The 288358-nt window shown below is 42.8% G+C and overlaps 2 protein-coding genes across 7 annotated transcripts; one reads left to right on the top strand and one right to left on the bottom strand.

The window, feature by feature from the left end:
* The first annotated feature begins 5243 nt into the window (after nt 1-5243).
* Nucleotides 5244-234212, top strand: Cobl (cordon-bleu WH2 repeat protein). Of its 6 annotated transcripts, XM_013122711.3 has the most exons (16): nt 5244-5475; nt 76237-76440; nt 85942-86152; nt 88437-88665; nt 91150-91194; nt 94526-94623; nt 97876-97950; nt 122202-122375; nt 161135-161273; nt 164888-165058; nt 201414-201723; nt 212747-212844; nt 214028-215910; nt 217818-217937; nt 219000-219254; nt 232887-234212. In XM_013122711.3, the coding sequence occupies exons 1-16, from the start codon at nt 5435-5437 to the stop codon at nt 232902-232904; spliced, it is 4071 nt and encodes a 1356-aa protein (XP_012978165.1). In that variant the 5' UTR covers nt 5244-5434; the 3' UTR covers nt 232905-234212. The 6 variants fall into 6 exon arrangements, with proteins under 6 accessions (XP_012978165.1, XP_012978168.1, XP_012978166.1 ...); XM_013122714.3 differs by lacking the exon at nt 164888-165058; XM_013122712.3 differs by lacking the exon at nt 97876-97950.
* LOC101844694 (40S ribosomal protein S25) lies at nt 84351-84836 on the bottom strand. Its single transcript, XM_005082974.4, has one exon. It carries the CDS (start codon nt 84781-84783, stop codon nt 84406-84408), a length of 378 nt encoding a protein of 125 aa, XP_005083031.1. The 5' UTR covers nt 84784-84836; the 3' UTR covers nt 84351-84405.
* Nucleotides 234213-288358: the final 54146 nt, after the last annotated feature.

Here is a 288358-nt window from a genome sequence, read left to right on the forward strand (position 1 = left end):
TAAACTGTTTTTCCAATAAAAGTAAAGCAATATATACAGATATTTAAGCCATTATCAACTAATGGTATCATGTAAAATATTCCATTTAAATAATTTGATTCTGCTATGTTTTAGATATGATTTGCCCCCAAAGGTTTACGTGGTAGAAACTTTGTCTTAATGCAATGGTGTTGACATGCTGGGACCTTTGAGAGTTGATTAGCTCACAGAATACCACCTTAGAAAGGAACCACGGAGTTCTTTTAGAACCAGGTTTCTCCTACTTAGAGTACATTGTTATAAACGAGTAAGACTGGTGCCTCCCTTTATTCATTCCTCACCCCCATCTCTCTGCTCCTCTGTAATGCCATCCATCATGTGGTGACATAGCCAGCCTTATGGGATCAGGCAACATAATCCTGGAGTTTTAGCCTCCAAAGCTAGGAGGTAAACAAACCTCTGTTTTTTATACATTACCTAGTATCAAGTATTGTTATAGAACACACAAAACTGGCTAAAACATGCTGCTAGCTGGCCTTTGAGTTTGTGTGACAGAACGCGTGAGGTACTTTAAGGGTAGGGGGATTTCTTTTGTTTGTGGTCTCTGACGCGTCATCATTCCTTTGTGGTGGACGTGAAGTAACGGACAGAGCAACCACCGCTGCAGCAGCTATGGAGAGAGAGAATGCTGGCTCTTAGCTGGCCTTCTCCTTTTTCACACTTTATTTCATGCAGAGAATCAGTGAATTCAGTATTTCATTCAGAGAAACAGTGAACTCAAAGTAGGTCTTCCCCTCTCAGTTAACTTCTCATCTCTGGAGTTGTCCACACAGACACACCCGCCGATGTGTATTACTTATCCCCTAGGATTTACCAATCCAGTCAAATTGGCATTCAAAATGTATCACTGAAGACACCATCCTAAAGAGAAAGCAATTTAACCTTCGCGGCGAAGCAGAGTTGAGAACGCAGTAGCAAAGTGGATGGCAAGGCATGGATCATCAGGTCTTTCCCCAAGAGACCCTGGACCTAAGTTGAAAGACTCCTTGCTGCAGACTGCACCTGGATGCCATAAGCGGCACAGAAATACCAGGCAGTTTCTGCTGTGAAACTCACACTTTACCCAGCAAAGTGGCTTCCAGGGCTTCAAGCACCCAAGCAAGACGGCTGAGGAGAAGACTCTGGCCCCGGAGTTGCTTCTTTGTTTACCTTCACTCACGTGAAAAAGGCATCCCTTCTCTGGCAATGTTTACTGCCCTAACCTTCCGGCCACTGCCCAACTCTGGCCACCTGCCAGGGCCAAACGACCTGGGTGTGGCTTTGTTTATGTCCTAGCAGTGGTTCAAGGAGCTAGAACTCTGGTTGCACATTTTTCAAGGGAACTTTGTACCTAAAGAAAACAGATATCTAATCTGTGCAATCAGAATTAAAATGGATTGATTACTTGGAGTGCCAGGCGCCACCTTAAGCAACTGATATAGGATATCTTATTTAATCCTTACCCAGACATGTGAGATAAATATTACTCCTTATTCTTACCCCTGGGGGCTGAATTATTGATATGGTACCAACCTGTATGCCTGTAGTGGTATGTCAGCTTTGAACAATTATTTTAATGGCTTATTTTCTAAATCTTTGTCAGCCTGTCCAGACTGTCATAACAGAATACCATGGAACAGGTAGCTTTAGAGACAGAAATTAATTTCCTCATGGCTCTGAAGGCCGAAACAGACATGGCTGATACGTTGTGGGGCTTGTGTCCTAGCAAGGGCCTTCTCCTGGAGCTGCGCACACCCTCACCCTGTCCTCAGGTGGCCTTGCTGTGTATGCTCTGAGAGTGATGGCATTTCTCCCCTTCCTGTAGGACACCAACCACATGGGGTTAAAGATTCAACAGTGTGTTATTGCTGTATCTTATGTCCCTAGACCCATTCTCCAAACACTGTGGATTACAGACTTGGACTTTAGTTTATTGTTTTTAGAGGGCCATAAAAATGCAGTTCCATACAGTAAATAACCACCTTAGAATCACAACTTACATCAATCATGTAATCATTTTTAAAAGATTCCTAAAATTATGTCAGGTGGAAGCCCCACAAAACCTGGACCCATTTATCCTGTTCTCATATTGCACAGAAGGGAATGAATGTTTAGACAGAAAGAATTTGCTACTGCAACCCTACCAGTCAGTGCAAGATCAGTCCAGAAGCTACAGGGTGTGTGACCTTCAGTCCCTGGGCCAGCAAAGTGTGCATCCCTGAGAGCACATTAGGAACAAAAGCTCTCGGGTGCAGCACTCACTGGATCAGACTTGGAATCCTTTGCACATCCAAACCAAGGAGGCACTGACAGTCAGATTCACTTCTACCCATCTTTGTGTGCCCTGATGCGACCCTGGGCCATTCTGGGCACCTTGTATATGGCCTGGTATACACTAGCAGGGTCTCCGAGGTCCCAGGTGTCCTGACCAGAGGAAAGGAAAGACTTGAGAGGAGAGGTAGGAGGGAAAGGGGAGGACCAGGACAGAAGAAGACAAGAAAGTCCCTCAAGTGACCTGCACTGTGGGGCTAGCTCTTTCCCTGAATCAAGAGCTCAGTGAGCACCAATGACAGCCCCCCTGAGAGGCGCAGCAGGTGCCTAGCTGTGCTCTTTGACAGAAGGGACAGAGGTGCAGCCTTTGTGCAGCAGACACGTTGAGATCCGAAGAAGTGGAACGAGGTTGCCTCTCCATTCAGTGGCATCTTGATAGGAGCCTGACATCATCAGTCCATGTGGACGAGTCGTGTCGTGCACACTGGCAGGTATCACATCCTCACCCCTCAGCAATTACAAATGTTTAGCAGAATACCTTGGATCTTTGCATTTCTGTGAAGTATTTTGTTATGGTCAATATTTGAAAAAGTGCTGGTTTGTTGGAAGGCTTTTTAAAGTGCATGCAGGAAGGAAGCATCCTGGAATCGGTGTCCTAACAAGTCATTACATTATTTGTTCTATTTAAATCAAGGAGCACATGAAATCATCCAGTGACCACAAAGGTCAAGTCATCTTGGCAGTTAGTACTGTGCACAACGCCCCTCAGACCTTTGTTTTACAGCCTCTGTCTGGAAGAGCTAGCTATGCCTTCTGTTGTTTCTGTTTTCCCTCTAGTTCTGCCTATTACTGGCCTTCATATATATCTGTGGGATGGCATGCCTTTGGAAACAACTGTACATAGCTGGATCTGTTGGGGCCCTTTCCATAGGGGACGCTGGGTCCTGATTGTCAGGGTGGGCCTATTTACGCTCCAAGCAGAGGCATCGGGAGCTTAGACCCTCCTGCTGGTATTAAGCCCCAATATGCCTTTTGCTTCATTGTGATACGTCTTACTAGTTTCTTCTCCTACTCCATTTCCCTTTTGGGTTTCTCAGCCTGTGGTGTTTAGTTGCTTCCCTAGAAATGGAAGTTGTCCAAGCCCAATGCCATCAGGGCCTTTTTGCTAGGACAGAAATTGAAGCTCATCCTTGAGGGGCACACTACCTGCCTTCTTCCTCTAATTCTCTAATTCTCTTTTGTGTGTGGTATTCTCTCTCTCTCTCCCTCTCTGAGGACCAACGGCCGGCCTTCTGTGTTTGCGACTTGAAGCTACTACCTCAGCACACCATCTAAACCCCTAGTTCCTAGCCTGCTGACCTCTCCCAGGCTACCCTTTCCTACAGTGGTGCCCAGAGCATGGAGAGACCTTAGAGATTCCAGAAGAGGCCTTCCGACACCCAGAGCTGGAAAAAGGTCTAGAAACTCATTCACTTAATGTTGTCTTTATGCAGTGAGCCCTAATCCACCCATTCACTGTCCTAAATGTTGAGAGTAATGAAAAAAATCAAACAAGTCCTACTCTTCACTGAGTCCCATTCTTGGGAAAGAGACTCATGTCAAACACATAAAAACAAACAAAACAACATATCCAATATGATATGGACGCATGCATACGTTTACACCCCATGTAAATGTAATTCATACACCCGTATTTATATAAATATAAAATTTGTACTCATACACATGGAAACATTTTATTTATAAACAGACACATAAACACACGCACACATACACAAAATGAAGTGGTAAGCATCATAAGGACCATCAGGACAATGAGTGTCAAACAAAATTCAAGACTTTGGACGGGAAGCAGGTGGGAACCGAGAGTAGGAGCCTGCTTTGGTACAAAGGGGCCACAGGTATCTGAGCAGAGCATGAGGATGCGCACAGATCCCAGAGGCCCTCGGGTGGGCAAGTGCTCTGAGCATTTGCGTTCGGAATGGGTCAGGCTCTACTGCAGGTGTGAAGTGGTTCACCTGTTCTGAGTGGAGCCCTGGGGCTGGCGGCCTGGCAGCCACCGCAGGACTAACATCTTGTACGAAGTCTGGTCTTCCCTCTTTCCTTAGACAGAAAGTTGGGGCTCAGAGGAATAAAGGCCTGGTCTAGCTTCTAGTTACAAAGTTCAGTACAGAATCTTGCATCTTACTGGACTTTTATTCCAATCCTAAGGACCTAGTACAGTTGCTGTATTTGTAGGACCCATAGCAACCGGGTTCGTTTCCTGTTCCCCTGGAGTCAGCTAGTGGAGTGGAGAGGTGAGGCTTGGTGGATCTGGACTTTCAGGTTGAGTTGCCCTGAGGCCTCAGTACCTGCTGCCTCTGCTGTATTTTTGCCACCAGTCCGCACGGGAATCACCACCCTAAGGTCCATTGCTATCCAGCCAACCAGGCTGGCAACCAGAAGCATCCAACCCAGCGCAGTTCTTGTTGGCACAGCAGGTCCGGCCCGCTCCCCTCCCCCGCCCTCCCCGCCTCACTGCTTCCTGATTTCTCAGGAACTTGTACCTGTACCCCAACCTGCATCTCCAATTGCGGGTGCTGTGCACCAAGAACCTCGTGGACCTCTGCTCCCTCAGCCCCTGGCAGTAGTTCTGGGGCAAACTGACAAAGGGGCTCTAGAAACTCGTCTCTCTTCCCTGCAACTCCGTTCTCGCGGGTAGCCCGCCCCCCTCGCCCCACACAGCTACAGGTGGCAGGCGTTTTCCTGCCCAACGTCCTCCTGGCAGTCGAGCCGGTGCCCAGCCCGGGGTGCGCGCCCCGCCCAGGTGCGCTTGGCGGCGGCGGGGGCGCGCGGGGAGGCGGGCGCCGGGGGAGCGGCGCGCGGGCGCGGGGCGGTGCCGCGGGGTGGGCGCGGCCGTGCCAGCTGGGCGGGGGCAAGGCGCACCTTGCTCGCACAGCCCGGGCCGGCCCAGCCGCACACCGGTCCCTCCCCGCGCCCCCGCCCGCCCGGACGCCTCGGGTCGTTGCCGTCCTCCCGGCTGTGCTCGCCAAGCCCGCGTGGGAGGACGATGGGTCAGCGCGGAAAAAGTGAATGAGGACGGCGGCGCCGCAGCCAGCGCCTCCCTCGGCCGCCGGCAGAGCCCCGCGCGGAGCCCGCCGGCTCCATGGACGCGCCGCGTGCACTGGCGGCCAAGCCCCCCACCGGGTAAGGGGCGCGGCTGGGGGGCGGGCACGGGTCTCCCCGAGGGCCTGAGGACTTGGGGCGCCCGGGTCATCGCCCGGGTAACCCGGCCTGGCCCCGGAGCGCTTTGTGGGAGTGTGCTGGTGGGGAAGCCCTTGTGTGTGGATCTGTGTGTCTGTTGGAGCCTGGAGCTGCCGCCTGCCCCTTGCGATGGTGGCCACTGCAGGCCGAGGGGACAAGGGAACTCCCGGCTGTGCCAGTCAGGTCCTGCGTGCGGGTTCTTCCAGGCACCCCCAACAGGCCCTGCGACCGGCTTGCTCGTGAGTACTAGGACTGGTGAGGCCCATGTGGCCAGGCGATCATGAGAGGTGTGTGTGTGGAAGGGACTTTATGAAGACCGTTCTTCGTGCTGGGGCCTCCCTTGTCTCTCGGGCCCCAAAAGATGAAGACCCCTTCATCGGACCAGGAAGGCAGAGCTGTCATCCCTGTCTTCCAGGGTCCTCTGATGCCCCAACCTTTGTAGTTAATTTTGCTTTTCCCACACCTTGCCGGTGGAGGTTTTCTGTCACAACCTTGCAGAAAGAGAAACTTACCTAACAAGGGGTCAAACAATCTTGCCCTTTAACTCCTCCCCAGAATCGTGCCCGTCCGTGCCCATCCCTCTCGGGACAGTTGACAACCCTTGTGGACTAGGTAGTTTTCAGAGAGTGCCATGGGGCCGACCTTTGACCTCTGCTCTCTGGATCAAATGTGCCATGAGTGTTGCCAATGGAATGACTTGGGGTGGGCCCGCACCTGCTCCCGGAATGGCCCACTTTCCACTTGAGCAACTGGGTTTTCTGAGGCAGCATTGGGGACAACAAATCGCTTTTCTTTAGTAGTTATGTCCCACTGACTCACCCTGCCCTACAGATGTTGTTGCCTGAGTGTTTATAAAACCCTTCTAAAGCAGGCCTTTATTATTTCTTAAAATCTCCTCTCTCCCGAAGAGTAAGATACATTACCTTGAAGCCAAGACATGTTAAAAAATATGTTGCCCCACTACACTTAGGTGTGGTTATATAATTTCTTTAAACGAACGAACGAACAAACAGATTATCCTTAAAGAAAATTAAGTACAGGAATACTTTTTCTTGGTAACCAGAAAACCCAAAATGACCTGGGGAGATGTAAACAGAATTGCTTTTAGATTTGTGGCTTTTCTAGATCATTGCACAAGTCTAACCAAGAGAATTGGATTATTTTATCACATTTCCTTATAAATAAATATGAAGGGAACATTTAGAAGGCCTACAAAATTTCCTAGAGTGTATGCAGGAACCAGTGAGGGCGTCTGGTAATAGTGAAACCACCTTCTTCTGCCTGATCCCTAAGCAGCCAAGAGGACACCAGGCCTGGCTTCCCTCACTTCGGGTCACAAAGGAAAATCAAGGACTTGCCCCATGGGAGTCAAAGCAGATGAGGCTTGATCGCCCTGCACTCCCTGCATATTATTTGTTTGCTTCAACCTCTTTGTCGAAGAAATGTAGATTTTTTTGGAGGGGGGCTGTCTATTATTGCCATTTTTTCACTTGTTTATACTCTGAGTAAAGGAACACCAAGAACCTATAAATATTTCAACAAGTTCAGTATAAAGTATTTTGTGTTAGAATTTGAAGAAGGAAGTGTCACTAGGATTTTGAATATTTTATATTGCTTAGTTGTATTGTTTGCCTCTCATAAAAGGTTGTAACATTTCTGAGCTTCACAATGTTAGTGGAGGCAATTAGAGTTTGTCTATCTGAAATTACTGTTTTCTTTATCTCTTGAGACTAGGCAATGTTTGCAGTGTGCTTGAGGGAAGTTTGTTTTCTATCTGATACCAAGGAGGCTAGTTATAAAATTAAACTTTGTGTAAACTATCATTTTCCCATGTGACACCAGGCAACTGATGTGATGGAGTTTGTTATTTTTGACAAGAACTCCTCAGGCATCCTTGTGCGGTGTGGACTGGTTGGAATGGGCAGGAATTTCGAATTATAAAGTGTGGATCAGTGAAGGGACAGATGGGCTGGTGAATTTAAATTCATCTCCTTAGAGAGTCACCTTTGTTAAGGGCAGAAATGCAAATTTAATTTCATTAAAGCAGTGATTGTGACAAGCGTCTGTCTGGGGAAGGCATTCTTTTAGGAAGGAGATTGTGTGTAGACTTGATGTGTTGCATATGGAATTTTAGAGCTCATTTTAAAGTGTGTGTGTGTGTGTGTGTGTGTGTGTGTGTGTGTGTGTGTGTGTGTGTGTGGCCTCGCACGTGCTGTGGAGATTAGAAGATAACCCAACCTGGGAGTCAGTTTTCTCCTCAGGTTTCGACTAGCCAGAAGTAATAGCTGGTGGAATATCTTAGAATAGAGGTTTTGGCAAATTGCCTTTTGGTGAAGTTTTAAAATATAGTTAAGCCATACTTAATGTAAGTTTGTATATCTGCGTATTGGGATCCATCTTAAAAGCTGGATGTTATAGAACTATAGGCTGAATTTTGTACTGAATACCGTGCAAATAAGGGAGAGAGTGTTTGGCATTTGGCAGGATGGTGGATATTGACTGACTTTTTTCTATAAAGAAAATGCACAGTTGTATAGAACTGGAAAATATCCATTGACATGAAATTTCAAAATTAGGTACATTTGAACAAAAGCTGAGTCACTCATACAAACTCAGTGAACTTCACAATGACGTAGCTTTACTTATTTGTCTGTATGTATTTATTTTAATAGACTTATTAAAACAAGAAATAGTTTGAAAAATTAAGTGGGTTTCTTTTGTTGATGTTGTTGTTTTTGTTGTTTTGAGATGTAGAGTCTTTCTATGTAGATTAGATTGGCCTTGAACTTGTGATCTTCCAGCCTCAAACCTCTGGGATGACAGGCTTGTATCACTAGGCCGAGGCCAAAGTAGGCAATGTGAGTCACTCTTACCTTTCAGCAGCCAACACAGTATCCAGAAAGAGGGCCTGTCCCTTTTGATGGTTATATGACCAGTCACACTCATGTTTTGTGCCAAACCATAAGTGTTTTGATAGTAAAGAAATAGTAACTAAATACCATGAGACATTTAGATTTGCTTTTGGATAATGTACTGTTAATTGTCTAGATCCTCAAGAATGAGAGTATAAGGAGTCTCTGTTACAAAACTTCAACACTAAATTCAAGCTACATTGTTAAAGATGTTACTCTGAGCTCTTCTTAATGCCATCAACCCACTTAAATAATGTTACTTTTTGTAGCCATGGCTTTTATCTTTGAGGAATTAGACAGTTACAATGTCAAATAATCACAGATCATTTCTATTACATTTGAGTAGCTGTATTCAGATGATCTAAAATGCCATGAACATTGCTTCAAAGATATTTGCAAACTTTTTGAACCACTCCTGTCTCAGGGTTATAGAATGCAGCCATCCTTTGGTTTTCTCTCATGATCTCCCATGCATGGGCATATTAGATTATTATTGGGTGGCACTGTGACCTGGAAATGTAACAATCCCCACATTTATGCAGGCTTGAATTCTCTTGGCCTCTTTAATTTGTGACTTGCAAAATGAGGCCATAACATGTGTGCACCCAATTATAGGTCTATAATTATTAAGAAAACAGTGATTATAGGATATATCTATATCCCATAATAACTGGCTTAAGATACTAAGTCTTTTGAACTTTGTGATTGAATTTGCAATTATATTTGCTTTTGCAACTGATCAAAGGTTTTAAAAACTGATCAGCAATATTTGATATCAAATAAGATTTGAAATACACAAACATGGTTTTATTTATACTTGAACCAAGAAAACACGTTCAGTAGGCAGTGTGTTTATGAGGTGCCCTTTTGGCCCCATGCACATTGAATGATGGAGTTTGTGGATTTTATGTATGATTTACTTAGTGATGTGTTTTAATCTGTGCTGCACTATAGCACGGCTCTCAAGTTGCATGACCCACTGAAAACATACTTGTCTTCTCATATCTTACTTTTCTTTATTTAAGCCATTTAATATTGATTTATATTGTTGATATAGATAGTGTATTTTTAAATGATTTTCATTTACATAAAGGAAGCATAAATTTTAGCCTTTATCCTGCCTGTGGTCTGTGGGTCTGCTGTCTCTGTCTTGCAACTGTAGTGTTAAAGGGTCTCTTACAGGTTTCCATCTGTCTCCCCTGCTCCCACCATTCTATATTTTCAACTTTTCTCTTGCTAGGGGGACCTTATGTATTCTTGACAAGGTTTCAGTCTTGTTTTATAAAGCTAAGAATAGTGATTTCTTTCAAGAGTTGTACTCATCATTCTGGATCCGCATTGGAATGCACTTTTCAGTGACAGTGGCTAGGTTTCTTCACAGTCCATCCCCAGGACCTTTCCCAAAGTTCTTTCTTTATAAGATGGCCTTTCCCCCAGCCAGCAGCACCCTGTGGTAATTTAGGATTTTAAAATCATCTATCTAGTCTCCCACAACAGGAGGTAAACAGCTCCTGGCTAGGACAGTGTCTTCCACAAGCCAAGTCCAATTAAAATAAGTTCCCTAGGCAAACATATTCTATTAAAAAAAACAAACAAGAAGCTTTAGGATCTACTGTCAAAATATGTTTTACTTGAGCTCATTTGATCAGACACATTCCCAGGTCACAGATGTTTGCACATAAATGCTCCTGTAGATCCAATTTCCACCTACACCAAACCAACTGATGCATTTTAAAGGCTCCAGCTGAGGCTGGGCATGGTGCTGTAGGCTTGCAATCTCAGCTACTTAGGAAACTGCAGTGGGAGGATTACAAGTTCAAGGCCAGTGTGAGCTACAGACTGAGTCCAGTGTCTTCTTAGGTCCCAGAGTGAGTTCAAGGCCAGCCTGAACAACATAGAGTCTTTCTCAAAGAAAAAAGCAAAAGCAAGGGTGGAAATGTAGCCTGAGATGGTCTCTTAGGATTCTCACTCAGTGGTACAACTCCCCGTCCCCACCCTCCAGAACCTAAAATCAATCAAACCCTGCATACAACAACAACAAACACTACCTTGAACTGATTTAGAGTTCAACAAGCCCTTATCCCTTTAAAGATTTCCAACGATAAGTCACCAAGCCCAGGAGTCCTGCTGCACTTCCTCCCTCCCTTCTGACCTGAGCTCCTGTCTGGTTTTGCTGCTCTAGAACCCAGTCAGGGAGCCACTGTTGCAGGGGAAGCCCCATGTTACTCCAGACACAAGGCAGCAAGGGTACCCATTCTCTCTTCTTCACCAAGAAAAGGCGGGGTTAGTGGGTACCATTGAGGTGACGGGGCCCTTTGCTTGTTACGCCTGTTCTGCTGTGGGAAGCGGAGAGAACACTGGAACAAGATTTGTGTGCTGGTGATCATGACTGCGTGTCAGTCAGCCGAACTCTCTGACCTCACATTCGGTGAGGACAGGGTGACTGAGCTCCAGCAAGGCTGCCCTGTGTGAGTGGTCAGGGTACCTGAAGGACAGAGCCTGTCACCTGTCCTGTTTTCAGTTCATTTTAAATGTAAGTTACTCTGTGTGGATTGGAGGCCTAAGGTCAGGATGTCTCTGGTGGCCACTCCAGCAACTTTCATATATCATGCCATGGTTGCACACTTTCACCCATCTCCATGCCCCGACAGCCTTCCCTTCCATCCCAGGGTGGTTCTGAGCAGCCCTTAGGCCACGCTGACTTTCCATCCAAGGCCTCCAGTGACGTACAAAAGTTAGTTCACTGGCATTTCTCCTGGCATCTCATCTCCAGGCTTTCTCCTGTAGGAATTGTGATTTTAGTGCGCTTGTCTCCTTCCCACTGAGTTCAGAGCTACTCAGTGGCAGGCACCATCCTCTGTGTTAGTGTCATCTGTGTGTGGCATGGGAGACAGCTGTCATCCAGTAAAGCAGCTCTGCTTCCCGTTTGTGGCTGGAAAGACAGTCTTAGAACTCATGGGGTCCTAGTGTCATATGATTCAGTGTGTTCCCAGAATGTGTCACAGGCCTCTTTTTCTGTTTTTTAAAAAATGACCTTTTCTTAAATTTCACATACCTTTGTTTCTGCCAGACTGTGTGTGAACAGACAGATCAGGGGGCACTGAAGCCTCTCTGCTCTGTGATGTTCACCAGCGATGTGGCCCTGTTCTTGAGAGGTGTCAGGTGCCTTATTGAGGAACAAGGAGCGATGGTGGCTTTGGGAGAATGCTTCCTTACTAGCTGATTTTCCAGTGAGTGGTCCCAGTGTACCACAAAGCCCCTCCTTGCCTTGCTGTTTCGCCATGGCCAGCATGCAGTTGCCCATGTTCTAGCCCCAGAGAGGAGCAGGATGCGAAAGCACCTGCCCTTTTCCTTGTGATATGGTTGTACATATCTCTTTTATACATGTGGCCTTGGCCCAATTCCCACCATACAGTCACTAAGGGCATAGTGGGACACAGTCCCTGACACAGTGGTGTAGTGAGGGATAGGAGGAGATTTTCACAGTAGACCGATGGGGAGCAGGTGATCTCAGTGTATATGTGACTTTCCTCCTTCCTACCGGGGGCCTCAGAAGCCAACTGTCAGGGGCTGTGTCCAGATGGCCTCTAGCCTGTGCTAGAAATGTACCCTCATTTTTCTCAGCTTATAACTGGCAGGAGATGGGTCTGAGCTTCACAGACTGGCTATGTATTGGCCCAGTTCAGGCTTCTTGGAACTGGTGTTTCTGATTCTAGTCTCCACGTCAGTCCTGAGTGTGGAGAAAATGCAGACCCTTCACCCCTGCCATCTCTGTAGGACAGTGTAGACCCAGAGCACAATAGTTCCCCGTCCATCCCCTGGAAGAAGTGACATTTAGACAGTCACCCAAAAGGATGGAAGTAACCAAGCCTTTCTCTCTGTCAGATGTCAGGGGACAGGATGCTATGACTTTTACGATTCCCACCTTCCTTATTCAAGTCATAGAAACTCCTTATTGTTCATGCTGTACAGCAGTCTAAAACCAAGCAGATTGGGAAGAGAATTCCCTAGCCAAAACCATAGAATGTCTGTGTCTGGGAAAGCTGGGGAGCACCTTGCCTTCTTCCTTACAGAAGGCAAGTTGAGCAAAGAATACCTGTTCTCCAGTGACGAGGGGGTGTCTACAGAGTTCATCATCTTAAATACCGTGTGTGGCTGCAAGAGTCAGAACTGAAACTGAGACGAACCCTGTGCACTGATTTTGCAATTATGAGTACATAGTCTGAGCAATTAAATACTTAAATAGCTTCCTCAATCGCTCCTGGCAGTGTTTCCCCATACTTAATGGTTTGGGAGTTGTTTAAAAATAGACTTGGGTGGGAGTGATAATTCAGAGACATGAACACACCACACTTCTGTTCAGGTGATAGAACCTTGATAATTAAGAACAAAATTCACTAATGTTCATTAAACAAATGGTTAGCTTGCAAAAGGAGGGTGTTTTGTAGGCAGAATATAGACATTGGATACTGCAAATAACTCCTTGTCAAGGTCCCCATCTGTCTGATCACCCATCTTGCTGCTGATAATTTTTGTGTTAACTTGGTTTTAAGGTAGAAGTAAAACCTTGTCTGTCCTACTCAGTACCCAAGTCACTTATTACTTATTATGCTGTATTGGTTAGTTTTGCTCTAATAGCATCGTTTGTGTGGAGAATGAATTAGATATCTCCTTCAGCCCTTAACAAATCATATGGCTTATTTTTCAGTTTTTCTCTGAATTCCCATCCTTAGCTACTTCTCAGATGTTTTTGATGTTTGGGAGTGATTCATTTTCAAAGAAAATGCTCCAAATGAAGTTCATGTGCAAATTTCACACCGTGAAGAGCCGTAGCAAGAGGCTGAAATGATGGCTCACTGGGTAACATGCTCACTATGCAGGCATGAGAACCTGAATTCAGAATTCCCAGTGCCTAAGCAAAGGCTGGGTGTGGTGGCGCAGGTCTGCAAACTGTGGTAACAGGGACAGAGACAGGCTGATCCCTGGGGGTTAATGCCATGTCGGTCTAGCAGCCAGACTCTAGCCGAAACATTGGGCTACCGACTCAGTGAGACACCCTGACAAGTCATCATGGGGAGTGATGGCTGAAGACAGCTCACATGAATCTCCGGCTTCCACACACACAATGGCGCTCACATAGACGAGCATGCTTGCACACACACACACACACACACACACACACACACACACACAAAACGTGGCAGTAATGAAATCTAGTGTGTAAAGTAGACTAATTGACTAATTTGAGTTGAAAGCAACACTTCAGTTTGAGAAATTTTCTTATAATTTTTCAGTTTGCCTAAAATTGTACAGTTTTGGAAAGATGGTCTTTTTGGGTTATAGTTTTTGTTGTTTTAAGGCGGAGATTGGAAGTGTTCACAGGTGTTACTTATCGGTGGTGTGCTCTAGGTCGTGTTGAGTCTTTGAATGCTCTGTGAGGTTTAACTCTTCCAGGCTATCCCCTCTATCAGGAAGACAATACTGGTTTTCGCCTGTTTTTCCAGCCTGGCATGTAGGCCCCTACTCCTCATGCCTTGTTATATTGCTACACCAACTGGAAACACAGAACTGAGGCTCTCAAGCCCCCTCTGCTTGGGCCTCTTCTGCTTCCCGCAGGATGATGTGACCCCCATGGAATGCTGCAGCTTCTCATCAGCCTTTCGATACAGAAACAGTCTACCCCCAGCATCTGCATGAAGCCTATTCATATCTGTCACCTGGCAGATGCATTAGTCCTGCCGCATTTCTAGGAAGCACATGCCTTGAGACTCTTTCATGGGACTTAATGCCATGTGTGGTGGGAAAGGACCCCACTCAGAAGTTGGATGGATGCGGTAACAGCATGGCTGAATTAATGAAAGCTGGGCTCAGATTCTGCCTCCCATCTAGCAAGTGCCTCTGCCTTGATCCTGGCTAATGAATTAATAAACATGAAAAGCCGTCCTTTGTACTGATGTGACTCGGCTCTCTGTGTCTTGTGTCGATACATTAGATAGAGGTACAGAATTCTGCTTTGTTTAGTAAATGCAATTCCTTCATTATAGAAGCTTGGAGAACCTAAACTTGTTAGTTATGTTGTCTTGTATATAACTTCAGGCAACCCTCAGTGAGGGCTGGATGATTCTTTAACTGTCCCTTTGTTGTTGGTAAGTGGGTTTCACTGGCAAAGAGTGTACTTGGCACTTGTAGGACTGGTGTCCTGCAGGGGCATGCTAAAAGGGGGAAGGATTGTGAGTGACATTTAGTATGGCTCTTCCTGGGGTATTGTGCCTGGTATTGCATGCATTCCTACAGTTAAGTGATTCTTGTTTTTATTAGTCAGTTTCTTATTAATGTGATATTTAACTTACCAGGAGGAAAGATTTCTTGTGGCTTTAACCATTGTCCCTTGTTCCTCTTGCCTTTGGACCAGTGGGCAGGACATCTTGGTAGGCAGTGTAGTTGAGGAAGCTGCTCAGGTCGTATTGGCTGGGAAGCAGACACACAAAGTGCAGGGTTCCCAGTGATACAGCTTCCTCCATCTGAGGCCATGCCACAGAAACCTGAGTCTAAGACCAAGCCACTGAAATACCAGGTGGTTTGGGGCTCTCCAAACCCAAGCATTACATTGCACACGAAGAGACACAGAGGTGGAAAACCATTCCTTCTTCATGGCTAATGCGTTTTGCACCGAGTGGGAATTGTTTTTGTGTTGAGTCTCCTTTTGTATTACATTCTTAGCCTTGTGGGGAGGGGGGGGAAGGTCCCGGCGCGTGGAACATCCATCGTCCTACTTCTTCCAAGTAGGACTCGTTTATTGTGATGATGTTGGATGGATGGACCCGAGCAGAACCCTTGTTTCTGTTTTAACCAGTCGTTACAGATGACTCAGGTGACGGAGGAAGACTGTACCCTCACTCTGTTTTAACTGTCGGTCTGTGGGGAGCACTGCTCCTTAGACAAGACGTCTGAGCAGCAACCTTAGAGGACAATTGTCTGCTTGAGATGTTTTCTTGGCACTGACCTATTAAAACTATGTAGGTTTCTTATATCAGTGATGAAGGTTTAACATGGAGCTTAGTGGGAAGTGATGAGCTGTTTGACTTTAAACTGTGTTGGCCTTCCTAATAAACTCCTTTGTCCTGAGAGGAGGGCTACACACTCATTTGCTTACATGACAAGGCAGTGTTTCTGTAATGAAAAAGATTTATGGGCTTGGAAATAAGTGGGTTTTGTTTTGTTTTAAAAATGTCTTCGTGTTATATGGTTTTTTAAAAAATATTTTCCCAGCAGTCCCTGTTACTTTTGTTAGCGATGCATGGGATAAGGCTTTGTGGGTGCTTTCTGGCTTTGGGATGGTGGGGCATGTTGAACTGCAGGTCTTGTGGGGTGGCAAAGTAAGATCTTCCAAACCATCCTCTGCCACTGAGTCAAGAGTAACTTGAAGCTGTTGGCTAGTTTCCTTGTCCCCCAGGGTTCTATTGATTTTCTGGAATTACATGGATTACAGAAGTTTTAAAAATGTTTTAAAATTTTATTTATTATTATGTGTGTTTGTGTGTGTATGTATGTGTGTATGTGTGTGTGCACAGATGTGCAGGTGTGTGTGTGCGTGCCTGTGCATGCATGTGTGTGTGTGTCTGTGTGTGTGTGTGTCTGTGTGTGTGTGTCTGTGCTACAGTGCATGTAGAAGTAAGAAGACTTTCAGGAGTTGCTTCTTTCCTTCAGCTGTGAGACTGGGGACTCAAACTTTGGCCACCCCATCTGTGTGGCCATTGCTTTACCTCTGAACCATCTTGCTGGCCCTGGGTTGTAGAAGTCATGAGATAATTTGACAAGGAGTTAAAGGATCCAGTGGAGTGCCTGCCATATGGTGGTTCCTCCCCACCACCCCTCTTTTCTACCAGCAAGCCGCCGGGCTAAACAAAGGAACAGACGCTAGGTACTGGCATGGCACACTATCCCAGAGCATGTCTGTAAGGAGACTTTCACTACATTTCCTATTGTTTTTACACAGTAGAGACACAGCCAATGCTACTGTAACAGGAAACTGAGAGCTGAGGATAGTATTCAGAAGGGTCTGCTGCTCTCACACGGGAAAAGAGCAGTCGGGATGCGATAAAGATCAGATCTTGTGTTCATGGGTTGCTCTTGTGCAGATGTTATGCACACAGCATTGTATATGGGTCAAATGGACTGAGCTTCTGGGGACGTTCTGGGGTGGACAGGACAGGAAAGACTGGGGACTGATGGAGAAGCTCTCCAGACCCGTTTGTCTCTCTTGAGGAGTTTTGTTATCATTTCTGAGAGGGATGCACCTTGTATCAGTTTGGTTACCCTGGCTGGGGACTCGGTGCCCTGTTCCTAAATAGAAGTGTCTGTTCCGTGTTTCTTGTACTTCTGTTTCCCTAGCTGTTGTTTAATGCCATGACAATAAGGTCAGGTCTCATCTGGGATGAAGGGATGGCTGACCTTGACAAGTCGTAACCATCCTATACCCAATGACAATGGGTGTGGATGGGCATCTCTGAGCTTAGCGTCTGTGTAACACAGTCTACAGTAATGTTAGCAAAGGAAGGAACAAGTACCTCGTGTTAGTAAAGTGCTGCACATGGGGACAAGCCATTCCAAGGGATACTTGCCTGTGTCCTGTTGGGAGTGGACCAATAGTCAAGCTAAACTGAACAGCATATCTGTTCTTGTCATGTGTCACATCTAAGGGTCATTAAGAGGTTGCCCTGCCTTTTTTCTGAGGCTCCACTGCCCAGATGGGCAAGGTGCCCTCTGCCACCAGTGATGGTGCCACCTTGATACCGTATGGTGACTTGATGTATGATTCTACATAGTGAACTTTTCTTTTCTCACTCAATTACATTTATGTCCTCAGAGTTTATAAGGGGTAAAAAGCATTTATCCATATCTTTGTCCTCTGCAAATGAGTATCAGAGCATTACTCTGAAATTATAGGGTTTTGGATTAACTCTGTAGGAAGACTTAGAAAAGCATTAGTCTACTATAGTATTTTAACCATCCTATTTTATAGAATATAGGCTACATGTCAGTGATGGATGCAATAGCTCATTTCAGAATGCAGGCCTGTGAATAGTATATCTTAGCATAGTTTTAGCATTACATTGGAAACACTGAACTAGTGTTTTCATATGTGCCAAAACCTGGTTCCCCTGCTGCCTGGCTGGTGTCTGTGTCAGGCTCTAATAATCGTGCTTGGTGTTGTGTGTGATGCCCCTTTGTAAAAATAGATGCCAACTGGCAGTGGAGTTAGTCATCAAGAGGTGGGACGAGCCCACATTTGGGCCCTATATATAGTTTGAAAGCATGATTGTCAACACATTTGTGATAACTCTAGGGGGAGAAATGGTTTTTATCAGTTTACACAGCAGTAGAATGTGGCTATGGCTTGAAAGTGTCCTCTAACCTTTATAGGTTGGAAATGCAAAATTCACAAATTCATATCTTAGTGCAGCGGTATTTGGGAGGTAACTGGAATTTAAGATTGAGGCGGAGTGGGGACCCCATGCTTGCATTAGTGGCTTCTCAGAAAAGGTAGCAAGAGCCCAGTTAGCCCACAAGCTTTGCTTTATTGAACAACAGTTCAGGGCACAGCTGTATCAGATACTAACAAAGTACAGGTGCCAGGCTTTGGACTCCCCTGTCTGCAGAAGCGTGGTGCAAGGGAATCTCTGCTCTTTGTAAGTTTTCTAATCTGTGACATTCGGTTACAACAGGAGAAATGTCCGAGAGTGGAGCCTCTTGTCAGGGTTAGGCATGGATAATGTGCTGGAGGCTCTGAGGAAAATCCAGAGTGTGAGGTGGAAGCAGGGAGATCAGGGAGGAGCAGTGAGCACTCACTCAGGTCGTTGGAAGGCAGGTGATCTGGGAGGAGGGCGGGGTTTATGTAGGCAGTGCTTGGTCCTTGACGTGGTTGGCTTGGAGTTTATCCCAGTTCATTCTTTCACTCCGCTGAAAAGGTATCCATCCCGCTTAACCAGTGCTACTGCTACACACAGGTGGCAGTGATGGGGTAAGGGCCAGAGACCAGAGTGTGAGTGTATACTGTTTCTAGTACACTGTGCAGCCTGCTCTTTGAGAAGTGGTGGTGCCTGACACTTGAAGCAAGCGTGAGCACGTGTGTGAATGAAGCAAGCAGGAATGGAAGCCAGTAAGCTTCTGTTCAGAGATGTGCCAAGTGAGCTACTCACATTTGGTCTGTGAGCTCATCCGTCCACAGTGAGATGAGCATGACTTTGAGAGTGAACCCACCCTCCAAGAAGTTCAAGACCTTGTGGAGACACCCAGGCACACCACTAGGGAAGAGGCTTCCATGAGAAGGATTTCGGTTTTCTAGACCCAGAGCCCACCACCTGAATCACTGAGCACTTTTCTTGGATTTTGTCAGTCATCTGTTGCAGTAGATCTGTATGGCAGACCATTACACTCGCCATTTTGGAGCTGAACATACTGAATCCAGAGAGACTGGACAGCTGGCATACAGTAACCTGGAAACACTGCCTCCCTAGGTAGCATTCCCATTGTTAATACCACCTGTCCTCTGAGCAGGATCACCAGCCTCTGCTGGCTCCAAGGCCATAGGACCCATCCTGATTTGCAATGACTGGGGATGCTACAGGTGTGTTCCCCAGGAACCAATGCTGGTGTGCTGGGTTTTATTAATTCTGCAGGGGTTTCAAGCTTATGACTTTGGGAAGAAATAGGAACAGATATGGAAAGATGAGGAAAGCCTAGATTACTTTGGTCTCTGATGATTATTCTTTTTGGTTCCCCAGCTAAGTTACAGCAAAGTATCTTCTTTCCTATTTCTTGGCTTTTAAAAATGTTTTTGTATACAATATATTTTGATCACATTTTTCCTCTACCCCAAGCTTTGTGCCTACTTTACCTTAGCCATGTTGGGATTTCGTCTGGCTTGAACTTAAGCAGGTCTTATACATGCTGTCACAGTCTGAGTTCATACGTGCATCAGCGCAGCACTGTGGGGGTATGGAAGATGTGTCCTTGCAGAATGTAGTGCCTTCTAGGAAGCAGAATGTAGTGCCTTCTTAACAATATCATACTTCTAGGAAGCCAGGCCGTGGGGACTGACTTAAATTGCGCAGCTACATTGCTGAGTTTTTCAGTGTCTTAAGAGTGCTTAGTCCTGTGAGGGGTGTGCTTAGTTGTGTGTGTACACCACAGGAGGTTGTTTCGGCCGGTCTTTGAGAGGGTGTGTTATATAAGTGTGTGGCCCGAGGAAAGAGCGGAATAAGACTGAATGCTCTTCAGCAGTCAGCAGTGCCTGGCTCTAGCTGTTTTTTTTTTTTTTTTTTTTTTTTTTTGGTCACACCATTTGTACCAGAAGGGTCTCTATTTCAGATGGTTATTTCTGACTACAGGAACTCTGACTGGTGGGAAGAGTCTTGGAGGGGAGTGTTTCGGGGTCAGTGGGGAGATCTGAAATGACAGAAAGGAGTCATTGTACTGGAATGAGTTGATGGAACTGGGGCATTAGAATCTATTGCATTCTACACAAGCAAGCCTAGGCCCAGCTTGCTTACAGGTGTGTATTGTCTGGGGTCTTGCCTGCTGTACAGAATGCTGTCTGTTGATGTTGTTATTTAGGTCATTACTATTGTTTCTGTGGTCTATATAATGATACGGGATACATTTCACTTGAATTCCATGAAGCTCATGACTGTTCAGGAAGGCATTTCATTCTCTGCTTTCCAGATGGAGAATGGCCAATGTACTGATTGAAAACAGTGAAGTAAGCCAGGCATTATGATTCACATCTGTTATTTCAGTACTGGGGAGGCTGAGGCAGAAGATCTTTGAGTTCAAAGCCAGACTAGCCTACATACTGAGCCTCCAGGGCAGTGTGGACTACAGAGGAAGATCCTGTCTCCAAACCAACAAGCATCCAGTAAGTCGAGAGTGATGAAGGAGCCCACCTTGCTCAGGCATCTGCCTTTGGGCTGGACTGTGAAGCACCAGGGACTGACTCTGTGTAGATGGTTGTTGCTTACTGTGATGAAATCACGTCTAGTACAAAACAAAGTGACTGGATTTGAGAGTACATATAGTAATGATCTATTACTTAGTATCACTGTCCCAGAACTGTGCAACTGGCATCAGGAAGAGCTTTTTCAAATGTGGTATAAGCTCCCTTGTTGGAGCAGCTACGTTTAGTTATCCATATGAAATAGCTAGGAGACTGCTCCATCTCTGCTGTCAGTGGGATGCCTCAACTCTTTGCCATGAGGTCATCTTTTTCTGTGTGCTTGGGTGTCCTCACAGCCTGGGATAACGAAGGAGGACGCGCTGTAAGAAGTCATATGTGATAGCTCTGAATTCTGTTGGTTAGAAACAAATCACTAAGTCCAAACGATGCGGGGGAGAAGGGTGGTTGGAACGATTACTATAAAACGTGTGTATGGGAATTTCCATGGAGCAATCAGCTGGATTGCCATTTCTCAAAGCAACTCTGTCACAACCCTTTTGAGGATCCATTAATAACATCCATCAGGGGGCCAAAGAGGATACCTTTATAATCACATCCCACTTGAGGAGGGACTGACACAAGGCGTTCTGATAGTTGTATTTTCTATGTGCAGAGAACCGCACGTGGTAATTTTCTTTACATGAGTATGTATTGTTGTTTACGTAAACATTCTCAAAATGGTGAAAGTTTTCCTACTGTTAATAACAAAGGACAACAGATACTGAAAAGTGACCAGGTGTCTTAGTTTGAGATAGTTTACTTACAGTTGTTATCCTCATGTAGTTCCTAATAATATCCATTTTGCTGTAACTTTTAATGACTTTCACCTACTTCATCCCTATTGCTTAAGCAAAAGGCAGTTGGGCCCAGATTTCAGGCCGGCTGTATGAGCTCAGCGCTCTCTGAATAGGCAGCAGTATGAAGTGGGTGTAAAACCTTTGCAGCTCTGTGTTGTGTTAAAAAGAAAAGCAAAAACAAACAAACCAAAATTCGGATAAATACAAACAACCAAAAAGGCAAAGGAAGTGAAGACAGGCTTTGAAAACTTTGGGGCAGCAGTATTATGGATTGAACCCAAGGTCTCAGACATGGCAAGAGCACCGTGGAGTTACATTCCTGTGCTGGTTGGTTTTTGGTCAGCTTGACACTAACTAGAGATATCTTTGAAGAGCAACCTCAGGTGAGAAAATCGTTTATTAGATTGCCTATAGGCAAGCCGCAGGGCATATTCCTGGTTAGAGACTGATGGGAGAGGACTAGGCAAGCCGTAGGGAGGGGCCCAGCCTGCTGCGAATGGTGCCCTCCCTAGGCAGGTGGTCCTGAGTGCATAAGAAAGTGAGTGAGCAAGCCGTGAGGAACCAGTGCTCTTCATGGCCTTGCATCAGTTCCTGCCTCAAGTTCCCAGCCCTCTCCTCCCTGGAGGATGGGCCACAAGCAGTAAGATGAAATAAACCCCTTTTACTTGGCGTGGTTTTGGACATGGTGATTCATTGCAGCAATAGAATCCTTAAATTTGTTTGAATTGGGATTATTCGATCAGGCATCTTACATCTTAATATAAAATTTAAATATCAGTCATGTCTGATTGTCTTTGTTTTAGTATGTATGTGTGATTGCAGTTTTTTTTTTGGTCATGTTTCTTTGTATATTGTGAAGGCTTAATAAATAACAAAAAAAAAGGAAAGAAGAGAAAAAACAAAAAAATAGAAAGGTTAGATGTTGGTGGCACACACCTTTAATCCCAGCACTCGGGAGGCAGAGTCAGGTGGATCTCTGTGAGTTCGAGGCCAGCCTGGTTTACAGAGAGAGTTCCAGGACAGCCTCCAGAAAAATACAAAGATTAAAAAAAAAGAAGAAATGAAGTGATCCATTTTAACTAATGTTTACTATTTACAAAACTATTTAGTAATTGTATCATGATTATTTTTAAAGTAATTCATCTATATGTTGCACTTGGTGTGTTCTTACCCTGACTAAGCCCATAATACAGAAGTGAGAGAAGAATCTCTAAATTATGACCAGGACTGTAAGCTGGGTGAGTACAAAGGACTTCAGGAACACTTGTGGTTAAAGGACCGATTAGTTCTGCTTAGCATAAGGCCCAGATACACCCAGTTTATTTTTGTGAAAGAAAGGCCATCTCACAAACGTTGACGTGTGCTTCATCACCTTAGTCACGGTGTAAAGTGTTTTTATTGCAGCCGGAAATTCCGGTACGTACCTCTGCTGTCCCTGCCCCCCCCCCATTGCTCAGTCTGGAGCTGCTGTCAGTCCATATGTGAGTGTACATGTGTGACACTGTACATAGCAATGCACCGTCTCTGTAATGTCCTTTTATTGACCATAATGGTTTTGGTATTTACTCTCATGTGGTGCTTCTAGGCTTCACGCTCTGTATTGATAGGCACTGATCCGTGCCCTGACTTGCAACAGTTTGTCTAACCGTTCTCCGGTTGACAGACGTTTGGATGATTTCCAGGTTTCCTGTTGTAGGTAAAACTACTGTGACCATTCCCATGCAGGCTTTATGTGATACATATTCCCTTCCTTTTGGGTGAATATTTGGAAGAGAAAGGGCTGGGCCACGTGGTTGATCTGCTTTTAATGTGTTAAAGAACATTCCACCAGCAATGCACAGGAATTATATTTGCTGGACAGTTTTTACCCCGTTTTTTTGTGTCTGAAACATATTGAATTTTACGTGTAAGTGTTTCGAATTGAGATGTGGTGTATGTTGGTTGCTTTCTTTGGAAAGACAGGAGCCTGGTTTATAAGGGCATCTGGTTTCCAAGCACGGGCTGTGTGGCAAAGTGTGTGAGGCTTAGCCCTCTCCTCCCACACATGCAGAGTGAAGTATCAGTCTTACTTTGTGGCTCTAATTCTCAGGTGCTTCAATTCCTCCCCTGAGCCATGGTTTCTTCTTCACAGTTTTTAGTATCTCTTGTGCTGGTCACCTGACTGATGAATCGCACTCACCTTGGTGTTAACCTAGCCTCTGCTGTGGCTGGCTTCAGTAACCAGATGTTGGCGATTTGGCTTTTTAGAAGGAGCACACGGTAGTAGTCTTACAGGCTGTGTGCTGTTGGTATTGGTGAGGTGAAGCAAGAGGGTTGTGCTTGGGGAAGTGCCCGGGGCTTCCTGAAAGGTCAGTGTGCTACTGCAGGGAGGGGCATGTGGCTGACAGCAGGAAAGTCGGGACTGTAGCTATAGAGACGTGCTATTCACATGTTAGTGGTTAGCAATGCAGTCCTTCTGAAACTTAGAGAGAGAAGAAAAGGAGTGAGGAGTATTACTGGGACATAGTCTAGGACAGGAGCACCAGAGGTTCAGCTCGCTGTGGACATGCTTCAGTCTAACTTGAGGAAGACAGCCATGCATGCATACTCCTCACTGGCCATTCTCTTTGTATTTATGCTTATCTCTGTGGTTGAGAGAACACTTAAACTGTTTGCTTAAGACAAGATTTAAAGGAAGACTGAACGTAAATCTTTCAATGATTTTAACAGGTTGGTTTTTTTTGTTTTGTTTTGTTTTGTTTTTTGTTTTTCCTGAACTGTGACTTTTTTTAATTTACATGATGTATGCTAGGAAGATCCTAGTGATAAGGGTTGGGATACAGGTTATTCCAATCTGCTTAGCCTGTGGAACCAAAGTGTCCCAGAGATCACTAGCCAGATTTCCAAGGAAAAGAAAAGGTCCTTTGCCTTCTGGTAGCCAGCAGCACATGACACATATAAGGACATTATGACTCGGCCTTCTCTTTCATCTCTAGGATTGGTGTTTATGTCTGATTGCATTTTCCTCAGTGTGAGTGGTTGCTTCTCCACTTCAAATGGAGGTGCGGCGATCCCACTCAAGTTAACATCCCACTTCCCAGCGACTTCTGAACGGGTGCCTCCCCATGCCGTCTGCGAGCTTCTGTGCTGTTTCTCTTCTCTATGCCCAGTCTGTTTCCCCAAGGCTTCAATGGAGCCCGTATGCAAGGACAGGGATATAAATAGAAACAGCAAAGTGTCCCAAACAGACAGACAGCGTGAAGAGAACCGTGTGCTGTGACTGAGCATCAGTTTTGTCTGAGTGTTTCTGACAAGCTGGGCATCAGGGAAACAATAATTTCCATCGTTCCTATTATTGAAAGGAGAACATATCCAGGCTCCTTAAAGGAGGCATCACTCTGTCCCGGCACTAAAAGGTAATTGCTTGCAGTTATTTCTTCAGGCCTCGGTGCTCCAATCATCGGATGGATTGCTGGAAAGGCTTACTCAGAATTTCCTAACTGTGTGTGCAGTGTGATAAGTGGTTGACAGGGCAGTGTAAGTGTCTGTGGAACCACACTGCTATGGGCACAGGGCTCCATTGAGTATCTGACTCAAGAGCATAGGGCTGGCTGCCTGTGCTGTGCTCAGTGTTTGGGGTGGTGAAACTTCCAGTAGAAAAGGCACAGTAGAATGACAGGAGCAAGGGACAGAGGCGTCTGATGAGAGTTATTTATTTATGGATGACAGGACAGTTGGCATTGCATGAAGGGAGGCCAGCAGAAAGATTATCTGGGCAGGATCTCTCCTAGAGGCCACGCAGCTGTGTGCATCAGGAGCCTTGGCCAGTGGCACTGGAAGAGCATGAGGGATTATTGGAACCCATCTTAGAAAAGTAGCTGTGGTAGCAGTCAGGGGTTGCTGAGAGACAAGAGCTTAGGCAATGGCAGTGTGGCCTAGAGGGGGCATGAAGAGGTCCTGAGCTGCCTCAGGAAGAAGGTTGTAGGTTGGGAGGAGATTTAGGATGCCTGTCACTGACGGAGCAGAGGCCCACTGCAGTGCAAATTGCGAACGGAAAGGGATTTTGTATTCTGTGTGTTATAACTTGGTTGGTCATGAACCCATGAGAAGAGTTTGAAGAGTACTTTGTGAATGCCTTTGCAAGCATGGTATACCATCATACATGCTTGATCTTCTTCAGGGGGCAGTACAGGTCCAGTTCAGTCTCACTTCATCAAGAGACTCTCTCTGAGTCACATCGTCAGAGTGGTGGAGCCGACCTACAGCCAGAGCTGCCAACTCCCTGGGGCCATGATGGTTGTCAAAGCAGGTCTGTAATTTCAGACATCAGTTTGGAGTAAGGATCAAAGTGCCAGCTTTCATATGGAGTAAGAATTCGATGGAGGGCTGGTGAGCAGGGCCTGCCTGGAGTGCTCAGCAGCAGCTGGGTGCCTGCAGGGAGTCCATGCTCCTGAGTGGACCTTGGAGACCATCAAGTGGGCCAGAGACTAACTCTGATTAAAGGTTGCCGAGAAGAAGGTATATCCCTTTGTAAGAAACTGACACTGCCTGTCTCATTTTTATCGCCTATCTATCTGGTAGGTGTCACCTTCCTCTTCCCTAAGGATACTGTGACATGGAGGATTAAGAATTTTCCCAGGGCCTGGGAGCTACAGAGATGGATCAATTGGCAAAGAGCTTGATGCACAAGTGTGAGAACTTGAGGTTCAATCTCTAGCACCCACGTAGGAAACTGGACATAGTCGTGTGCACCCATGACTCCATGGCCGGTAAGGAAGGCAGAGTATAAACAGAAGAACCTCAGGAGCCAGCTGGTTAGCCAGTGTAGCATAATCAGTGAGTTTCTTGTTCAATGGGATCCTGTCTGAAAACAGAAAGTAGAGAGACATAGATAGGAGACACCTGATATCAAGTTCTCACCTCCACACACATGCTAATACACCTACATTTGTACTTCCACACAAGTCACACACATGCACGCATGTACACACACACACACACACACACACACACACACACACACACCCATGTCCTAGAGTTGTCAACAGTCAGGATGCACAGTTAAGTGAGAGTATGAGGTGAGCAGCAAGACTCAAAATTAAAAACATGTCCCAACTCTTCATTGTTGTTCATAGAAGTTCCTGTTGAACTAGGCATCTTGTGTTTTTGCTTGTTCTTCCATGAGTTTGCCTCAGCTTTCTGACAGTCTAAACTAACTAAGAATATTATAGACTAAACAACAAATGTTCATTCTTATAATTTCTAGATGACATGAAGCCCCAAATAACAGTGTCAGCATGGTTGGTTCTGATTCTTGGTGAGAGCCTTCTTCCTGTCTTAGGGTTTTGTTGCTGTGAAAAGACATCACGACCATGGTGACTCTTATGAAGGAAAATATTTAATTGGAGGCTGGAGTTCAGGGGTTTAGTCGATTATCACCATGGAGGGAAGCATGGCAGACATAGTGCTGGAGAGGTAGCTTAGAATTCTTACATCTGGATCCACAGGCAGCAGGAAGAGATAGTGAGCCACCAGGCCTGATTTGAGCATCCAAAACCTCAAAGCCAACCCCAGTGACATACTTCTTCCAAAAAGGCCACACCTCCTAACAGTATCCCTCTTTGTGAGCCTTTGAGGGTCGTTTTCATCCAAAGCATCACACTAACCTGAAGGTGGTATCCCTTCTTCATGTCCTGAAATGGGAGAGATGGAGACCCAACCAAATGTGGAAACAGAGACAGAAGTAGAAAAAGAACCGTCTCTCTGGTGTGGTTCTTACAGAGTACTAAGCACATTTTTTTAGACCACCAATGGCCTGTGCTCCTCCTTCAGGACCTACATCCAAATAGCATCATTTTGGGCATTAGGTTTCAACAGAGGATTGGGATAGAGTGGGCATAAGCTCTGATTCTCACAATTCGGATCCCAGAGCTGTTACTGTAGTCAATGAAATCTGTCCATCTCTCCTGGGACGGAGCTTGGTGTTCTTCAGCCATCAAATCTGTGAGTCCCTGAAGGAAGTGTGAAGTGAGGGCAGAGGAGGAACAGGTGTAGTCTTGGAAGCACTGTTCTCATGTGGATGGACCAAAACTCTAGACAGCTAAAAGAAAAAGCACTGTCATGAACCAGTTGACATGGTTCATCCAATTCTGAATCTCAGATGCACTTGGCACACTTGGAAGAGATGCAGTGACTGTCATGTGCCTTTTTCTATCAAATGTGCATATGATGTATTTGATCATACCCGTCCTCACTATCTTCATCTCCTCCTAGATTTATCTCTGCCCCCAAATCCTCTTACAACTTCATATTCCTACCCGCCCCTACTAAGTCTAGTTTGTGATGGCAGTATACTAAATGGGCCATCAATGAGATGATGGAAGTGTTACTAGGAGCCACATTCTTAAAGAAAACTAGCTCTCTCCTCCTGAGCAGTCATCACCTGTCAATAGCACCTCAACTGGGTGTAAAGTTTCTATAACCCTCCCCCCTCCAGGCAGCCATGTTCACTGGCTTGATCTCATGCATGTCTTGTGCAGGCAACCATAGCTGTGGCATTTGTGAGAGTGGTGGTCTGTCATGTCCAGAAAGCACTTGTTTTGCCCCAGTGTTTTCCAACCTGTGGCTCTCATAATCCATCTTCTCTATCAAGATGGTCTCTGAGCTCAATTATGGTTGAGCATTCCACTGACATTTATTCTCTGCACCTTTACTAGTTAGGGGTTTCCTCGTTAGCTGCCTAGCCTACTACATAAGGGAGCTTCTCTGATGAGATCTGAGGTATGAAATAATCTATGGGTATAGATAAGAATTTACATATCCCACTTCCTACTGGGGCTGTTTGTATGGTATCATTATCCACAGCAAGACAATACATTTTGACCCTTTACAAATATTTTGTATTATTCTTAAAAACAGTGTGAGACAATGAATACAATATATCCCTTATGTCTGCTAGTTTTCTATTTTCAGTGTGATCATGCATGTACTGAAAATTATTTAAAAATTGTATCTGTAATAAACATGTGCAGATTTTTTCTTGCATTTTAAACAATGCAGGACAATATCTGCTTCCATATAACTTATGTTGTGTTAGGTACTGTGAATGAGTTAGAGAGACATTAACGTGTACATGATAATATGTAAAATAAAATAAATAACTTACCCTTTACATTTTATAAGAGGCAAGTTAAAAGGTACAACTTTTGATACTTAAGAGGTCCTGGTAAGCCAAAGAAGAGTCCTTACTATCTCCATTATGAATGATGACTGTCATTGCATCCAGTGACATTAAGGGGAAGTAATTTTTTATGTACATTAATTGTAAAGTCAGGTACTTGAATGAGTTCTTGCTTTTAAATTTTTAAGTTTTAAAGTTACAGTTGATTTATTTTTTATAGAGTTCTGTGTGTTCAATACCTGTGTAGGCTTGCTAACACATTACAGATCTGTGTTTATAGTCGGGGTGGAGAACATGCCTGTGATTCCCCATGCTCCCATCTCACGGTCTTCCTGACAACTCCCTTGTCTGCTCTTCTTACTGTGACTTTGAGAATGCCACACAAGTAAAATCTTGTGGCTCGCATGTCTTAGTGTTGTTTTTGTTGTGATGAAGCGCTTTGAACAAGGCAACTTGGGCAGGAAAGGATGTATTTGGCTTACATTTCCACATCACTGTTCATCTTTGAAGAGAGTCAGGACAGGAACTCAAGCAGGGTAGGAACCAGCAAGCAGGAGCTGATGCAGAGGCCGTGGAGAGGAGCTGCTTACTGGGCCTGCTCCTCTCAGCTTCATCAGTCTTCTTTCTTAAAGAACCCAGGATCCAGCCCAGTCGTGGCACCACCCACAACAGGCTGGCCCTCCCACATCAGTCACTAATTAAGAAAATTCAACAGGCTTGCCTGCAGGCTATGAAGGCATTTTCTCATGTGGGGCCACCAATCTGTTTACCATCATGTTCTAGGGTTGTGTCAGTGCTATGGAGCTGCTGTCAGCATTCTTGCAGGTATGTGTTTGTGTGTTGCTAGGGTGAATGTTTACTCTTGCATTTACCTGATGACTAATAGTTTCATTCCTTCACCATCCATGCATCTATTTAGTAAAAGAATGTGACTAAGTCCTTTGCCTGTTCTTTTTTGTTTGTTTTGAAAATATTGTTTTTGAAGTTTCTTTATGTAATGTGAGTACAATCCCTAGGCCCTGTATGTGATTTGAGAATCTGTTTTTCCCAATCTATAGCTTGCATTTTCATTTTTAAAAAATCATTGTCTTTAGAAGAATAGAAGTTTTAACTGGCCAGGCAGTGGTGGCGCACACTTTTAATCCCAGCACTCAGAAGGCTGAGGCAGGTGAATATCTGTGAGTTCTAGACCAGCCTGGTCAACAGAGTGAGTTCCAGGACAGCCTCCAAAGCCACAGAGAAACCCTGCATCGGAAAAACAAAAGAAGAAGAAGAAGAAGTTTTAACTGAGACATTTGTTTTCTTTGAAGTTTATGTCTTAGACGTGTAGGCACCATGTCTAAGAACACTTGCCTACTCTTAAGTGTGAAGAGTTTGTTTTATGTTTCCTTGTATGCATCTCATTTTGTGAATCTTTGTATAAGATTTGGGATTTGGGTCACAGTTCTCTTCCTTCTCCGCTTTCTCCCCCTTTTCCCTTTCAGCACAAGAGTCAGTCATTCTACCACCGCCGACTGAAAAGACCAAGATCATCTATGTTTGTTTTGCTTAATTCCTTCATATTTTGTCAAAAAAATCACCTGGTCATGTTCGTGTGGGTGTATTTATTTATTTATTTGTTTAATAACTCATAGCTGTTCCCCACAGATACCACACTGCTTGAATATTATGACTTTATAGTAATGTTTCAGATGGCGTAGTCTAATACCCTGATCATTCTTCGTCTTGCAAAACCATCTTGGGTGTTTTTCCTTTGTTTCTCTGCACGGATTATTAAATAAGTTATTCTATAGGTACAAAATGGTCACACTGACAATGTCTGTAATTACGTGAAGTCTGTAAAGCAATTTCAGTCTCCCAGCCCATGAACACTTGCCACCATTTTTCTAATTTACCCTCCGTTTCTCCCACCAGCATCATTTATCAATTTTATCAGTCTTCAGAAGGGTTATACCTTAATATTTTTTCTTTAGGAGCCAAAAGTATAAGTGATATTTTAAAATTCCAATTTGAAATTTTTGATTGATAGTATAGAAATTTAGTTGATTTTGCATGTGGACCTTGTCCTGTTCCTTTGCTAAATTTATTAATTTTATGGGCTTATATTATTGAAGATACTTTGGGAATTTATATAGCTGTCTAGAAAACAGGCATGTCTAAACTTTATTTCTTTTACACCTTTTCTCTTCCTGTTGCCCTGTGTTTAGGGTTGGGTGAGAGTACTGACTGTTGGATGACATTAGAAACAATCCTTATCTTGTTTCTAATGTTAGTGGGAAAACATTGAGTCTTTTAACAACAACAAAAAATGTATCAGCTGCAGATGTTTTATAGATTTTTTTTTAAAAATTTATTTATTTTCACTTTGTGTGCACTGGTGTTTTGCCAGGGTGTAGGGTTCCCTGTGACCTGCTGTGACCTGCTGTGACCTGCTATGTCAGTGCTGGGAACTGAAGCAAGTCCTCTGGAAGAGCAGTCAGTGCTTTTAACCACGAGCCATCTCTCCAGCCCCTGTAGACGTCTTTTTAAAGACTAGGGGAGCTTCGTTTTCTTCTTTATTGTTGACATTGAACTAAATCATTGTTTTGTTTTAATTTGTTTTTCTTCAACTGATAGTGTAATTAATTACATTAATCAAGTTTCAAATATTGAACCAGCCCTGTACTTCTGTATGATCAAACCATTTCATGTGACATATTATTCCTCTTATGGATTCTTGATTCTGTTTTCTCTTTTTTATTAAGCTTTATTATATATGTTCTCAAGGGACATTGATGTTGGCTTCTAGTCTTATTTATTTTTTCAGGTTTTTGTCATCTCGTTAATAATAGTCTTATATAGTAATTTGTAATGTGTTGTCTTTTCTTCTGTTTTCTAGAAATGATTTTATAGAATTTTTTTAAATGTTAAGTCTTCAGTTGAATTTCCCAGTGAAACTACATGGGCATGAAAACTCTTTTTTCCCTAGTTTTCCTAACTACAAATTCAAAGTTATGTGTTACTGTTCATGTCAGTGGTGACTCAACCGAGGGCCCTATGCATGTTAAGCTCGTGGCTCCCCCACAGAAAAAACAAACTTCCAAGTGGATATCTTTAGGTTATCTGTCTCCAATTTTTTGTTTCTGGTGTTTTGTTTATTTGTTTGTTTGGCTTTTGTTTTTTTTTAATTTCCTTTAGTAAACCTTTAAATTTCCATGGATTTACTAGTGTGGAAAATGTATGAGCTTTTGGCATTTTACGTACATTAGTGTTTTACCACTTTTGTGGGATATAACATACAGGGAAAGTATTTCTAACACCAAACCCTGAAGCCTGAAATTCTGTAAGATATAAAACACTTTGAGCCAAACAGTAGTTTTTTTTTAATGTACAAATATTTCAGAATCCCCCAAAACCTCAGAACTCCAAAGCACTGCTGGTGCCAATCATTTCATATAAGGAATGCCCAACTCATCATTTACATGGTGTCATTGGTGCCCTGTGCTCCGTACACATTGTCAGAAACTGAAGTCAAGAATACACACAGTTTGAAGGACTGAAGGTTCCTTTCCCTCTTTATGTACCATGAGCTTGATGTAGCAATTCCAGAGCAGTTTTGTTGGCAATGAATTACTTGTGTCTGTCTTCATTTGAGAATGTCTTTTGTTTTTCAGCTTATATACGAAGGAATGTAATAGTTCACTTTTCATTGCTGTGACCAAAGTAGCTCTTATAAGCAGCTAAAGGAAGGAAGGTTTTACTTTAGCTATGATTTCTGAGGAGTCACTCCGTGGTTGGCTGTGTGTGTTTTGGTAGGACATGATGTCAGCAAAGAGCTTCTTAATCCCGGGTGTAGCCAGAAGCAGTAGAGACATGGCAGAGCCCAAACCAAGAGACCCCTAGAGACTTTGCCCCAGGGACCTCCTTGCTCCAGGTAGGCCTCGCCTCCCAGAGTTTCCAGAATCTTCCCAAATCATGAAGTGAGCTGAGGTCAAAGTGTTTAACATGTGAATCTGTGGGGAATGTCTCATATTCATTGTAAACCACAGCCAGCATACATTCGCTATATGTACAAATTCTCTTCAGTACTTTGCATGACTTTGTCACTTCCTAGGCGGTGTTTCTGTCATTAGAAATGTGTTTTGCTCTGTTTGCTCTCAAGAGAAATGTGTTTTGCTCTGTTTGCTCTCAAGATGCCTTTCTCTGTCCTCAGTTTTGAGATAACTTAGATCACCATGTCCAAGGGTGTGCAGTATCTTCACTCTATGAGGTTTGGTGAACGTCATGAATATGTAGGTTTGTGTCCTTTGCTGACTTTGGGTAGTTTCGGCCACTAACTCTTGAAATAGTTGCTTTTCCTTTCTTTCTAGAATCCCGTTGACATGAGACTTAGACTTCTTGGTGCCATTCAGTAGGTTTCCAAGCCTTCCTTTTTAACAGATACTTTTCTCTGGCGCTCAGATTGTATAATTCCACTGATGTACACTTGGGCTTGGTGACCCATCTACTCAGTCGTTTATTTCACTTCCTGCACGTTCTCACCCCTTCCTTTCTTCTTCTCCTGCCAGGGTGGGGGAGGGCAGGAGGCGGGTGCTCGGTGCTTCTCCAGATTTCTTTGCTCCAGCCCAGGTTTCAGGCCATGCCGAGCCCAGGACTGGGGAAAGAAGTGGCAAACTAAGCTGGTGGTCCTTTGAGTTCTGCTTTTTGCTCTCAGTTCAACTACCGCACTTCATGGTGTCTGACCGCAGTGGCTGTGCACCCTGAGCAGCTTTTAGAGCTGCACAGAACAAATCGTTCATCCTTGTGTTTGAGCCAGTCTTCTTTCTCTTTGAAAAATTCATGTACCATTCCCATCAAGATGATGAAACTTTATTCAACATTAAGAAGAGATAATGAATCGAGCTAGGACAAGACATCAGTCCCAAAAGGATATATGCTGTATCCTTCCAACTGGCTTCTGGAAAGGAGGAGAAAATGGGGAAAGTGAAAACGATCAGGGAGTGCCTGGGATTAAGGGGAGGGAAAATGGATAAACTTGTGCCTTACAAGGGATTTGCAGGACTGAAAGGGCATATGGGACACTAATGGTGGTTTGTGCTGTTGCTCCTTTGTTTGCTATAGGGTGTCCAGCACTGAAAGTGAAATGTGATGTCACCACAGTTGTGGGTAACAATGATGTCCCCTACAGTGTACCAGTTTTAACAATGTGTGACTGTGATGAAGAGTGTTGGATGACTGTGCCTGTGGGGGGGAAGTGAGCCTATGTGAGCTCTCCACCTCCTCTTCAAATCCACTACAAACCAGAAACTACTAAAGCATTTGAATTTATATTAAAATTAATGCATACGTCAAAGATCACATAGTCAAACAATTGGAATGCATAGGAACTGTATTTGAAATCTTCAATTTATTTGCTTTAAAGCACAGTGAGTTCAATTTAATTCAATTTATCAAAAAAAAGGATGTTCATGTTGGAAGTGTAATGCAGCCTGCCCCCTTTCCTCTTCTGCCATCAGGATATGACTGTCAGCTGTTTTTATGTGTCTTATTGGAATTATCAAGATCTCATAGATGATTTGAACATGCTAGAGCTTCATGGAAGTTTAAAGTGTGTACAATGTCAGGGCTTTGCCACATGCCACCGTGCTGAATCACTGGGTTTTAAGATCTAAGGCAGGGTATTTGTCTCTCACTGCTGTGCTGGCACACAGGGTGGGGCTTGGTAGTAATTTGAGAATGATAACAGCTGTACCACTCCTTATAGGACACAAGTGTCTCTGAGGAGAACATTTCCCTGTCGCCTGCCTTGAGGCTGCGTGGGTGCTGCAATTAGTCATAGCACACAGCCCTGGAATAGTCACAGGCAAGGCATGCAGTAGCTGTGTAGAGCTTCTAATTACCACTTACCTCCAAATTGAAATCTCAAAAAGTAAAGCAAAACCAGACAGTGCATATTAAGAGATAGGGGTCTCCAGTGCCTCCCTGTTCTCTATGGCTGCCATTTTCACATTATTATTATAGGTTTTGTAGTTTGTTTGTTTGTGGGTTTGTTATTGTTTTGAGGTGGAGTTGTTTGTCTGGGTTTTTGCCTTTGAAAACAATGAGGCATGAAGGGGCTGGTCTGTAACCCACTTGTTTAGGACGTGAGAGTCAGGGACTTGTCTGAATATAACACTGCTGTCTCCAGCACTGAAGAAGGGGCAGTGGGAGAGACCACACAAAGGATTGCTCTGTCCCCTGGCCTTGGGGGAGCCCCACCTTTACTCCCTCCCCCGGCTTGTTTCTTGGTTCAACTCATCTGGCGCCCTTTTGGTGAATGTGTATGAATCTATACATGTGGGATTTCTACATTTATTTATCGATTGATAAGAATTTTGTGGTCTCGTGTTTAGGTATTCCAGGCTGCTGTTGTTTCTAGTCCAGTTAATATTATTAGACATGTTCTTATTCTGGTGCAGCACAGAGATCCGTGTCAAACTGAACTGCCTACATCACAGACACCGCTCCTACATACATGTTGAACTGAACTTCATCACAAACACAGCCCCTTCATACATGTTGAACTGAATTGCCTACATGTATCACAGACACAGCCCCTTCACTTCTGGCCTGCTCAGAGATGGTCTAGAATACTGTGGAGACTTTAGCATGTGTTTGAGAGCCCATGGTGGGTTGGGTTTCCTGTATCCCTCTCTGGTCAGCATTGATCATTCTCATTGGTCAGGCTCTGTGTGCTGCCTCCTCAGTGGCTACAGTGTAATTTCCTGAAACAGCCTCACCCTTTCATTGAAAAAAAATGTTTTCATACAATATGTTCTTATCATGCTTTTCTTTCAATCCCATCCAGATCTTCGCTGACTAAACCCATCCCAGATTCTTCCTGCCTCCCTATCTGCCAAATTTTACTCAGTTTATCCCTCTCTTTAAAACACACACACATATACACACACACACACAAAATAAACCAAAATATAGGTGCAATAGACCAATAAGACAAAAGCTGGCCTAACAAAGCTATATGAAATAGAGTGTAGTGGTTTGAAAGAAAATGCCCCCCCAAAAGAGTGGCACTATTATGAGGTGTGACTTTGTTGGAGTAGCTGTGGCCTTGTTGGAGGAGGTGTAGGGGTGGCTTTTGAAGTTTCCCATACTAAATCAATGAAACAGTTTACTTCTCAAGATGTAGAACTCTCAGCTCCTTCTCCAGCATTGCATCCACTGCATGCCATCATGTCCCACCATAATGATAGTAAACTAAACCCCTGAAACTGTAAGACACCCAAATTAAATATTTTCCTTTGTAAGAGTTGCCACAGTCATGGTGTCTCTTCACAGCAATGGAAACCCTAAGACAAAGATATTTAATTTGCTTTGTGTTGACCATATACTTCTGGGCATGGGGCCTGCCCTGAAGTGTGGTTAAAATATTCAGTGAGATTCTACTGGAAAAGATGAATTTTTCCCTTGCAAGGGGAGACAAGATTGCTTCTTGGTTAGTGATATGATCCTGTGTCCTCTTAGGCTATGATCTTCCCACCTGCATTTGGTCTGCAGAACTGTGGAGGAGATAAGAGTGTACCATCAGCCTTGCTTCCCCTCCACTGTGTTGATTATCAGTGGTTAGATACTGTAGTCCTCTAAGGAATATTAGCCATGATTACAGAATCTCATTGTAATCAAGGAGGACCAACTCATGCCAATAAAACACACACACACACACACACACACACGTAATAACAATTATTATCTTATCTACAGAAAAATGAGAAAAAACAACATTCATCATACAGTTAAAATTTTTAAGATGTGATCAAAAATTCCTCTTTGGAAAATAATTAAATTGCTTCAAATAAAGCATCTTGAATTCCTCTTAAACGTTTTGACTTATAAATCAAAAACAACTGTGTATGATGCAGTTAAGATAGATGTCAGACAGCGAGGCTTGAGGCCCTTGAAGTTGGTATGAAGGGCTAACAGGAGTGCTAGGAAGTGGTCTGGAGGGAGTGGTTAGAGTAGTCCTTGTGCACGTGGCATGCTTATCAAACATTTCACCATTATATTTGTGAACCAGCAATATAGTTTCCTTTGCTTTGCTGTATATTTTGAATAATATCAGATTTATGGGAAGTTGGGTGATTAAAGAATCTGGAAGAGAGCCAGGCAATACCTTTAATCCTAGCACTCAGGAGGTAGAGGCAGGTGGATCTAGTCTACAGAAAAAGTTCTAGGACAGCCAGTCAGGGCTACACAGAGAAATCCTGTCTCAAAAAAACCAAAGAGGGGAGAGAGAGAGAGAGAGAGAGAGAGAGAGAGAGAGAGAGAGAGAGAGAGAGAGAGAGAGAGAGAGAGAGAATGAGAATCTTGATACCCTCTTCCTACACATATTCCTGCATTCACATGGATATTATGTTCTCCGTTCTTCTCTCTTCCACTCCCCATTGTCACATGCATCAGTTCACGTGTGTGTGACACAAGCACACATACTCCCTTTTGTCTCAGAGCAAGACATACTAATTCGAGAGCCCACCCTTCTGTCTCTCAGTCTAACACTGCCCTTCACAGCCTTCCCACACTCCATATTTATAGCTCATTCCCTGGCACTGATAGGCCTGGCCCCTAGTCCTTTCTGTATAATTCCGCAGTTTTCCCAGTCCCCTGTGTGCATTCAGATCTTCAGCCAGATCCACCTTCCCTTTGCCCTGTAACCAGTGCTCCTCAAAGAAAGGAGAACGTAGGTAGAAAGGGAGGAGGTTCCTTTAGGAGAGGCTGACTTCTTCCCTCAGATAGTGATGAACTGATACATGAAAGTTCCACAGATTTTTGGAAATGTTCACTGGGACCTTTGATACATAGAAATGTTATATCAAACTAAACCTAAAAAAACCAGGCAATTTCGTTGATCTTCGTGCCTTAAATTGCCATGCAACTCATACCTGTATTTCCAATGTTTTGGGCATAAAAGCACCCAGAGAAGTAGAGGCCAGAGTCACGTCATTATCAATCACAAACTCCCTCTCATCAGCGTTCCTGGGACAGAGAGCCTCTCACAGAACCCTTGCTCTTGATGCTATCTGTAGAAACTGTAGAGAAGGCAGTGCCTTGTGCCACATGGAGCTGCTGAATGGGGAGTGGGTGGATGTTTGCGGATATCTCATCAGACAAACCTGGGCTCACAGTGGAGACCCAGTGCTGCCAAGCTAAAAATCATCGCGTCGCTCAAACCCTGGGGGAGTGCAGGGGTATGGTCTGTTCTTGGCTGACTGCCCCCAGCATTTTAAGAGCACAGCTGGCACTTTTGTGTTCAACGTGACATTGGCTTGGACTCTAGAGCACCTGTGGCCATCACAGAAGCAGTAAGACTATGTCCCTGGGCCTTGACAACAGCGCCTCATCCTGCATTGAGAGGGATTCTGTGCTTGGGGTTCTGTTCCGTGGCTGCTGCTCTTGTACAGGCTGCTGACAGGCCAGGACCAGCAGCACATGAGCTGTATCTACCTCTGCTCCCTCCCTCCGTGTTTTTATTGGGGGCTCAGGGCCTTCCTTCCCTTTGGTTTCCTATGCTGGGTCTCATAACTCTTGCTGGTCAAGTTCCTACTCAGATGTGTAAGCTATGACTTCAGATGACCTCTCTCCCCTCTGTGGTACAAGCCAGGTTCTCCCTCGGGCATTGGGCCCGGGTGCACTTAAGGCTTGGCTAACACTGTGTGCAGCCTTCCCCTCCTCTTTGCTGACAGTGACCTGAAAAATCTTTCCTCCCTCCTCCGGAGGCATCTTCCTTCCGACTTACCTACTCCTTGCCCGGCCCATAAGACACTAGGCCTCTTTGTCCATTCAAAGGTTTCACCACAGCCCATTGGCCGGTGTTTACTCCTGGGGCCTCCCTGCCCTGTGTGGTCTCTGTCTTTCTGGAGGAGTTCCTTGAAGTTTTCTGAAGGCTCCACAGCAAAATAAGAAGTGTCACTGCTGGCAAGACTGGAAGGAAAGTTCAGCTTGGACATTCCCTGAGGTCAGGGCAGGGTCTCCATCTGTGCTGGAGTGTATGACCAGACAAGGGCCACCCTCACCCAGCAGCTACCATTGTAGCTTCCTTTCTCAGAAGATTGGGTCAACCTCCCCTTAACCGCAGGTTTCAGGGCTCAGAGTTCTCTAGAAGTTGTAACAGGTAAATGAGTCTCATTCCTTGTATTCTCCAAAACAAAGACCTAATGGGGTCAGAGTCCTTCTTACAGAGGCTCAGACGGATGTGTGTGGGCCATCCAGCCATGTCTGTGAGTACAGACACCAAGAGATTCCCTGTAATTCTTCTTTTGCTCTAACAAAAAAGGTACGGAGTAGCCTTGAAGCCTGTATTCACAGTAGATTCTCCAAAGTGCACCTTTTGTTTGGATAAACCATAGATTCATTTGTAGAGAAAAGAACATGGGCTGGTTGTTATCCAAGAGTGAGTAAAAAGGGGGATAAATCCCTCTACATTAGATAAGACACTCTGGTTCCTACCTGAGAGGTTAGAGGGAGCGGGGAACAGGTGAAGAACAGGGCTGTGGTATCAGTCAGGCTTGAGAACAGGTTTGGAGTTCCCACTGGAAGGTGGGAGCTGCAATTGCTAGCCTTCTATGGGTCTAAGAGTAATTGCATTTGTGCCCTTGCATGGCCAGGTGGGATGGTATAGTTTCTCCTGAAAGCTTGTCGCTGACCACGAGGTCAGTGTCTGCGGGCTGCCTAGTGTACTAGGCATCTGTAATTCTGAGAAGTTTCTCAGCAACTGTAATAAATGCTAAAGGCTGAGGACATTTATGTCCGTCTCACAGTGTGAGACATGCATGGTTGTCTTTTTCTTTGTGTTTCCTACATAAAGTATTTTTCTCTATCCTAGTTAGAGAGCGGGCCAGAACTCTGCAGATCATGCCACACCATGTGCCCTGACTTACAAGAGCTGGAAGCAGTCGTTCCCCAACAGCAAGCACAAGTGTGCTGACTGTGAAAAAAAGAAGAAACAGCTAGAGGATGATGTGTTTGTTGCCTCAGTTCTATACATGCTTAATGTCCCTAGGGGTTTCCCCTTGAGGCAGTAAGGGAACTCCCAGTAAAACTGCCCAGCCCTTACTGAAGCTGCCCTTGTGACCCTCTCTGTGAGCTGGCCTCTGCTGTTGCCCTGAAGTATCCAGCATGGAGGAGTCGTCTCGGTAACTGTTCCAACTGTTTACTTGCCCTGTCAACCCCGTCTCTGCCATTCTCCTAAGCCCTGCCTGCATCTCTTCTCATGGTTCAGTCCCTGATGAAGTGGACTCCCAGACAGCCAAGAGTTCAAGCCAGATTGTTTATATTTTAAGCCGTTATCACCATCGCTGTTTCTCCTCTCAGAGCTGCGTACTGAGCTTGCAGACCTTCCAATCAAATCAAACTATTGGTGTCAGAGAAGAATTCTTTTTATTAACAGTGTGTCAAAATACTGCCTTGCATTTCAAAACATGACCAAATAACAAAGATTTAAACTAGTGTTTTCTAAAATAAATCTGTTGTTGGAGGCAGGCAGTCCCTGACTTGGAGTTCCTACAGGAATGTTATTTACTTGGTTGTACAAGACAAAGATGGTGTTGAGCCTGTGCAGAGAAGCATGCTGAGTGGCAGACAGACTATAGCTTGAGCTTCCCAGAGTTAAGTCACCACACACGTGTAAGAGTTGTCTACTGTGCTTGGCACCACACAACCCCCTCTCTGCAGCTTCTTTCTATCCTTCTTTCACAGATAATTAATGGTCTCAACTTGGTTCCTTTGTTTGAGAGCAAGGGTGTAAGTTTGGAGCCCATTGTGACAATAAAGCAAACAGATAAAAAGGAATTTGAGGGCATGAAAGCAAAAACCATGGAAGAGCAATTAGAGGTCCTTGCAGATGACACCATTCTCAGGCCTGGGGTGACGTAGATAAGCCAGTCAGTCAGGATAGTTGTTCAAGGGGTATTCTTTGTCTGAGGTTCAGTGAGGAAGTTGACTGTATTTATTTGGTAGGGAAGGTGCTAGAACAAGACTGGGTGTGAATTGGAAGTTCATTTGTATTGGAGGGGGCAGCTGAGTACAAGGCACAACATGCCAGTGAATTTCAGGCAAAATGAGGCCCTTCCAGGAGAGGAGAGCAAGGCCAGCTCAAGGAACAGAGGCCGTGCGACTATGAAGGAGGCCACTGTGAGCAGCAGCGCAGGGAGAAGGAAGAGGACTATGAGCGAGTGGCCCACAGGGAGGCAGGCACGGCCGAGGTTTTGCCTGCTTTTCCGTTGCTCTGACAAACACCATAAGCAAGAACAACTTAGGGCGATAGAGAGTTTTAGTTTGCAGATTGCAGTCCGTCCCCGAGGCAACTGAGAAAATGAGTGTGGAGGCAGGAGCTGAAAGAGAGAGCATGCGGGAGCGCTGCTCACTGGCTTGCTCTCCACAGCTTGACAACTTGCTTTCTCACACAGCCCGAGACAACCTGCCTAGGAGTGGCACCACTGGCTGTGGGCTGGGTCCTCTCACATTAGTTATTAATCAAGAAAATGCTCCACAGACTTGTCTATAGGTCAATTTGATGTAGGCATTTCCTTAACTGATGGGTTTTTTCTCTTGCCAGGTGACTCTAGCTTGTGTCGTGTACACCCAAAAACTAAAACCAAAATAAAAACCAAACAGTTTGACTAGTACAAGTCCCTATCACAAATGGGTGGAGTTGGTGTCACCAGAGAACACACTGCTGGATGCCGGAGTTGGGATGGTTCAGTGACACTGAACACAAAAATAAGCACCTATAGGTTTTATGAGATGTTGGAATTCCAAGGCCACTGAAGTAATAAAGTATTTTAGGAATTGGTTTCGATTATCAAACAGTTTAGGCAAGTTAACTATTTTCAAAGAAGCAAAATTAGTTTGTCTTGCTGGCAAATGTTGCCATTCTTATTTGGAGTCTTGATAGTTGAATGCCAGCTAGACCAGGCCGCTATAAATGTGCAGCAGATGGAGCTGCCCGGGCCCTCAGACAGGAGGGTTGGGGGTGGAGGGACAGTTTTCTGTCTCAAAGCAGAGGATGTGCCAGGGAGTAAGTCCATCCAGTTTGTCATGATCTGACATCTGCAAGAGTCTTCTCGGAAATGTCGCTGTAGGTACCAGTTACCTTTATGATAACTTTTATGAGAATTTTAGATAGGGGCAGTTCTCGTATTACCTCAGACATCTTTGCAGGATGTGGGTGATTAACAGTAGATAGGTTTGTATTTTAAAATGGCTTTTCGATTGGTTAGCATTTGACTTATTTCAAACATGTGCACATGTTTGGGTTATTGTTTCTGCTGTTGCTTGTGCGGCATTCCATGATGGGTGCACACGTTGAGGAAAGGGTTCTGTCCTGGGACATGTCCTCTTCCCTGTAGGCAGGGGATTGTGACTGGCCTTCTGAGCTCACAGGCCTGCTGTGGGTTTTTGTGCCAGCATCTCTGGACTCCAGGGACAGAAGCTGGTGTGGAGAGAGGGGCAGGGAGAGCATTTGTGTGGATGCCTAGGCTCCCCTTGATCCAGCTTGTACAGCTTGCACCTATTTGAATATTTTAAATATACACTGATATTTTAGGATGTAGACTAGAACTAAGTAACCCTTGAACTAGTCTTTTCCCAAATTAATTCATTCTTAGTAATCTGAATGTTCTTTTTGAAGCTTCAAATTAAGTTTTTTTGTTTTACCTATGGTAGAGGGTCCAATGGGCTAAATATTGTCAACTCTTATCTGTACAAAACTGTGATTTTGGTTTCTTCAGAGTGGGACTTGAGGGAAGGGATGCTGTATTGAATCAGATTGCCTGGGATTAAATGTGTTGCCTCTGAGCTTGCCAGGCTAAACCCGTACTCCAGGTGCAGAGGAGGGAAAAATCTATTCCAGTTCGAGAAGTCCCAGCGTGAGTGGGCCGCACACACCTGAAATAGCAGGGAGTTTAGTGCTCTTTAGGCCTTCCCAGTGCTAGCAAGAGCTCATTGAAATGAGTGTATTTACAGTGACGTGGCAATCTTTTTACAGAAGGCCATGCCCAGAATACATGTCTGTGGGCATCTGATGTCACCTAAGAGCTGCAAGCCATGTGGTAAAATCTGAGGTCCAGTCCTCACGCCATCAGTCTTTTTAGTTCCCTCTCGGTGACCTCAGTAAATGTCTGTTTACTTGTTTATAATTTTTAGCAGCTCACCCAGGTTTTCCTTAAACATTAAAGTGGAACTTTGTAAAAAAATACTTCTACTCTCCCTTTACAACTATATCTGCTGCAAAATTATTTAAATAGTATGACTAGCTATTACACTGCTGGCCTAAGCAGTTTGGGAATGTCAGAGTTGGCTTTTAGTGACTTTGTCCCCATCTTACAAATCCAGCCCCTGGCTGGTGGAGCTCTTTTTGTGAAAGAGCTGAGGAAGTGGTTTCCGGAGTGGCAGGAGGAGGGACGGTCCACGCCTTGGAAAGCCTTGAGTGCCCTGTGCATCAGGGCAGGGGTCAGCAAGCAATTTGGCAGAGAGTCTGGTGCTAATATTTCCAGCTCCCTGGGCCATCTGTCTCTGCAGGGCTCCTTGGCTCTGTCGTGGCATTCATGGCCACGGAGCAGCATTTGCATTGTGCCTGGGTCCCGTGCTAGTTTGTCCATGAGCAGAGAAGCCTGAATTTCTTGAAATGTGTAACAGGAAGTGCCGTTCTCTTGTTTTCTCACCAGCCCGTTTTAAAAATGTCAAAGTCATTTGCTTGCACATAGGCGAGTGGGAAATTTTTATATGCCTGCCATTTGTATGTCATCTTTCCTTAAAATTATATTTATTCTTGTGTGCATGTGTGTAAGATGTGTGTGGGGGGGTTCTGTGTTGTCCATGTGAAGATAAGAGGACAGCTTTGTGAAGCTGCTTCTCTCCCACTCTTAACGTGGGTCCCAGGGATGGAATTCAGGTTGCTAGCAAGCACTTTAATGCCTCGCCATCTCAGAGGCCTGCTTGCGTCTTCTTTGAGAAGATGCCCGTTTCAGTCTGTTAAATACTAGACTTCAAGGGTTAGACAGAGAAGGTTGAGGTTAGACCTACACTGTAGAGCTAGTCTGGTGTTTCCTTACACCTGCTTCTAAGCGGCTCTCAGGCAGGCGCTGCATTAGCAGGGATGCTTTTATAGACATTTAGAAACCAATGCTCTGGCTGCAACTACAACAGGGGTTGGACTAGAGTTTATGGGTCAGTGTGCCAACCCTGCTGGTGAGGGGCTCAGGGCTGACAGCGCCCACCAGTGCTGAGACCTGGTAGTAGCAGAGCATCTTTGACCGGAAGAGATGCACAGGAGGCCAGACCTTGCTGCAGAGGAAGAGCAGCTGGTCCTCATTCCCTAGCTGATGCCCTCCCACAGGTTGTCTACACAAATACACTTAACAAAAACAAGTTACTAAGAATTCAGCACTGTGTGTTGGTAGCAAACATACTTCTATGTGTGTATGTGTGTGCGCATGTCCATATGGGTGTATGTGGAGATATATATGCATGTGTCTCTGTGTAAGGCAGAAGTCACCTTGGGTGTCATTCCTTGAGAGCTGGCCACCTTTTGGGTTTTTTTTTTTTTTAAGATCCTTTCATTAGCTTGGATCTCACCAACTGGGCCGGGATATCTGGCTAGCCAACCCCAGAGCTTTCCTTGTCACTGCTCCCCAATACTGCAATTACGAGGTATACCACCATGGCTGGCTTTTTTCACATGTTGTGAAGGTTAAATTTAGGTTCCCATGCTTACGCAGGTAGCACTTTTCTGACTGGGCTATCCTCACCACCTGCTTAACATTTCTGAAATCTTACCATCATGTTTTTTAAAGGTTAGATAGCAAATGAGTTTAGTGTGCTTTGTAATTCTCTAGTAGGTGGCTATCAAAACAGCAGTGAAGTAGGTAGGCTTTCAGATTGCCTCTGATGAAGACTTAGTTTCCATATTTATTATCAAAACAGCATTGAAGTAGGCGAGTTTTTTAATCTTTCACTTCGCCTCTGGCAAAGCCTTAGTTTCTGTATTTACTCTCTGTCCTGTTAGCACCCCTATTTTCTATAGAAATAGTCCATTAAACTCCATTCTGGGAGATTAAAATCTGACAGTGGCTTATTAAATTTATGTTGTCCTCGAACTCACAGAGACCTGCCTGCCTCTGCCTCCTGAGTGCTGGTATTAAAAGCGTGCACAGACATGAGTTCCAGGACAACCTCTAAAGCAATACAGAGAAACCCTATCTTGAAAAAAAATCATGTTTGTGTGCTATATCTCCTAGGGATTTCTGTGTTTGCGTGACCAAGTTTGTCTCGCAAATGGCATTGGCTCCTTTCATGGCGTCTGGAGTGTGAGCAAGCCAGATGTTTTTGCTCTGCCGGAATTCCGGTTCTGCTTTCTTACCCTCCCTTCACCACACGACTCCTGAAAGCAGTGCTTGGCACCCAGTAAACACATATTAAATATGGGAACAAATGAGCATATTGAGGAAATTCAGAACCAAATCCAGGAATCTGAGTTGAAAGGAACCTTGTTTTGAATGGGACTGCTGCTTCTCACCACCTCAGAGCTTTTCAAACTTCTCCGCCCTCCTGAAAAGGATGGATGCCTTTTATTTTGCTTTTTCAGGTGCTCCAGATATGCTCACATCTGTAGGTTAAGCTCGGTAAAGCATTTGCTTGACAGCATAGGTGCATTCATACTTACTGACTGCGTAAGCAAGCTCCAGACAGAATCCTGTGTTTATGAAAGGTTTAGGCACTGGCATATTTTCATTCTGCTAACTTGAAGTTCAGCCAGAAGGGAGGAGAAGCTGCCCATGGGTATTTTTACCCTTTCTCAGGTCAGCCTTCAGCTATCTCAGGATTTTCTTTGTTTTGTTTTGTTTTTCCCTGAAGACAGGACAGGCACCTTGTCTGTTCCATGAGGAGTTTTCTATAACTGAACATTGACTTTTCTAGTTGAAAAGATGAGCAGAGAGAGAAAAGGTTGATAAACAACACACAGAAAAACGATTTCCTTTTCCTACCTCTGGTTGTCTCAAAAGAAAGAGTTATGATGATGAGGCCAAGAAGCCTGCATTTATTGTCCTTTGCCTTAAGCTGAGCAGGTGTTCTGTGCTTACTCAGAATCCGCCATGGAAGAGCTAAGCTGAAGGAGTGGGGTGAGGCTAGCATGGGATCCTTCCTGAGTGCTTCCCCACCCTGTTTTAACAGTAAAGCAACACCCAGACTTGAATACATGCTTCACATTCCTGCCTACTGGGCCAGCCAGGGGCCCTGGGTAGTGGCTGCATCTTGTTCCTTCTGTTACTTACAGAACTGTGGCAAGCAGGTCCTTGTGGTACCACACAGCTCTCTCCTTTCCTGCAGCCTCTGATGATATGACCTTAGAGCAGGCCTCCAACTGTGGGTTGCCTGGAGACCCTGCAGCTCTCGGGAACATGCTTGAAGGGATGCATTTGCCTTTTGTGCTGCTGCTGTTTGCACTCCTGGCTCTGTAACACTCATTTCCTGCCCTTGACAAGGAAGGGGAAGAAGGCCGTAGATTCCTTATTGCTCCCCCATAAGACCTAAGCATGGATCTCTCACTTGTTCATCTGTTAGAGCTGTGTTCTCCCACATGTTAATGTGGCATCCTTACCTGTGTTTTTTTTTTTTTTTTTGATACACTTGGGTTTTGGCAACAAAATGTTTGCTGTTGTCTTACTCTTCCAAAGATCTATTTTGTATAATTTTTGTAGTGCTCACAGATACTAATAATGTGCCAATGATTTATAAGTAATCAAATGCACAGGAATGGAGGTAGTGGCATAAAGTCTTTTCAGGTGCAGTCATGATGTAGACCTTGCTTGGTGACCAGAAGGAATGGCCTTTGTCCTTTAATTGGACCCCTGGGGTTGTTTTGTCTCCAGCTACAGTGTGGAAAGAGTCAACAGCCCTTCAGTTCAGTGGGCTTACCTACTGGCATGAATTGGCATGAAAAGTCAAATTTAAGGAAATAGAGAGATGATGATGACAATGACAAAGATTGTTATTATTTTGTGAGTCCCACTTTGTAGTCCCATCTGGCTGGGAGCTTATTACGTGAACCAGTTTTGCCTTGAAGTCTCAGAGATCCTCCTGCTTTTGTGTCCTCAGAGCTGGCATCAAACGTGTACTCCACCTTGCCCAGCTTGGGATAATGTTTTTATTGGTTTTCCTGCTAACACACCCTGTTCATATGAAGAATCAGTGTGCTAGGAGGAAGACTAATGAATTGAAATGGCATCTTCGGCTCCTTTGAGGTTTAGTTCAAACTCATTTGTAAATTTAACCATAACACACGTTGAAATGGCTTTGTTTTTGTAATTTTGTTGGTTGAAACTGAGAAACTAATGAATGCTGGTTGCAGTGGTGTCAATAGGGTAGATAAAAGTGGAACTCAGTTTACAAATTTCCCTTTACATATACTTCACAGGACAAGTGAGTTGCATTATCTGAATAAAAACACAATTCCCCATAGTCTACACTCCATAGCACTCAGAAGCAAGTCATAAACCAGGTGCATGTTGGTGCTTTGCCCAGAAGTTCATCTGTTTGAACTTAGGAGGATGGGGATATCTTTGCAGCTGAGTCATATGTGCAAAAGGGCTGGCAAGCAGCCTGCAGAAAAACCTTTCTTCACCTTGTCCTTTAAAGTAATAGCCAGCTGACCTTTAAAACAAATAAGAAAAACAGAAAACTCAGGTCCTGAATGAAATTTTTGCTTATAATAAAGAATTAAATTTCAATCTGGATTTATTATACATTTTCTTTCTGTTGCAGAAAGTTATAATTAATTTTTGTGCTTAATTTGCTCATACAAGGTTGTTATTTACAAAATAAAATATTTTCACAGCATGTGTCAAGTTAGGTACTTGAAATGCTAGTTTGTCCTGGTGTCTGGTGAATACCAAATAATAAATATTTCGCATTAACTCAAGAAGTCTTGCAGGATTATAAATTACTGTGAAGGAAATCACGAGTCAAAATATAGATGGAATCATGGGTAGACTGAATCCCATGGGGACCTAGTTTTTATTATAGATACAGAGATGCCATTTCCTTAGGCTGTATTAGTGGAAGCACATTTTATCCTGTGATTAAAAAAATAAGTCTGCCAGTCCATGTAGACTACATCAATCTATGTAAATTCCAAGCTCATTGTAGAAGCCCTGAGAGCCTTAGTAGGGAGGGACCATACAACAAAAAAGAGCATTCCCATCCTCCTGCCTTGGACAGCAGAGGTCTCCACTAGATGGCTCAGAGAACAAGATTCCATCCAGAGGCAGGCCTGGATGAGTTGTCCCTTTCCATCCTCCTCTTTGGACTGAGATAAGCTCTGTTCCCAGGGCCGGGGAGCACCCTGTCTCACCTGTATCTGTGTCCTTGCTAGACCCAGGTGACAGTTGTGCCCTCCAGCCACTAGCTTGTGAGTATTCTGCCCTCATGCTGGTAGTGGTCCATCTGCTGGGCAGAAACGAGCAGGAGTCAGTGGTGGGGGACCATCCCCTCTGAAGTTTTGCACTGCCTCTTTACTCTGGGCTCTCTAGAGGATGCAGGGATACAAATGCCAGTAGCCTCGAGCAACCAAGGGATGCTGAAGCAGGCTGGCACATGACGGAAGAGTTGGGATGCCCCTACCTCTGAGGTTCTGCCTTGTGGGATTTTCTTGAGCAGGTTATTAGAAACGCTTTTGTGTATAAGGTTGAAGGCCACATGACAGTGAGGGACTCACATTAGGAATGAGAGCATGTGATTGATCTAAGCAAGGAGGCTCCCTGAACTCTCTGGACTGGGGAGAAGGTAGGGCAGCTAGGGCACTCCGATTGCTGCAGACAATCTATGACACACATACTACAGCTGTGTGATAGTCTTACACACATGAGAGCAGTGTGATAACCCTGCCGTGCGTCTTTTAACACAGCACATTCCCTTTCACCCACATCTGTCCCAGCCTGGCTCGTGTGATTTGATGCCACCAGCTTGAGGAAAGTGAAGGCATCTTCTTCTTGCTTCAGATGTTAGGATTACTTTAATCATACACCATTTTGTTTGGCAGTGAGCATCTCCTGGCGGCTGAGCTGAGCCAGACCTGAGCTGAAGTTATGGCTCCATCCCTCGCTAGTTATCTTGTGTTTTGACAGTTACTTAATCCCAGTCTCGGTTTCATCTACAAAAAAAAAAAAAAATGGGAAGTAACCCCTCCCTTATGGGTTGCCAAGCAGACCCAAGGAGACCGTGTGTCTGAGCGGCTATCTCAGCACTATCTCAGAGTGAGAGTGATCATTCCATCCGTATTAGTTATCTCCTCTCCCCCCTTTGAAATGGGGAAACACTACAATGCCAGATACTTTTGCATAGAAATGATTATGAAATGTTTGGAAGTCGCCAAATTGGTGTTCAATGACATTAGACTTGTGTCACCATCAGTGGGACAGTCTAACGAGACCAGTCTGGCCAGTTCTCTCTCCCAGGCTTCAACCAGAGTCCTTGAGGCAGGCAGGCAGGGCTGAAACCCTGAGCCACACAGCCATGCCTGGGAGTCCTTATCCTCATGGCTTTTGAAATTACTTAAAAAATGGTTAAGAGTCATCTAAAAGTCGATGTGTACACTTTGCAGTTTACCCTAAGGCAGAGCCCTCTGCCTGCTGCATGATCACACACACACACACACACACACACACACACACACACACACTCCAGGAGGAAGTTCTAGATCAAACTGGCAGTGTGTGGGATTGACATGGTTGTCGTGAGCAGGATAATATGAGGAGAGGAGAACATGGATGGCCCCCTTCTCAGCCATCCCTCCCTTTCACTGAGGTCTGCTACAGCCTTTCCCTATCCATGGTCATATCCCCGAGTAAGGTTTGTACAGCCCTGGTTCTCAGTTCAGACCCTTACCAGTCCCTCCTCCGGTTTCAGAAGCTTTCTTGCTTCAAGCCTCCGGCTTTCTCACCCATCTTCTCTTTGCTACTAAGAGTTCTTGAAGCACACACCCTTCTCTTCTTCCCTCTTCTTCAGCAATGTACTGCTCCTTCTCTCTCTCCCAGTGCCACTCCAATGTAGCAGGCTAGGGACATGGGAGAATAAGGGTCCTAGATTCCAGTCCAGATGTTCTCAGGTTCCATGGTCCATGTGCACCGGAGCCTGAGTGGGAACGTGCTTCTCTTCCTTTGCTCCAGTGGGGTGAAAGTGACAAATGATTTCTCTGGTAGGACACTATCCCAGAGTCACTCTTGGGGTTTGGGTAACTTCCAGTGAATTGGCAGTCACTCCATATGTTGTCACCCTGAGGCTACTGAGAACTGCCACTGATGCCAGAGTGAGTGATCCCTGATGCCTGCTGTTGCTGCCTTCATCTTGCTTTGCTCAGCCCACATGGCAGTGAGGAGTTGCTCTGTATACATATGGCCTGGGACTCTTTCCTCTCAGATGCCTTTTCCCCCTACTTGGAGGACTTAGCAGCTCTCCACACCAGAAAGTGTGACTTTCTGCCTGGGTTTTCCTCCTGTTTCTAGCCCTACTCTATGGGGTAACACCTTCTCCTTTCTTTTCTCAAAACTCTTGAAAAAAAACCAGTTTTTCTGTTTTAAGTTCTTTCCTAGGGAGGTGACCTTCTGAGAGCATAAAGGCCACTGCTCTGTAGCACTTAACTGCTGTTTCTGGGACAAGGCCTCTCTGTTGTGAAATATTATTGTAACTGGGCAAAACTGTGTTCCATTTGTTTATGCTTCAGAATACTACTTTAACTGTGTAGAGCTGTGTTACATTTGTTTATGCTGCATGTATTTAATTATGGAAAGATGGGTTGAATTTTTTTCACCTTGCCTGCCTAAGGCACCTGATTGGTCTAATAAAGAGCTGGACAGCCAATAGCTAGGCAAAAGAGGGATAGACGGGGCTTTCAGGCAGAGAGAATAAATAGGAGAAGAACACTAGGCTCAAGAGAGGAATGAGAGAAGGCAGGAGAGATTGAGGGAGAGGCCTGGGTCCAGAAGCCAGGCAGCTGCCCCAGCATCAGACAAACCAAAGAAGCAGTGACAGTAAGATATACAGAAGGAAAGAAAAGTAGAAAGTCCCAAAGCAAAAGGTAAAGAGAAACAGGTTAATTTAAGTTAAAAGAGCTAGCCAGAAATGGGCATTTATAACTAATAAGAAATCTCAGGGTCATGACCTGGGAAAAGTCTGGTACTCCTCTCAATCAGAGACACCTTGAGAAAGACACAGCGAATATAGTCTGTAAGCATGGCCACTTGGCTCCTCCCCGCTCCCCTTCTTATCTCTAATTCCCCCTTTCAGCTGCTCTCTAAACAGGCTTGATCTCTACATTCCCCCAGATGGGGCCACACAGGAACCAAACTTGGCTAAATTGAGTCTGGACTTCTTATTCCTTCTCTGTCTCTGGCATAATGAGAGGCTCTGCCCCTTCCCTGCCAGGAAAGAGGAGGTGCCAGAGTCATTTTGGATTTCTTTACTGACGTAGGTTTCACTCCCTTGTTCGGTCAGCACACTTCAGCATACTCAGCGTCACCTTTGGTGCTTTGACCCTTCCCAGTGTGGTTAGCTGTGATCTCACTGTTGCTCATTCATCTACTCGTCACTGGGAACCTACTACTCTCACACACTTAGCACCTGGACAGCCATAGACAGTGTGTCAAAGCCTCTTACAAGCCTGACATCACCAGGCATTAAATATACTGATGTAAAATAGGAAAGCAGATGAAAACGATGTTTCAGGGCCGTTTTTTTGGGTAGAGTGTCCGCAGAGATTTTCCAAGTGCGTTGTTGTGTGCAAAGCTCATTGGAAACAGAAGTGAACCACTCTGGGGGTTGGGGCATGTCAGATGCCCTGGGATGCAGTGGAGGTTGGTAGATCTAACTAAGGCTAGGAAGGCCAGCAGAATGGCAGCAGTGTTTAGACCACAGGAGAAATAACAGAGGTTGGGGTAGTAAAAGGGGTAATGGTGTAGAAATAGGTGTGGATAGTTTCTAAAATCTTAGGGCATACCTCAAAGAGAGTATAAAGAAAAGCATAGGATGTGCTGTGAGCCCACCAGAAAAATCCTCCAGGGAAATCATCGCTAAATGCTAATACAATCTTTTGTTGTCCTCCAAGGATTTTCTGCAACCGCTAAGTTAACCTCCTGTGTTTCTGCTCCCAGATTCCCTTCCCTAGTGGCCTGGCTGGTTGCTGTGCATTCTAAGTTGAAGCCGTGCTCGAAAGCTCAATTGTTCATATATCCAGCCATATTTCCCTTCTTTTCTTCTTAGTTCGTGCATGTTGAGTACTGTGCTGTTTTTTAAAATGTAGCTCAACCAGTACCTCCATATTTTTTCTAAGGACCATATTCTCCTCTTTAGGCAGAAAATGCTCATACTCTCATATTGAGCGTTTGTCTACTTAGGTATTTTTTGTGTTTATCATGCTGCTGGGGTTGGAATTCCCTATATCTCACCATATACCGACTCTAACAAGGGCTTTTGGCAGTATGCTTCTGCAAGGCACTTGACTCTGTCTGTGGTATTCATCATTGTTGTGACTGCCAGGAAGCTTACATTCCTGTCTACTTCCATAGGAACTGCAGAATTTGTGGTATCATGGGCTTTTGAGCAATTTCAGGGCCTTTCACACCTGTGTCTGTTTTAGGTACAACATAATGGATTAATAATACTCATGAAAGTAATGGTAAAATTCCAATCCAAGAAACACATGACTTCTTGTCAATAAAGTAGTAACTCAAGGAAGCAGGCTGTCAGACAGGAAATGGTTTTAAGCTGAACAATTATGAGGTAATAAAACTCTTCCCTAGTGACCCTGTCATTTGTGAACAATTGGCCACCTCCATCAAGCCTCAAAGCTTCTTCATCTAGGCTTGTACCTCCTGTTAGTGATAGCCCTGACACTAGCTTTGCCTCCTTGTGGGCTCCCTTTGAGCACCTAGAACTGTCTGTGTACTAGAAAGAATTTGAAGAAGTAGGGTAGCCAGAGGACAGCTATGGCCTCCAGCAGTGGCACCACTGTCAGGCAGCTCCCATGATAGTTTTTCCCAGGGATTCTGACTCCTGAATCCCAACTCAAAACAGTTGTTTACTGTCATCACATTCTCAGAATGGGCTCTGCCTCTCAGGGGTGCTGTGTGCCAACAGTGGGCTTTTCTGGGGCACAAAGGCTTGCTTGTGTCACTACAAGCTTCATTTCAAAGGATTCTGGGGAAGAGTGATTGGAGTGGCTCCTGTAAGAATTTCATCACTGGATCTTTGTGCCTTTGGCCTCAGCCTTTTACTTGGCTCACTTCTCAAGTATATATCAAGTGAGAATGTGAATGTGTTCCTGTCAGCTGAAGTACCTACGATGACACAGGGCCAATTTAAAGGCTAGGTTGTTCTGTAACTGCCTGAGAGCATTTCTTTTGTCCTGAAAACTGACATATCATCAAAATCATGCTTGTGGCTTTCCAGAGTGCATTTCAGAAATCCTAACCAAGAGTAATAACGTTAGTGTAGCGGGTAAATGGCCTCTAGCCTTGTCATAGAGAGGTAACTCCATGCTGGTCCTGGGTCTGAGGCCAGTGTCAGGGTATTGCAGGCTTACTGATAGGACATGAGCTTCTGGCTCTGCAGGAGCTTAGGGTATAAGGCAGACTGGGGATTGAATTCCTGTGGGTCAACCAAGTGACTGTGATGGGTGTGGCCACCTTTCGAGACTGTATTGCCCTTGTGTTGGTAGCAAGACAGCTCTGCTTCAGCTATAGTCTTTCCTGCTATGAGATAGCAGAGCTCTAGTCATGATGCATTGTGAGCCTCATGTTAATAATGTTCATGCCATAAGGACAAGGCAACTGGTCTACCAGCAAATAAGTAAGGCCTGGATGATGCCATTTCCTTAGTGTTTGAGGTCTGGCCATCAATAAGTTTGTTCAGAGGAGACTTGGCAAAGGCTGCAGTGTGGCTGCTTGGCTCCTTTCCAAGAGAAAGACGAAGAAAAGCTCTCACAGACTGGCTGAATGTCACTGTACTCCCAGCACTACCCCAGACACTCTTAGACACATTTCCTCACTTTATCCTCACAGTAACAGCAATGTGAAATAACTGGGATGATCCTTCTTTCAATTGGAATATGCATTTAAAATGCTTATTTTTAGACAAAGGAATCCGGCATGTTCTACAGCCGCCTCAGAAATAGCATAAGATATTCAGATTAATTCAGACTTTGCAGGAATCCCATGGTTCAGTTTCTTATTAGTAATCTTTGAAAATATATGCTTGACTGACAGCTTGACAAAGTACTTTTAGTTAAGTAAGAATACTTAGATACTTAAGCACATGATGGGACATGTTAATACTTCTTAAATGTGGGTAAACCTCTGCATATCACCCAAGGAATAAGACACCACTGAATGAAACTCTCATCCAGCACTGTGTTGAGGTCTGAGCAAGACTACAGGAAGCATAAACCAAAGAAGGTCCCATGGGAAGTAGGACCATGCCTTCACGATAAACCCCTGCCTAGAGAATTCTAGTTACAGCTTTAGTATTTGATCTTGAGGATTCTTGGAGAGAGTTTAATAGGCCACTTGACTACCCTAATGGAGGTGGCTGAAAGAGAAATTCAAAGAGAGCTCAAGAAGATGGATATGGAGCTCTGTGTGGGTGACAGGATTTGGTTGTTTTTAAATGACTTAGTTCATGTTCACAGGTCAGTTTTGAGGATATGTCTTTGTCTGCCTGTAAATAGATAATCCATTTTCCTATTTGCTTTGAATTTAGGATCCAATTAAATACAAATAACACCTCATTCTACAGTGATAGTACCATATTTAATTATCAAAGGGCAAATGCTTCTTTCTCTGTTCTCTCATACCAAGATGATACTCTTAGTCTTCTCATTTTCAAAAAGTATTTTGTAGCAGCTGTAAAAATAAAGATGAAAACCATTGGTGGTGAACACAGAGTGACTTCTAATAGTCATTGTCAGAGAAAAGAACATTCAGAAGCAGTTTGTGGTATCTTTGGGGGCAAGAATTGAAGGAAAAAAGGAATAAATACATTTTTCTTTTTTCTGGGAAACCCATAAGAGAAATAGTAGATATCTGTAGGAAAAGGGTGTCTGATGAAAACAGAAGTGAGACCTCCTCAAGCATTCCTCCTTATATGATTTTGATTTTGAGGTGTAAGGTGTTTTACATATTCAGAAAACAAGACAGTGCCAAAGTTGAAGCTGAATCATGAATTTGAAACAAAACAAAGCAAAAATGTTGTCTTAATACATAGAATTGATAACGCGGTTGAGACTATTCAGCCTAGCTGCAGTGAAGCCCTTCATAAAGCTCAGAGTCATGATCCTATGGAAATGCAAGAGACCCAGGACAGCCAACGTAACCCTGAGATAAAACAGTGAACAGCATGCCAGGACTTGTTTTACCTTATTTCAGTGCTAGCAAGAAAAGCCTTCCAGCCAGTGTTGCCAGTCAACCAGTGTTGCCAGGCAACCAGTGCTGCAGGGCAACCATTGCTGTCAGGATAGCTGTGTATCCATATGCAAAAGAATGCAATTGAATTCAGTATTTATATTATACAGACATGCAGTGGATCACACACTATAAAGTTATTACTATTATTACTGTGTGTATATGTGCACACATGACACATAATGGAGTATGGATACAGGTGATGTGGCGGAGGTCAGAGTACTACTTTGTGGAGTCATTTCTCTCCCTCCACCTTTAAATGGATTCCTGGAATTAAACTCAGGTTTCTAGGTTTTTGCAGCAAGCACCTTAACCATGGAACCATATTGCTGGCCCAGATCACAGACCATAATCTAAGAGCTAAAAATGAGAAAAGTCTTAGAAAAAAACAAGAAAAAATTTTTGTGATATTGAATTAGGAAAAGATTTTTAAGTCTAATAGCAACTACACAGTAGGCCAAAGAAAACATGGATAAGTTAGACATATAAGCATTTGTGCTTCACAGAATACCATGAAGAAAGTAAAAATGGGATCCATGGAATGCGTTAAAATATTTGCCCATTTCTTATGTGATACAGGGACTTTATTCTGGAACTTGTAAAGAACTCTTCCCATCCCTGTTGTAAAAAGGCAACCCAGTTAAAAAATTTTCAAGCAATGTAAGCAGATATTTCTCTAAAGGAAATACCAAATTGTCAATAAACACAAGAGCTATGCCTGATTCTATTAGTAACTGAGGCCATGCAAATGAAAGTCGAAAGTCGTGTGAGCTGCCTTTGAGAACACATTAAAATGGCTGTAATAGAAAAGCAGGAATGTAGAGCCACTGAAACCCTCATGCATTGCAGTGACTTTGAAATGGTTTGTTAACTCCTCTAATTATTAAACATGTGTTGGCCACAAGGCACAGCAATTTTATACCTAAACAGAAACATGAAAATGTATGTCCATATAAAAACTTGTTCACAAATGTTAATGGCAGCATTATTTACCATAACTAAAAAGTCCACTAACTACTGAATTCATAATTATAGTGTGGCCTGTTCATACAATGGGGTATCTTGCAGCACTCAAAATAACGAAGTGCTGATACATGGTGCAGTAATGAACATATAATTTGAAAATATTGTGCTATGTGAAAGAAACTAGCCACAAAGTCCATGAGGTATATTGTTCCACCTATATGAAATATCCATAATAGACAAATAAAAAAAACTGATCAGTAGTTTCTCAGATCTAAGGAATGGGAAGGAGCAAAGGGATTGGTTACTAAGACATATAGATTTCTTTGGGGTTGATAAAAACATAAAATTTTTTGCTGTGAATTTTTGAAACATCGAATTGGTGCAAATCATATGGTATGTATATATCAATAAAGCTGCTTTTAAAAACCCAATGCTAGAACTACAGTACAAAACGAAGACTCTAGTGTTCTAATGTTCTAATTTAAATAGGTCTAGCAATAAAAAACAGCACCTGAAACTTGACTGTGCTTTTGATTGAAAAAATATATCCAAAGAATTGCTTGGGCACAACTGAGAATTTTGAGTTTAAATCAAGTATTAAGTGCTGTATGCTTAGGTCTGATGAAGCATCATGGGATTGACTAGGGTTCATCTCCATACCTGAGAGATGCCTTGCTTCAAGAAAGATTGCATATAATTGATTTAAGTACACCTTCACATACTTGATAGCATCTTGTAGCAAGGATGCAGAATCCCTTATCACTAGAAGTTTCCTGTGTTAACATTTTACTCTTACCCCTGCAATGGCGTGAGATACAGAACTGTTGAGTGTGTTTTGTACTTGAAATTCTGAGGGAAAAGAAGTCTAAAACATACAGGAAAATAAGGTATCTGATGTGTCTAATACATTTTCTTGGGGCCACCTATTCTTTAATTTATGGCATTTGTCTTAATTTACATGCTTATCTCTGGTCCTCTACCACTCCTGTGGCGTTTATAGGGTGGTTACTGCTCAAGATATTATTTATCATTTAAAATTTAGACTATATACTACAGCCTGTTGTTAGACTATGACTGCCATTGAGGAGATTTAACAGTATTCAAAAAATCATCTTAAGCAATGCCAATCAATACTTGGCCAGCTGCTTTAAAAAGTGGTTTAAAGGAAGAAATATAACATATATGTACCTTTATCTTAACAAAATATGTAGAATACATTTATTGGCAAATTCTTCTATATAGAACAGTCTTTCATTGTTGTTACAGAGTTCCTGAGGATTGCTAATTTGTAGAGTAGAGGGGTCGGGCAGTGCCACACACCTTTAATACCAGCATTCAGGAGGCAGAAGCAGGGGGATCTCTGTGAGTTGGAGGCCAGCATGGTCTACAAGTGAGTTTCAGGATAGCTAGAGTTGTTACACAGAGAAACCCTGTATCAAAAAGAAAAAAAATGGAGGTTTATTTTGGCTCACAGGTCTGAAGTGTGGAAGTCCAAAATCAGCATCTACACCTGATGGTGATCTCATACAGCATCATAACACAGTAGAAAACCACAACAAATGTGTGAGCATGTGAGATGAGACATGGTGTGGTGTGCTACAGGTGACCTTGCTCATACCAGTGTTTGCCAACCTCGTGACTAATCCCATCCTGAAAACACTGTATTAACCTGGATGACCCGTTCACTTCTTGCAAGTTTTGCACACAGAACTCTGACATGCATTGCGGAGGGGAAAATCATATTGAAACCACAGCTGGAGTAAGGCCTTTCTCTAAGTGTGAATGGAGCTTATACAGCTCTGAGCCTCAGCATTCTCAGGACACTGAGCTCTTGGGGCAGGTGAGGCTGGAACCAGCTTGTCTCTTCTTGCTGATGCAGAGGCCTGCATGGTTGGCATGGAGAACTACCGCTTTTTCCTACATAGCACCAAGCCCTCAATAGTTGTCGTGTGGTTCAAGAGCATCTTTTAAACAATTTATTAATGAAGGTACTTGATATTTTCTTTTAAGTTTTATAAGGGACAAGGGCAATAAAAGATAGTTGTACAGAATCAGTAGCGAAGACATTTTCGCTTTAATAATTCTCATTCTTTTACAGTTTGCTTGATGACTTCTAGGAAGACTATTTTAAAAATAAGGATAATGGTCATTGTCAGATTTGTCCACAGTATTTTACATCAGCTGTTTTGTCGTTACTATAGTTTGGGTCTGGAATGTCTTCCAACCCATGGTTAAAGGCTTGACCCTCAGAATGGTGCTTTGGAGTAGTAAAACCCAGTGGAAGGAAGTTATATTGTTGAAGGTGCACCTTTCGAAGGACTATGACGATTCCCCATGGTCTGGTTCTCTCTTTGCTTCCTAACTATTATAAGGTAACAGAACATTGATCACCAGCTTCCACCATTAAGAACTGTGCCAGCATAGACCCAAAACAACAGAGCCCTCCAGCCTCAGCATGAAATAGATAAACCCCATCATTCATTACCTTGCTGTCACAGTTTCAGTTGTCTATTTGACATAACTGGGAAGAGGGAGGGCACTGGTCTGTGGGCAGATCTATAGGGGCTTTTTCTTAATTGCTAATGGATGTAGTAGGGTCCAGCTGACTGTGGGGCCTGGACTGTATTAAGAAAGGAAACTTAGCGAGCTAGAGGGAGCAAACCAGTAAGGATCATTCCTCCCCGGTCTCTGCTTCAAGATTCTGTCTCCAGGTTTCTGCTTTAGTTCCTATCCTGACTTTCCTTAGTGATGGACTGTAATTTCAAAGAGCAAGCCAAATAAATCCTTTCTTCCCCCAAATTGCTTTGGGTTGTGTATGTCACATCAATGGGAACCCATCTAGGGCAATTGTATATCTCAAGAATTTTGTCCATGTGACGGAAAAGGTTTTTTTTTAAAAATAAATTTCATTTAAATTGGAAACAATCTTAGTTTACATATAAATCCCAGTTTCCTCTCCATCCCATCCTCCCATGCCCCCATTAACCCCCTATCCACACCCCAGGGAGGGTAAGGCCTTCCATGGGGGATCATCAAAATCTGTCAACTCTTTTGGGTTAGGGTCTAGGCCTTCCCCTGTGTATCTAGGCTAAGAGAGTATCCCTCTATGGGAAGTGGGATCCCGAAGTCCTTTAGTGCACTAAAGGTTCCACTGCCAGAGGCCCCATAGACTGTCCAGTGTTCCTAGATGACAGCCTCATTCAGGGTCCTGGTTTGGTTCTATGTTGGTTCCCCAGTTGTTAGACTGGGGTCCATGAGTTCCCACTTGCTCAGGTCAGCTGTATCTGTGAGTTTTCCCAGCATGGTCTTGACCCCTTTTTTGTCACTCCTTCCTCTCTGAAGCTGGATTCCAGGAGTTTGGGTCAGTGCTTAGCTGTGGGTGTCTGCTTCTGCCTTCATCAGATACTGGATGAAGGCTCTAGGATGGCATGTAAGGTAGTCATCAATCTCATTATTGGGGAAGGGCATTTAAGGTAGCCTCTCCACTATTGCTTAGATTCCTAGTTAGGAATCATCCTTGTGGATCTCTGTAGTTTTACAGAGTTGTTAAACTTAAATCTCATTACTTTACCTGATACTTAAACTAAATTATATAATTGGTCACATGGACAACTGTTAGTGATAAATGTGTATGTGTATATATAACCTGTTCTGCTTTAGCAATTATTATAATCAGCTAGTAGGAGGAATTACTGGTGGGTGTGATGGGTTGAGGGGACTTAAGTTTTGCTTACTTAGACACAGGAGAAGCCATGTTTGCAGACCTGTCACACATGGACTCTGGTCAAGAGAATGCCCATTCTGCACTTCATTTGATAGAGCGATTTCGTGGCCATACCCACCCTGAACAGAGAGCATGGACCTCTGCTCAGGGCTAGTTCTGCTGACTCCTGCTGCTCCGATGAGTGAAAACTGCAGGGTGGTCAAAGTGCAAAAATAAATCAAAGTCTTCAGCGAGAAGCAAAACTAAGGAGAAAGGAAAGTGGCAAGCAAGAATAAAAGCTGTGACAGAAATGTGAGTGTGTCTTGCTTACAGAAGTTACATTGCAAAATGTGTTTCATTAAGAAAAATGTAGTTAAAGTTGTGCGGTGGTGGCACACGTCTTTAATCCCAGCACTGGGGAGGCAGAGACCAGAAGATCTCTGTGAGTTCAAGGCTAGCCTGGTACAGAGCTAGTTTCAGGACAGGCTTCAAAGCTACAGAGAAACCCTAGCTTGAAAAACAAACAAAAAATGAAGTCAAAGGGAGTAACATTGTTATCTTTCATAATTCAGATGATCTATTCTTGAAGAATTTAAGAATGTCATTCCCAGATTCCTTGTTCTCCCCTCATAGCAAGTGTGGTTTATTATATAAAAATGTACTCATGTCGTAAGGATACATTTTCAGGAAGGCCCTGTGTAGGTTAAGCAGCAGACTTTTTGTGCTGGTTTGTGGTTTTCATGTATTCTTTTCTCTGTCAACGATTCCATTCCAACAGTACTCACGTTTTCCTTTGGTTGTCTCCTAGAAAGAGAGCCTTCCTCTACCCATATTCTTACCCCTGTGAGCCACAAAGAGCCCAGCATCTGGCTGGTCTGACCCCAAGCAGCCCAAGAGAGATGAGAGACATACAAATTGGTTGGAAATTTGCCTCACTTAAATGTACTGGATGAGTATAAGGCAAAATTACATAAATAGGCAGCCTACTTTAGCAAAGTGCATATTTAGGAGTCATAATCAACCCACCATTTCACTGTATATTAGAAATATCAGGCCACTGAGCTTCTAACTAATCAACTTGGTAAAAGTTATGTTTTTATTCAACACACACACACACACACACACACACACACACACACACACACACACACACACACACAGAGTCTTCCATCTAGCTGCCTAGGACTGTCTCAATTTTAAAACTGAGAAAAATGAATCTTCATTTCCTTTACAGCAACTATCCCAAAGGAAGAATAGCCTTATTTACCCTTTATACCCAGATCAAGAGCCTCAAGAGGCCTTGTGTCAAAGTCCAGTGGGGGGTCTTTGAAAGGGAGAAAGGAGCATGGACTGCAGGTGCCAGGACAATTCAGTGCTAGCAGGAAGGCAAATGACTCCAAAAGTTCTGGGTCCCAAGCTCAGTGTTTCTAGTCAGTGCCAGTAGGGAAGTAATTTGAGGGAATTGTTGGCTGGTGTTATTGAGGTTTCAAATCCTGTGATTTTTCAAGGCAGACAAGAAAGAAAGAATGTGGTATCCTGATTTAGTAAAGGAGGGTGTGTATGGACTGTGCAAGTTCTGATGATATTCAAAGTCCACTGATCTTATAAGACACCAAGGCCTAAAGGTGTGCTTCTAGTTTGTAGAGATGCCAGTCTTTGTGAGCTGTGATGAGCTTTTGTGATGTGCTGGACCCTAATGGCGCTGTCACAAAGTAGGTGTGAGGTCCTATCTGTATCATTGTCTGAAAACCCTGGAATTTTTCTTTTAATATTCTCTGATGTTAATAACTTATCATGTAGTTTAAAAAGAATAATTAAAAAACTCTTGAGTTGTCTACAAAAGAAGTCTGTTTGTTCATGTCCTGTCTTGGAAGAAGTCAGCAGGTATGTCAAAATGTTCATAATTGGGATATCTGACCAAGTAAAGGACACCATAACTTTGATTTCATAAACATCTTAATAATATATTAATCAGCATCCAGTGCATTTTATTGGATCCATTGCTATATCTTGTGCTGAGCTGTGTTATGTACAGATGTAGTGTTCTTATCATTGCTGGAACTGGGAGCTGGGCCAAAGTATGCAAGGGTGGGGCTGAGATAGCCTCTGATGTGTGCCAAGGACTTGGTTCACTCCTGTAGCTTTGAGCAATGACTCATCACTGCAGATGAACAGAGAAAGCTACCAGGGGACCTGGAGGAGCGAAGTTGTTTGGTGCCTTGCCTTGTAGCCACAGTTATCATGAGATCCCATGATGGCAGAGAAGAGTTATTGTTGCCATTGTAGCCCCTGCCTGGACAGAATGCAGATTATCTATCACTATCATCCAGATCATGCAATGCAATGCTTCCTTCTGAATATAGCACCTTTGTTTCCAGTAGGGAATTTGGATACTTGAATTGTTCTTTGTGGAGGATGGTGTATTTGAGTTTTCTTTTCTTGTTTGAAACTGAGGAATGATAGAATTTTCCCTTAGGTGCTACTAAGTATTTTCGCCTAAAAACAAATAACATATGCTGCTATGTGATATAGCTGATACATACCTTATTTTATATTAGAACAATCTTTGTTATATTGAGAATCAACTCTCTAGGGAATATATACGTCTTTTGTGCCCAAATAATTATCTTGTAATGCTGTAAGTCACTCTTCAGGCAAGCTTTGTTTTTTTCATCTAACTTTCTTTTACATAATTTAATACCATTAATTGCTTTTAAAGGTCCATATTTGAATCCTGCCATATGGGTTGCAAGCTGACTTCCTTACTTCCTATCACTTAATCACATGCTTTCTTTCAGTTTGAAACTGAAGTATGTTTCTTATCATCTCTAATAGATTGTTGGCCTCCAAAAAATCTGAGACCATATAACATATGTGTCACAGGCTTCCCAGTGAATCTTCCATAAATAACAAAGCCCTAAGTAGTCACACTTCCATATCCGTAAGGGATTGGTTCTGCGACCCCCCCAAATGCCAGATGTCCAAGCCTCTAAGGTATAAGAGCATAGTTTTTGCACAGGACCTTTGCAGTGCTCCTGTAAAGCTTGAATAATCTCTATATGATTTGTAATGCTTAGTACAATGTAAATTCTATATATGCAGTTGTTTTATTGTTTAGATAATTGTGATAAGAAAAATGCCTATTGTTCAGTACAGATGCTATTTTTATTTTGAGAAAGGGTCTGGTTATATAGACCAGGTAGACTTGAACTTGAGACCTCCTGCCTCTACCTACTGAGTGATGGGACTGGATCCAGTCAGGCACCATTCTGCCCAGCTTCAGTGTAATTTAAAAAATATTTTCACTCTGCATTTGATTAAACTCATGGATGTAATGCACCCATATTCAGTAAGTCGATTTCCCATGTTTATGAATTTCATGCTCTTTGCATGCCATTTCTATGACTGTAATTAATTCGCTTGCCAGTTATACCTTGAGCTTGTATTTTCACCTAGCTTCTCTTAACTATTCTGATTGGTTCAGTTTGGTGAGAAGACAAAGCTTATGCCACTTGGGACCTAGTTGATCAGAGCATGTTGCAGAGCTCTGAGGAAAATCTTGAGAAGCACCCGAACTGGTGTCCTAATTGGGAGATTGTAGAAAGGCTGCTCATTCTCACAGGAGTGTGTGGAAACGAGGAGGAGGCGAGGGTTAAAAGTATGAGGTGGCATTTTAGGACTGGCTAATGTTTCTGTTGCACTCAGTAAGAGGTGTGAGAGCAGGGTGGTGGACAGCTCCTGAACTCCCAGGAGTGAGGAAAAGGGGCCATCTTGGGAAGTAACAATGTGTGTAACCATGGTAACTACCTACAGGCTGCTCATGATCAGCTAGCCGACCAGTCAAGATGCAAAGGTAGAAGTCTGACCTTAAGAGATGCTGAACAAGTTTAGGGGCTTTTTTTTCTTTTCTTTTTCCTTCATGGGCTCTGCACTCCCTGCAGGGAATTGCTAAGGTCTGTTGATGAAATCTTAGGGGTTGGAGCTGAGGAGATGAACTTGGAAGAACCATAGTGGTCAGTAAGAGGTTTGACAGCAGTAGGAAGGAGCAACCAGGGGAAGTCGTACGTGTGCCTTTGGAAGGAGATCCCATTTCTTTCTCTGGTGCCCTGCCGCAGGCCTGGGAGGAAGCAAAGGGAATGAATGCAGGGTTTGGCACCAAGCCACACAGGGAGCAGAAGCAAGTGGCTAGACCCGGTGAGACCTGGCCTATTGTATGTGGAAGAGGGAACTCAGTTTGCTAGGAAGAAATCAGTCCTCTTGTACACCAGGTGAAGGCAAGTCACTGTTTTTCCCACTCCCCCAGTACCCTTTCAGTTCTGTAACCATTTCCAAACATACAGTCCCGGCCACTTGACTGGTGTCCTCTCTTGCAACCTCTCCTGCTTACAGAGATTCATTTTTTTCCTTCTAATAAACATGCTGTTGAGATCTCTCTCTCTTGAGTCTTTGAGCTTCATTCCTCATCATCCATAGAACACAGTTCTGGGGACACAGTCCATGATTATTACACTAATGTGCCGTTGTGATCGGCATTGACGGTTGGTCTGTTATCTCTTAAAATCCTTTGTGGCTTTCCAGATCTCAAGATGTTTCATCAGTTAAGGTTTGGATCACCTCAGAGGCCTCTCTGTCCTGAGGGGAAGGTCCTCACCAGACTGGTGAAGGTGTCTACCCACACTGAAAGGGATTAGATACCTCGACTCTTAGACATGCTGTAGAAATATATCTGCCAGTCTTCCCCGGGATAGCATCTCATCCTTTCTTTTTCCTGGGGATCAAGCCAGTCGATCTAAGCATCATTCTTTCTGTGAAGCTTGTAAGCCTTCAGTGTCTGGTATGGAGGTTTAGTGGTTTTCTCCCTGAAAAAGTCTTTTGTCAGCTATAGGGTTCCATCCCTGACTTTATGAAGAAAGGCCTTGTGAAGAGTTTTCTGTTTATCTTTAACATACAGGGACAACCTGCCAGAGTCCTTCCTAAGCCACCTGGTAGACTGTATGATAAATCCTTCTGTTAATTTCCAGGGGGAGCATTAGGATTGCCACATCTTTCTGTTTCTCCAGAGATCTCATGTGTCTTGTCCGGTACCTACTGTTGTATGCCATAATTGCTCCTGTTTCTCCAGAGATCTCATGTGTCTTGTCCGGTACCTTCTGTTCTATACCATAGTTGCTCCAGGTCTGTGTCTCCAATCTATTTTAAGTCACCTGTGGACAGGAACTGGGTTTCCCTATTTTTAGAACTTACCACCCTCCTTGTGAAAACAGCAAACCTCAGTTTTTCTATGTGTTAAGTCAGATGACAGCTCCCGTGTGGGTTTCACTGAAATGCTAGTTTTCTTCCGTCTTGGAGGGCCAAATAAAGTAAGCCTCTGCTCATATAAGGGAGGGAGCACACTTGAAAACATAGCAGTTTCTGCTTTTCCTATATAAGCAGGGTACTAGGTGGGATTTTGGCACAGCATGCTGAAGTGTCCGTTGGAAGGGTAAAGAGCGTAAAGATGGGACTGGATTGGGGCTGCTTGGGAGCCATTACTGGTATTGGCTGCTTGGCCACTGCCAGCCATATCCTCTGGAACTACCACAGCATTGTAGTGTTAAATAGTAGGTAAGGAGGAAACCACCAGAAGTGGTTTTTGTAGTATAACTATAAAAACAGAAAACAAGTTACAAGAGGGATTGGCCAAATAAATATAAGCAGCAATTAAGTTATTGAATGTACCAGAGTGAGTGTTTACAAACCCGACCAAAATGGAATTCATCAAATTTGCAAGGCATAACGAATTTCTAATTACTTCTTATCATCACATTAGCCCAAGAGGAGATATGCTAGCTGAATTGGCACTCACTTTAGATCTAAAATTCTACAGTAAAATCCACAGCTTTCACATGGATCCACTCACAGAGCTAGCAAGGGCTGAAGTCAGGATGCCTCCTGACTCAGGCAGAGTAGAATGCCATACTCAGATGTCAGGAAAATATTAATGATAGCCATTGGCTTTCAACAAGCCACACGGTGTAGACTCCCCCCCCCCATTCAGTGGGGATAAAAAGAAATACCAGAGCTGTATTAAATTCCTTCTTACAAAGCATGAAGAAAAGGACCAAGTGTAGTGGGAATCTTAAGATAATGATGTCAGAGCCAGGAGTTAAATAGGAAGCCATATACTCTGAAACTCTGAAACACAGCTCTCTTTCTATTTACTTTTGTAAGCAGCTGAAACGCGGGGAAATCTGACTACACGGCTTTCCACACAGCTAGTAACTGATGGGAATGGAACAGAGCTCAGAGAAGTTCTCAGGAAAGTGAAGCCAGCTCCCTGCACCTGGGACTTGGGACTCATGTAACAGAAATGAACCGAAGAAACAAATGTTCACACAGTCCACATCCATGTCTTACAGGACTTCTTTGTTTCTGCACTCTTACACACAGTGTCACATGCTAACAAACTTTTGTGTGTTTATACCAAGAGCAGCTAGAACTGTGCGTAAATGTACCTACAATTTAATCAAATAACCTCACAATCTCATTTCTGTTGTTGTTTTAAAGGGAGCTTATGCTGCCTGAAATGGACACTGCATGCCCTGGGTTGGGGTGGGGGTGTCGAAGGTATGCTGTAACCCAGGATACCTCCAGTAAGACAATTGAAGGGAGGGACAGACAGCGAGAAACCACATCAACCCAGAGTCTCTCTGATTCTATATGGACACTTTCTGAACCAAGAGCCAAGGGCTGGGTGCCTTTTAATTCTCTGTCGAAAATATGACACTTGATAACCTCACTGTGACTGCTTCTTAAAATAGGGGCTGGGCCTCACAGCAGGCATCTGGGCTGCTGAAACCTGAGCTGAGTGGCCCCACAGGCTCTGTGGGAACAGGCAACACAGCCTCTCTGGCCTTTGCCCGCCCTTTCTGCATCCCTGCAACCCACCCCTAATATTCCCAAACTGTCCGGAAACGCCAGACCTTGATCTCCGGCTCTACCCACCCACTTCCCCGATAACACGCGCAACAAGAAGTCTGAGCAGAGACCACTGACAACAACAGCAAAACCAAAACCTAACCTTGAAAACAGTGCCATGACTGCTCAACTGGGATTGACAGGAGTGCTAGACAGGGGCCTGCAAGAAGCCCTGGGCTTCCTAGGATTGTTACAATGGAGTAGAAAGGGGGGTATTGTTTAGTTGTTTTTGAAAATACTTTGTGGTGTTTATGTGCTGTCTGCACCGCTGAATCCCAGTGGCCCCTGTCACTGAGCTATTGTGATGCTCCAAGCCTGAAGGTGTGTCCTGTCTGCTGACCTCACCCTGCCCAGCCCTCCATAGGTCACCAGGAACCACACTTGTTTGTGGAGTGAGTGACTGGAGAAGCACCAGTGAGGAGGGCAGTCTGGTGTCCTGTCTCTTCTGTAGTGTGCTAGCAGGGGACAAGATGCTTGTTGCTCTTTCCAGGACCCCCATGCAAGCACATTCCTAGAGTCTTGATTGTGGGGTTCTGCATCAGCTCTCAGGTTTCGGCAAGGGTGGAGCACAGACTGCTTCGGTTTTGCATTGCAGGGTTGTTTCTGAAGGCTTTGGCACCTGGGACTAGACTTTGGCTATGGACTTGGAAAATTAGACTCCTGCCATTTTTTACTTGGTCCCATGGTGAAGGGATGGCCATTATCCCCATCATTCAGAAGAGGACTAGAACCCACCCTGTGTCTAGAATCACCAAGGTCCTTGTCATGGATGCTGAAGGGAATGATGGGTGTAACACCGGGATCTTAGGTCAGACCAAACAGTCTCCATCTGACCCAAGCAGGGAGTGAAGACTCTGAGACATTTGCGTGACGGGGGGTGTAGCTGGAGGGAGGTTTTCTAGAGAAGACCCGTCTTTAGCTAGAGATGGGGCTCAGCAGTTGGCGGGGCAGATGGTAGAGATTTCTTAGGGATCCACCCTTGGAGTCTGAAGGTGAGAGGAACCCAGTCAGAGCATCTGTGGCTGTAGAGGCAGGAAAGTGCCTTGACAAAGTCGAATCAGCCTGGACTTGGGGGAGAGGAGTGGAACCATGTTGGAGGATATGGAGGGGGAAGAGGAGGAGGGCGTGGCTTTCAACCCTAAGCAGATGACGGAGTACTGGAAGAGACAGGAGGCAGGGTGGCTAGAAAGTTCTTGTCTGGTTATCATTGGTGGGTAGGGTGCTACAGCGTTGGATCCTCTTGATGCGTGTGTATGCGGAGCCAGGGGGTGCTTCAGTGTGCCGGGTGTTTCTTATGAGGAAGACGAGATGGTTTCTCCACGGGGAGGCCAGAGGCCCACTCTGTAATTTCCTAGATCTATTTTGGAAGTGGCCTTTGTCCCCAGGAGGTAAAAGAGTCTGGTCAGAACTGTGGAGGTTGTCAGCCAAGTATGCCATTGATTCTGGTTGCACAGCAGTAGACATTGAGATGAGGGTAGCAACCAAAGGTGGAGGAGAGTTGCAAGGGATGGGCAGATTCCCAGATCCTGAAGCCTGCTGTGTGTTCACTGGGGTTCTCCAGCCTTTGACTACAGGAGAGCTGAGGGTCCACCAGGCTCATAGGCATATCTGCTTGCATGTGTCCTTTGGATCAGCAGCAGCCTTTGTGATTCTAGGACAGGACTGTGAGTAGAATAAAACAAAATTCATCCTTCAGGCTTAAAAACAAACAAACAACAAAAACACCCTGTCCCTTAAAGACAGACTACAAAGAAATAAAGGAGCTTCTGATTGTATAGCTTTGGAAAGAAGAAAACCTAGAACTCCGTTCAGTTGAGGGTTCTGTATGCAAATTCAATAAAGTCAAACCACACAAAGCTAGCTGGCACAGTGAGGAGAGCTGACTCATCTCTCCAAGAACACTCAGGCGCCTTCCGCATGGGACACCTGTGTGCCCACACTGCCAACTTCCAGAGGTTTGCACTCACTTTGGGAGTAAGAAGCAGGTGCTGCCAGACATCCTGGTTACATAGGATCCCTGCTCTTCCTCCTGCATAACTCCTGTGTTCTGCTTTGTGTTTTTAATGGGTTTAAACGGGGGAGTGGGGCACAGTTCCCTTGATGTCATTCTGCAAAAGGCCTTGTGAGTTTTTGGTGGGAACACCGGCAGCAACCTGTGAAGTGCTGCATCAGGTGGCACTCATAGAAATGCCACTGTGATCCTCCGCCAGACCTCACTGAGCCCAGTGGAATCTTTCCCTTAGCTCCTGGGACTGAACTGACTGCCACAGAAAGCACATGCTCACTTCCAAGTAGAGCGAGCAAGTCCCCCGGCCCAGGCAGGGGACAGCCTGAGATGTATGCATGCATTGGCTAATGGTTTGGGAACTCGTAAGTTTTCTCCCAGTTTACTTCATTTTACTTTAAACCCCTGTAAACTAGTATTGGCTTTTTTTGAAAGTAGATACCCCTTTTCAGTAATATCCAACAATACAGAAACTCTAGCTTTTATCTGCTCCTCAGAGCAGGGCCTGCCTGCCATGCTCAGCCCCAGGGTGGAGTATTTGCTGATAACTAAGTCATGCACACTACAGGCTTTCTTAACTTGCTAGGAGTTCTATAATAGCAATGAGACCCAACTCTCAAATGTTCCTCTTTGACTATGTACCTGATGTCTGGTGAGATATCAGCATTCCCATATATGCTGGTCCCTGCGGTGAGAGGCTGGTAGGAGCTAATAGCTTTTGTTACTGTGTTGCAGAGAATTCTATCAGGAAAGTCAATCTTTTTATGGTGAGTTACTGAGAGCTTCCTCAACCCTCGGTCAAAACTAAAATTTTATTGTGAATAGCATTTCTTAGTTTTCAGTGTGTTTGCTGTGTAAGTGAGCTTTTCATTGTGCACCTAGAAGAATAGGCTAATCTTCTACTCTTACACAGATAAAAAGTTTTTCTTTTAACCCCAAGGAGTAAAGATACTTGTGGCTAAGTAGTGGTCATTGGTCATTACCTGTATCCCCATGGGAGTCATCTCATATAAACCTCATGCAAACACCACCAGGTAAACCTCCACCTTGTCTGTTCAGCTCTTAGGGAAACCGAGGCCTACACGTTACAATGGTTTGTCCAAACAGAGCCACCTGCTGGAGGAGGCACAGTACAGCAGAGACTTTGCTGGGTCTGACCTGGCAGACTTAGTCATGTCGAGTATTTGGTTCACACTTACACGAGTGTATCCTGGGATTGACTTCCAAAAGGCAGTCCCCTTCTGTTGCCCCCAGATGAGGTATTTTTATGGGTAAACTTGCATCCCTGCATTCATTGAGTGGTGTGGTAGACAGCACCTCTAAACAGCTCTCTTGAAAGCTGTGGTTTGAATGTGCTCTCTTAGCCTGTCTGTTTTATCCATATACTCTAGGCCTTGCTTATCTGGGTCTTGAATGTCTTCTTAGAGTTAGGTTTTGTTTTGAAAGACAAGGGCAGTCATGAAAGCTTTGTCAGAACTTTCCTGGTTTGTCTTTTCCTTCGTTAGAAGACAATCTTGTCATAGGAGCAGTGCCCTGAATTTGAGGATTACTGAGCTCTGAAAGAAAGTCTTGGAGGGTTTCCTTTTTTGGGATCCCTCAGAATCAACCTGTTTGGCAAAAACCATGTTGCAGGAAGAAGATTTGGTAAATCTTGTTTTTGGAGGCTTTGGCTCTAGAGGCCTTTGAGGAGCCCTAGGGACTAACTGGAGCCTGCATCAGCTCAACTGCCTGTCATCAGCCTGGGCATGGATTTCCATGTCTCTTCATGAGTCCAGTTCTTCCTCCATTTCCTGAGGCAATTTGACAAGTTCCTGACATTATGTCTGAGCCACATGGAGCCTCAACAGTGGGTGCAGTTCTCAGGGGACACCAGTTCTGTTTACAGAGCTTGGCCATAGTCCTGATTAGAGAAGATGTATCTGAGTATATGCTGAAAATCTTTTCAAAGGGTGGCCTTTATCCAGTCCCAGGCAGTGTAACAGTCAAGGTTCATTGCGACTGGAACTCTGTTGTTGTAGCTGTGGGCTTGTCAGAACGTTGATGAATATGTTGGATCTTCAGTGGCCTCATCAGATAGGAGAGGAAACTTGTCACATGGAATTGCTGTGAGGGTTGGATGCATACAGTGTTTGGCTCGATGATTAGTTCATAATTACTCAGGGAAATGATAGCTAAAAGCCAGACTGCTAGTGGATGAATTACAGGTGCAGGAGTTGGTGCTGGACACGAGGATGCCCCTTAGCTTCTCTCCACCTGACTGTGCTTGGGTGAGAGTGGGGTTTCTGAAGTCTTTTGTATAAAGTTGAGCACAAGACAGCTGATCACAGGGGATTTACTCTAGTAGTCACTCTTCAGCCCAGTGGTTTCTGAGCTGTCTTCCCCGGGGTTAGTATTTTGCTTGTCAGTGTTAAATCAGAATGTTGAAGTCCTTGTTTTCTTGGAATTGCTCTCTGGTGCTGTGACTACTAACTGACACCCAAACAGAACACAGACAGCTCATTTTGCACTCAAAGTCTCCCTTCCAGGGGGAAGCAAATACAGGAATACACAGAGCACCAGGAGAGAAAGGAAACTCCCATGAGCCTGCAGCATAAACGGATGCCAGTTTGCTTCATGGTGTGATCGGCAGGCAAGGATGTACCAACTCTCCATGGCCCCACTAAAACGTCCTGTGAGCAGGTGCCACTTAGCATCAGCCAGGCAGGATATCTGGCCCGGTAAACTGCATACCATCACATACTTGGTGTTTTTCAAGGGAATTAGCATCAGGAAACTTTTAGCTCCTGTGTCCTCTGATCCTGTGTGGCTAAAATAATGTATGCCTCTATGTCTGAAGCTGATGGCTCTGATGGAGAGACAGGAAAAACACAGAGTAGATACCCTTTGGATGCTGGCCTGGGGGTTACACAAAGCTGGGAGAGGTGTGGCTTTTCCCTGTTCCATCTACACACCCTGGGCTTCCTCATCCTGGGCCTCTGTAGTCTGAGTGAAGGCCTCCAATCCCCTATGGAATGTGGGTTTAATTCATCTGTTTACACACAGCCTGAAATTTGCAGTCTCTGGACCACTTAGCCCATGTCTTCATAGGTCCTCTAGCTTTCAGGGAACAGTTTTCAAGCAGTCTTTTTTATAGTGAAAAGCTATCAGGAAAAAGCAAAACAAAACAAACAAACAAACAAAAAATAAAACAAAACAACTGGGAGCCATGAACTGATGGGAAAATTTGTAAGTACTCAGGAGCTTGCCTATTTGACAGTCCCACATGATTTGGAACCACAATTAATGACTTGGAAATGCCAGAAATGTTTTTTTGTATAATATACTTTCCAGTTTATAAACAGTTCCTGCCAGGGCACACCCGCCGTCCTCACTTGGAGAGCTGGAAAGGAGTTTGGGTTGTGTGCTAGTGATTCATCCTCTGAAAGACCTACCTGGTGGCAGCTGAGCAACACCTGCCCTGGGTGTGCCCAAGAGGAGTCAGGCAAGGCCTTAGTCTAAGGACCTGGTGGCATTTGGGCAGAAGCTGGGCCCTCTCTCATGTGCTCCCACATCCTTGAATCTTGGTTTCTATAGATCTGACAGTTTACATAGATCTTTGAGGACCATCTACTTGGTAGTGCTCATGGTTGTTTACAACTGAGTTAAGTTGATTCAGGATGTCTGAACAGAAGTTGGCATTTTCTGTTTCTCACTATGACTGTTCTTTTTGTTTGTTTGTTTGGCTGACTTGGAACTCCATTTGTAGGCCAGGCTGACATTGAACCCAGAGATCCACATTGCCTCTGTCTTCCGAGTACTGGGATTAAAGGTATGACCACCAAGCCCAGCTGTGACAATGTTTTATGGCAGATAGCCCAAGAAGCCATGCCTGCGAGCATGGAGAAGGGAAGGAGGGTCCACTTGTCCTGAAGCTGTGCATTCTACCCACACTGGAAACCTCCAATCCCTAATGCACACATCTTCGATAAGCCTGACTATAAAATATTTGCACCAGTATATTTTCCTTTGATGTATGATGAGTCAGGAGTGAGGCAGGGTTAAGGCTTCATCATATTCCATGCACAGCCTACTCCCTCCATCAGGATCCCCACCTGCGGAACCCGTCATGCTACCACCTGATAAGAGACACTTTAAAATTTCTACCTACTCCCTCTTCAGGCTCAGTGTCTGGCAGCCTGCTCATCAAAATCTGTTACAAGCATAGGTGAACAAATACGTAGTCAAGCCTCTGGGTTTTTTGTTTTGTTTTAGTTATTTGGCATCTATATCTGGAAGGACTTGCTAGTCACCTGATAATTCTGTCTAAATTTTGAGGAGTCACTTTCCTGTCTCCTGTAGGGTCTGTGCCGCTTCATGGCCCCAGTAGCAGTGAGCAGGTGTTCCATCTCTAGAGTACACTAATTGCTTTTGTCAAATGAAGTGAAAGTTGTAGCTTTAATAATGCTAGTTTTATAATCCACAGATTTCAAATGTTAGGACTTAGCTGGTCAGTGACAGGCACAGGGCATTTTTAGCTCCTTGTGGAGTTTCAGGCTGTTCATCTTGGTCACAGGTCTTTCCCCAGGCCTGTCACACCCAGAGATGAACACTCAGAAACTGTGGTTCTCAAGAACCCTGAACAGGACAAACAGGGAAAGGGCAGAGTGTCATAAGGCTCATACAGGTGGGGCTGCTTCAAACTGCTAACCAGTTGTCAGGACAGTGGGAAAGACAGGAAAGAGGATGAAGACCCAGATGCCAAAGGTGTGGTTTTCAGTAGAGTCTGGTGGAGCAAAGATGTATGACATCGCTGAGATGAAGACTCCTACAGGCTGGAAAGGACACAGCTGACTTTGCTGTAACTGTGTTCAGTGCATTGTCACGTTTCTTCTTTAACAACAATAACTAGAAATTACATCGTGGTTGTGATATATTCTATTTCTCTTAAATGTTGGCTGACTTGCCACATGTACATACATGATGTACGCGAGCGCGCGCACGCACACACACACACACACACACACACACACACACACAGCACCACTGTCCTGAGCTCTACTGGGAGTACTTACAGCCTTCCAAGTTGTATCAAGCCATATAGTCAGTGGGCTCTACCAGGTAGTTGTGGGGTATGCCCTCAGATCATGTTCCCTGACTAGGAAAGAAGCTGGTTAAGTGACTGTGAGGTTGTGAGGTTCTGAATCCCTGGATTCATGAACATGGTAGGGCAGATAAAGTGATAACACAGGTAGCTAGAAGATGGTGACAGATTGTTTTTGCAATGAGTGAAGGAATGCTCGAACCCCATTGCCTCACAATAATGCTATGCTCCTGTAATAGCCCTGAACACAGAGATGCTCCTGCTTGAGTGTACTCTGCTAAATTGGAAAATGTATTTCTTATTTCTTTTCTAAACATTACAAAATAAACAAAATTGTATTTGTGTAAGTACCTGTGGGAAGCCTGGGCTTCTGGCTTGGAGTTAAGGCTAATTGGTGAATGTTTCATTGTCTTCATCTTTTTAATCTCCAAAATGCGTTTAACAGCTGTCCTTCAAAGAGGCTCAATAACATTAAAATTTCGGGCACTGTGTAAATTATCTGGGTTTGAGGGTAGCTCTATATCTTTGTAACTTTGGGAAAATTTGCTCTTTGTTTTCTGTAACATATGAAAAGCTTTACCCTTAAAAATGGCACCAATAGAAATATGATGTAATAAAGAACCAGGTGGTGGTGGTCACACCTATAATCCCAGCACTTGGGAGGCAGAGGCAGGCAGATCTCAGTTAGTTGGAGGCCAGCCTGGTCTACAAAGCTACACAGAGAAACCCTGTCTGGAAAAACCAAAAAATAAAATAAAAGAAAGAAAGAAGGGAGAAAGGAAGAAAAGAAAGAAAGAGTTAATAAATAATGGGCCCTCTGAAACTGATTTTGTTTTACTTTATTTTTTATTTTAAATTTCTTTTTATTATTTTGACTTGTATAGCCAGATTTTGCATGAAACTCACTATGTAGCACAGGCTGACCTGAAACTTGTTCCCTTCCTACCTCAGCCTCTTGAGTGTTAGGGTTATTTGAATGTACCACTATCCCTGAGTATTCTTGACTTTTATGTCTATGAATGAAAGGAAATAAGCAATAACAGTTAAAATATAGCATAACATACAAATATTATAACATAAATCTTATGTTTTTATTTTTTAAAGTTAATTTATAACTACTTACCATAGCAGAGGATAATAGCCAAGTGCCATTCCTCAGTCTGTGTTAACTATGGTGGGGACATCTGGAAACTTACAGTCCCTTCTGGATCCTATTTCCTGCTTGTTCACATTTATAAATGATGGCTCATGTTTTACAAGTAACACATACTACAGTAGCAAAGCACATGTCATATCTGGCATCGCCTAGACACCATCACTGGTAATTGTTTACTGTGTCTTTCAAGGCTGTTGTAGAGTCTATTGCTATAATATAGTCCTCTCTAAAAATGTTTTCCTAAACAAATGTTTTGAAATTTTTTATTTTTTCAAAATTATTTTCAAAAACATCTGTTTTTGCTTATTAAATTTTAAGTTTTTAACTGTTGGTACTAATATACCACTGTAAAGTAATGTATTGATTTTTATTATATGTCCTCTTAATTGTTTAATTTATTGGTTAATATGTGGTTAAATTATTTAGCTGCCATTAGAAACCATGTCACCATATCATATAGTACCGTCTCATGAGTTTCTTGAGAGTAAATTTCTAGAAACCTATCCAGTATCTTTGAAACCTCATGCCAAAATGCCTACAAAAAGTCAGTTGGGTACTAGAGCTCAGGGTGTGTTCAGGGCTCTCATCACATCCATATGGATCTTTTGGCTAGAGCTTTGCAGGATAGGGGAAAGGAGGGGATAGGAGCACTGGGGTGTCGCCTGGGTATGGTTCCTATCTTTGCCTGACACTGAGTGATGTGGGCCTTCAAGTGAGCTCCAAATGCACATATTATGTATACACATATGCATGTATTCGATATGCAAAATGCATTGCCTATGCTAGGTGCCTTCCTCACTATCTGGAGTCCATCGGGTGGGTGTCTTGTTGACAGGGACTAGGAAATTGCCTTCTAGGTTGAGTGAGCATTCAAGCCACCGTTCAAAATAAGGTAAAGATAAAGACAAAGGGGTTGTGTATTTGAGCAATGCCACTTACATCCTTTCGCTGCTCACAGCCTCATCCCTGCCAGTGGCTGTATTAGTGGACTGGGGCTTCTGGATAATGCTACATGGCTTACTTTGGTCTCAGAGCACCCAGTATTACAGATTCATAGATCCAGGCCCTCAGAACTCATCCTAGTTCCTGAGCTGGAAAGGATGATGACAGCTTTGCAGAAAACTGGGGATGACCACCTACTTAATAGTGGTGAGCTGACATATATAATCCAGGAAGGGCCAGCAAACTCAACGGCACACACCTACACCTTGTCCAGGCTGGGTAGAAAACAGGACATGCTGCTTACAGATGGGAACCACATTTTTAGGATGTTTCTTTTTCAGAAACTTTCAGAAATGCTTTTCATGCTGCTTCTTTGAACTGGTTTTTACTTGTTTATGGAAGATACTATCTGTTAGGACTGGAGACTGCTGACACACAGATTTAAAAGGTCTCCATAGCTTTGAAGGTATCTCTGAAGCAAGCCACGAATGCTTGTAAGGATGGGTCATTTGGAGGTAGACTCTCATCTAGTGTTTCTGTGTTATAATTTTCAAGAAGGAAGATGAAGGCCCGTGCTCCACCACCTCCTGGAAAGCCTACTGCCCAGAGTGTCCACAGTGAACAGAAGCTGCCTCATGATGCCACCTTGGGTTCACAGCAGAACCTGGTCCACATGAAGGAGGCACCACGGAACAGCACCGTGGGCATTACTGTGGTTCTGCCCAGTGGGCTAGAGAAGCAGAGTGTGGTCAGTGGAAGGTAAGACCCTGGTACCTGGGTGGGGGGTTCCTGTGTTCTTCTCATGCGTGTGGGACGAGAAAGAAGAGTGAGAATGGGTGCGGACATGTTAAACTTAGTTCCGTGTTGAATTTGACTCAGGTTAGAGTGCATACTATGGATTGGTATAAGATCACAGGCTTGGCAACGCAGAACAGTCCCATGGGGAAGAGTGTGGCCTAACTGACCCAGCCAGGCTCTCTGTAGTCTTAAGGGGACCCAGGGCTAAAGGCTGTCCTAGTAGAATTTTGGCTCAGAGAAAAGTATAGCTATACATACATTTTCAAATTTATTTTATGTGATGATTAAACATAATATTGATGAGTATTGCTTCTGGTCTCGGTATATACCCACAAATGGAAGGAATTCGTGTGTTCTGAAATAGCATGCCTTTAGTTGTGATAGGTAATATCACATTGTCTTTGAAAGTCTTACCACCAGCATAGTGTAAGAAGATATTTTTCAGTGGGGTTCCTCCGTGCAGCCATTGCACAGGTGTAGGAAGATCTTCACATTAGCTTCAAAGAAGGTTCTGAGGCTTGAGACTGATACCTTGTGGCATTCCCTGAGGCCCAGCTCGGAGACCCTGCGTAGTAGGAGATTCTCTGTGTGTTTGGTTGTTTCATAGGGCAGTCATTGTGTTCAGCACACATTTCCTACAAAGTAAGGAGTATGCTATACTGTCATATAGTTTAAAGATTGTTTAGAATGCATGCCTTTCTACCTGTAAATGTATATTTACCATTTTTATATTTTGTCCCAGTTGATAGTTGCTTGCTTTTTCTTCTCTTAGCTTGTGGCATTTGGATAGTAATACATGAATCTTCTTTGTGTAACACAAGAAAAGGTGTGGTTCCTTCTAGAAAATAGAAATACTTCTGAAAAATTCTTTCAAGTGAATGTGTTGTGCTCCCTGTACCTTCCATTTCTTCTTCCCTTTGGAGCAGATGTTATCACCCACCATACAGTTTGTAAGATTGCCATGGAGACTAGCTAACCTTCTGAATTATTCAGATAACATTCTCTTTTCTAAGCAGGGATGCTTAGAGTCAGGAAGAGTCAGCATCGGCCTGGAGGCCTCTGTCCCTGGGCCCCCTCTGACTGCTACAGATGAAGGCAAGCTTCACTAGATTTCACATTCCTGACTCTTGTTTGCTTTTTGTTACTTTTTTTCTCTTCTGCTTAAGCAGTGGATTTAGCAAAGAACATGCTCATCTTGCCCTAAACAGTAGTTTACAAAACATGGCCAGCCCTGAACCTTGTATGTCCTGACAGGCGGACAAGAGTCTCCTAGAGAAAGCATGTTAGTGACTGAATGCATATGGCAGCATTCTGCAAATCACAGTTTTTGGTTTCCTGAGCTGCTCTGGAATTTAGAAACACAAGTTAAAGTCCCTGTCTGTTCTTAAATATTAAGACATAAGGATGGGGCTTGGAACCGTTCCTGACTGAGAGGGCCTGGCAGGCCTTCAGGAGTAGGGCTGCCAGCTCTCTGCATGGCGGGTGGGAAGGAAGCCAGCAGCCCCATTGCTTTAATTGAGAGCACAAGTGAAGAGAGTATCTTTGAAGACACAGTACCCCCAGCCCCAGGGGAGCTTCATAAAAGGCTCTTAAGTGTTGACAGTGTTGGGCTGTGTCATTTTAGTGTAAAAAATTAGTCACATCCACATTGGTTCACACAGCTAAGGGACATCTGGCAGGGAAAGGCAAAGGCTTCTTTTTCCAGAATAGAGGAGATCTCTCCCAGTGTTCAGTCCTGTGATTCTGCCCCTAGGAGCCATTGTAGCCTAAACACCACAGAATAGACAAGTTTGTACCTGTGCAGGGAATTCTAGGTCATGAGCCTTGGGAAGCAGTGTAAGACCCTTCCACCTCCTAGATATTTATCCTATGAGAGAATCTGTTAAAGAAGATCATTATTTAAAGGAGTTTCTGTACCCGATTTTCCCCTACCCATCCCTTCTTCTCTCCCAACCTCTCTCCTCCCCTCCCTCCTTCTCTCCCTCCCTTCCTCTTAAATAAAGGAGACTGTCTTTTCTGTGAGAGAGTCTGACATTTAAATCGCAAAGAGCTTGTTGTCCTGGGAAGGAAAAGGAGTGTTTTCACACACACACAGCTTGACAGTTTGCAGAAGATGCTGTGCTTGTTTGGATGGTGGCCCTATTTCAGTCCCCCCTGAGGGGAAGTATCATTTTGTGGACTCCTGATAGGTTACTAAATATTAAAATATTCATTTATCCATCAAGCAAAAAAAATAAATTACAAACTTAGGTGAGTCATTGGGAAGAGGCCATCTCAGCCAGCAGGGGAAGGAGAACATTTGCTGAGCAGCCTGCCTAAGAAACAGGCAGGTGCATGTTACAGAGTCTAGACTGAGCAGGGAAGGCAGATGGGCCTGCCCATGCAGTGGTTTTTCTGCAGCCTGCACAAATTGTAAGAAATCTGGCTTTGGAGTACTAATTTTCTTCAAATGCAAGGAAAAGAAAACACATTGAGTGGCATGTAAAACGTAGATGAATTTTTAAAACCACCAGAATTCATTACTCTAAGGGTAATTAGGTTATGTCCATGTCTGCCACAGTTCATCTTCTGAAGGAGGATGGTATAGAAGACACTTGCCTCTCCTATAAACTGGACACAGACTGTTATAGACCAGTGATTCTTAACCTGTGTGTGGGTCTCAACCTTTTTGGGGTTGAACTATCCTTTCATAGGGGTCACATAGTTATATACTGTATTGCCTATCAGATATTCACATGATGATTCATAACAGCAGCAAAACTGCAGTCATAAGGTAGCAATGGAACAATTTTATGGTTGGAGGCCACCACAACATGAGGAGCTGTATTTAAAGGTTAGGAAGGTTGAGGACCACTGCTGTAGACTCTGAAGAAGGGTAACCTCTAACACACAGTTGAAAAACCGTGATGGTAGAGTTAAGAAAGGGCAAGAGTTACTGTGGCCAGAAAAGAGATACCTTCGGGGCAGAAACTGTCTACACCTGCTCCCTCCCATAGCCTACATCATATGGGATTGCCACTGGACAGCGCGAACTCCAGGTTTTCCTGGATTCTGAGCTTAAGCTTATTTCCTGTCTACAGATCAAAAATGCCAGCCATCGTTGCTTTCAGATAGTTTTCAAGAGTTGCCTTAAGAAGACAGGCTCTCTCCAGCTAGCAACCTGCACTTCTCTCTAAACCCAAATTTATAGACATTTTTCTAGACAGGCAACAGCTGCATGGCCTTGGAATTTTACTCCATTGTTTTCTTTCTAGCATTTGTTAACCAGGATCCAGATTTTCACGGGCCTGGATTCTTGCTGGAGATTTCAACCTCACATCTGAAATCCTGCCCCTGACCATCAGACCTCCCTGTCCATGGCCTTTTCTGGTCCTGTGTCTTGTTCTTGACTGTTTCAGTCTTGTCCACGTGTTCCCGATAAAACCCTTCAGTACAGACGGTCTGCCAAGGACCTTGATTACATCCTGCCTTGCCTCTTGGAGACCACACAAACCTGTCAAGCTGGACTTTCTTTCAGGATTTGCATTGATCTTTTGGTATGCCTCACCCAGGGCTTAGGACCACATGCTGGAATTGTTCCATACAAGAAACTAGGACACATTAGAACGGTTTGAGATTCAGCCATCCATGTAAGTTCAGTTTGTTTTAAGACTTCCTGGATACACCTCAAAGCAGTTTGCATACCTAGCACCCAGTGATCCATTCAGTCAACATAGGTTCCAAATGGACATGTCATGATACCTAGCATAAAGACATTCTAAAGGTGAGTCCCTACACCTATAGCATTGGCACCACCGGGGAACTCATAAATACTATAGGTTTTTCAGCCCCAACCATGCTTGGCTGAATTAGAACACCATGGGTGGGGTTCATCAAATGATGTCTCCACATCCCCAAAATTTCAGATAGCATCCTCATCTGGAGATCTTCTCCTAACAGCATGCTCTTGGCTGTGCCCTTGGCCTGGCACTCTGTCCTGACAGTGGGTTTGGGCTCTTCTTGGCATGATAACCCTAGGCAAGAGACTGGAATATATATAGAGTCTATAAAGAGGCCTCATCGTTTCTATGACCTAGACAGTGTCTTCAGTACCTTTCTACCTGTCTCGTCCATCTGAGAGGATGGTATAACAGCAGCTTGTGATTTAGAGAGAAAGTCCCTTCAGTCCAGGAGGGCAGTTGGTTTGTGACAATTCTGACTTTGATCTGTTGGCCTCCAAGTGGCACAGATCCCTCATTTCTTGTTTAGTCCCTTAGTAGGACTCTGAAAACAGCTATACGCAGCAGCAGACCAGTTTCTTACAGAAGTCACTAACTCAGGCAACACCAAATTTTGAACTTTGTATACATTTAGAAAACAATATGTGTGTATATACACATAAATATATATCATATATTATGTAAAATAGATATGTGTGTATGCATACACACACACACAAACACACACATACACACATATCCTTTTTTCCCTGACACAGAGTTTCCTGACTGTCCTGGAACTCGCTTTGAAGATCAGGCTGGCTTCTAACTCACAGGGATCCATGTACCTCTGCCTCCTGTGTGCTGGAATTAAAGGTGCCACTGCCCAGCAGAAAAGCAGTATTTTTAAGAGAAAGAAGTTTATAAAAATTCTACTCACTTTTCAAACGTATAATTAGAGTTCATAACAGGTACCCAGAAACAGTCTCACCTGTATCATGAATATTAAAAGGCATCAAGCAGCTGAAGGAAAAAGCCATGGAGGATAAATGGAAGGAAAAAATTTAAAAAGATTGACAGTTTTAAGCGAGCCCTCCAACTCAGCTTACTTGTTTTCTGGGAGGTGGTCACTCCCCCTATTTACTATAACTTTTGTTCTTCTATTAAACTTGTGATTTCACCTTAATTTTAGATGGATAATTGGGTAGAAATGTGGCACAGAGGGATATTTGCGTGTTTTACTAAGATTTCTGAGTGTTCCTATGGCATCACTACCTAGGCTGAATCTCTAGCATTTCTTAACTTCCTAGTATGCCTGACTCTGCCTTTGACATTCTGAGTGTGTCTGGTTGCTGAGTTTCACTCCTTGGGGGATATTGGAAGCTATTTTGCAATTCAATGATCTGATGTCACTTGCTGAGATCAGGGTAGCCCTCAGTCACATGCAGACTGAAATGTCTGTCAGAGCAGTGTGCAGTTCACATGGAAAAGAGCCTTGAACTGTCATTTACTTAGCAAGCAGTGACGTGGTGCCTGCCCCTGGGCTGACAGTGTTTAGTGTCTTGAAGCCACTAACTCATAGAAGTCTCCAGCGACCTCTAAGGTGGGCTCTAGCCCAGTGCTCCTGCAGCAGAGAAACTGAGGAACAAAGCAGCAGCACAGGCAGCTAGCTTTCCTGGGCCCGAGAGGCCGCCGTGTGGAATGATACCAGGGTTCCACAAAGGCAGACTATGAGTAACAATAGCAGGATGCTGCTGTGGGAGACACCAGGCCCTGACCCGAGGGTAATGTCAGGAAAGCTGTGGCCCACGGGCCAGGACTTCTCAAGGAGAGCTTGGGGCAGGGCGGCCAGACTCAACAGGCGGTGAGAATGAGGAGTGGCCAAGCAGCCTTGCCAGTCTTAGGAAAATTCTCTGTGGTGCAGTGACACAGTGACCTACTAAGACCATGTGGAGGTATACACATAACACTCAGTTAATAAAGTCAGTAGTTGTTGGTTCATAGGCCACAGGAGGCAAGTTGGGATATGATGGCTCTGTAATAAAATCCTGCAGGGACTTTAGGCATTCTTAGACATTGCCACTGTGCAGACAGCTGTTTTGAGGAATCTATCATGACAAAGTCCTGACAAGTCATTCCAGCAAGCATCCACTTTTAAATAAAGGGTCAGCCCCCTCATGGCACTTAATGCGTTGACCCAGGTTTCCATGACAGCCCATTCAGTCCTCAGGAGAAATCTCACAGTGAAAGTGGCTGGGGCAGCCCTATCTGCCCTCAAACCTCCTCACCTTTCCATAAAATACGATCCTCCAGGACGGTGCAGGAACCTGTTTGTTGCTCAAGACAGAGTTAGTGAGGACTCTGTGCTCTTTGAGTGATGTAACAGGCATGAGTCCTGTCCAGCTTATTGTGTTTGGGAGTCTTAGGTTTTGCTCTGTGTTTGTGCCTCTTCCTCCACTTAACAATAAGTTGCAGTACATAGGCTATTGATAACGGCTCTAACCCTCAAATGTTGAAGTGTAATTGCAGTTTTCTCTGGAAGAAGCACTCTTTGGGAAAATTACATCCTTTTCCTTGGTGAATTGGGAGGATAGATGTCAGCCTATTTTAGAATGTCATTTGATATAGACAGTTGGCATTTGGACACTAAGTTATTTACTTCAACCTAGTTGATAAACACTGTCAGTACATAGAGTTGTGCGTACTAGTGCCTGCTGAGGAGAAAGCCGCAGCCTTGTATGCTCCCTTTTATGAAACTTTGTATTCCAGATATGTTTCTAAGGACTCTGGTCATTCTTCAGACATTAATGTTTGGATGGTAGTAGTGACTGTGCTTTTTGTGTTCTTTAATAGTTTATATTTACATGTCCATGTCGTAGAAATAGATTCCCCATTGGGGTTAGCTGAGACAAAGCTGGAATCAGTATCCATAGACATGGGTATAAACTGTTCCTATTATTCATATTGGAATTAAGTGTGAATATATAGTAAGTAGCCCTAGGCTACCAGAAAGACAATGAATGGGAATTAATATTTTTAAAGATTTATTTTCATTTTATGTGTATAAGCATTTACCTACATGTATATTAAATGCATTGCATATGTTCCTGGTGCCCTCTAAGGCCAGAAGAGTCAGATCCCCTAGACAGATGGTTGCAAGCCACCACAAGAATGTTGGGAACCAAATCTCTGTCTTCTACAAGAGCAGCAAATGCTCCTAACCACTGAGCCATCTCTTCAGCCCAGTGATGATAGCATTTTATTTTTATTTTTCATTTTATTTTTCCACGGTGCCTCCTTCATGATACTCAAGAGTTGTGCCAATGAGCCTCGCCCCCAGCCTTCTTTTATTAAACCACCAAAAAGAAAAACTTAAAACCAATGGATACAACAGAAAATCATACCAAATATTCAAAGAATTACATACCAGAGCTTTTTAAGACTCTTCAACAGCAGTACCAAACAACAAATATCTCCAAACTACAATATCAGCAAACCCATGGGCTGACCCCAAAATGAACAGTGATGAAAAAAGAAAAGAAACTTCAACAAAATGCTAGCAAACAAAATACAGGGTTATTTTAGTACTCTTCAAAGAGATTTCTTTGTGCAGAAGGCTTTGCTGTGGTACATGATGCATGGCACTGTGTGTTCTTTTACTTTAAGTTCTGTGTTGAAAGAATGGTGAGTGTGTGTCCAAGCTAAAAGAACCAGAATTCATGGCAGGGCTTATCCTGCTCCTGCCTTAGTGTATATATGAAGGTTGAAGGTGTCCTGGTCCCTCCCACCCAATGTCCAAGGGACTACAGGGTGCTAGCTTCATAGTTGTTATTGTTGTACTGGTTGGCGTACGGCGATAACATCTTGGATAGAACGATGTGGTAATCATTGCCCTGGAGACAGTCTTGAGTATTTCTTTATATCAATCAGAATGTTCTGGATATTCATTAGGTACAATAAATGAGTGAGGAATTTAGGGCTCAGAGCCAAGAAGGGAAGGACCAGGGCAACCACTCATTGCCTGTGTTTTCTTCTGACTTCAGAGACCAGGCTTTATTTATTTTAAAGTTTTTTGAATAAATGACCCAGTACACAAAACACCAGTAAGTGTTCTAGTCTAGTCATCTGTAATATTTTCTGAATTAAGCATGTACATTTATGCATTCTCCTTCATTTTTTTGATTTAATAAAGTTTTATTTTTCCAAATGTACAGCTGATTGAACCTGCTCATGCATCTTCACCAGCAGCTGGGGCATCTCCACCCTTCGTGTTTCTGGTGTAAATCACTTGAGCTCTGTGCTTCGAAACCAGCTTGATAAGTCCTTTACTAAGTAGCTCCTGAAGGGCTGCCCTGGCCAAGGAACCTTGAATCTTCAGTCTCTCAGAGACCACAGCTGGAGTAATAAGCTTATAATTGGGCACTTCCTTACAGAGCTTGTCATATGTAGCTTTGTCAAACAGGGCTAGATTGTTGAGCTTGTCCCGAACTTTGCCTTTGGACCACTTCTTCTTTTTGGCCTTGCCACCAGACTTGTTTACTGGGTCTTTGTCTTTCTTGGCCGACTTCCCGGCATCTTTCTTTTTCTTGTCATCCTTAGGTGGCATGATGAAGCTCGGAGAGAGGCGACGACCACTGCAGCCTCCACTAAGATGTCGGAAAAAAAGGAACCATTTTTTAATATTCTGTGTGTGTGTGTGTGTGTGTGTGTGTGTGTGTGTGTATGTGTGTGTGTGTGTGTGTGTGTGGCTGGGTGGGTGTGGGTGTGTAATTTTTATTGTATTGTAGTAGGTTCTTATGTATCTATTATGGTGAGAGATTTTTAAATCATGAATGGATATTGAATTTTCTAAGATATTTTTAGTATAATTTTAAATGTATATGTGTGTTTTTATGGTTAATTTTAATGGTATGATAAATCCCATTATTTATTGACTTGCCCTTATATACTGAACCAGGTTGAATTCTAGAAATTAATCCCATTCATTCATGGGACATATCTTTTCACTGTGATATTGAATTATATTTGCTATTATTTTATTGAAGATATTTTTTCCATCCCTGTTCATTTGGTTGGCAGTCTGTGGTTTGATAAAACTGTAGTTGGGAGATGTTTTTTCTTTTGTTTCTATTGTTGACAAATTTAAGAAACATTTGCATGTTGTTTGAATGTTAGATATAATTTTCTGTTGCACTGTTTGGTTTTAGGTTTTCCTTTTTGGTGAGATTTAATTTGTTGAGGTGATTCAATGTCGGTATTTGTTATTGGTATGTTCAAGATTCTCATTTCTCTTTGATTCGGTCTTGGTAGACTCTTTCAGTTTATAATTTGTTGGCTTGTTCACCAAAGAACCTATCCATTTTTTTCAACATAAAAGTTAATCTTGGAATACTTTTTATTTACAAATAACTGAAAAAATTAGTGCCATGGAACCACAGGTTGTGTAGTTTTTGCTTATAGTATTTAGATAGTCAAGTTACCAGATCCGTGGGTTTAACAGGAAATGGACCTCTTATTTTCATCTATTGTGGTTTTGAGGGGTTGCTAAAATGTTTTTATCTTAGTAATGTCGGTTAGCATGGAAGCTGTTAACAAACCATCATGCAATTGTGAATAAGAACTTAAAGTTTTTAAATTGTTGTTGTCATCCTCTTTCTCCTCCTCCTTTCTCCTTCTTTGTCTAGGATTTTTCATGCATCCATATGTCCACTTGTTCTGCCTGACAGACAGTCTTGATAACTATGATTTGTCTTCTCCTTTTCAGCCATGCAATGATGGACCTACTCGTTGATCTCTGCCTTCAGAACCACCTGAATCCTTCTCATCATGTTCTAGAGATCTGGTCTTCCGAGACCCAACAGCCCTTGAGTTTTAAGCCAAATACTTTGATTGGGTCCTTGAATGTCCACACTGTACTTCTGAAAGAAAAAGTCCCCGAAGAGAAAATTAAGTCTGGTCTACCCAATGTGCCTGAGGTCAGTGGTGCCTGTGTGTTGTCTGAGGATATGCAGGGGTACAGATTTGTGCGTGAATGTGCAGGAGTGCTAGGGAGGGCAACCTCGCTCTTTGTTTGAATACCTAACACACAGTGCTGTATGGATGCTTCTTTTTCTATACCAGGTGAAGGTAGGTGCTAACTGGATTCGCTACAGGGAAGAAGAACTTTCCAAATATACTAAAGTTTGTTGTTGTAATACTGATACTATACTATCCAAACGGAACTGTTGTAGGGCAACGTGTTCATCAGAACCACCTTGAAGGTGGAAGTGTTCCTACATCTGCGTTTTCTAGCATGGTAGTCACAGGTCCTATGTCTCACCTGAGCTCTTGACATGTAGCTAGTATGGTCAAGAAATTATTTCTCAGCTTTATTGAACTTTACTCAATTAACTGGTGACTGCTTTCTTGACATGTACATTTCTGGATTTCTTTTGGCCCTAAGAGTCAGAACTCCATAAATGTGTTTACTGTCTGAGAGAGAGAGAAGAGATAGGCCCTTCGGAAAGTTTTGCTTTGATTTTTGACTTTTGCTATTTGTTCCCTTTCCGTTCTGAGAGAGGAGAGAGGGGATGGGCCTTATGAAGTTGGGTGGGTAGGGAAGTGGATAGGACCTGGTAGGAGTTGGAGGAGAATATGATCAAAATGGATTATTTACAATTTTTAATGTTTTCAGGAATATGTAGACTGCTGTATTCATGGAATATCTTAGTTGTCTTTTTTTTTTTTGGTTTTTACGAGACAGGGTTTCTCTGCATTGTTTTCGAGGCTGTCGGTCCAGCCCAGCCTCGAACTCACAGAGATCCGCCTGCCTCTGCCTCCCGAGTGCTGGGATTAAAGGCGTGCGCCACCACCGCCCGGCTTCTTAGTTGTCATTTTATTGCAGCCATAAATTATAAAGTAAAATTAATCCCAAGTTTTTACAGAGCATTGTAATAAGGTTTTAAGGGTGGTCTTAAGGCTCTAGTTAAGGCAGTACTACCTGAATGAGATTCTTGGAAGGTACACTCAGTTTTCTTGCTTTCAAAATTGGCAGTTGGGTCAGTAATTTGTCTCCTGTTAATTTCCATTTTTTAGTGATTGGTAACATTTAATTGGTGCTTTTCCATGCTAAGTCCATGGGAGAATCTAATTATACTTCAAACAAAAGCAGTATTTCATAGGCCAGGAACCTCCTCATATCCTGTGGCTTTTCTTAATTGTCTAGGCTCCATAGAGAGTTGAACCCAGGTTATATGCACAGTTCCTCTTGAGGAACCCTAGGTTGGAGCAATGCCCCACATTCCTCCTAAAGCTCAGTTCATTACATTCACCAAGCCTGCCACTCAGAGTTCAGGGGACCATGACGTTCATCTGCCACTCTCTTCACACATGCTACCTTGACCTTTGCAAGGTCTCTTCACTCTGTGGAGAGCAGTCAGCATGTGCTGAAGTTAGCATGTGCTGAAGTTAGCAGGTACTGAAGTAGTCTGTGTGAAGCATAGACTCACACATGTTTTCAATGGACCTCTTAGTGTCACTGTAGGCACCTGTAATCAGCCGATTTAGAGAAATTGTTTTTCTTTCTAAGTATTATGCCTGGTATTTGAAAAAGATTAAATGTGTTTCTGGCTTACTATAACTATATATAGTACATATGTATGTACACACATACATCAGACATACATATGTGTGTATCTATATGACACATGTGTACATACCTTATATGTACTTACAATACATATAATATTTTTATATAAACATATATGTTAACTTTATGGGAATATGGTGACTTCTTAAGCAATTATTTTTGTTTTATGAGACTTATTTTTAAAAGTATTCATACCTTTTACAGAGAGTTTTCCTTTAGGAAAATTATGCAAAGAATTTATGCAGAAGTCTATCCGGAACCTGCAAACAGCTGTGCACTACAGTGTTTAAATGCAGACGCTTCTCTAGAGCCAGTTTCTCCTGTTGTCTGTCTGCAGACAGCTGTGCACTACAGTGTTTAAATGCAGACGCTTCTCTAGAGCCAGTTTCTCCCGTTGTCTAGTAGTTGCTACTAATAAGAGTGATCCCAAGATGCATCTAATATTTTATGTAAATTTATTTTTCAGTATTCATTATGTTATTTTTTTTCTCCCAGACCCCACCAACTTTGTGGTAGGATGTGCAGGGGCTGGAAAAAATCCTGCCATACTCAATTCTAGAATTAAAACAGAAATTGAAGCAATTATGGGAAGATGCATTCACATAATTCTTGTGTCTGGTATATTCTTGCAGAAATCCGTGCGTCTGGTAGTGAATTACTTGAGAACACAGAAGGCTGTCGTGCGTGTGAGCCCTGAGGTACCACTGCAGAATATTCTGCCAGTCATCTGTGCAAAGTGTGAGGTCAGCCCAGATCACGTGGTTCTGCTCAGGGACAATGTTGCCGGGGAGGAGCTGGAGCTGTCCAAGTCCCTGAATGAATTAGGGATAAAGGAACTGTATGCGTGGGACAACAGAAGAGGTGAGGCTTGCCATGTTGCGTAGTGGCTTGGACATGAGGTTTGCACACAAAATCTGTATTCTCTCCCTGCAGGTCTCAGTAGGACCACCTAGGAATAGGCATGGGAAACTTGGGGCACTCAGTTTTTGTCCAATGGTGAAGTATGCAAAAGGAGAATTTGGCTTGTTGTCACATCCTGTGATGCTAAGTGTGTCTCCTCCCTCCCAGGTCTGCAAATGGCTTTGACTTTCTGTCTTCTTCTAAACTCTGATAAATAGTAGCAAATCAAAAGAAATGGTGAGGAGAGATTGCAGCTCTTGCTGTCCCTACTCAGAGACCACTTACAAATCGCTCGAGTTTTTGTTCAGTTGCCATTGCTCCCAGGCTCTCCCAGGCTTTGACTGCTGCTTGTGTCTAAGATCACTTGCCAGAGGAACGTTCGTTGACTGTCTTCTGAAACCAACCAATTGTGGTTCCTGTGATCAGTCCTGCAGACAAGTTTTACACTCGTTTATTGCCCGTGCTGCACCTACATAGGAATGTGGCATAGATTAGTGCCATAAATGAGTGGCAGCCCCTGTGTAATGTTGGTACAGGGAAATATATTATGTAATCAGATTTTTCCAGTTAACACAGTGGTTTGAAGTTTTAGTTAAATAATTGTCAGGCAAAAGCATAGTTTTTAGTCCTTGACATTGTAGTTTTAAGATGAGCTTTGAAGTGTGCTGTGGTACTCTGACCTTGAACAAGGCATAGCTGTTGCCCTCACGAAGTCAGAGCAGGGGACCCTCACAAAATTGGTCCAGATAACACTACTGCTGCCCATGGTATTTATTCTCCAGAAGACTGGGCTTTTAAAAATGTGCAGCTGGTCTTTTATATGTTCTTCTATAGGCTTTCAAATACAGCGCTAAAGGTAATTTATCCTAATAAAAATGTGTTTTCCTTTATTAGCAAGTATATTGTGAAAATTGTGGTCATAGTGTCTTCTATCCGTACTTTGACTCATCTCAACCCACCCTTTCTCTGAGGATTCTGAGTTCATCCTCCCATTTGACACGGAAGAAAGGGTTTAGTTCCAGATAACTTAAGGTACTAACTAGTCTCCTGGAAAAGGTGCTCTGAAGGTTACAACATTGTATCCAGTCAACTTTACTGCTGCTGATGTTTGTGATCCTGAGACTGGATTCTGGACCTCATGACCTCCCAACCAGTATCTTTAAAATTAACAGAAAGCAGTGCTCCCAGTGTCTGTCAGCAGTGCTCCCAGTATCTGTCAGTCTGTCAGCAGTGCTCCCAGTGCCTGTCAGCAGTGCTCCCAGTGTCTGTCAGCCTTGCTCCCAGTGTCATCAGTGCTCCCAGTGTCTGTCAGCCTTGCTCCCAGTGTCATCAGTGCTCCCAGTGTCTGTCAGCAGTGCTCCTAGTGCCTGTCAGCAGCACAGACTCAGTTGCTGGGGGTATGTTTGGTTGGTTACATTTAAACTTGGGTTGTGGGTTGTTTTAGGGGGCAAAGTGTCTTCTTTTGTAGTACAAAAGGAAAAGAAAATCTCTCCGAAAGAAAGAAGGAAAGAAAGAAAGAAGGAAGGAAGGAAGGAAGGGAAGAAGGGAGGAAGGAAGGAAGGGAGGGAGGGAGGGAGGGAGGAAGGAGAACTAAGTGTCCTTTCTTTAGGAATCTAAGAGTGACAGGCTTGCACACCTAGACTTCTGTTACACACGCACACTTGGACATATCTTGAAGAGCAGAGGCCACGCCGTGTCCTGGAGGAGTCATACAGACCTGCCTCTCTCACAGGAAACAGAAGCCTTCAGCAGGACCAGGACACTGAGCACCACTCTTGCAACCTGTGGACATAGGGAGCTTTAGAACATGAAATGCAGCCAGTTAGCATTTCCATCTTGACTGGTACTCCAAAGACCCAGATTACTCCAGTGTCTGCCATGACAGTCCGTCTCCCGACCCTGTGGTGGGGAGACCTCCCAGCCTTTCACCAGGACCACGCCTGCTTTGATGTCCCTGATTACCATCCTGTCACATGCTTTCATCTCATCCTGCTAACCACCAAACGTCTAAGAAGAGAGCGTTTTGCAGAAGGTGTCCTTGAGGACCCTTCTCTCATTTGAACCTGAAAAGTGCGGCTGTTAGGGTGTGGGTGGGGTGCCTTTGACAGAGTGTGGGGAGCAGGCGATAACCACCTTTTTCCTAGTCCTGCAGCTGCTAGAGAAAGGGAAACAGCAGCAAGAGATTGAGTGCTGTGGGCCAGTGCCTTGGCTGTGTGAACTCTTGATACATGCTTGAAGAGTTCAAGGCTCTGCTGCCCCCTGTGCTCACAGCAGGTCTAGCAGCCTGTGCTGGGGCTGGGAGTGCAGGCTAGCTCTGTATATGCCCTTGTCACTTTTGTGGGTACTGTAACCCACACTCGAGGCTGAGGGTTTAGTAAGAGCTTTGGTCTGGGCTGCTGCAGACATCCAAGCTGTTCTCATTCTCTCATTGCCTGCCTTTTCCAGTTCTTCTGACCAAAACGCAGTCTGAGCCTTCCCTGAGCTGTCAAGGTACCGTGAGCCCACAGGCTACACTGTGCATGACTGCAGATGGGAGGGTGCACGGAGGTAATGTGTATGTCAGACCCCAGGGAACTGAGTCTGGCTCCGGGAAGGGAGGGGCCTTGCTGGGCTGACATGAGTTTTTTTGTTCCCGGGTTGTTCTAGACAAGAATGTGCCCATGTGAGAATTTGCTATGTGGCTTTAATCCATGGGAATGGCTGTGACTATTGAAGATAGGAAAGTCTGTGGCTCAGAACTCAGGGGAATGCGACACATACTGAAATGACACCATGTCCCTTTGCCTCGACTTGTCTGTTGTTACTTTCGTGCTTCTGGCTTGGGTCTACCCTGTATGCTGCAGAGTGCGCGCCACTATGGGATTGGAATTGAACGCTATGCATCATAATAATACAGGCACGCAAAGGGTTAACTCAAATTTGGTACTTATTTAGAAAGTCTCTGTGTATATACATGTATACACACATACATCTGAAGAGTGAGGTTCACATATTTATATGCATGTATTTGTATGTATTTGCATAAACATATATATACAAACATAAATACACACGAATTATGGTTTTAATGGGCCTTTCAGAGTGTACACATACCCATGTGAACATATATGCTAAAAAGTCAATATTCTGATGAGTTTCTGTATTCGGCAGGAAGTTTATCATTTGTGCTAAAGTATTTGTTATAGTATAATAAATGTAGTTTATATATATATATATAAACATTTAACAAAAGAAAATGCAGCATTTACGTTGAGCCCAATGATGTGAATGAGCATCTGGGTGATGCGGCTGAGCCCATAGCTGATCTGCCTCATCAACAGCCATTTCACACACAAGCCTCCCCTTTAAGGAACCCCGTTGTTTGGAAGAGGTCTGGGACATTCTGCTTGGGGGTTTGGGCAGACCAGGGCTGGGGAGAGGTAAACTGGCTGTGTCCTCCTTTGCTGCCTTGTGTCTGCACCTTAGAGGCAGGCTGTGATGCCAACGCCCACCTGCACCATGTGGGAGCGCCCATCTGTCCTCTCTTCCAAGGGCTTCTTCGGTGGCCCTTTTCTGGTGGTGGGACCGCCACATTTCTGCTTTTAGCGTCTAGACAAGCAGGTGCTCTGGACTAAACTCAGGGATGTTTCCACTTCCTCCTCTTCTTCTTGTGACACTCAGCTCACCTTTTGTCATTGTCCTCAACACTTTAATGTGTCCAAATAGGAAGTGCTTTCTTGGATGAACTGTGAGCCTTGAAAAGAAGTGGGGCCATGATCCCAGCTCTTAAAACACATGGTCTCCAGGGAAATCTGTGTCCGCAGCTCACTGCCCTGGCGGGACAGCAAGCTGTTTACAGAGACTTTGCCTGACTGATTTCTCCTTTTATAGTGCATATCTGGTATCAGGAACCTTTTATTGACCCATAGGTGAAGCCTTTAGACATATGCCATTAGTTTGAGGCCCTACTGCACCATACAGTTGTTAGACAGTGGTATGAGAAGCTACCTCTCCACACACTAATGTTCTGGTGCCAGGGTCATACATGACCCTTCTTCATGGAGTATGCTTGGTCCTGTGACCAGTCACTTTCTGTTCAGTGAGAGAAACAAAAGATTTAGCTTGCTTTCAGTTTCAATCTATCATTGTCATGAATACTATAGTTTGGCCTGTATGATAGCAACATATATTCTTTCTTGTTTGTCTATGGGGTTTTACAGTGTTATCAATCTTAATATATCTTTATCATATACCATTCAATTGTAAAACCAGTATAAACTAGAAATATACATGTTAATGCATGCTATAGTTTGAATGATACTATTTTGTGCTGTAAGATATTTTATTCTTCTTAGTTTTACACTGAGTGAGGGTTTGGATGTGACTGATTTATAATTATGTGTGTGCATGTGTGTCTGCACAACTGCATCATGTGAGCAAGTCCTCTGGCTTGGTTGCTGTCTGATGCAGAGCCCACTAATCTCTTTAGCTAAGCCCCTTGCATGTCATTAAGCTCCCTGGTCTGCACATACAGGACAAAGGCCTTGCTTCCTGCAAGATGGTTTAAGAACCGCTGGGCCTGGATTTGGCTTTGTTGAATAGACAGTATAATTTCATTACAGATTTTAAAATGCATTGACTTTTTTTTTTTAAATGCATTGACTTTTATGTTCTGCTTTAACTTGGATAATGAAACTACACATCATTAGGCACAAACATTAATGGATGTTTACTGTATTTGGGGTTGATATACTCATGGAAATTTGTCAAATTCCACAAGGAAGTGTTTTCACCAGTGGTCTCGAGGTCTGGCTGGCCGGCAGTTGGAACTGGGAAAGTTGTTCTTCTACCCTTTAGAAACACCTGTTTTGTTTTGGGTTTTTATTTACTATTTTTCTCCCCAACTCTGTGATATCTTTATGTGTTAAAGGAGGAGGGCAGGGTGAATGAATAGTAAAAGCCCAGAATAGGCAAACAGGAGAATATAATTTAAAAAGGAAATATTCTGCAACTGGAGAGAAGACAGCTCAGTGATTACAAGCACTTGTTGCTCTTTCGGAGGACCTGGGTTTGGTACCCAGAACTTATATCCCAAATATCTGTAACTCTCTTTGGGTCTTTGTGGGTACTAGGCATACAAGGGAATAGTTATGCATGTAAAATAAAATAAGTCAAAATTTTAATTAAATTTAGAAGAAAGGCTATGGAGAATGTTGGTCAGTACCCCTGGAGATCTGGTTATATAGTACCCAAATCTCATCGACTGTTCCTCTGCGTTATAGGAAAGATTAGGGGTTTTGTGGTTTGTTTAGCATTTTTAAACCTTACTTAGAACTCATAAGGCAGACTGTTACAGACATCACAGCCCTTTCAGTAACACTATTTAGTGTCAGTTAAAATGGAGAAATATTGTCAGCCTTGTAAAACATCAGTCACATTCATATTAACCATAGTAAAATTATAGTATTTTAATTATTTTTGACTAGATAAATTTACAACTAAAGCTGACTTCACCTTTTTTTTTAAATGCAGCTACTAGCAAATGTAAGAGGACACGGTTTGTATTAGCCTTGTCTTGAAAAGCATCACCATTGAATTTCCATTGATTTGCTTCTTTTCATCTTCCACAAGGACAAAGCCACTCTCAGAGTAAATGCTGCCTTAGTCACTAAAAACCTGTGTAAGAACTTCCTGGGATTTCCTTAGGGCCAGAGGGCTTTGAGTGAAATTGTGATGATTTTCTTAGAACTAACAGCTTAAAGGATTCCGTGAAGGTTTTAACAAGTGAAGTACTTAATCTCATGTTTCAAATGCTGAACAATACAACTTTTTCCCCCTCCAGAAATGTTCAGAAAATCATCGCTTGGCAATGATGAGACAGATAAAGAGAAGAAAAGATTTCTGGGATTTTTCAAAGTTAATAAAAGGAGCAGCAGTAAGGTAATGCACCCTACACATGTTACTCTGTGGGTATAAAAGTGTTCCTCACAATATTTCTACTGAATCTGTCTTGGGATTTTTCTAAATAATTTGTTTCGTAATAATGAATGTTCACTTGACGCTCCAGGCAGTTGCTTAAGAGGAAGGTGTTCACTTATTGGTGGGGTAGCAAACCTCTCGACTCCCCAGGCCAACATGAACCACTCCCTGCTGGGTGCCCACACTCACGTGGCATGCTGCAAGGCCCAGCACACAGCTCTGGGTATATGGTAGAGTAAGCCCTGCTTCATTAAGTTTAAGTGGCTTGTCGGTTTCCCTGCAAATAACTGCAACTTTCCAGCTCCAAGTAGAAAGCCAGGAAGGGCTGCACGCAGGACCACTTTTATCTGTCCAGAACTGTTCCATTTTCTATAGTTTTCAAATATTTTTCTACCTTTTTAACATTACCTGGAATCATAGAACACTACAAATTAATTGCTTTTGGTCTTGTTTCTCCTTGTTAATCGTCTTTATATTCATATTATAGGTGTAATATAGTACATAATTTAAAGTCATGCTGCAGAGAATTAAAACGAAGGGCTTTTTGTTTGATTTCAATACTCAGTTACAAAAGTCTCAAAATGAAAAATATCTGCTAACCACCTGGCAATGAACACACTAACTCTATTCTACTCTTTTAAAAAGTATATTTTACGAACATGTAATGTCTATTCCTTGCTAATATACATGGCTCAGGAATGCAAAGTTGAGAGCATTAATGGGTGGCTTAATGGGTAAGCATATTTGCTGTGCAAGCATGAAGACCTGAGCTTGGGTTCCCAGCTCCTTATAGAAAACCAGGCACTTATGTGTGTAAAGCACATATGTACCACACACACACACACACACACACACACACACACACACACACACACACACACCGTTTTTAAAAAAGAAATGACTAATATAAGTAATTGACATTAATAGCACTCTCTCAGATGGGGCAGGATCATCATCTGTGTGGTTTATAGAAGCTCTGTTTTGTAGACCTGTAACCCAGTGCTACGTAGTCATCTCCAGCTCTTTCCTTCTGCAACCTGCAGGCCTGATATTATGATTGCCCCTGTGCTTGCTGATGATGGTGCCGAAGATTAGAGACATAACACGCTTTGCCCAGTGTCCCTGGATGATACCAGGGTCTATCCAGCTGTGGAGGCAACCAGCACCTTCCACTAGACATAAAAGATTTCACAGTCTGCCCATCCTTCCTCCTGAAACCTTGTGCTGGTTTTCTCACTCTGATTTGTGAATGATGAAATGTATTAGTTATATCTTGTGTTCTTTTCCTTGTTTTCCTGTGATCTTTGAGAATTTGTGCTCAGGATCTGGCTCATGTGTGAAATCTTTTTAGCCTTGGGTAGTTCCTTCCCCTCCTCCTTTTCTTCCCCTTCCTTTCCTGGCCTCTTTTCTTTTCAGGTCTAGAATAAATGAAAGTAAAGAATCGGAAATATTTAGGGCTCTTAATTGTGTTTTTATTCCTGGTATTGTTTAGATGAACTTGCTAGGACTGTTTTCTGCTGTCCCCTTGGTCACCAGTTCATAATAGAACCCCATCCCTCACCTTAGATCTAGCTGATTATCCAGCTCCCTCATTCTGTGAGGCAAACCCCAGAAGATAAAGCAAAATATAGGGCAAGAAGGACTTTTGGTTCAGTCAATCAGGCAGCTATCAAAGCTAAAGGTTTAGAGACCATATAGCTTTCGATAATTAGAAAGGGACAAACACCAGGGCTCCTTGATGGTTAGTGAAAGATTCAGTGATGGTACAGTCTTCTCTATTCTAAGAGCCTTTCCTTATGTAGTACGGTATCTTTCCTGTCTTGGAGGTCTAGGGTAATTTCTCACTTTTTACATACAGGGCCTTTCATTTATTACTGCATTATTTAAATATAGCTTGCTCTACACATATCCACTTACTCAGCCTTATGTTATTATGTGTGTGTGTGCACGCATGTGCTCATACTTGTGGGTTACACATGCACTTCCTAGCTCTTTACCTCTCTCCTTGTTATAGTTGGAGGTTTTTGCATGCTAAATACATCTTTACCCAGTGTCCCTAAAGACCTGGGAAAGAAGAAATATCATTGCATTGTACAAGTCAATATGGTCATGCAGCTCACGCCTTTGTAATTTAGTCAGCTATAGTATTAATAAATGCTAGAATTGACGCATTTCTAAGTCCTTTATTTTAATAACTCATTCACATTGTACAATGCTTATCAAAACTTTAAATTTCCTTGTCTTTAAAAAGCACTTGGAATAAGTAACTTTAAAATGATTCTTCAAACCCTGTGATGTGATGACAACAGATAGGCATATACATGCCTCAGTACAGAATAAAATCTGAGAATGGGGACTTACAGAAGCATTCAGACTGAAGTTATATTCTAGTATATTGCCATTAAGGAAGAATATACATAGGTGTATAAAGGTGAGTGCATGTTATATCCATAGAATGTCAATAAAGCATATGCCTGAGAGGAACATAATTTTGGATCAAGTAAGTAAGGGCAAATGTTTTATATTTTAATTTTTAATGTGTGCAAATTATGTATCACTTTGGACATCATTTATTCTCTTAAGCCAGTGTTTTCAAAACATACCAAGTATCATCTTAAGGTCTAATTGAAAGTGTGAATTCTTGGGTCACATCCCCAGATCCTCGTTAGGAGGCCAGGGAATTGAATTTTCCAATTAGTACTCCCTACCTGATTGTGTGGCTGATGATGTATAATTGTTTGCCTTTTATGGATAGAAAGGAAGTCAGTTGTTTGCTAAATGGTTTTTGTGTACACTCAGTGCATTAATTATGCAGAAATTAAAACTTTGAAGTCAAGACCTAGTTAATCAGTTGATTTGCTGAGCTAACTTGTCAGTTCACAGCCCCTATTATTTTTAAATTAAATATTTTCTAAACTAAATAAATGCATTGGGGAAGGAGAAAAAGGCAAAAGCAAGTTTCTTCCCATGAGTTGTGGATTCACCGGTGTGAGTTTAGAATGAAGGAGTGCTTTGTCTGGGAGCTAGTTTAAAACAGTTTCCCATTTCACAAGGCAGAGGAAGGTCTGTGGACCCTGTGGTCTCCATTGTCTGGAAGTTTGGCCATGCTATGCCATGCTGGTGTTTTTGCTTTAATGGCTGCTAAGGATGCCTTCTCTTGTTGGAGCTTATTTTCTCTTGGAGCTGATGGCAGGGTGCACATCTGTGTTCTAGGCTGAGCATCTTGGACAGTTGGGTGCAGATAGTGATGAGGACCCCTTGAAGTCATCGTCTGGAGGGGACTTGAACGTGAGTACTTAATACAGTGGGTGCTTTTGCCAGCCAGGTGGAACTTCTCGCTGCAGGTAACAAATCTGATGACTGCATTCAGTTCATTCCTCTGCCTGGTTTCTGTAGTGGCTGCATGTGGTTTTCCGTACTTACTTGGACAACGTTCAGTATTTCAGCTTCTGCTCTTCTGTATTCCACTAAGCATGGGCAGGAGATTAGATTAGGTGAATTTACACCTTCTGAAGTTTTTCCCACACACTTCCAGGAGTAGGCTGATAGTCAATAGCCACTGGCCACCCAGAGCTAACATTTATTAAGGTAACTACATTTTGTCCAAGGAATCTCTTCAAACTCCGTTTTACTCACATTTCCAAATCGGCATCTAGAAAGTTTCCTTATGATTTTTAAATACCTGAAACAGTGTAATCCATGTCATCACGTAAGTACTTATAATTTGAATATCTAGACAGGGCATAGGAAGAAGGCTCAGTGCTGGCACCCACATATAAAAGCCAGGTATGGTTGCTTTGCGTGCCTGTAACCCCAGGTTGGAGGCTAGACGTGAGTAGATGCTGGGAGCTCACTGGGCAGCTTGTCTAGCTGAAACGACAGTTTCCAGGTTTCGTGAGAGACACTGTCTCAGAGGAATGAGGGGGTGAGTAACAGAGCAGGGTGGTCAGTGTGCTCCTCTAGCTTGTGTTCAGCATTCATTACCCTCCACACACATGCATGTGCACACACATACATACATGCACACATGCATACATACAGGCACACACATGCATACATGCACACATGCATACATACAGGCACACACATGCATACATGCATACACAAATTACTGGGACAAACTTTCCATATCAGTAATAATTTTATGTGGTCACTCTTAGTCTCACATCAGATACCATGTCAAATTTTCTTCTATCCATTGTGTGTTTTATACTTTAAAATGCTTACTAACAACTTGAAATAAAGTCTGGTATAGAAATATCCACCTAAGATTTGTTTTATTTCTGTAGTTATATAGCTATAAATTAGAAAACATTTTATAGGTTAAGTTTTTATAACTATTCCAAGATAATATAACAATATTATACCTGTTAATATCAGATCGTTAAACATGAGAAGTCAATTTTTCTTGCAAAGACATTTCTTAATAAAATGAAAGATGAACTGTCTTTCACCTATTACATAGATACAGAAAAGACTCGGTATTAATTTATCACATCTTCCCACATTTATTGATATAAACTGAGGAACGCTTTCTATGAAGAGTCTGTAAGGGTGGAGCAATCCTGCTGTATCAGCACATTTTACTTCTTTGATGTCTTTCCATGCAACACACTGCAAAGCACAGTGACCTATGATCAAAAGTAAACAAATTGTCTTCCAAATTTGTTCATGGCCAAAACTTTGGAGTTGTCAGATTTGTAGTTACACTGGAACTGCTAACTTCTGGGGAAAGAAAAACAATCTATGTCAGTATTTATAATGCTGGCCACACACTCACCATTCTTTTATCAATAGATAGTTTCTAAACTTTATGTTTGTGAGACTTGAAGTCTTCGTAATAGTCTTACTTTCTACTATATTTTTTTGCAAACAAATTCAAAATGAAGTGCAAGTCTATTATTTTCGTCGTTGTTGTTGAAAATGTGAAATTTTATCTGAACACGCTTGGGCTTATTTTTTGTCAAGGCCTGGGGTTAGTGAGAGTTAGCTCATTCAGACAGTGTGAAATGCCTGTTATCTAAGGAAATTGTTAGCCTAATAAAAAGTCAAATTTACCTTAGTTACAAAAGTCTGATTACATTTTTAAATTCATGGAAATAAATAAATAGGTGCCCGAGGTAATTGTGTCACGCCCGCCTCTAGCCACAGCTGTGCTGAGCTGTACTGCTTCTCTGTATGCACTTGAAAACACAACTTTAATGCTCTGAATTTAAGTGTTCCGTCCTTTCAATGGCCTCCTATTAGTACACTGGGGAAACCAGACTTCTGCCTTCATTGTAGCCACTTCTTTTTGGCAAGTAAGAATGTTTGCAGTCTTGGGGATTTAGTGCAATCCCAGAAGCTCCCCTGAGCCTGAGTGAACAGGGACACATACTTGCCTTGTTCCCATACAAATCACCCCAGCCTGAATAGAAGTATATAATGGTTTTAAGGAACCCTCTACTATTGTAATCTTAAGTAAGTTCCTATCTGAATTAATCACATCAGCCCAGCGTTGTGTTTGTTTTGCTATTAAGCAGCCTTAAATCAACAAAGGATGACTTTTGGAGGCTATAAACTCACTAGTCTTCTGGGCTTGTCTTTCATCAGCCTGTTTTATCTAGGAGATGTTGAAAAAATCTCTTCTAATATTTCACACACTTAGTAAACAAACTGCTTATGTTTGAGTGGGGGAACCTATTGTATCCAAGGGCTTGGCATCTCACATGCTTGAGGCTATTATATAACCAAGTAGTAACTCTTTCCACATTAATGAATGGTAGCTTAATTTTGTAGTAAGCATTGCTAATTTGGGTGAGCCATTTTGGTGTACTTAGGAACATAAGAACGTACTCATGATGCCCATGGCTGGCTGGCTGGCTGGCTCAATAGAAAGAAAGGTGGATTAGTGGATAAATGATGGATGGGTGACTCATAGATGATAGAAAAAACTTCATAGGAAATACCTAAAGCATTTTTGAAAAAAGTTTTAAATCCTACAAATACATGTAACAAGGAACTGTTTGTATGGCAACAGGGGCCGCACTCTTAGACAGGTTGACTCAGTACAATCGTTTCAGTTAGGGTTTGTTTTAGAACCAGTTAATTACAAAGTTTAGTTGGAAAAACTAACAAACAAGAAAATCCAGGAAAACATGAAAAGCCTGAGAGATAGAAAGCCTTATGAGTTTTCAAGTAAAGTTTGAAGCTTTGAAGAAAACTAAAGAAGGTAGTAAGTATAGTGACACAATAGGAAAACTTGGAGCCAATTGCACACACTCAACAGCAAAGACCAGTGAACATTAATAAGTGGGGTTGGGAATGACCATGAAGAAAAGTTAAAAACTATACATGTTTTAAAGCATACACCACAACAAACCCACAGGTCAGAAATCTACATGTGTATATTGAAACTAGACATGTGACCAGCAGAAAACATGTGTGAGTAATTTTGTAATTGTGTCTCAAATTCAAGAAGTGCTAATGAGAACTTTGATAAATTTGACTGTGAGGAAAAATCTTGGATGACAGGATGAAGAATAAAGACTAAGAAAGCAATCCAGGAGAAAGAGGCAGGAGAGGGACAGCAAATGAATGTGAGAATAGCATAAAAACTATAAAACTCTTAATAGCAGATGGGAGAGGGTTTTAGAATTAGAGATGGGAATGCATAGACAGTGTAGGAAGAAAACTTGTGTACCTGTTATGTAAATTATTGAAAATAGTTGAAACTTAGTCATAAGAAATACTAAATACACTTACAGTGAACTCTCATTACCTATTAGATGGCAAAATTTCTGGTCTGCCCATCACTTCTGCTGGCTAATCTGTGTTGCTGTGCAGAATGTTAAGACTCTATAGCATTTAAAATGGGGCGATTGACACTATCTAGCCAAACGATAAGTAGATTTATTATTCTTTGCATCAGAAATCCTACTTTTAGAAATTTGTATCACTCACAAACATTTCTTTGCCAGAGTCTGTGGTGATGCCGGAGACCATTTCTTGTGACATTTATTTTTAATAGCAAGAGCTCTACAACACCCACAAGCCACTCAGTGGGAAACTGAGAGGCTAATCAACTGTGATTCAGTATGGTTGGCTACTGCAGAATTGTGAAGTGAAGAAAATGATGGTTACTTACTGATGATGAGTGTTCTCTGGGATATATATTTTTCCATTAGAAAAAATAGTGGTAATTATTTTTAATGTAAAACAGAGTCTGTAAATGATGCTTTTGATATGCTAGGTCAACCACTGATTTTGAAAAATCATTCAAGTCCTAGGACAAGATGACATATAATGAAATGGTGGCTGTCACTACAGGCAATGTTGGATGCTACCCCAGCCCTGCCTGGCCCCCGTGGTTAGCTTAGTTGTATGGTCTTTCTTTTATAGACACAGAGAAATCCTATTTCCAAGGTGGATGATTTATCAAATCTGTTGAACTTGTTGAATCCCTTTGTGTGTGTTTAATATGATCTCTCCCTTGCCAAGTGTATAGGTGAGGCAGCATTCCTTAAGAACCCTGTGCTACCATTTCTTGTCCGTTTGCTATTGTCTTCTAGCCTGCGGGTATCCGCTTAATCTGACCAGAAGGCAGGGTCAGATTGCATCAGCACTTGGGGTCACAGGAGACCTTGAAATCTTTGTGTGTTCTCTGTTTTGGAGGACTGAAGGTGGCTATCCCTCCACCTAGCTGTGTTATTTAGCGTGAGACACTTCCAGCATGTAATCCAGTGGCCATCTCCCCATTTCGTCTTCTTTTAGGCCCTGTACAGGACTGTATTGTTTTCCAGGGCTGTGTGCTGCCAGCTTTGTGACTCTCCATCACTCCTCCGCCATTGGGCTGCTCTGTGCCTTTAAATAACCTTCCCAGCCCCAGCAGTAGAATGCTTGGAGGGGAGGTGGGGGCTGCCTTGGGGGCAGTGTCAGTCTCTGTGAGACTCAGGACAAGCACCTGTCTCCAGAACCTGCCTGAAGGCCAGGAGCTTTAGATGCCAGCCCTGCAGAGAAACCTGTCCATCTCTACCCCCTCAACTGTAAAGCAGTGTCCTTCAGGAGAGCTCAGTGTAAGGTCTAGCTCTGCACAGCTAACTTACCACCACCCACTGGGAAGCCTTTTGAAATGATGAACTCCCATTGAAGGGAGTCTTATCAGAGGGGTTGTGGATTTGGTTGATCGTTTTTTTTTTCTTTAGAAGCTGAGAGAACATCATCATATCTATGAAACAAACAAATGGCAACAACACCAAAACCAGTATCCATATAGATGGTTCATATAACCTACTTCTCAGGAAAATTCAGTTTCTATAGATGGAAGTTTATCTTATTACAAGATTTAGTTTGCTTTGTTACTTGAATCAAATTAAATATACTGAGTATTTTTCTAATAGCTTCAAATGATTTTCTTGGAATTCCACATTTTCCAGGAAAGTTCTCTTTCTATGTCTATGTAGGCAATGTGCTGTAGAGGATTTGTCATTAGCTAAGGTACACTGAGCAAGGCATACTGATCTTTCTAGAATTAACCATGGGAAATAATTTCCTTAAATAGACCCTATCATTTGGTTAAAGAATATCTATAAATGCAACAATCTAAAATTTATTGACAGGGGCCTCACTGATACTGTTGTCACAGTGAAGTCAAAGGCTTTATGATGAATAAGTTAAAGAATCATGGATTAAAACATTAATTAAAAACAATAAAATGAGAGGCAGTTTATTGACTCTCCCTGTTCAGGCCATGGGGAAAAAAACTGGTACCCTGGCATTGGAAGGAACCTCTTGCTGTGTTTTGAAGTGGATTCCGTACTTAAAGCCCCAAGCTCTCTGTAGTTTTTTACCACAAGCCCAGGCATTTAAAACTCCAGATAATAGCCAGGAAGCCCTGAACACAAGGACAAGCCAGGAAAGGTCATTAGAAATGCCATCTTAAGAAAATTCTGTCATATTTCCCAAGCGCTCTGGCCTGTCTTGGCTCTCAGCTGGTGCTGGTCTAGGTGAAGACAACTCCCAGAGGCTGCAGGAAGCATGTGTGGAGCAGGCTCCACCACAGGGTGTCAGTGTTCCCACAAGCAGAAGGGTCAGGCTTGCCAGAGCCTGGAAAAGCTCAAGAAGGCTGTTTCTGGAACATTCACAGATTGCTAATAAGAAAATATACCCTGAGGGCTCAGCTACATGCTTTTAGGGTAGAACTAACTTTTGTTAGAAATCAATTTTGTATAGTCTGTATCTTTACATTATATATTCAGTATTGTAAAATGAACAACAGATGGCAATTTAAAAATAATATTTTTATATATTCTTTGGGAATTTCATGCATGTATATAGTATATTTTGATCATGTCCACCCCACTTCCTTACTCTAACTCCTCCAAGATCACAACTCCATGTCTTGCTCCCCAACTTGAAGTCCCCTTTGGTTTTTTGTTTGTTTGTTTGTTTTGTTTAATCCACTGAGTCCAGTTAGTGCTACTAGTATGTGTGCGAGTAGACTGGGAGTCACATCAAATGCTTCTAGTCTCCAAGATTTCTTGTCATTTTTCTCCTTTCTCAGTGGTGGAGCCAGTGTGACACACACGGAGTGGCAGATTGGTTCCTCCCCGCCACCCTATTTAAACTCCTATGCTTACAGTTCTGCACTGCCATCTTCATAGTGGAAAGGCTGGATGCACTTCCGATAAAGGAGGCTGGGAGTCCAGCTCAGTGGAAAGCTGTGGCCCGGCACACCAGGCCCTGCATTGCATCCACAGTACAGAAAGGAGCGTGACTCTGGGTTGTGTGTGTTCGAATTTGGATTCTGACTGAAGCACTTGTCATTCTCTGACCTCCCAGAGCCCTGTCTTTCCCTGTGTTGAGTGTCTTTAAAATCACCACCATCCAGCACTGTTAGGAAAGCTGAACACTGCAGACTGTGTGGGAGTGTGGTTCAGGCTCTTGGTCATTTCTTGATAAAGCTCGTGTATCTGCCACTTGTTACTGAGTCACTCACACAGGCCATCATTGTCTCCAAAACTGTTTTCATTTGGAAGTTCTGTCGTTGTTGCTTTAATGAAGCTAGCAAAAGAACTAGTGAATCAGTATTATATTGATTCCCAGAAAGGCATGTTCCTGCCACAACCGAGTGCCAATTCATTATGTAGCCTTTCAGTTTTGTGTTTCTTTTCCCATGACCCAGTTGCAAACTCCTATACATTGAAGGTATGCAGGCCTCAATACACAGCTGAGAGAAGTTAGCAAATATTTTTCCCTGTGTACTTGTGAAAAATAGCAATTAAAATGTTCACATTAGGCTGATGAGATGACTCAGCATGTAAAGGTGCTTGCTGCCAAGTACCATGACCTGAGTGTAGTTCCTGGGACCCACATGATAGAAGAGACTGCTGTAAGTCATCCTCTGACTTCCACATATGTGCCCCAACCCCATGAAGTAAATACATGGGGAAATGATATTAAAAATAAAGTGGTCACAACATTATGCTCTTCCTAGGGCCAGTGTGGGTGCCCCCAGAGAGACATTAATATTTAAAGCTTCAGTGACTTCCCAAGTATTTGGAGTGAGGGTTCAGATTAGTGCCCCTTATCCAGCGTACTTGACACAAGAAGCATCAGCAGTGGTGGTGTTTGGTGTTCCAGCTGGTAGTCCTTAATTCACAAGCTCAAAATCTGAAAGGCTTCACAATGGAAAACAGAAGCGTCACGTCAGCACCCAGAACATTCGGGATGTCAGAGCTTGTTAGATTGCTAATTGTCCAATTAGAGATGCTGTGATCACCAGCATCTGTTACTGAAGCAAAATATCTCAAGATGAGGCTAGGGAGATGGCTTAGTGGGTAGAGTGTCTGCCACACAAGCATGAAAATGGAGTTCAGACTTGCCAGCACCAACTTTAAAAAATAGAAGAAAGGTAAAAGGTGTGGCAATGTGTGTCTGTAATCTCAGCACTGAGAGGGGAAGACAGAAGGATCCCAGGAGCTCCAAGTTCAGTGAGAGGCCCAGTCTCCAAAGAGAAGGTAGAGAATAACAGAGTAAGACACCTGGCATCCACGTGTCTTCTCTGCATGCAAACCCACACATGTACATGTGCATGTTAAATTAGAAAAATATCTAAGGCAGTCTGGGATGGAATATAGCTTAATGACAGAGTACCCGCCCATCCTATTGGGTGCACAATCCTGGGTGCCCTCTCTATAAACACGCATGCACAGACATGCACACAAACACACACACATGCATACACACACACATGCACACACATATACACATACAGCCGCACACACACGCATATACACACCATTTTTCTCTGCCACCCTCTCTTTCTGTATCCTCCCCCCCATTTAAAAAAAGGTTTACCTTAGCTCACATTTTTGAGGTTTCAATCATAGTTGATTAACCTGTTGCTTTGGGGCTTGGGTAAGTAACAGATTAAAGAGGAAGTTTGTGGCAGAGAAAGCTATGCATTTCATGGTGGCCAGGAACCCAAGAAAAGCAAGGATGAGATTCAAATTCCCTATCAAGGCTTTTCCTTCAGTGATCTAAACTCTTTGCACTAGGCATCCATTTTGAAGGTTCCAGCACCTACTAATAAGTTCTGAGAACCAAGTCATAAGCTTTCAGGGATGTTCCACACCCAGAAATTGCAAAGGCTTAGCTTGTAATACAAAACAGAGCCTGAAAAGTTGGTTGAAAGTCATTAGCTCTGTCTGGGTGGGAAAAAAAAGGAAGTATAGATTTTTTTAAACTTCTTCATTGATTCATTGTGGATCTCACATCATGCACCCCGATCCTATTCATCTTCCTGTCCCTTTGTATCCTCTCTGCCTTTGCAGCCTCCCCCACAAAACAAAATTAAATTAAAAAGAAAATGTCGTAGAAGCTGTATTGTCGAACAATGAGTCATGCAGTATACCCTTTAGCCCACACATCTCTATTTGCAAGTGTTTATTGCAATGAGTCATTGGTCTGATTTGAGGCTTCTGGCTTCTGCTACACTGTCAATACTGGGCCCTCTCTGGGACTTCTCTTAGGCATCCTTAGTTGCCCTGTGTCATGGAGATCATTCAGATTTGGATCTACAGAAGCACCCATTCTCATGTTCCAACATAGATGTGGTGGGTCAACTCATAGCCCTGGCTCTGGCTCTGGGTAGTGGCAGGGTTGCTTAGTTGGCCAACTCTCCCTCATCCTCACCACCAGAGTAGGATTTCCAGCACAGCCCCTGCTAACTCATTCAATGTCCCAGGCAACAAGGTGCAGGGCCATTTCTCCTGTTCTCAAGCCCTCAGGGCCAGCTCTACTTTGCTGCCAGGCAGAGTTCAGGTCCAACCTTCAGAGTGCTGCAGCTGGTGAGAGGCAAGGACAGGGCCAGCTCTGTACAGCCCTTGGATATCAACATGGTCCCAGGCAGCAGTTTAGAACCAGGGACATCCACATGGCCTTTGGTGGTTACGTGTCATGGATGTTGACCCAGACCCCTGATGTTTCATGGCCATGGACTCAGTCATGGCCCTCAGTGACAACACTGGTCAGAACCTCACCACGATCTCAGGTGACTTCAAGTTAGGCTATTCCTTTCCACCTTAGAGTCTTCAGATCCTGCTCTCTTCATCATGATGAAACCAAACCATTCAGCTTTTTATCATTCTATCCCATCTCTCCACCCCATATTTGGACATTGTAGTGGCTAGGAAATACAGATTTTTTTAGCTTCTACTGGAAACATAATATTGTAGGGATACTGGGAGTAGAAATTTTCCCTCTCAAAACACTGAAATCCTCTCTGTTCCCTTAAGGCATGATCTGTTGTTTCTCACACCCTTAGTCCTCTCCTGGTCTTCTCCCTATTTAACGGATGGACACAAGCTGCATGTTGATTGGTTTAAGTTGCTTCAGGTACTTGGGAGGTGGGACTTGCAGAACACTGGACGCATGATCATTTCCATCCAGGAAATGGTAGTTCTGTATTCTGCAAGCCTAAACAGAAACCTAGAATACTCTTTGCCTCCTTTGTCTACTGCTCCACCAGTGACCCGCCATCTAGTCATCTGCTACCTGCAGGGAGAGCACAGAACATCATGCTGTGGCACAGCTCCAAACTCCCAGCACAGAAACCTTCTAATTTGGAGGTTTCTGGTCCTGCTACTTCCCTTCAACAGCTGGAGAGATGATGTTTGCAGCCCCCTTGGCTCAGAACCTTGGAGGTCTGAATGCCTGAGAAGGGTGCATCTTCCTGGGGCTTCCTCATTTCTCCAATCTCATCTCTTCCTGTGTTGCTCCCTCAAACATCCTGTGCACATTTGCTTGTGCCTGGATCTAGCGCTGTGTGGAGAAAGGCTTCCTATACTATGGGTTTCCCCTGATATTCCTTTCACATAATTGTAGTCTTTATTCTACCCATTGCTCAGCATCTATACTATCTCAGACCTCCTGTTACCTTGTTCTAACCCTCTGGATTCATTTTCAGTTTGTTCCCTGAGAATGTTGAGTGGTGGGCACATGGCCAGATGTGCTTTGCACATTCTTATGACCTCGTGTGTTTTTCTACAATGATTTATATCTTCCTGAAGCTGCCTGATGTTGGCTCTTGTGCCAGCTCTTTTGTCTGTTTTCTCCCTGGGCTTAACAGGGAAGACAGGTCAGGCAGTGCAGTTACGGGTTCCCGGGGAGGATCTAGCCCCTGCTTTGAAGTCCTGGAATGAATTATCTCTAGTGTTTAGGACCTTGGACCAGGTATCTTGTGACATGTGTCTTCACCCTTCCATCATCTTAAAAGTCTCAGAATCCCTTGCTGCTCCATTTACTTTCCATTTCCTTCCCTATTGGCCAGCCTTTGGTGTTTTATTGATTTTCCCATTTTAACTGAGTCCCATGTTGTCCTTGTCTCCTACCATGGCTGTGGAGTCATGACTGTGGAGACTTGGAGGTTCTCAGCATCTACTCCTGCACTCAGGACCCTACTCTGCAAACAAAGTGAACCCCCTTTAGCTCCCTTCTGCATCTTAGCCCCGATTCATACTGAACTGCTGGAGGCAGAGCCACCCACCCAGCAGGCAAAGCTCACAGGCTTAACATTTAAATACATTCATATTATATTGTATTGTATTCATGTTGTTAATCTCTGAGAAACACAGGAAATGCAAATGGTGTTGTTCCAGTAAGCCTAGAACATCTCATGTTCTGCTCCCTGAGGCCATGACTGCTTTGAGGTGTCACTCCCCACCCAGGGTAAGGACCCTTCTGAAACCCTTACTCTTTAGCAGGTGTCTGTAAGCAGCACACAGTACTTTAGAGTATTTTAACAAATGAGGACTCCTTTATTTAATCAACAAATGAAAATTATATAGCTTTTCCTGTATAACATGATGCTTCAATACAAATACACCTTGTGATAAAGCTGAATCAAGGTAACAGCTCTGCTACATCATAGATATTTTTCATGGGTAGAGCTGTTACATTTTCCATCGGTGCTTTTCCAGCAAATAGAACATTAAGTGTAATCATCATAATGTGAAGTAATAGCTTTTCTGAAATCATGGCTTATTCCTAATGTTGGGTCTTGATTCATTTTATTCATGGAATAAGACCAATTAATATAGATAGGGAGAAATGTGAGAGAGGGAGGGATGGAGGAGGGAGGGATGGAGGGAGGGAGGGAGAACTGGAAGGCAACTGAAGGAAGTGGTGAACAGTGAGAAGAGGAAGAGCAGCACCCCCTGCAATAACTAAGCACACAGGTAGGACTCTCACTTGCACAGTGATTGAACCTGTGCAGATGCTGGGGCCCTGAGTTTGCAGTACTCAGTCCATCCTACATGCTAGGGGTCCTCTTTCTCATGGTACTCAGATGGAGTCCATGCTACATGCTGGGGGTCCACTTTCTCATGGTACTCAGATGGAGTCCATCCTACATGCTGGGGGTGCACTTTCTCATGGTACTCAGATGGAGTCCATGCTACATATTAGGGGTGCACTTTCTCATGGTACTCAGATGGAGTCCATGCTACATATTAGGGGTGCACTTTCTCATGGTACTCAGATGGAGTCCATGCTACATGCTGGGGGTGCACTTTCTCATGGTACCCAGGTGGAGTCCATCCTACATGCTAGGCGTGCACTTGCTCCTTCATGTGGGTTGTTCCCAGTGTGAGAGGAGGGAGGTCTAGACACATAAGAGCAACTCTTCTCTGGAATTCCCTGAGAAGAATTAAGGGGACACTTAGGCTTCCAGCTCAAGAGTAAAAGAGTTTAAAGGAAACAGAGAAGAAAGGCTATGAAGTAAAATGTCCAGTTCTTCAGCCATACTATTTTGTGCTTAAGAAACTCACCCTCAAGTGTTTAACTTTAGCCATGGTGTACATATGTGTGCCCATGTGTGAATATGCACCTGGGATGTACATATGTACTTAAAGGATGGTTTTTAATTGCTACTATTGAAAACATGCATATACAGACAGGCTAAATATATGACCTTTCACTGCTCCATACATGACCTCCACTGTGTGGTAAGAAAGATCAAGTAACACTTTTCGTGTCACAGTCAGAATGACTCCCTAGTAGTTTGGCTGAGTCCTTTCCAGGGTGGATGAAGCCATGCACCTGTAATTAGAAAGCATACCTGCTTTGAAGGCTGACCTCCCATAAACCTGGACACTTATATGTGATGCTTCCTGCCAAGGCCTCCCTGGAGCTGGGTGTCTCCTTTTGGGGGTGAAACTGGGATGCACTTTCAGGAAAGGATATGTCACCAGAGATGGCATTGAACTTCGTGCTAAGATAATTCAGTAAATTTGGACAATAACTACTTCCTGGATACTGTGTGGACTTTTTTCTCAAAGGAAGAAAGAAAAACATCATGAAAACTAAAAGCGTAAGAAAGGAATTGTTTGGTTTCCTCACTTGAAAATAATCATTATTTATTGCTAATATATGTATTCTAGCTTTTATCTAAGTATTTTGAAGTAAAGCTGTATATTTAATCATAATTCCTAAGTTAACTGTATTGTATTTGATATTTATTTTCTTTTAGCATAATGGATTTCTGTCTTAAATGAGCTAGAAGCTGTGTGTGTGTTTGTGTGCATGCTCTTGCACACATAATATATATGCAAATTGTAAGGTTTCTTCCATTCTTACTCGCTCTTTTTTTAATGTGATGTGAATTCGCTCAGTCATGTGGAGATGAGAAATTATAAATACTGGAAATTTCCTGACTGATATAGGTTGTTTCCATAAAAATCTTTATAATTGGACTCAGAATAGATGCCTTAAGTAAAAATCTAATCAAATATCTGGCTTAAATATTACTAGGAAGGTGGTGGTCTGCTTATATTCCATTAAATCAAGTATTGACTCTATTTAGTATGTACTATTCTGTAGATATCTTTCTAGGAGTATTTATTTTTTTTAGTTTGGGGTAAAGAAGGAAATTTGGACTATGTAGATAAAAAGCCATGAACTCCCTCAAACTATGTATACAGCCATTGCCACTACTACTAAAACTTTTATCTTCTATGTACTGTATAGCTAATGACACTGTCAAACAGTGATTCTAACTTCCTGTTTCCAGTCATCTACATGAGTTTGACTATGTCAAAGTCAACCTCTGCTATTTGTTTTTGAAGTTACCTCCTGATTTCAACAACCAGTTACTGCTTTTTTTTGGACCATTGGAGTTATTTGGTAGCACAAAAATGATATTAACTCTAAAGGACAAGTACCATTTATTATTTTTTTCTTATTAATCTTAAACAATTATTAATCCAGATTGCATTAAACAGTACAGATGGAAAGTAGAGCTATTAGTTACAAGTAAAACCATTGTGTTCAAAATACAGCCAATGAGCATTGACTTATACTTTAATTTGTTAGTATTTATATCCTAAACTAAAGTAGTTTACAGTGTTTCAGCAAAGCTATGATGCACACACACAAAGAGAATTTATTAATTCTAAAACTTCTGTCACAGTTGCAAAGCAGGTTTTAATGCCGAAGTCTGCCGAGGCTCCCCATAAAAAGGATATGACATTACACTGGATGATTACCTGGTGTTCATGGAAAGGTATGGGTGCCCAGGAACTGCCATCTCCAACCATGGGGGTTGAGGTCAGGATGACCAGGCACAGGAACCCTTGAACCAGCCCTGAATGTCACTGATGACCCCAGATTCACTGCCTTGTTGAGAATGCTGACTCTCAAGAGGAAATGAATATCCCATGTCCCACAGAAAATTTATGTGGCAGAAGCAGAGGATGGAAAGCTTCATTATAATGTGTTTGCTGAATCACCGGGGTATTGATTTTCTTGTTTTTCAGTACCATCTCCCCAGGCTACTGTCTCCTTTGAAATGTCACCATTGCCACTGAACACTGTAGTAACAACTATGTTACCTTCTCTCTATGGTTCTCAAGCCTGTCTGCTTCATGAGGTCTATCCCACACGGTGCACAGTTGCTGGCTTTTTTCCCCTCAGGTCTAGTGAACAGCCTTAACAAATTTCTGCTTAGGGAAGTAACCTGACACTGTGCCACAGTCCTTCAGGCCTTGTCCTACAAACACACATCCATGACATTGAAATAACCTCATATAGTGGCCCCCTTAATAGAGAAAGATATGCTGCTATAACAAGTAAATACTCAAAATCCAGAGGCTAGGATCAGACACTCTCAAAAGTGCCTGGAAAGCTGTGGTAGTTAGACATGGAGGTGGCAGCCTTTTAGCAAAACACAGACCCAGGGTGGCTCTCTTTGATGACTTTGGTTGATGACTGTGGCTGGGTGTCACTCCACAGAAGACAAGCATGGAAGTACATGTCCATTTTATTGGAGAGAGTTTAAGAACACAGGTGTGTACAGCTACAGAAGAGCATAGGAGATAATAGTGTTTGGCTTAGCACAGATGTTGGAATAAAATACAGAGCGGAGGGAGCTGAGTGCACAGCTGGCAGAACCACCATTGACCTTTTGTGAGTGCAAGTTGCTGAGGCTTTTCCTTGTCTGCCTTTCCTGTCCCTCACCCTTCTTCCCTGATGACAAGAAAATGGAAGACTGGAAGAAACAGTTTGAGTTTAGCAGCTGCTTTGCTAATTTACTTTGTGAGGAGAAAAAAGAATTTCCTGTATGGTTTTAATTAGTTTAACATGCTGTGAAAATGGCAATAGCCAAGCCATATTCAACATCTTTTTTGGAAAAAAAAAAAACAACATGTAGTTCCAGGCAGCATCTCAGTAATGAGTTATTATTATTCAGATAAGTAGGGTGAGATAATGTTTACATATGTTTTAGTCTCAGAGTATAGATAATACCTTCTGATTTTTATGTCATTTTAATTTATGTAAAATATATGCTGAGCATCCTGTCAACAATAATAATTGTTAGCAAGAAAGTAAATTTAACAGTAATATACCAAGAAGCACAGTAATATAACCTCAAAAAGACCAATTTTTGACTAGTTAGCCTTGGGTGTCTAAATAAAAAGTGGCCTGCATTTGGTAAGATCCTTATATTTCAGAACCCTCAGAAGAGGACATACTAGAATCCACAAGTGTGGAAATTTAATATTATAAGCACGAAACTACAATTACTCCATAAGGTTTTCAGCATATATAAAAATAATTTCCAGTGAATGAGGGCTGTATCTTGTGTTTTCTTGGTTGGTTCTTGCCTATCTATTCTGAAAAACCCTGTAGTCCAGCCATAGCTGAAGATCTGAGCTGCAGAGCCATGGTGGGGCAGCCAGACATGTCCATTTCAGGTCAGAAAAACAGGAATGCCCCTCAGTCTGTTCTCATCTTTTGTCCCTCCAAGGCCACAAAGTCTGCCCTGCATCCGTATTCCGAGGGGAGAAGATGCTGTCTCCAAGCTGGTTCACGCTATCCATTAGCCTGTGTACAAAGCTGCTTTCAATTTCAGGATATTTTTGGCCTTCGCCAGCTTCTCCTTAGCAACAGAAAACAGCACTCCAGGATTCCAGAGACTAGTGAGAAAGCTTAAAACAGCAATTTGACAGCACTAAGAAATACCTAGGGAGTCTTGAAAATATGAATTCACGGTTTATTCATTTTTCTCTTGCTTTTCGTTTGGCAAATGTGTGAAAAAGATGTTGGAGAGAGATGGTTTCTGTACAGAATCAGTGATCTCTGCAAGGATAAATGCTAGAGCAGCTGGCGGGAGCTTTTCATGAGACCAGAGGGAGCAGTAGAAGGAGAGCCTTGCCACAGGCGACATGATTGGTACCAAATACCTGGGTCATCTGAGAGGTGGAAGTCAGAGCAGCTGTTACACAACCTGTGGAGATAAATGCCTTCCTACTGTGGCAGAGAGACTGCATGTTGTTTGAAATGGCCCCTTCTTTTGAAATTCTCTCCTGAACCAGGAATGAGCAACTGCCTCAGAACACTCACCATGAACATTCTTTTGCCCTGTGCCTAGTTAGCCCTTCTCGGAACATGGATATCAAAAGAGCAGTCTTACAATTTTGGATATTAGCCGTTTCCTTAAACACTGACTGAACCTTTATGGCAAAGTTACAGAGTGTGTAAATTAAAAATTAATGGGGTTTTCTCGAGTCAGAGTGTATTTTCCCCTAAGGTCATATAATATGTGAGCAAGGCATGGCACGAAGCCACATCAGATCACTGAAGAAGTATCTGCTAATGTATCTTCTGAGTTCAAGAATGCAGGTGCTGGTCTTTGTATACAGGTGAGAGGCTGGCCATGATGCATCCCCAGAATGTCTTGCTGTGAGTTCTTGATCTTGGTTGTGGCAAGGTTTCTGTTTTTGAAGAAATGACCATGCTCGTGTCTTAATCAGGAAACCTTGAACTTTGCCTCTCCAATTTTTCCTAGTGTTTTTCATTTTAAAGATTAGTAATGTATACTTAGAACTTGCTAGACATTATTGTAGGTAAGCTGTAATTGATATTAAACAGCTTAGTTTCTTCTTGATTGCTTTCTGAAATATATGATTTGAAGGTTTTACACTGGCTTATTAGTAAGGTTTAAATCTGCCTTGTTTAAATTATGTCTTTTATTTTTTGAGATTGTAATGTAATTTTATCATTTCTCCCTTATCTTTCCTCCCTCCAAATCCTCCAATGTGCCCTGCCTAACTCTCTTTCATGTTTATGGTTTCTTTCTTCCTTAATTATTGTTATATACATATATAAACATAAATATATATGTTCACACACATATATTTACACACACATATACTTAAATACATAAGTATTACCTGGTCATTCTGTGTAATGTTACTTGTATGTATGTTTTCAGAGTTGACCATTTGGTCTTGGGTAACCAATTAGTGTGTTCTTCCTTGCAGAAAACTATTTCTCCCACTTCTAGCATTCCTTAGTTGCCTATAGTTTTGTGTAGAATTGAGGTCTTTCGAGCTGTCACCCATCCATGTTAATATTTCAATTGTTGCCCTTGTTCACCTCATTTTTAGATCATGTTGGTGAGGTTTTATAGTTGTAGCTTCTGACATTCCTAGGTGACACAAAGGTGTAGTCATGTCATGCATACCTTGTTGGTATTTGACAGCTCTCTAATCAAGAGAGATCCAGCTCAAGATCCAACAAGAGTTATATTCTGTACGTTACTGGAAACCTAGCTAACTACACAGGACTGGTGAGGCCAGGAATTTTGGAGGAGAATCTACAGTTACCACTTTACTAGACCCACACAGTCTCTAATTAGACTGCATCCTAAATATTCGCTCTTGTGTCCACAGATAAAGTGAATTCCTCACCTCTCATCAAGGAAGCTCTTCTTTGCAACAGACAGAGACAATCACAGAAAAACTGCAATGAATCAAAATGCAGAGTTGTAGAGCCCAATCCTGGTGGAGGGGGTGTCTTCATAATAAGTCCTACACCTGAGACTCAGGGAACATTGTGAAAGAGGGGGCAGGAAAATTATAAGAGGCAGAGAAACAGGGCATTAGATCTCTTCCTTAAACATCAGAACATCTGTTTACCAGCCTTCTCTACTTACATACACATGTCAGTGTCCTATGTAACCTCTTAAGAAGGCAGACTGGGCACGGTGTGTCAGGCTTGTTTTATCTCTAGTGTCTGGGAGGAGCTGTCTATGTGTGTCCCAGATTCCAGCATTTAGTGTACCAGTGGGCCACAAACTGTAGCTAACATACAAACTCTATATAGATCTTGGTTTTCTGTGATTCAGAGCCAAGAGAAATTGGCATAAATGTCCGTCAGTGAATTAAGGTTGGAAAACTTGGCATATGTTCAGCAGATGAGTCGAATCCAGATCTTGTAGCAGTTTATGCATGAATGAGCTGAGAATTTTAGTTGGCTCGAGTTTCTCACTAATCTCATTCTATTTTGCTCTAAGGGTATGTGTTGGTGGTATCAGAATGGCTAGTACTATTTGAAGATGGGAGACTGGTGACTCTCACCTCTGATCACGGGTTCTCTGTCTCTTCAAGACTGAGCGTCTGAAGAGTTTCCATGTTATGTCATGTCTGAAAAGGTGACATCCCAGCTCTAAGATCCTATAATTTTGTGCAGGGAAGAAATAGCACATACTCCCAAAAGGCTAGTAAACTGGAAGTAGACCCATTACCCAGTAAAACAGAACTAGACCCGTTATCCTTTGAATTGTGGAGGTCAGGGTCTCTCTTTGATGTTAAGTGACCCTTGTTGGTTTTCACCTTCACAGAGAATTCACGAGACCCTTTGTAACAGTAGAGCCATAAGTTATTCATCTCCAGACTAAAAGGCCATGGGGTAATTCTACTTCCTCCTGGAGAATTATTCATCTTTACTCACTCCCCAGGGAGTTGTTAATGTGCTGAGGAGGGTGTTGAATCTCTTGGAGCTAGAGTTACAGATGGTTGTGAGCAATCTTACTTGAGCGCTGTGTTCTAAACTTGGGACCTCTACAAGAGAACTATCTTTCTAGCCCCTTCATTTGATACCTCTAATGTGACAGAAATATGCCAGGTGCTTTGCCTAGGTTACCTCATTTAATGCATATAATAATGTTGAGGCAAATAGAATTTTTGCCACTTTAAATGAGAGAGCTGTCCTTGTAGAGAGAAGCCTTTTCCTCAATAAGCCGCTTTGGTTTTTCCCCTGCCAGCCGCTTGAGCTCTGCCACAGTTGCAGTCCCCAAATAACACACAGGAGGCTATATTAATTATGAAGCTGTTGGCCTTGCTTGTTTCTTACTGGCTAGCTCTGACTTAAGTGTTTACTCCATAATTGTTAATTCTCTTACTGGAGAAAAGGGTCCGGACTTCTTACCCCTATGGCAGCTACATGATGACTCTGTGTTTCTCCTTCTCAGAGTACTCCTGGACTCCTAGTCCCACCTATCTTGCTTCCATATTGGCAAACAGTGCTTTATTGACATATACAGAGGACTTCCCCATTGTCTCCTCTTTTCTATCTAAATGAAGAGGAAGGTTTTAACTTTAACATAGTCAAATTATATATAACAGAACAGCTATCAAGCAAGAACAGTTACATTTTGTTCATCAACATTCAGCAAGATTTCAAGAAAATATCATCTATCCCACCCTTGTGAGTTCAAAGTTCTATATGTAGCTTATCTTTTATCATAACTAAGGAAAACTATAACTATCTGTCTTCAACTCCATCAAAGACCACAGAAGAATAATATATAAACATTATAATTGACAGAGACATTTTGCTACCTAGACAGTCACCCGAAGTTCCTCTGTAATGTTGGGGCATCCATCTTCAGCCCATAGGCCACAGTGTGTCTGGAAGGCTTCTCAGCAAAGCAGGAAGTTTCAAACTGTGCAACTGCATTGGCAGTCTATCAGTCATTTTTTCTGTGTCCTGCAGAAAGTCTCGTAGACTTTTCCATGAAGCAGGAACCCTGAAGGACTGTTTGAGTTCAGTAATCACTTTCCTGTGGGTCCTCAATATCCAGTTTATACAGCAACAGTCCAGCAGTCTAGGCAAGAGCAGTTTCTTGCCCAAATGACTAATCTTGCTACATTGAAAGCAAACTCCATATCAAGTTTCTTTGATGCCCATCTTCCTCTCAGACATAATTGGTGCTGCCAGGAGCAGACATTTTTCATTGTCAAGAAAAACCCTAAAACATTTTAAATGCCATTTCCTGAAGGTCTTTGAAAAGTTTGAAGACTATCTATCTATCTCAAATACATCTCTATATATCTAGAAAACCTAACTTACCTAACTATAGATTCTGACTAATATAAGTAACTATCTATAATCTGTATTTAATTATGCATTATGTTTTAAAAGATCAATATAAACACAATACTTAATCAAGAGGAAAATATATACATTACAAAATTGACTTTGAATTTGTATCAATAAATGAAAAACCATACTAATACAAAGTACTTATTTCCATACCATAATCCCCTCTTTCCTTTAAAAAGAGATTGGTTGTGATCACTAATGAATTATAAGCAACCCCATTCAAATGAAAACAAAGATTTATAAACAATATGGGAATTTGGGCGTTGCTCATTCCAAACTGCTTCGTGCTGGATGGGGGCGCTGTTCATACCATGGGGATCATGACAAAACTCAGAAACCTGTATAAGTCCTTATTTTCAGGGTTTGTAAGGCTGCATCATCTTAGCTGTTTTAGATGTTGAATCACTTGGGCCACTGCTTCCGGGGGTCTTGGTTCATCAAACCACAGAAGCCTGGAAGGAATCCACAGCTTTCCATTTTCGGTGGAAACACAAGTAAAATATATTTTCCAAAGTAACATATCCTTATACTTAAATTTTGAAGTCAAGGCATTTTCAAAAGGTATACGTTGAATTAATTTAGCAGCATTTATAGTCAAGTGTACTTGAGTAGTTGTTCCTTCCTTAGCAATCAAAAAACTGAAAAACACAATAGCATACAGTATCCAGACTTTCTGTGTATTTTCCATCTTTACGTGGCTTATTTATTTATCTATTATTACTTTATTTCTTTTACTTTTATTTATTTTTCTCTGAGACAAGATTTCTCTTTGGAAATCTGCCTGCCTCTGCCTCTGGAGCAAATCCTACCTGCGTGTGCCACCACAGCCAGCTTCTCTATTTATTTACCACTATGACATTTCTTTTTCTCTCTCAATCCTATGTATATTTTTAAGTACACTGTAAACCTTTAGAGGTTTTTCTTCATCCAAGTCTGACTTTACTGTAAATCTTTATTTTTTTTTACCCTCCAGCTGCTTGGGCTCTGCCACAGTTGCAGTCCCCAAATAACACACAGGAGGCTATATTAATTATGAAGCTGTTGGCCTTGCTTGTTTCTTACTGGCTAGCTCTGACTTAAGTGTTTACTCCATAATTGTTAATCTAAGTATTTCTCTTCCTGGAGAAAAGGGTCCAGACTTCTTACCCCTATGGCAGCTACATGATGACTCTCTGTGTTTCTTCTTCCCAGAGTCCTCCTGGACTCCTAGTCCCACCTATCTTGCTTCCCTATTGGCCAACAGTGCTTTATTGACATATACACAGGACTTTCCCATCAATTCCTTTCTGTAGCTGTTGACTATTTAATATGTTAGTGCTTTTGATGACAGAAGAATTATAAAATTAAAACTTCCAATCAGTAAGTTTCTTGTAAAAAATTTTAAGGGAATAGGCTCCATAGGAAATCATACAAAGACATTTAAAGAGCAGAGATAATTTCACAAGCATGTTGGGTGACCAGTCAGGCAATCGTACTTGGACACTAAGGATAGAGGAAGAAAAGCCCATGACTAGACAGGGAATAACGAAGGGAAACAGTTGGATGCTGAATTATGAAATTCATTGTCCTAAGAATGGTGTTGTTACTGGGATGCCAAATAATACGGGAGTTTAGTGCTGTTCTCCATTGAGGGACACCAACCTCCCTAACAAGAGTGTATGGGCTTGTGCTGATACTGTGTGTTAAATGTGTATGAAGTTGCATGTGTGTGTGTGTGTGTGTGTGTGTGTGTGTGTGTGTGTGTATGTGTGTGTGTGATCATTTGACTTTAGGTATGAGTAAATTACTTGGATGATCCTGTATCTACATTTCTGGATACATGCTGACAAGGAAAACCAAGGTTTATGCTCCTCCAAAATTTGGAAATAATTTGAGCCAACTTGTCACCAGTGAACATCTCCATGATTCCAATCATTGAGTGAGCAAAGTTCCTTTTCTGGTTAGCTTCTTATATTTCATTTATTCACCTAAAACCTTCGGTCCTGTGTTCTTGAGGTTTTCCAAGAACAACTTGGAGGCAATTCATAGGAAAGAGAGTTTATTGGGGATTTGCTTACAGTTTCAGGGGTTGGTTCATGGCCATGGTGGCAGGGAATATGAAAGCAGGCAGGCAAACATGGTGCTGGAGCAGTTGCACAGAGCTCACATGTTGAGACAACAACTACAAGACAGAAAAGGAGCTAACTGAAATGGCAAGGTCTTTTGAAAACTCAAAGCCCAACTAGTGACACACCCCCTCAGACAAGGACATGCCTGAACCAAAAAGGCCACACCTCCTAATCCTTCTACCAACTAGGAACCAAGCTTTCAAACACGTGAGCCTGTGGTGACCATTCTCATTAAAACTACCACAGCTTTTGTAATTAAGATCAAAGAAATCTGAGACTAAATTTCTTTCTCAGGAAATTGAATAGTAAAATTTGTGACTAACCAAAGTAATACTAGGTTGTTGCTTACTCTTTAGTTGTCTTTTATATATTTGTTTTCTTTAAAGCAATTATGTGATAAGATCTTGCCATATTGCTCAGGCTGGTCTTCAGCTCATGATCCACTGGCCTCACCCTTCCAACTGTCTGGATTTATAGGCATTTGCCACAATGTTCAGGTACACAAACACACACACACACACACACACACACACACACACACACACATGACGAATGAGTTGGTGGCATGAAACCTTACCCACAAGTTTAGATGTGAAAGCACAGTTTCCCAGAGGCTCAAGCACCATCCCTTCATTCCAACAGATGTAAGCTCATAAGCCTTTCAGGCTCGAGGGACTGTGAATGCAGAGGACATAGCGGTGACTAAAACAACAGACGTCACTATCTTCACAGAGTTCTCCTGTAAATAGGAGAAAAGGTAGACAAAGAGTTGCGTAATCATAGTCACTTCCACACTTGAGTGCTTACTATGTGCTAATAACTCTTTCATGCTCTTTTACATGTAGTAACTCATGTAGTTCACAGTGACAGTTCTGTTATGTAGGAGCTAGTCGCTTCAGTTTTGAAAGACATAAATTGTTGCAAAGACAAATTAAAGCTTGCCTAAGGTTATGTGGCTGACAGGGAGGGCAAAGCCACAAATCATACTTAGTGTCTCCCAAATCTGAGCCTTTGTCTTTCTCTGCACTGATTTCATGTGGAACACGTCCAGGATGACTTGTGCTGTAGATAAAGATCAATGAAGCATCAGTACAGCTTATGGAATGGCTACCTTTTGTTGTTAATGTGATGTTAGACTTCTAGTTCTCTAAGTGTCTTTTCTGTGTGGGCATATCTTTTTTTTCTATTAAGAAACTTGGGTAACAGTTGATTGAAAGAAAATGGGTATGTTATTTAGCTCATTTCTTGTAGATGGAAATTGTGTCCAGAGAACAACAAGTTAGTGCGTTGAGTGACAGGTATATCTTTGTTCACCACCAGCTATTGCCAAGTTGTATGCTGTTGGTCTGAGAGACTTCAAAGCATATTGTTTATGATACACCATCACATTTTCATAGAACTTTCGAAGATTAGAAGAAACTGGAAGTGGGTGAAGTATTTGCCCTACTGCTGTTTTTCCCCAGTGCAGAACACTGCTTCAGGAGCCCCTTCTTAGCAATTGCTAAGAGCTCACTCCTATGACACATTAAAGTTTTAAGATAGACGATTTACATCTACAGTTTAGATGTGAATGCCAAGTGATTCTAGCTGTTAAGTTGTTAAATGTTTAGAGCCGTTGATTGCTTCATAATTGAGCTGCCCCCTAAATAAGACCTGAAAATAACAATGCCAACTGACATGCCAGTGTGAATGGGGAAATCTCACAAGGTCCTACCCCTAGATGAAAAGCTATAGGCAATTATTGACTTTCAACAGAGGAAGAATCCAGCTCCTCCTGGGATGACCTCTGGTAGGCAATCCAATGCCAGGCAGTCAGCCCTAAACACATATATATACACATATGAGCAACACTAAATTAACTCAACAGCCTATATTTACAAATTTATGTGCATATATATGTATACATGTGTGTAACAATAGTAATTAAAGAAAAGGAGGTCATGAATTTGAGGAGTGTGGGGGAACCCAGAAAGAATTAGAGGGAGGAAGGAGAAGGGACAATGATACAAATAATGTATGCAGGTATGAATAATAATGTAGTCCCTACTCCATGGATGTGGGATGCTGTAAAGTTTCCTAGGAGAATAATAATAGATATTTGCTCCAGTCCTTCATGTCTGCCAGTATAAATAAATGCCATTAGAAGCTTGAGTGGGTGGTTTCAAGTTTGGACATCCGTACAGAGAGAAGTCACTGATGAGGTATTGTCTGTCTCTTCCCCTTTAGGGCTGCTTAACAACACCCAACTCACCATCCATACATTCTCGGTCCCTAACACTGGGGCCTTCCCTCTCACTGGGCAACATTTCTGGAGTGTCTATGAAGTCAGAGATGAAGAAGCGCCGAGCCCCTCCTCCTCCAAGCCCAGGACTCCTGGATCAAGACAAAGCATTGGAAAAGGTAGGAGAATGCACCTGTCACGATGGAAGAATCTTTCCACTGACCCAGTTAGCTTCACAGTAGATCCCTGGAAATGCTGAGTTCTTTACTCTTGTGGCTTTAGCAAGCTGTGCTCAGGGTGAACATCTGAGCTTTATTTAGAAGTAAAGGTGAGACGTCACTGTTTCAGTTACTAATGTAGGAAACTATTTTGGAGTCTTTGGTTCTTAAGGACCCAGTGCTGGCAGATTAACATGTGTTTTATTTTAGCACCACAGTTTTGGGGGTGTCAGAGAGATTGCATATGAGAAATTGCACAAATAAAGGTACTTCTAGTATAGATGCCTCAAATTATCCAGACTCATAAAAACTGAAACTTCTTCAATATAGAGTAACTTTTAATGTATATTTTAAATTTTATCTTATGTATTTTTTAATTTTTTATTTATTTAAAAAAATTAGAAAAAAAGCTTCCTTCACTTGTCAATCCCAAGTCCCTCTCCCTTCCCTCCCACCCCCACCCCCAGCCAACCCCCGCAATGCCCCATTCAATCCCTACTTGACTCTCCTGGGAGGGTGAGTCCCTTCATGGAGAATCTCCAAAGTCTGTCATAGCATCCAGTGTAGTGCCTAGGCCGTCCTCATGTGTCCATCCAGACTGAGAGAACATCCCTCCATGTAGAATGGACTCCCAAAGTTCATTTGGATGACAGGAATAAATACTGATCTAGTACTTGAGGCCCCAAAGATTGCCAAGGCCTCCTTACTGACATCCACATTCAAGGGGTCTGGATCAGTTCCATGCTGGCCTCTCAGCCTTCAGTCAGGAGACCATGAGCTCCCCCTTGTTCAGGTCAGCTGTTTCTGTGGATTACACCTGCCTGGTCATGACCCCTTTGCTCATCACTCCTCCCTCTCTGCAACTGGTTTCCAGAAGTTCAGTTCAGTGTTTATCTGTGGGTGTCTGCCTCTGCCTCCATCAGCCACTGGATGAAGACTCTAGGATGGCATACAAGGTAGTTGTCAATCTCATTATCAGGGAAGGACATTTAAGGTAGCCTCTCCACTATTGCTTATATAGCCAGTGGGTATCATCCTTGTAGATCTCTGGAAATCTCACTCGTGCCAGATCTCTCCTCAAACCTACCATGTCTGCCTTTATTATGGTATCACTCATCCTGCTCTCTTCTATTCTTCTCTCGACTCAACTTTCCTGCTCTCCCATGTCCTCCTTTTTCTCTCTTCTCCCCCTCACTTTAACCCAGTTCCCTGTCCCCTCCCCATATTCCCAATCTACTCAGGACATCCTGTCACATTCCCATTCTCTGGGGTATGAAGCATATCTCTCTTAGGGTCCCCCCTGTTTCCCAGATTCTCTGGCAGTGGGATTGTAGGCTGGCACTCCTCTGCTTCATGTCTAAAATCCATATATGAGTGAGTACATACCATGTTTTCCTTTTTGTGACTGGGATGCTTCACTCAGGATGGTTTCTTCCAGTTCTACCCATTTGCCTGCAAATTTAAAGATTCCATTTTTCCCCCACTGAGTAGTACGCCACTGTGTAGATGTACCACATTTTCTCTATCCACACTTCAGTTGAGGAGCATCTAGGTTGCTTCCAAGTTCTGGCTATTACAAATAATGCTTCTATGAACATAGGGAAACAGATGTCCTTGTTGTATTAATGCACATCTTTTGGGTATATGCCTAAGAGTGGAATTACTGGGTCTTGTGGTAGACTGATTCCCATTTTTCTAAGGAATCTCCATACTGATTTCCAAAGTGGCTGTACAAGTTGGCACTCCCACCAGCAGTGGAGGAGTGTTCCCCTTTCTCCACATCCTCTCCAGCATAAACTGTCATTGGTGTTTTTTATTTTAGCCATTCTGACAGGAGTGAGAGGATATCTCAGAGTTGTTTTGATTTGCAATTCCGTAATGGCTAAGGTTGTTGAGCACTATCTCAAGTGTCTCTCTGCCATTTTAGACTCCTCTATTGAGAATTCTCTATTTAGTTCTGTACCCACTTTTTAATTGCATACTTTGGTGTTTTGGAGACTTGCACTTGTTTCTTGAGTTCTTTGTAATTTTTTATCTCAGTGTCTATGCTACTGGTGTTATGTTCAGGAAGCAGTCTCATGTAACACTTTGTTCAAGGGTACCTCCCACTTTCTCTTCTAAGAGGTTCAGTGTAGCCTGGATTTATGTTAAGGTCTTTGATCCATTTGGACTTAAGTTTGGTGCATGGCAATAGATATTGATGTATCTGCAGTATCTACAGTCTTCTACATGACAGCATCCAGTTATGCCAGCACCATTTTTTGAAGATGCTTTCTTTTTTCCAGTGTATAGTTTTAGCTTCTTTGTAAAAATCAAGTGTTCGTAGGTATGTGGGTAAATATCAGGATTTTCAAATTGATACCATTGGTTTACCTGTCTATTTTTGTGCAAATATCAATCTGTTTTCAGGACTATAGCTCTATAACAGAGCTTGAAGTTAGGGATAGTGATGCCCCCGGAAGTTCCTTTATTGTAAAGGGTTGTTTTGGCTATCCTGGGTCTTGTTTTTCCATATAAAGTTGGTTATTGTTTTTTCAAGATCTGTGAAGAATTATGCCAGTATTTTGATGGGGAAATTGGTAGATTGCTTTTGGCAAGATTGCCATTTTTACTATGTTGGTCCTACCTATCCAAGAGCATGGGAGATCTTTCCATTTTCTGGTATCTTTTTAATTTCTTTCTGTAAAGACTCAAAGTTCTTTCTATACAAGACTTTCACTTGTTTGGTTAGTGTTACCCCAAGATATCTTATGTTGTTTGTGGCTATTTTAAAGGGTGATGTTTCTTTGATTTCTTTCTCAGCCCATTTATCGTCTGTATATAATAAGGCTACTGATTTTTTTTTTTTAGTTTTTCTTGTATCCTGCCACTTTGCTGAAGGTGTTTATCAGGCTGTAGGAGTTCCCATATATAATTTTTCGGGTCACTTATGTAAACTATCATAACATCTGCAAACGGTGAAAGTTTGACTTCTTCCTTTCCAATTTGTATCCCCTTGATCTCCATTGCTCTTATTGCTCTAACTAGAACTTCAAGTACAATGTTGAAGAGATATGGAAAGGGTGGACAGCCTTGTCTTGTTCCTAATTTTAGAGGAACTGCATTGAGTTTCTCTCCATTTAGTTTGATGTTGGCTTTTGGTTTATTGTATACTGTTTTTATTATGTTCAGGTATGTTCCTGTTATCCCTGATCTCCACAGGATCTTTATCATGAAGGGGTGCTGGATTTTGTCAAAGGCTTTTTCAGCATCAAGTGAGATGATCATGTGATTTTTCTTTTGCAGTTTGTTTATATGGTGTTATTACATTGATAGATTTTTGTATGCTGAACCATTTCTGCATCCCTGGTGTGAAGTCTTCTTGATCATGTTCGGTGATTTTCTTGATGTGTTCTTAGAATCTATTTGCTAGTTTTTATTGATTATTTTTGCATCAATGTTCATGAGGGGCATTGGTCTGAAGTTCTCTTTCTTAGTAGTGTCTTTGTGTGGCTTGGGTACCAAGGTAATTGTAGCCTCGTAAAATGGGTTTGGCAGTGAAGCTTCTGGTTCTATTGTATGGAATACTTTGAGGAGAATTGGTATTAGTACTTCTTTGAATTTCTGGTAAATTCTGCACTGGGTGGGAGACTTTTGATGATGGCTTCTATTTCAATAGGGGTTATAGATGTGTTTAAATTACTTATCTGTTCTTGATTTAATTTTGGTAAGTGATATCTATGCAGAAAATTGCCCATTTCCTTTAAATTTTCAAATTTTGTGGAATACAGGTTTTCAAAGTTTGACCTGAATATTCTCTGGATTTCCTCAGTTTCCATTGTTATGCCCCCATTTTCATTCCTTGATTTTGTTCATTTGTATGTTCTCTCTCTGTCTTTTGGTCAGCTTGGATAAAGGTTTTTGTATCTTGTTGATTTTCTCAAGAACCAACTCTTTGTTACATTGATTCTTTGAGGTATTTTCTTTGTTTTGACTTTATTGATTTCAGCCCTCAATTTAATTATTTCCTGGCATCTACTCCTCTGGGGTGAGTTTGCTTCTCTTTGTTCTAGAGCTTTCAGTTATGTTGTTAATTCTCTAGTGTGACTATACTCCAGTTTCCTCATATGAGCACTTAGTGCTATGAACTCTCCTCTTAGTACTGCTTTCAAAGTGTCCCATAAGTTTGGGTATGTTGTGTCGTCATTTTCATTGAATTCTAGTAAGTCTTTCATTTCATTATTTCTTCCTTGACCCAGGAATGGTGCAATTGTGCGTTGTTCAATTTCCATGGATTTGTAGGGTTTATGCAATTTGTGTTCTTGTTGAATTCTAACATTAAAGCATGGTGGTATAAGATACAGGGGACTATTCCAATTTTTCTTGTACCTGTTGAGGTTTGCTATGTTGCCATGTATGTGGTTGATTTTAGAGAAAGACTCATGTGGTGCTGAGAAGAAGTTATATTCTTTTGCATTTTTATTGAATGTTCTATAGGTTAAACTCAATTGGGCCATAACATCTGTTAGCTCCTTTGTTTTTGTTTTTTTTTTGTTTTTTGTTAAGTTTCTGTCTGGTGGTCCTGTCTAGTGGTAAGACTGGGATGTTGAAGTCTCCCACTATAACTATGTGAGGTCTTCTGTTTGATTTGAGTTTTAGTAATGTTTCTTTTATGAATGCGGGTGCCTTTTTAATTGGGTCATAGATGTTTAGAATTGAAACTTCGTCCTGATGGATTTTTCCTATGATGAATATGAACTGACCTTCTTCGTCTCTTTTGATTGGTTTTAATTTGAAGTCTACTTTGTTTGATACTAGGATAGCTATACCAGCTGGTTTCTTGGGTCCATTTGTCTGAAAAATCTTATCCTAACCCTTTATTCTGAGGTAATGTCTGTCTTTGAAGTTGATGTGTGTTTCTTGTGTTCAGCAGAATGATGGATTCTATCTTTGTATCCATTCTGTTAGCCTGTGTTTTTTTATAGGCAAATTAATACCATTAATGTTGAGGGAGATTAAGGACCATTGAGTGTTAATTCTTGTTTGTTTTTGGTTTGTTGGTAGTGGTATTATTGTTTGTGGATTTAACCTGCTTTTTCTTTTGGCTTTTGGTAAAGTTGATTTATCTATTGCACATGTTTTTGTGAGCATAGTTACCTTTCTTAGGTTGACGTTTTCTTTCCAGTACTTTCTGTAGGGCTAGATTAGAGAATATGTATTGTTTAAATCTTGTTTTGTTGTGGAATATCTTGTTTTCTCCATCTATAGTAATTGAAAGCTTTGCTGGGTTTAGTAGCATGGGCTGGTATCTGTGGTCTCTTAGTGTTTGTAGAACATATATCCAGGACCTTCTGGCTTTCAAAGTTTCCATGGAGAAGTAAGATGTGATTCTGATAGGTTTGCTTTTATGTGTTACATGTGTTACTTTACAATTTTCCTTTGCTGATCCTAATATTCTTTCTTTATTCTGTATTTTTGGTGTTTTGATTATTATGTGGTGAGGAAACTCTTTTGTGGTACACTCAATTTGGTGTTATGTAGGTTTCTTGTTCTCTTATTGGAATGTCTTTCTTTAGGTTGGTAAAGTTTTCTTCCATGATTTTATTGAATATGTTTTCTGTTCCTTTGTGTTGTGTTTCTTCCCCTTCTTCTATCCCTATTATTCTTAGATTTGGCCTTTTCACAGCGTTCCATATTTTCTGGATATTTTGTGTTAGGGATTTGTTGAACTTCAGTTTTCTTTCGTCAATGGATCTATTTCTCCTAGTGAATCTTCAACATCTGAGATTCTCTCTTCCAACTCTTGTATCTGTTGGTTATGCTTGCATCTGTAGTTCCTGATCATTTACTCACCTTTTCTCATTCCAGCATTCCTTCAGACTGTGATTTTTTTTTATTGTTTCTATTTTAGCTTTCAAACCTTGCACTGTTTGAGTTGTTTCTTGCAATTTTTGGGTTGTCTTTTCTTCCATTTCTTTTTTTGTGAGTATATATTTTTTATTACTTTAATTTTAAATAGCTTGTTTCACATGTCAATCCCAGTTCCCTCTCTCTCCCCTCCTCCCACACACTCCCACCATCGCCTCAGCCTCCCACCTTATCGCCACTTCCTTCCACATAGGGGATATCTAGAGTCTGTCATTTCACTCAGGGCATGGTCCAGGCACTCCCCTAAGAGTCCAGGCTGAGAGAGCATCCCTCTTTGTGTTATGGACACATGAAGTCTGTTTGTTTGCCAGGGATAAACACTGATCTACTTTCCAGGGCCCCATAGGTTGCCCAGGCCTCCTCACTGACTCTCACACTCAGGGGGTCTGGATCAGTCCCATTCTGGCCTCCCTAAATGTTTTTCTCATTTCCTCTTTTAGGGTCTCTATCATCTTCATGAAGTTGTTTTAAGGTCATTCTCTTCTGCCTCATCTATTTTGGGATGTTCTGGCCTTGCTGGTATACAGTCCCCATACTGTCGTGGCATCATATTTGTTTTTCTGTTGTTGACTGTATTCTTATATTGTCATCTTCTCATCCCTTCTTCCAGTGGGTGCAGGTGGGGTCTCTTCCTTTCCTGGTGGGTATGGGTCCAAGGTTCTCTTCTGTTGGGTGCAAGGAGGTCCAATACTCTCATGGGTCTCATGGTGGGTGCAGGCCAGTCTCAGGCACTCCCTCTCCCTGTGGCTGGGACCTCTGCCCTGAGTGGGGTTGGGAGTAGATCATCACCCTCAGCAGGATCCTGGTTGCTTGGTCCTCCAGGGGTGTCTCAACCTAGCTGCAGTCTCCAGGACAGGAGATCCCAGAAAGGGCCGTAATTTTTAATATAAGTTTCATTTCATAAGCATGGTATTTAAAAAGCCCACTTTCTCTTTGTCTTCATAGCAGTGAAAAACCTTCTGAGGCATTGTGTCATTAAACATTGCCCTGAAGATCACATCTTCAGGAAGGAGTTGGTATTTGCCAAAGGGAAGCTTCTGTTAAGTGGAAAGGTGAAACACTCAAATATATATATGGAAGTACAGAGTATGGGTGGAGAAGTTTGGTAATGAGGTTTCAGGCATCTCTGTGTCCTTATAGGTGTTGGGGGAGGAATTAGCTATTGCTCTTCTTTTCCACGCTCTGAAGGAAATATTGGGGAAAAACATGAAAATTTATTTTGCTAAACAACCCTCAACTGGGTGAGTTGTGTAGACCATCTCTGGGGAACCTGCGAGGAGGGGGTTCATGTTTGCCTCTTCCACATGCTCAGGTGCAATTTGAAAATGAGGATGCCTTTTTCTTCATTGGCTGCTTTGTTTTCTCTGACCCTTGCATCCCAGCTTCCGGACCAAAAGTGCACACCCTGAACACTGGCGTCAGCTGAGGCACACCGAGCATCCTTTAGCTCTCTGATGGACCCCACACCGTCATTCTTGCCTGTTGCCTTGGTATCCCTTGCTTTGTCCCTGCGTCATGACTCTCAAGAACACTGACAGTCTTTAGGTGTGAATCATTTTTACATGAGTCATAACATGGCTTTTTCTGAAAATATACTTTAATATACTAGAAACAATGTCCATTCATCCAAATTTTGAGGCTTTGCCTTGGGTCTTCATTACAGCTGCAGGTTACTGTGACAGAGTTCTGACATCTTCTTTGGCGTATATTTTAGTTGATTTTTCATTGTGATAGATATCCAAATATCAACCTAAGGTGGGAAGGGTTCGTTTTGTTTTGCAGTTTGGGGATGCAGTCCATCATGGCAGGTCAATCATAGCAGTAAGGCGAATGGGCATCTATTTACATTTCATCAAGAAGCAGGGAGAGGTGAAGCAATACTCAGCTCTCGTTTTCTGTTTTATTCTGTCCATACCTCAGTTTATCAGATGGAACCATCCACACTCAGCATGGCTCTTCTCTCAGGTCAAGTTGACAATGCAGAGTAGCCACCACAGCATCTGTATCATTCTGTGTCTGTGTGTCTGTGTGTGTACCTGTCCTGTAGGTGTGTTTCCAGAAGCCTTCTTAACCTTGCCTATCAGAGACCACATCTGACCCCTGTAGGCCCTTTACTCACGTCACTAGAAATTTATCTCAAAATCCTATAGTACAACCCATTTTAGAAGAAGGCGTTCTGAGCTTTTGTCTCACTCACTTCTTTTGAGATTTTTGTGATACTGCAGCCATGTTTTGACAAAAGGAAATTTAGTCACAGAGGTATATCAGTTTGTTCCACACTCGATGGAATGATGTAGCCACTCTGTGTAGCTGTTTCCTGTAACTGTAGTTCATCTCTTAATCAGTCTAGATTCTGTTGTTTTTCAAAATGCCCAGATATATTGGTAACATTAGCCACTTCCAGTTACTCCTGAGATGTCCTTTTCCTTTGGGTTTTGATAGATATTTCTTTAATGACAAAAAATGTGTATTCCAGGATGCGGGCTATGCAAACACTTTTCTTCAATAAGAACCCTTAATGTGATAGAGCATCGATGGTACATCAACATTTCAACGTTTTCCTCTATACAAAGCTGTTATGTTTTGTTTTTCTGACTTTAATTTAGTTACTCATACTAGATAGTCTGCTGGAGCAGAAAAACATATAGTAACTGGAGAATTGGGAGCTTTAAATGGAAAATAAACAGTACATTCTCCCCTGCAAAATGAACAGAGTTCCCTCTGCAGCAATTCAACCTTCTGCTAAAACTGTTTTATCTGGCACAGAATGAGTTGAGAAATTGGTTGCTGGAAACTATCTTCCTTTTTAATTGTGTGAGTGAAATACAGAGTGCATTTAAGCCTTTCCTGTGAACATGCTTCTTTTTAAAAAGAAATATATTTTGTTATTTACCAATTTCCGAGAAAAGAATCCAAAAAAACAAAAAAGAGACATGTTGTCCTGGTTGTCGGTGAGAACATCAATTCCTGTTAGTGAATTTCCTTCCATCTAAAGATAAGTTGTTTGTTTGAAAACCTTACTTATATGTAGCCGCTACTAAAACCAAAATCCCGAATAATGAGAAAATGTTTGTTTCACGACTTGGTCAGCTTAGGAGAATACTCGGGTTTGCATCTTTATACATCTCTCTTCTTATCAACGAGGTGGCAAAATTAAAATTCACCTGTCAGTGCCTTAAATGTAGAATAGTTTTGTCATGTTCCATTTTATCTGAAATTTAAAAACACATATAATTATTATGTGTCCTTTACCTAGTTAAATATTCATGATTTGGTCATCAGTATTTATGTTTGAAGGTAATTCTCAGATTTCCCTGGAGATGCTGGAGCTGGAAAATAAGCAATGTCACCGTTTTACAAATGTCCCTGTAGAGCATTTGAGAGGATCACTGGGCACAAAGTGTGAGCTCTTCAGGAGGAGGGTAGCACCTCTCTTCAGAGCCTGTTTTTCTGCCACAGCCTCTTGGCCATTGGCTATATTGTGGGGACCTTTCAGAGTGCCACGATATGCTATGGCCATGCGCTGTGTCCTGAGTCACGTTTGTCTAACGCGAACAGACACAGAGTAGGGTTGTCAACACATGTTCTAAGCCCTGTCTCCAGAATTCCCATTCACCAAGCCTGGGAGGAACCTAAGCATTGTCACCTCAGCACATCTGTTTTTCTACAGTGGCACCTTGAAACCTACCACTGCAGAGAGGACTGCCTCCACTCAAAATTCTGACTACCCATGGTAATGTGTGGAGAAATCTGCAGCAAAACATCTGCCTCAGCTCCAATAAATATAATACCACAAAACAATGATTACCTACAATTACTCTCCATATCCACAGATTCCATGTCTGTAGATTTAACAAACCTTGAGCCAACATAACTGGGAAAATATTGTGCCTGTGCTGAATGTAGACAGTCTTTTTTATCATTGTTCCCTGAAGTATGATTTCCATAGCATTTATGTTTCATTAGGTAATCTAGATATAATTTGCAGTATTTGTGAAGATGTATGTAGGTCATATGCAAATGCATTGCCATTCTGAATAAGGGATGTGAACAGTGCCAGATTTTTGTATCCTTGTGGATACAAAATGGACACCTGTAAAACAACCACAGAAGAAATTAAGACCTAAAGTTTTACTTCAGAATTCAAAAGTAGTATACATTGGAACCTGAGGAATATTCATCAAGCAGAAAAGAAATGTCCATTTTCCTTCCCTTATCCCTGGTTGGGGGGGTCCATGTTACATCTCCCCTTGCCTGATGCTGTGATGACTCCTCCCCAAACCTCATCTCAGAGTCAGGTGGGATCTCAGCTTTCTGTACCTGTCTTTGGGCCACAACTGTGTACTGCCTTCAGCAGCCTGCCGCATGGAGAATTTTTTTTCCTTTTTTGTCTATCATATCCTTCCCACTTGGGTTAAACTTGTCCTTTGGAAAGCAGTCATAGATTATGAACATAGAAACATGTTGGCTGAAATCTATCCCTAGTTCTCACTCTGGCCTGAAATGTCCTCCTCTGTAAAATGAAACCAATAATCAGTGCTGACAGGAGCATGTTGGAATAGTCAGAATGAAGGACCTTGGGGCAAAATCACCTGTGTGCCTGTGTTCCTAAGTATACAAGGGAGGCACACTAACAGCTGTTTGTGTGGGGGGTGAGGTCAGAGGGTTCGAGGGTCTAGCTAGAGTTGGACCAGGTATACTTAAAAATCAAATTATAAATATGCCACCCCGGGACAGACTCATGTGCTAAGCAACTCTGGCATCTTTCCCCCTCTTCATGATGCTTTCCTTTCTGGCTTTGCTGATGTAAAATGCAGCCCTTTACTCCCCTGAAAAGGGAGTAAACAATCAGTTTGTTTTGAGCCAAATATGAGTGACTATAGCTTGGGAACCTTGTTTCAGGTTGCTCCAAATGATATGTTTCATTGAGAAATTGGCTACATGAACTTTTTTTTTCCAGTTTAAATTTAGATAAGAAACGAGGTTGCTTCATAAGTCAGTTCCAGGTCCCTCTCCCATTCCCTCCCCTCCTCCCGTGCCCTCCCCCCAAACCCCCCCCCCGTTATCCCCTCATTCCCCCAGGGAGGGTGAGGCCCTCCATGGGGGTGTCCATAGTTTGTCATTTCATATAGGGCAGGGCCTAGACCCTTCCCCAAGAGTTCAGGGTGAGAGTGCACCTCACATTGTTCTATGGGAGTCCAAAGTCCGTGTGTATACTTGGGATGGGTACTGATCTGCTGCCCAAGGCTCAATAGATTCCCTAGGCCTCCTCACTGACACCCAAATTCAGGGGGTATTGATCAGTCCCATGCTGGATTCCCAGGCTGATGCCTGGGTTTCAAGAGTTAACCTTTGTCTAGTCAGCTGTTTCTGGGGGTTAAACCAGCCCAGTCTTAATCCCTTTGATCACCAGTCCTCCCTCTCTGTTACTGGCTTTCTTGAGTTCAGCTCAGTACTTAACCAAGGGAGTCTGCCTCTTCTTCGATCAGCTATGCATATCAAAGAGAAGTTCATTTTTCTCTTTTGTCTTTATCAATTGATCAGAAACAATTAGGGGAAGTCTACCAGATAATACTGTTGTCTAATTTCAGTTATTATTATCCAGCAATACATAATGTAAAGTCATTCTTTCCTTATATAAGTATGTAGCTATTATGTGTCTACTTTTATGCCTATCAAACTATATATGTATGTATATCTTCTTTTATGATAAAAAGGAAATAACTTAAAGCTACTAAGACTACCTTTTATACCATATTATCTGAAATGGTGTATTCTAATGCTCAGCACAGCAAACTTCCAATGTGACAGGGATTTTTGATGTAATCTTGGGCTCAATGCCATAGGGATTCAAAATAATTAACAATGTTAACTATAAAAACAAAATGGTAAAGGCTTGTGTTATGAACAGGTATGACCATCATCCAAAGTAAGGTTTTTCAGTGATGGTGTTGCTTATTTGTTCAATAAATACTGGTGGCATATAAAGCTCTGCCCCAAGACCAGGAATTGCCATTCAGTGTCCTCATGCCTCAGTGAAGAATACACACTGAAACATAATATCTCAAAGTGTATGCAGATACAGAATGACCGTAGATATTAGAAGCTTAACTGGTAACATCTCTACTTCTTTGATTTAGTGGTTAGAATATTACAGAAACTTCTTAAAACTGTACTTCAGATGGAATACTTCACTGAGAACTGAAGTATCTGTTTTACCAGAAAACTTAAAGCCTGTTTCTTTTTGTTGTTTGTTTGCTTGTTTGAGAAAAGGTCTCATATCCCAGGCTGGCTTCCAGTATGCTGAACCAGCCCAGAGTAGCCTTGAACTCTTCACCCTCCTGTCTCCACCTCCTGAGTTTTGTGATTACTGGCATGTTTCCCACCACACTCAAATTCAGGGCTTTATGCATACTAAACAAGAACTGTACATCTTCAGCCCTAAAAGCTGATTCTCTTTTCTTTATGAAGCATAATTTGGTTTTAATAATAGTATTTTAATGCACTCTTGATCATGGGAGTCATAAAAAAGAGGGCCACTGTGAAGGAAAGATAAGATAAACCCAGAAAATATACATAGGCTGTAGAAATAGTATGTAGACATACTGAAGTGTAGATAGAGAAAAAAGGAGAGCTGCACTGTAATATATTTTGTCTAGTAGTCAAAGGACTAGAAAGAGGGGGAGGAAAAGTTTGACTTTTGAGATAGATCTGAGAAAAGCAGGCAGCGTTAGCAGAAAGCTCTACAAGCATGGCTTCCAAGGCTGCCTCTGATAGCATAGTATCTTGTCTGCTCTATAGAGGTCACTTTGGGTTGAGGTGGGCTCTGGAATCTCTGGTTCTGTGGAGTCCCTGTAAGCTTGGACAACAGGGCTAGCATGGCTGCTGTGATATGGTTAGTGCTATCTACTTCATAGACTCTAGAATAACCAGAGAGGTGGACTTCTGGTTGGGCCTGTAGAGAATTATCTAAACTGCACTAATTGAGGTCTGAAGACACTCCCACTTTGTATGGCACTGTGTCCTAGTGTGATTCTGGGCTACATGAACCCTTGTGCTCACCACCCTCTGTTCCTGATTGCTGATAAGATGTGATCAGGTGTTCCAAGCTCACACATTATATTCTTGAACTTGGAGCTGAAATAAACTTTTTCTCTTGTGCTGATGTTGCTGTTGGGTGAACTTTTATCATGGCAACAGGAAAAGAAACCAAGATAACCGCCTTCTCTTGTCATTCTCTGTTCCCTTCCTTGATTTCATTTTTCATTTATCCCCCAACAAGTAGTCTTAGGAGACGAAGAAATTTGTATCTTTATTCATTAATATCTCCAGTATATCACGTAAGAAAAGTAAAATCCAAAAGCCCAAGCTGGTTGCTGTGCCAGAAAAATCACAGATATATGAATGCTCAATGGTAGTACTTTCTTGTGGCTAGTGGGCAGTAAAGTCCCCTTTATCTAACTGGCCCCAGATCTCATAAACATAATCAGAGTGGTTTAAAAACAAGTCGTCCTTTGTGTTGGTTCAAAGATCTCTATGCCAGCCATCTCATGCAGCTTAGTAGTTGTTCTGTCTTAAAAATAATGTACAGTTATTGTCTTCATTTTACCAATGAGGGCAATAAGATTAGAAAGAAGAAATGAGGCCACAGGGCGGCTGGCATGCTAGTCAGCGACACATTATATGCTGTCTGATGTCTTTCTTACATATAGCCACTGGAATTAATGCCGATGGCATCACAGAGATATGTAGCTGTCAGCTGACTGAGAGATGAACATGCTGGGGTGCGTCTGATCTGCACCCTTTGCCAGCTCTGACATTGGTGAGGTGACAGAACAAAGTCCATTGTACCACTGAGGTGATTGTCTTCCTATGAAGCTGCCTGACAGGGAGAGCTGAAGGTTAGGGATATTTGAAATGTAAGAGCGGACTGACTCACCACTGACAAGGAAAGCCTGTGTTTGCTGCCTGAGGGTCGAACTGGAAAGCTGAGGAAGTCCCATAAATCCTGAAGGAATATTGTTTTCCTACTCCACATTTCACCTCACTTATGAGTTCTTAAGAAACAGCATGTTCCTGCTGTCAGTGCAGTGAACTTCCTGGCAGCTCACTCCACTTGTCCCAGAGGTAAACTTGCTATCAGAAGACTTGGCTGAAATAGAATAAAAATCAGTTCACCTCCACATACATTCTTTGTCAAAAAATTGGTTTCAACTGGCATAATAGTGATGAGGGATGCTCGACTCTTGAAAGAGCTATTTTAAATAAATGTTTCCAACTGTCTTTGACTTACTGGTTTCAAAGTTATATAAATTTAAGAATTTGAAGCCCATATTATTTTTAAAACTTTTATTGGGGTATTTAATGTATATAATGAGAACTAATGAAAGATAAAAAGGCATCATATAAAAATAAAACTTGATGAAATGAGTTGAATGTGTGGACTTGTGCAAAAGTAGCTCATATTTAAAAGCATGACATTTTAAAGCCATTACTGTAGGTGTAGCCAAATGCATTATAAATGTATCTACCACTGGTCTGAAATGTGGTTATCTGTGTATTTTCTGAACTGCTGATTTTATTTATTGACTCCATACAATTTCCAAGTCTGTTTATGTATTTATATGGTATTAGAAACTTCACATAGAATTCTTTGGACCTAGCCAAACTGTCTTTGGGTCCACATTCAATAGTGTTATTAATCTTTAAGTGTTCCAGGTGTTAAGTATATCTAACTTTGTAGTAAATGAACCAAGCTAGCACAAAACTAGTTATTTTGATCTGTGATTATTCTGTTTTGTATAGATGCCCCAGTAGAGGCACCATTTTTATCTAAAATGTGGAATCATAACACAACATTTATGACAGCCAGGAATAGATTTTTAAAAAGTGTTAGGTCAATGGAAGTGTGGAGATGTCTCTAGTGATTGGGAGACTTCCTTCATCTCTGGAGATGGAGAAAGTGAGGGCAGACAGCATTGTCTAGCAGATGGAGGAAGACAGACTCTTTTCCAACATAAACATCCCTAAGAACCTGGGCGTCTCCCTTCCACTGCAGAGCCTGGGAAAATAAGCCACAGAGGAAGTTCTCCAGTGGAAACAACAGAGCAGCCATACTGAGAGTGCATTTTGGAAGGAAATGACAGTTATTTTAGCTACTAGACATCTACCTTTTGTTTATGGTTCATTCCTCCCTGACACTTGCTGTTAAAGCAACAAATGTAGCTTTGAAAGAGATTAGATTCTTGCCTATTTTTAGCTATTCTTAAAATGTGGCATTTTAGAGAGGCTTTCAGCTAAAATCAAAGTGAGAAGTACAATGTCCATTTCCTAGTGGGAAACAGTTTCATGGGCAGTGGAAAGGGGAAGCTGAGCTTCATGTTCTGGGCACACAGTTTCTGTGTGGTTCCTTACCTCATGCTTTCTCATTTTTAGCTTTGGTTTTGCCTGTCAGTCATCTCAACAGAGAAATGGGTGAAATTGTGTTTCATATTTCTCTTCATATCTTTGCTCTTTAGTGTTTATTTTTCTATTTTTAATTATGTGTGTGTTGGAGTGTGTGTGTATGTCAGTGTAAATTTCTATAGAGTCCAAAACAGGTCATCAGATCCCCTGGGACTGGGCCACAAGCAGTTGTGTATTACCCAACATACCACAGAGCCATCTCTCCATTCCCCTTACTTCTTGGAGGGATGATCTGCTTTGGAAGTTGAACCCCAGTACTGAGTTGCCAGGGTTATCTTGCATTAAACTTCTATTCTGGACTCAGGTGTCTATGCTTTGCTTTGGGTCTGGAATACTTAAATAACCTCCATGTTTTGAGACTTTTGGTTTATCTTTCAGCCAATCTCATGAAATTTTAGTGTCTGTGACATGTTTAATTTTAACACCAAAGGACACAGCTAAGAAATTGAACAAGCAGCCCAGAGAACTCAAGAAGATATTTGAAAAGAATATATCTGATAAGGGGTTAGCATCTAGAATATGTAAATAATTTAACAACAACAAACAGAATAGCAATAAAAATTTACAACTGAATAGATATTTTCCAAAGAAAATACACAAAGAGACAACAAGCACAGTGTCAGTAATCATTAGGGAAATGTAAATCAAAACACACAATATAAACTTACACTTACTGTAATGACTACTATAAGAAACAGAAGAGGATAAAGCAAAATGCCAAGAATGTAGATAGACTGGAACTTGTGCCTTCTTTTGGTGAAAACATGAAATGGCACAGACTCTATGGTGAAGAGTGTGTCAGTCAATCAAAACATCAAAAATTTAGTCCTGTAATTCTCCTTCTAGTATGTACCCAAAAGATTTAACAGCATGGTTCTAAGGAGATATTTCAACACTCATTCTATTCATTGTAATCAGTAAGTGGGAGTGATCCCAATGATTCATTAGTAGAAGAATATGTAAGGAAAATGGAATGTACCCTTTGAATTATTAACTTTAAAAATAGAAATATTTCTGATACCTGAGTCAACTTGTATGAACCTTGAAGACATTATGCTAATTGAAATAAACTAGCTACTAAAAGACAACTGCTATGTGATGCCATTTATAAAAGTTTCCCAGTGTGATCAAATGTATAGATACAAAAAATAAAGTGGTAGCTGTCATATGTGGGGAGAGAGAAGAATGGATGAGTCTTGCAATTAGAAAAGAGTTTTGAGGACTAATTGTACAACACCTTCTACTGTTCATGTAAAATTGGTTAGGATGATAAATCCTATGTGATTTTACAATAAAAATAATGATTTCAACACTTCCTTTAAAAGGTATAATCCTAAGTAAAATGCTTTTACTTACTGAATTATGGGGAAATATATATTCCAGTGAAAGAACTTATATATATATATATATGTATGTATATATATACATATATTTACCTTTCTCGTTTTTTGTGTGTATTGTTCCATTTGTCAATACAACTTTGATCCCTTCTTTGACGGTCATGAGTTTTAAAGAGCTATTGTTTTATCTCTGTTTTTGCACTACCATATTTCATGTGTTCATTCCCATATACATGCATACACACATACATACATATATACACATACACACACAGTGTGTTGCGTGTGTGTGTGTGTGTGTTGCCAAAAACTCTAGTGCAACAGGAACCTTAAAAACATGTAGTGCATCTTTGCTGAAGTGGATACAAAGAATTAAGAAGTGGCATCATGCTCTGCTCTAGGAAGATGGCCCTGTTCATACACGTACATGCTATGCAAACTTCAGGATCTGCGTTTAAATTTCCAACTTTTATGAAAGTTGGGCCCATAGCATGAGCATCTGTAGCCCTAGCACTCTTTCGGGGATATGAGGAGTGGATGTGGAATTCCCAGATACTAGAGGACATCCTAGTTTGTATATTAGAAAAACCACCAAGAGACCTTGTGTTAAACAAGGAGAAGGAGAGGATTAACACTTCAGGTTGTCCTCTAACCTCAACACATGTGTTGTGACATTCTGCACATAAACTCACACACACATCGTACATACATATCACATATATACATGCATGTACTTACACACAGTGACATGTTGCAATTAAATTTAATAGTTCTGTTCTCACTCATGCATTTTTACAACTTTGGGCAAATCATTCCAAAGGACTTAATAATCAACATTTTTGGCTTCTGTTTCCATGAAGTAAAACAGCCTGTCCACATGATGAAGAGCTTTTGAAGGGCTCATATGTTTATTAATAAGACATGTAAGAGTGTATTAAAAATTAGAATGTATTTTTGCCATATGTAATTCTCTACATAGATGAACACTTTATGCAAAGATCTTACCATGGAATCATCTGGAGACCTTCTAAACAATACTAGAATTGTGTAAATTGTCACAGACCTACTATAGCATGCTTGACATGAATGGAATATAGAAATTGAAGGTATATAGTATTGTCTTAAGTACAGTTGCTAAATCAAATAAGTAAAAGAGAACAAAAATGTTAAAAATAAAAGCAACATTGGCAAAAAATGGAGGAGGGGGAGTGATACCTTGAAACTCGACTCCACCTGACTCATAATTACAGCATCAACAGAGCAAGTTTTTCATTAAAAAAATGTTTGCCATGAAGGCTTAAAAATGCCATCATGAGGAGCCTGTTTTAAATAAGAAGACATAGATTGGTTACAAGTGAAATAGAGAAGTCAAGGAAACACAAGTGAAAGAAGTCTGACGAACTTTTGTGGCTAGCAGAGGAAATAAACTTTAAGACAGAGACTGGCCAAGGCTGAGAATGGACAGGGCCCAGATGTACCCATAGTAGTCATGACTGCCTCTGGAAACGCCACAATTCACAGTTAAAGAACTTACTGCATTGGTCAGAATGCAAGCAGTAAAACACGTCTCCCAGAAACTTCTCCTGGGTTTAAGGCCGACAGATAAAATTGTAAGGAAAGCTGGCAGCCTGCCAAATGCTTATGTTTATGAAGTTGGCTGTGGGCCAGGAAGAATCACATGATCTATTCTTTGCCAGTGTTGGTGAATTTCTGCTGGTTGAAAAGATTCTGTGTTCATTCCTGGATTACATATGCTTTCTCATGCAGGCCCCAGAAAACTGAGAAGTGTCCCTGAAATATGTTGACATTTAAGATAGGGAGTCTTTTCCAGAGAATCTTAAAATGACTCTTTCCCATGTACCAAATATCATTAGAGACGAAGAAGAGGTCAAATATCAGACTTGGGAGAATCAGGATTTCATACATTTTGTGGGCATAAGGAAATCTCATTCTGTAGTATACACTTTTCTTTCTTCTATTGTGATAAAACACTATGACCAAGACAACCACAGTTAATAAAGTAAGGAAAAAAAGACAACCTCTACAGGAAGACATTCAATTTGGGACATGTGGCCTCAGAGGGTTAGAGTCTGTTGTTGAGGAGCAAATGCCTGGCGGCAGAAACAGCTGAGAGCTTATGTCTTGATCCTTAAGTAGAAAGCAAAGGAAGTGAGACACTGGGAATGGAGCATCTTTTGAAACTCCAGTGTCCATCACTAGTAGCACATCTCCAACAAGACCACACCTCCCAATCCTTCCCAAACAGTTCTGCCAATCTGGGAGCAAGTATTCAAATATCTGAGCTTATTTTGGGCATTCTCATTGAAACCACCACATTTAGCGGTTTGTAAGTAGCCATAGCTGCGATAAGATCATGAGTCCATGAACTCCTCCATGCCCAGAAGACACTGTTTCTCAACAGTTCTTCCTAACATCTGGTTCTTTGACTAGATGTAATACAATTTGTTCCTTCAGATACTTGTCACTGTGACTTCCCTGCCATGATGGACTGTACCCTGATACAATGAGAGCAATAAATACTTTCTCCCTTAATTTGCTTTTTTAGACTATTTTATCATAGCAGCAGGAAAAGAAACTAAAGAAAATTCATTAGAATGATCGTTTCCCTCATCTATCTTCATGTCTTTAGGTCAGAGTAATTTGTTGTTATTTTTGTTGGCTTTATTTGTTTGCTTGTTTGAGACAGGGTTAATAATTTTATCAGTTAAACTAGAAATTATCTCATATCAATCTCCCTAGATGGAAACCTCTGGCATTCTATTTCTGTCAGACATGTTTGTGTACATAGATCATTATTCTGTTGTCTGCAGTTACTCTGTGGCAGATTGTTCTTAGAAGATGCAACACCCCCACACACACACACACTTTGTCCCCTCAGAAGAGGAACCCAGTGCAGACCGAAGTAATGGTTGTACTGTATCCAATATGGTAGACTATGAGGAGTACAGGTGAGAGATTATTACTAGGAATAGGGATGACTCAAGAGCAGGTAGGTACATCACCAGAATACCCACTCCAAACACGTGACAGCTTATGGTATGAAAGCTGCAGCCTTAGAGCTCTCAGCATTGCCTGCAGGCAGCTTGGCAGCTTGAGAAGCTCTTCTCTCTGTAATTGCTGCTGAGTTTCATCCCCCAGTAGCTCCTAGCTAAAGGCCTCTCCACAATAATTCAAATTTCTGTTCTCCCAGACATGGACCTTTTGTTTACCTGTTGAGTCTCATGAGCCTCCCTTTCCCTCCTGGAAGGAATATTTTAATTTGAAGGAAACTGTAATATAACAACAGTGTAAGGAATAAAATGCGGGCTTATTCTCTGACAGAAAGATTAAATTCTTAAGTTCAGACTGTACAAGGATGGCTGCCTTGCAGATTCCCCTGCTGTGCATCACTAACAACCAGGGTGAATACCCTGTTTTTACTGTTACTATCCAACCCTGCCAGGTGAAATGCTCCAAAGTTCTTATAGGATGCTGCCCATTGGTCACTTCCCAGGAAAGAAAACCATTCTCACCCAAGAGTCCTTCAGTTTGATTCCTACAAGCCAATTTTAACTGGGAGAGGAATCCCAGCATACTCAGCTCTCTAGGCCTCATAGTAAAGGCTCTGCAGAACAAGCTGGTGATGAGGGAACATCTATAACCTCCATAAATATTATAAATAACCACAAACCAAAGTCTTCAAAGACTGTGTCCTTCCTCATGTCCTTTGACCCAACACATTAAAACTCTCACTTCTTTTTTCGTTTTTTTCTTTCTGTCTTCTGTTCCTTCCCTGTAGTTACCCACTACTTGTCTGGTTTCTTTTTTAAAAAATTTTATTTATTTTTATGTCATGTGCATTCATGTTTTGCCTGCATGTATGTCTGTGTGAAGGTGTTGGATCCCCTAAAACTGGAGTTACAGGCAGTTATAAGCTGCCATGTGGGTGCTGGGAATTGAACCCATGCCCTCTGGAAGAGCAGCCAGTGCTCTTAACCTCTGAGCCATCTTTCCAGCCCCTTAGTCTGGGTTCTTACATAATCTCCACATATGCTCAGCACACCCAGATGTGATGTCTATGCCCATAGTCTCTGAGTAGCCCAGTTCCATGGGTTAAGGTAGCCCCAGGTCAAGCTCCTTCCCATCTGGCACCAGTCCTGATCTCCCCAGTTTCACCTCTGAGATCTCCTAAAACATTTCTCTCTATACTTGTGTGGCGTTTTGTGTGCTACCTCAGTGTGAAATTGGGAAGGATGCTTCTGCATCCTGCCACGTTTTAGGCCACTCACTCACACACCCGACTCTCTTCTCTCCACCTCAGGCTGCCATGGCAGAAGCAGCTGTCAAATACCCCTCAGCTAGACCCATGTTTTCTTGGCCGTCCCTTCTCCTGGGAGACTACTCCTTTCCTGTGTCTGTTCTTCCATATCTTCCCCCAACCACGTTCCTGATTCCTTCTAGAAGTTCACAATGTATTCATCAAATCAGTCAGCAAATATTCCTTAAGTACTGACTGCACACAAAATCCTCTACCAGGCATGGAGAAAACACAGGTAACACAAAACACCTGCTGTCCCCTTAAAGTTTCTGCCCATCATCCCTGACTCCCCAGCACCCTTGTCACATGCTCTGCCCTGCTTGATCTTGTTTTATTCTCAGTGTCAAGTCCAATTTCCACATAGAGTAAGAATGAAGTCATCGAATGAATGCATCTATCTGATAAGTGGCATTGTTTTAGTCACCTCCATGCTGTTGTTAAAAACATTGATTATGCCAGTACTTTGTGAGCATCCCGCATAGGCCAGCAAATATTTCAGGGCAGTGGGTTGGCTACATACCCTTCCTTCTACAGAATGGGAGATCTGTAGATGGGCCGAATGAATACTTGTCTAGCACTTCCTTGTTTTGTCATAGGTTCTGCAGTGTCCAAAGAGCAGGCTGCCCTGCTGCACCCTTGCTCATTACCTCCAGCAACTTCCTTGACCCTTCTGAGCTTCTTTTCCTCTTTGGCACAGTAAAAGATCACAGCCATCTTAGACTCCTCTATTGAGAATTCTCTATTTAGTTCTGTAGCCCACTTTTTAATTGAGTCCTTTGGTATTTTGGAGACTTGCTTCTTGAGTTCTTTGTAAGTTTTGGAGATCAGCCCTCTGTCAGATGTGGGGTTAGTGAATATTTTTCCCATTCTGTTGGCTGCCTTTTTGTCTTGTTGACTGTGTCCTTTTCCTTACAGAAGCTTCTCAGTTTTAGGAGGTTCAATTTATTAATTGTTGACCTCACTGTCTGTGCTACTGGTGTTATGTTCAGGAAGCTGTCTCCTGTACCAATTCGTTCAAGGGAACCTCCCACTTTCTCTTCTAAGAGGTTCAGTGTGGCTGGATTTATGGTGAGGTCTTTGATCCATTTGGACTTAAGTTTTGTGCATGGCGATAGACATGGATCTATCTGCATTCTTCTACATGCCAGCTGAGAGGCACTTGAGAAAGTGCTCAACATCCTTATCCATCAGGGAAATGCAAATCAGAACAACTCTGAGATACCATCTTATTCCTCTCAGAATGGCTAAAATAAAAAACACCAACAACAATATATGCTGGAGAGGTTGTGGTGAAAGGGGAACACTCCTCCACTGCTGGTGGGAGTGTCAAGTCGTACAGCCACTTTGACAATCAATATGGAGATTCCTCAGAAAAATGGATATAAACCTACCACAAGACCCAGCAACTCCACTCTTAGGCATATATCCAAAAGATTCACATTCATACAACAAGGACATTTGTTCCAGTATATTCATAGCAGCATTATTTGTAATAACCAGAACTTGGAAGCAACCTAGATGCCCCTCAACCGAAGAGTGGATAGAGAAAAAGTGGTATGTTTACACAATGGAGTACTATTCAGCAGAAAAAAACAATGGAATCCTGAGATTTGCAGGCAAATGGATGGCACTAGAAGAAACCATCCTGAGCAAGATAACCCACTCACAGAAAGAGAAATATGGCATGTACTCTCTCATATATGGATTTTAGACATAGATCTGGGGAGTGCCAGCCTACAGTCCCATGACCAGAGAGTCTGGGAAACAGGACCTTCATTCAATGGCTGATGGAAGCAGAGGCAGACTCCCACAGCTAAACACTGAGCTGAACTCAAGGAATCCAATGACAGAGAAGGAGGACTGATGAGCAAAGGGATTAAAACTTGGCTGGTTTAACCCCCAGAAACAGCTGACCTGACAAGGGTTAGCTCTTGAATCCCAGACTGATGGCTGGGAATCCAGCATGGGACTGATCAAGACCCCCTGAACATGGGTGTCAGTGAGGAAGCCGAGGTAATCTATTGGGCCTTGGGTAGTAGATCAGTATTTATCCCGGGTATACAAATGGACTTTGGGTGCCCATCCAACAATGAGAGATGCACTCTCACTCTGAACTCTTGGGGAGGATATAGGCCCTGCCCTGGATGAAATGACAGACTGTGGACACCCCCATGGAGGACATCACCCTCCCTGGGTAAATAAGGGGATATTGGAGGGGTTGGTAGGAGGACGTGGGAGGAGGGAAGGGAAAGGGAAAGGGACCTGGAATTGACATGTGAAGCAAACTTGTTTCTAATTTAAATTTAAAAATAAAAATTAAAAAAAAAGAAAAGAAAGGCTTGTAGTAAACAGAAAAAAGAAGATCACAGCCATGTCACTTTTTAGGGTCTATGTGATGATTAACCATAGTAGTGACACATAGGAAACTCTGAGCACAGATCTTACCTTAGCACATTGTAGGTGTTCAGTAAAGAGTAGCCGTGTCTATTATTCTTTCTCATTCCAAGTGGACAATGTGGCCTTGATCTAACTTTCAGCCTCTCTTTTCTTACCTATAAAACATGACCTACACATGTGGCTCAGAGACATTGTGTTTCTTTCATGCCTTTTAGCTGACTTCCCATTTATTTAACATGCACATATATGGCAATTTCTGATAGCCTCTGTAGTCAGGGACTTTTCTGAGCACTGATTAATTCTTACATTAGTGCTGTGGGGTGAGTGCTGTCATGATACTATTTAAAATGAGGAAACCACGATGCACAGAAATAAGTCATAGCCCAGACAGGCTGATTCCACCCTGGTTATATTTTTTTAGATTTTTTCTTTTTTAAAATACAGTTTTAATTAAAATATAATTATATGACTTTCCCTGACCTTTCCTTCTTACAACCCATTCAAAGTCCCCTCCCTTCAACTTTTTCCATTTCTTCCCTTCCTCACTCTCAAATGGGTAGCTCTATTTATTATTGTTATATGTATGTGCATATGAACATGCACAAATATAGAAATGCAACCTTCTGATTCTGTTTTTCTTGTTTGTGTGGCCTCTTTGTATTTATAACCAATTAGGAACTCATCGCTGAGAGAGACTCCTTCTTCTCCCTCAGGAGTCATTAGTTGCTTGTAGTCCTTGTCTAGGGAACCCCGTGAGAGTCTTCCCTTCCTAGTTAGCATGTCTATGGATACTCTTGTTTATGCAGCCATTTCTAGGAGAGGCTGTTTCGAAGCAGATGTCCTTGTATTCTGGCTCTTACAGTGTTTCTGAACCTCTTCTGTGACGTTCCCTTGACTGTAGATGCATGCTCTGTAATGGAGATGTATCTATTAGGGCTTATGAAGCAGAAAATGAAAATATGAGGAGCGGGAGTGAGACTATGACTTGGGAAGGGACAATACTAGAAGAGAAGGAGGGAGAAGGACAAATAACACCTAGCTCTGTGTGTGTGTGTGTGTGTGTGTGTGTGTGGTGAGAAAAACATAGACTACCAAAAAACCTTAGGACCATGCACAAAGAATGTCCTTTTATTTAAAACTAAATATATTTTTCCATACAGTATATTCTTATTAAGTTCACTCCCCTCAACTCCTCCCAGATCATCCCCAACTCTCCACCCATTCAACTCCTTCTTTTCCTCTTAGAAAAACAGGGAAATAAAAACAGAATTTAAATAAATAGATACTAACAGCATCTCTTCCTCCACCTCTGTCTCTCTTTCTCTCTCTTTCTCTCTTGCACATACACACGCAGGCACACACCACCACCACCACCAACAACAACAAAAACAACAACATAAAAACCCAAAATCAGAAACTGTTAACATGCAAGCAAAGATGAATAAGGTAAAAAAAACTCAGACAAAACAATGTGAAACAAAAAAAATAAAACTCCAAAAATGCCAGAGTTCATTTTGTGTTGGCTTTTTGCTGCTAGGCATGGGGCCTGCTCTTAAGTGTAGAAATCTCCTTTCTAATGGTTGGTCAGAGTAATTCAGGTGATTCCTGAAACCTGAAACAATATAGACAATAGCAGTTGCCCTTGCTGGCCTCTCAGAGGCTGAAGGTAAGCTCCTACTGCTAAAGATACCACATACTTAGGTCACAGGACTTGAGTGATTTGATAAGCTCCCTCCTGTAGTCTAGCTTCTATTGTACCAGAAGATATTCTGTAAGCTGCCAAAGGAGGGAAGCAGCTAATAATCCTCTACAGTTGTGATTCCTATGAACTACAGAATAACTGAAATGTGTGGCACTCCCATATTGATAGTGACCACAGCCTATCTAATTGGACTTGATGGCCTACTCGACAGGAAAGAAATCTTATCTAGTACTAGAGCTCTAACCAACTTCCTAGGGCTAGTTAGGTCATGGGTCTTAAAAGAGAATTCACTGTTGCCATTTTACTTCATGGCTATACCAGTATAATCCTTATCTAAATTCTAGATTCCATACCCACAGATTAGTGTAGCTGTTACTGCTCATTGAAGAAGCTTCTCTTTGCAGCAAATGGAGGCCATCACTGAAAACAACAACTATATATACCTTGTTTTATATACCATAGTATCATCATTGTGTTTAAGCTCAGGTAACCAAAATAGAGATGCAAATACTGTTCTCTGAGAACTCTGTGTTCCCTTAGGAAGCCTGTATTAAGGCAGTGCAGGTCTGATGCTGAGGTGCCTCTGGGTGTCCAGGACCCACCAGGCTAGATGCTCTTGATTGAGAGTAAGGGAAGTCTACATCAGCTCCCCCAGAAATCCCTGTTCTCTGTGTTTCCTGTATTCTCACTTGGTCCTCACAGACACTGGAAGAGCCAGGTACTATTTCTGACCTAATTCAGTGGCTTATTTGATGTTGTTTGGCCAGTAAACATAGACCTCTAAGTCTGGCAGTCTGATTACCATCATACCAGGCCCTCATCTCCTGTAAGTCTTTCCTTTCTATTCTGGCTCATAATATCTGTGGACATAGTCTTAGGAATATAGAGTATTTAAAGGAAATGATATTTAATAGTCATCCTATTACCATATGAACAAACAGTTTTCTTCTATACACACACAAGCAAATGACAATTATTAAAATTGTTAATCCCTATGTTCATTATCTGTATAATGCTTTTCATTCATTCTGATAAAAACAAAAATGGGTATCAACACTTGATGAAGATTGAAACTCATGCAACCATTCTAAATTCCAATATGGCAAATGGGGTCACATTTAAAGTCAAGTTTATTTCAAAGGATGTTTCTCCTCATAGTAAGTTCTCAGGCACATGGTGTAGTATTAGTGACCACAAGTGAAATGTGGTAGCATCTCCAGGCCTTTTCATGTTGCATAAATGAAACTAGACTTATCAAACTTTGTCTCATTTCCCTCTCTCATCTGCCCCTAGGAACCCCCGCTACACCCTTTGAGTCTGTGAGTTCAAACTATTTTAGAAAGAAATCCACTCAGGTTTCCTCTTCTCCTTTGGGTTCTTCTTGGAACTAGGCACACTTGTGCATGAATGAATGGACAGATGGACCAATGGATGAAAAGATGAGAAAACACTTACATGGATGTATGGTGGTACTTATTCTACTTCATAACATATGTGACACTTAGATGCATTGTTTTTCAAAGCTTTGTTAAACATGAGACCCAAAGGAATATTTCCATTCTCCTTAAGAATGCACATATAATTCCTGTCTTGGTCCGTGTTCTTTTGCTTAAAAGAGACACCATGGCCAAGGCAAGTCTTCTAAGAGAAAGCATTTAATTGGGGCTTGCTTATGGTTTCAGAGGTTTAGGCCATTGTCATCATGGTAGGAAGGATAGTGGCAATGTACTGGAGAAGTACCTGAGAGTTCTTCATCTAGATCTGCATACAGCTGGAGGGAACAGCTATTGGACCTGGCTTGGGCTTTTGAAAACCTCAAAGCTCACCTCCAATGACACACTTCTTCCAACAAGGCTGCTGCTCCTAATTCTTTCAAATAGTGCCTGCCACCTCCTGATGATTAAGCATTCAAATTTATGCACTTACAGAGGCCATTCTCATCCAAATCGCAATACCTGTGTAAAGATGAAAGCTATAAGGGATCACAGGAGACAATGCATGCTCATTTACTCACCCTTGTATGAAGTTCCTTAGAGTGCCATGCCCCAGCAAAGTTGCAGGGATCAAGGTGAGAAGCATGAAGCTGTGTGTCTCATATGAGAATCCATATTTATCATCTTTTAATTAAATTCTCTTCCCCCTGAGATGCTTTTGGAACTTGAGTCTGATGCTAAATGTAATTGACACAATGAGATTAAGAAACTAAGTAACCAAAGAGGCCCAGGGGAGCAGTGCTTTCTAACACTAAGCAGCCCAATGCTCTCTAGGTTGCCATGTTAAATGCATTTAGACCACAGACACATATTTCTCATAATTCTGGAACATATGAGCTAGAAATCCTGAGCTCCGGGAACTTCAGATGGTATCTGATGAAGGACCCCCTCCTGATTGTCTGACATCTGTCTTCTTGCTGTGTCCTTAACTGTTAGGCAATCCAGAGAGCATTCTGGGATCTGGAGCTTTGTAAGGGCACCGATACAGTCTGTGATGGTCCTACCAGCATGACCTAATGGCCCCTATAGTCCCCACCTCATACCAGACTAATACCCTCACATGGGACAGAGGTTGTCAACATATGATATGAGCTTGTTAGGCAGATGCAAAGCATTTGATTTGTAATGTGGAGATACAATTCCTGGTTACAGAGAGGAAAGAGAATAGGACAAGCTCCACAGAGTAACTGAACTGGAGCCTGCATGGGTCTGCATATATGCTATGGTTGTTAGCTTGGTGTTCCTGTAGGACTCCTAACAGTGGGAGCGAGGGTGTCTGACTCTTTCACATGCTCTTGGGACCCTTTTCCTCCTCCTGGGTTGCCTCATTCAGCCTTGATATGAGGGCTTGTGACTAGTCCTACTGCATCTCATTATGCCATGGTTGGTTGGTAGCCCTCAGAGGCCTGCTCTTTTCTGAAGAGAAAAAGGGAATCAGTGGATCTGGGGGAGAGGGCAAGTGGAGAGGGGGCTGGGAGAAGTGGAAGGAGGAGAGATTGCTGTTGAGATGTATTGTATGACAGCTAAATAAAAAGAAAGAGTACCCTAATGAGAGTATTAAACTTTTTAAGTGTCTCTAAGACAACATTTTCCAATACAAACCAGTTTATATGGTATTCATTCAGCAGATGTTAACCATATGGGACATTAAGAACTCTAGTGAGCGTGGCTAGAAATGGCTCAGCAGTTAAGAGCACTGGGTGCTCTTCCAGAGGACCCAGGTTCCATTCCCAGCACCATGTGGCAGCTCACAGCTGTTGGTAACTTAAGTTCCAGCAGATTCAACATCTTCAACAGACATACATGCAGGTGAAACACCAATGTACATAAATTTAAAAAACAGTTTTAAAAAAGAACTCTAGTGGGTTATAGTCGCTTACAGTTATCACAGAAAGACATAAATTTTCATTCAAGCTGCAGGTATTTAATCCTGAGCCACTCACCCCTAGCCAGGTAGACGACATAAAGAGACAAAGAGATTCTGTTTTGCTCCCTTTAAAGGCTGAATGCCAGCATTGCCCACTTGTTAGCTGTGTAAGCAAGGGGAAGTTATCTCCCATGAACCTCCGTTTCTGTTCTCTGAAAATGAGTGAGATGACTCAGCAGGTAAAAACAGTGACCCAAGCCTGACAACCTGGATTTGGCCCCTAGAACCCATGTGAAGGTGGAAAGAGAGACACAACCCCACTGCAGTTCCTCTTAGATCCCCACATGTGTCACGTGGAGCATGCATGCCTCCATGCATGTCATATACCCCCCCATTCGCACAATAATGATACAAATTTTAAAGTCAGGGTAACTGCCTCTTCAGAAAGGGTCTCTGGGTGGTCCTTTGAGATACACTTGACAACTCCAATAAATGTCTAACAAGTGTTTGTAGCCGCCATTGTTCATGTTTTCTTGAAGTCTATAAACCTTTCTACGGAAAGCCTTTGTTTGAGCATGTTAAGCCTCCAAAAGCTTAGGAAAAGCTCTTGCCCATTAGGACCTATCTTCATTGGAGAGCCTCAGACCTTGCCAAACCCTTTGCAAGCACAGTGTCTTAATTAGCTTACTACAAGTGGTCCTGCGGCTGGAAGGCACCTGCTGTTCCACAAGTGCTGGCTGAGTGGGAAGGATTGGCTCTGCAGAAGCATTTCAGTGGTGGCGTGAGGCAGCATTGGCAGGGTCTCCGGACATTAATGCTCCTCCTGATCCATAATGAGGAGGGAGCAGGGACTGTCTTTCAGCAGGTGAAATTGCTTTTCCAAATTGGGCAAGTCTGAATTGTTTTCCTGTTCCCTCTCATAATTAATTCCAACCCACTGTGGTTGTGCAGCAAAATTCTAGAATATATCACTATACAAACATCTCTGAGAGCCTAGAGACCTATGCTAATCAGTATGGAACACAGGAGAAAAAACCCAGGCCCCCAAATCATATATTCAGGGCAACATTTCCAGTGCAGGAGACTGTAAGCTTTTTGGAATTACCTGTCCTCCATTAGCCTTGAACATGTTGAGGTTGGAGATTGTATGTATCATTGGATCTATTGTAAATTCAGCAGCTTCTTACTGATTAATTGAAGAAGAGAATAAAATAATAGCTTGTTCCAAAGTCTCACTGTATTTGAAGACATGGTTAGGAAGCAGGACATACTTGATCATCTCTGTCATCCTAGTACTCAGGACGATGCAGGAGGATAACAGTGAACTCACATGTACTGAGTTCCAGGCTATCCAAGCTACAGAGGGCAACCCCAATCTCAAAACAAAACATAAGAAAAGATATAAATATTAAGATGCATGGGCTAGAAAATAATGTAAGTAAGCAAACCTACAGTGTTGAATAATCACAATTAATGAATGGGTTATGTTAAGCCTAGAGGAAGAAGTCTGTGGCCAAAAGGCTTTATGACTTTCAATGTTAGCAGCAACAACTTCATTGGAAAACAGAATAGCTGCCAAACGCCAAACAGTCTTGCCTACAAATATCCCACTAATTGGGTACAAAGCAAGCTGCAACTCCAGGGTGCCTGGCTCACCACACCACCAATGCCTTGTAGGCCTCAGAATTTAGAATACTGAACCATAGTTGATATTTGCAAAAACTTTGCAAGGTTTGTTGTTAGTTTATTTGAAAACATGCTGGTGGTAATTTACAAACTCAATGTGAGCCAACCATCTAACAAGGATTCTTTATATTACTAATGTGGTACAACAAAGCCTCAAAACTAGAATTTTCATCACCCTTAAGTGTGCATTAGTGAGGCTTGGCAGGCAAGAGTGTGCGCTGCTTTTACAGAGAACCCACAATCAATTTCTAGCACCTGCATCAGGCCCTAAGCTAACACTCCAGTTCCAGGAGATGCCATGCCCTCTTCTGGCTCCCTCATGCACCTTCATGAGCATGATGCAGATAGAGACAAACAGGCATACACATAAAAATAGAAGATAATAGATCTTTGTAACTTTGTACAAAATTGAGATATGTGTGCCTTGTGCAGATCTCTCAGAGTGCTTCATATTCTATAGGTGTACTTTATAACTACTTCATCTCTCCCTTCCTCTATTCCCTACACCCCGGACAACCACTATCCTACTTTCCGTGATTTAGAGTTTAACTCTTATATATGTAAATGGAATCAGGCATTGTCTTTTTATGACTGACATATTTCACTTAACAGAATCTTCCAAAGGTTTACCAATAGTTTAACATGCTTTATAGTTTCTTATTTCTTAAGTCTGAATGTACTTTTCATAAGACATTAAATAATCATCAGAAATTTAGGTTGCACATGACTCAGCTCTTTGGAACAGTGATACAATCAATGTGAATATACACATATTTATTTGAAATCCTGCTTCAGTTTTATTTTTGGTTTTAAATGTATGCACAAATATAAGATCATGGATTATATAGTAATTTTATTTTAATTATTTGAGGATTTACCATTCATTTTTCATAATTGTTGCATTGTTTTCATATTAATATTTATTATTCTTGAGAATTTTGTACATGTACACAATGAAACATTATCACTTATTTTCCCATTTCCATCCTTTAGCTCCCCTCACCCAACATGGCCTGCTCCCAACCTCGTGTTTTGTTTTGTTGATAACCTGCTAAGTCCAATTAGTGCTGTCCATATGTGCATGGGCGTAGGGCCATCCACTGGGGCATGGGAAACCTACCAGTGACCATACATTATAAATGAAGATTTTTTTCTTCCTTCAAGCAGCTGACAACTGCCAGTAACATCTGAGTAAGGCATGGGACTTAGAGAGCACTTCTCCTGCCAGTTCCCAAATTTTAGTTTTACTGATCCTGTGACCATGTGCAAGTCTTGTGAATGTAGCCATGGCTGGTGGGAGCTCCTGAGTATGACGGACTTGTTGAGTCCAGAAGCTTGCATTTCATAGCACTCCTCTCTATCCTTCAGGTCTTATACTCTTATATTCTGCCCCTTCTTCCTTGATGTTCCCTGTGCCTTGGGGATGATGCAGGGAAGGGGTAGGTTGAGAAATATGTTGCATACAGAACAGAGAACTCAGTAATCTCTCCTTAGTACTTTGACTGTCTATACCACTAAGCCATTGACTATTTCCCCCTGGAAAAATAAAATTAAAAAGGTTCTCTGACCAAGGTTGAAGTTCAGAGCAACTCAGGTCTATTAGTGTCTTATAGTAGGGTTTCTATTGTTGGCTTAAAACACCATGACCAAAGAAGTCTTTTTTTCCCCATTTTCTCCTACTCTGTATTCCATATGTATATTCTACAGTTCTTTCTATGTTTTTACACTGGCAGACATGCAGATTGTCTATGTATATTGGTTCTTTTTAGTAACATGAGAGAACCAATGTCCCTTCAGCTCACCTATATCCATTCCTCAGCATATGTACCCTGAATGGAAATATCTGGGTCATGTGGTTACTATTTCATGGGCCTTCATGCTCTTTCTTGGGAATGACAACTAACTCAAGTTCCTTCTAATAGCAAGCAGCACTTCTTTTTTTCTATATCCTCCCCAACGTCTGTTATCATCTTTATAAGTAATCACCATTATAACAGGTGTTGTGAGGTATTGTGTTTTTAATTGTTGTTTCCATGGAGATTTGAGTTGTTGACCAGTTTTCATATATCTGTTCCTATATGAAACAAAAACCTGGTTTTGTTTGTTTAAAGTAGGGTTTCACACTGCAACTCAGGCTGGTCTAGAACTTACTGTGTATCCCTATTTGTCATCAGACTTGTAGCAATCCTGCTTTTGCCTACTGAACAGTAGGATTAAAGATTTGAGTCACCACACCTGGCTTCTATTGATTGTGTTCTATTGACTGTGTTCAGGCCCTTTGGCCTTTGTTTAATTGAGTTACTTATGTATTATTGTTTGAGTTCCTTATATAGTTTGTATGTTGTCCCTGCATTGAAGCATTTCGCCCAACCAATTTCTTTTCTCTTGTTCTTCATTTTTGGCTTGCTCTATAGAAGCCCTTTAGTTTGATCCAATCACATTTGTTTCTTTTTTCCTTTAAAATTTTATAATTTTAACCAAGGACAGCAAAAATATAAAGCATTAATGATAACGAATTGAGTAAGACTCAAATAAATGAAGAGATTCATTGTTTATATATTAAAAATATTAGTGTTATTAATACATACATAACACTCAACAAAATCTACAGTCCAGTCAAAATTCAAAAGTTTTTTTTCATAAAGACAGAAGAAGCAATCCTAGAATTCACATGTAACTGCTAAAAGACCCCAAGTAAATCAACCCCCTTGAGCAAAAGCCAATGAAACAAACATAGCCAAAGACATTACATTCCATGATTTCAAAATACAGTATAGTATGCTGTACAGCCACTATAGTCAAAGCAGCAATGGATCACATAAAAATAGATAGAGGGGCGAATGAAGTAGGTCAGAAATATCAGAAATAATGCTCACTGCTTTACAGTCACCTGACTGTCTGAAAAGCCAGCAATGGCACTCAATGAGTAAGAGCTTCTTCAATAAATTGTGTTGGGAGAAATGGACATTCATATATAGAAGAATGAAATTGAACTTTTATCTCATCCTTTTCACAAAAATTAGCTCAAAATGGACTTAAGAACCTTAAAGTAAGACCTGAATTATAAAACTGTATGAAGAAAATATTCAAAGAAAGCTCAGTGACATTAGTCTGGCATTTATTGTTGGTTAGATCTATTTTTATCAGACAGTTTTGCCAGAGAGCTCTTGGTTGTCATTCTATTTTCCCTCACAACTTCAGATATATCATGCCATCACTTCTGGTCTACACATGTCTTCTGAGACAGAGGTTACAATCTCATGATCTGTTCATGTGGAGCACTTAGCAGTCTCCTCTAGCTGCTTTGAACTGATTCTCTTTGCCTGTGACTTTCAATGATTTCCTTACCAGGTGTCTTTTAACTGGTCCTCTTTGGGCTCATTTCAGTTTGAATCCTTTTATCTACCTGAACTTTTATGTAGAGTGATTTTTGATTGTTGTTTCTCCAAATAAGCTCTATCATTTTCCCTTCTCCTTCTGGGACTTCTATAATGCTCCCTGTAATGTTGTCTCAGAGAGAGTCCTCATCTTCCTTCTTTCTTAGGAAGTCTTCTGACTCAGTAATTTCTAGTGGCATGCTGTTAAGTTTGCAGAATCTCTCTTTGTTTGATTAGGTTTGCTGGGTGTTTACTCAAAGTCACTTTTTAAGCATTGTTGTATTCTCTGGCTGCAGGCAGAACTCTCTCTCTCTCTCTCTCTGTCTCTCTCTCTCTGTCTCTCTCTCCAAGCTTTTGTCTTTGTGTTGATCTTTTAACTTGCTCATATAGTTTTCTTTATGTTGCTTACTCATGTATCTGTTCTCTTATAATTCATCAAACTCTACTAAGATAATTACTTGTAATTTTTTTCAGGTCATCAACTCCATTTCTTTGGGATTGCTTTCTAGATAATCAAATTGTTACTTTTCTCAGGACACATTTTTTCTGGCTTTTTAATTTAGTTTTATTATTATTGTAAACTGTATAAAGACAAAAAACAAAAACAACAACAAAAAATGTTCATTCCCCATGCTTTACAGCATAGCATTTTATGAGTCCTTCAGGGTAGTAAGTCCATCTACAGATCTTGGAACGACTCAAGCTTTGCCAGTGTTTGTATCTTCTGTATTCCCAGATAGAATGTTTGTGAATTTTTTTCAAGTAACTTATAATTTCTTCCTCCCTCTGGTGTTTGTCTGTGGTAGTGCAGATCTCTGACATTGTGGCTAGTCGCTAGGCTCCCGTGGTCTTCATATCTTCCTCAAGAAACTTAAGAGTGTTCTAGAAATATAGTTTGTAATAACCAAGACAAACAATCTTAATATTCAACTAAAGGCAAAAGGCCTTAGTTCCATATGGCTTATCTGTCCAGCTGAGTAGCAATTACTTAAGAAAATGCTGGAGATTTTTACATCCAAGATAAGAGGATCGAGGGAGAGGGGAAGAGAGACTATGAACATAAAAATAGCAGGTACCAGAAATGTCACTTCTTCCCATGCTCCCGTGATCGGATGAGATCGGTTGTGTTCAGGGTGGTATGGCTGTAGACGATGCTCCCAGTCAGCTGTGACCAATGCCTTTCACTCATGCAAGCCTATATAGAGAGCCAAAGTAGTACATACCCTCCCCACTCTTCTCATTCCCCCAAGGGACAATCTGTAAGTTGGTGCTTACTCCTGATTGTGCCACGCTGTACCAGCCTCCATTGGTGATAATGCCAGGCTCTGAGCTCTGAAGCAACCAGCCTTTAAATTAACCCCTACCATCTGCCTACATCCAAATAACAGAAGCTCCCTAAGAACTCTCCTGTCACTTGGAACACAACCAGTCCCTGCCTAGGCAAACCTTAAAATCTGGAGAGTGGCCTTAGGATTCCACCATCTTCCTTCCAAGGGAGACCTGAGCTGTGCTGGCTTGGGGGAAGGAATGAGGTACTTGAAATGAATTGGTTTTCTCATTCATGTTCATGCTCCTGCTTGAGTACTCTGGGTGTTGCGACATTATAGCTGTTCACAGGGATTCTCATCAAGGCTTTGCATACTTCAGAAGGATGCTAAGACATTGCTTGTATAAAACAAGGCCCAGGGCTTCATATCCCTCCATCTTACTGTTGCAGAGAATTTTTAAATTGGGATAAGTAATTTTGGACTCTGTTGTTTTTACTCTGAATGTTTCATCTTTGCTTGAGAAATCAAAATAAACAGACTTAATGAAAATTCAGAAGAAGAAAGAAAGAGATAAATGTTGGGAAAAGAAAAGAGAGTGTTCGGAGAAATGCAGTTTGTAATAACCAAGACAAACATTCTTAATATTCAACTAAAGGCAAAGGCCTTAGTTCCATATGGCTCATATGTCCAGCTGAATAACAATCACTTAAGAAAATACTTGAAATTTTACATATAAGATAAAGATGATGGAAGGAGGGGAAGAAAGAATATGAACATAAAAATAACAAGCATGTGAGAGTATAGATTTATTAAGTTGCTTGTGATTGTTTGATTATATGTATGAAACCATCAGTTTCAGCACCTCAAATATATGCAATGTTTACTTATCAACTGTAAATAAACTTGAAAATAAATGAAAATGTGGCTTATAAAGCATATTAATGTTTCTCCTTTTGAAACCCCATTAAAATGAATAAAAATTAATTTTCAAATAATTTTAAATAATGGGGAGTGAAACAATGTCAGTTCTCAGAAGGCACTGTGATAAATGCCTAGCAAAATTGACTCCTAGGGATAGGGCAGGCATCAGGCAGGACCAGAACCCCACAAGGCTACAGAATCAGGGGCGGACTCCACTGCACCCAAGAGTACAGAGTCAGCTGATGACTGAGGAGAAACACCACATGACCCTTCCTTCCAGGCAGCCATGCTCCCAACTTCAGAAGGGTGACTCCAGACATCAGTCATGGCTCAGTCAGAGCTCCACATGTTGCAAGGGGGGCTTGGGACCATCTCATGCTGTTCCACTTTGTATCCCAAGAGGCCACCTTTAGGAAGGACAGCTGAGAATCCTTCTGTATGCGGAGGGCTGGCATAGGAGAGGATCCTGCACAGGTGGCTATGTAGAGCTAACCAGATTTCAACCATACTTTCCAGGGAATCTTGTAAATGTGTGAAGAGACTCTACCCTCGAAAACAATATGTTGTAAGCAGTCGGCCAGTGAGCACAGATATTTGAAGATGGGTTTCAATGAAATTATCAGAGACAGACAGAGGCGGGAGAGGCAAGAGAGGGAGGAATACGTAGAGAGAGTAGTTAAAATTAATGAAAATAAAAATGCTATATATGTACTGCTGTCAAGAAGAAAATGTAAGAAGCTGTGCCCAAGAAAGAAGAGCACAGTGGTGATTTTGAAATAAGTAGCAATCTTGGAAATTAAATATGCTATAGCCTACTTTAACACTCAAAAGAGCTGGGCAATAAAATGAAGGAAATTTCCAAGAAAGAGGCAAGGGCTCTAGAGGAAAAAAATAGGCAATTGCTTTTGTGATCCTCCATACTCAACTGACTGAAATTCAGAGGGGAAAATTAAAGTAAGAAAAAGGTGAAAGGTACCACAAGAAAATTCTGCAGGCATCAGGAATATAAACGCCTCAGGAGAGGTTGAAAAGAGCATGGGATATCTGGGTGCCCCTCCAGGTCAGCAGCAGGAAGGCCAAAGGAGGCGGGAGACCGAGCCTCATTGGGGTTTGCATCCCATGGGCACAGGGGCAGTCTGGTGTTGGGCAGGCCTGCATGTTTCCAGGATTTTGTAATTGCCTATTTCTCCTCTGTATCTGTGTATAGTGTAATAGGGTACAGACATTTTTAGTTTCCAAATCTCAAAAAGTCTTCACATATAGTTTGTTCCATAAGAGGGGATCAACAGAGTAAAAAAACGTTAATTTCCTCGAAGTTCAGCTAGGAAAGAGATTTAGGTAGCAAGCCAGTTACGTCCAGCAGGAGGCAGGAAGACAGGGTGAAGCTTCATCTTCAGAGCTGGGCCCAGGGTAACTTAAGAACTGCTTGTTTTCTGTTAAAGAATTGCAGACCACAGTTGACTTCAGGTAACAGAAACTGAACCTGTTGTTAAGGAGGGAGTACTGAGCCGTTAGATAGTGGGTGATGATTGAAATCTCAGGCTGCAGTTTCAGGGCCATAGTGTAGAAGAAGAATCAGCCCATCCCTGTGTATGTAAGAACTAAGTTCCCATGTCATGGAGCAGAAAAAGAACTCTAGCATGCACAAATCAAAACAGCATAGGTGCCTTTACTTGGTGCTGAAATAGTGAATTCTAAAGCAGGTGTTTTCTTTGGGTGCTGCTGGAAGAGTAGAGGTGGTGATTAAGACTCCCTAGCAACTAAGACTAGAAGGGCTGTTTGACTTTTATGCAAAAATATCAAGGAACATTGAAAATATATGAGATTATTGTGATACATTACATGCATGCATCATGAATCACTTTACAGGGGGAAAACTAGAGATTAGAAAAAGATATGCCAACTGTTAGTATTTTATGTGAACAAAATGAGTTTTCTATCTTTTATTTCCATATACATTTTAAACTTTTTGCAATAAAAGTGCATTACTGATAAAGTTTATAAATGTTTTACAGATAGGCATACCTCTAGTAAAGAAGAGAGGGTTATTTCTTTGTAGTATGGTCCTGCACAGATACTATACTCTAGTGCTCATGAAACATGCTTGAATTACTGAATCGTAGAGAACCCAGGGCAGGCCTGAGGTACTAGAGGGTGGCACTGTGCTGAGGCCCCAGCCCTGGAAAGGTCTAGTAATGTTTGTACAGTACTTGGTTATGAACAGCTGAAGACAGAAAAGAGTGAAGCCCTCCTCTGCACCTAAGCCCTTCCTTTTCAGTGAATTCCAGTCCATTGAGAGTGAACTAATGAAACTTCGACTGCAAGGAGGAAGGGAAGAGAACCCAGTCCTTCAGGAGCAAAGAAACATGTGCTACTTTCAGCTATGAAAGCTTGCCCAAGCTGGTGATAGAGAGCGTTAGAATTTGTTGTCATCATCTCTGATCCAGAGCTGGATTTCTGTCTGGATAGGAGACTGATAACACAAATCTTGGTCTAAGGGCCCTATACAGAGATATTTCCCTGTGGGTCTAGATGCAGAGTGGGCATAATGTGACCCCTGCTGATCCTGGGGTGTCTACAACCAAGAGGCAGAAAAGGACCTGAGCCTTGAGGCATACTGCCTTCTCCTATCCTAGAATGAATAAGTTATCTCTGGTGCTTTAGGAAAGACAAGGGGTCATTTTCTCTTGCATACTCTGGGGCAGTTTAGCATTAGAAAATGCCTAGAAAATAGGCACTGCTTGCACAAAATGTAGAGCTAGGAAGTTTGGAAGCATCACTCTGCTGCCTCAGGTCCACGCCAGGTATTCTAGGCCTCTTGTACCTGCTTGAGAGACATAGACCTGGACAGGCAATGTGACACAGCTGTCCTTTCATGACCACGCCACACACAGCCTGCCCCTGAAGGGCATGTGTTCTGCATGTGTAGTGCCTCATACAGACCAACTAATCCTTGCCATCCTCTATTGTGCTGCCTAGAACTCACTCAGCTCACAGGCTGACCTGCAGAGGAAGAAGCGGCGGGCACCAGCCCCTCCTCCCCTGCAGCCACCACCACCAAGTCCTGTGGCCCCCAACTGCACCGAGGACAAGGAGGAGAACAGGAAGAGCGCAGTGGGTGAGTGAGTCCGCTCTGCTGTGTGCATGTCTCTGGGATGCCTGCTTTAACACAAGACTTTAGCACCCTTGCTAACCCTGGCAGTGGACTTCTTGTTAAGTACATTAACCCGGAAAGCATGCATGCTGAAGAAAGAAAGTCTAGAGATATTAGCTCCTAATTCCCTTACTGTCTTATTCATGCCGAGGATGGTGGGAAGGGTGGCTTGTGGTTAGAGAACCCAGAACTCCACAAGAAAGTGATGAATGGAGCTCCAGGTGTGAGTGGCTATGGCAGGTGTCTCTGGAGGATGTCTGTAGGGGCTGTCTGAAAAGTGTTTGTCATTTGGAAAACACCTTAGTCCCCTTATGGTGTATATTGGCTGTGTATTTTTAATTTAAATGTCTGAAATTCGTCAAAATCTGAAACTGTTTGAGCATGAACATGATGCCACAGATGGAAAATCCTGTACCATGGTTCTTGGTTTCATGAACATGAAATTACCTTCAGATTCTATATATAAGGTATATATGAATTATAAATGAATTTCATATTTAGATTTGAGTTCCATCCCCAAGATACCTCATCATGTATATGCAAATATTCAGAAAAATCTGAAATCCAAAACACATCTGGTTGTGAGCATTTAGGTATCAGTCGGTGAGTTCCTATTTGAAAACAATCCCCATTATATACTCTCTATGCATTTAGCAAAGCCCCCACATTGAGAGTAAGCACACAAAAGAACTAGGCTGGAGTCCCGACACCTGTAAGCCAGGAATAACGTGTGAGCCATTACCTCATGTGCTGGAGATCGTGGGATGAGATGCTAAGGACTGGACTGCCCAGGCCCATGAACCTTAGGAGGCTCACTGTATTTTAAATTTTTTCAGTATCTGCTATTGCATTGTAGTAGGAATACAACTAGCCCTTGCAAAGTGGAGATCCGAACATTGTAGTGTCTGATTCACTTGTTCCCGTGACTGAGACTCCCATGATGAAAAGTGCATCAGAGCCCTGGCCAAAGCCATGAGGCAACCGTGCCTATTCACTGACTCAGGCAACCTGTTGATTCTCCATTGACAATGGGTCTGTGGCCCCCAAAGGGACAGTGTTCCCAAAGATACGTTCTGAAATTCTAGTAGGGATGAACTGGCTGTTTGTCGGCATTTTTCACTTTAGTTAGTACTTTACGTTTAAGGCCTGGCATTTCATAGCCTGAGAATCAATTATCCTAAGAAGTAATAACCTGTATTTTATGTCAGTTCATCTCATTTCCCAGAGGAATATAATATCAGAATAAAAGTAAGGGCTGGAGATACAGCTTGGAGTTAAAGGCTACTACAACCAACACCCTGTGTTTGATTCTTGAAACCCACATGTAAAAGGAGAAAACTCTCACAGGTTGTCTTCTAATATTCACATACCACTCATGTGTGTGTGCGTGTGTGTGTGTGTGTGTGTGTGTGTGTGAGAGAGAGAGAGAGAGAGAGAGAGAGAGGGAGAGGGAGAGGGAGAGGGAGAGAGAGAGAGAGAGAGAGAGAGAGGGAGAGGAAGGAAGGAAGGAAGGAAGGAAGGAAGGAAGGAAGGAAGGAAGGAAGGAAGGAAGGAAGGATGAATAACATGGGCCCATGCTGGACACAAGATCAGCCAGTGCCCATAGATGCCAGCATAGATGTGAGGTAGATGTCAGAACTGAAAGCTGTGCTAACACCCCTTCAGTGTAGTACAAAGGGAAGTTTTAGATAGTGGCAGTTTGCCACACTTCCTTCTTTCTGGTATGTAACTTGCTTGTGGATACAAGAAATCCAGAATCCCTTTCTTCCTAAAAGTCCCCTTTGATGGTAAGAACTGGTAGACAAGGTCTTGTCAGCAATGAAAGCTGAGTTTCTCTCCCATTCAGAAGAATCCATGAAGTAAGAGGATAGCTACAGCACCCCACAAAACTCAGCAGCAAAATCTAGGTATCAGACTAGAGGAGAGAGAGAAGATCCTACACACACACACACACACACACACACACACACACACACTTGCTGTATGTGTACATACATACACACTTGTACACAAAGTTGATGATTTTTCTACTTAGACATCTAGATTTTTAAAAGGAAGATTTATTTTTGGAACTTAAAGCAAAATAATATTGTAGTTACTTGCCTTTGGGTCAAGGGCCTAATTTATTGGCAGCCCATAAATAAATCTTGGGATGGGAAGCATCCTTCCAGTGTGCCTTGCTCCCACAGAGTAACCTCATGTGTGCTCCTTCCCACGTGAGGCTGCTCGCCAGGGACACCAACAGCACCACACAGACTGATTTGCACTTGCGGGAAGAAATGATTTTAGCATGAGGAAGTTAGTCTTTTCCCACATCTAGAGAACCATATCCAAGAAAGGAATAAATGAGTGTATGTCTTAAAGGTTAGGCTCTCCCTCAACATTTTAGTTATTTGGTGAAGAGCACAAACCATATGCTATATTGCTAGAAGATTCTAAACTGTACAATTTGAAGAAAGTATTTTTAAAAACACAATAATAAACATGAATTATGACATGGAAATTTATGTCATTTATGAACTTAAACATTGGCTCTCACAAAATCATTAGTATAAGATATCTATTTTCACATAAGATTATAAATGTATCCCCAACATGTTGGAAATAGACTGGGGCTTCTTTGAATCTTGATAAAAAAGTGCATATCTCTTTCTTGCTACCTGCAACTTTTCCTACAACTTCAAAAGACAATTTGGCCAGGCGGTGGTGGCGCACGCCTTTAATCCCAGCACTCGGGAGGCAGAGGCAGGCGGATCTCTGTGAGTTCGAGGCTAGGCTGGACCGAAAGCCTCCAAAACAATACAGAGAAACCCTGTCTCATAAAACCAAAAAAAAAAAAAAGAAAAAAGAAAAAAAAGACAATTTGAAGACTTTGGTCCCAAAAATGTGAAAGAAGTTAATAGTCAGGTGGCTCAAAAGAGATAACATAATCCATATCACTGACCTGTCTCTCAGTAGTAAGTGAATGTGATCTGTGAGCCTGGGAAAGGCCAATGTAAGCAATAGTCTTGTTTCAATTGACCATGCTGCCTCCGGAGCTTTCCCTATTTCTTTTGGGGAATTTATAGAATTGTACCTGAAAGAGACAGATAGCTACCAACCAAGCAAATCTTTCCAAATTATAACTAACAGTAGGACACGGTGTTTGTGAAATGTGTAGTCATGGGGATGGTTGCTATGGTGTATTTCCGGGTGAGTGACTTTGATATGGGGTGTGGCTGGCTTGATGTAAAGTGAACTGGGATTCGTCGTGGGATATGGCTGGTCTTGTGTAGACTGAGGCTGGATCTGAAATTGAATGTGGCAGCTTTGGAATTTGACTTGGAATCAGATGTGATTTGTTTAGTGTTAGAGTTGGTGTAGGGCGTGACCACTTTGGTATAAAATTTGATGTTGTGTGTGTCTGCTTTGTTGTTGGATTTGGTGTTGCAGATGGCTGGTTTGGGGCAGAGTGGTACAAGCTATGATGTTGAGGGTGACTGGTTTTGTGTCTGGTGAGCAATAGCAATGTGCCCTTGGTTAGAAGACAGGACATCCTTTGGTTTAACCTTTGAATCCTTCCTATTGATTCCATGTAGGTGTTGGACGTCAGGTGCCACAAAAGCCTCCCAGAGGCACAGCCCGGGGCCCACCCCAGTTAGTGCTTCCCCCGCCCCCAGCCTACCCTCCTCCTGACACAGAGGTGACAGAGCCTGTCACCTTTCCCGGGGAAGGCGCTGGTTCCGAGACCTCAGAACTGAGACCCAAACGTATGTGCCTCTTGTTTCCATTCCAGCTATGTGTTGACCATCTGTCTTTCTGGTCACTCTTGGTATGAGTCTGTTTCCAGACATTCCCTTATTGCTTTTGGATATCTGTACCTTTCCTTTACAATTTTCTTTCCAAATGCTCAATGCAATGCACCTAGCTTCACAAAGAATGCCCTGTGAATGCCACACAGTGGCCCTTAAGAATGACATGATAAGTCAGTTGTTCCTACTGCTATGAGACTTTAAAGATTTGCTTGTGAGTATACAGTCAGGGAGGAGCTAATGCTCTTGGGTATGGGAGTTTCCTCAGAATGTGTGCTGAGAGCAGCAGCCACCAGCAGAACAACTTTGCCATTCTACTGAGGCTCACTCAGAATGGCTAGGAATGTATATCAGGGCAGTCAGTGTTCAGGAACTGGGATAACAGCCCTTATAAGTCAGCTGTGAACCTCATGGCCTATGGGTAGACATTGTAATGCTTCTCTATAGTAAAAGAAACCAAGAAACCCAAAGAGAAAGCATCTTCTGTCTAGCCACAGCCAGAATTGGAGTTCTATTGTGCCTGTTTCTCACATGCACCATCCTCCCTCACAGTCTCTTGGAATTCTTTTAATAAATGTTAATAAATATGTATAGCATTTATGCCTTGAGATGGACAAGAGCTTTACAAACTATACACGTTTGGAAAGTATCACCTTCATGCTAGGCTTGTGATGGTATCCATGTATTCTAATGGTGCAGTGTCGCTCTGAACTAGCCCAGTTGCCAACATCTGTATAACCGTGCTCTGTAGGAAGCTCCTACTTTCCCACCATTTCATTTAACTTTTTCCTGTCTTTGGAAATGACAATTACCTGTCCACTAACTTATCTCCTTTCGTTAGGCAAAATAATCATGATTCGATTGACCTTTCTCCACGAATAGTTCTTATTCCCTTCAATTATTTTTATCCTCTTTATATTAAGCATGCTTCTTCATGCAAGTGAATTGTTATAAGGTATTTGATAATTAATAATCAACTAGTCCCAGGTGATGGTGGTACACACATTTAATCCAAGTACTTGGGGCAGAGGCAAGTGAATCTCCTTGAGTTCCAGGTCAGCCTGGTCTACAGAACTAGTTCTAGGACAGACAAACCTAAATAGAGAAACCCTGTCTTGAAAGGAAACAAAACAAAGAATCAACTAAGATGCTAGAGAGAAGACTCAATTGTTAAAAGCAATTATTGCTCTTACAGAGGACCCAGGTTCAGTTTCCAGGATCTGTTGGATTTTTCTGACCTCCACGGGCACCAGGCATGCAAATGGTACACACATATGCATGCAAGAAAACTACTAATATGTGCAAAAATAAGTCTTTAAAAAATTCAACTAGACATAAGTCAGTGAAATGCTCGCTATAGTGGTCTCAAGTCATTGTGGCATCTCTGAAGAGAGGGGTATTCTCAGCCCCCTCACACCAAGGCACATGATGATTTCAGAGGCCATGTCTGTGACTATTGTCCTTACAGCATCTCCTGTATGATGTGTGAACAGGAAGAGAGGATGAGCACAATGGAGCTCATGTTGTCAAGAAAGGACACCCACAAGATCTGTAGAGGAGTGGCCTACGAGGCATGGAAGAGCCAGCTGAAGACCTGAAGCCTCTCCCACACTTGCCTTTCTTCAGACCCCCAGATTTTTTGACCCCCAGCAGGCAAGCCAGGGCTTCAGACAGACAGACAGGATTTGGGAGAAGCTTACAGAAGCCCTAATTAGGGCTGGGGGTGGAGCTTCCTCCTTCATTTCCCAACCTGCCCTGACACTTCCTTAGAGGTCTGAAGCATGTGAAGTGAAGCAGTAGGCTTGATTTCTTCTTGCTATGCCGCTCCCTTCTCACCCTATGGTCACTGCCCTCTGCCCTTCAGATTATTTCTCCAAGTGTGGCATTTCATTAACCCTCCACATCATAGATCACCCCCCCACCCACAGAAATGCTCATGAGAGAGGGAAGAATAGGCCAAGCTCGAGGCCCCAGAAACCATCAGAAGAGAGTCAACAAATGCCACTTTGTTCAGTCTTCCTTAGCCCCTGCAATGCAGTCCAGCCCCTTGAAGGTAGCCTGAGGCCACTCCTCCTCTCTCCTGAATGTGTGTGCACCAGAATTTCAGGCATCCATTGCAGAGCTGCCTAATTAGCAGAACTGGTCTGTCTGATGTTTATAACATTGAAAACTGGGATCACCTGCCCATCCAGGCAGACTACAACTTGCCCTCTTTGATTTAGGATTTAAAGAATAGTTAGGGAAAATGAAACCTTTGTATTCTTCTGTTTCTTTCCATAAAGCAGAAACCTAGTTATTCCTGTTACCTGTCTCAAGAAAGGCCAATGTGATGATCATAGAATGTGTCTGATGTTAGTTTGTGTCCATATCATATGCTTCTCATCTGCTCTTGCAATCAGACTTCCGACTGTTTGGGGCTACATGAATGCTCAACAGAGACATTTTCATGCTGGTCCAAGTTCTTATGTGTCTCCTTCTGCTTTCAGTTTTAAAACTTCACTCCTTATAAAGCAATTGTCATTCCCTCAGTGAAAACATACCTTGAATATCTTTGAGGGCCAGGTGGTCCACCAGGAACCTTTGGCTTTAGCATACCCCTTGTGATTTGTGTAACAGATGGATATATCACTCTTGGAAACAGTAAGCTCAACTAACCTTCCTAAGTTTGAGAACATCCCAACAGCTAGTAGATGATGAATCTGTGTGCAGATGTGGGAAGGCAATGGGAAGACAAGAAATAGGTTCTCTGAACTCTGTCCTGTGTTTTAATAGCTCCCATTCTATCTTTCTGTTTCAACCCTTCCTCCCTAGCCTTTGTAAATACTTGATCCATGGCCATGAAATCACGTAAACCTGTAATGGGGACAAATTGAAAGCCAGTGTCTGTGTGTTTGCTCTCAGATTTGGAGTCTAGGGCTCCAGAAGACAGAGAAAGAAGCCATACATTAATGCGTGTGCTTTGCTTTAGGAGCACACCTGTCATAGCCTGTTCTTTAGCTTGATTTAGGTGGTTCCAGCCTAGACCCAGGTTAATATAAGCTCCGTACACCCCAGCTTCTCAGGCACACTGCATTATCTGTGTGCACCCTGCTGTCTAGGAACAAGTCTGCCATCCTTCTAGATGGAGTTTCTCCAGGCATCTCTTTTTGTTTATCCTTTCTTTTCCAGTATTAGAAGTAGCTGGTATATACCTAAGGTAGCTGCTGGAAGCTGTTGTCTTATATTTTTGTTCACCTTACAACTTGCTGCTTGGCATAGCGGAAACTACTCTTCCATTAAACTTCATTAAATTGAGAGTCACTTGAAACTAGAGAGAATTTAGCAACACCATCCTAATTGTACCTTGGGCTATCCTCAGTGAGCCAACATTCTGTAAAAGACCTGTGGCCATTTTACTTAAGAAATATAGAAAGCGCCAGTGGAGTTCAATAGACCAATTTCTGCTTGCTTCTTTTTTTCTTTGGTTAGAGCTAGTCCTTCAAATATGGTGAATACCTCCAGGATGGTCCCTAATAATATCCTCCTTATTAATTTCCTTTCCTGACCCCAGTGATTCCTAATGAAGAGAATGTGTCAAAGTAGTAGGGACTTGTCATTTCCAAATGAGCATAGAGGATGGCTGTGGTTTTAATCTTAGACATCCCTTTACTCCTTCCTTCTGAAGAGACATGGCTGGCATAGGCAAACTCTTTTCAGCAGACCCTTGGATACGGGACTGAAGCCCAATGTCCACTGAGCTCAAAATAAATCCTGCCAGCAGCCCTATTGAGTCAACGTGAAAGAAGACATGTTACCGGCAGAGCCTGCATATGAGGCCCTAGCCATGGTGTATCTCTTGTGGAAGACCTTATGCCACAGTCATCCAACTAAGTATACCTCATTTCCAGGCCTGCCACAAAGCTGTGAAGTAAAAGATGCCATTGTTTTAAGCATCTAAGTGTTGAAGCAGTTTGTTCAGTAGCAGTAGATAACCAACTCAAGTGGCAAGAAAATGAATTATGTCTTCAAGGGCAGGTGTGGCAGAGATGGGTCTAAAATGGTCACCAAAGATCCAGATTTTTTCTGCCCCTTCTCTGTCACCTTTGGGGTGATTTCTTTCTCAGGTCTCCAGCAAGAAGTCTATGGTTCTTTCATGGGTCACATCCAGGCACTAAACTCTGCAGTGGGAGAAGACAGTCTCTCCTAATCCCTCTGTAGGAGGAAGCAAGCACATTGAAGCATTTTTCCATGTCCCTTTGATCACACTGGAGGATGAATTGACCCAATGTTTGGCACAAATGATGTCACCTTAAATGAACCAGGCTCATTGAGACAGAGGGGATGGGATCAGCTCCCCTGGAGGGGTATGGAAGTTGGTGAGCAGCACTGGGGTACTGTGGTTAATATGTGTACACAGCCAGTGATGTGTGCCATGCTTGATAGAAGCCTTCCGTTTGTTAGATGTTGTCTGAGTAAGGTATGCTGTGAGTGCGTGTAAGGAGAAAGTGCTGTCTGTTAGTAAAGGACACATGGAAGAGTAGTCTCAGAGACAGCGCAGCCAAGGACCTGAAAGTCAAATAATCACCAAGGAACAATCCTCTTGAGGAGGAGCAGTGAGTGTCGTGCAAGACAAATCACCTTGACATCTACCTGTATCTCTCCCTTTCTGTTTTTACAAAACAGAGGAAACACTGACAGAAAACGCCTAGCACCAGAATGTAGACATTCTTCCTCATCTGCTCTAGTCTGCCCCATACTTTCAGTTACCATTATCTGAATGAACTGAAAAATTCCAGATATAATTCATACATTTTAAATTGTATATCCCCCTAAACCTTGTGATGAAACGTCACACCATCCAGCTCTATCCTACCGAGGACCTGAATTGCCCCCTTTGTCCCTAGATCCACACTGTTACTGCTGCCTGGTCATTAGTGTCATTTAGTAGTATCAGTATTTTAAGTTTGACTGTCAGGATACTGCAGCACCCATGTCCTAATAATCCTTATTATGCTTAATAATGACCCTAAAGTGGGAGTGGAGTTGTGCTGGAAACTCAGACATGCTTCCTTTAGTGAAAAAGGAAAGGAAATCATATGCTCAAATTGTTAACATCTATGATAAAAAATTAAGTGCAGCATGTATACACACCTATATCTGTGTATAGTTGTATGTACTTCAGTATTCTCTGTTTTCTGGCATCTAGTAATGCCAGAAATGGAGGAGGCCATTGTATGTCTTTTTAGTATCCAAAGACTAAAGTGTCTGTCTTCTGGATAATTGTAGTAGTAAGAAAATAGAAAATAATGTTGGCAAAGGTGTGTATTGAACTCATAAATCCTAAGAATGTTGAGTGTCGTTTAAAATCACTTCCTGCTTTAGAAAACATTCCTTCATGTTCCTAAGTTAACTATAATCAAGACACGCCCTTTTAAAAGCCAACAGAAGGTACATGTGAAGCTATACATAGAGTTAAGGTTCCTTTTCTATGAGATTTGCAGTCAGCTCCTTCATGTCAAAACGTCTTACAGATTACACATGGATGGATACCACAGGAAGAAAAGTGATTAAGCTCTATGGCCTCCCAAAGCCTTGTGTTACCAAGTTCATCTCCAACATGACTATGTGTGAATGGTTCTTAACAATCATAGGAGCAGGGGACTAATAGGTCTCTGCTCTGTATCCTTTAATCTTGTTCATATTAATAAGTTTTCATATTTCGATATCTCCTTACACTACTTACATATGCAAGCATTTGTATGCATGTCTAAACCAATAATTGTGTGTGCATTTGGATTTTGCCTCATAGCTTTCTAACCAGCTTCCTTTCTGCTGGCATTTGCATCTGCTCTCTGAATCACTTTTGTGGAATTATCCCATGAGTTGCACTGAATTGTTTGTTTTCAGGATTTACAGTACAATCATAATTGGGCTATTAATGGCTCATCAATTACAAATTCCAGTAAGAAGACCCTGGGGATTTACAGATAGAACACATGGAGCTCATACTGAAACATTGCTTTAATTTTTTCAGTAAATTATCCAGTGACTATCATTTTTTATACATTTTCTTGTGCACAGCTTGAGGAAATAAGTCTTTCTCTGGATGTGCATTTATAAGAGAATTGGCAAAGAATTGTAATGGCATAGAAAAAAATGAGGTCATTTTCTCCTGCTCTCAGCAGTAGCAGTCATGACCCATGATCATCTTATTTCTAGTGTTTGGACTTTAAATTGTGATCATTTCTGGGTCTTTTGGTTAAGATCATGTATAGAATCCTCTTTTAAATTTGAATAGAGCCCTGTTCTAAAGCACATTATGGAAATTCTAAATGCCAGGGAGGTAGGGGTGTGGTCAGAGAAAAGAATTACCATTTTGAATTTAAAGCTGGTAATTTGAATTTGATCAATGCAAAATTCACACTAATAATTCACACTCCAGGCAAGTGACTCAGCAGAAGAGCTAAGAGTGGAGAGATTTGGAGTACACTATGATAGCTTGCAGATGCCTGCCTGTAACCTAGCTGCACTAGGTTGGAAGCAGATGCTCACAAAGGGCTGCTGGCTGGTGACAGCTGCTGCTGCTGAACAGAGAGCCTGAAACTGCTGAGATGAAGCAAGGCTTTAGTAGACGCCTTTAAATTGGGGCCCATGCTCCTAAGTCATCTACCCTCTTGTTCTAAAACCCAGCCCCGCCCTCTACTAAATACTTCTGCTTTTTAAAAACAAACCATTTAATTGCAGTGCTTCTTAAGTCCACAGGTGGGTGGACGTCAAGAGCCAGCCAACTCAGGCATGCTCACTTACGTTTTTCTCCTATTGATTTCTTACTTTCCTGATCATGGCAAGGGAACTGTCTGCACAGCTGCTCCCGCTGCCATGGGAAAAGGCAGAGCATCCAGGAAAACAGGAAATAGATCATGAGAGAATAGCCTATTCCATAAGACAGCAGGAAATTATTGACTCTGGGAGCAGTCTGTCCCTGACTAGATTTTCAGCCTGTTATTTTTGTACCTTGAACATTATTATCCTCAGCTAGAACTAATATCGGATGCTTTTAAAGACAGAAGCAAGGGAGGCCACCGTTTGTGTACAGCACCATGGGGAAAAGGGGACCTTAGAAACTTAATTCTTGTTGCTTATTATTTTCAGCACTTTATAAGGTATCATGTCCCTGACTTGAAAGAGAATTAAAGAATTTAGTGGCAATGCAATGGCATGGGACTGTGTCAGCACATGAAAACATATTGTTAAATTTTCAGGAATTTTGTAAGCCAATTGCTAAATAGAATCATTAGTGAAAAGGAAATGTTAAGGGTGATTTTTTCATCTTTTACTAATTCTTTGAGAATTTCATACAGTGGGTTTTGATCATATTCCTCCCCCCAACTCCTCCCAGATCTTCCCCTTTCCCTCCCCACCAAAATTTGTGTCCCCTTTTTGTTGTTTGTTAAACCCACCAAGAAGAGTTTGGGCTGCCCATATAGTCTTAGATCTGTAGCCCTTCATTGGAGTGTAGATAACCTACCATGGGACATAGCTTTAAGAAGACTGACTCTCCATCTCCCAGAAGCTCTTGATTACCAAAAACACCTTAAGTAGGAATCGGACTTTGTGCCCACTTCCACTCTCTCCATGCTGGGATTGGATCTGGCTTGAGCTTGCACAAGATTTGTGCATGCCATCACAACTACTATATGCAACTGTTCTGCTGTGTCTTGCAAACAATTACTTTTTAAATATCCTATGCCTCTGGCTCTTGCTGTTTTTCTATTACCTCTTCTGCAGTGATTCTTGAGTTTTGAAAGGAAACAATATGATTAGGTATCTCATTTAGGGCTGAGAGGATTTAAAGGGAAGAAGGATAAAACATCATGGCATAAAAGGATAGAGGGGAATAATGGACAGGAAGGGATAAATAGGGTGAAGGATGGAAGGACAGGGTAAAGGAGAGAATATAGAGGAGAACAACACAAAAGGTATGTCAGCAAAGTCATAAGAAACCTACTCCTTCTTAGATATCTATAGATGCATATATCTATATAAAGATATCTATATCTATATAAGGACTTTTAAATGTAAATACCCTGTTACAGAGAACTAATGCCACTACCAGACATCACATACTTACAAATAAAAAGCCTAGTTCCAGGTATGGGTTACTATTTTTGGAGTTGTTAGTCAATGTGGTCCCAAAGACCCCAGAAATTACAGGCTGTTTGCCAGTGCTCTTGGTTACCCTCCAGACCTTGATGGTAAGAACCTGTTGTTTCAGATATCACTAATGGGAGTGATAGAACATGAAAATATCAAGCTAGTACATACCTTGAAGCCTCATGTCTACCAGCTAGTTTTCATAGTACCAGAAGGAGAAAAGTAATTATCAATATTGCCCAGCTGTGACCTCTGCAAGCCATGATAAATAACTGACCTAGTGATACATTCAATAGGGTCACAAATATCATGTGAATAATCAACCATTTTCTGGTTGGATTTAAGACCTGCTCCACAAGATGAAATCCATACCTGGCACCATTATTGAAAGCCTATGGCTAGACAGATCCCAGGTTCTAGGGAAGAACCTACTACTATCCCTTTGCTAAAGCAACATGGTATTAAACCAATTCCTAATGACTTACAGTTATACCCATAGATTAGTACATCTCTCAGCCCTAATCAGAGAAGATTCTTTTGGCTGTAAATGGCCATTAAGACAGAGATACACAATTATTCAAGGTACAAAGAATCAAAAACTAAATTATATTTTGGCTGCTATAAATTAAGGAATTTGACAAAAATTATTGAAAGCATTCTATCAGAATCAATTGGTTATATAAAATGTAAGCAAAAGCACTATTACATATTTTATTATCTCTTATAAACACTGTGCTTCCCATCCTTATTTCAACAAAACTTACAATTATTTATACTTTTGCTTCTATACAGGTGGTTATTACTTACCATCATATAGCTAAAAAGAAACAAGAAATATAAATATAATGGAGAAAAGAAGGACAATTATTTAGGAAACCTAGAGACAAGTTTATCTTTAATTTTTTACAAGTTAATCAAGTACTATGTTGACTCAAGAAATATATTTATGGTTGGGTGTCTCAAATATTTAGTTTGTAGCATGAAATCAAGTTAGGAATACAACTTTATTTAATATGAAGTGTTATGAGAACTTCTTTCTATATTCACATGAATTTAAATCCTTCTAAGAAATAAGGAGTGGGTACCTTGGTTTTTTAAAGAATAGTAAAAAATATATTAAGTACCATTGCTTTCTTTTATCATTTAGAAGTAAATAAGGTGCATGACTGTCTTACTTAGGGTTCCTGTTGCTGTGAAGAGACACCATGACCACAGAACCTCTTATAAGGGAAACATTTAGTTGGAGTGGCTGGCTTAAAGTTTCAGAGGTTCAGACCTTTGTCGTCATGGTTGGCATTATGGCAGCATGCAGGCAGATGGGGTACTGGAGTGGTACCTAAGAGTTCTACATCTTGGAGGCAACAGGAACTATCCTGAGCATAGGACACCTCAAAGGCCACCACCACAGTGACACACTGTCTCCAACAAGGCCATACCCAAACAAAGCCACACCTCCTAATAGTGCCACGCCTTCTGAGATTATGGGGGCAAATTACATTCAAACCACCACAATGATCCTAGCATTCCTGTGTGTCTTAGGGGATCCATGTGCAATCGTGTAAATTCAAAGTCCTTGATTTCATTCCCTAATTATAAGACCTTAAAACTTCAAACTACTTTCCTGTAGTCATCTTTGTATCACAGTTCATTCTTGCCCTGGAGGAAACAGCAGGAATGAGAGGAGCTTAGGATCTTTCAAACATTGTATCGAAGCATGTGCTGACACCTCATGTCTATCTCCAACTCAGTGAACTCTGACCTCTGAATTTATACATAAGCTCTGCCCAGTATCGCCAGCACCAAGCAGGAATATCTGAACTTGAGAACATTATAGAACTATGAAATCTGTTTTTCACTAGTTATAGAGGTAGCTTAGGCAGTTTTTCCCAAGAGGTAGTCCTGATTCTAGATGAAGAGATGAGGAGCTGCTGGGAGTGTCAGAGTCAGTTTTCTTCAGGAATGCATCTCATGAGAGGCTATCCATGTCCTCGAAAGATGGCCTTATACCCAAGTACATACTAGCAGCACTAAGTGAGCCCAGTGGTTCACTTTTTTTAAAGGGATACAGGAAGTTGAGAACAAAAAGTGGTGGGGGATAGGAGAGGAGTGGAAAAGGATGAAATGGGGTGGATGGATTTGGTCAAAACTCATTATATGACTATATGAAATTCTTAAACAATAAAAACTAAAATAAAATATATGAGGTAGGAAATAACTTTTTCCTTCCAACTAATAAGTGTTATTGCTTGTTTTTATTTGGTGAACTGAAAGACCTACAGTGAGTGAAATGATAGTTATAACACTGTTTTCACTGGAGACAGAATTCTACTGCTGGATCAATAGAACCATTTAACAACAGACCTGGAAAAAGACTAAAATAAGCAATGCTGTCACACACCGTTGACATCAGTTGGCCAACACCGCTCTGTGTGCAGTGTTAAGTCTCCAGGGTTGAAGTGCATGGTACCAACGGGCACTTGTTCTGCCAGGACTTTACATTCATTTTGCCATCTATTTCCTCTACAGTTTATTGCTGTGCGTCGTTCCCTACTCATGTCAAGCGCTCCTGACAGACAGGCCTCTTCCTGCCTCAGGCCTTTCCTGGTGTCTCTGCTGTCCTGGCTCTGATGCTGCTGTCATTCTGCATTCTTCCACTTTCAGGACAAAAAAAAAAAGACTCATTTGTACCCCCTTTATTTTCTTTAGAATTTACATATGAATGCAGAGTTGCAAAGATTTGCTTAAGGTTCATATTTCTTTGAAGGCAGTAAAGGCTTTGAAATGTCAATTTTAAGTTGACTTATTTGCATCTCTTACTGTGAAGTACATTACTTTATTTGAACTTATTGTTGATTCATTCTTTTCTTGCTCAATGTTCTTTTCCAGAATTTAATCTCCATTTTCTTCAAAAGTAGATTTTATATATGATTCGTCTGTTATTGTCCATTTGGGCAGATTGGAAATAGTCTATCTACCTTGTAAAACCAAGTGCTAAACACATTTACTCTAACCTCTGGAATTCAGGGCCTAGGATGTACCCCAACCCCATGGGTGTTCATGGGCCCAGCACGCTGGTGTGTCTCCAGTTTTCTTGTTACTCTATCCTCTGACATTTGGCTAGTTCACAAAAGAAAGAAGGGGGCTGTTTCTCCCTTCATCTGTCTGTTCATTACTCATCCATTTTTTCCCAGTAGACATTCATTAAGCACTTATCTGATGGTAGGCATTGTCCTGCTATCCAGAAAATAAGAGTAGATAGCAAACACACAGACACATGGGTTTCATTTAGATGTGGAAGGAAGAAACAGTGGCTCTGTTTGGCACATAGTAGTCCTAAGATTTGTGTAGATGACACAGGTGTTAAAGAATGTAGCAACTATGTCTACAAGGGATATTTTGGATCTCCATTGAGTCCAAGATCCCCCTGCAATCTTGAGGAAACTGATATACTCTGTCCTCATACATCTGTCACTGTCACCTCTGTCATCCCAGACAGAATAGGTAAGTATTGTCATATTTGCAGAAAAGGCAAATGTTCCTTGCTTGCTTTGGTTAGCTTTTATTAGTGAGCAAAGACACATTTGATCTGGTTTTTCATCTTTCTCTCCAAAAGAATCTTAAAAGGTTGTTACTTAGAGTAGTTTTTATTATTCTTGTCTTGATGATCACAATGAAAACATTAGCTAACAAATACAGCAATGATCATAGCAGATGCTGGCATGTGTGATAAAACAAACACAAGCTAGAGCTACATAAACCAATGTGGTGCTATGCACTGGGGAAGAAAGCCAAAAAGGAATTGGAATCATGCACAAGCACACATGCATGCACAGTAGAAAGCACTTTCTCCTTTCTTTTTCTTTTTTATTTTTCCTTTTCCTTTCTTTTATTTTGCATCGAAATAAAGGACTTTTGTCTGATAAGTAGCAGTCATTTGACCTCAAATCATTAAATGGGGAAGTCTAAACAAGAAAAGGTAATGTTTGTAAAATGTTGGGAAAGCATCAGGATTTATGAGCCAGACATTAAAGCTTGTAGAAGATTGTATATAATTACAGCAATAAGCATTTGTGTGAGAAGTAGCTATTATGTTTAAGAAAGATGGCAGCAAAAATTCTCAAGACAAAACATGAGTGCAAATGGGAAGGGTGATACTACTGTTTATGAAATCATTGGTTAAAATATGGCATTAAATAGACTGAAGATGAGTGGAAGTAGATGTCCACACACAGAGCACACAAAGGGAGAGCAGTTCAGTGCATGGCATGTACAACTGAACTGCACAAACTCTACTTACTTGATCACAAAAGTCACATGAACGGGTAGTCCTTGGCAGTCCCCCATTTACCTTTGGACAGAGTACCAAAAAGCCTAATACAACATTATTCATAGCAGTTCAGTTACAGTCAGGCAGATTAGTGTCTGCCATGCATTATACTAAAGTCTTTTTACAAATTAGAAACATGTATTTGCCCCAGAGCATCTGCATTGCAGAAAAGCTCTCCTCTCTGACTTACTCCAGAACCCATCCATGGCTTTGTAGGTCATGCCTTCCCCTGATAAGCCAGCTGGAGGGAAAACATACTGATATCTATTCTCCATAATGTTGTGCATGCTATCTGTAAAAGATGATAGTTCCCATGTCCTGAATGGAGTCCACAAATCAAGCAGACTGGTAACTGTCCTGTCCCCTAGCACATTCATGGAACAAAACGCACCATGGAGAATATGTGTTTCATAGCAAATGCTAAGATAAAAGAAAAGTTAACTGTAATGTTTGTAAAATTATAATTAGCTCAAACCTTCTGTTTCTACCGTAGAGAACATCTATGCAGTAGACATTGGGACACACTGAGTCTATAAACTGCATGGGCTTTCACTCTTGATGTGAAGATGAAATCTTCTCATTTTTACATAGAGCTGCTAATTTTGCAGCTGAAAAAATTTGGAGATGTTTTCCAACTGTTCACTCACTGGTATTTAGTTTTCACACCCATTATAATCAATCACACATTGCATCTGTGTTTGTGATGCTTATCAGCTGCTAATTTTCACAGTTTTCTTGTTAATTTGGATCTATAATATGATTCAGTTTGTTCACAACTTTTATAGTTTGCATAACCAGATTCAAAATATTTCTGTGTGCAGGCTAACATTTCCCATAACGAAACAAACTTTTTGCAATAGGGGTAGCATTTATCTTCCAAAAACAAAAAGGGAAGTAAAGACCTTCCACACGATGATACAAGGTTCACTCAAACATCAAAATCAATTATAAATTGGTGAGGTCCTGGAATTCATCTATTACATTGCATTTGCTTCCAGTCTCCTCTTGGAGGGTGTATGTGTGTGCACACACTGTTGTTCATTCAGACCCAATGGATCAGCGAAATAGCTAAAAGTAGCATTTCTCTCATTAGTCACAATGGTTAAACAACAAGCAAACTTCAAACATTTCACTAAAAACAAAGACATAAATAGTATAATTATGTGGCTCAGGGATGGGGATGCTTCTCTTCAGTAGCTGGATGGGGTTAGTAACCGTTGGCTGAGTAGTCCTCTTTATATTGTTACTTCTTTGTTTATTCTATCTTTAAGTTACCCTAGTGACTTCTGACCCTTTCTTTTCCTTCTTAAGTAAATAGTGCATTCTATCATGCTGCGTGAAGCAGCATGGCAGTCAGGAGACCGTGTCTGCCGTGGAGAACAGAAGAAGAGAAAAGGGAGAGGGACACAGAAAGACAGGAGGGTTGTGTAGATTGGATAGGCTGTGTCCAGATTTATAAACTGGGTGAAGGGAGAGAAGTGAGGAAAAAGTAACCCAAACCTGAGTCCAGATGGAGCTGATGCATGCTACATACTCTTCTTGGGCCTGGAAAAAAAACAGGATTAAAGAACAAGTGCATCCTCTGATGGGATACAGGAAAAAGTGGCCTTGAGGAAGGTACAAATCCCCTGCCTCACACAAATCCCCAAACAAAGGAGATTAGGGATGGCAGGAAATATATATGGCGTAAGTGCATGGCCTTGCTGCTCAGTAAAGTTTCCTGTGTTAAAGTTCAGTTTAATTGGAATGCTGCTCCAGGGAAGCCTGAACAGCAGGCTCCCATATGCACAGGCTGGGAGCCTTCTGGTCCCGCTGGACCCAACATTCAAATTGGCACCTAGGAATCTTGGGGTGCTGCTTTTTCAATGAGAGAACTAAAGGGATAGTGACTGTGTGATTGTGTCTCACAGTCAGGCTCCTGACTCTCTGACCATAGGTGGACAGAGGTGTAAAATCAGGCATATGCTGTTCATAGAGCTGGTGTTTGTACAGGAGAGTAGGTGGTTCTTGGTAGCAATAAAGAACCTTTGTTTTCATGGGCAGTTTCTCTTTTTGCTGTATGCTGCCTATACCCTGCCCTACCTCATTGACAGCCCCTTTCTCTACCGTTTTTTCTTCAGTCTTTTCTTAAACAGGAAGATTCCTCTTAATTTATACCACAGCGCCTCAAGCTCTTATTTCTGTTATTCATAGCCATTTTCCTCTGAAAGTATGCATATTTTGTGCACAAATGCAACGTTATTTACATATCGATATGCATCACCTTATGTCAGTATTATAGATCTAATGGGGAAACTAGTTAAATGTGCTTTCTAATGACATTGTAAAGCTCCTGGCTGGGATACTGCTGAAACTAGGACCATCACACATTGAAATTAACATCCCTAATGATGGAGTTGCCTTGATATTAGGAGAAGGAAAACCGAGTATGGCGTGTTGTAGTCCATGTAGTCATCTGGATATGTTATTTTAAATGAAAAGGCAGATATGTAAATGTGCATGCAAGATGCTGACCTCTGTCCCCCTGTCTGTTTCCAGAGGAAGCATGAGAGTGTTCTTAGTGTCATTTTTTTCCTGTCAAGGAAGCATAAATGCATTTCTCATATATATGTCGACTTCCTTCGTTGCTGTCCTAACCCCACTTGACAGCCAACTGATAGGGCCAGCTTCAACCAGTCTCCTTCTGACCATCTCGGGAGTTGGCAGGGCTGGTGCCAGGATAGCATCTTTCCAGGCTCTGTTGTGCACCAACTGCTGACCAGCGCTCATTCTTCCCGGCAAGCTCCGCAGGTCCCTAAGGAGCTGGTTTAATTTAAGGTATCTTGGGAAACAAGTGGCTTTATCTGCTTATATATTTAACCACCAGGGGGAGCTCTGGTTGCCCCACTGATTGACTGCTCTGCAGAATGGAAACAAAGATACAAAAAATAAACACCAGGGCTTTGCTTTTATGCCAGTATTGTGTTGCAGCCAGTTACACAGAGCAAGCAGGCTTGGTGACTACAGTCTTAAAGCTGATCCCTCTGTAGTCACACAAAGGAGAAAGTGAAGCCAAAAGAATCAACTGATTTGCCTAAAATCACACAGTTAAGGGAAGGCCTGTACTCAGCTGGGTAGGGTTGACTAATGGCTACATGAATGTGGGAACATTGTGTGTATATGCATATATACATGTGAATGTGTGCCTTGTGGTGGGTATATATGTTTACTCACTGTATCTCTGTGTAATACATGCATATGTACATGCATAATGAAGATGTGCACTGGTACATGCTATAAACACATGTATATGCATGCGCAACCTACATGGGTATCCATACCACATACATTCATATTGTGGACACACTTTGACCATATATATACATATGTGTGTGTGTGTGTGTGTGTGTGCATCTATGCATGCAGACACAAGTTTATTGTATGTATATGTTTCAGTGTATGAGGTTAGTATAGCTTGTGATTGATATTATTAGCTTGTGGATGCCAGTTGACCTCATAGAAGATAGTTGTAAACCTGGGTTCGGCTTTGTAAGAACTGTGAATCTATTCACTTAGCTTGAGATCGTTGTTGGCCTCCTTTATTGTCTATCTTCGGTCCTTTTCTTATTGCTGTGACCAAATACCCACATTAAAGCTACTTAAGGGGGGAAGAGTTTATTTGGAGTGCATTTTGAGGGGCTACATGGTCCACGGTGGCAGGGCACACTAGCCGGAGCATGAGGCACTAGTCACAGTCACGTTGCATCTGTAGTTAGGAAGCAACGAGTGATCAGGAAGTAGAGCCACTATGAAACATCAAGGCTCACCCCCAAAGACCAATTTCCTCCTGAAGGTCCACACGCTCCTAAATGAGCACTCTACGCTGGGGACCATGGGTTGAAATACATGGACCTATGGATTACAGCTTATATCAAACCACCGTGATTCCTAATTTGCCACTGGAAGGAGATTTAAAAATGGGGAGAACATGATCAAATGGTTAAAATGGAGAGTTAACCCAGCTTAGCATAGAGGCAGCGTCTCGTGCCACCATATTGATAGGCTCACTTCTTCTTCCATCAACATCTGCATCCATTGGCTTTCATGCCTGGGCGTTACCTGGCACAGAGAGGGTGGCACACAGGGGACCTGCAAAAGGGTCTCTTCTGGACAAACACAGGGCTTTCTGCTCCATGGACTCACCTCTCCTGGGGTAAAACCTGAGGTAAAAGTAGCTAAGGGCAGCCCTCATTTTTATGGGTTAATACCTTAATCCTTGCCACAGCCCTAACAAGACAGCACTGCTGTTAACATCCTCAGTTTAGAAATAAGAAAACCGCGGCACAGAGGTAAGTGACCTGCCTGGGCCAAGGTAATGTGTGGGCCAAGCCTGTTCCTCGCCGGTTGGGTCCCACTGCCCACTCAGCCTGTGTCCCATCTCCTCCCATGCTGCATCTGCTAGTGTGTGGCCAGGTGTTGTCAGCTGCTCTGACTCTCCTTGCTTTTCTTTTGGCTTTTTAGAAATTTTCTTTATTGTTAAAAAGCAAAATACCTTATGTATATGAGTGTTTTGCTTGCACATGTGTATTTTTTATTTTTAAATTTAAAAATTAGCGATTTAATTTAAATTTAAATTAGAAACAAGGTTGCTTCACATGTCAATCCCCAGTCCCTCTCCCTTTCCCTCCCCTCCTTCCGTGGCCTCCCACCAACCCCCCCAATATACCCTCATTCCCACAGGGAGGGTGAGGCCCTCCATGGGGGTGTCCATAGTCTGTCATTTCATCCAGGGCAGGGCCTAGACCCTCCCCCAAGAGTCCAGGGTGAGAGTGCATCTCTCGTTGTTGGATGGGAGTCCAAAGTCCATTTGTATGCCAGGGATAAATACTGATCTACTACCCAAGGCTCAATAGATTACCTAGGCCTCCTCACTGACACCCACATTCAGGGGGTCTTGATCAGTCCCATGCTAACCCCTTTCAGGTCAGCTGTTCCTGGGGGTTAAGTCTGACTCCTGTTTCTTATGCCCCCAAACTTCCCATAGATCCCCAGAAGGAGGATGCAGAGGATGGCAGCCCTTGCCATTTGAGGTACAGGCAGTGGTGTTTGGTCATGTGTGAAACTCCAGAGTCCACTGCCACCCCACCCGTTGCTCTGTGCGACAAATCTCCAGCCATCAGCAAGTACAGAGACGAGCCAAAGCACTAGGCTTGTGTAATTTCCCACATCTGGACAGCCCTCAAGACTGGACCTACTATACTCTTCTCGAAAGTCACACTGTGCAGTGGTCTACTGCCTTGCTGGAGCTACTGTGATGTAATCACCATACTGGCAGCTCAAACAAGCCCTGCATTCTCTTCCCCCAGCTTTGAAGACTGGAAGTCCATGATCAGGATGGCAGTAGGGTTGGTTCTTTTAGATGCGCTCTCATGGCTCACGGGTGACATTTTCTCCCTTTGCCTTTGTAGCTCTTCCTTCTATGTTTGGACTTTATTTTTTTAAGACCTTTCCCACATAATGTTCCATTCTGAATTTGCTGCAGCTGTGTGTTTTTAGAACAAATTTTGAACCATAACAATTGCTATCATCATCCTGTGGTTGCTAAGGAGATAGAGGCTGTAGAGAGTATAATGTACCCATGTGTAATCATGGAACAGTACTAGACCCTGACTGAAGGGCCTGGGCCCTTCTCCGTGTCAGTACCCTGCCCTCTCCAGAGACTAGCTGTGCTGATTTTACCCGCATTTGCCATGGCCTATGATGCCCGTCCCTGAAGTAGCCATTTTCTTGTAAGTATTCCTGCCGACTTAATTTCATCCTCACTGACAGTTTATCGAGTGTCTGTAGTTCTGATGACACTGAGTTCTCCACTGACTATCAAAGATAACCTGTCAATCTCAGGAGATGCTTCCAGGAACAATCGGGAACTGTGATATCCTATACCATGCTGATATCAGAGGCTTCTCTGGCCATCCCTTTCCCCATATGTACCTCTAAACCTCCACCTGGATCTTTAAAGCATTTGTGAATGCACATGCACCTTTGTACCTGTGTGCTGGTGTACAGACACACACACACACACACACACACACACACACACACACATGCACCATCACCACCACCACCACCACACAATTGAAACCTATCTTGTGCCTTAGTTGAAGTTGAACTTTGGGTTTTACAAACCATTCATAGTAAGCTCAACATTTACTTCCTATGTTTTTGCAGAGTATTGTAAAGATGCTTTGTATTTATGGAGCTCCAAGTGTTCTCCTGAAATCAGTTACTCACGCTTCTCTAATGTAATGAATTCTATCCATCTTAAAGGTTACCACATTGTCACTGGTTTCTCCAAGATAACAGGACTTCTGAGGAAACTGAACCAAGATATTAACCATTAGCCACAGATTGTGTTGCAGATTTCACAGGCAAAAGGGCCCTCGAGACTATGTTCCAGGGCCTGGTAGCCTCTGTGTTTTGCTTAGACATGTTTTTGCTTGACCTATGCAAGGCATCCTAAATTGTTTGAGTAAACTGCTGAATCAGTTAGTAGCTCTTAATTATAACTTTAAAAAGTAACACAAAATGTGCAACATCAGATATTTTCAAGTGTATGACTCTTTGGTGTTGGGATATTCACATGGCTGTGCAGCAAACTTCCAGGACTTTGCTGTCTTCCAAGTATCATTCCATATCAATTAACTTCTGCTTTGCCTTTTTTCCCAACCTCTGCCAAGCACAGTCCCACGTTCTGCTTCTAAGAATGTGATGCTTGAGGTAGCTCATGTAAATGGAATCACACAGCATTTTTCTTCCTGTGACTGACTCATTGCCCTTAGCCTAACACCCTCTAGAATCATCTATGTGGTAGTAGAAGGCAGAATCACCTTCCTTACGAAGACTCAACAACTCCCGTTGTTTGTGTATGCCAAATTATGTTTCTCCATCCACCCATATACAGATACTTAATTTGTTTACACTTCCTATCAGGAAAAATGCCAAAGGGAACATAGATGTACAAATATCTCTTTGGAGCCGTGCTTTCCATTGTTTGGCATAACAGATACAGGAGTGAGTTCCTGGCATATCACTTAGTATGCCTTTTGTCTTAGCCAGTTCAAGTGACTGTGACTCTAGAGGTGGGAACTAGCTCACTCAACCCAAAATAAGCCTCATGTGCCCTGTGAAGTCAGTCAGGGTGACTGATCATGCAACTATTGTTTTAGGCCAGAATGCAACAACCAAGCAATAGCAAGGGCAGCAAGATTTGATTGGGTCACTAGGATCCTTGTGCTAGAAAAATAGGCTGCTTCTCCAAATAGAAGAAGTAGAAATGATGCTGAGCAGCCACAACTAAGTCTACTGAAATCTCTCCAGATAGACAAGCAGGCGAGAGTCATACTACTTGGGCCCAGCTCTTAACTCTGTTATTGAATAATCTCAGAGGATTTAATTGCTCTCTTCCAGAGTTTCTGTGAAAAATAGCTGCTTTTGAGAACCACACAAGCAAATAAATGCATAAACCTTTAGAGCAACAATCAACACGGAACAAATCATAATTAGTATGAAAATGACAATTCAAAATTCAAGAAATTATACATTGAAATCTAGGCTTTTTAATTCTTATGAGAAAAAGAGGCAAGACAACATCAAGTCTGTCTCTGTGAAAATGCCTATGCCTTGCAGTAGGCTACTGGCGCTCTGGATATCTTCTACGCTCTGTCTCTCACTGATGTCCCAAGAGCTCTTTCAGTTCAATTCTGTTCTCAGATTTCTGCAAACTAGATAGATTAAGCAGCTCAAGTCCTCATTGTAAACAGCAACAACAACAAAATGTTGATCATATTATGAAGTAAGCCCAAATAAAACCTCATTTTTTTTACTTCATACCCTTTCCTGAGAAATGTGGGGCTATATTGCTTTTCTATTTTTCTTAAGATATTGTTATTGCATGTCTACTTTGAGAGATAACTTAAAGTATCTTTAACTGTTCTTGAAAATGAATTTCCTGCACCTGGGGAACTACTGTCACTTCTCAGAGAACCTCGGATGCTATGACTGTGAGTTCTAGAAAGCATGTCCTTGGTAGAGAACTGGAGTTGGAGTCCTCTATACCCACTTTTCTCAGCTGTCTCAGTGCCCATGAGCAAGCACTAGTCTTCCTGTGCAGCAGGAATAAATTAGCCCTGGCATCCCCTGGGAGCACTGCAGCCCGTGTTTAATTGAGATGCCTAGAGTGGACCCTTCAGAGACAGAACTGGCACTAATTGGAAGCTTCTCACCCAGTCCCTACAGGCAGGCCCAGTCTGGTCACAAAGTCATAAAGTTAAGCCTGAGCCCTACTGTCCCCCAGTGTCTGACAAGAGTACAGTACTCCCCAAGATTCAGAGAGGAAGTTGAGCCCTCAAGTGTGTTTCCATAGCTGTGATTCCTGGACCTCTCATGGGATAGATGAAAGAGGCAGGAAGGGAGGAAAAGAGGGAGGCCACTCCAAATGTCCGTGCTGGATATGTAGTTAGCATTGCACCCTGGGAAAGCTGATTTGGGAGGAATTACACCATTGCTAATTGCGTAATTCATTTTCTAAAAAACTTCAAAACATGAGAATAATACAGTTTTATGAAATATGGATGTGTTAATCCTGCCTACTGTTTAGCCCTACTGGCATATGCAGTCATCCCTCAGTATTCACAGGGAACTCTGGATGCCCAGGTTCCTTGTGTGAAGTGGTGTAGTATTTGCCTATACCCTACATAATCCTCTCATATATAGTTTAAAATATCTCTAGATTACTTATACTGTTCAATATAATGTAAGTACTATATGAATGGTTGACTTGTTTAAAGGAAATGACAAGAAAACAGTCCACATGGGACTTGTGGATGCATGGAGATACCTACATACATTTTGCACACTCATTCTTTCAAGAGAAACTGAGTTAAAATAGAGACTGGTTCATGTGTGACTGGAGACCACCATCTGCCATCTTCAGGCAACAGCCTCAGGGGCACCAGAGCTGTGAATCAGTCTGAGTGTCCGGGCTGCAAACCAGGAGCTCTGCTGTCTGAAGGTGATGAGGGCTGGAAGTCCCTATGCAAACAGAGCAGTTGTTGTCTTTTGGCCCTGAGCAGATTGAATGCTGCACTCTGCAAATCCTGTTTTTCTTATCATCTATAATAGTTAAAATGCTAATGTCCCATACCAGCCTCTCACTTCAACTCATCAGATGATATGTAAACAACGGTGAGGGCTTCATCCTTCCTTTCATCAGCTTGACCACACGGGCATCTTTAAACCACACTTAATCTCCAAATGCAAATAAAGGCAAGGTCTTAACAGCAAGTAGCACACTCTCAAAACCTTAGGATTCCATTACTCCAGGGGCAGCAGTACTCTTGAGACAGGCCTCACTCTTTTCCTGGTGTATAAAATTAGTAATTTTTAAGTACTGACATAAAATGTCAGTGGTACTACATGTTAAGGAAAGAAGACCAGGAAAATTATATATTTTTGCATAGTTTGTATATATCTAGAAGCATATTCATAACAAAATAAGAAGTATAACTATAGTCACCATTTCTGTAACAGTATTAATGGCATGAACTTGTATTTCTATCATCCACCTTCTTTCTATAGCTCTTTATGGTGTTTATTAAGAGCCTAGGCTGTTTATGGTTCATTACTTAGTGGAATAAGGCCAAACCTTCATTCTTGGAGGGTCTGAACCATTAGTAGTCTGCCTGGAATGGGTTAGGGTAATTTTCCATTGACCTCAATCATAGGACATTGGAATTCTGATAAATGTCCTAAGGCCAGCCTGTTTTCTAGAGATTTACTCTTTCCTACTTTTCCTATGAGGTACAGTCCAGTTTCCTTTTGGTAGTCTGGATTAGTCACCCTAGCCATCATTCTAACCCTTTCTTAGCCTCCAAAGATATTAAGTCTTAGATTTTTAATTCAATGAATCACTGCGTCTACTCATAGAACTCTAGGATGAAGAACCTTAAGCCTATAGAAAAAAGGGATGAGGAGGCGGAAATTTTGCTAATGGATGACTCAGGGGCAATGGTAGGTGGTGCCTCTTCAGTCCCACCCTTTGAGTCCCAGCTGTGGCAAGGGCAGCACCATAAGTTGGATGCTGACTCTACACATTAATCTCCTAAAGAGTTTTGCTCAGCATCATATGCCACCGCCATTCGTTCAGTGCGATCTGTGTCTCCAGAAGACCACAGTCCTACCAGTGTAAGATGGGTGAATTCTGTAAGAATGAGTCCATCACTGACACAAAAGATAGAGGAAAAATACTGTCTTGACCCCATTGAATATAGAATAAGTGGAGAATATCAATAGTGTGGTGATATATTTAATTTTTCATACACTATAAAATTCTCTTATGTGTGTGTTCTTAAAAAACAAAATGAGAAGTAAAAGCAACCAAATATAAACCATTGTGAGTATCCTAAGGATGAGAGGATTGAGTGATTTCACTCCAATTGTTAGTATTTTCTTGGTTTTCTAAACCCCTTATTTTAAGACCAAAAAAATAGAATCCTAATGGAAACATATCAGGTAAAATTTGGTGATAGCGTGTCACCCTTTCCTTCCAGGAAAGGAAAGTGAGGGATGCCTCAAGTCCTGAGGACTGACCTTGAAAACTTGAGGCTGAATTTCAGCTTCCATGCAGGTTATTTTGGGGATTGCTAGTTTTGCTGAGGTGAGTGTTTTCTGACCAATAGAGCCGAGTTATTTTGGGCCACCATAATTGTGAGTTAGACAGGTGGTTTGTGTATGAAACATTTAATTTACTGCCTGTGGAGTCTGTTGACTTTGGATAGGGCTAGAAACAATTCTATACAAGTTTCCCCAAATGATGGGCTCAGATGCTGATCTTGTCGCTGTTACAAGCAGATACACATCACCAGGCCTGATGGAGTGGCAAGAGGGCTCCATGGGAAAAATCATGGTGTGACTGTTCGTGGACTGTCACTCAATGGGACTGAGCAGTTTTTTTAGATGGTAATTTTGCAGGGTATGGATGAGTTATAGAAGAACACATTGTATGAGAACAAATGTTAGTTACTTAGTTCTTCTACAAATATTTTATGGTATGTTTGCATTTGGGGGTTTCTGATATTATCTAGAAGAGAACTTGTCTTGAAACAACACCTGTCAGGGTGTATTTCCATATTAATTATATATGCTTTTATTCATTAGTACAGACCCAGGCAGCAGTCTGAATAAGTCATCTTCACAGTTTGTGCTAGTCCACATGTCCCAAATTTTAAGTCAGGTACACAAGGAAAAAGGAAGAGTAATGAGCTGTCCTGCTAAGCTGATGAGGCTGCAGGTGTGGGTGGTGATGTGAGGCAACTAATCCTCAGAGACCTCGGCTCTAACGGACGCTGAGGTTCCCGTAATCCCCCTGCTGCCTGCCAAGTTTTATATGTCTCCTCGTGACATTATGGCAACAGATTTTGAGGGAAGGGATAGAATAAGGAATATTTATTGTCTCTGAGTCCTGGAGAACAGATGTCCAGAATCAAGGTGTTGGTGGGCCCCACTTATTCTGACACCTGTAGTGGTCTGATAGCTGAAAAGGGAAAGTTTTAAGTAAAAGGCAAGTTCCACTTGTTCACATTGTGTTAGATGAAAAGAAAAGGAAAACATAAGAAAGGATGTGGGATGGTGCTATTCCTTGGACTCCTAGAGGGAAGAGCCAGTCTCCACTACCCAGGGATCTGTGATGAGATTCAGACCCAGCACCCTTTGGACAGTATAGGTCAAGGGACTTCAAGAAATTCCAGCCACTAACTCAGGGGAATGCCATGGAGAACAAAGTTCAGGAGGTTCCTCACCTCTAGGCCAGTCAGTAAAAAGAGGTAGAAAAATAGTGTGATGGTCTTGGTTGATCGGGAATTTCTCAGCCCCATATACATCTGTCACTCAGGAGGCAAAGATCCATTACAAATTTCTGTCTATTATAAGGCATATGGTGTGGTCTGAATCCAAGACAGGAAGCTGGAACACTTGTATTATACTAAATAGCTTGAAAGCTCCATGCATTAGACAGATGTATACATAGTAAAATTCAAGAAGCCATAAATCTGAAAATAAAAAGAACAGTGAAGAACTATAGTTAGTCTATGTTAAAAGAAAACAGCCATCCCCTTACATTTTAATTGTTTTAAAAATACCAAGTAAAGGGTTTTGTTATAGCTATACAGTAGCAGTTTCATCTGTAATGATTGAACTTCACTTTCAGTACAGCTGAAAGGGGGTGGGGTATGAAGATGAGGGGGTGACTGGCCTGGTGCTGGAGGGGACCCCAGGATCGTGGGAAGCCAGGTAGGCCCAAGGATGGGGTCTCTGAGATGCAGGTCACTTGTCATCTTATCTAAGCTGTGTAAGGTGACTCCTCAGTACTGTATGTCCACAGCCATGCAGAAGATTAGGTTTTGATGTCAAGATTCTCAAAATTTTAACCAAAAGTATGCATTCTACTTATTGAACACTACAATTATTCATTGTTTCATCATGAATTTAAGATTCATAGCGTGGTGTTAGAAGGAGGCCTCCTTACCAGGTTGGATGCCCAACCCCCCAGATACCCCTTGCTTTTACAGATCCTGGGCCTACTATCTCTGAGGGCAGACGGGGATTGATGAAGGGACACTCAAAGGCTTACAGTGTTTGTGACAGGATGGTCTGACTCCTTTTCTTCTTCTATTGCAAAGATCTGTTTTCTTTCTAAATGGCAGTAAATGTTAAAGGGGATTATAAGCATTATTCAAACCCAGAAGAATCTTGGATGGGAAATTTTTTTATTTTCAATGACTGGGAAAAAACCCATCGTTTCCTAAAATGGCTGGCAATAAACCAGGAGACCTCAAAGTATATGTGACAGGAAACAGAGGAAAAAGGGGCCTATTAAAATTACAATAAAATCCGATTGGTGGGCCTGATGAGATGGCTCATCAGATAAAGTTGCTCAACCCTAGGTGTGACAATCTGAGTTAGATCTCTAGAATCCATGTATGGAAGAAGACAAAGACTCCCTCCCACAAATTACCTTCTGACCTGCATATGTACCATGTGTCATGGAACACACACAAACACACATACACATACACACACAAACACACACACCAGATACAAAGATTAGATAGATAAATGATATGCAGATGATAGATAGCTGATATATAGAACATAGATGGATAGACAGACAGACAGACAGAGGATATAAAGAAATCAATGACTTTCTTAATCTACTTGAGAAACCAAGGCACAAAGGTATCAAGAAGGACTCTGGATCAAAGAGTACGCATTTATTCAATAAAGAAGAGAAAGTGTTTAGATGGCAAGGGAGATCTAAATTTGTGAGCAAACTAAGGAAGGCACTTGTTTATAAAACAGGCTGAGTCTTTAATACAGTGGTTCTCAACCTTCCTAACGCTGAGATCCTTTCACACACTTCCTCATGTGGTGAACCCCAACCATAAAATTATACTTTGTTACTGTTATGAATCTTAATGTAAACATCTAATATGCAGGGTGATCTTAGACAACCCTGTGAAAGGGTCTTTCAGTCCCCAAAGAAGTCATGACCCATAGGTTGGGAACCACTACTGTAATAGGTGAAATCTCCAACAACAGTTCAAAATAACGTGCGAAAATGTTCTCTATTTGGCCAATTTTATATGAAATTGAGTTTAGGAGTGGTAGCTCTGTGGTGTGTCGTGGGCAGCTGTGCAGAAGTAGACCCCAAACACTGTTCCTCGAGCCCTAATGACGAGAGCTAGAATGTGGGAAAGCTTAAAGTGCCGCAGGTGACGGTTTCCATAGATTTCCTTGTCCGTGTGGCAGATGACTCACCCGTGCTGTGGCAGACCTGAGTCGGTCACTTCCAAATTAAGCCCCTTAGCAACTTGGCAAGTCCCAAAGGTCAATTTTCTGAGGTGTTGATTAAATAAAAGTCATGTGCTTTCATACAGTAGACAACCTGGAAGCAGGGTTTCTATTTTTACAGTGGAAACGAGGGCTTCCTTTGTTTCTTGGCAGCAGCAACAGCCCTCCACTCCCAGTCTTCCTGTTCCATGTAGAGGTGAGGCCACAGCAGTACTTAAAGAGTTGAAGTGTTTTTATTAAAAAGTACTTTCAAATGCTTTGAAGATGTTGGATATATGTGACTGTAATTTGTTCCATTGAATATAAAAGATCATTCAGCTTAAAAATGTAAATGAAAATATCCTAGTAAAGCTCAGATTATATTTTCTTGGTGAAAGAACCTTGCTTGATGTAAAACTTACCTAAGTGAACTGTTGTGATTTATTTTAATCTGTGCTTGCCCCTTTTCTGAGCCTAGCAGAGTGTTTATGTCACATGTACCCTCCATTTATTCGTTGAACTTTAAAAACATTACATCTATTCAGTTATTTTCTCAGTATATATGTGGGTGTGGGATGCATGCTCTAGTACACAATTTGAGAAATATAAATATAAAGCTAATTGTTTTCTAGTTATAACTCTGTAGATTTTTCCTTTGTGGTGGTAGATAAGTCCATGAAAATATATTTGATGGTAAGAGTATAAAATCCAATATGAAGCTCTACAGCCTCCATTCTGAACAGCTACTGTAACTGTATAGAAGTTCATTGAGTTGCGTAGTATTTAGATATAATCTGGTTAATTTTGGTATGTGAATTTTTTGCAAATATTTACAATAAAATTTAAAAATCTTTCAACCTTCTGCATGTAGACTGAGTAAACAAATCATTTTAGCATACAGGTTCTCATGTATTGGGCAAGGTGCTAGAAACAGAGAAGCCAGGAAGGAAGATTTGCCTCAATCACACTGTGCTCACTCCATACACAAAGTCAAGTAAGGACTCAGTGAACCCGCTGTCTGACAAAGAAAGGCTGCCAAGGTGTTCTCCAGGCTTACTCAAGAATATCCTAAATTGGATTATATCATATGTGATACAAATAAATAAGTCTAGCAAAGTTAAGGCATATGTTGTATGACTGTCAAATCACTGTACTTTGAAAATAAAGGTTTCTACAATAGAAACACCATCATGAAAAATATGTGTATCTTCAGTCAAAGAAATGTAAACATTCATGAGATATAACTTTTTCTTTCTAAGAAACAACTATATCTTGAATGACTTAATCAAGTATATGTGTGTGTGTGTGTGTGTGTGTGTGTCTTATATCACTTGGAATTCTACAAGATAAGCCTTTACCATATTATGATAGCTTCATGGACTGAAATTTTTTTAGTGCCATGCTTCTTAAACCATGTGCTAGTCTAACATGGCCAGAACTTATCCAGAACTCACGTCCAATTCATTTGTCACAGACGAATGGAACCAGCGTCTTCAATAATTCTGATGGAGTTGTTGTAAGAAGATTTTGATATGCCCAGTTTCGAACACATATCCATCATTGAACTAGTTATTATAACCATGCTTTTCACATTAACCATATTTTGTTTAATCTTTTACTATCTTCTGTGACTAGAGTTGATTGGGCACAACGGACTCAGGCAGAAAATGAAAAGAGGCTACAAAAATGTAACAACAGTGAAAAAGTAGCTCTGTATTATAATTAAGTATGTTTGTGTTTTCTCAGGCTGAAACTCTAATGGGTACATTAGGATTCTAGGACTAGACGTAGTTCATGCTCTGAAGGAATAAGTATGGGTTGATGCAAAGAATAATTTTTGACTCTTAAGATAACCAGTTCTATGTTTTGGTCCATTGATGCTGTCCAAGTCTTTATCATTTCTTCTTCTGAACACGGCCATGGTCTATGTTGAGTTGCCTGTACTTGCTACCTTCACCATGGGATGGTCTTCAGAGGCCCACGTCTCTGGATGAATTGACAATGACATTAGGTTGCGACCCCCGGGAAGGGACCCCCGACCCGCGGGGGTGAGGTGATGAGGGTCGCTACTAATTTAGTGGGCCTTCACGAGCAGATCCGATCTGGAAAGTGAACTTCAAGAGGTTAATGGAAACAGGCTCAAGACAACGTTCGCTGATCAAGAGCCTTTATTTTTTGGGGCGCGCTGGAATTTATAGAGGAAGGACCTCAGGGGGTGGTACAAGCATGTCAATCAAGTCTCAATTCAAATATACACCAAATACGGTAAAGACAAAGCTGTAATTTTCCATCAGTCATTAGTTGCATTCCACAAATGCTTGTCAGCGTAAGTCAGGTGCAGGAATTAGGGAGGGGTAGGAAGTGTACAGCAGAACGCTATAATCTTGTTAACAAAGACAATTGCTCTGTAAGGGTATTTCCCCTGGCTAGGCGGGTGGGCTGCCCTGTGTAAATTTAACTTTAATGGTTAGCCTTTTCCTTTGTCTCAAGGGCATGTGTGCTCGCAGTCACGTAGGCGGAAGGCCAAGAAACGGTTGACAGACTCCATTTTGTTCAAGGTTCTAGCAGTCCCCAACATCTCCCCCTTTTCTATATAGTAAAAGAAGAGAGCAGTTGGGTGAAGTGCCTGGCTTAGGTTACCTGGTGGGCTTCCAGTTCTGGACATGGCGAGAGAGGATACGAATTAAGTTTTTGCCGGCAATGTTTAGAGAGCCATGTTTGCTCCCAGATTCTGGCACCAAGCTATCCCCGTCTTAAGCATCTCCACAGCCTGGAGCAGAGTGAACGCGGGCGGTTGGCCAGGTACTCAAACTCCTGAAAGCTCAAAGGCTGGAATGTAGGTTTGTCTACAGCCTCAGGTTCTTCGGGGTCTTGTTGAGAGAGCTGCTGATAGTGAACCTGAACTGAATTTTTGGTAGCCTCATCAACCTGATTTTTAACAAAACCAGTAAGGCGACGAAATGCCCAAGGACCAAAGGAAATAAGTAACATAAGGCCAATAAAAGGTCCTAACAAACTAGGCAGCAAAGTCGATAGCCAGGGAGAGGTAGAAAACCAATTTTTGTACCAAGATTCACTTTGATCCAAATTTCTTTTTGTTTCTTCCAGACTCTGTTCAACTCTTCTGATACTATCTCTAACTAATCCTGATTTGTCTTTGAAAAAGCAACATTCCTCTTTAAGGGCGGCACAAACTCCTCCCTCCCGCAAAAAGGCGAGGTCGAGACCTCGGCGGTTTTGTTGTACCACTTCAGCTAAGGAACCAACAGTTTGTTCCAAGTAATCTAAACCTCTTTTTAGCTCATCTACGTCTCTAATAACAGTGCGGGTTAGAGCATTAACAGAGTCCTTTGTCTGGATTAGGGAGTAAATTCCTGTGCCAGCACCTGCTGCACCCAGACCAACCAATATGGCTAATGTGAGGGCGGTGACCGGCTCTCTTTTTTGGCGAGAGAGAGTTACAGTTGGATCACTTTGGGGCAATAAATCAGATTCAGGGCGAACAGTCAATTTGGGCACAAGTACAACAAGGACGCAGTAGTCCTTGTGCGCAAGGAAAACATCTACAATAATATGTGGGGATAACCCTGTGGAGCAAGCAAAAAAGGTGAGGTTGGGGGCAATAAGAAAGGAAGCATGAGCAGCAACTTGCATGGTTTGAGTACATGCTTCTAACAGCGGGGTGGGGGGGAAGCATACGTGGTCCCAAAAGGCAGAGTCCAGATCCCACGACCTGTCCTAAGGTCATGCCGCGTGGTTGTGGCTGCGTGCCCCAGCGAAGCAGATTGGTGTCGTTGGTGTAGATGGGTGAGCCGAAGGCTGCAATTCCTTCGTAGAATGGAGGGATGGGCGAATAGCAAATCCAGCAGCGCTCATAGGTGGTGTTGGAGAGTGCCAGGGCTGAGGCATTGACCATCTGAAGGATGAGGTCCGCGGTGGAGACTGGACCGGCGGGCATGGTGGGTTGATAAACAGTGGTGGCAGCAGCGGGAGCTGGAGAATGGAGATTAGGAAGAGGGCGAGGGGCGGCAGCCTTGGGTCGGAATGAGCCACCACCAGAGGGGTATAAAAAAGGATTAGGGCCAACAGCAATAGGGCGAAAGGAAGGGATTTCTTTCAAAAGTCTAATGGAAAAGGTGAGGCCTGGGTCCGTGCCAGAAACATATAGGCGTAGACCCCAGTAAGCGCCTCGGGAACCTTCCCAGAGGAACCTTTTTCCTGCAGCCGTAAACTGGATATGCAGGAGGTTGCACCAACTGCGTGAACAAAGGGGATTAAGCGGTGGTGGGCCAGAAGTAAGCAGTCTGGCAGGGGGATTAAATCGCCTTACAGTTGCGACCCCCGGGAAGGGACCCCCGACCCGCGGGGGTGAGGTGATGAGGGTCGCTACTAATTTAGTGGGCCTTCACGAGCAGATCCGATCTGGAAAGTGAACTTCAAGAGGTTAATGGAAACAGGCTCAAGACAACGTTCGCTGATCAAGAGCCTTTATTTTTTGGGGCGCGCTGGAATTTATAGAGGAAGGACCTCAGGGGGTGGTACAAGCATGTCAATCAAGTCTCAATTCAAATATACACCAAATACGGTAAAGACAAAGCTGTAATTTTCCATCAGTCATTAGTTGCATTCCACAAATGCTTGTCAGCGTAAGTCAGGTGCAGGAATTAGGGAGGGGTAGGAAGTGTACAGCAGAACGCTATAATCTTGTTAACAAAGACAATTGCTCTGTAAGGGTATTTCCCCTGGCTAGGCGGGTGGGCTGCCCTGTGTAAATTTAACTTTAATGGTTAGCCTTTTCCTTTGTCTCAAGGGCATGTGTGCTCGCAGTCACGTAGGCGGAAGGCCAAGAAACGGTTGACAGACTCCATTTTGTTCAAGGTTCTAGCAGTCCCCAACATTAGGATGAGATACTAAACAGTTTCTATCAGGATAAAGAGAATATAGTTTTGAAGAGTAATAAGTCAACTTTACTTCATGATAACTATGAGAATTGATGAGAAGAGATCACAGCATTTGAAGACACTATTTGGAGCACTCTCTGTGTCCCACTAGAATATTTGCACATGTGTGTACATGTAGTCGTATATGTAACATGAGACACTGGAGCCTTGGACAATTAGCAGTACCCAGCATTTCCAGATGCCTGTGGTTTTGCCCACCTCTCATCAGACTGTTCGTTTCTACCTTCCAACAAATTTGCTCCAAATCCTGGTTCAGTAGTCAGCTTCCTGACTCCCCTATTTATATGAATGTTACACTCACTGTGTTTCCTGTTCTCTATTGACTTCATCACCTCAGATCTTCAGCTGCCACACTGCACTTATATGTGGCTTTAACGAGTCATGTGCTTCCCTCAGAGACCTCCAGGACTTCCAAAGGAACCCTTTTCTGGGTGTTCTCTACCTTTTCAAGAACTGCTGTAATGAAAACTCCTGCATCATTCCATGTCTTCTTCCCAAGCTTTGCCAAGGTTCTTCTCCCTTACAACCACAGACAATCTCCTTAACCACTGGGAACCTCACTAGGGCACAGTTTCCTGCAGTAGACAAGGCTTCCCCTCAGGACCTAACTAAACCAGTGAAGATACTGACATACGGTAGAGCAGATATATAACACCAGTGATGACAAATCCTTTTAATATCATGTTTTTTCTAGTTCTTCTATCCAACCAAATTGATAAAGGACCTTACTCTGCTGCCCAATTATAGATCATTAAGCATAATTTTTGTGACAGGTCCATTATTTTTGGCATATTACAGAAGAAGAGCTTTTTAAAATTGAGTGGAATGATGTAGCTATAAGAAAATTGCTTTCTTTCCCCCTCTGCTTTTTTTGGTGCTTGTATCTGATAAAAATGAAAGTTATGAATTGAATATATGCTAAACTCTGCCTCATTTTAACAATAAGAACTCTAAACATTTCTAAGCAATGAATGGGAGAGAAAAAGCCCCAATTTGCTTCATTGTTTAAGATGCCTGTGCAGCATTGTACTATTTTATTTAATAAATGACACCATTTTAGTGTATTTTTTAGTTGGGGATGTAGCCCAGAGGTAGATTGCTTGTCTACAAGATCCTGAAGTTGATACCTAGCATCACAGGAAAAAAAGAGAGATTTATGCGGATTTTCTTCACTACTATTCTTTGTGGCAATAACTCAGTACACAAAAGAAGAATTTGATGGTATTACCTTACAATGGAAAGATATAAAAGTTTACCTTTCATTTATGAACATATGTTACAGAAAATTTGCTTAAAATATATTTTGAGTAAAAAGTATATTCAGTTAAGATAAGATTTTGTTGGGCTATGGAATAGAAATTAATTCAAGGAGTAAGAGATGCGGCCTAAAGCCCTGACTATTAGAGAAGGATTTTTTTGTTCATTTTTCTATATAAGGTGTTGATCATAAAAATATAGCATTTTTAATCTTTGTATTGCAATTTTTAATGAATTAAACTTTTATGTGGAAACAATATTTATAATACAGTAGAACTGTTGCAACTTATTGTAATCACTTGAATTCATGATGGTAATTATCAAGTGTTGCTTTAAAAGGGAGAGGAGCGTGGTTGCTTATATTATTCAGGAGACAGATAAAAACGCATTGAAGTGCATCATGATTTTGCACCAGAAGCATTTGCCTTATTTTCCCTTTGTTCCAGGACATATAACAGAGAACTAAGACAGTGTAGGTTGAGATGAAGGACAAACATCAGTTGCTGCCTCTGTTTTGTGTATGGACCCCACAAGCCTCAGTGTGGGACATAGAGATTTTTGTTCTTTTTCATCTAGCCCATATAAACTTAGTGAAGTCAACTCTTGAGGACTCTCCTTTCTTGATGACTAGTGAAACAAAAATATGATGTAAAAAATATCCCTTTGTTGGTCAAAACAACAATAAAAAATGAATCCATTGTAATTAAACATTCTACTTGACTGATAGAAATTCATATTGAGGAACATAAGGAAATTTGAAGTATTAGAAATGGAAATGGATTTGCTACATCTGACCTACAAGCCTGTCAGCACCATATGATATTGAATACTGGTGGTTCACTTCCTTAGCCTGTGGCTAACTGGGAGCTGCTACTCACTGTTGCTATGCAACATCACAAGAGAGCCTTGGATCACAGCAGGGACCCCCAACAGTGATTAGGATTCAAAATGCCATTCCAAATGAATATTTGTCATCTTTGTATCATACTCGATTTGAAGATTTTAAAGCTGAATCATCATAGATCAGGAATTGTCTACCTTGAAGAGATTGATATTTAGGCTTTGATATTTCTCCCTGATTACTTTGTGAAAGACATGTATAAATGAACAAGTAGAGAACTGAGAGTAGTTGTCTAATCTTGTACATGTATTTTGGTTGACAATTTATACGTGTGTTTTCATCATTTGTCATGTACTTTAGTTGACAATTTATACATGTGTTTTGATCACTTGTACATGTTTAAAATGTCAAAAAATAAAAAGTTAAAGATCACAATATGGTTGGGAACTAGAGAAATAGCTCAGTTAATACTAAGTAAAATGTTAGTTACACAAGCTTGAGAACTTGAGATTGATCCCTATGACCAAACAGAGCAACAAGAAAGTCAAGGTAAGGAAGAAATGAATGGCAGCTAGCAGACTCTCTGTCTCTCTCTCTCTCCCTCCCTCCCTCCTTCCCTCCCTCCCTCCCTCCCTCCCTCCCCTCTCTCTCTCTCTCTCTCTCTCTCTCTCTCTCTCTCTCTCTGTCTCTCTCTCTGAAGTCTGATTCATTAGCCTCATAGTATCACTGTTCTAAATGAGATTGATGTCTGGAGTAAGTGACATATGTGCCAACCAAAGGCTGTATGGGGAGAGCAGAGAATAATCCTAAATCTTATGACCAACTCATGGGCAAGAAAAATTGCAGGCTACATAAGTCCGTGTGTATTAGTTACTTTTCTCGTGTCTGTGGTAAAATTCCTGAAAAGGCAAAGGAAGGAAACTTGCAGTTCTGGGGTATAGCCCATTGTGGTGGGGAAGGCATGGCAGCTACAGCACCAGGTATCTGGTTATCTTGCATCAGAACTCATGATACAGAAATGAATGTTGGTGCTCAGCTTGCTATTTTTATACATTCTAGCACCCTAGAATGATGTCACCCAGACTTAAGGTGAATCTACCTGCCTCAATTATGTCATTTAACCCAATCTAGAGACTCCTTCACAGACATACCCTGAGATTTGTCTCCTAAGTGATCCTGGATCCCTGTCAAGTTTACATTAGCTACCACACACAGATGTTTCTTCTTCAGTCTGCCCTGTTAAGTTTTGCAGCTGGGCATGGGGCTGCACACCTATAATTCCATCACACCACTGAAGAGGCTGAGGCAGGAGGATGCTGAGCTCCAGACAGCCTAAAAAGGAATGGGAACAACTCTTGTTCAGCAGCGCTCTGAAATTTAGTGCATTGCCTTCCGCATTGGTGCCTCTCCCACCCCATCCCCTGTGGTTCTCCACCTTCTTTGAGCTCTTTCTGTGAAATTTATGTTCTTATAAATGTTCATTTTAATGATTTTTATTGTTCAAGTCTCACATAAAGCAACACACAAAGGGATTTTCCTCCCGTTTGTTGACTACATGCTGTTAGTTGCTTTGAGATATAATGTTTGATATGTGGAGTGTGAAACATATTAATGCACATTAATGTCATTGGAGGGTGCATTTGCACACACCTGCAGCCTGCATCAACGCCACAATTTCAGGTGCTGCCTATGGGAAGGGGATTGACTTTGAAACACAGTACCTGGTTCTAGGCTCAAATCTTTAGATCTAGAACATATGTCTACTGAATCAACTGCCATCCTAGTGTAGTACAACTCATCTAGAGTGGTGAACTGCTACCATGCAAACTCCCAGATCTATGCATGAAGCTTTCTGATACTCAGCGAGAGAAAGGGTGACCTTGCATTACTGGTATTAAGATGTCTCTGATTAGCAGGATGACTGCAGTGTTCCCTACCAGGTCTCAATAGAGACAAACTCTAAAGTCAACAGGAAGTCACACACAGCTCTCTACATCATGCCCCAGAATGTATTTTCTTAATGCTCGTGGATCAACCACTGGCACTTGGGTTTTGATACCTTTTAATTTTACCTTCCCTTCCAAGTTCATCTCTTATGTACATAAAAACTTATATTGTCCCAAGTCTAAAAGTGAAGATAGGTTCAAATGTTGAAGAACAATGTTATGAACATGAAGACCACATTTCCAGCACCATTCTCTGAGTCTGCTGGTCAGAAGTCCTCTTTATTTTTTTTTTTTTTTTGGTTTTTACGAGACAGGGTTTCTCTGTATAGTTTTGGAGGCTGTCAGTCCGACTTCTGTTTATTATTAGTGTTTCTTTGCTTGTTTAAGGAAGTCATTTTTATTATTTCTTTTATTTTTGAAATTATAATTAACTTCATTTCTCCCTTCCCTTTCCCTCCCTCCAAACCCTTACTTACTCTTTTTCAAGTTCCATGATCCTGTTTTTTCATTAATTATTGTTATATACATATGTGTATATATATGTGTGTGTGCATATATGTGAAGTTATTTTAATCAAGAGTCAGACTACAAACAATTGCATTCATTATCACTAGTTTGAATATTTAATCACCATAATTGCCTAGAGGATGGATATATGTTTAAGGGGCTAATTAAGGGTTTGAATATGTAGCTCCTTGGTTGGGCACTTGCCAAGCATGTGCAATGTCCTGCCCTGTATAAATCCCCAGTACCACAAAAATAAATAAACAAAAGACTAATTGATCAAGTGGCAGTTTCTATGGGAAAGTTTACATTCAATTATGTATACACATAAGGCCTCTTCAGAGTTAAAATGTTTCCAGAAGAGGCTATTTGTTTGGCAGAGGGTCTTCCTTACTTAAATCTCCTTGATCACAGATTTCACGTTAGGAAGCATGATACCGCCAGTGGCTTGTGTTGACCTGTCTTTGTGTGCCCTCTCCAGTGAGCTTGCCCCTGGGGCCTGGCAGCCACTGCAGCATGGGTGGAGTCTCACAGGTGCTACCAGAGGCTGAGGAGACAGCATCTGTGGGCAGCTGTTTTGCATCAGAGGATACAACAGAAGATTCGGGGGTGATGAGCTCTCCTTCAGATGTCATCTCTCTGGACTCACAACAAGACAGCATGAGGTCTAAGGATAAGTGGTCCACAGACCAGGAGGACTGCAGCGACCAGGACCTAGCTGGAACTCCAGAACTGGGTCCTCAAAAGAGCCCATCATGGGGGAAAAATGGCTCTGGGAACTCAATTATAAGGTGAGTCACAGACTAGCTGGAGGTGGAGCCGCCTACACCCACCTCCTAGTTTGCAATGAAAGAAAGAATCCTGTGTCAGGGTGACCCAAATAATGACCATTGATACCCCAGTGCCAGGTGCCTTCCACAGACATGTCCCCACCTAATTTGCTATTTGTTATCTCCAGTTCTGTCTTCATGCTGTGTGTAGACATGAGGATGCTTGTAAACCATGCATTAGAATGTTTAGTGCGCCTTGACATGGGATCCAACAGCACCCTACTTGTGATATACTCTTCCACTCAACAATGTTAAGAGTCACCCTTGATAACACATACATTGTCCATTCATGTATTTATCTTTTTTATCAATGGACTCAGTCATTCCATGTTTTCAGGACTGGAAACAATAAGCAAACAACATGTATGTTTCTGTTTAATATAGAGAGTTTTCCAGAGGAGAAATTAGATCATCAGAAAAATCCATCAACTACATGGAATATCAGCAAATAGATGCTCTGTGTGGCTGTAGTACCCTGCCATTCCATGTCTACACTAGTGTTTGTGGTTAGTAGACATGTAAGCTTTGTTGATCTTGTGGGTGTCAAATAGCATCTCAAGTGTCTTCAATTTATAGTTCTTGGATAGTAAGTTGACTATATAATCTGTTTACTAACAATTTGATAATCCTTTTTATAAATTGTTTTTGTGTACTTTATCCTTTTTTTTTTAAGAAAATCGTATGCTTTATCACTTTTAAACTAGTAATTTCTTCACTGGCTATTAGACCGTGAGGAGTTTCTAAGTCTACAGTTTGAATTTAATATTGTTACTTTAAATTGTACAATAATTTCCTTATGTCACATGGTTGAGTGTGTCCTTACCTTCCAAATGTAAATAGTCTCTGCATATTTAAGGGATTATTCCTATTACCCCAGGGTCTTAGTTGGCTGAAATGCTGTTGCTTTCTCCCATCAGGGAGCTCCTCGGTCTGTGGTTCATTTTCATGCATGCTGCGAAAAGAGTCTGGTTTTTCATCAGGATCCACTTCCTCCCTGGCTTGACAGAAAGTTTCAGTAGCTACACCACTCCAGACCACTCTGTGTAGCACTGGTCCCTATCACTGTCCTCTCTCTGGCCTTATTCGTCTTGACAGCTGGGTGAAGAAGGAAAGTCACTCTGCTCTCTAATCCTGACCGAGACACTAAGTTATCCCCTCAAGAGATGACCTCAGCTCTCTCCCTTCATGAAATGAAAAATTATAGGTTGGAGGAGGTTAAATTTTTGGCAAAAATTGCCTCTGCTTTAAAAAAAATCATACATTCTTGGCCCCTGGTATATCATGTGTATATTTCCAAATATGCAATACAAAGCATTGCCAGGTGGAGGGTAAGCAATGTCTGTAGTGTAAGAACGATCAACTCAAGTGCTGGAACTGGCATGGGGTGAGGCCAAAGGGCATCAGTAGGGGAGCAGACAGCGGGGGTGGAGTACTTGCAGGCTTCCCCTGAAGATAGCAGCCCTGGAGATCTAGTTGTCACCTGGAAAGGAGGTTATAGACCTTATGTGGACAGTGTATGAAGTATGCCATATGTCTAGATTTGTATTTCACATCTCACAAATTTAAAATGCTGCTAGGTAACCTAAGCATTCATGACCAGGCTAAACAGATGTGCAGTCCGTTGTGGCCAGTCCTCGGGTATTCCCCTAAGTAGGTATATAAGGGTGCCTTCACTAGTCTGTGACTCCTATAGAAGTGCTTTTATCCTGAATGCCCATCCGTAAACGTTCAGATGTAGGTACAACTCTTCAGATATTTCCTGTGCTGTAGCACTTCAAATAAGTGCTTGTACAAAAATATTTGGGGAGCTGCAATATTCCCCTCTTAATCTCAGTAGATTATTAGAAGACCTTGCAGACAAGGTTTAGACATCCCCATACAAAGGCCTCCATGTGGTCTTTAGATGAGTGCTCCCTTAAACACTGTTTGAAAATGGTTCAGTTCCACCTTCCTGCCAGGGTTCACACATAGTACAGATGCAGAAGTCATGTGGCTAGAGAGAAAATGAGTCTCTTAATGGAAGTGGTGACTCTGAGGCCTGAAGGTTTGCTCAGTGGTTAGCGCTTTTGTTGATCTTGCAGACAACATGGCTTCAGTTACAAGACTCACATGGTGACTAGCAACTATTTGTAAATATAGTCTAAGGACTCCGATACCCTCTTCTGACCTTTGCAGGCACCAGGCATGCACATGTATGTATGTACACATACATGTATGCAGTCAAAACACTCATGCACATAAAATTAAGTAACTCCTTAAAAAGAGTGATGAGTATTATTGCATCTGTGTTCATGAGGGAAATTGGTCTGTAATTCTCTTTCTTAGTTGTGTCTTTATGTGGTTTGAATATCAGGGTAACTGTAGCCTTGTAAACAGAGTTTGGCAATAATCCTTCTGTTTCTTTTGGATGGAATAATTTGAGGAGTGTTGATATTAATTAGCTCTTCTTTGAACATCTGGTAGAATTCTGCGCTGAAACCATCTGAGCCTGGATTTCTTTGGTTGGGAGACTATTGATAACTCTTTCTGTTTCCTTAGGGGCTATAGGTATATTTAAGTTGTTTATATGTTCTTGATTTAATTTTGATAGAGAATTTAGGTCACTGGTAAATACTAATATTAAGATGGTTATTTATGTTCCTAAAGGGATTCATCCTACATGAGGCATAGTGATGGTATGAGACCAGACTACATCATGTCTCTCTCTGTCACCTCTGAATGCCAGACCCCCAGAGCTTAGGGACATCAGAAGTTACCCTTTGCCAGAACAAGGAAGGTCAGGACTCTAGGATGCGTGGATTCCAGTAAGTTGCCATGCAGAAAGTCTCTGGTATGGGATTAGTCGCAGGGGGAATAGGGATGACACGTGGCTTTCAACTTCACTAGCATGGGGTCTTCTGTTGCCATGCCCCCATCACAGTAAATGCTGCTTGAACATCACGTAAAGATGAATGATGATCTACGAAAACCCAAAAGGTCCCGCTTTTCTCTACTGTCTCCTTTCTCTTGTCCATATCATCTGTATTTGGGGGTGGGATTGCCTGGGTTTGCATGTATAAAATGTAGACAAAAATATTGCTTCCTCCCAAGTGCCCATCCAAGAACACTGAGGGCCACCCTCTGCTGCTGTCTTTTTCTCTACTGTGCACTGGCGTGGTAGAGTTACTGCTTTGATTTGGTACTGCTGAGGGTGTACTTCACTCATTACTACTAAGACTGCTTCTCCATTGCTGCTTGTGTTGATAAGTACCACCCAGTGTCCCTGGAGCCTAGGTTTTAAGTTTAAGAAGCTTGGGAGTAAAGCTCTATCTTTCAAAACAATAAAGCAAGTGGGAGTGTTTTCCATGTTTCCAGTTTATTCTGTGTGATACAGTTTGAAAGGGGGAGTTGCTTTTCCGTCAACTCATTTGACTAGATCAAGTTGCAAATTTTTCACTGCCCTGAATTCAAACTGCACCTTAAAATTGGGACATGAACTTTCCATTGTTATCCTCTAAACTTGATACACAAAGTAAGTTCCCAAGAGGAACACTGACCAAAAGGTAGACACACGCAAGTGAACTATGCATGTGGTGATGGCCCCTTGTTCTGGGAATGCAGGGATGGCTCTGTGAGCTTCATCACTAGCTTTGCCCTAGGAAAATGGTTGCAATTCGTACAAATCTCTTCCACCTGTCCTTTGTAGATGGCCTGGGCCAGCATTCCTTATTCACAAAGAATAGCTTGGCTAACATGTGCCATTGGCCTGAAAATTCACTTCCCTCTTCTATTGTTCCTCAGGAAAATTGAGATATTTAGCATTTCCTCTTAGAATAGTTCCTGGCATATTGTTGGCTTTCACAAGTTGAGACTGATACTGTCATTGTTGCTATCGCTATCATTTACAATTCATGGAGGAATCAGAGAAACAGAATTCTTTGGATAACCCTATGACCATTCCCAGCTCTGCTTGCCGGCCTCCTCTTCAAACCATAACATCTTTGTCTGAGGAGAAATAATATGCAGAGAAGGGAGAAGCAAAGGGGAGGTTGCCTCTCCCACTCTGAGAGAACTAAGTGTGGGACTAGCAATGTTTCTAAAGTGTGGACCACAGAACAATCTGGCTATCATCAGGCAGTTTATCTGTCTGTGTGTCAGCATCATAAACCCTGAGTCCTTTGGGGAGCCTCTGTTAGCCAAAAATGGTGTAAGATATGAATAAGAGAGGTGACCATGCCGACTGGGCTTTTTCTTAACAGTGGAACCAAATGCAGTCACATGCAGAGCCTCGCAAAGTAGAGAATCCATTATAGCTCTGGCATCACAAAGGATGGTGGAAAGAATGTAAGACCAAAGGGTAGGAGTGCTGAGAAACACTGTCTGCTGTACATGACATGGCCATTGTACCCAGGAACTCACAGCAGCTGCGCTCACCTACAAAAGACCTGCACAAAATGCAGCTTGTCCATCATGCTTAGAGGGGGGTCACGAGGCCTCACCCTCCCACACTAACAGGAGCCGTTGACAAACGATGGTTGCTGGGGAGGGGGGAAGTCACCCTCCTCAGTGCCGTAGCTGCTGATACATGGCTCATGTTCTGATAAACAGTATCCCATCCATAGTCACTAATTAAACTAATTAAAACTCAGTGGGTCACAAGTAATAGTAAAAATGAAATGAAACACATGAGAGTAAAAGGGGTTTCTTGGGAAGAAGGAGTCAGCTAAACTGAGGAGGATGAGAGAAAGGGATGGGGGAAATGGTCAGAACATGTTGGATACATGTACAGAGTTTCAGAGGATTTTTTAAAAGGCAGTGTCTATGTGTGAAGAGAAGTAGAGTTTCCGTGGGTCATGAGGGACCCCTCTCCCACCCACCCCCTGTCCATTGCTCCACTCTCTACCTGGCAAGTCTTTAAGGACATTCCTAGCCCTAGCTTGTTGGTACATGGTAGGATGGTAGGAGTGAGGTTCATGGTTGCAGCTTGAGAGAAATTCTTCCCCTACTTTGCAGGACATGTGGTTCAAAGTGGCCTTGCATGTGGACTGAGTCTGGGAGAGGGACTTGGGCCCTGGATTCTACCTCATCCAGCCCCTGAATCCCTAAACTAGAACTCCGGGAGCTGAGGCCACAAAAGCTTGAGGAGTCATTTGTGTAGCGCAGACCATAATACCTGGAGTCTAGAAACTGTGTGACCCCAGGAGCATTTCTAAACAGCATCATGTAGAACCCTGAACATTCATAACCATCAGCACTCAGTAGCTACAGGAACAGCTAGAGGCATGCTATGTATTGTACTGTCCTTCAAAGGAGTATTAGAATGCACAGGAATGTGGAAAGCATGGAGGACAACACTCAGTTGTCTGGTAGGGTGCTGGCCTTGTATGCAGAGGCCCTGATCTGACCACCAGTACTACAGAAAAATGTGGCATGCTGCACTCCACTGTAACCACTAGTCATATTAGCTGCTAAGCACTCGCCACGTGGCTGTCCAAGCTGAAAAATTTGTATGTGTAAAACATTCACCAAATCTAGTGCACAGTGAACAAATGTTTTAATTACATGTGTAAATAAAACTAAAATTAAATTAATTAAAATTTCATTCACTTCTGAATTTTCAAACAGGATTGCAAGAAGATGTACAATGATACATATGACCCCCATATATTAAACACCAGTGTCAGACTCTAATGCCTTATCACTGGGGAATGCATACAGCTGCAATGCGGAGCTCAGACATATGCAGCACTCATCCAGTTTCCCAGGCTGCCTGCTCTCAGGCCGCCCTTACCATTTTGCAGTAGCAGCCATTGCTTTGGTCTCCCTAAGCAAATTAAGCTACTCTCTGAAAACATCATGATTTTCCTCTCAGACATTTTTCACAATTGTATGCATATCTTAGGGAAATTCAGCCAAATCAAGAACAAACCTAACAATGTGCTGTGAATGCCTCGTGATCTGAGATGAGTCAGAAGCATGCTATTCACCTTTTCTCTCTAATAGAAAATGGAAAGAAAAACTCACCCAGCTCTTATTTGTCCTCGCACTGAATAGACAGGACAATTCCCTGTTCTCATCTGCCTGGAGCTACACAAACAAGTGCTGAGGCCAAACTAAGCCAAAGCTGCCACAGCTGGATCAGAGGCATACCCTCTAGCTCCACTCCGAGTTCTCAGCGGGAAGGCACGTGAGGCAGATGAGCCTCCCAGACAGATGGGCTCCAAGACCCCCGTGTTCCCGTGTTCTTTGCTTGGCCCTCATATCTTATGCAGCAGTAGCATGAACAGTATCACAGTCTCTGTAGTCATCACCTCCAATTCTGTGTGAGAAAATAGCTCTGGCTGTGTTTATTCAGCATGTGCAGGCTGATAGCAAAATGCCCATTCGGTGTTTGTTTGCTTTCTATCTTGGTCCTTAGCCACAATAAACTGCCAATAAGAACTATATCTAAAGATTTGGTCCTTGTGGATGGGGGAAGAAGCCTGGGAAAGAAACGTCCCTGCACATTTGCTGTGTGTTAGATGTATTGCTCTCTGCCTGCTTGGCACTGTTCACTGCTGCATGCCCTGTGCTCTCCTGTAAGCCCAGGAAGCTACTCCTCAGGCCCTGAGATTGAGTTCCGGAAAGTTTTAAAGAGGAATGGCAGCACCATGCTTCAGTGTAACCCTTTACAACAACAGAGATGGGCATGGAGAAAAAGTAAACACCCCTAGATCCCTATCCCCAAGAAATCTTTGCTAGGAAAATAAAATTGGTAAATTGACATTGACATTGACCTTGACTAGATAACCCTTCATGCAAAAAGTTGAGATTCAGGAAATAGCAATCCTTGAGGTGCATCAAAAGTAGGACAAGCTGCAGAAGCAGCTTGTGAACCCATTGCTACCTTATTCAGAGAGTGTAGGGACTCGGCAGCTTCATAAGAAACATAAGCCAAGGGCACGGCATTGGTTAGACCTTCTGCAGTCTGTAAGGCACCCTGGCTGTCTACTACTGGCATATGTCATAACTATGACCTTAAGGGCACAAATCACATCCAGATGCCAGGGAGCAAGGCCAGGACCATGGAAGAAGAGGAATGTTCTGATGGGGTCTGAGCCTAGGTACCAGCGTTAGTGGGTAGAGAAGGAAGTTTGCAAGTCTATGAGGCAGTAAGTGGAAAGGGTCTGGTCAGGGGAAGACATGGGTGAAGGGGCAGCTTTAGCAGTGCAGAAGCTCAGACTTGAGCAAGACAGTTGGTCTGGACTCGGGGAAGGCAGAGAAAGCCCACACACCTAAAGTTGAGCGGCTAAGAGCTAGAGTAGTTGAGACTGGTCCTGGGTGGTAGAGTGTGGTGATAGCGTGCTCCCAACTATCTGTAGCCTTCTCCCTGATGGATGGCCAGGAAGACCTTGGGACCAGTAAACTCCTGCGGGAAAGATGGCCTTGCATACCATACATGTGAAAAAAACATTAAAACTCTTCTACAACAGAATTGGTAACTAGAGTCTGATGACAGTTTTAATTTCTCACATTAAAGTGGGCTCATCAGTCCTGGGAAACAGGTCAGTAAAGTCCTTGTCATATGATCATAAGGAACTGAGTCCAATCTCCAGAACCTACATTAAAAAAAAAGAGCCCATTGTGATGGCATGTGTTTTTATTTCTAGCACAACAGAGGCAGAGACAGGAGGATCCCTGTAGTTCACTGACCAGAGAGTCTAGTCCACATGGAGAACTCTAGAGAGAGGCCCTGTATCTAAAACTTCCACACTCATGCACATAAAAGCACCTAAATATGTAAGCATGTACTTTATAAAATTTCTTTATCACACAAGGTACTTTATGGTAAAGCAGCCTTTGTGAATCCTCCTCTTCAGTAAAGCACACTGACTCATTCCTAGCTTGCCCTTGTCCGCTGGCGTATGTGGTGTTTATGTCATCACAGTTATCCTATATATAGTTCTTTGTCTCGGCAGCATTAGTCTGCATTTCTCCATGAGCTCTCTGATTGTCATGGTTACTGATTGGACTGTATTTCTCCACAGGCTCTCTGATGTCAGAGTTACTGATTTTATTGCCCTTTACAAGCTCTCCTTACTGATGAACATTTTAGATTTCCTCACAGAATACAAAGCATACTGTTTATATTTTCTCCTCCCATTGTATTGTTTCCTTACAAAGATAAAGATGCATGATTCCATATTGCCTTCCATTTTAAATCAACAGCAGGTGTGTATGTCTTATATTCATTGCAGTTTTATTAGTTAAAAAGTATTTTCTTTTCTGGTTTAACATTTAGAATAAATTGATGAAATTTGGTTTTAATTCTTACTGATAATCTTCTCTTCAATGTCTCCGGAGTGATAGAAATATACATTATTTGAAAACAAATACTTTGATATAAAACATATATACATATATATTCTTATTATATATAATACTCTTTGGCTGGACTTTAAGCATCCTATACTACAAGTATAAATGTAAAAAGTGATCTATTTTACATGTTGAATACCGTCTTGTCTAGAAATTCCCATATTTTCCTCTGCTATATATTCTAGTAAATATTTGAATTTATTTTTTCCATAACATTCCCTGAAAAAGAAACAGCTTTAGTAAACTGAACTGAAACAATTAAAGGCCAAGAGCAAAGCAGTGGGAAGGACAGTTGGGCACCTCTCTGGTCCTTATTGATTGGTCTGCGTGCACACACATCTCCAGCCAGCCCCTTATTGATTGGTCTGCGTGCACACACATCTCCAGCCAGCCCCTTATTGATTGGTCTGCGTGCACACACATCTCCAGCCAGCCCCTTATTGATTGGTCTGCGTGCACACACATCTCCAGCCAGCCCCTTATTGATTGGTCTGCGTGCACACACATCTCCAGCCAGCCCCTTATTGATTGGTCTGCGTGCACACACATCTCCAGCCAGCCCCTTTATTAATTGGTCTGCGTGCACACACATCTCCAGCCAGCCCCTTTATTAATTGGTCTGCGTGCACACACATCTCCAGCCAGCCCCTTATTGACTGGTCTGCGTGCACACACATCTCCAGCCAGCCCCTTATTGATTGGTCTGCGTGCACACACATCTCCAGCCAGCCCCTTTATTAATTGGTCTGCGTGCACACACATCTCCAGCCAGCCCCTTTATTAATTGGTCTGCGTGCACACACATCTCCAGCCAGCCCCTTATTGACTGGTCTGCGTGCACACACATCTCCAGCCAGCCCCTTATTGATTGGTCTGCATGCACACACATCTCCAGCCAGCCCCTTTATTAATTGGTCTGCATGCACACACATCTCCAGCCAGCCCCTTTTGTCTAGCCTGTCAGAGGACATTAGCTGAGACAGATCCTGAAGCTACTTCCTGGCTCCCAAATGGACATAGTCACCAGCAAAGAAGGACTCGCTTATTAGAATAAAAATTTTGCTGCGTAAGTGAGGATTGTACAAGGCACATTTCATACATCATTATCTAGGCCTGATTAGCAATGATGGAAATTGGTCCTCAATTTTAACAATCAGCAGAAAGGAACCTTCAGCTTTCACTGAAGACGGACAATTGCCATAGACATGTCTGTGTTTTCTGCACAATAGGAAAAGAGAGGCAAAGGGTCTTGCAGAGGCAGCTTTCAAATTTTTTGGCAGTAGTTGTCTCACATATGCCATTGTCCCTCTGACGCAAATAAATCATGACCTCCCTCTACTGAGCAGCAGGATGACATATCTTAGGATGCCCTGTGCCCCAGGGGGCCGCATTGTCCCTCTTGACCCTAGACGTGGCTGGGCCACCTGGTCAATGCAGGCTGTGCTTACTCGGGCTTTGGAGCAGGTGGTCCTGGCTTTGAATTCTATATGACCTTGCACATGCCAGTTGGTCTCTCTTTAGAGTTTCCTATCTGAACAATGACAATGACAACACCACTTACCTTATAGATCTTTTGTGAGGGTTGCAATAATGTGATTTATACAAATAATCTCTATTCAGTGTCCAGAAGGCAAAAGGTGCCTCTCTAGCATAAAGGTATACCATCTTCTGGAGCATCCTCTGAAGTCCTCCAAGAAGGAAACCATAGGGAAGGCCAAGAATGGGAGCTTTATACTATTACCATGGGCATAGTGTTTTCTGTCTCTCTTGTCATGGTCTTTATGGTTAAAATAAAAAAAAATCCAATGGTAGGCTACCTCCATGGGTGGCACAATCAGGTTTCCCAAGCCCCCATATCTCCCATCTTCTGCCCAATGCAGAAATCAAGATGCAATAATATGTTAAAAAGAAACATTTCAGACAGTATGAAAGCCCTTGTTGCAGAGGAATGAATTGTTTCCACCTTTCCAAATCGTGCAGGTGGATCACTGCAGAGGGGCAGCACGGAGGCGGCATAGGGCTTGCAAAATTGAAGGGCTTCTGAGTACTTCCCACACAGCCCCACATGCTCCTCTCTGAGATTCTCTGCAGCCTAGGAAGTTCAGAAGTGTCCTGCACCAGAGTCTGAAGCCCACATGGCTGCAACCTGAGGGACACTGATAAAATGCAGATGTTCAGGAACAGGCTAACAGTTTAGAGTTAGAGGGGGGACCCAGCCCCGGTGTCATGACATGCAGCTATCTGGCCATCAGGTGCCTCACTTCTTAGAACGCCAGTTGCAGTGCAGCTCGGATATGTACGTGAGACCTACCTGCGTGTTACTTGTCTGCTATAACAGAATGAAGACATGGTGACCACATAACAGCTACATGGGGTTCAGGTATTGATAACACTTGGAGGCTAATATTAATATAACGTTCCAAACATACCATGTATTACATGCATAACTTACATGCCTTATGCAATATAAACATGCATACACACATCACTCATGCAAATAATCTGCCTAGTTCCAAGGACAACAGTAGCCTAGTGAGTATGGGACTACTTAACGTTGAATATGAACTGAAGTGTCTAGAAAGGAGTACTAAGTACTAATCAGTACTGGGAAATGAAGCACTCTTCCTTTCTCTTTGGTCTTCCTTAGAAACGAGAAAGTCACCGTGCCTCCAAATGATGATGAAGACCTGTTCATTACTGGGCACGTCCATCAGACCCTGGCAGAGCTTGATAAAAACCTGGAAGGTAACAACCACAAGCCTCCTACTTTGATAGCACCCTGTTTGACCTTACAGGAAGTCACTTTTTCTGAGTACTTTGGTGTGACTCCACAAGAAAGAAGTCTCAGGATTGCAACTTGTTTTGGATGTGTTTTGCCTGTATGTAAGGGATGAACTCCTCTCACAGGTGAAGGATGTTCTTGATGGACATTTTTTGGTCAGGGCTCCAAGCAGTATTAAGAAAGCATCCCAGTAATTTTCCAAATGTGTGACAAGCCGTACTGCTTTTGTGTGTTAAGTAGTAGTCTACACACATTAAAGATAGAAATATCCAGAATACCAAAATGAGGTAGGAAGACACAATATGGCACAAGGAGAAGCAGCTATCTTTATTGAAACTTGTAACTCTTCCTTACTTAGTAGTGCAAAATACACAATCTTTTGTCCACAATAAACACCTTTAGCATGGAGCTCCCCACCGTACCAGTGTTCTTTTAACATGTTTCTTGGAAAATAGCACCATAAGGTCAAGGCAGATGCAAACAGTTTCAATGAGTTAGCAGGAACTCCTTTAGACAAAGAAAGCTACACTATTTTCTTCGTGGCATACATCAAAAGTAAATTAGAAAAACAAAATATGGATTAAAACAGACATTAAAAAGTGACCCTCATTCTGTCTAACTCAGTTTTCTGTGTCTTCTCATTGGTACTCCGTTGACACAGCTGGGAATCTGAGCCAGCCATGTCATCTCCCACAGACTGTGACCACATGACTCACTGCAGCAGTCGGTGCTTTAAAGAGTCAGTGCAATTCTGAAAACACCAAAGCTTACTTATTCTCTCTTTAAGAAATTAAAGCTAAAGCAAATCATTCTGCATATCTTGCTGTGCTTCTAGTGGATGCAGAAGTAGGAAGGACAAATGTTTCCTAGTGCACTTGAGAAACATCTTCCAGAATGTAAGACTCTGTTTTATAGTTGGCTGACTTGGCAAAATGTGGTGACTGAAAAATCTCAGCCTAAAACATCATGGATCTCCAAATGGCTCTCTGCTCCAAGCAATTGTCGATCATAAATCAAGATAACATTTAACATGTATGCACAGTAGTAATCCCTGGGGAAATCAAAGCATTGGCCATGCTTGCATTAACTCACTAGAAATACTACAAGGGGTACCCATTGGTGACATGTGTTTATCTTTCTCTGCAGGAATGGAAGAAATTTATGAAACAGATACCAGCTCTCTAACCAGCTCCATAAATGGCATGTCTAACCACAGTCTGAAAGAAGCCATAATCCCTGATAATGGTGTGGATGATATCCCTATTACATTTATCGGGGAAGTTTCTGATGAGCCTGTTGACTCAGGACTGTTCTCCAGTAGAAGCAACAGTGCTGCTGATGGTAACACAGAGGGCATTGCCAGCCAAAGATCTCCCCTGCCCCCATTTCAGAATGAGCATAGCCAGTCGTGTGTAAGGACAAATAGGAAAAATCCTGGACCCTCCCTTCCTTCCCACGATATCAGAAAGAGAAATCAGTCATCAACCTTCGCCAGCACATCTCAACATGAGAATCCAGTTGAAATAGACCCCAGAGCTACTTCATTTGTTTCAAAGCTTTCTGCAGATGACCTGAAGGTGAAGGATAAAGGCAGGGCACAGGGTGCTGCTCTCAGTGAGAGGACGCAGGCACATCACAGAGTAGATTCCCTGAAAGTGACTCAAAAAGACGGGGAAGATGAAAACTCTGTCACAGCACCACCACCATGGTCTCATCATGGCCAGGCCTCAGGGGGAAGCTATGGACTCAAGTATGGCCTCACTACATATAAAATTGTTCCTCCCAAATCAGAGATGAGGTGTTATGACAGGGATGTCTCCATTTCCACTGGTGCCATTAAGATTGATGAACTAGGGAATCTTGTGAGTCCTCACATGAGCAGGACCATATCCCACTCGTCAGCTGTTGCTGAAAGAGATGGACAACCTATAGGAAAAGTGAAAGAGTTCTGGAGGCTCAACTCAATGGAAAAATACCTGAATGGACCAGCAGAGGGTCCAGCCAAAAGGCCCCCCTCCACCACCACCACTGCCATGCCAGCAAAACCACAGCAGGATAATGGGCTGAAGGCAGGCTTCACACTGCCCACTCCCCAGCAGCAGCCTGTCCCACCGGAAAGTGGGGCACACCTGGAGGAAGAGAGAAGCCGGCCACGGTCAGCAGTCTCTTGCCGTGTGAAAGTGCCAGAGGCTAACCTCACAGAAGTCACATTCCTCAAGCCTCAGAGAAGAACATCCAGCCAGTACATGGCCTCTGCTATTGCCAAGAAGATGGGGCCTCCAAAAGTCCATGCTGACGTGGTGAGACCACATAAGAAGACTGCTGAAAAGGGTCGTGAAGAATCAAAGCTGGTTAGACCACCTCCCACCGGGAAAGACGATGCAGCTCCCAACCTATATTCGGAGGAGGCAGGACTGCATGAGCATGGTACAAACCAGGGCTCTGTCTGCCTTTCCAGCAACCCTGGTGTGCAGATGCCAGCAGGAGAGCATCCCAGGGTAGAGGTCAGAAGCCCATATGGGAAGTCATCGACTCAAGAGTGTCCTGCTGCTGCCCCCAGAAACTCTAATTTCCTCCCAGTCAGATCTTCCCAGCAGGATCGTGTTTCTGTGGGACCGAGCTGTGGTTTCAATGAAAAGCAAACTACAAGTAACCAAAAGACGAGCTCAACATCTAGCCCCACACAGGCAACGGACAGGACGCATCCACCCCCTCTGCTCTTGGCAGAGGCCCATGACTCTGGGAGGATACTCAAGAATGGTTCTGCACGGGCCCCAGGCAAGTGTGAACCTCCTCACTGTCTAAAGGAGACTAGTCCTACCAGCTACATCATCTTACAGACAGAAGAAATGCCCAGTCCATTAACTACAGATGTTCAAGACACAGAGGATGCTCTACCATCCAGCATTTTTGGGCCAAAGAAAAAATTCAAGCCTGTTGTTCAAAGGCCAGTTCCAAAAGACACCTCTCTGCACAGTGCCCTAATGGAAGCTATCCACTCATCAGGAGGGAGGGACAAGCTCCGCAAGGTGAATGTGGGGGCCTCAGGGGCTGGGTGCAGGGAGCTCCTGAGCAGGGTTCTCATCCCTGTGGTAGATCTTGAGATGGGACTGGAGGAAAGACTGCAAAGACAGCTCTGCGGGTGTGCGGGTTTTGTTTTAACTACATTCCGTTTCCTTCTTCTGAAGCGTTTGAATCAAAGCCCTAGAGAGGCTGACGGGGTTTATCTTGTTGGGCTCCAGCAGTCCAATGTAAAAGATGTCAATCAGTAAATATCTATCCACTGGGTCAGAGCAATAGTGAGGCCTGGGGTGGGACCATCTGTACTCCAGTCCAGAAGCACTCCGTCAGCCTTGTGCTATCGCAACAAAATCCCTGAAAATCTTAGAGAAAGGCAAGGGTCGTCTTGGCTCAAGGTTTGAGTTCATCATCAGTTAGCTTGTTGCTTTTGAGCTTGTGGTAAAGTGACACTGTGTGTTGAGAACACATGGCAGACCAAATGCTCATCTCATAACCAGGGAGATGAAAGACAAGTGTCCCACCATCCCCTCAAGGACTTCCTTTCAGTGACCTTCAACTTGCAACCTCATACCACTCCTAAAGTCTCCATCAGCCCCTAGTGGACTGTGAGCCCCTGGAGAACATCTTGACACTCTGAGATAATAAGACTCAGGCAGGGCCTTGTGTTGATAAACACAGCTGCGCATTCTGAGAACTGCGTGGCAGTTTGGTTTCATTGTTGTGTGAACATCATGAGGTGTTGCACAAGCCTGTATGACAACAGGCCAGCATTCAGCAGGTTCTTCTTGTTACATCAAATGGCATCAACTGGAGATGAGAAGGACGCTGCTGATGTAGCAGGCCTCATCATATTGGATGATGGAATAAAACCATATCCTAAAAGTAGTTGTCCATGCCGAGATAACTATAGAACCTATAGTGTAGTGAATGCATAATGCAATAACATAGTCACACACTGTCATAATCCAGAGTTACAACTGTGTAACTGTGCATCATACCCATGCATGTCTACAGGTACAGTGCATAGGCTTGCCTACACTAGCATCATCCCTAACTCCTGCAAAAGTTTACAGTAGGATATTAGTATGACTACAGTATCCCTGAGAAACAGGAGTATTTCAACTCTTTTCAGTCTTGTGAGTCTGCTGTCATCAGTGTGCTGTATTGTTGACTGAAATTTTATGTGATGGCATTGCATCACCATTCTACAGTACAAACAAAAAGGCAAGAAATTTGTGATCCTTTCCGTACCAGCTCATTTAATACATTAAAATGTTATTAATAAGCCAGTGCTAGTAATGAAGAGTTATTTCCTCTAATTTTCAGTTGAAGAAACAAGGTAGGCTGATTCTAAATGGTCTGGCCCAATATCACCCACCAACATTCTCATCTAGATTTACAAGATTTCAGTGTATATAAGATTCACTTGTCAGCTAGATTAGAAGGTATAGTCTCGTAGTAAAAGACAACATCTGATACAACCCCAAATCTATAGCCTTTGATTCTCAGATAGCTGTCCCTCAACTTACTATAGGAATACTTCATGGTAGCCCATAGAAAGTTTAAGGTATCCTAAGTTGAAAAAGCCTTAATGCACTGAACTCCGCTGGGTTTAGCCCACCTCCCTGCGTGTGCTCAGAACATTTCCATCAGCCTACATTTGGGCAACATAGTCTAGCTCAAAGCCTGCTCTACACATGTAGAGTGGCTCTGTAAAGTTTCTGAATAGTGTGCTGAAACTAGAAAAGAAAATGGTCGTGTGCATATGCTTTGATGCTGTGGCTAAGTTGAAAGCTTTTCTGGGACCTCTCTAGCAGACAGATTGAGTGGAATGGATGCTATAGGCCTCTGCTAAAATGGAGTTACCCTTTCCTTATTGTCAGACTGAAATATGTTGACCTTGTTAATATTCTAGACTGCAGAACATTCTTCAGAAGGAAGGTCAAAGAAACCATCCTACATGGAGACAGAGAGTGAGCGATCTGCCCTTCTGGCAGCCATTCGGGGCCACAGTGGGACTCTCAGCCTGAGGAAGGTAAGGAAAAGGGTCTCCTATACATAACAGGTCCAAATTACTGCCTACCCTTCTCCCCAGAAACTTAGGCCAGTACCACCAAACTTCCATTTCTCTGATTAAGTGGCAGTCACCATCAGAACCACAAACTCTGTTTCCTTGGCACGTTGTCACCCAAATCCAGGCAGTTGTCATGGCTACTGCTCATAGAAAGTGAGAGATCACTGGCATTTTCCTGCCTTTTCTGCAGGCCTACCCTGTACACAAACACTTTCCAAATTCTCTCATAGTCATCATGATCTTGGGGTAAGAAAACTAGGCCACTGCATGCCCTCACAGAATGAGGTTGCTGTGAAGCTAGCCCTGAACATGCACAACTATAGGCAAAATAGTGAGTTTAGAAGCAAAACAACGCACCCTTGGCTGTCATACATGGGATTTAGGGAATGATGTTACTTGTACATTTTTCCTGTGGTTTTAGTGGTATCAGCCCCCACCCCTAGTTATTCAAGTCTGTGTGTCTGGCTTCTTCTTTGTCCTCACTTGTGAAGCAAGTACTCCTGCCATCCTTGTTACCTTTGAGCCATGCTTTGAAAGAGCACAGGTGTATGTGTATGAGTCATCAGGAGGCAGATGTCTGTTTCCTGGGGTTCATCATTAAAGAGCTACTTAAGGCTCACTGTGAGACGGGTAACCGTGTGTTTTATTCTTAGAAAGGACCTTTACACAAATTCCAACTGCCCGGAGTCTGGCAAGCTTTTGCACCAAAGCACCATAGACTGGGTGGCTTAGAAACAACAGAGGCTTATTTCCCACAGTTCTGGAATCTAAAAGTCAAAGATCATGACAGCTGCAGAACTGGTGATGTGTAGAGCTGTCTCTCTGGTTCCTGGTACCTTCATACAAAGACTTCACGTGACAGAAGGGTTAGGAGCTCCCTGGGGTCTCTTTTATAGGGTACTGATTCCATTCCTGGTAGTTCCATGATCTCACCACCCCCCAAAGCCTCACCCCAGTGTCATCACCATGGGGTGTCGCACATAAGATGGGGTCACTTTGGTAACCACTTAAATGTCTCATTAGGTGTCATCCCTTGCCTCTGAGGAGCTCCAGGGCTTCCGGGATGCTGCGCTCTCAGCCCCAGGTTTGGACAGAGCTCAGCAAGAAGACCTTGGCCTTCCAACCCCACCCGTCCTGCCGCCACCCCCACCTCCAGCTTCCCAGGCCTCCGTATCGGTCTCTAGGTTCGGCACAGGCGCCCTCGGCAACTCAGTGGATGCCAGGCAAGCCCTGATGGATGCCATTCGCTCAGGCACAGGAGCTGCAAGACTGAGAAAGGTGAGCACTGGCGTGGGTGACAGCAGGGGCGCGAAGCTGACTGTGCAGCCACCTTCCTGAGGGCACCACTGCGGGCGGGGCAGAAGAGAGCAGGAGAAAGCCCGCTCTGCATGCTACCTGCTGCCCATGTGGCAATGGTTAAGCTGAACCCACTTCTGTCCCCTTTCTAAGCCACCGTCCGCTGAGAATCCACTTTGCTCCCTAGAGCACCTACTGGGAATGCAGCACCCTTAGCCTGCAATGCTATCTCCATGACCCACTTTCATCCGCCAGCGTAATGCATAGCGCTTGGGGAATTCAAAGTCTTGCAACAGAGCATCAACTTTTTTCTTCCCCTGGGTCTCTTTTTGTACCGTCTGAAGCAGGCTGCCCTGCACGTCTGTTCCCACATAGACACTGTAGAGAACTGTGGGCCCTGAAGCAGTAAAATTATCACCTGGCTTCCAAGCCCTGCTTCAGCTCAAGACTACCCTGTGAACTCACTGACTTGTGTAGTTGCACATGCCTCCTGAATATGGAAAGCTATGCTAATAACAAGTAGAAGGGGATTTTAGACTTTTCTAAGAGAGCATTTCTGCATCCAAAACCATGCTGTCCCTAAAGAGGCTGGTAGAAAGTTAATCTCTACTTCATATGTGAAATGTACAAGGCTAGAGAATCTAAGTCTCTAGGCTTAGTCAGACATGGATTAGACTTAACACAAAAGGTGCTTGTTCCCCAGGCTGTGCCCTCCAAGGAAAGCAGGTTATCCATGAAGCCAAGGCTAGGTCACTTTCCCATAGGCTGCTATTGCCATGAAAAAGACAGACAGAGCTCCTTGTTCCCCAATTAGAAGTCTCATGGATCAGAGGAGAGGAAAGGTGCCTAGGACATGTGGCTGAGAAAATTTGTCCTTCCCTCATCACAGGTAATGGGTACCCCTGAGTAGCAGTTTTCCAAGCTCCCTCAAAGTTCCCTGGTGAGTCCCCACCTCCCTGGGCTTGTCCTGTTTTGAAAGCAGCCATGGCTTTGCAGGTGTGACATTTCCTATCAAGGATGTAAGCTGTCTTCACTGGAGGCGTATCCCCTAAGTCCCTATCCAGCAGCATTGGATGAGTGACAAGTTTCACACAGGCTCCTCAGGAAGACACACGGGACCTTTATTCAGGGCCCTTTTGGTTTCCCATGTCTATGGAATTGGTGTATTTCTGAACCTGTGCTGTAATGTAATCATGGGAGTTAGATGACTGTGAATACAATCCTGAGACCCCTCTGGGTCCCCAGGCAGCCATTTCCCAGAGGATGAGTTCTGAACCTCTTTGGAGAAGTCCTATGTAATTTAGAAAGGACCATCACCAGACTGTGTCTCTGAGCTGCTAAAATCACGTTTCTCAACAAAAAGTCTATAGGCGACACCTGAGTCCTGAATCAGACTTTTCAGAAGCCATAACCCATACATCAGCCGAGATAAACTGTCTACAATGGGACTTTGTTCTAAACAAGGTTTGGCGTTCTTCACTGCTCTAATGTATTCTGCAAAACACTTAGTATAACCTATCTGAGGCTTCCCTTCCTGCCATTTCAGTGAGCTAGTCAACCATGGTTTGATAATATTAAGTGGAAATTTCTAGGAATTAACAATTGATGAATTAATTATAAGTAATTTTCAGTATAGCAAATGGGTATTAGTATTATAATTGTCAATGTCTTCCAGAGCCTAATATATTTTATAACTTTTCATGCTCACACACATCTCACTGGCCAGTAGTTGGAGCTTTTCAAAATAGACACAACTTCTCCTGCAGTGATGCAAAGGACACTGTGTCTGGAGGAACGGAAAGACAAGGCTGTACAGCTAGCAAGTGGTAGTTCACACATTTAACACGCAGGCTCGCTTTCTCCGAGACTGATTTCCTCTGCCTTGTAGAAAGATGAAAAGAGGCACGACTGAAACAGTCTGGAAGAAGTGACTGCATGATTAGGGAAGTAAGAGGAAGGAATGAAGGACAGAGAATGAGAGGGGCCGCAGCAGACATGCCAGCAGCGGCTCTGGAGGTGAGGAGGAAGCTGGCCGGCATGCACCCCAGGCATGCTTGGAGGAAAGGTCAGTACAGCCGAAATCTCCCAGCCAGTGGAGGAGACTCAGCTCTCATTTCCCGCGTGATCCCAACTTTGGTCAGCTGCTTCAATGGAATCCAGAAGACCAGGTTGTGATTACTCCTTGGATTGGCTTAGCTCTTAGGCTCCCCTGAAGGATTTATGTGGCATGTTTGTTTACAAGAGGGCGGCGTGGGGCAAGATGACACTGAACGGATTCTTGTCACTCTGTCTGTCACTATTATACCCAGATGACCTCCACGACCTGCTGCAGATTGTGGGTGATAGGATGGCACACCCTCCTAAACAGCCCCTCCCAGGCCCTCTGGAGAGGGGTGGGGTGCAGGTGCTCGTGGGCTGCATTGTCCTCTCCTGGGCAGGTGCTGGATCCCTAGGGGCATTCCCCCACCTCTGTGGTCACTGGTCTGCCTTCCTCCTACAACGTTTTCTGGGGAGCACTAGACCTGGGGCATCAGGGGAAACATTCACAGTTCAGGTAAAGGTCCAAATAGCTGGTCAGACGATGCTCTCCTGCTCTGTGGACCATGGACCGTGATGGCTCTGCAGTGTCAAAACACACAGGCTTTCCCTCTTACTGTTTCTCTAGCTTCCTTCCCCTTTGGTCCAACTGACCTTGAGGAAAATCCAGTAAGTCAGTGACTTTTGCAGCCTGGGCTGAGCTCTCTTCAGTAAACCATCTATGTGGCTCTTCACACCTGGGTGTTCAGTGTGAGTCTCTGCTCACATGGGCCCTTGAATCTGGCTCTCCGGGATTTTGTGAAAGGTTGAAGTGCACATCGCATGATGCTTCTTGCCCCCTGAGAAAGCCCTTTCTTGGCTTAGACCCTGGGGTGGGAAACTTCCCTTAGATTTAGAACTTTAAGAATGGAAAACTGACCATGACACGCAAAGTGGGATTGTTGTTAACCCTGCTGTGGCTCTGATCACGTTAGGAACTGTTGTGCCCAAATTCTGAACCCCAAAGTCACCAAAAGGCCCATTTCGATGCAAAAGCAGAGTTTTTTACTGAAGTTATTTAACAAGCTAAACCCATTATCTCGGGCCCTTCATCCCACCACCGTGGCAGATGGCTGGAGAAAGACCCTGAGCAACCTCGAGGCAGGGATCTTAAAGGGCAGCATAAGGTGGTGTCTAGGGGTATGATACAGTCTCAGGATTGGTGCGCTTCTAAGTTTGGATGACCTTCCCTGTGGTGATTGGTCAACTGGTTGTTATGGCCCATAGGCCCTCCCAGGGTGGTTGCTATGTTCTGCAGGTCACTGTTGTGCACTGTCTGTAAAGCACACCCAGAGCCGTAAAGCACAGCCCCACCATCTAACTTCTGATTGGCTCCTTGTCACGAGGAGGGCATCTGACCTTAGTGACCAGGACAGGAGTTGCAAGGTCATGCAAGCACATGGTAGCCTGTCATGGCTGCTAAAATGGGGGGGGGGGGGGCTGGTCACTACAGGAAGTTGCTGCCCATGATACAGAAGGGTCATCTTGATGGAGAAGGAATGTTTATCTTAAAGATGACATCATGGGTTTTTCAAAGTGATCACAGTTGCCTTCATGGTGTGAGTGGCCCTGGTCTCTGGCTATTGACGGCTGCCAGTGCAACTCCCAGCTGCCTGGTTTGCTTCTGGCTCTGCGAGGACACATGAAACTCTGCTGTAACCACTCAGGTTTCTTCCTGATCTTCTCAAAGATAGGTTTCAGTGCACAGCCACCTCCCTATCACAGCTTCCTCCTCCTCCTCCTCCTCCTCCTCCTCCTCCTCCTCCTCCTCCCCCTCCTTCTCCTCCCCCCTTCCAGTCCTTCATTCACAGCCTAGGTAAAACAACCTTGTGCATCAGGCTGCTGTGGCAGATTGGTGTGAAGTGAATTGTGCCAGGGGCCTTGGAATGCATACCTCGTTTCTTATTACCCTTGTGTATATGTAAACATGCACATGGCAGCGCTTCATTCCTTAAGCCTTCCAGAATGATGGTGCAGGGAGATCTGTTCAGAGTAGGCAGCTGAGCAGAGCTTCAATGTGCTGCCTACAGAAAGCCCTGTGCCACAGAGACACAGAAAGTGAGAAATACCTTTCAGAACAACTGAAGGACTTGGTTAGAATCCCCACCCCACCCCATCCCACACTGGGGGCACAACAAACTCCTGCTGTAGTCCCCTGGGAGGAAAGGCTGTGGCTTCCATTTGATAAATAGGCGGTTAGGGTGCTGATATCCTGTGACTTTTCCTGGCAAAACATTCCTAGATCAGCACCTTTGCAATGCCCAGACATCTTATCGGCTCCTGGCTGCCTTGGCAAATGCCCATGAGCCACACTGAGTTCACACAGCACAGGTGCCCTCTTTCCCACTACAGGAATCACAGATGTAGACACATGCATGTCATGTCTCTTGACCTCTACAGGAAGCCACAAGAACTGATTAGACCTGTGACGTTATCAGGAGGTCCCAAGCTAGGGAGGAGAAAAACAAGCCTCTTCCTTCTCAGCTGAACAGAACGCCATGTTCCAGGACCAGGGAACAGAAATGTGTGTCAGTGCAGACCTGACTCCTTGTGCAAGCCTAGCTATGTGTAGTTAAATAGGAATGACTTCAAGACAGGTAGTTGAGATATTCCTGTGACAGCTCTCCTGGGTTACCCATTGTCTCTGAAAATGGAGCTGGGGTAAAACATGTTACAGAACTGCTGCCTACACTCCTACTTCTTGTCTTCACATTCACTCTAAACTCCCCAGAAGGCTCCTTCAATCACAGGCTGGCTCAGTTTTCCCACATTGTCACTATATAATTTCCCCTTCATAATGCAGGTCATGGCTCCGAGCTCCCTGAGAACTAGTGTGAGTCCTGTTGGATGTAGTCCTCCGCTTGCACAATGTGGACTTGCACAACAAGACACACCCATCATTGTATCATCACCCCATCCATAGCTGCTGGCGTAGAGTAGGCCTTGGGCCGCAAGCTGGCAGGAGAATTAAGAGAGTATGCCCCATTCATGGTGTGCTGCAACTTCTCAGCCTTCCTGTTGCATCCTGTTGTCCTATACTGAGAGAGCACTGCCCATGGGAGTCAGCAGAAAACCATGCCAGATACCCAGTTCAAACTGGAAGTGTACTCCTTCCTTTTGGGAAATATAATGGCCTTTGGGCATCGCCAGTCTTCCTTCCTGGCCTGTTTGCACCCTCAGCTGTCAGCCAGCTGCTGGCTCCCCTGGACTCCTCATGCCTAGAGTCTGTCCACCCAGCCTGGCAGAAAAGCACTTCACTAGAGAGTTCCCTGCTCTCTTGGCAATTTCTTTTTGCCAAAATAAAACATCATTCTCCAGCAGTATTCCCCAGCAGCACTGATAGCTTCACCTTTTCTGTGCAGTGAATGTTCTCCTACAAGTTAAATATTTCTGTAGCTTTCTGTATTCCCTAGTGACCCCTGGAGAACTTTTCATTTTGTCTAGACAAAATAATACAAGACTCTTGCGGGGAGCAGGAGTCTTGGAGGAAGTTCTGGTGTGTGGCATCCACACTGTCTCTGCTTTGAAACCTTCTCCCGTCAGTACCACCTCTCTCCTCCTCACACAGCCACAGAGGTAGACTCTCAACAGCAGAGCCAATCCAGATGGCAGAAACTCGGCAGCATAGCTAAGGCCTGAGCTGGCATCATTTGCTGTCAGCATATGTGCAGGCTTCATTGACAGTTACCTGCCTCCCCAAACTTGCTTCAGTGAGATTCTAGATAGATATTTCCCATGCTGTCCTTTTGTGAGTTTATATGTACATATGTATGTATATATATATATATATATATATGTATGTATGTATAGATAGATAGGTATCCCCCAAATAATATGAGTATTACTTTAGCCTCCAAAATTTTTTTCCTTACATACTGAGAACTGTTCCAACCCATGTTGCATCATCACATTGGTCTTGCTGGTAGTGGACTGGACTTCCAGATCTTCTACATTGCCTGTGAGACCAATGGATGAGAGGCTGTTCTGCCTCCCCTGTCTCGTTTCTACTTCCATCACCAGCTTGCCCCATTCCCACTTATCCTCATGTGTCCTGAGAGATCCACCTAAGTAAGGTCTCACAATACCCCAGAAAGAATGATCTCAGTACCCTAGCATTAGCATGCTCACTCAGCCCGTGGCTTCATACCAAGCCCTCATTGCAGATAACTAGCCCTGGCCTTGGGAAGAAATGCAGTCTACTTCTGTAGTGTCCTCCAGATGCCCATATGCTAAAAGAGAAGCCTAATGGGAGCTCTGGCCATTGTTGGACAGCTCCTTCTGCTTTCTCCTTCCCTCCTGTGAAAGGAGTGTGTGTGCCCTGCCACACATGCCCCATCCCATGCCGCCTCCATGATGCGCTTCCATGGAGCCAGGCCTTGGGCTGACCCAGTTGTGGGCTGAGTCCTCCAAAACAAAGAGCCACAGCATGTGTGTCAGTGTGCCACACAGGAGTGCCCTGGAACTGCACAGTGAGCACGTGTGCTAGCCTACCCATTGTGCTGGGCACCCTCAGAAACGACCTTGGCCACCTGGCAGCTCTGTAGCAGAGACCACACTCTCATTTTACCAGGGAAAGACACAGAGGTGAAAAGGGTGTGAGTAGCTCTCAACGCTTCACCCAGCCAAGGTGCAAGTCCACAGTCCACGTGTACTCCTGTCACTCACACTCATTCTAGTTTTACATTGTGGCTTTTTTTTAAAAAATGAACTATCTCTCAGCTGGCTAGAGGATTTGCTTGAAAGCCTGCCTAGGGTTCACAGCCATCTCTTACTCTGACTTCTATAAAATACAGCTCAGCAGGATCCATTTCCTTTCTTTTTACATGAAGGATTGTTTTTAATCATTTTTATAGAGACATGTTGGGAAGTTGAAATAATTGTGCAGCAAACATTGGGATATGTAGCTGCGAGAGCTTTTGATGACAGCTGCTATGTTTGTCTCATCTCGTACCTGTGTCCACCTTCACTATCTACCCTTCTGCGTGCCTGCACACACCTCTTCTTTCGTTGAAACAAGATCGCACTCTGTAACCTAGGTGAGCATTGCACTCAGTGGTCCTCCTGTCTCCGTCTTCAGAATGCTGGGATTCCATCACACCTGGCTCAGGATTCTATTTGTGTGCAGTAGAAATACATTGCAGACATTAGCATACTTGGCTCCTGGGTGACCACCTGCATGTCACTGGAGATTACTTTTTACAGTGGCCAGAAGCAGCTTGAGGAGGACAGGGTTCATTTGACTCACACTTTCACATAACTCTTCATCACTGAAGGACGTCAGGGCAGGAGCTGATGCAGTGGTCATGGAGGAGCGTTGCTTCCTGAGTTACTCCTTGTGGCTTGCTCAGCCTGTTTTCTTGTAGAGCCCACGACTACCAGCCAGTTACAGCACCACCCTTGATGGACTAGACTGGACCCAATCGATTGCTAATTAAGAAGATGCTCTGCAAGCTTGCCTACAGTCTAATCTTATGGATGTATTTTCTCAATTGAGGTTCCTTGATTTCAAAAGACTATAGCTGTGTCATGAACACCTTGTTTGAGAAGCAGAGCTTCAGTCCCAGAACACTAAGACAGCTGGCATGCATGGCCAGTACTAAAGAGGAGATTGTGACACAGAGCAATCCAGAGACCTATAGGACCCACTGGAGTATTAAGCCAGTACAATGAGGCTATAAAAAGAACCACCAAGAAATACTGGAAGAGGATAATCGGGTGCTCTCATAGGTTGAGAATAATGCCTTCAAGTCTTCTGAAGCTTGTACTCAAATGCCACATCTTGTAGGTACTGGGCAGACACTCGGTCTCAGCAGTGGGCAACAATGCACATGGCCCTCTACTGCCCCAAAATCTTTGAAACAGGTCTTAAACTACCTCCAAATGACCTCATCTCAGAACAAAGCTTAAGAATATACATATGAATGTGAAACTATTTAACACTCAAGGCAAAATTAGCACTGTCTGGCATCCAGCCAAAAATTATCAGGTAACATTCCAAGACTAACCTGCAACATTAGTGACTGAACATGACTCAGACCTGCCCCATAGTGACTACAAATAACAATTATGTTCATGACTATAACAGGATTAAATTATGAATTAATAACAAAATGGCCTCAGGAAAATCCCCAAGTATTAAAATAACATAGTTCTAAAGAATCCATGGGCAAAAGGGAAAAAAGGAGAATTAGAAAAGTGTTTGAGATGATTGTGAACTGCACCACAAAAGTGTGGAGCACTGCTAAAGTACTGCTTTCCAGAGCTTTCTGTGGTGCTTTGTCATTCTACACCCGAGACATGCTCTTCCCTAGGAAACTGGAGAAAAGAAGAGCAAAACTGACTTGAAAAGTTAAATCCATAGCTAGTTCTGTAGCAAAATCAGTAAATTGGTAAGGCTGGTACAGGATGTAGCAAGAGAAAAAGTTTCTTTGTCAATTTCAGGAAGGAGACATAGTATCACACAAATTCTACAGACATCATCAGAGACAGTTATCCAAAAGGAACATCACATACAACTTCATGTCATGGATGTGTAACTTTAAACACACCAGTGTCAAACTATGAAAACACAAATGCAAAATTCCAGAAGAAATGTATAAGATAAACAGCTCCACACCTGCTAAAGAAATGGAATAATAAGGCTTTTACTGAAAGCCTTCACACACATGCACATACTTCCAAACCTCCTGGATAGCTTCACCGATGAGTTCCAAATGCAACAAGACCTGTAAATAAGTTCATCCCAAAAGTTGAAGAGGAGAGCAGGTCTCAATGCAGCCTGTGAACCCCCTGACTCCACTACCATACGATAGGTAAGAAAGAAAGCCTTATGAGAGAATGATGGTGTGTGGTGGCCAAGAGAAATGTGCCCTAGGAAGGCAAGGCTAGATTAGCATTTAAAATTTATTCCCATGTGAACTATCTTTAAGTCATCCTAATACATTCTTTTGACTCATTTGACAATGTACACCATGTCTCATGAAGACTCCACAAACTAGGAAAAAGGAATTTCCTCAGACTGATAAAGGCCATCAGTGAAAACTGACAGCTAACCCATGCCTGACATGTAGAAGAATAAATGCTTGCCAAACATCAAAAAGTAAGAAAATCCCATTTTCTCTGATCTTCTTCAACACTTCTGGAGGGAAGAATAAGAGGAAGGCAAGAAGATGGGTGCACTTACATTCACAGACTGTGCTTACAGCAGTTTTGTATATAACTGCCTCAAAACTGGGAAGCACTGCCCATCAGCCAGAGAATAAACAAATATGATGTGTCCATATGGTACCCACAACAATACAGTGATGTGGATAGCAGCAGACATATAGATAAATTTCAAGACAATTGTGCTGAAAACAACCTGGCCATAAATCTTGGCACACTCCATAGTGCTCAATTGCTATGGGATTCTAGAAATCCGATGATTGGTGGTGTTTGACAGAAGGGAGCTGAAAGAAATCTTGAGAGTGCTGTTGTGATCTTGATTGTGGCTGTGGTGTCGGTGGTACATGCATTGTTAAAACATACCAACTTCATCCCAGCACTAAGGGCAGCAAGGATCATCGGACTGTACGTAAATGAGAATCCAGGCTGGTCTAGATAATGAGTTCCAGGCCAGCCAGGACTGAGACTTTATCTCCTGTGTGTGTGTGTGTGTGTGTGTGTGTGTGTGTGTGTGTGTGTGTGTGTGTGTGTGTGTTTTAGACCCTGCAGTGAATTTATACTGCTGGTTTGGATTAACAACTGAAACCTAACTAGGAGCTCATGAAAGACAGTCTGGAGTTTGGAGGAAAGCACTGTATAAAGTATGGGCTTCCTACTCTGTAAGCCTACAGCTCTCTGCAAGCCCCGCTGGGCTGTACAGCTGCCTGTGCCAGAGTCCTTTATGAGGTACCAGCCTTGCCCATCCTCCACCATGGTCCTGGAGCCGCCTCTTTAGCTTCTTCCTAATTCATCCCCTCTCTCAGCTCCCTCTGTGGCATATATCTGCATGGGACACTGACTGGCCGTATCTCCTCCCAGACCTTCTTTTTTCAGTTTTTCTATTTTGATGTGTGTGATAAATTGTACACAATCATGGTTTCATCCTGACATTTTCACACACGTATAAGGCGTATTTTGGTCGTATTCATACCTTCCACGCCCTCCTGTCCCACCCCTCTTACTCCTCCTCGTTCCGTCTTCTTCCCAACTGGCTACCCTCCATGTTCTTGTCGTTGTCCTGCCCTCGTGACTCAATAAGTTTAATTGGGCAAATTATGATGGGGTTTATGTGACCTTTATAATACTTTATGCTATTTTTCTTTTTTAAACATTTTCTATTAATTTATTTTTTACATTCCAATCCCAGTTCCCCTCTCTCCTCCTATGCCGCCCACTCTTACCTCCAGTTCTCCCCAGCTCTCCCTGTGGCAGCTGCAGGCAGGCTCCCTTTCTCAGTCAGCTCTGACCACATCCTGACCTTGACTCTCCTCATCCTCTTCCCAACCCATGACATCACCCGATTGCCTTGGATACAGGGTTTGTCCTAGCCATTAGACACTTAAACTTCTGTCTTCTCTTTGCTGCTTGTCCCAGCACAGTAGACGTCATCTTGGCTGTGAATTTTAGCTATAGCTTCCCTACTCTGTTCCCGACCTCTGGTCCCTTCTCCCATTTATAATTGAAATTTTTATTGGAAAAGCATGATTCTTAGATTTATACAGGAATGCAAAGGGCCTGTGATGGACAAAATAATAATAATTTAAAGTAAAAAGAACAAAGCTGGAAGACTACATTATCTGATACTAAGACTTCTTATATATGTACAGTGAGTGAGGACAGAGAATTACACCAGTGGACACAGCGGTGTCCGGTGACTAACCCATACAGTTGATTTCAACAGTGTTGCCGAGGCACTTTAGAGGAAGAAGGTCACCTGAGACTCACTAAGCCTTGGATCTCCCCGGGAAGGGGAGACAGAAGAGATTCAAGGACGTGCTGGCCCTTATCCCTTCTTAAGCAGGAGCTAGTGCAGCCGTGTTCCCCGTCGCTTCTGTTGGCTCTTGACAGCTTTTTGCATGGTTTCTGGAGCCCTGTGCAGGCAGACCTGCCATGGGTATCTTGCACATGCTTTGGCTTCTGCTGGGGATGGAGGAAAGAACTAGAGCAGGGGCTTGGAGAGCTACAGGTGTCCATGGACTGGAGAAGCCTTGGCAGGAGCCACAGGGTGGCAACTATGTAGCGTCGTAATTGGTAGCTGTTAGTAGGGCTGCTGCTTCACCAACAAGGCTGCTGAGAGAGGCAGACTCCAGAATGTGAAGGCACCAGAGGTCAGAGGGTGTTGAAAGAGCTGGGAAGGTGTTACTGGGCCCGCATGAAGACAAAAGGAATTGGGCCGTACACGCAAGTGGTCTGAGGACCTGTGCTCTGAGTAGGGGGACTCACAAAGGACTCAGGAGCATTTGACACAAAGACACTAATTTCCCCCAGTTGAACGCCCTTTCTGTCCGTGTCCCAGGTCTCTGATTGAACGTTACTATACAGAAATCTGGTCTATTTACCTCTTCTGTTGTGCCACTATCCCTGCAGGGTCATTACTCACACATTTTCCCCGTTGCTGCATCCCAGGAGGAAGCAGAGGGTCACCTGCCCCTTCATCCCCACATGCCACCGGTGTTGGGAGAGCTATGAGGCTGACAGTACTGGCAACATCCCCCGCCAAGTCCATGTCTGTTGCTGTGAGAAGAAGCCACAGGCACTTGACTTAAGGACTACAGATGGTGGATTCTCTCCACCTGGGAGGACAGGGCAAGGGGATGGCAGGTCTGTGGAGGATGGAGTCCAGTGCCGTTGGGCTGGAAGCAAAACAGAGGAGTGCAGGATTGTTCCAGGCCTGGACTAGACACCAAGCCCTTGAGAGACACTCCACTCCTAGGAACCTAGGCACCGCCCAAAGCCACCACCTGGGACTGACATGTTCAGCTTACAAATATGAGGAAATGTGCTCTTCCAGACATAAGTGTACCCATTATTCTTGAGTTATAGTAGAGCCATTGGGAGGATCCAGGTAAATGAAGACCCACTGTGGGAGCAAAGCCCTTTGCATGCAGGCTGATGGTGGAGGATGGGAGGGTTATAGACACGAGGTGCACTGGAAAGCACAAGACCTTGAGAGGGACAACAGAGAAAATATACACAGGACAGCCCAGGGACGTACTTTAGAATTAGTAAGTATTTGCAGGGCATCCGCCTACACCTTCGTCCAAAGCTTCATCAACAAGGCTGCAAAGGGAGTGGACTCCTGAATGTTGAGGTGACTTAGGTTAAAGGGGGATTTTAGGACTTTGGGGGGGGATGGATTACTGGTGCTCATGAAACAAAATGAAATTGGAGCCATATATGCAAGTGAACAGGGGGTCTCCCATTCAATTCGGCTAGCCTGACAAAGCTAAAACTATATGAGAGGCAAGGCTCCTAATGGCAGTGATAGTATGTCACTGCTGCCTTGAGCTGATATGCAGATAAGCTAAGACTTGCACAGTACACACGGTACCCACACACAGCAGATAGACTTATACAGTGCACATGGTACCCACACAGCAGATAGACTTATACAGTACACACACAGCAGATAGCCTTATACAGTACACATGGTACCCACACACAGCAGATAGACTTATACAGTGCACATGTTACCCACAGAGCAGGTAGACTTATACAGTACACATGGTACCCACACAGCAGATAGACTTATACAGTGCACATGGTACCCACACACAGCAGATAGCCTTATACAGTAAACATGGTACCCACACACAGCAGATAGACTTATACAGTGCACATGGTACCTACACAGCAGATAGACTTATACAGTACACATGGTACCCACACACAGCAGATGCACGTTAGTTCTGAAGGTGTGTGTCTTTGAGTATTCACTTTGGTTGAAGAACTGGAAAAATAGAGCATGATGCTGGAGGTCCTAGTCCAATGCTGTCCAAACTGTGCCCCAGTTTGATACTCCAGGTGAAAGACACTGGTTATTTCACAGAAAAATCCATCTCTTTAAAACATATTCAGAGGCGCTAAAGGCCATCCCCTAGATCTGGGTTTTCTGTTGGTGGGATATCAGGAGAGAACTGAACCAACAGGAGCTATGAGACCTTTCCTGCCAAATGGAGGGTAAACTTGCATGCTCCTTCATCCCTTCTGGCCATGTGCTTCATATATGTTGTGGTGAGAAGCTACCAGGGTTCTTGATTCCAGGTGTCCCTTCCAGCAGGCCTGTAGTTGGAGGAACACAAGAGGGCAATGAGTATAGTTTTGGGGGAGAGACCTACAATTAATTAGCCATAGACTCCACAATGCTTTTGTAATCACAAGTTCTTGTAAGCTTTCAAGTGTATTTGTGTTTTGGAAAGGCTCTTTGGGACAGTAAGCATGGCCATTGGTCTAGATTTCCAATTCCCCAAAACCCTTTACACGGATGAGCTTGTGTCTCTCATGTCTGAACACTGTGTTGCCCATAGAGACAGTAACTCTGCTGTCTTTCTGCAGGTCCCCTTGCTCGTGTGAGGTCCTACCACTGCAGAAACCACCTGTACAGCTCCAAGGATCATCACTAAAGGAATTCACGGGACAGGAAATGAAACCATGGAGAAGTGGTACTTCCCTGTCTCCAGGCCAGCATGCCCACAGGGGACTTTTCGGTGGTCCTGCATAATAGTCAAAGGGGATATGGTGCTTTGCTGTGTGGCTTGTGTGCCAAGGACATGTTATCTGCCTCTGAATGCTCACAATTGCCAATAAACTGCTCTTGTTGGCAGAGTAATAGGAACACACAGGCTGGAAACCACACTCACACTTGATTGTAGCTCTGGGCACAAGGAATCATGCCTTACATTGATTTTTGGAACTTTGAGTCCTTGACCACGTACATGTGGTTAAAATCATTTGTTTAAGATCTTTTGAATTCTAGGTGGACAAAAGCATAAATGAATGGAAATGATCAGAATCAATCACATGCTATACGATGTTCTATTTCTGGAGTAAGAAGAGTGGTGGGGGAAGGCTGCTCGGAGATGATCCTTGCAGGATAGTGAAGCATCAGATTCATGTTACTCACAGATGGTCTTGTACAAGTCAGCTAGTGTTGCCCGGAATAGGAGCCCTACTTGGCCATGTGAACAGGGCATCCCTGGTTCCTTACAAGGTGATAGGAAGCAAAGACCAGAACACTGGAAGTGCTGTCCCTTTTTTATGGCTTATGTCCCACTTGTATGGCTGTCCCCACAGCCCCAGCAGGCTATGACATGCAGCAGGCCATGCTGAAGGAGCCTCGCATGGAGCCTGAGGCTTCACCAATGGCCTTCTGGAAGTCTGCAAAGGGCCAAGGAGCCAGGTGTTGGGTGCTTCCGTGTCACAGAGCCGTCCAAATTGTGCTGCACATTCTGTGACTCACATTGTACCCTGACACACTTCAGCATGGTCCTGCAGCTGCTCTGGCATTACATGACAGTCTTATAACACATGGTGGGTAGACACCATCTTTAAAGAATTTAAACTCAGCAGGAAGTTTTGTGGGTTTTTTTTCAATGTGTCTCTAAAACCTTTTCTTATATGGAGAAAACCAAGACAGCAATAGAAGTCAAAAGAAGTTCATGACACAAAATCTCTGCCTTAGTAAAGAAAAAAATACATGAAATCATTTTGCTGTTTCACCCTGTTTCAAATCTAGGCATTGGGTAGAATGGGAACTTGGTATACTATATGATTACCATTGCTAAATTTTCTCAGTGAGGTAAGAGCTACCAGCCAATTGCTCTGTTACGGCTGTCTGCTCTATCTCTTAGTGCCACAATAAATGCAAATCCAATCCTGTAACTGTCGTGTGGATTTCATGCTACTGTGTGTCCTGCCTGCAAAATGGAGGGATTAATTTATTCTGCCAACAGATACTTTGGCTGCTGTGTTAATCGGCGGTCCGTCACTGTGACCAAACACCTGAGGTAAACAGTTTAAAAGGGTTTATTTTGGCTCCTGGCTTTAGGGATTTTGGCCCAGTTGCTACTCCTGAGAGTAGTGTGAGAGAAGTGTGTCCTGGAGGCCACTGCTCACCTTACAGCACATGATACAAGATGGAGGGGCTGGGTCCTCGATATCTCCTTCAGATGTGCAGCGACATTTACCTAACTCTGTCTGTGCCTCGGCTCCTGAGGGTTCCTTCTCAATAGGGCCGCAGGTCAGAGACCAGCCCTTTAATGTATAGGTTGTTGGGGGACTTTAGAAGTCAAAACTGCAGCCGAATCTTTTTGTATTCCTCTGAGTCTCAGCAAATATGATGGGCAAAAATCATCAGTACCGTATAGGTCAAGTTATAGAAGAGTTAGACCTTAAACAAAATGCTGGGTATAGCATGCTTAAGTACTACAGAGAAAAATCCCAGGAAAGGAGGATGCCACCCTCAAACATCAGGATAGAAAAAAGCCCGCTTGAGTAACTTGCTGAAGGAAAAGGTATAAACTCTATAAACTCGGCAGAGAGAAGAGCAAGTACAGGGGCCCAACGGGCGTGCCCTAGGGGAGAGCAGTGAGACAGAGGCTGTTCCAGAAGATGCAGCAACAAGTGAAAACACACTTCTCTCTCTCGGGCTGATAACTCCCAACCCTTACAGGTCTTTGTGAACCGCCTGGGGCCAATCCAGCTGTGTTCCCCAACCAAACTTGAGAGGAGCAGAGATGGTCCCTGGGGAGCTCATGTGTATGTATGATGCCATATGTGCTGTGACCTGCGCCTCAAAATACACAGACCTGCAGATTTTGGGGTGTGAGATACAAATTAGTCATAGCTCCCAGTTCATGCTGCGATCCCTGCTAAGTGTTGTCACAGTTGCTCTAGTCTCATCTTAGTAAACCCACACGTCAAAGCACCAACTTCAGAGGAGCCAACGGGAGCCTAAGAAGACCACACAGGCCCGCCATGTGGCTTACATCTTGCAGTAGCCTCCTGTGGCTCCTGCTGCCCAGAGTTCCGTCCGAGTTCTCTCCTTAGCCTACCAGACTGATAGGCCCTATCTCTCCTCCCCACCCCCAGTCTAAGCAAACGGTTTCCTTTGTCCATGTGCAACCACCCGTTTACTGAGAGTACCCTGAGAGCAAATGTATCTTCATATTCTTTGAGTATTTCCCCGGCCTGCTGTGCCCAAAATCCTCCAGTAACCATGTGCTTTAACTGGAGGTCCCAGCCTTGTCGGCGACAACTCCCAGCCCTATCCAGCATGCTGACACCTTGCTCCCACCTTGTCTCATGGAAGCCTCTATCAGCTGTGTTTCACACACGAGATCCTCATCTCTCACCTTCCTGGCTACAAAGATGAGCAAGTCACAGGAAAGGCTCAGTTCATTCAGGGAAACCTCAACAGCCTTACCTCAGGTCATCATCCCGGCAGGAAGCCTGTAAAGACGCCTATCTACTCCCTTCTAGCCATATTGCATAACACAGAGGCAGAGAGAAAAGGTGAGCCATGGCAAACAGGAAGCAAATAGCTCATCTCCAGTCATTGCCCAGCTAATTATAAAAGCATTCCCAAAATATCCCAATGTAGTTCAGAAAATCCGTGGCATCTATTACCAGATTCTGGCCCACACAGTGCAGTAAATGTTCGGTGAACGCCTCGGTCTCTGAGGAAAGCGAGGACGAGTGGAGATGACCAGAGCTCAGGCTCACATCTTGCCTGCAATTTGTCTGCTTTGCTCCCTGCCTGTATGTGTCACGTTATGGCCAGAAAAGAGCCTGTAAGAAGTCTTCACAGGCTCCCCTGCAGGGCTTGTAGCCTGAAAAAAAACCTGGCAACTCTTCCCTGATGGATCCAGCCTCTAAAACATGCTGATCAGTTCTCAAGAAGGAAGTTGTTTGTGACTCTCTGAATTTAGAAGGCAGGCCCTTTACAGTTTGCTGAACCCACTCAGCTTTCAAAGCTGCCTCTTCAGTGATGAATCCCAGAAGTCCTGCTATGAGCATCACTACTCCACAAATGGAGTCCCTTTCTAGGCCTCTGGAAAACCCTTCAACTCAGCTCGTGATCCGGAAGATTGCTGGCTGTGTGTCCTGCCAGCTCACCTCACTCAATCATGACCCCACTTTGGTGTGTGTGTGTGTGTGTGTGTGTGTGTGTGTGTGTGTGTGTGTGTGTGTGGGCCTGCACCTCCTGAGTGGCTCACTTCAGTGGTTTCCAAGTCAGAAAGACAAGGAAACGTTTGCCAGTCCCCAAATTCTTCTGGGGTTTTTCCTCCCCCCACGGCTGTGGGTGTTTGTCCCACCGCCGCTTCTCCATGGCTCCCCTTCAGCCTCTGCACTGCATCAGCTTCCCGAAGGCCCAGTGTCTGCTCCCTGGGCCTTCCTTATACCCCCAGACCTATATGCAGCCAGCACCTGGCCACTGGCTGGACAGGCGCTCTGTAGTGCCTGCTGATTGGGCCACTTCCGATGGGTAGTCCCTGTGCTGTATGTTGTTCAGCATGCTGGCTTCTGGGACACATACCTATTAGTTTGGAACCTAAAATACTTAGACAAAAGTGTGACATTATCCCTCCATCACAGGCAGAAAGGATGAAAGGAGCCCAACAAATAGCAGACTCACTTCACAATCTAGTAGGTTCAGTGGCTCCATTGTCCTTTTTCATCCCATGTATGTGAGTCAGAAAGGGAGAGAACTGCGTGTTTTCAGTCAGCACAACCACATCTATCCATTACAAGTAGGGGAGTGGGTCCCCTCAATGCACCTAACACACACTAACAGATTGGCTTGAGTGCAATTCTGGAGTCTACCATGGTGTCACCTTCTTCTTCAGCAGGGGATTGAGTGGCCAAGACATTGGTCCAGGGGGCATCTCTCCTCTGCTCAAAGCATCCTGGCTCCTGAAAGGGCTGGGTCATTTTCCAGGACCAGAAGCCATCAGAAGTGCAAATTAAGACTGCTTCAGGGACCAACTGATACAGGTGTTGCCTCTCGTGCTCCATCAGAGGGATAACATTTTTCCTTATGTTTCTTTTTGTTACAACAGACAACTGCACTGTCTCTATGAAAGGGCAATTTGTTCATCTACCAGGAAGAAGAGGAAGGTCAGAAGGCTGAGGAAGGGTAATTCCAGAGACCCAGGGAGGCTGAAGACTAGCATGGCAGATGTTCCTGGGACAGGGAGAAAAGAAGAGCATGTGGAGAAAACAGGTAGTGCAAATCACTGTGCTATGCTGTGCTGGACTGTGCTGTGCTGTGCTGTGCTGGGCTGGGCTGGGCTGGGCTGGGCTGGGCTGGGCTGGGCTGGGCTGGGCTGGGCTGGGCTGGGCTGGGCTGGGCTGGGCCTCTGTCCAGCTCTGCCTCATCTCAAGGCTCTGTTCTCAGATGCTACTCCCCAACTCGGGGGTACAGAAGCATTTGGCATACCTGTGTCCTCCTTCTTCCCTCTCCCACCTTCTCCCTTTTTTCTTCCCTCTTCCCTTCCTCCTTTCCATCTCACCCATCCCCCATTCCTTTCTTCCGCCCATCATCCCTTCCTCCCTCCCTTCCTTCCTTGGTGCCTGCCTTTCCTTTCCTTTCCCTTCTCTGTCAGTCGGAATCCCCAATGGGTGCTGGAGACAATTACAAATTAGCATGTGTGCCTTCCAGGGAGCCTGCTGGCAGGTAGCCACATGGAAATGCCGATCAAGAGTGTAACAAGTATCCTGGGGGTAGAAAGATGCAGGGCAAAGATTGGAGGTTCCTCCCGGTGGGTGGCCAGGGTGGAAGCCCCTCAACTGAGCATCAAGGGAGAGCCTTCTTGGAGGTGAATGGGGAGCAGGGCAGAGCCACAGGGCTGGGGAAGCCAGGGCTGCTGCGGGAGACTCAGACATTCCTAGGGCCTGCCACCCACTCCTGTGTTCCACTAGAAATACAAATGTGTTCAAAGCGGAAAGATCAAGAAGCGATTAACGATGCTGGCACCTGTTCATGAGTGGTTTGGCCATGTTCCCAACTGGGGTGTGCGCCGAGTGAGTGCAGGTGGCAGCAGCTTGCCTCACACTGCCTGGCATACTCCTCTGCAGAAAGCAATGCACCCTGGTTTCTGGACTTGCATCTCAGACCCTTTCTCTAGATGCAGAGGCTGGAAACTCATGACGGAGGAAGAAATGGGCATCAGTGCAGGTGGGACCGCACACCGCTGTCCACCTCATCTCTGAGCCCAGCCCCACCCAGGTCTCAGAGGAGCAGTGTGAGCCCTTGGCATCACTCTCACTCCCTGACTCTGTAACCGGAGGGGGGCTGGCCCTGCCATATCAGCAAGGCAAAGAACTTGCTCAAGGCTGAGCTTTGGCTAGTACCCCTCCCCTCAGGTTTCCTGCTACTTTTCAGTTTCTGCACCCTCTAAAACTTAAGCAGCTTTGATTTCTCTGGAAATATCATGTGGGTTCATTCTACCATGCTTTATTAAAACACGTATTGCTTCTCCAAAACCCAGCCACCTCCCAGGGAAAGCCTCTTGTAACCACTTAGTCCCCTGTGGAATGCCCTGCTTCTTGTTACTATGGCCATTTCTCAATGGAGTCTATTGGCGCTTGTGCCCCGGAACTCTGTGGGCCTCATTCATGTGGGAGTGTCAATCCTGAGAACACAGGACTGATGCCATGGGCATTTGTTGAATGGTGCGGAGTCTGCCCCAACCACACTGGCAGCAAATTCAGAGCACAAAACTCCTGAAGACCTGCTTGGCCAATGGCTAGTGGGCAGATGCCCAAGAGAGGGAGGCTGCAGCACTCCTGCAAGGCAGCTCGGAGTCTTTGGAAAGACTCCAGACTGCAGGGACGGCAGTGACCAGGAGCGGGACAAAGAATGGACTTGCTGGCAGGTCTCCAACTCAATGGTACAGCTGGCCAAGCCCCAGGTCGGGCAGAGAGCCACTGGCACCGGGGATGAGGAGTTGGCTGACGTGGGGCTTAGAACAAGATGGCCACAAGCCACTCAGAAGATGGCTGTGTGACTGATGAAGCTGCTGGGAGTCGGTGAGCGAGTGAGTCACACGTGAGCAAGGTCAGCTTGGGAAGCAGACTGGAGTATGCCCTGGGGTAAGGGATTCCATTTCACAGAGCCCAAGTCCTCTGCGATGGCACCATGACATTTACCATCCCAGGTCTTCCTGGGTGGCATCGTGGATACTGGACCAAAGCAGAGTCATTTTCTGAGTGATGACAACAGTGGGCTTTTAAGGCCCCTTCCTGAGACACCAGGAGTTGAGGGGCTACCAAGGCCCTGTGACATCCCTGACCACACAGGAGTTCAGGGGTTGGCTGGCAAGGCCCACCTCTGCCTTCACATGCTTTCCTCTTTCCTCCTCCTCCTCACATGAAAAGGAATGATCGACTTAGCAGGCTGAGGAACGTGGGGCCTCCTAAGCATTGCCTTGATTCAGCCATGTGGGGTTCACAACTGTTTCCTAAATCTCTCTCAGAAAGCCAAACTCTGGTCTCGTCAGATCCTTCCTCCTACCAGCTGAGGCAAAGAAACATCTAGTGACTCGGTGATGGCCACACTTTGGTTCACCCTGATATTGGCCTCAGCCCTAAATCTGACTCTCCCCTCATCCACTGTACCCCAAGAAGAGCTCCATTCCCAGGACAAGTGGATGCTTCTCATTGGCTAGACTCACATAAAGCTGCTCCTGACCAATGTGGCTATGAGCTGGACTCACGACTGGTCAGGAGAAGGGTAGGCAGGCTCTTTGTTGCCAGGATTCCTGAACCGGGAATCTAATGGGGTCCTTGGTTCCTTGCTAAGACCTTCCAGTACCCAAGCAGCATCAAGTCAGGACTCCTGGGCCCTGGGGCAATCTAATCCTTGCATGTTTGGAAGTACCTGAGCAATAAGCACCCAACTGCTTATAGATCTTGCCTGAGAATAAGAAAAGACAGGTGCAACATAGACCCTACTGCCAACATCTCATCTGAAATTAAGACCTAAAGGGTACCCAAGTAGAGGTATGAGGCACACTTGAAAGAGGTTTTCTAGGTCCCATCATGCCTAAGGGCTCCACACAAGAGGCTTCTGGCTCTACTTGCCTGGTACTTGGGACTCTCAGGAACCTGAGGCCAAGAAGCTGCCACCAACATCATGTGACTGCAAGGCCTGAGAGTCTGAGCACCCAGCTCTCTTCACGTGTGTGTGCTCACTCAGTTTTATTCCCAAGCAGAAACTCAGCCACAAGGCAGCATTGTGCAAAGCTGTGCTGGCCGGTCTGCCTGCTATTACAGATGAGAGAAACAGCACAGTTTGCCTCAAAGGGCACAACCGGCAACCGTACTGAGCGAGGGCCAAGTATGCTGGCTGTGAGTCAGCGTCTGGTCCCCTGTTGCTTCCAGGATCCTCAGGGACCAACAGGCAGCAAGCCTGGCTGTGGGTGTGAATCCCAGCGGGATGTGGCAGAGCTTCCTTGATGGGCTGCCTGCCAGACACAGGGAAGACAGCCATCTCTCTTCCAGACATAGCTGTCCCAGACTGTCCCCTGTGGTGGACAGCATGGCAACATGCCTGAAAGGTTCTCTTTCTGTTCTCCACTACTTCCAGCTTTTCTTTATTAAGCAAGCAGTGATTTTATCATATGAACAATAGGCAAGAGCCGTTGCTGAGTATGATTCTTTAAAACTTGCTGTCACTTTGGCCAGGCAGTGGTGGCACACGCCTTTAATCCCAGCATTCAAGACCAGCCTGGTCTATAAGAGCTAGTTCCAGGACAGCCTCCAAAGTCAGAGAGACCCTGTCTAGAAAAAACAAACAAACAAACAAAAAAGAATCTTTTGTGGCTTCAAATTATCACCATTTCTTTAGGCAGGGTCTGGCTGTTTTCTACAGTTGCTTGAACTCTGATATTCATGTGATCCTTGACCTCAGTCTCAGGCAGCCAGGACTCCAAGCACTTGCCACTGCTCAGGGATTTTTGTTTTCTTAGACAGAGGGTTACTACGTAGACCTGGGCCTCATTATGCAGACCATTCTGGCTTCAAATTAACAGAGATCCACCTGGCTCTGCTTCCTAAAGATTGGTGCTAAAAGAATGCGCCACCATTACCAGGTTCATTTTATTTTTTAAATCTATTTATGTAATATAAGTTGAGCATTCATTCATAAATACAGTGTAAAATGATCAAAATGGGTTAATTAACATTGCTTTATGTTAGAAACCTTCAAGTCCTGTCTCCTAGTTCTTTATAACATGTATCATCAATTGTACAATGTTGTCACCCTGCTGTTCTGGGCAACACTGGGATTTAACTCTCATGGTGAGCTCTATTTTGAACTGACAATCTTCATCTCTGTCTCTATTCCTGCTACCCTCCTGCACCTCTAGTGCCCACTATTCTCTCCACTTCTGGAAAGCCTTTTTTATCTTTCCACATGTGAAAGAGATCATGTAGCATCTGTCTTTATGTCTGGCTTAACATGATATCCTCTAGTTCCATCAATGTTGCTGTTGCTGCAAATGATAGGATTTCATTTTATGAATGAATACCAGAGTATTTCTTGCTCTCTCTCTCTCTCTCTCTCTCTCTCTCTCTCTCTCTCTCTCTCTCTCTCTCTCTCTCTCTCTCTCTCTCTCTCTCTCTCTCTGTGTGTGTGTGGGGGGGATCACAGACCCTGGCTGGAAACCCACCCCTCCATCAGCCTGGGAGCAGGCAGCTGCGAGATAATGTTTACTGAAAACAATTCAGTGCCATAAAGCTCTTGTTAGGGCTCCGATAAGGGCTTGCTCACTGAAACACCATGACTTTGATCCCCCCTACGGCTAGATGCTTCTTCCTGCTCCCTGCTGTTTCTCCCCCATTCTGGGGCTGGAGATTTAACCACCAGCCAGAAGGGTGAGAGGTCGGGGAGAGCTGTGAGAGGTGTGTAAGAGCTCGGTTGGAGAATTGTGTGTGTATGGATGGCAGAAGTCTTTAAAAAGGGAAGCTCTTTTTCTTGGGGAGTTCTCCTAAGCCGACTTGGGGGAGCATAAAGTTTTCTTAAAGCAACCGACCGGTCTCTGTGTCATCTATCCCGACCACCTCGCTACATTCTCGGATGCAGGCTGCTCAGCAGGTGCGACATGTGTGTGTGTGTTTGTGTCTGTGTGTGACATTTTCTTTAGCTATTCATCTAAGGATGGACACCTGTTGATCCCATATGTGGCCATTGTGAGCAATGATGCAATAAACACAGAAGTACTGGTTTTCTTTCTGTTGCCTATACTCTCAGTAATAGGATATCTAGATCACATAATGGATCTCCTTGTGTTTTGTGGTTTCTGTAATAGCTCTGATTGTATATTTCCCTAACAGAGCTCTACCATTGGTTTTCTCACCCAGCATGTGTTATCTCCTGTGTCTTCAATAACAGCCCCTCCATCCAGGGTTGAATGATATGTCATTGTGGTTTTGATTTGCATTTCCCTGGAGGTGGTGAATGCTTTTACAGGGCCTCCCATGGCAGAATTGCTTAGGATCCTTGCTGCATTCTGGCTACAGGAGGCTGTCAGAGTACCTGCATGTATATAATTTTGAAATTCCCTGGGTTGGAGGCCAGATCTTGGTACACTCACACCCAAGTGCTCCTGGCTTTATGGGTCAATAGTTCCAGTGAACTTTACAATTTTCTGGTTCTGATTCTGGACATCAGCATGACCCTGGACCTTAGGGCTGCCTATGAACATCATTCAGGGACTACTGAGAGCAGCTCCAACTATCAGCCCATTTCCCCAGGGGCTCCTTCATGAGACGGACAGCTTCTGGCTTACTTTTAATGAAGAAACCCATGTCAGCCATAGTGTGGTGACCTCATACCCTTTCTGCCCTTGCACAACTGTGACAGTCAAGACACCCTTTGCTGTTTGGTCTGGCCTCCGGAACTCTATTTTGATTTTAGATTAGCCCACATGATGGGGTTGAGCTTAGCCAGAGGCAACATGGTTTAAATGTAGCACTGTTGTCATATCCAGGTGAGAAGCCTGCTTGTCACATATTCTCCAGGCCATGTGGTTGATAATAGCAGCTTAAGTACTGGGTTTCCTCATCTGTATCACTGGAAGACCTGGAGACCAGAGGTGATGAGTGAATGTGCACATCACCTCACATGCTCCTCTGATGGGAGAGTGAAGACAGAAATGCAGGAGTCCTCAGCTATCTGACTAATGCTGTTTGGGACCATGGTGGGAGTGTTCATCTGGCAAGAAGACTTAAGCCCTGGACCTTGGACACAGGTTTTCTGGCAATATGACCAGCACCCCTTCTTACTGAGCTTCTGTCTCTTCCTAGTAAAGTGCTCACCAAGTCCTCTCTAGAGCTCTGGTATTATGGAACTGAATTTTTCATACAGAAATGACTTTTGGTCTTGTGTTCACCAATATCCAGAAACACCTTAATTTGGGTGCTTGTCCTGAGGAGACTAATTCCTGAAGTGTTCTCAGAGGGATGCGTGTAACAAACCAGGCTGGTTTATGGGCTCTGGAATGAAAGGCAAGCCTGACAAGAGTTCTGTGCTCAGCAACTCTTTAAAGAGGAGACAAGTTTGTGTGCCAGAGAGTCAGCTGATGATCACCTCAGCCTGGCTGGATAGGAAGTGCTTCCATCTGTTAGTTTCCAGGCCCTTCTAGTGCTTTCCTTTCAGATCTGGCTAGAATTCACAAGATGGGAACTTGTCAGTACTATACACGGTCATCATTCTCCTAGATCCATGATGGTCAGTTTCCCATGTCCATGATGGTTAGAGTCCCATGTTCTTGATAGTCAGCTTATAGAGTTCATGATGGTCAACCTTAGGTCCCATGATTGTCAGCCTGCAGGTTCCACAATGGTCAGTCTTTAGGTCCTATGATGGTCAGGCTCCAGGTTCCTCAATGGTTAGCCTGTAGGTCCCATGATGGTCAGTCTTTAGGTCCCATTATGGTCAGCCTCCAGGTCCCATATTGGTTAGACTCCAGGTTCCACAGTGGTCAGACTCCAGGTTCCACAGTGGTCAGCCTATAGACTTCAGAATGGTCAGCCTTTAGGTCCCACAAGGGTCAGGCTCTAGAGTCCATAATGGTCAGCCTCCAGGTCCCTCAATGGTTAGCCTTTAGGTCCCATGATGGTCAGCCTCCAGGTCCCATGTTGGTCCAGGTTTCATGACAGTCATTCTTCAGGTAGACAGCAGAGGACAGAAATAAGATCTAGAAGGGCACATGTAATACTCTGTCCAGTGCCTAATTAGCACAAGGTAAAACAAATAGTGCTTCACTCTAATTGTGGGGTTCTAAGGTACTGGTTGTTTTCACATACCAGTTACAAATTTCTGCATCCTATTTTCTTCTTAGACAATTTTTTAACCACAAGTCATTGTAACCATTCATTCACTTCCCTTCCTAACTAAAGCACATTACCAAACCCCAAAACTACTGTAGTTTTATCCTGTTTTATTCAGCTTACCTAAAGGCTAAAAGTGATGTTTCAACACATTAGTCTATTCCTGGCGCCTGGCATGACCCAAATTCCAAGAGAAAAATCGTTAAGAAATTAGACAATATTGATGAGCTACCTACACATTGATTACCAAGGGAGTGGTTCAGGACCAAAGATGGAGTTTTCAGCCACAAAGTTAGCACGTGCCAACCAAGGATCAGAGCTTTCCAGATAGTCATTTCATAGACGCGTGACGAATCATCTCTGGAACTGTTAGATGATGGGAATGAAGGGAGAGAGTATGTCTGGGGCAAAGTCAGCCATTGCAGAAATGGAGCTGTGCCCTCGTCTGACTTAAGTTCAGTAACCACTGAAGTCTGCCAAGGGCAAGCCATGGGCACACACTGGACCCAAGATGCCAAGGGTGCAATTCTTCACAGGGAGTCGGGACCGGAAACAAGTATGTCAGTAAATGAGAGTGAGACAGACACTGGGCATACACACACCTAACCCTAGCTAACAGGGTCAAGAACGCTCCCCAGCAAGCTGACAGCTCAGTGGACCGAACAATCAGCTTTCCAGGTCCCAGCAGGTCACTCTAGAGAGCTTGCTCTGAAAGACCAGAACAAACTAGAGCCAGGGTGCAGGTTCCCAAAGCTACATTTGAAGAGGACAATTGAAGATCCTGCACATTCAAGCCATTGCCTTTGACATCATCTTGATGCCCAATAGAAATCACTGGATGTTTACAGAGGAAGTACCAGGATTAAGTTTGAATTATAATTCTCCCTAGAAGACTGGGTGAGTGTCACTGGAGCAAGCATAAGAGCAGACCAAGGAAGTGGTCCCCAGCTAGTCAAACAGTAAGGGGAGTGGGAACTAGCAGGCACTCTCCCATGAACAGGTTTCCAGATTAACCTAGCTGGGCTCATGCAGCACAGCCCAGAAAGATGTTAGCCCACCAGGAAATACCATTCATGATCAAGAAAGCCTGCACCAGTGGCCTTAGATGAAGTAAATAAACTGTTATACACAAAGCCACATGATTTCCCATTGTCCACATGAGAGCAACACAATCACAGATTACATTACATTGATTTTCATTATGGTTTGCTGGAAGAGCACCTTTCCCACACTCCCACAGTTCCAGAGGCAACTGAAAATGAGAACCATGAAATGCAAATACTTGCCCTTCTCTCCAGTCCCCATCACTGACCTACCATTTAAGTGCTTCATTTTGTTCTATAGAGACAAATAACCTCGTTTTTGTCCATTTGTCCCCAGATGTCCATATGAGGCTGTATGCACTTCTGGGTTTCCTCTGTAGAATCACCTCTGCCAGTGAGGCAGTTCAGTCTTCGTGCCATTCAGGCCTTCTACTGACCAGATGAGGCCACCCACACTGCAGAAGACAGCATGCCTTACTCAGTGTGCACCAATTTATATGCTTATCTCAACTAACAGTATTCTCAAAGAAGCAGCCAGAACAGTGGTTCTCAACGTGTGGGTCGCGACCCATCAGCTATCCTGCATATCAGATGTTTACGCTCTGACTCATAACTAGCAAAATCACAGTTGTGAAACAGCAACACAATAGTTTATGGCTGGGGTCACCACAACATAAGGAACTGTGTTAAAGGGTCACAGCATTAAGAAGGCTGAGAATCACTGCCCTAGAATAATGTTCGCCCACATTGACATATTAACCATTAAAAATAAACTTGTAAAGTATTAGAGATCTTAGTAGTATCTCATTTTTGTTTTAATTTATATTTTTATAATTAAAATGGTGGCTATTTACCACTCACCATCTTTAAAGTATTCAAATGTTTGGCCCATTTTTAACAGAAATTTTAATCAGCTTGAGAGCTATTTATATTGATAAGTAAATAATAAGCATTAATTGTGTGAAGAGTTTGTAAATATTTCATTAGACATGTTTTGGTTATAGCTAGAATATCTTTCAATATATGGATGACAAGGCCTCCAAAATAGTCCTTAATCCTCAGAATTTCCTTGCAAAGCAAGATCACTTATTCTTGTGGAACAATTTTAAAATCAAATTATTTGACTTCAACAAAAAATGTAAGTTTTGATTGAGTGAGCAATAAATTATAAAACAAAGTTTGTAAAAGAGACATGATATACATGTACATACACACCCACATGGGCACCTGTATTTTCTAAGCCTTGGACTTTTGGTCTGGTCTTGTGTGGGCTGGGGGAGTTTTTGATTCAGGGTTTACTACATAGCCAGGCTAGCCTCAAACTTAATACCCGGCCCCTCAGTCTCCCAAGCACGGGGGCCACAGCTGTGAGTCACCATGTCCATCTCTTCACTCGTGGTGCATCGTCTTCCTAGAGTAAGTACTGCTGAGTCACAATGAGCCCGTGTCTAAAGGAAATGCTGGGGTCTGCTCACTGTTGTGAGGTGTATTTTGTCTTGATAGTCATGAATGAATTGGTTTATAGTTGTTTTTTTCATATTACCTTTATAGGTTTTAGAATCCATCCATGGTGTGCATACTTCATAATTTACCTTTTTAAGTGGTGGGGTCTTTTAAGTAGCATTGCAGTTTTCTTGTATTTAGTGATTTGACAATGTTTTTCTAAGAAAACATCTGGTCAGGTAGGGGATACAGTTCAGTGGTAGAGCATTTGTCCTACCTACTCAGAGGCCCTGGGTTCAATCCCCCAAAGTCAAAGCAAACTAATAATCAAAGCTAAGGAAAAGAGAGGAGGAAAGGCAGACCAGATGGGCACGCTTCTAACCATGGTATTCACAAAGACCCAGTTTATAAATTTCTCTCTTCTCTGGTAATTGGTCCAGATTAAACTTTCCAACTCTACTTGGGCCAACCCTGAAGAAATATATTTTTCTAAAAATGTAGCATTTTTATCTAGTTGATAAAGGTATCTGCAGAATACTCTAAGTGCATAGTTTTATTTCTCCTCTACTATTGCTTCCTTTTAAACACTGGATGTGTTTGGATGTGGAAGGGTGTTGGCGTGAATGGTTTGTAGGCAGGTGCCATTCCTTAAGAGACGTCTACCTTGATTGCCTTTTTTGATAATTTTAATGTAGATAAATTTTACTTTAATAAAAATTAAACACTTTAGAATGCTTTGAAGGCTGAAAGGAGAGAATCCATGTGGCACAGACAGGAATTAAATAGATATGAAGGAGGAGGAGAAGGGGGCTGTCCAGGAGTTATAATAACCAATAACACAAAATTAGACCCAGAATCACAACAAAACAACAGAAAAACTCAGAATGTGTGAAGAAGTAATGATTATACCAAGAAAAGAATAAAAAAGATTTAACTCCTTCCTCCAAAACAGTATAGACTTTCAACTATAAAGCATTTTCTTCTTTTTATTTTTTATTTAAATTAGAAGCAAGCTTGCTTCACATGTCAATCCCAGCTCCCTCTCTGTGGGGACACCAGACCTTGAGCAGAAACCCACTTCCCCTTTGGCCTGGGAGCAGGCAGCTGTGAGATAATGTTACTGAAAACAATTCAGTGCTATAAAGCTCTTGATAGGGCTCAGATAAGGGCTCGCTCACTGAAAAACCATGACTTTGAAACCCCCAAGGCTAGATGCTTCTTCCTGTCCCCCCTGCTGTGCCTCCCCGATTCTGGGGCCGGAGATTAAACCACCAGCCAGGAGGCTGAGAAGTCTGGAAAGAATTGTATGTAGATGGATGGCAGAAGTCCTTAAAAAGGGAAGCGTTTTTTTCTTGGAGAGACTTCTCCTAGGCGGACTTGGGGTGCTCCTAAGCTGACTGGAGAAGCATAAAGTTTTCTTAAAGCAACCGACCGGTCTCTGTGTCATCTATCCCAACCACCTCGCTACATTCTCAGATGCAGGCTGCACAGCAGGTGCGACAATTGGAGGTCCCACCGAGATCGTGAAAGCGAGGTAAGTGAGCGGGTTCGTCTCTTTTTCTGGCCAGGGACAGATTGGGAAAAAAAAGAAAAGAAACCATGGGGAATAGTTCTGGGAAGCTTAAATTACAGTATCAAGTTAAAAAATTACTTGAAGGACATGGGACTACAGTAAAGTCTAAAACCTTGGAAGGCTTTTTAATATGGATTGAACGTGCGAGTCCATGGTTCATTACTGGGGGAGGCTTAAATGTCCCAGATTGGAAGGATATTCGCTATGATCTTTAGAGTCGGGTGTTGGTGGCATATGCCTTTAATCCCAACACTCGAGAGACAGAGGTAGGTAGGATGGAGGCCATCCTTGTATATAGAGCGAGTTCCAGGACAGCCTCCAAAAGGGTAGAGAGAAACCCAGTCAAAAAAAAAAGAAGGGTAAAATAAGAAATAAAATAAAAAATCTCTAGTCTTTCACCTGATCCACTGAGGTCAGAAAAGTAAAGAAAAACTCAGAGAATCTAAAAGGATAGCCAACAAGTAAGGCTATAAGTATGTATTAAAAAGGGGGTACCAAGCTAGGGGTACCAGATTAAATGTCTAGGCCCTTGCCTGGCAAAGGTCAGGAAAGAAAGGGAACCTAAGAGATCACCCTCAGTTGAAGGGTGGATTGGATTAAATGTCTAAGCCCTTACCTAACAAAGGTCAGAAAAGAAAGGGAACCTAAGATAAAAAGTTGCCCTCAGTTGGAGGGTGGATTGGAGGATCATCCTCAATGGGAGAATAGATTAAAGATGGGTAAATTTAAAAAATTGGTAACAGTTAATAAATGAGGTATTAGTATTCAGTAAAGAAAAAGACAAAGGTATATAAAATAAAAATGTTTAGTTACATTTATATGGGGTAGGTTATTGATACAAATTTAAGGTCAATTTTGTGAGTCATCTCTAAAAATTTTTGGCAAAAGCCTGGCCTTTCCACTTTGCATCTACAGAATTACAAGGAGTGGGTATGGCTGTAGCCCCTGAGTGTAGCTCAAAACTTCTCTAATGAAGAAATGATGAGGGACATACAGGACTTTTTCAACCTTTTGTTTTAATTCAAAGATTGACTGGAGTTGTTCTGTTAAAGAAGTTTCAGTTCAACAAACTAATCATAACCTAGGCAAAAGGAGAGATATGTATGCATGGTCTGTGTGTATGGACGTGGCCATGTCAGTATGTATGAAGTGTGAAATGTAAATTCATAATATTGACAAAAGCAACTGTTCTAATTGCCTTGGATATGGTTAAAGGGATACTTAAATCCCTTCAAACAGTTAAAAACTACCTAAATCGATTTAGATATAGCCAAAAGAAACATCCAGTCAGTCGGTTAATATCTTAACAAAAAATTCAAATTAAGCCCTCAGAGCCAGTCAAAGAGAGAGAGAGAGAGAGAGAGAGAGAGAGAGAGAGAGAGAGAGAGAGAGAGAGAGAGAGAGAGAGGTTTTTTCAGGGAACTGTCCTGCCGCTTTGGCAGGCCCCCACCTCCAAAGGCGTATGTGTAGATACAAATTAGGGCTTGTCAGCTCAGATGCAAACAAGGCCTTGTCAGCTAGTGAGAGCTACAGGTTAGAAAAAAAAGGGACTATTTGGGACATAGTATAGTTTACAATCCTTAAATGATTCTCAAAGGTACTTAATGGTTATGTCCCTTTTAAAGGACATCTACTAATAATTTAAATAGTGATCCCAATTCACCTAGATAGTTGACTAAGAAGGGTAGAAAAATTCTTCTACTGTTATGGTCCAACTTCAACAGTTCATACAAAATTTAAAAATAAAAAAGGGGGAGTAATGTCCCCAGTCCCCACATGATTCATTGAATAATCCACTCCTCATTTAAAAAATTTTTAAATGTAAATGCCAGTGAGCAATCTGCTTCAGACAGATTCTGGCATAATAAAACTTAAACAACTATTGCTCAGGTCAAATGGAAACATCCATACACTAGACAGTGGAGAAGACCCTAATTTGAGGTCGAGGGCATGTTTGTGTTTTCTTGCAGGAAAAGAATAAAGCTTCAGTAGCTGTCACAACATTTGGTGAGATGCATGGAGCAGAGAAAACTGGACCTGAGACTGTGGGAGCCTGCCCAAGCCAGTTGGAGATCTCCTAAATCAGTGTTCCTGACCCTTGATGTCATCGAATCTAGAGCCCAAGAAAGAAAGAAAACAGTCGGTTCGAGATTTCCAGTTTCTCAACAGACCTGCTGCATCAACCTTCCGGACCCATGAGTTTTCATCGTGAAGCCAACAGAGAAAAAAGGACCCATTTAAAACATTTGGACATTGGTATGGACTGTGATGAGTGGCAAAAGCCTCTTTTCAGTATTTGAACAGGACATGGTCACTTGAAATATCAGACTTGGTAGTTCCTGTTTCTGGAATCACACCTATGCCAGTGTGTTTTTCTGGAGAAATGTGGTTTGTCCTGGTGCGACAAAAAGACTTTGACTCAGGTTACATGTTCGGCTGATACTACTGACATTAAATAGACAGACTACATCATCACAGGAACAAATTGGTACTCTGTAAATAGTGCAACAAGCCTCTTGTTCATATTTTTTATAATGCTACGTGTGTAACATCAATGATTGTACCTAATGAATCTGCAAGTGCACTATCTAATGCTTTCCTAGGTAGATCTTAAAATGATTGTAAACTTTATCACTGTTTTAACCGTCAAATTGTAACTATAAATCACCCTTGTAGCAAAGAAAGACTGGTGGTAAAATGCTACGGCCCAGATCGGGGGATGGGCAGGTGACAGAGAGGTGCTATGTCAGTGGGGGTCCTAGGAATGGTAACAGTGGCAGTAGGCATTCTGACTTCATGCTGAGTTCAAAGTGCCTTAGCCCATGGAAATCCCGATAGGCATAAAGCCTTATTACAGATGATTCTAAGGTTGGGGCGCTTTGTTGACGGGCAACCTGTGGAGAAGACCCCTCCCACCTAAGACAGGGTTCAAGGTCCCCCGAGGACGGGCAAGGGAGGGTGACCCCACTTGACCTAAGCCAGGAGTGCCTCATTTAAAAATAAAAAGGGGTGAATTGTGGGGACACCAGACCTTGAGCAGAAACCCACTTCCCCTTTGGCCTGGGAGCAGGCAGCTGTGAGATAACGTTTACTGAAAACAATTCAGTGCTATAAAGCTCTTGATAGGGCTCAGATAAGGGCTCTGAAACACCATGACTTTGACACCCCCTACGGCTAGATGCTTCTTCCTGCCCCCCCTGCTGTGTCTCCCCGATTCTGGGGCCGGAGATTAAACCACCAGCCAGGAGGGTGAGAGGTCTGGAAAGAATTGTATGTAGATGGATGGCAGAAGTCCTTAAAAAGGGAAGCATTTTTTCTTGGAGAGACTTCTCCTAAGCGGACTTGGGGTGCTCCTAAGCTGACTGGAGAAGCATAAAGTTTTCTTAAAGCAACCGACCGGTCTCTGTGTCATCTATCCCGACCACCTCGCTACATTCTCAGATGCAGGCTGCACAGCAGGTGCGACACCTCTCTATGCCTAAGAGTGGAATTTCTGGACCTTGTGGTAGACTTATTCCCATATTTCTGAGGAATCTCCATACTGATTTCCAAAGTGGCTGTACTATTTGGCACTCCATTAGCAGTGGAGGACTGTTCCCCTTTCTCCACATCCTCTCCAGCATAAACTGTTATTGGTGTTTTTTATTTTAGTCATTCTGAGAGGAGTGACATGGTATCTCAGAGTTGTTTTGATTTACATTTCCCAGATGGCTAGGGATGTTGAGCACTTTCTTAAGTGTCTCTCAACCATTTTAGACTCCTCTATTGAGAATTCTCTATTTAGTTTGGTACCCCATTTCTTAATTGGATCCTTTGGTGTTTTAGAGACTTGCTTCTTGAGTTATTCAGATGTGGGACTAGTGAATATCTTTTCCCATTCTGTGGGCTGACTTTTTGTCTTGCTGACTGTGTCCTTTGCCTTACAGAAGCTTCTCAATTTCAGGAGGTCCATTTATTAATTGTGGATCTCAGTGTCTCTGCTACTGAAATTATGTTCAGGAAGTGGTCTCCTGTACCAATTCATTCAAGGGTACCTCCCACTTACTTTTCTAAGAGGCTCAGTGTGGCTTCAGTGTGGATTTATGTTGAGGTCTTTGATCCATTTGGACTTAAATTTTGTACACGGCCATAGACATGGATCTATCCACATTATTCTATATGCCAGCATCCAGTTATACCAGCACCATTTCTTGAAGATGCTTTCTTTTTTCCATTGTATAATTTTCACTTCTAAGCAGAGTGGCCAAGGTTGGCTCCGACCAGCAAGCTCAGAAATGCCCCAACTCTCAGAGGATTACAAACAGGCACCACCATGCCCACCTTTTAAAACAAGGCTTCTAAGGATTGCACTCAGATCTTCATGTTACTTTAAGCCCTATTCTTCTCCTCTGTTGCTTACTTTCTTGCCAACTCTTATTTCTTGTGCTTGTGTATTCTGTCCTTCATATATTTTCTTTGGCTATGAGTTCTCCCTGAATTAAATCTGCTTTTAGTTAGTGACCTTTTCTTTGCCTTTTGTTTTGTTTTTTTTCACTTTCCCTTGTTGATATTATTCCTAGCACTTTAAATTGACAAATCATTTGTGTGTGTGTTTTTATTTTACTGAAATAAGTATTTGCTACTGGGAATCTTAGATTCTGATATTGTGTTTCCATTCCTGCTATTTCCTAGAAGTTCTTAGATTTAGTCTTATCTTTCCCTTTGTGCAAAGAGTTATCTAAGCTGTTGCTTTATGAAATGGCCACTGGCGAAAAAAGGGATGGACATATTATAATCAATTTCTTACTGCTTTAAGTTTGCATTTAAATTGTTCAAGGACCTTTAAAATGTTGCTAATTTTCACTATGTTGTATTATGGCCATAACTATTGTCAATGGAATTTTATTTGTTTTTGTTTAAGGAACTTGAGGGTTTTGCATGTGTGAAAAATATAAGTAGCTTTAATGAAAATTCCACTTGGTCTTGGAAGAAGTTATATTCTCTGTCTAGTTCAGGAATCTTATATCCTATTGACAAAATGGAATCTACAAATTGGTGGTCCCCATATTTTGTTGCCTTAATAAATGTTTCATCTGCTCGATCTGTCTCAAACTGAGAACAATTTCTGTGTTTGCTCTGTTTCCTCTTGTATTCGTTGTAGCTTCTACTTCACAAAAGTCACTGCTCTGTTATTTCCTGCATCATCTGGGTTTCTGTGAATAAGATCTTGATACAAGGACTCAGATGCAAGTGGCTGAGGTGGTAGGTGGAGAGAGCACAGTGCTAAGGGAGAGAAGTTAAATCAGCCCAGGTAGAAAGCCAATAGTCTCACTAAAACCGTGGGGCACACAGAGCTGTACTCCCTGTGAGACCAACTGTTAGCATGACATATATGCTGAGGGGTTTTCCTGTCCCAGATCGAGGAAGCTGGACACTTGCATGCTCCATACCAGTTGTCGTGGTTGACGACTAGTTCCAGGGATATTAATTCTCCAGCAACTCCACACTATCACATGATGGCCAAAGACTACACTGGCTCCTGGAGAAAATCCACACAAAGAAAGGAGGTGCCAGAGTGGGCAGTATTGAGGCTAGTGTGTACGAAGTATGACCGCTCGCTGTTGTGAGTAAGCCCTGATGTATCAGTTGTAGTCACAGGAGAGTAAACCCTGCTGGCCCGTTGCTTTTGTTTACTCCACATGTTGACCATGACTCTGACTTGGATTATGTTCATTGCAACTACATCTGATCATTAGAGTTGTGCTTTGCTTTATTTATCCCTCTAATTTTCTCTGTTATTAACAGACTTGAATCATTTTGGGTTAATTAATTATTAATTTATTAATATTTGGTCATTCATATTATCCATGTCATATTTCAATATGTGCTTAAAATTTTTTGAGACAGGGCCTCACTGTATTTCCTGAAGCTAGGTATGTAGACCTTGAACTCACAGAAGTTTGCCTGCCTCTGCCTCATGTGTGCTGAGATTAAAGGCATTTGTAACCATATCTGACTGCTTTTAAAATTTTTAAGTGATAAAACACAAAATATTTGTGAGGTAACATGTGGTGATTCAATGCACTTATACAGCATATAATGCTTAGTTCAGGTTAAAAGTACCTATCTATCTCTTCAACTATTTTTCTTTTTGTTAATCCTTTTTGAGACAAGGTCTCACTATGTAGCCCTGGGTAGCCTAGAATTCACTATGTAGGTTAAACTCATGGAGATCCTCCTGTTTCTGCCTCTAAAATGCTAGGATTTAAGTACCACCATACCTGACATTTATCACTTCTTTATGGCACAGATATTACCTTTATTCTAGCATTTTGAGACACTTGGTCCATTTTATTATCATGGCTTGTAGTTGACTTTCTGTGCAACACCTCTGACCTTCCTAGTCCTCCTATTTCTTGGTGCTATTATGAACTTCCCCTCACCCTCTTCTTCCTACACTTCCCAAACTCTAGCAACCAACATTCTGCTCTTGGCCTTTTTTATATAATTGGTCTATAGTTGTACAAAATAATGGATTGTATTATAAAATGTAAAACATGAGTATCGTGTATTTCAATCATATTCACCTCAAACCTCTTGTCCTTTCTCCTTGTTCCTCTCCCCAGATAGTCTCCTTCTACTTTGATGTTACACACACACACACACACACACACACACACACACACACACACACACACAGAGAGAGAGAGAGAGAGAGAGAGAGAGAGAGAGAGAGATTCTACATGTATCTGCTGTCTGTTTCATGAGATCAGCATACTGCTTGTGTGAGTAGGGTTGTGCGGTCATTTGTCTTTCTATGCCTGATTTATTACACATAGCATAATGACCTTAAGTCACATATTTCTACATCTTTTAAATTTAAATGCAATCTTCTACTTCTAATCACGATGTTACTATAATAAATAGATTTGTTTCCTCCTACAGAAAACCAGCACATGCAGCAATTGCTTTCTAGACAGTAAGCCACAGACTGTAAGTGATCCTGATCAAAAGAAAGCAAGTAGGTAACGGTTGCAGCTGCCCAGCTTCCTGCTCTGATAGAATGTCCAAGATGAGCTGTGGGGAGAGGGAGAAAGGTAACCTGTGGAGTGCTGATGGGGCTGTGAGTAAAAAGAGGAGGGGCCCTGGTGCTCACAGGAAAATGTACACAGAGAGAGCCCCAGAGCTCTGCAGAGGCCCCACTAAATTCGGCTGAGAGGAGTTTTCATCTCACTAACCTATTGAACCATGAGTGAATCAGTCCGATATTTGTCCAGCTCTAATCTGCATATATATCACCTCTTAAAGTTCACTTGTGGTCTAAACTCACAGGTGAGAAGTAAATTTTAGCATGAGTTTTAATCATTATTCAAACTACAGTAGTAATTGAGAATTTGAAGGAAAAGGGTATACTCCCATAATCCAAGAGTGAGCATCCCTAATTGCAGTGACACCAGGCAGTCTAGCTTGGGAAGGAGACTTGGGATGAACCCAAAGGCAGCTCTTAGGAGGACTGTGACACTTGGGGTTGTTCTCTTTCAGCCAGCAATTATGATCACAAGGCTCTGTACCTTTCCCCTTTCCCTGCCTCTCATCTAGGTGGTTCTGTCCCTGCCCCATTCTTTAAGAGGCTTCTGTAATGATTTATTAATTCAATATAAGTGATGAACTTAAATGCAACTCAAGAAGAATAAGACCCAATAGCTCATGGTACTTAGGATCCCTGAAGTGTCTGCAATTCTCTCACAGCCAGAAGCATCAATCATAACCAAATGATACAGTAGACAGTTGTGATGGGCTGTGGACGGTGAGTCAACACGGATAGTCAGGTATTTCACAGGATACTTGTAGACCCAGGAGCCCAGTTTCCTTATGTCTTACCTCTTAATCAATCAGACCTCAAAGTGCAGAGCAAATATGAACGGATAGGACAACTGTGGAAATCAGGGAACACAAGATCACTGTGAACCCCACAGTAAAGTTCAAGCAGCCTTCAATCTCCATCTTGTGAAATCACCAACAGGGCATCTCCATTTTCCCCACCTGGAAGATGCAGAGGACACAGTGGTCCACTCCTATGGGCTTTAGACTGGGAAAAGCAGTCTTGATTACGGAAGCCTGTGTAGACAGTTGATAGTCAGACCTACCCAGAGGCCACAATGTTAAGTACTAACCATGTGCTCAGGCAGATCTACACAAATCAGAATGGGAACTCTTTTAGGGATGAGGTATGGCTTTTCAATTGAGAAAAGCAGAGAGGTTAACAAAACTGCTCATGTAGTACCTCAAGGATGTGTAAACGTGGCCTTGGCAACCACAGGTAATCCTCAAAGACCTACCTGGACCGGAGTCAGCCACCTAGAATGCTCAGTATCCTGCCAATGAGCCTCCATTTATACTAGGAGATGCTACTGCCCTCAATGTTCAAATCTTGCCTTCAGTTTGAATAACACAGAACTACCCAGTGCCTTTTATTGTCAATCAGTGTTCTCAGATAATTAAGATGCTGTTAATTCTTGGCAAAAAGTGTAATTAAGAAGCTTAATTATGTCTGTGTGGAGTGAGGGGACTCAGCAGGGCACAAGGCAGCGGCTTGCAGACTTTAATTGCATTAGGAGTCACCCAGGGGGAGCTTGTTAAAAATGCAAATTCCATGGCTCCTTGCCAGAGCATTCTGATTCAGCCAGTAGGGGTGGGACTCAAGAATGTGCACATTTATTCTACATGTAAGTGCACAGGTGACTCTGACATCGGTGTGTAAGGTGACACATGCTAGGGATTTAGTTAGCAGCTCTTGGTTAGTGTGGCCCAAGTCATCCACTGGCAGGAGGTGGAGGTTTTCTAAGCCACAGATCCAAGGAGGTCTCAGTCTGTGAAATGCACTGTGCATTCTAATATGCTTCTAGAGCCTCCTCTGAAAAGCTGTGCCTTCCTGGGCTCCTACCAGGGACCAGCACAAGTGCTAATTATGACTTAACCCTTTAGCGTGCCTACATGGTTTGAAAGTGTTATTATACAGAGGAGGACACTGAGCTTAGGGAGGGTAAATAGGGCTCTTGTGGTCCCAAGGATTTTCAATTTTTTAAAAATGTAATATGACTTCTCTTATTGAAGTCTATACTGTAAGAACTGCATTTGTATTACCTAAATTTACTTGACAAATTTGTATTTGTTTCCATTATTTTTTGTTTTATTAGCATATAATAATTGTACCGATAATTGGTTACATTATGACATTTTCAGACATTTTAATACATGGATATAATATAGTTTGATCATATTCACTTACTCATTACCATCTTTTAACTCTTTTACCCCTCCAGATGGTCATCTCTCTTGTCTCAAGTAGTCCTGTAGTCCTTCCTCTATGTTCATTTCTCTTTTATATCTTTTATAATATTTCCTATTATTAAGGAGACAAGTATCAGTTGGGGGTCTACTAAAGAAGAGTCAATAGGATATGTTTGTACATTACATGTGTGTCTGTATGCATGAGAGAGAGAGAGAGAGAGAGAGAGAGAGAGAGAGAGAGAGAGAGAGAGAGAGAATATTATAAGAAATTAGTTCATCATGCCATCATGGTAGCGAAGAATTATAGATCCAGAAAAGCCAATGGTATAAAATCCATTTTGGGTTTGAGTCTGAAGGCAGGGTCTCAGAAAGCTGGTGCATAGGTTAAAGATGGGCAGAGAATGAATTCTTTCTTAGTCTTTTATTCTATTTAGACCCTCAATAGATTGGATGAGACCCACCTGCATCAAGGAGGGTGGTCTTCTTTACTCAATCTCTCATCTGAACTTCAGTGTAATCTGGAAAATTCCTTACAAACACATCTGGAAATAATATTTAACCAGATATCTGGACATCCTATGGCTACAGTAAGATTAACTTTCACAGTTGCTAGACAGGGTTTTGTTACCCAGCATTCCCCTTCCTTGCTGCAACAGATTCATTGGCAGTCTCCTGCCTTTTTGGTGTCTTGGTGTCGGGCGCTGTTTGCAGAATGCAGGTTGTGGAAAGCCCTGTTACTCTTACAGATGTCCAGGAGCTATGTGATTTGACTGAGCTTGCCCACAGACAGAGTGCTTTAAACTTGACTTCAGACAATGTTCTCACTGCCTGACCTGTTGGGCACTGCAAGAAGGATGCACCACCGTCTGCCGTCTGTTACTTAGCTTTCCCATAAGCCGTGGTCTCTGGCAGCGCCCTGGTCTAGAAGACAACTTTGAGGAAGAAATGGAGTAGAGAAAATACATACAGAAGTTCAGGCCATCTCCTACTGTGTGACAATGGCCTCTAGACTGTTCGAGAGGAACTGGTTGTGATAATAGGATATGAAGAAGGCAGCAGGCACTTAGAGAGATACAGTTTTCTATTGTAAGAGTAGTACAGGAGACGATCACAAATTCGAGCATTTGATGCTCACAAGAATCAACAGAAGCAGGAGAGATAGAATCTAGCCAGGACCAGCTAGTATGCTGTTGGTTCCATCCTTGTACAAAAGAAGAAACACAACAACAAAGAGCAGTGGTCAGAATTATGCCGTTTGAAGATGAAGAAATGGAGGCAGAGGAATGAGAAGTACCACCACTGGCAAGTAGGAGGAACAGGACATATGTATACCTTCTATACCCCCAAATTGTATGGTCTTTTGGGAACAGTGAATACATAAAAGCAGGAGAGTCTCTAAAGGAGAGGCTCGGCCCTTTATCAGATGCTTGGGAAGGAAGAAGAGAATGTAGTTTTTAAAATTTGATAGTTTAGGGTTTTATTTCACAGAAAATCTGACAATAATGGGGATCACTCATTGGAGCATTAAGTAATTGGTGCCAGGTAGAGGACGAAGAGAGATCCCAGCCAGGATTTGGACTCCAGTTGACACAAGAGATATGTGACAATGATCTCATGCTGGGTGCAGCAGCAAGCAAGGAAATTGTGTTTCAGGAAGAGCCAAGGGACTTGGAGCTGTGAGACAGGGGAGAAAGCATATTCGGGTAGACCTAGGCCACGTGGACTAGGGCCACAAGGTTAATGCTGTCCTGATGCAGCCACTCTCAGGAATCTTGAGTCTCAAGGCTGGATCAGGAACCGAGTGTCACCCAAAGGTTACCAAATACTACAGGACAATTGACAGAAAGCAGCTTCTCAAGGAACTCCTATGTGGCTATGATGGTAGGTTCAAAGAATGAGTATTGTGGGAGAGTCTGCTGAAAACACAAATTAAAGCAAAAGTAAAATAATGTGTTATAGAGCATATTCAGAGACTAGTATTATCTCATACACTTACTATTGAGAATTTTAAATTATTACCGTGCTGCAGCTGAACAATTTAAAAATGCATTTCCTCATTAAAATTGGCATAACTCCTGCTCAGTAACTCATATTCCCAGAATTCTGAGCAAATGAAACAAAACTACAAACATAAATGAACTAGGAAATGTTGAAAAATAGGGAATTCATAAAATAAGTTATGAGTTATCTATACAAAGAAATGCCCCAGCCAGTTAAAATGTTTACATGAAAATATAATAAGCAGAAAGGAAAATTAGAAAATGAGTGTATTACATGAAAATCCAATCTACTTAACTAAAATGTTTTCATTAATGAAGTTATTTAAATCAGTTAACAGTTAAATCTGATGGTAGCCTCTGTAGTAGCCATAGGTTTACAGAGGAACAACACAGTGGCCATGGACAGCATTCATCCCTGAAAACGCCACGATGCCAGCTGCTCATTCATGAATGTTTCAAGGACAGTATAACAGACCTAAGGTTGTGCTTCTGGGTTCCCAGGGACAGTGTAGGACTGGTCCCTAGATGCTGACCCTGTCTCCCCTGCCCCTCCATCCCCAGTCTTTGTTGACTTTGCTTTCACTTTAGGTCTGAAAATGAAATCATCTGTAGCCAGTGTGATGCCTCAGCTCTCCAGGCGCAGACAACTCATGTGGAATGGAAAATTTCAGCATTGTTCACCATTATCCTGAAATAGACTCTAGTCACAAAAAAACCTGGTCTAAATAAACAAACAGACAAACAAACAAATAAATAAATGGAAATTCTGTGTTGCTGTGTCTCTCAAACTCACACTGGGTGTTCTACCTTGCTGTGATAAACACTGACCAAAAGTAACTTTGAGAGGACAGAGTTAATCTCATTGTGCATTTCCAGGTGAAAATCCCTCACTGGGGAAATTAGGGCAGGAACTCAAGGCAAAATCTTTTAGCAGAGATGGTGAAGGAATGCCACTTATTGGCTTGCTTGCTTAATTCGCTCAACAAGCTCTCTTATGTAGCCCAGGACCACCTGCCTGGGGATATTCCATCATGCAGTCCCTCATACATCAGTTGGCAATCAAGAAAATACCCCACAGGCATGCCCACACAGCAATCTGATGGAGGGGATTCTCCTTTTAAAGCTCCCTCTTTCCAAGTGTGTCTGAGTTGTGCCACGCTGAAAATAGAAGCCGGCTAGGACATTGGGATCAAGCTCAATGTTGTATAAGAACATGGTTGTGGAGCACTGTAAGACTGCAAGTAAAATTCCACAAAAACGTGAACGTACCTACCCAAAGGGAAGACTACTTCATCCTTACAGGTGTGTAACCCTGAAATCCTTCTTGGTTCTGTTTGCATGTGTGTGTGTGTGTGTGTGTGTGTCTTTGTGTGTGTGTCTTTGTGTGTGTGTATATCTGTGTGTGTATGTGTGTGTGTCTGTCATGTATACGTGTATTTCGGTGTGTTCAGTGTGTGGTGTGTGTGTGGTGTGTGGTGAGTGTTCCTATTTTGTTTTCCCTGCCCTGTGATGTGCTTTTGGCAACACGCTGCTTTCATTGAAGAAGTAAGTCACCAGTTGACTGGGCATGTTGCTCAGTGGTAAAGCACTTGTCTGGCATGCACGAGGCCCTGCAGCTCACCCCCAACACTGCAAATGATAAGAACAGCAACAAAACAAAACAACCTTTACAAAGGAACTACCAGAATCCTGCTGTTCTGATTGTTAATGCCTGCCCCAATCTCCCACCACAGAAGCCTTCAAGCACCCTAGCTGGTGAGCCAGGGAACCACAGCCCTCACCAGACACAGCTTCAGCCCTGATACTGTTATTAATAAGCCTCTCTGTCAACTGAGGCTTGCCTACTAGAAAAAACGTGGGAAACTTTTTCTAGAAAGGTCTAGAGAGTAAATATTTCCAGTCTGTCAAATCTGCACCACAGGTCACAAGTGTCCCAGGATAGCTCTCAATGTGACCCAGCACATTTGTAGATAACAGTGTCAGATCACAGTGTGAAAAGATCCAAGTTGATTACAGAAGAATCTTGCATTTGGAGCTATATCAGTGGCAGACACACTTGCTGAGGAAGAATAAGTTTGCACATTTCACTGACTTCCTCTTCCTCCAACGTGTTTCCAGTTGGCAGCCTTGCCTATTGGACAGTACTGCTAAAGTAAGGATAGTTATTTTTCCCAGTCGGGGTCAACAATTCTAATAAGAAGGCATAAAAAGTCAAGAGGCACATGATGACAGTTTGAAAATATATCTCTCTAAGGATTTGGCCCCTCTGTCTGCAAAGGTGAAATCTATGTCTCACAAGAGAGGCCAGCCAGGGAGGAGGAAGCAGCAAGAGTTATGCCGCAGCATCTCAAGTCTTCCTAACAACTCGGCCTTGCCGCATTAGCCCTTCATGAATGCTATTAAAACTTGGAATAGGGATCCCTGCACTGGACTGACTGTGGGGAAATTGCATGGCCATGGCTGTGATGATAACTACCCTGCAGGATTCCTATTGCTCCCCTCCCCAGCCAGACTGCAAGCACCTGCCAGGATCTGCAGAAGAGCTTATGACAACAGCCGCAGGCGTCTTGGCTCTCAAATCTCTCTACAAGTCTCTCCAATCCACCCCAAATAAACACGTAGTCTAACTACAATACCATGTTTGTTGTGAAAATAGAGTTTCAAACAAATCCTTTAGCACTTCCTTTTGGGGAGAGGAAAACCACAATTCTCTCAGAGAGCTTGAGGAGCTGTTGGAATATCTGTGGCCCTGTGGGGTAGAAATTTTGAAGATCAAAAGGGTGACATGTCAGTGTCCTGGGGGTATGAGAACAAATATCCCCAAAGAAGCCAACTGCAACATCAGACTTTATTTTCTCATCATGCTGGAGGCTGGAAGTCCCAGTTCAAAATGTGAGTGTTAACCTCTGAGACTTTATCTTTGGCTTCTAGAATGCTGTCTTTTTTTCTGGGCCTTACATACATCAAAATTTCTGTCCAGCCCTGTTGTCCTAAAGAATATTGCCACACTATATTGCTTCCACATTAATGACTGCATTTTACTTTACTCACTTTTATAAATACACCGGTTCAAAATGCAGTCTCATCTTGAGGTACTGAAGGTTAGAACTTCAGTATGAATTTCTGGGAGCACACAGTGAGTCTACAATGACAGCTGCTCCTACTATGCTGAGAACATGGCTTTCACGACAGTCCTGCCAATGACAAGAAGTATCCTCTCACCAAGGGTACTTCAGCTTTTAACTCTTAGCTCCCACTTCTCAAAACGTAAAGACAACAACAGGGTTGCTACAAGTGATAAACTAAAAATACTCGACTCACTATCAGCAGATTCCCTGTCCCTAGCCGACTGCATATTTGATATTATAAAATTTTCATCTGTGATAAAATTGGTACTGGTCCCTAAACCGTACACTATAACAGTAACTGACACGGAGTTTTAGGTAACCTAAGTAATCCAAAGATGATGGCAGTTAGGGAAGCATGTGCACGTGCCATGCTCATATACTATGAGGATATTTGGGTCTCCCTGTGTTTTGGTATGAGAGAGGCGCTGAGCCAATTCCCAGAGGGTACCAAGGGCCAACTGAATATACATAAACACATCACAATACACAGCTATTCTAGCACCAGAAACAGGCATATTAAATGCGAGTTCATTCGTACTGGACTACCAAGCATCACTGAGGCAGGCAGAAGAAGAACCAAAGCCCAGCTGCTTCCCCACCTCCTGTTGTTACTGAGGCTCAACCCCACCCATAGCCACCAACACTGGCTGGTTCACATCTAGGCTTCCTGCCTCCCATCCCACCTCCATCTGCTGTCGCTGCTTGAAATTCCCTCCGAGCTTTCTGCTTCTGCTAACGGTGAAGGGGATGAATGGAAGTGCTTCTTCCTGGCAGGCAAGCCCTCATCTCCTTCTCCTCATCTGATGCCTCTCAGAGTGTGTTGGCCTCAGCCCACACCCAACACCTTGCAGCCTCTTCCTACCTCAGAACCTGAGCACACACTGCTCCCTTCCCAGAACACTCTTCTCGTTTAGTGACTGAAAGTCTTCACTCAAACTTGAGCTCTTGCCGAAACAGCGCTTCCAATGAAATCGCCATCATTCCTGCCTTTCATGGCCTAGAGTGAGGTAGATACCCCAACACACTGCTTCATAGCACTCAGTGCCCACCCTGTGTCACTCAACATTCTGTATGTGGTATGGTCCTTTCTCCACATGTTATATGAAGAGAAAGATGGAGAGATGGGTGGAAGAACAAAGCAGCTTAGCAGCTTTCTATTAGAGAAGTCTGCTTGAGTCATTCCACTATAGGTCATCTGTGGGCTTGATGTAAACTCTCACCCCAGTGCTTTTTGTGAATAGACAAGAGGCCTTCCACTAAAGTCCCAACATCACAGTGGAGTCAGGCCTGTTTGATATGAATTGATTCATAAAGGTGTGCAAAGTAAGTTTTGCTCTTCAGGAGAGATTGCACACCAGTATAGCTGAGGGATCCTTAAGTACATCTGTTTTTTTCTATTTAGATTTCAGACCTCAGAGGCAACAGGAATATGGACACAGACATGCCCTCAGCAGCAGCTCAATCCAGAGACATCCCCATGTCCCCAGTGGCAGCAGAGGCCACCCAGATCAGTATGGCTGTGGCTGCAGCAAGACCCTCTAACACAACATGCTTGCAAGTGGCTATCCAGACCCCCAAAAAGAGTACTTTTGATTGTATCTTCATGATTAGGTCTCATTACATTACCTCCAGTACTACACACAGGTAGTGAAACAAAGGAAACCAAAGGAGACTTTTGTTCAGGCCAATATTAGACCTCAGCTGGAGAGATGACTCAGCCATCAAGAAAGAGACTTGCTGCTATTACAAAGGCACAGGTTCAGTTCTAAGCATCCATATAGTAGCTCAAGGGGATCCCACATCTCTGGCCTCCACATACATGCACCTGTACTTACATGCACATACATATTTATACATGGGCGCACGCGTGCGCGCGCACACACACACACACACACACACACACAGAGGGAGAGAGAAAAAGATCATTAAAAATAAAATGAATGTGAACAAACTTATCCTCATACCATCTTATCCCCATGGTGAATATCGTGTATAGAGCAAGACCAATGATTTCTGGAACATCCTAGACAAAAATCAATTGCATTTCATTTATGCATTGGATCATGACCGCATAGCAAAGGCCATAAGAAGCTCTGTGTTCTAACTGTGCTATCATGCCTCATCCATGGCCAACATAAGATTATATCACATATCCTCCTCTGCCACTGTCCAGTTTGGGTTCTTCATTTTCTTGGAAGTTGGCAACATACCAAAATTGTATGGAGCAGCAATCATTTATTACATGAATCCTAGTGACTGTCACTCTTCAATTTAAATGTCTCCCTCTCTGGTTAAGTAGATGACACAGAATGAGGGTTTGCAAAGTCGTGCTGAACTCTTGTGGGCTAAGGTGGTGGCAGAGGCAAAGCGACACGGGAACTGGATCCGTAGGTACAGGATGAGGTGAGGACGGCAGGTTGACAAGGACCACAGCTTTACTGTGGAAAAACAGCATGCAGATATGAGATGGGAGAGGCAAGAACGGTCCCCAAGGCTGTGTATTATAATTGCTGGCTCTTTAACTGTCTACCAAAAATTGAGAAGAATCCAGTATCAGTGGAGTCCAAACTTGGTCTCCGAGGTAAGATCAAGATTACTTTGGAGAAATAGTCAATTGCAGGAGAGAAAAGGGTTGGCTGAGTCCAGGACAGTTGGTTATGATAGACGGTTAGAAAGCTTCCTCAAGAAAATGTGAAGGGTGTCCCAGATTGTAGATGGAGTTGCTTTCCTGCCTGGTTCCTCTGCAGATTAGTCCTAAATAAATACACAGAGACTTATATTAATTATAAACTGTTTGGCCAATGGCTCAAGCTTCTTATGGGCTAGCTCTCTCTTAATTATTAACCCATTTCTGTTAGTCTGTGTATCTCCATGTGGTTTTGGCTTACTAGAGAATACTCCAGCATATTACTCATTTTTCAGCTACTTAGTGTCTCCCTGGTGGCTTCTCTCTCCTTCTTCTCCCCAGAATTCTCCTTCTCTGGTATCCCTGCTTATACTTTCTGCCTGACTACTGCCCAATCAGTATTTTAATTTGTCAACCGATAAGAGAAACATATATAAGAAGAACATCCCCCATCACCAGATGTGGAAGCCAGCCAGAGGGGTTCCAGCTGGCCAAATGTGCTCATTGATTTGTGCATACAATCATGGGCAGCAATGCATTATAAACCACCAGGGAAATGGAAATGCAAAGGAATTCCCCTAGTGGTAAATCTATAGGTTAATCAATTACTTCATTATTGGAGGACTCTTAATGTTGAAAACCTAAGATGAGTATGGAGAGACACAATTTGACTCAGATCAAAGGAAACAAAACTGAAATGAAAACTATCCTATTGAAAGGGGTAAAAGAGGGCTGGTGTGATGGCTCAGTGAGTAAGGACACTTGCCACCAAGCATGATGATCTGAGGTTAGGCCTGAGGACCCACATGGTTACAAGGGAAACCTACTTCACAAATTGTCCTCTGACTTCTATGAGTGTTTTGTGGACACAGACACAGACACAGACACAGACACACACACACACACACACACAAAGTAAATAAATAAATAAATGTCACTAAAAAAAATGGCCAGGGAAGAAGTTCACGTATGTCAGCTGGATGAAAGAGAAGAGAAGAGTGGAAATGAATTTGACTTAGTAGGGTTAGAGAAACAGGCCCACTAATGCAGTGCTTGTCCCAAGACTGCCAAGGAAAAATTCTCAAACACTACTGAGTTAAACACAAAAATTCCCTACAGATAGGAGGAAAAGCTTGCATGGACTGAAGTATCCGACATTGATATGTAGTGTGGTCAGATGAGAGAACTCTTGTCTCGAGAAGTTGTCAAGGACTCGCACCGAAAGGATTTGTGTTGAGGTGGGTGTCATAGCTTCCTCTCAATGTCAACAGTTTACTTTCCGTCCACTTTCTTTTTTTTTCCTCCCTGGAAGTTGGGGATTGAAAGCCCAGGGCCTTGTACATGCTAGGCAAATGATTTACCCCTGAGCTATATTGACACCCCAACTTGATAATTTTCTGTTAGAACTTAGTTTAGAAGAAGGAAAGGAGGGCAGACAAACGAACATGGAGAGTAAGCAAATAAAGAAAATGGGCTGAGGATCGTATTAAGCCAAGTCTCACTTAATCATCTGCATTATAATATGCATTATACAATTGACAACATATATATTATGCTTATTAAAATGCAGTGGTAATTTTCCAGGAACAGACATTCTAGCGTTCTTTGTGAGGCCTTATTTTTGTAGCTTATATAAATTTAAAACTTCCCCTTCTCCCTAAACTCCTCCGAGTGCTGCATTGGAGCATCTGACGTGTATATCACACATAGCACTCCACTTGTCATAACAAAGATTAAAAATAAAAAAGGGCAAAGCCTACGGCACATACAAGTGGCAGACTCATTGTCAGTTTGGGCCACCGTGGACAGATTGTAATTCCGGAGGGCCACCGTGGACAGATTCTAATCCCGGAGGGACTCTGGAGCCTCTCACCCAAGCGCACCACAACCCAACCTTCAAGAAAAGAAATGGAACAAATTACATCGAATTAAGATGATAGCTGAAGGAAGCTTTCTGTTACTCCACCCACATGTCTACACTTCCATGGGATGTTGTAAAACAAGAATCTTTCAACTTGACTTCATCTCCAAGGGGGAACTCCCGTCTGTATTGAGTGCTAAGGAACCTGCTTAGGTTACTAAAATCATGCGAGGGTCAGCCCTGCCCACTCAACTTTAGCACCACACCACGTGCTTTTCCTTCGGTCTGACTTTCTCTTGGTCCTTTTGTCCTACTTTGAACACACCCCAAAACTAAGTTCCAAAGTCTCTCTCTCACGGACTCCCACCCCCATCACAGGCAAGGTTGAACCTACCCTGAAGGCATGCACATAGGCGAGCTGACTCCACACTCAAGGCTGGTGACCCCAGTGGCTCCATCTGACCTGCTTGGCTAACACCCAGGTCCATAAGTGAGCCTTTGGTCGACCCACCCTAGCATCTACTCCATCTAGGACTGGCTGGAGTTCATTAAGGGACTGGTCCTGTGAAACAATACCCGCAGGATCTCCAAGATACAGAATATTCCAGAAGAGCCCAGGTGAAGATCCCGTGAGGATGGTTGTTGCACCTGCTGTGCGGCCTGCATCCGAGAATGTAGCGAGGTGGTCGGGATAGATGACACAGAGACCGGTCGGTTGCTTTAAGAAAACTTTATATTTCCCAAGTCAGCTTAGGAGTTGACCCCAGTCCGCTTAGGAGAGCTCTCAGCGAAATCTCAGGAGAAGTCTCTGGAGAAGTCTCTGGAGAAGTCTCTCCAAGAAAAAAGAGCTTCCCTTTTTAAGGACTTTTGCCATCCATTTACATACCATTCTTTCCACTTCTCACCCTCCTGGCTGGTGGTTTAATCTCCGGCCCCAGAATCGGGGAGACACCACAGGGGGCAGGGACAGGAAGAGGCATCTAGCCGTAGGAGGTGTGAAAGGCATGGTATTTCAGTGAGCCAGCCCTTATCTGAGCCCTATCAAGCTTTAAAGCACTGAATTGTTTTCAGTAAACATTACATAGATGCCTGCCCCCAGGCTGAAGGGGAAGTGGGTTTCTGCTCAAGGTCTGGTGTCCCCACAATTGACCCCTTTTTATTTTTAAATGAGGCACTCCTGTCTTAGGTCAAGTAGGGTCACCCTCCCTGGCTCGTCTTTGGGGGACCTTGAACCCCTGTTAGGTGGGAGTGGGTCTTCCCCACAAGTTGCCCGTCATAAGAGCGCCCCAACTTTAAAATCATTTGTAATAAGGCTTTATGGCTATCGGGATTGCCATGGGCTAAGGCACTTTGAACTCAGCATGAAGCCAGAAAGCCTACTGCCACTGTTACCATTCCTAGGACCCCCACTGACATAGCGCCTCTCTGTCACCTGCCCATCCCCCGATCTGGGCCTTAGCATTCTACCACCAGCCTTTCTTTGCTACAAGGGTGATTTATAGTTACAATTTGAAGGTCAAAACAGTGATAAAGTTTACAATCATTTTAAGATCTACTTAGGAAAGCATTAGAGAGTGCGCTTGCACAGATACATTAGGTACAATCATTGATGTTACACATGTAGCATTATAAAAAATATGAACAAGAGGCTTGTTGCCCTATTTACAGGGTACCAATTTGTTCCTGTGGTGATGTAGTGTGTTGATTTAATGTCAGTAGTATCAGCCGAACATGCAACCCGAGTCAAAGTCTTTTTGTCGCACCAGGACAAACCACATTTCTCCAGAAAAACACACTGTGATTCCAGAAACAGGAACTACCAAGTCTGATATTTCAAGTGACCATGTCCTGTTCAAATACTGAAAAAAGGCTTTTGCCATTCATCACAGTCCATACCAATGTCTAAATGTTAAATGGGTCCTTTTTCCCCCAAAGGGAAAAGCTGGCAAAATGAATTCTGTTGTTTTAAGGTGTATCAAAGGCTAGCTGCTAATCTTCCAGTTTTGTTGGCTTTGGGATGAAAACTCACGGGTCCAGGAGGTTGATGTAGCAAGCCTGATGAGAAACTGGAAATCTCGAACTGACTGTTTTATTTCTTTCTCGGGCTGTAGATTTGATGACATCAAGGGTCAGGAACACTGATTTAGGAGATCTCGAACTGGCTTGAGCAGGCTCCCACGGTCTCAGGTCCAGTTTTTTCTGCTCCATGCATCTCACCAGATGTTGTGACCGCTACTGAAGCTTTATTCTTTTCCTGTAAGAAAACACAAACATGCCCTCGACCCCAAATTAGGGTCTTCTCTACTGTCTAGTGTATGGATGTTTCCATTTGGCCTGAGTAATAGTTATTTAACTTTCATTATGTCAGAATCTGTCTGAAGCAGATTCCTCACTGGCATTTATATTTTATAAATATTTAAATGAGGAGTGGATTATTTAATGAATCATGTGGAGACTGGGGACATTACTCCCTTTTATTTTTAAATTTTGTTTGAACTGTTGAAGTTGGACCATAACAGTAGAAGGATTTGTCTACCCTCCTTAGTCAACTATCTAGGTGAATTGGGATCACTATTTAAATTATTAGTAGATGTCCTTTAAAAGGGACATAACCATTAAGTACCTTTGAGAATCATTTAAGGATTGTAAACTATACTATGTCCCAAATAGTCCTTTTTTTTTTTTCTAACCTGTAGCTCTCACTAGCTGACAAGGCCTCATTTGCATCTGAGCTGACAAGGCCTAATTTGCATCTACACAGACACCTTTGGGGGTGGGGGCCTGCCAAAGTGGCAGGACAGTTCCCTGAAAAAACCTCTCTCTCTCTCTCTCTCTCTCTGACTGGCTCTGAGGGCTTAACTTGAATTTTTTTGTTAAAATATTAACCGACTGACTGGATGTTTCTTTTGGCTATATCTAAATCGATTTAGGTAGTTTTTAACTGTTTGAAGGGATTTAAGTATCCATTTAATCATATCCAAGGCAATTAGAACAGTTGCTTTTGTCAACATTCACGCATTTACATTTCACACTTCATACATACTGACGTGGCCACGTCCATACACACAGACCATGCATACTTATCTCTCCTTGCCTAGGTTATGATTAGTTTGTTGAACTGAAACTTCTTTAACAGAACAACTCCAGTCAATCTTTGAATTAAAACAAAAGGTTGAAAAAGTCCTGTATGTCCCTCATCATTTCTTCATTAGAGAAGTTTTGAGCTACACTCAGGGGCTACAGCCATACCCACTCCTTGTAATTCTGTAGATGCAAAGTGGAAAGACCAGGCTTTTGCCAAAAGTTTTTAGAGATGACTCACAAAATTCAATAACCTACCCTATATAAATGTAACCAAACATTTTTATTTTATATGCCTTTGTCTTTTTCTTTACTGAATACTAATACCTCATTTATTAACTGTTACCAGTTTTTTAAATTTACCCATCTTTAATCTATCCTCCCATTGAGGATGATCCTCCAATCCACCCTCCAACTGAGGGCAACTTTTCATCTTAGGTTCCCTTGACCTTTGTTAGGTGAGGGCCTAGACATTTAATCTAATCCACCCTTCAACTGAGGGTGATCTCTTAGGTTCCCTTTTTTTTTTTACCTTTTTCAGGCAAGGGCCTAGAGATTTAATCCAATACCCCCTCCAACTGAGGGCAATCTCTCAGTGTCCCCTTACTTTCCTGACCTTTGTCAGGCAAAGGCCTGGAGATTTAATCCAATCCACCCCCCCAACTGAGGGCAATCTCTCAGGGTCCCCTTACTTTCCTGACCAATCAGGTGAAGGCCTGGAGATTTCATCTGGTACCCCTAGCTTGGTACCCCCTTTTTAATACATACTTACTTATAGCCTTACTTGTTGGCCAGTCTTTTAAATCTCTCAGTTTTCTTTTACTTTCGTGACCTCAGTGGATCAGGTGAAAGACTGGAGATTTCTTATTTTACCCTCCTTTTTTTTTTTTTTTTTGACTGGGTTTCTCTCTATCCTTTTGGAGGCTGTCCTGGAACTTGCTCTATATACAAGGATGGCCTCCATCCTACCTACCTCTGTCTCTCGAGTGTTGGGATTAAAGGCATATGCCACCAACACCCGACTCTAAAGATCATAGCGAACATCCTTCCAATCTGGGACACTTAAGCCTCCCCCAGTAATGAACCATGGACTCGCACGTTCAATCCATTTTAAAAAGCCTTCCAAGGTTTTAGACTTTACTGTAGTCCCATGTCCTTCAAGTAACTTTTTAACTTGATACTGTAATTCGAGCTTCCCAGAACTATTCCCCATGGTTTCTTTTCTTTTTTTTTTTTCCCAATCTGTCCCTGGCCAGAAAAAGAGACGAACCGGCTCACTTACCTCACTTTCACGATCTCGGTGGGATCCTCCAATTGTCGCACCTGCTGTGCGGCCTGCATCCGAGAATGTAGCGAGGTGGTCGGGATAGATGACACAGAGACCGGTCGGTTGCTTTAAGAAAACTTTATATTTCCCAAGTCAGCTTAGGAGTTGACCCCAGTCCGCTTAGGAGAGCTCTCAGCGAAATCTCAGGAGAAGTCTCTGGAGAAGTCTCTGGAGAAGTCTCTCCAAGAAAAAAGAGCTTCCCTTTTTAAGGACTTTTGCCATCCATTTACATACCATTCTTTCCACTTCTCACCCTCCTGGCTGGTGGTTTAATCTCCGGCCCCAGAATCGGGGAGACACCACAGGGGGCAGGGACAGGAAGAGGCATCTAGCCGTAGGAGGTGTGAAAGGCATGGTATTTCAGTGAGCCAGCCCTTATCTGAGCCCTATCAAGCTTTAAAGCACTGAATTGTTTTCAGTAAACATTACATAGATGCCTGCTCCCAGGCTGAAGGGGAAGTGGGTTTCTGCTCAAGGTCTGGTGTCCCCACAGATGGTGTACCAAAAACTGAGGCCTTGAACCAGACCGATGACTCATTGCGATGAACAGTTGCCAGTCAAGCTGATGGGACAAGTTGTTGTACTCTGTGACAGACTGAAGCCTCCAGTGCTGGATGAAGAGCTGATGGAGAGTCGGGAGAGGAGAAGCAGAGATTTTCCTGTTTCTGATGTGGTTATTGCTGTGTTCTGGTCTATTGGGTTTGTCTGGGGTTTCTGTTGTTCTTGTTTTTGTTTGCTTGCTTGCTTGCTTTGTTTTGTTTTCTTTCATGTGGATGATCCAACGGAGATGAGAGGGATATGGGGGGGGCTGGAAGGTGAACAGAATTGGGGAACATGATGAAACTCCCTAAGATTCAATAAAGTTTTTTTTTTAAGTCTCTCTCTCGCCACAGTGACAACATTCCTCAAATAGGAGATTCTTGGCTTATCTTAGAGTGTCTGCAACTTTATATCCCTTTCCTAAGGAAATATTTATTATCTAAAATAGTATGCTATCTTTATGATAAGAGATCAGTACATAAACATTCTCAAGGGCACCACCATGTGAGGTGTCAGGGAGAAATGGCATCTTTATTTGTACCACATTTTCTATTTTTTATTTGAAAATATATTCTTCTCTCATACAGTACATTTCAACCACAGTTTCTCCTCCTTCCACTCCTCCTAGCGTCCCCCCACAGATTCACTCCCTCTCCATTTCTTCTTCAGAAAAGAGCAGGTCTCCAAGAGGCAACAGCCACACAGGACAAAAGAAGATACAATAAGACAAGGCAAAATCCCTCATATCGAGGCTAGTCAAGGCAACCCAATAGGAGGAAAAGAGTCTTAAGAACAGGCAGGAGTCACAGATATACCCACTCCCACTGGTAGGATTCTCACAGGAACACCAAGCTAACAGCAATAACTTATGTTTAGGCTCCAGTGTTCCAAGGTCTCTCATTCTCTGCATATTACTTGACTGTGGATCACTGCACTTGTTCTCCTCTTCTGTAGTAGAAAACTTTCCTAATGATGGCTGAGTAAGGCACTGATCTATGAGTGTAGCAGAATGTCATTAGGAGCCATTTTATTGCTACAGGGTTTGTTGTTGTTTGGTTTTTGTTTTAAGAGCAGTAGTGCTTGTTTTTACCCTAGGTTCCTGGGCAACCTACTCTCAGGTTCTTGGTTACCCAAACATTGTTAGGTATGGGTTCCATTTATGAAGTAGGCCTTGAATCACATCAGATAGTGGTTGGTTACCTCCAGAAACTGTGTGCCACCCTTACACTAGCGTATCTTATAAGACACCATTGTCAATCAGAGGGTTTGTGACGGAGTCAGTGTTTACATTTCTCTTTTGATAGAGTGCAGAATACCTTCCTGTACCAAAGATGCTATAACTTAAGGTTGAAGGCTTTATGCAGGCAATGCGGCCTTACTGTCAGTGTGTGGAAAGCAATCTACAGTCTTGGCAACAGCCTGGGTTGTTTGGGGATTCCCATGGGACCGATTTGACCAACAACTCAATTAAATGTTAACCCAATCCCAGGACTGGGACAAGAAATGGCCTGTTGGCCATTATTTGGCAATTCCATTTAAACTGACTTCCTTTATGTATACATTTTAGGAAGCTACTCCTATGTTAGCTTTCCATACTACCCCTCATATGGTCCTTAATTATATCTGTTTCTCCCCTCATTCCCTCTCTTGCCTCTTCCTACCCCCTCCCCTTCTTCATCCTTGGTCCTTTCGTCCTAGTCACCCCATCCACCCATAACTATCTATTCCAATTCCCTTTCCTAATAAGATCTGTCTGTACCCTTAGTCACTTGCTGTGTCCCTAACTTCTGTGGTTCTATGGATTATAATTTGATTACCATCAACTGAACAGCTGATATCTACATATGAGTGAGTACATATATATTTGCCTTTCTGAGTCTAGGATACTTCACTCAGGATGATTTTTTTTCTAGTTCCATCTGTTTTCCTTTTCATGGTTTCAATTTTAATAGCTGAGTAATACTCCATAATATAAATGTATGACACTTTCTTTATCCATTCCTTCCTTGAGGGTTTCCTGTATTTATTGAGACTCACATTGTGTTCTAATATGTGATCTATTTTAGAGAAGGTTCTATGAACTTCTGAGGAAAGTCTTAAGTGTTTGTGTGGAATATTCTGCAGATGTATGTTAGCTTCCGTTGACTCTGGTTGTTTCTTTGTTTCATCTTATTTAATTTTTGTGAAGTTAATCTGTTTAACAGTAAGAGTAGGATACTGAAATCACCCAGTATTCCTGTGTTGGGGTCAATCTGTGATTGTAAATCTATAGTAATTGTTTTATCAAATTAGATGAGCCTGTATTTGCTGCATGCATATTTAGAATTGTAATTTCCTCTTTCCACATCTTTTCCTTGAGTAGTAAAAAGTAACTCTCCTCATTTCTTCTAAAACCAGATTTGCTTTGATATCTATCTGGCCAGATACTAGAGTAGCTACACCTGCTTGTTTCATGGTTCCATTTACTTGGAATACTTTTTTCCACTCTTTTACTTTAAGATAGTGTTTATGTGTGGCGATAGGTCATGTTCCTCCAGAGGCAGCCAAAAGAGGGATTTTATTTTTAACCCACCATGTCTTTTTATGAGAGAGTTGAGACCACTGAGTTATTCAGTGATTATTGGAAGGTGTGTCTTGCTCCCTTTCATATTGCTGTGCTTTGGACCTTCTCAGTCTTCTTTTGTATGATAAGTGGTTGGCATCATTTAGCTTTTCGTCCTATACTCTCTTAAGTGTGTTTGCCTTTCTCTTCAGACTGAAGCATTCCTTTCAACATCCTCTGTAGGGCTGGCTTGGTGGCCATGAATTTCTTCCGCATGCTTTTATCACAGTAAGGCTTTCTTTCACCTTCAATTATGACAGACAGTTTTTCTAGGTATATTAGACTGGTTGGCATAATGTTACGTTGTTTGGAGGTTAAAAGACATCAGTCCAAGACCTTCTTGTTTTCATGGTTTAGATTTAAAAAAAAAAAAAGTCAGCAGTTATTCGTATGGGCCTGCCTTTGAATGCAACTTGGCTCGTCTCTTTTGTGGCCTTCAATATACTTTCCTTGTTCTGTACATTTAGTGTTTTTGACTATGACATGGAGAGTGGTTTTCACGGTCCTGTCTGCTTGGTGATTTTTCTGCCTCTAGTGTATGAATGGGCTTGTCTAGATTTGCAAATGTTTCTTCCTCTTGTGCTTTTCATTTCCATCATTTCAGTTTAGACTTTCTTCAACATTTCTCTCTCTTGAATTAAATTCTCTTTTCATATTGTGAGTTGGCTTCCTGACTTCATTTTTCTGCATGGGTGTGTGATCTCTTGGAAAATGTCTGAGTCCTCTTTGAATTGTTTTACCATACTTATAACGATTATTTTGAATTCTGTATCTGGAACGTTGTCTAAGTCATTTTTATCTGGAATCATTATTATGAAATTGATAATGTTTATAGGAAAGAGTTTGTCTTGATTGTTCATGTTACTCATATTTTTGAGCTGGTATCTGTACATATGGGGTTAGTTTGTTGATTAAGATGTTGTTTTAATTCAAGTTGACTCTGTTTGTTAAATGAATGTGTTTGTAGCCTTCAAGAAGACTAGGCTGTAGTAGAACTCTGATGTTTCTAGCTACTGGTGTTCCAAGCACCAGACTCAGTCTGTTCAGACAGGCTGAGTACTATCTACAGCAACAGTCACTATATGGTAATCAACCTCCTGTGATAAAAGAGTAGAAGGTAAATACAAACAAAAACGTGTCAAGTACAATTTGTTTAGCGAGTTAAGAACACTGATAGTACTGTGTGCACTGATAAGTTAGTGTGAGTAGAAAGGAAGAGAAGAGGTGAGCAGTCATGGTGAGATTAGCGATAATGATGAATATTCAGTTGCTAAAGAGGAGGTGGAGGAGAGGGGGACACATGAGAGTGGTAATAATTGAGGCAAAGGACAAAGCAGAGCAGCTGTGTGGACAATTTGGTTTGCAATAGACTAAAGGAAGTACTCAGATATCACAAACCAGGGCAGCCTCTGGGATTTTTGAGCTGTAACAGTAAGAGGAATGAGTTTAGCAAAAGAAACAGGAAACAAATAAAGAAGAAAAGAAGGAAGGAAGGAAGAGAGAGAGAGAGAGAGAGAGAGAGAGAGAGGAAGAGAGGAAGAGAGAGAGAGAGAGAGAGACGTCCAGGACACTAGGGGACAGTGTTGGCACTTTCAACAATGACCTGTACTCTCTGTACTCTATAGATAAGAAAGCTGTAGAGAGGGCGGAGAGGTGGGTGGAGATGTGAGATAATGGAATGACTAGCAGATAAGGATTAGCTGTAGTGTGGAAGGAAAACAGGGTGGAGATACCAGAAAATGAGATTGCTGGCCTGAATGTTTGTTCATCCCCTTGGCAGATCCACTATTTTTCTTCTTTGCCCTGTTGATTTGCAGTGGTCCTGTTCTTCTCTGGTGGCCTCTCAGTTCTTTCTGTTTGTGGAGTTTTCCTGACACTGCTCTGTCAGCTATGAATGGATAGGCAAGTTCTGTCCATCGGGGGTTGCTTACTCTGATAGAAACCAGTGTCTGGTGGCTATCAGTATCCAGAGCTTAAAGCTGTGCTCAAGTCCCAGAGCTCCATGGAGCACTGGCAGTGCCCTGGTAGGCATTACTAGAAACCCTTTCAATGAAATACCCATTAACACTGTTTTTGCAAATCTCCAGATAGGATTCTTTCTGCATAGGTTAAGAGCAAGCCATGCACAGCTGTATTGGCTTCAATTACTGATGATAGAAAGGTTCATGAGTCCATTGGTAGAAGAGGTTGTTGTAGGCACTGTGAGAAATCAGTTCAGAGGTGGGAAAAGTAGCCAGTGAGGGTTATAAACTATTCCAGTCCCCTTACTTTTTCACACTGTAACAAGCAATCATTTCAGCGTAGCTTCTAGTCTGCCAGCTTACCCTAAGTCTGTATTTCTTCTTTTGAGAATGATTGCTCAGATCCGTAACTCAAGTTTAATTGGGTTGTTTGTTTGTTTTCTTTGTGTATGAGTTTTTTTCCAGTTCTTTGTATATTGTAGATGCTAATCTTTTGTCAGATGTGTAACTGACAAATATTTTATTCCATTTGGAGCCCTCACTTGTTTGACAGTTTCTTTTGCTGTAGAGAAGATTTTTAGTTTGATGAGATCCTATTTGTAAATTGCTGGCTCCATTCTCTGAGACTTTCAAGCCTCCGTAATGATGAGCTAAAATAAATCTGTATTCTTAATAAACTACCCAGTCTCAGCAATACTGTTAGAGCAACTGAAAGCAAATTAAGAAAGGGGACTGATCTTCAGGGGGGAATGAACACTCATGTTCTACATAGGTCAGATAAGTTTGAGTTATTCTAATTGAGAATTTTATCACTCTCATGAGAAGGATTTGGTAAAATTCGAGTGTGTATTCTCATTGTTCTGTGTATAGTGGAAGGGAGAGGAAGTAGTACTAAACCTTGAGGGACTTCCTTCCAGTCAGCTGAAGTTTTTAGGGCCAAAGCACGGCCTCTGGCAGTTGGACTGTACTCAGTAGACTAATTAGAGAGACAGATTATAGTGAATTGGGGAGAGCAGAATTTTTCCAGTGAGACCACAACGAGAAAGAAGTTCAGTGATCCCTGAGTCCTTTGTCAGATACTAACGGGATGTTCAGGTTTAAATAGACATACATGTAACTAAGCTGCCGGGGCCACACTGTGCTTCTCCCCATCACTGTTCTGCAAGGTGCTCAAAAACCGTGGGATCTCTTCCTGAGAGATAAGTTGCTCCCCTGGCTGGCAATGGGGTTCAATCTTTTCCTTCTCCTAGCTTGAGGTTCCTGAGGAAACCCCAAGTACTTGAGATCTGTTGTTTGCACAGCTACAAAGGAGGCAACGTGTGTCTTTAGCCCCACTGTGTTCCTTCCAGGATGGCTGAACTATAGAGAGGAGGCCAGTGCAGGGCTGATGCTAGGGCTGATGCTCTGGACACTGAGGTGTGGAGAGCTGACACTCCATCCTGCCAGGTGATGTGGAGTAGCCCTACCACTCATCACAGGAAAGCCTGGGACATTTGAAGGCCAGTCTTCGTAGAAACAGAAGAGATCTGGTTATAGTGAGGATGTGCTAACCCTTCAGGGAAACCCCATGATCCTGAATCTATTTCCAAAAAAATTAGCTTTCAAAGTTGTTATGGAACCCTGGAACATAAATCAGTCCTGAGGAGTTGAGTGAGAGGGGCCTGGATTGAGTGAAGACCTCCAAGGGTCACCCCTGAGAGTAGCAGTATGCTACCACAGGACCTTATGGTAAGTTTAATACAGCTTTCAATCATTTGGTGTGTCTAGTTGTTCAAAGCTTTCGATCTGTTTAATGATGGTCTTCGGTTAGCGATGTTCCCAAGTCCCCTTGCATGGAGATGTTTTCTGAGAGAACTGCTACCCTGCTGTACTTCCTATTAATTATACAAATAATTTTGAAAATACACTAGTAAACATGGAGAGATAACCAGCCGTGTGTGGAGATTGGACGGCATGAGACAACATGGAAGGGCAATCCAGAGAAAATCTAAAAGGCTGTCAGTCAGCTTTCCATGACAGCACACTTGAGATGCCTCAGGAAGAACAACCTGTTTGGGCTCCTGGTTTCAGTCCATGATGGATGAACCCTGTTGCTTTGGGCCTTTGGTGAGACAGAGTCACATCCTGATGGGGAGGGTGTGAGGGAGCATGCTGCTCACTTCATGACAATGGAGGAAAAGAGATACAGAAAAGGGGTCACTGTCCCATAGCTCCCTTAAATGGTGCATTACTCAACAGTCTTAAACCTCCCGCTGGCCTCCACATTTTAAGGATTTCTTTCTCTGCATCCTAACAGTGTCAGGCTGCAGGCCAAGCCTTCAATTTAGGGTCTGGGTAAAACACCCGGATCCCAACTACAGTTGACTTGCAGAAGAAATCACCACATGGAAAAAGGGGAACATTCCTCCACTGCTGGTGGGAGTGCAAACTTGTATAGCCACTTTACAGATCGGTATGGGGATTCCTTGGGAAAATGGGAATCAGTCTACCACAAGACACAGCAATTCCACTCTTAGGTATATATGCAAAAGATGTGCACTCATACAACAAGGACATCTGTTCCACTATGTTCATATGAGCATTATTTGTAATGGCCAGGACTTGGAAGCAACCTAGATGCCCCTCAACTGAAGAGTGGATAGAGAAAATGTGGTACATTTACACAATGGAGTACTACTCCATGGAAAAACAAAAGGGAGTCTTGAAATTTGCAGGCAAATGGATGGTACTAGAAGAAACCATCCTGAGTGAGGTATCCCAGTCACTAAAAGGCAAGCATGGTGTGTACTCACTCATACATGAATTTTAGACTTGGATCAGGAGATTGCCAATCTACAATCCCACCACCAGAGAGTCTGGGAACCAGGGAGGACCCTAAGAGACATATGCATGGTAAACTGGAGAAGGGGAATGAGATGGGATCTCCTGAGGGGATTGGTAGCATGGGAGGAGGGGAGAGGAGAGGGAGATGGGAGAAAGAAAGGGGGGAAGAGGAGGGGAGAGGAGGACATGGGGGAGCAGGAAGATTGAGTCAGGGGAAGAATAGAGGAGAGCAGGATGAGAGATACCACAATAGAGGGATCCATTATAGGTTTGAGGAGAGATCTGGCACTAGTGAGATTCTCAGAGATCTATAAGAATGACACCAACTGGCATGGAGGTTATCTTAAAGGCCCATCCCCAATAATGAGATTGATGACTACTTTATATGCTACCCTAGAGCCCTCATCTAGTGGCTGATGGAAGCAGAGGCAGACATCTATAGCTAACACTAAACTGAACTCCTGGAATCCAGTTGAAAAGAGGAATGATGAGCAAAGGAGTCAAGACTGGGCTGGTGAAACCCACAGAGGCAGCTGACCTAAACAAGGGGGGAACTCATGAACCTTAGACTGGTGACTGAGAGGCCAGCATAGGACTTATCCAGACACCTGAACCTGGGTGTCAGTGAGGAAGCCGCGACAATCTATAGGACCTAGGATAGTAGATCAGTATTTATCCCTGGTGTACAAATTGACTTTGGGAACCCATCCCACTTGTAGGGATGGTCTCTCAGTCTAGACACATGGGGGAAGGCCTAAGTACTACTTGGGATGAAATGACAGAGTGGATGGGGGATGGAAGGTTGGTGGGGGATGAGGGGGGGAGAGGAGGAAGAAGGAGCTGGGAGTAAAATGTGAAAAAAAAAATCTCCGGAGATCCCAGCTAGGAAAGACATCAGCCCTTCCAGGCCCCAAACTCCGGCGATCCCAGTCAGCTTCAGGAAGGAAGGAGACCAGTGGAGACAGAAAGACCACACCAGCACCCACTGAAAGAAGAAATGGGAAGAAGACAGAGTAAGAGCTCACTCAGCAGTCAAAAGACCAACATGACTTTACCAGAAACTAGGGAACTAATGACAGCAAGACCTGAAAAGCACTACATAGAGTGCAGAGGAGATAGACCTTAAAAATCATTTTATGAAGAATGATAGAGACCCTCAAAGAAGAAATGAGGAAATCCCTTAAAGAAATAGAGGAAAAAACAAACAAAAAATCCATGAAATGGGGGAAAATTCAAGAAATAAACAAATCTCTCAAAGAATATAAAGAGTACCAAGAAGAAACAACCAAACAAATGAAGGAAACAACTCAAACAGTTGAAGGATTGAAAGCTGAAATAGAAACAATAAAGAAAACAAAGAACAAGGGGATGCTGGAAATGGAAAAGCTGGGTAAATGATCAGGAACTTCAGATGCAAGTATCACCAATAGAATACAAGAGATAGAAGAGGGAATCTCAGGTGTTGAAGACTCATTAGAGGATATACAGTTTCAACCAAAGAAAATCTCAAAACCAACAAATCCCTAACAAAAAATATCCAGGAAATATGGGACACCGTGAAGAAGCCAAAGCTGAGAATAATAGGTATAGAAGAAGGTGAAGAATTACAGCTCAAAGGTACAGAAAACATATTCAACAAAATCATAGAAGAAAATTTCCCAAACCTAAAGAAGGATATGCCTGTGAAAATACAAGAATCTTACAGAACACCAAATAGGCTGGACCAGAAAAAGAAGGCACCTCGCCATATAATAATCAAAACATCAAACCTACAGAATAAAGAGAAAATATTAAGAGCAGCTAAAGAAAAAGGCCAAGTAACATACAAAGGCAGACCTATCCGAATTATACCTGACTTCTCAATGGAAACGATGAAAGCCAGAAGATCCTGGACAGATGACCTACAAACGCTAAGGGAACAAGGACACCAGCCCAGACTACTATATCCAGCAAAGCTTTCAATTACCATAGATGGAGAAAAAATATTCCATGACAAAGCCATATTTAAACAATACGTATCCATGAATCCAGCTCTACAGAAAGTGGTAGAAGGAAAACCTAGATCCAAGGAAGCTAACTACACTCACAAAGACACAGGCAATATATAATCCCACTTTACAAAATACTGAAAGAAAAAAGGGAGGAGAAACTACACAAAATAACTTCACTACCAATAAATCAAGCACAAACAAGAATCATCAATCAATGGTCATTGATATCCCTCAATGTCAACGGCCTCCACTTGCCTATAAAAAGAAACAGACTAGCAGAATGGATACGAAGACAGAACCCAACCTTCTGTTGAATACAAGAAACACATCTCAACATCAAAGACAGACGGTATCTCAGAGTAAAGGGTTGGGAAAAGATTTTCCAATCAAAAGGACCCAAGAAACAAGCGGGTGTAGCAATTGTAATATCTAACAAACTAGACTTCAAATTAAAATAAATCAAAAGAGATGAAGAAGGACATTTCATATTCATAAAAGGAAAAGTCCATCAAGATGAAGCCTCAATTTTAAACATCTATGCCCCAAATAAAAAGGCCCAAATAAAAAGGCACCTACATTTGTGAAAGAAACATTACTAAAGCTCAAATTGCATATAAAATCTCACACACTAATAGTAGGAGACTTGAACACTCCACTCTCACCGCTAGACAGGACCTCCAGACAAAAACTTAACAAAGAAACAAAGGAACTAATAGAAGTTATGACCCAACTGGGCTTAACAGACATCTATAGAACATTCCACACAAACACAAAGGCACCTTCTTCTCTGCACCACATGGAACCTTCTCTAAAATTGACTACATAATAGGAAACATAGCAAATCTCCACAGATACAAAAAAATTGGAATAACCCCCTGTATCTTATCAGACCACCAGGCATTAAAATTAGAATTCAACAATAACACAAATCGCAGAAACCCTACAAACTCATGGAAATTGAACAATGCACAATTGCACCATCCCTGGGTAAAGGAAGAAATAAAAAAAGAAATGAAAGACTTCCTGGAATTCAATGAGAATGAAGACACAACATACGCAAACTCATGGGACACTTTGAAAGCAGTGCTGAGAGGAAAGTTCATAGCACTAAGTGCCCACATACAGAAACTGGAGAACAGTCATACTAGAGAATTAATAGCACAGCTGAATGTTCTAAAACAAAAAGAAGCAAACTCACCAAGGAGGAGCAGATGTCAGGAAATAATCAAATTGAGGGCTGAAATCAATCAAGTAGAAACCAGGAGAACATTGAGAAGAATCAATGAAACAAAGATTTGGTTCTTTGAGAAAATCAACAAAATAGACAAACCTCTGTCTAAACTAACCAAAAGACAGAGAGAGAGCATGCTAATTAACAATATCAGAAATGAAAAAGGGGATATAACAACGGACTACGAGGAAACCCAGAGAATCATCAGGGCATACTTTGAAAAGCTGTACTCCACAAAATTTGAAAATTTGAATGAAATGGACAATTTCCTGGATAGATATCACTTGCCAAAACTAAATCAATAGCAGATAAATATCTAAACACACCTATAACCCTTAATGAAATAGAAGCAGTCTTCAAAAGTCTCCCAAACAAAAAAAGCCCAGGCCCAGATGGCTTCAGGGCAGAATCCTACCAGAAATTCAAAGAAGACCTATTTCCAATACTCCTCAAAGTGTTCTACACAATAGAAGCAGGAGGCTCACTGCCAAACTCTTTTTACTAAGCTACAATTACCTTGATACCCAAACCACACAAAGACACAACTAAGAAAGAGAACTATAGACCAAATTCCCTCATGAACATCGATGCAAAAATACTCAATAAAATACTAGCAAACTGGATTCAAGAACACACAAAAAAAATCATCCACCATGATCAAGTAGGCTTCATCCCAGGAATGCAGGGATGGTTCAACATTAGAAAAATCTATCAATGTAATCCACCATATAAACAAACTGTGAAAGAAAAACCACATGATCATCTCACTAGATGCTGAAAAAGCCTTTGACAAAATCCAGCACCCCTTCATGATATAGGTCCTAGAGAGATCAGGGATAACAGGAACATACCTGAATATAATAAAAGCAATTTACAGTAAACCAACAGCTAACATCAAACTAAATGGAGAGAAACTCAAATCAATTCCTCTAAAATCAGGAACAAGACAAGGCTGCCCACTCTCTCCATATTTCTTCAATAGTGTACTTAAAGTCCTAGCTACAGCAATAAGACAACAAGAAGAGATAAAGGGGATACAAATAGGAAAAGAAGAAGTCAAACTTTCACTATTTGCAGATGATATGATAGTTTACATAAGTGACCCAAAAAACTCCGCAAGGGAACTCCTAGAGCTGACAAACACCTTCAGCAAAGTGGGAGGATACAAGGTAAACTAAAAAAAAATCAGTGGCCCTATTATATACAGACGATGAAGTGACTGAGAAAGAAATCAGAGAAACCTCACCCTTTACAATAGTCATAAACAGCATCAAATATCTGGGGATAATGTTAACCAAGGAAGTGAAAGACCTGTATATCAAGAACTTTGAGTCTTTAAAGAAAGAAATCAAAGAGGATACCAGAAAATGGAAAGATCTCCCATGCTCTTGGATTGGTAGGATCAACATAATAAAAATGTCAATCTTGCCAAAAGCAGTCTACAGATTCAATGCAATCCCTATCAAAATTCCTGCACAATTCTTCACAGACCTGGAAAGAACTTTATATGGAAAAACAAAAGGCCCAGGATAGCCAAAACAACCCTATACAATAAAGGAACTTCAGGAGGCATCACCATCCCTGACTTCAAGCTCTATTATAGAGCTATAGTCCTGAAAGCAGCTTGGTATTGGCACAAAAATAGGAAGGTAGACCATTGGAACCGAGTTGAATACCCTGATTTTAACCCACACACCTATGAACACTTGATTTTTGACAAAGAAGCTAAAACTATACAATGGAAAAAAGAAAGCATCTTCAACAAATGGTGCTGGCATAACTGGGTACTGGTATGCAGAAGACTGCTGATAGATCCATGTTTATTGCCTTGTACAAATGGATCAAAAATCTCAACATAAATCCATCCACATTGAAACTTTTAGAAGAAAAAGTGGGAGATACTCTTCAACGAGTTGGTACAGGAGACCACTTCCTGAACATAACACCAGTGGCACAGACACTGAGATCGACAATTAACAAATGGAACCTCATGAAACTAAAAAGCTTCTGTAAGGCAAAGGACACAGTCAACAAGACAGAAAGGTAGTCCACAGAATGGGAAAAGATATTCACTGACCCCACATCTGACAGAGGGCTAATCTCCAAAATTTACAAAGAACTCAAGAAGCAGGTCTCCAAAACACCAAAGGATCCAATTAAAAGGTGGGGTACAGAATTAAACAGAGAATTCTCAATAGAGGAGACTAAAATGGCCAAGAGACACTTAAGAAAATGCTCAACATCCTTAGCCATCAGGAAACGTAAATCAAAACAACTCTGAGATACCATCTTACTCCTGTCAGAATGACTAGAATCAAAAACAATGAAGACAATTTATGCTGGAGAGGATGTGGAGAGAGGGGAGTGCCAACTTGTACAGCCACTTTGGAAAGCAGTATGGAGATTCCTCAGGAAAATGGGAATCAATCTACCACAAGAACCAGCAATTCCACTCTTAGGCATACATCCAAAGGAGGCAAATTAATACAACAAGGGCATCTGCTCCACTATGTTCATAGCAGCATTATTAGTAATAGCCAGAACCTGGAAGCAACCTAGATTCCCCTCAACTGAACAGTGGATAGAGAAAATGTAGTACATTTACACAATGGAGTATTACTCAGCAGAAAAAAACAATGGAATCTTGAAATTCGCAGGTAAATGGATAGCACTGGAAGAAACCATCCTGAGTGTGGTAACCTAGTCACAAAAAGACAAACATGGTATGTACTCACTCATATATGGATTTTAGACATGGATCAGGAGAGTGCCAGTCTGCACTTACACTGACAGAGTCTGGGACACAGGAAATAACCTAAAATATATGCATGGTACTCAATAGAAGAGAAATGAGGCAAGATCCTCTGAACAGATGGGGAACATGGTGAGGGGTGAGGGTGAGGGGGACCTGGGAAATAGAGGGGGAGAAGTGGAAGAGAGAGTAGATCATGGGGGAACTGGAAGTTTGAGTGGGGGATAAAATAGGGGGAATGGGGAATCATAGGTTAGAAGACAGATCAGGCACCATTGTGACCTCTAGTGATCTAAAGGGATGACACCAATTGGCAAGCTAAGCCATAGTGTAGAGACCACCCAGAATGCCCATTCCTGATAATGAACTTGATGTCTATAACCATCCTGGAGCCTTCTTCTAGTGACTGATGGAAGCAGAGGTAAACACCCACAGTTAAATACTGAACAGAACCCAAGGAACCCAGCGACAGAGCAAATTGGCAAAGAATGGGCTGGCAAAACCAGCAGAGACAGCTGATCTGAACAGGGGAGAGCTCTTGGACCCCAGACTGACAGCTGGGAGGCCAGCATGGAACCAATCCAGACCCCCTGAATGTGAGAGTCAATGAGGAGGCCTGGGCTACCTATGGGGTCCTGAGCAGTGGATCAGTGTTTATCCCTCGAATACTAACAGACATCGTGTGTCCATACCACAAAGAGGGTTGCTCTCTCTGCCTGGACTCTTAGGGAAGTGCCTGGACCCTACCCTGAGTGAAATGAGAGACTCTAGATATCCCCTATGCGGAAGGAATTGGCAATAGGATGGGAGGATATGGGGGATAGTGGGGGGTGAGGGAGGAGGGGAGGGAGATGGAACTGGGATTAACATGTAAAAAAATAAAATAAAAAATGAAAAAAAGAATAAAAAACAAAACAAAAGTAACTTTGGGCATCTGTACATGGAAAGTGGGGCAGTATGATGCCAGAACAGACTTGGAGTTAGAAGCAAAACAAAACAGGTTTTCAAAAGAACTTAGAATAAACAATGCAGAAAGTTAATTAAAGCCACGACAAATAGGTTTAAGTATGCATAAGATACACCATAGACAGACTCTGTAAAAGGAAGACTAAAAACTTATACACATGATATACAAGGGAGAGGAGGAAGCTCGTATATGAGGAGCAGCTTAGCCTGACTAACATCCCAGAGGGGCAGATGAAGGGAAACGTGACTCGTTTTTTAGGAGCTAAAGGTTGGTGTGTTCTCTAATGCTGTACATTGGCTTCCATAGTAAATTACCACAATCTTTACCTCAAACAATATAAACACATGATCATATATTTGGATGCTGGAGATCTGAAGTCAATGTTCCTGCAGGAATCTAGCCCTTGGAAGACTTGGGGGAAGAATTTCATCTTGCCAACTGCTAACGTCTGTGGGTTCTTGGGCAGCTTGGCATTTCTTTTTTGGCTAGCAGATTCTTCCTTGCCTGTTTTTCCTCCACTCTTTCCACTGGGCAACAAGGAGACACTCTGACTTGCTTCCACCATTTAGCCTGGAAGAAACCTCAGGTAAGTATCCAAGTTGTGGCTAACAAATTCTAGTTTCTATAAACTATTGCAAGCTTGCTTACTGTAAAATTATTTTCTGTTAATCAACCACATCAACAGGGATTAATTTACATATCAAGTCATAATCATGGAGCTGCAGCTGAATGTGGACGTTTGTGGAAGCGAAACAGTCCTATTTAGTACAGATATCCATTTCCCATTCCAGAACCCCTGGAAACCTCCAGAAGGAAATGATACTTTTTATACTTTATGCTTTATACTTACACATATTTTAATACTATTAAAGACAGTATTAATCTCAGGAAATCATGAAACTGCCGAAAACCAAAAGAAAAGTACCTAGGAAGCTACCAGGAAACAAACTCAGAAGTCACCAATTGAAGTGTGAATATTTGAAGGCAAGCCAAAGAGGTGTGGAAACATCCAACTGTCTATCTGGGCTCCAACTTGCTATGTAGCTGAGGATGACCTTGAACTTCTGACTCACCTGTCTCTGCCTCTCAAGTACTGGGGTTGCTGGCATGTGTTGAGAATTAAACCCAGAATTTGGTGAATGCTAGGCAAGTATTCTACCAACTCCTGGAACAAGTGTCTTACTTTTTGAAGTGAAAACAAAACAGCTAAAACCTACCTGAAATTGAAATGGCAGGACTTGGCACATTGTGACCCTGTGACTCCTCTGACAAATGGACAATGTTCATCCAGTTATTTTAAAGAGAGAAAGGGGAAAAAACGAGGTCCAGCAAGATGTCTCGGTAGGAAAAGTGTTTGCCAAAAGAGCTCATGACCTGAGCTTGACCTTCAGAACTCATGGGACAAGGGCTGACTGCCAGTGTTTTCTGGCCTCCCACCGTGTACACACATACACACATATACATGCATAATG

The sequence above is a fragment of the Mesocricetus auratus genome, unplaced genomic scaffold (genome assembly GCF_017639785.1).
Source record: "Mesocricetus auratus isolate SY011 unplaced genomic scaffold, BCM_Maur_2.0 Super-Scaffold_100006, whole genome shotgun sequence".
Classification (NCBI taxonomy): domain Eukaryota; kingdom Metazoa; phylum Chordata; class Mammalia; order Rodentia; family Cricetidae; genus Mesocricetus; species Mesocricetus auratus.

Coding starts and splice junctions, on each gene's coding strand:
- Cobl (XM_013122711.3), top strand. CDS start 5,435: ATGGACGCGCCGCGTGCACTGGCGGCCAAGCCCCCCACCGG. Junction 86,153..88,436: donor GTCTACCCAATGTGCCTGAG/GTCAGTGGTGCC, acceptor ATATTCTTGCAG/AAATCCGTGCGTCTGGTAGT. Junction 91,195..94,525: donor GCCTTCCCTGAGCTGTCAAG/GTACCGTGAGCC, acceptor TTCCCCCTCCAG/AAATGTTCAGAAAATCATCG.
- LOC101844694 (XM_005082974.4), bottom strand. CDS start 84,783: ATGCCACCTAAGGATGACAAGAAAAAGAAAGATGCCGGGAAGTCGGCC.